The sequence below is a fragment of the Taudactylus pleione genome, unplaced genomic scaffold (assembly GCF_031769625.1).
Source record: "Taudactylus pleione unplaced genomic scaffold, aTauple2 ptg001302l, whole genome shotgun sequence".
NCBI classification, from domain to species: domain Eukaryota; kingdom Metazoa; phylum Chordata; class Amphibia; order Anura; family Myobatrachidae; genus Taudactylus; species Taudactylus pleione.
The window spans coordinates 231282-519639 of record NW_028285702.1 but is presented as its reverse complement, the minus strand read 5'-3'; the positions used below and the strand labels follow the sequence as shown (position 1 = coordinate 519639).

The 288358-nt window shown below is 43.2% G+C and overlaps 1 protein-coding gene, 1 long non-coding RNA gene and 1 pseudogene across 3 annotated transcripts; 1 reads left to right on the top strand and 2 right to left on the bottom strand.

The window, feature by feature from the left end:
- Positions 1-10519: 10519 nt before the first annotated feature.
- LOC148443321 (uncharacterized) lies at positions 10520-12925 on the bottom strand (annotated as a pseudogene).
- A 54747-nt stretch (positions 12926-67672) lies between these two features.
- Positions 67673-236475, bottom strand: LOC148443319 (uncharacterized). The gene is made up of 4 exons (XM_088462976.1): positions 236407-236475; positions 223049-223178; positions 102560-102594; positions 67673-67899 (listed from the first exon to the last, which is right to left on the bottom strand). Exons 1-4 carry the CDS (start codon positions 236444-236446, stop codon positions 67793-67795), a joined length of 312 nt encoding a protein of 103 aa, XP_088319102.1. The 5' UTR covers positions 236447-236475; the 3' UTR covers positions 67673-67792.
- Positions 128230-165413, top strand: LOC148443320 (uncharacterized). Of its 2 annotated transcripts, none has more exons than XR_015875690.1 (3): positions 128230-128411; positions 152086-152156; positions 164903-165413. It is a non-coding gene; the product is annotated as an uncharacterized LOC148443320 (long non-coding RNA). The 2 variants fall into 2 exon arrangements; XR_015875691.1 differs by lacking the exon at positions 128230-128411 and adding an exon at positions 142247-142318.
- Positions 236476-288358: the final 51883 nt, after the last annotated feature.

Genomic DNA, 288358 nt, shown 5'->3' with positions numbered 1-288358 from the left:
CAGACCTTTTACCTGCTTAATTGATAATGAAATAACGAGGGGATAGCCCATACCTGTCCATGAAATAGCTTTTGATTTGATAGTCCCATTACTTTTGGCCCCTTAAAAAGTGGGAGGCACATATAGAAACCATTGTAATTCCTACACAGTTCGCCAGATTTGGATGTAATTACCCTCAAATTAAATCTGAAAGTCTACAGTTAAAGCACATCTTGTTTGTTTCATTTCAAAGCCATTGTGGTGTTGAATAGAGGCCAAAATATGAAAATTCTGTCAATGTTCCAATATTTATGCACTTGACTGTATACATATATATATATATATATATATATATATATATATATATTCTGGTGGACATATGCCAGTGAATGTCTAATATTGAAACTTACTACATTGGAGGGTCCTACACATTTATTGGGACTTTATGACAACGGTCCCCTAGGAGAATTATCCCCCGTGTTTTGGCTTTGGTTCCAATTCATCGTCATGTTTTGGTTTTGGATAAGTATTGTTTTCAAAAACAGATAAAAACAGCTAAAATCAAGTAATTTGGTCCTGTTTTTGTTCCTACAGTATTATTACTCTCAAAACCAATTACCGTATATACTCGAGTATAAGTCGACCCGAATATAAGCCGAGGTACCTAATTTTACCACGAAAAACTGGGAAAACTTATTGACTTGAGTATAAGCCTAGGGTGGGAAATGCAGCAGCTACTGGTAGTAATCCCCCCTGGTACTGTCCCCAGTAGTAATCCCCCCCTGGTAGTGCCCCCAGTAGTAATCCCCCCCTGGTAGTGCCCCCAGTAGTAATATCCCCCCCTGGTAGTGCCCCCAGTAGTAATACCCCCCTGGTAGTGCCCCCAGTATTAATCCCCACCCTGGTAGTGCCCCCAGTAGCAATATCCACCCCTGGTAGTGCCCCCAGTATTAACCCCCCCTGGTAGTGCCCCCAGTAGCAACATCCCCCCCTGGTAGTGCCCCCAGTAGCAATATCCCCCCCTGGTAGTGCCCCCAGTATTAACCCCCCCTGGTAGTGCCCCCAGTAGCAACATCCCCCCTGGTAGTGCCCCCAGTATTCCCCCCCTCCCTGGTAGTGCCCCCAGTAGCAACATCCCCCCCTGGTAGTTCCCCCATTATTAATCCCCCCCCTCTGGTAGTGCCCCCAGTAGCGATATCCCCCCCCTGGTAGTACCCCCCGGTAGTAGCCCCCCCAGTAGAAAGAAATGTAAAAAAACAACACTTACCTGTAACCCCGCTCCTGGTCCCGACGCTGCTACAGGCTCCTCCGCCGCTTTGCATAATGGGAGAGACGTCGTCATGACGACGTCTCTCCCATTACCCACTGCCGGAGCCGGAAGATGGCTCCCGCAGTGGGAGCAGCAGTAGCCTCTGAGAGTCTGACAGACTCTCAGCGGCTGCTGATTATACCAAAAACATAGCTGCCGGCTCCGGCGGTAGTGTGTTTGGCAGTGTGTAGTGCTGACCGAACTCCGTCCGGTCAGCGCTACACACGCGGTGCAGGCTGTGTCACAGTGACACAGTCTGCACCGCGGCCCGCATGGTACGCTACTCAGCAGCGTACCATGCGGGCATGACTCGAGTATAAGCCGAGGGGGTGCTTTTTCAGCACAAAAAATGTGCTGAAAAACTCGGCTTATACTCGAGTATATACGGTAATTTCCAGTCACTTTTGACCACCTCATTGCTCGTAATATTGTTTACCAATATTGTCCAAAGGCTGGCTGGCTAAACTAAGCAAAAGAACCTTGTGCATTTGCAACAGCTCTATACCTGGTAGAAGAGAACCATTTGAATGCCCATTGTAGGGTGCCAATGATGTACTAGTGGCTTTTAGCTGTGATTTACTAACCAATTTCCAGTATTATTTTCATACCACATATGATGGATGGATATAGGAACATATGCTATGTAGCAGGACAGAATATCACAACTAAAGCATGTTCAGGGTCACAAAAAACATGAATCATCAGCTGCCTGACAAATATGGCAGGAATGCAGCCATGTGCTTCTACAGTGTCAAAAAATATATGAAAACAGTAAATATGTCTTTTAGGACAAACGATGATACAAGGTAATATTGCTCATGGGTCTAAATTCTAAGAAACACAAATCATCACCCTCAAGTGCATGACAAAGATGTAAGATTTATATTTAAAGTCTCAAATTTACTTTTGTTACTGTTTACAAAGAATTAACTCTGTTTAATTAACCCCTTAGAAGGTATCACCTTACACTTTTGTACTGTGTTGGTTTTGACAGCAGTAAATTTTGTATACCGAAATCAAAGTAAGAGATAGAGCTTTGTATGGAATCAAAGTAAGAGATAGAACTTTGTATGGTTATATATAGGATTAAATATATTTTTATTTTAGATTAGAAAGTAAAAATCATTAATCACAACACCAAAAGTTAAGACTTTAAGACAATACCAAAAGTTAAGAGGTTTTCATTTTTTCAGCGCTAATAGTTCCAGTGCAAAATTTAACTATTATTAATTATTACAATGATTACTATTAATTGACATTTCTTTCTATCTCTGTGACATGTAAAGAATTAATAGTACAAATATGGAAGTGAGTACTTTTACTTGAATGATGTGTTTAATTATCAGAAGTCATTGACTACATATTATGGTTCCTGGTCTCTGGTTCAGACTTCATAAATGTCTCGTGACAAGAGACTATGCACCATGCCCACTTTCTCTCTCACTCCCTCTTACTTTGTCTCTAAGATATATATATATATATATAAAAATATATATATATATTAGGGGTGAGCGGGTTCGGATTTCTGAAATCCGAACCCCCCCGATCCGAGGCCGTTCCGAGTCAGGCTCGACTTTTCCCGCCTGACACGGATCTGAAATCGAGGCAAAACGTCATCATCCCGCCTTCCGGATCTCGTGGGTTTTGGATCCTATATAAGGTACCCACGTCGGCGCCATTTTCTCACTCGGCTGTGGACAGTGAAGAGGGAGGGTGGGAGTTAGGGCTGGCTGGGCTGTGTAGTGTAGTGTAGTGCAGAGTAGTGTTGTGCTGCGCTGTGCTGCTGTTGTCCATAGGGGCTGTGTCCACTACTTCAAAGTCCATAGGGGCGGGCTGGACTGTGTTGTGCAGTCAGTTGCCCATAGGGGCTGTGTCCACTCCAAAGTCCTGTGCAGTGTCCCAGTCCTAAAGGGGTGCTGTAGTGTTGTCCAGGGGGTGCTCTGTCCATCAGGGGTGCTCCCCCCAAGTGCTAAAAAAAAATATTTTTTTCTGTGTTTGTGAATTGTGTGCGCAGTAGCCGCACGTGCATCAACAAAGTAGTGCCAAGCGTGCGCCTGTGTCATAAGTAAAGGGCCGGCTGGCTTGACCGTTAAAGGGTGCTGTAACCCCCAAAGTACACTCCAAACCAAATAAAAAAATATTTTCTGTGTTTGTGAATTGTGTGCGCAGTAGCTGCATGTGCATCAACAAAGTAGTGCCAAGCGTGCGCCTGTGTCATAAGTAAAGGGCCGGCTGGCTTGACAGTTAAAGGGTGCTGTAACCCCCAAAGTACACTCCAAACCAAATAAAAAAATATTTTCTGTTTGTGAATTGTGTGCACTGTGGCTGCACGTGCATCAACAAAGGAGCAGCGCCAAGCGTGTGCCTGTGTCCCATAAGTAAAGAGCCGGCTGGCTCATTTCTTAAAGGGTGGTGTAACCCACAAAGTGCACTACTCTCCAGCAAAAATAAAAAAATATTTTCTGTGTTTGTGTGCGCCTTAGCCGCACGTATATATCAATATAACATAAATGGAGGACCAAACTTTCTCCGATAAAAATAAAATAGAGAAAGATCAAGAACCACTTCCTCCTAGTGCTGTTGCTGCTGCTGGGAGTTGTTCATCATCCCAGAAAGGAAGTAGGAACACCACTACTTTTACTAAACAATTGACCCTCCAACAGTCCCTAGCGATGAGGATGAAGTACGACAGCAGTCATCCTGAAGCAAAACGTATAACTGAGGCCTTGACTGCTATGTTGGTGTTAGACGTGCATCCGGTATCTGCCATTAGTGCAGTGGGATTTAGACAATTGATGGAGGTAGTGTGTCCCCGGTTCCAAATCCCGTCTAGATTCCACCTGCATCCTCAAAGCAGCAGCAACAAGCGTGCGTCTGTCTGTTAAAGGGTGGTGTAACCCTCAAAGTGCGCTCCACAAACAATAAAAAAATTCTTATTTTTTTTTGTGTCTTTGTGAAATGTGTGGGCTGTAGCCGCACCTGCATCCTTAAAGCAGCAGCGACAAGCGTGCGCCTGTCTGTTAAAGGATTACATCGGTGACAGCATCCAAGTAGGCATGTCAGACAGTCCGTACCTGTACTGGCAGGAAAAAGAAGCAATTTGGAGGTCCCTGTACAAACTGGCTCTATTTTACCTGAGTTGCCCTCCCTCCAGTGTGTACTCCGAAAGATTGTTTAGTGCAGCCGGGAACCTTGTCAGCGAAAGGCGTAGGAGGTTGCTTCCACAAAATGTGGAGAAGATGATGTTCATAAAATGAATTATCAACTCTTCCAGGGAGACCGGCCTCCAGAACATACAGAGGGACCTGTGGTTGTGGATTCCAGCGGGGACGAATTAATACTCTGTGAGGATGAGGATGTACACAACACTGAAGAGGGTGAGGAATCGGGGGATGAGGACGACATCTGGCCTCCGTAGAGCCAGTTTGTGCAGGGACAGATTAATTGGCAGCTTGTTTTGTGGGGGCCAAAACGAACCAATCATTTCAGCCACAGTCGTGTGGCAGACCCTGGCGCTGAAATGTTTGGTTTGTTAAAGTGTGCATGTCCTATTTATACAACATAAGGGTGGGTGGGAGGGCCCAAGGACAATTCCATCTTGCACCTCTTTTTTTTCTTTGAATTATGTACTGTTTGGGGCCTAGTTTTTCAAACTGCCATCCTGTCTGCCAGTGCAGTGTCACTCCTAGATGGACCACGTGTTTGTGCCGCCCACTCGAATCTCTTAGCATAGTCATCCAGCTACCTCGGTGCAACCTTTTGGATATAAAAACACTATTGTGAGGTGTGAATAGACTGGAAATTAGTGGAAATTAAGGTTATTGAGGTTAATAATAGCATAGGAGCAGAAAAACACACAAATTCTGTGATTTTAGCTTTTTTTATGCTTTTTAAAAAAAAATACAGATCCAAAACACAAAACCCAGAACCCAAAACACGGAAGGGTGGTTTTGGCAAAACCAATCCAGATCCAAAACACGAAGAAAGATCCAGATCCAAAACCAAAACACAAAACACGAAAAGTGGCCGGTGCACACCCCTAATATGTATATATATATATATATATATATATATATATATATATATACATACAGATGTGTCCAAATTTATCTAGCCTCCTTGCATGTTAAACAGCCATTCTAGTCGCGCTGTGGCACAACTTGGTAGTGCTGAGCATCTTTTCATGCAACATTTTCCCTTGAAATGTGTCTTATTAACAAAGCGATGTGAAAAGGATGCACAAGCAGCTTCTGCTGATTCAAATTATATTCAGCATGCATAAACAGGTTGAATTTCCCATATCCAGATATTCCAAAATATGAAATATTCCGAAATACTGAATATTTTTAGCATTACTGAGATAGTGAAACTTTTGATTTTTGATGGTTAAATGTACACAAACTTTATTAAGGCACAAAAATAAAGTATAAAATGACATCTAGGCTGTGTGTATAAGGTGTATATGAAACATAAATTAATTTCATGTACTGTATATACACAAACTTTGTTTGAGTTACAAAATTATTGAAAATATTGTATAAAATTACCTTCAGGCTGTATGTATAAGGTGTTTATGATTTATAAATGCATTCTGTGTTTAGATTTGGGCCCTATTCCTAAGACATTTCAATATGGAATGCAATTATTCCAAACTACAAAATATTCCGATATCCAAAATACCCTTGGTACCAAGCATTTTGGATATGGGAGACTCAACCTGTATTCTGTGTGCGACTGTGGCTGTATCTGCCTGTCGGCATCCAAAATGCTACGTTAGAGTGTCACAGCCCCTGACACTGTAACATAGCATTTCGCATGCAGTTATAAGCGCATTCGCACACAATATATATATACATACCACATTTCATTTTAATCAGCATAACCTACTTGTGCATCCTATTCACTTTACTTTGCGAATAAGACACATTTCAAGGGAAAAAGTCACACGAAAAGAAATTCAGTGCTATTGAGTTGCACAGCACTTGTGTTACACAGTAACAACTTGTAGCGCATGTAGAATAGATGTATGTGGACATCTCACAACCATATATATACTGTGCCCATTATATAGTGACCCCAGTAGTAACCCTCCCTATGCAGTACCCCCAGTAGTGGTCCCCCCGATGCAGTGCTCCCAGTAGTAATCTCCCCCCAACAGAGGGCCTGATTCAGACCCGGTTGCAAGCGCTGAGAGCTCGCAACTGGGTCAATGGTGGCCCAGAGTGCATGCGCACGATGGAGCTGGCTCCGTCGTGCGCATGTGCGAGCCGTCGCAAGCCGTCACTCCGGGTCTCGCACCAAAGGGGGCATGCTGTCGATGTTGAGTGACAGCACGCACCCTTTGGTGGGCGGGCCGGGGGGGTGGCAGCCCAGACGGAGGCGTTCTCATGAGAATGCCTACCATCTGGGGGCGGCCCCACTGACATCACAAGTGATGTCAGTCGGAGAGCTTTTGGCTCTGTTTGAGCCGAAAGCTCTCTGGGACTTGCGGCAATGAGACCCTACCACAAGGCTCTCGTCGCAAGCCTGATGGTCGCAATGGTCTTAACCATAGCGACCATCTTCCTGGCCGTTCACTATAGCTGTGGGTGGTCACCCACAGCTATGCGAGCGGCCAGGAGGCCGTTCTAAAAAAAAAGACTGGCCCTGATTCAGAGTGAGCGCTCTGTCAGAGCGACCGTCTCTGAATCAGGGCCAGAGCCCCCAGTAGTAATCCCCTGTCACGACCAGCCGGCCGATTCTCCAGATACCTCAATCTGAGAATCGCCACCAGTGACTTATGGTTACCTCAGCACGTGCGGTTACTCTAACACGGTTCTGCCACCACCAACGAAGTTAACGGGAGTCGTTAGGTTCTCCCCTTAAATCTCAATATGCACACTCACTTACATATAGGTACGTAGCTTTGACCTCACAGGCTTGAGAATTCGACAAGAACACGGAGAATACACTGGATTGAGAATGTTTAATCCGAAAAATATTTCCAAGGTTATTGATTACAGAAAAAGGTAGTACAAATATGGACAATACAAATATATCACAAATAGGTTTCAGAAAGTAAAAGGAATTAAAAATGAAAAAGAACCCACAGTCTTTACATCTAGACTCAGTCGTGAAGGAGACACAGGAGCATTGGATTCTGGCCAGTCGTCAGGACTTTCCTTGGGCACAAGAACACTTATCACTGAGGGAGATGCATAGTTATACCCTCACAGCTGCACTAGCACCCACCTTTGGGTTTTTCACTCTTTCATTGCTGTACACTGGGCATTAAGAAATCGGCCACACCCTTCCATATTGTCTATAGGAAGCAGGGGGTCTTGAAACAGTGTGAAGGGGTCTTTAGAAACCAATAAGCAGGTAACATACCCTACATTCCTGTCATCTCCCTCCTAAAGGATTTTATATCCCATGACCTGGCTTGACCAGGTCTGACCATCTGCATTAAGGATGTATCTCTCCCCAAACTTTATGGCCTGTAGAGAGAAGAGATGGTTATCTAGATGCCTGGTTCCAGGAAGACAAATCTCCTCCAAGCTTTGTATTCCTACAGGTCAAATACAGGACACTGCCTAGAAACCATGTTGATACACACATTTATATATATATACATTTACATGACATCATTCCTGGCGATTATTCTTGAGATAAACGCCACACCTCCCCCTGAAGATGGGCACAGGAGTGACTGAGACACACGTCACAGCCTTACCTGTGTACCACTGTCTGCCTCTTCACTCTGCCGGGAGAGTCCATCAGCATTGCTGTGCTCTGCACCCTTTCTGTGCTGGATGGTGAAGGTGTATTGTTGCAGGGTAAGGCTCCATCGGAGAAGTTTACCATTATCCCCAGAGACTCTATTAAGCCATACGAGTGGGTTGTGGTCTGTTATTATGGTAAAGTCTCTCCCATACAGATATGGCTGCAGTTTTTGGAGAGACCATACAATCGCCAAACACTCTTTTTCAATGGTGGCATAGGCCACTTCACGGGGCAGCAGTTTTTTACTTAGGAAAATTACAGGATGCTCTTCCCCTTGCTCATTGACCTGACTGAGCACAGCACCTAAACCATAATTAGAGGCATCAGTCTGTACAATGAACTCTTTTTGAAATCTGGGGCCTGCAGCACAGGGGACTGAGCTAAAGCAGACTTTAGGGCTAGGAAGGCCCTCTCACAGTCCTCAGTCCAATTGACCACCTGTGGCAACTTCTTTTTTGTCAAGTCTGTTAAGGGCTCGGCTAGGGTGCTGTAGTGGGGTACAAATTTTCGGTAGTACCCTGCAGTTCCTAGAAAGGACATCACCTGTTTTTTAGTCTTAGGGGTAGGCCATGCAGCAATAGCCTCCACTTTGTCTGGTTCTGGGCGGAGAGTACCTCCCCCTACACGGTGCCCTAGATATTGTACCTCTCCCATGCCAAGCTGGCACTTCTCGGGTTTGATCGTCAAACCTGCCCCAGTGATTCAGCCTAACACACTATTCAGATGGATCAGGTGTTCCTCCTAGGTCTGGCTGAACACTGCGATGTCATCCAGGTAGGCAACTGCATATCCCTCCTGGCCTTCCAGCAGGTCATTAACCAGGCGCTGAAAGGACGCAGGGGCATTCTTCATCCCAAAGGGCATGACCAGAAATTCGAACAGCCCAAATGGGGTGATGAATGCGGACTGCTCACGGGCCTCGGGTGACAGCGGGATCTGCCAGTACCCTCTACTGAGATCCATGATAGTGATGTAACGTGCCGGGGTAAGTTTATCTAGTAGTTCATCTATCCTGGGCATGGGATAGGCATCAAATACAGTGGCATCATTTAACCTCCTGTAATCCACACAAAATCTTGTACCTCCACATTTTTTTGGGACCAGTACCACTGGGGCAGCCCATGAACTGTGAGACCTTTGTATCACCCCTAGCTGCAGCATCTCATCAATTTCCCTTTTCATTGCCTCCAGCACTTCTTGGGAAGTACGATATGCTGGCTGTCTGAGGGGGGTCTGATTACCTGTGTTTACGTGATGTGTAACCAAGTGTGTCTTTCCTGGCTTTCCTGTGAAATGGGACTGAAAGGGCTGTACGGTGTTAGCTAGCTGTTCTAGCTGCATCTCAGACAGCTCAGTGCTGTAGTGGGCATCTGCAAGTGACCCCCCCTCTTTTGCAGCAGCTGCCAGATCTAGTAAGGGGTCGGGTTCCTGATCACTCTCAGGCAAGCTACACACAGCTAACACACATGTCCCTCTGTCATGGTACTTTTTGAGCATATTGATGTGGTACATCTTCTGTCTCTTACGTCCATCCCCCTTTTCTACTAAATAATTAACATCCTGGATGCGCTGCACTACGGTGTAGGGGCCTTCCCAGGCAGCCTGTAGCTTGTTCTGCCTCATAGGGATCAGAACCAGGACCTTATCCCCCACCTTAAATATGCGTTCCCTAGCACTGCGGTCATACCAGAGTTTTTGTTTTGCTTGTGCAGCCTTCAGGTTGCTCTTTGCCATTCCCATTAAAGACTGCATCTACTCCCTGAACTGTACTACATAGTGTACCACAGACTGTTCAGGAGTGGCCAGCTTACCTTCCCACTCTTCCTTGATCAAATCTAGAGGGCCTCGCACGCGACGCCCATTTAGGAGTTCAAAGGGTGAGAATCCAGTGGACTCCTGCGGCACCTCGCGGTATGCAAAGAGGAGGTGCGGCAGGAACCTCTCCCAGTCTCTTCCCTGGGACTCCACAAAAGTCCTCAACATTTGTTTCAGGGTGCTATTAAAACGTTCAACCTACCCATTGGTAGCCGGATGATACGGGGATGTAATCAGATGATTCACCTGCATCCTCTGACAGAGACTCTGCATGAGGCGGGACATGAACTGGGTACCCTGATCAGTTAACATCTCCTTGGGAAACCCCACCCAAGAAAAAATGGTGATAAGCGCATCTGCTACCTTGTCTGTGCGAATGGATGAAAGCGCTACAGCTTCTGGGTACCTTGTAGCATAATCCACTACAGTCAGAATGTACTGTTTTCCTGAGCTGCTGGGGATGGCTAGGGGCCCCGCAATATCAACAGCAACCCTCACAAAGGGCTCAGATATGATGGGAAGGGAAATGAGAGGAGCCCTCCCCACATCACCAGACTTCCCAACTATCTGGCACGCATGGCATGAGCGACAGTATTCGGCTGCCTCCCTCCCCATGTTGGGCCAGTAGAACTTATGCTTCAACCGAGCTATGGTTCATTTCACCCCCAAATGTCTTGCTAAGGGGATCTCGTGTGTTATTTTCAGGAACTCAGTTCTGTAGATCTGAGGGATTACAAGCTGCCTTTCAGCACCCTCAGCTGTGACCCATTCTCTATATAAGAGTCCATTTTCCATAAAAATTCTCTCTGATTTACCCTCCAGACCTGCCTCGCTGATTCTCCCCCTCACAGCTTCAAAACTGGGGTCTGTCTGCTGTTCTGCTTTGAAAGCAGCACTTCTCATTAGTTGATCAGGGTGAGGAGACAAAATGTGATTTCTGTCCTCCCCTATCCCAGACTCTGTGCTGACAGCTTCAGCAGGAGAGGAGGAGGGGGGCTGAGGGGGAGGAATCTCTAGTGACACACTCTCCCCAGGTGCAGGGGTTAACTCACAGTTACTCTGGGCTGTGGCTCTCCTGATCATTACTGCTAATACAGGGATGGCATCGTTACCTACAGTATTCACTCCAAACCCTGATGATGGTACATTTGCAATATCATCTGCTAACAGTACATTACACAGTTTTTCATTAGGGTACACCGTTAGACCCATTTCTGACTGACCAGACTCTGGCCTGTGGAACTGCAAATGGTTATCTGCTAGAACAGCACTTTGTACATCACTGATACAATCACATTCATTTGTACTGTTGCTGGGTCGGTCAGCAGGGGTCACCTGGGGGAAAACTGGGTTAGATTGTTCCTTTGCATCATTTACAACATCACTCTCCAATACATATTTAGTATGCATTTTCCCCAAATCACACACCAACAGCACTGTAGCAGGTAAATTGTCCAGCACCCCAACATCCCGGATACCTCTCCCAACTCCCCAGTCAAGATACACATGAGCCATAGGCACCTCTGGGTGCACCCCACCCACTCCCAGCACTGTAATAGTCTTCCCTGGAATAATATCCTCGGGACCCACTAAGGCTGGGTGGATGAGAGTCAGGTCTGAGCCAGAGTCTAATAGCCCAAGTGCAACTTGGTGTCCTACCTGGACCACTTGTAGATTGTCCCGGGGGTGTCCTTGGGGCCCTTCCACACACAGGATGGCTGGCACAGGTTTCCCTGCTGGGCCACTCACAGGAGAGGGTGTTGATCTTTTCTTCTTGGGGCAATCGACACTGATGTGCCCCAGCTCACTGCATGTAAAACACCTGCAGCCAGTTGCCAAAACAGGTTTTCCCCCCGCCCCCCCAAAAGGTGCAGCAACAGCTGGCTTTGCAGGGTACCGCGGGGGTGATCCTCCAGGTCGTCTCTCTCTCCATGCCGCTTGTCCTGGCATCCCCCAGCTCTTCTTCACCACAGAAGCCTGAGTGCTGGTGTACTTGTCTGCCAGGCTGGCAGCATCCTGAGATGTTTTGGGATCCCGATCCAGGACCCACTCTTTGACCTCCGCTGGACACAGTGCAAGGAACTGTTCCTGGAGAATAAGGTCCTTTAGTTTGTCAAAGTCCGTCACCTGCAATCCATCAACCCACTGATGCAACAGGGTTGACAATTGCGCTAATAGTCCCGCATAGGTATCAGAGGGACTGCGCTTTCAGTCTCTGAACTTTTGTCGACAAGCCTCAGGGGTGATGTTGAAACGCAGTAACAATGCTTTTTTAATCGCAGCATAATCACCATCCAGTTCCTGGGGAAGATCTGCAAACGCCTCCAAAGCTTTTCCTCTCAGCCCAGGGGTTAAATAACTTGCCCATTCACTGTGGTCCAGTGCAAACTGTCGGCAAGTCTTTTCAAACCCCCTCAGGAACGTATCGAGGTCACCATCCTTCTCCAATACAGGAAATTGATCGTGCAGGGGCTTTTTCCTACCCGGTACACAGGTGACATTCTGTCCGCGGAGTCTGGCCATCTCCAGCTGGAACACGCGCTCAGCCAGGCGCTCCTCAGCTGCAGCCTGGCACTCTGCAGCTGCAGCCTCAGCCTCTCAGACTGCCTTCCGCTCGGCAGCTTCTGCTTCCTGGTCAACTCGGCGTGCAGCAGCTTCCTGGTCAGCTCGGTGTGCAGCAGCTTCCTGGTCAGCTCGGCGTCCAGCAGCTTCCCTGTCCGCAGACATTTGGAACTGCTGCATCAGCTGCAGAGTTGTGACAGCAGAGTCCCTGTCCTTCATATGCCTGGCAGCAGTTTGAAGGAAACTCTCAAGTGCAGACTCACTTGACCCAGCAGAGGTGTCCGACCCCCACTGGGCATCTGTTGTAAGGTCCAGTACAGATTGTGCCTCTGCAGCAGGGTTGTCCATTGTCTGGTCACCTTCAGCAGCAAGATTCTGATCAACCACTTGGAGTAATTGGGCCAGTTGATCCTTGTTCTGGCCCTTCCAGGCAATGTTTCTCTCCATACACATGGCCACAAGGTCATCTCTTTTCTGTTGCAGGTACTCTGTAGTCATTCTGGACCTCAAACTAATTGCCAAATAAAATAGAAAAGAAAAACAAGAGAGGAGGGGGGGAACAGAAACTATTTGATATGTATGTCCGTTTAAAATCTAAACCTTGAGCGTAATTCTCCGGTGAATTTATGATGTAGTTTCTCTCAAGAATTACACACCATTAATTCACTTAAGTTCTTGTGATAAAAACAAAAATTATCATCATCCCACCGCTTGCCACCAATATGTCACGACCAGCCGGCCGATTCTCCAGATACCTCAATCTGAGAATCGCCACCAGTGACTTATGGTTACCTCAGCACGTGCGGTTACTGTAACACGGTTCTGCCACCACCAACGAAGTTAACGGGAGTCGTTAGGTTCTCCCCTTAAATCTCAATATGCACACTCACTTACATATAGGTACGTAGCTTTGACCTCACAGGCTCGTGAATTCGACAAGAACACGGAGAATACACTGGATTAAGAATGTTTAATCCGAAAAATATTTCCAAGGTTATTGATTACAGAAAAAGGTAGTACAAATATGGACAATACAAATATATCACAAATAGGTTTCAGAAAGTAAAAGGAATTAAAAATGAAAAAGAACCCACAGTCTTTACATCTAGACTCAGTCGTGAAGGAGACACAGGAGCATTGGATTCTGGCCAGTCATCAGGACTCTCCTTGGGCACAAGAACACTTATCACTGAGGGAGATGCATAGTTATACCCTCACAGCTGCACTAGCCCCCACCTTTGGGTTTTTCACTCTTTCATTGCTGTACACTGGGCATTAAGAAATCGGCCACACCCTTCCATATTGTCTATAGGAAGTAGGGGGTCTTGAAACAGTGTGAAGGGGTCTTTAGAAACCAATAAGCTGATAACATACCCTACATTCCTGTCATCTCCCACCTAAAGGATTTTATATCCCATGACCTGGCTTGACCAGGTCTGACCATCTGCATTAAGGATGTATCTCTCCCCAAACTTTATGGCCTGTAGAGAGAAGAGATGGTTATCTAGATGCCTGGTTCCAGGAAGACAAATCTCCTCCAAGCTTTGTATTCCTACAGGTCAAATACAGGACACTGCCTAGAAACCATGTTGATACACACATTTATATATATATACATTTACATGACATGGCGATTATTCTTGAGATAAACGCCACATCCCCCCAGTAATAAATCCCCAAGTAGCAGCCCTCCCCCAGCAGTAATCCCTCCCGATGTAGTGCCCCCAGTAGTGGTCCCACCAGTGCAGTGCCTCCAGTAGCAGTGCCCCTGGTAGTAGCCCCCCCAGCAGTGCCCTCAGCAGTAATCCACCCCTATGTAGTGCACTCAGTAGTAGTCCCCCCAGCAGTGCCCCTAGTAGCAGTCTGCCCCAGCAGTGCCCCCAGCAGCAGTCCCCCCCAGCAGTACCCCTAGTAGTAATCCCCCTCTATGCAGTGCCCCCAGTGGTACCACAATCAGTGCCCCTACTAGTCCCCCCAGCAGTGCCCTTAGTAGTACCCCCATCAGTGCCCCTATAACCCCCATCAGTGCCCAAAGTAGTACACCCATCTGTGCCCCTAGTAGTGCTTCCAACAGTGCCCCTATTAGTACCTCCATCGGTGCCCCCAACAGTGCTCCTAGTGGTACCCCCATTAGTACCCCTAGTAGTATAGTAGTACCCCCATCAGTGCCCCTAGTAGTGCCCCAAACAGTGCCCCTAGTAGTACCCCGCAGTGCCCCTATTAGTACCCCCTTTAGTGCCCCCAACAGTGCTCCTAGTAGTGCCCCCATCAGTGCCCTTAGTATTATAGTAGTACCAGTGCCCCTAGTAATACCCCCATCAGTCCACCTAGTAGTACCCCATCAGTGCCCTCCGTAGTACCCCCAACAGTGCCCCTAGCAGTACTGCCGCAGTGCCCCTATTAATACCCCATCAGTGCCCCAACAGTGCTCCTAGTAGTACCCCCATAAGTGCCATCAGTAGTACCCCCATCAGTGACACTAGCAGTGCCCCTAGTAGTACCCCCACAGTGCCCCTATTAGTATCCCCATCAGCACTCCTAGTAGTACCCCAGCAGTAGTCCATCCGTCCCCCGGCAGACACACACACACGCATGAAAAAAAAAAAAACTCCACTTAATAAATCCCTGCTCCGGCATGCTCCTCCGTCCGGCATCCTCCCAGACCGGCCCGCTCTGCATGATGGGAGAGATGTCATGACGTCTCTCCCATCAGCCACTGCGGGAGCCGGAAGCCCATCTCCGACAGTGGGCGCAGAAGCCGCTGAGAGTCTGTCTGACTCTCATCGGCTGCTAAAACAAACACACAGCTGTCGGCGCCGGCAGCTGTGTGTTTGTTCTTAGTAGTGTAGTTCGGATGGCATTTATGTGCCATCCACACTACCACCCTGCAGTGGTCGGCGCTCCTAGGCAAATGCCTAAGTTTGCCTAGTGGTAGCGCCGGCCCTGCATATAGTGTATTATAGTAAATAGCAATCTCTTAAAAAATAAAACTTGAGAAATTGAATCTCTACTTTGAGTATGACATATATTTAATTATGTCAATTATGGTCATTTTTCCAAACTGCTTGCTAGATAAACTGCTTGCTAAACACTGTGGACCAATGCTTCCATAATGTAAACGTATAAACACAATTTATCTGCTAAAGCTCAAATCATGCTCACATTGAGTAAAATCAAACGTACTCATTTCAATCCAGTGTCCCGCAGGTTCCTGGCTGTGCCAATAGGGAACAGATGCGCGACAGTGCATGTCGAAGGTCAGGCCATTTGCTGAGCCACAACGGGTGCAAGAGACCGCAGTCTCTGCTGCTATATGGATCTAGGGCAGTGGAGAGTGCACCCCATTCATCAATACTGTCCTCCAAATATGTATTTTTTCTGACTCTAAAGTATAATCTTCCATCAATATTTTATGAATAGCCTGTACATCTCAATCAAATGGGAGTCTGCATATCAATGGTAATCCATATATAGCCAGGGTTCCATTCAAACTTTGATAATGAGTTCATAATATGTATGTGGAATCCTTGGCATAAGGATCAAGTTTATACCTGTAGTATATAGTGAGCCAAATTAGCAGTCATAGATTGGATGCCCAATATTATTGGGATTCTAGGTAGGTTTTATTTATCTTTATGCACATTTAGAATGTGGTTGTAAATTGGTATTATGGGGGATTTGTATATAGATAATTTAATTATTTCTACTAGTTACACTTTTCTCTAGCTTTAAAGAGTAATGAATGGAGTTCTTAACCGAATTCTTCAGTGGGATCATTATCAAACTTTACTTAATTATTTGCAACTTCTAGCTTCATATATGCTTCTTCCAAATATTTGCTTTGATCTTGCACTGCCACTCATACACCTTTATCTGCAGCCCACATTATATCATCATCCTTTTGTATTTCATTAATTGTTTTACATACATCTACTGTTAAATTACACTTAAACCTCAAATCCTTAGATTCCAATTTTCTAATATAATTTTTACAGCATTATAAATCATTTCTAAATGACTGCCACTGGATTCCACTGGGTGAAATTTAGATGCCGGTTTCAACATAGATTTATTTTCATCCTTCTTTTGCACTGCCTCCACACTATCATCCTCATTTTCTATTATTTCACCATCTAATACTAGCACAGCCGTCATGGCATCAGTGATCCACTGTGAAACTGGGTGATAGCTGTTACTTACTTCCTCCGTCAAAGGAGTAATAGTCAATAGTTTTTTTAAATTACTACTAGTAGTAGTCTTCTTGGTCCCTTTCTGGGATGAACCTCCACCCCCAGCTGCAGCATCAGGCGTAGAACTCAAGGATCCCTCTGAGGAATCACAGATAGGAGAGGAGTCAGTCATGCTTATGAAATTGGATGCAGGACTACTTCCAATCACGAATGAGGATGTTGATGATGATGCAGGTGTTGGTGGTGGAGATTGCAAGCGCTTGGATCCAGATAGAAGGGAGCAGCTAGGTGACACGGGACTGATTGTTGTTCGGTTTTATGTCCACAAAGTTTCACGTAACAGGGAGGAGGTTCCTAGATGGTTAAGGTCCTTACCTCTACTCACTGTAACATGGCAACGGTTAGAAACGGCTTGGCAAAGGTTGTCTGGATTTGGGTGGAAATAATTCCACACATGAGAAGTGGATTTTTTGGTCCTTTGCCCAGACATGGCAACAATGGGATTTTTTCCCACCATGGGCAACAACTGTTGCCTGATTTACAGTTTTTACACAAACATCCTCGGCATCAACATCCTCATCATCATCAACATCCTCATCATCCTTGTTGTTATCGCCAACTATGTAAATATCTTCCTCATCCTCCTGGTGCAATTCCACAGAAGCATCCTCGTTTTCTACGACAGCATGTTGACTTGTGCTGCTCATCCCCACATTTGCAGAGGGCACACAAATGGTGGAAGGAGGATACTCTTCAAGTACAGTATTAGAAAGGTCAGGCTCACATATGGTAACCACGGACACACTGGGACTCTCCTCGGGCATCTGTGACTTTTTGGAGTACACAGTTGGTTCCGGTGTCTTACTCATCTTAACAATTTAATTTTTTTTGTACCTCTCAAACAAACAGATTGGCTTAAAACATCACAACTAGAACCACCAGTCATAAATGAAGGCCAAGGCATTATCCTTTCCTTGCCACTTCGTGTAGTGAATGGCATATTGCCATTTTTTTGTTTCTCTAACGCTAACTTAGCTTTAGATATTTTTTCTTTAACAGGGTAAAAGTTGATTTTACATGGCCTGATTTAAGCCCTGGTGCATCGACCTTCATAGATGACGTTGACGGCCTTGCATAATCGTCATGACTGCTGCAGGCAGCTACAAGACTGGTATGTGGATCCTGCTCTCCTGTCATGTGACTGTCCTCCAGATTCACTGCGGTCTTACAGCAGTGTCATTAAGCAATTATAGCACAGCTAACTTGCAGCTAACGCACACAACCACACAAAAAAAATATTTTAAAACTGGGGAAGAGCACCCCTGAATGAGACAGCAGCCCCTTGATAAACGACACATGCAGCACCCCTGCGCAGCTACATTGCTGATAAGTGTGGCTAATGCACACACACAGAAAAAAACACTGTTTTTGGGTTTTTTTGCACTTGGGGGAAAACACCCCTGAATGAGGCAGCAGCCCCTTGATAAACGACACATGCTGCACCCCTGCGCAGCTACATTGCTGATATGTGTGGCTAACGCACACACACAGAAAAAAACACTGTTTTTGTTTTTTTTTGCACTTGGGGGAAAACACCCCTGAACGAGGCAGCAGCCCCTTGATAAATGACACAGGCAGCACCCCTGCACAGCGATGTTGCTGATAAGTTTGGCTAATGTGCACACACAGATATTTTTTTTGCACTTGATGGGAGAGCACCCCTGAATGAGGCACCAGCCCCTTGATAAACGACACAGGCAGCATTCGTGCGCAGCTACACTGCTGATAAGTGTGGCTACCATGCACACACAAATACATTTAATTTTTTTTGCACTTGGGGGGAGAGCACCCCTGAATGAAGCAGCAGCCCCTTGATAAATGACACATGCAGCATCCCTGCACAGCTACATTGCTGATAAGTGTAGGTAATTCTGTGAGAGAGCTAAAGTAACATGCTAAGAATTAGCATGGGAGCTAATACAAGTAACTCTGGAGAAAAGCAAGAAGGCTGAAGCAACACACTGAGGAATTAACAAAGAGAAATACTGGTGAGTATCACAGTCACTGAAACAGCGAAGATGAACAGCAGTTTCCTGTTCCTGGAGTCAAACTTAAATACCCCTAGGCATTTGGTCATTGGATCAGGAGATCAGCTGAGTGTCCACAGGACTACCATTGGGAGAGACTAGTCAGGTGATATGGACTAACATGGCTGCGTCTATGCCCAGCACCTGGGGAGCCTGGACGCACGCACGGAAGGCCTAGCAGACCCCGGGGAGAACACTCAGCCACCACTCACCTCCACTCCCAGCAACAGAACACCTAAGCCCAAGGACGCCGGTGCGGAGGTGAGTAGCGGCTTATCCTAGCCACATCCTGACAGTTATTCTCGTTGGAGAAACTTACAGCATTTCCTGGTAAAAGCAGATATTACTAGAAATCCTAATTATATGACTCCTGAACATTTTTGTCTACTAAGAGGAAGGGATGCTTCAAATGCTCATGCGTCACGTGTAGATACTTATTGACTGGCAATATTTTATTTTGGAAAAAAGTACCACATTAAAAACCCTTAATTGCAATAGTACATTTGTATTTTGTAGTGTACCAGATTGTATCCCATGTGGGTTTTCTTATATAGGGAAAATACACAGTAAATTCAAGGTGCGTATGGCGATGCATTGCTCTAGTATAAGAACTGTTGTAATAAATGGTACTAGTGAACATCCAGTCGCATGTGGAGAACAGGGACATAATTTAGCCAGCCTACATTATCGAATGATTGACCATGTCCCACAGCCTCTGAAGGGAGGTGATCGGGGACGTTTGCTTCTCCAATGTGGTAATTGCAAATGAAAAATTTTAATTTTCCCGTTTTTGATAGTAGTAGTAGTTTTTGATGTGAAGCACGTTGGATCCATGGCCTTGGGGTAATTGCACCCCGCAGTTCAAATGAAAATGTGTCATTTTCCTGTTTTTGATAGTAGACTTATATGAGTACTACTAGTGTAATGAATTACTACACCATAGGTTATTATATAATAATTTTGGGATAGATTTTTTCCTACAGGAATTATATTTGTGTTTAGCTATGATTTGTGATTAAACTCATTGGAAGGTATACATGCAGTGATTTGCATAAATATAGCTATGTGCTGGGAAAATGTATCTACCCCTATTAAATCAATCACTGTGTTATATTCTTTAAAACGCTGCTTTTAAACGCTGCTACATATTGTTCTAATGGTATTCCCTTTATCTTGCAGTGCATTGTTATTTTTGTTCTTATGGTGATGGACACACGTTGTGATGACGGCATCGATCAGGGACGACGGACGGGTGTGTTGACCCATCGTCGGCGCGTTCACACATAGGAGTGAAGTGTTTATAAGGTAAGATGTATTGTTTCTTCTTTTGCATCATGAAGATAGTACATTAAAGCACTGAAACGTTGATGGCTACTTGATCTGTCAGTGGAGTTGTTTTTTATTGATGAGTGTCGCACTTATTTTACATTTATTGGATTTACTGTATGTAAAGGCACCATCTGCAGTTTTAGGCTTGTTGTTTGGTGTATGGTAGTATTTGTAACTATTTCCTATAGTTGGAGTATCTATGATGTTTTATTTGTATATTTTATTCCATTTTGAGCTTGACAACATGTACAAGTAAAGACTTAAGAAAATTACAAACTGAGCACAATATAACACATTAAGATGAGCGCAGTATATACCTTTTTCTTGATTAACATTGATAAGAGTCAGCTATCCTATACAGCAGCTCGCTGATTACACTTTTAACCATCTAGCTTAGTGTGCAGGTGTATTTGATATTATTTCTAGACAAACAACCAAGCTCCAAGAGCCACCTTAAATACCCCAAGCAATCAAAAGCCACATAAGCTCCTCCTCACCGTGCCTTCCAGGACCGGAAGAGCCGTTGTCAGGAAAAAAACGGGTTCTAACATTACCTTAATGGCATTTAAGTGTATAATGTAGGCCACCACAGCTTCACCTTGAGTCAATACAACCGCCAGCTGACGCTCAGCTCCCCGCTATCTGCCGTACTCATCAAACTACAGCACCTACACTTTCGGTATGCGTTCTACCGCTTCCGGAAGTCAGGCACCCTGCGTTCCATCTCCTAACTTCTGGCTTGTATTCGTTCGCTGCCGGGGCAACAGTAAATAAAGCTAAAGCCTAATTAATATTAATGATGAAGCATTGAAATTAGCCTTTTTCGGCTTCCTTAAAGTGAACAGTAATAGTGGCCAATCAAGAGTGTTTGTAATGGGATAAATCAGAGTGCTCTAGGATTACCTCTTCAAAATGATACATATATTTAAAAAAACACATATTTGCCAGTGTAGACAATAAACAATTATACCAACTCAACAACAAAAAAGCATAAATAAATATATATATATATATATATATATATATATATATATATACACACAGTTTATATATTGATGAGATGCCTTTGGCATGTTTTTGATACATAGAATTTTGTATACACTATCCTTCATGTAGATATCATTTTTGTTTTTGTGTTTGTCTGATCTGCCCATTGTCACGGTGACGGGAGTGCCATCTGATGGTGCCTCCTTCCTCCGATGCCTGGTGATGCCCAAGTCTTTGCCGGGGCATGGATGTGTTGGATGACATAATCAGAATGTGACCCGAACGCCTGACAGCGCAGACTTCACATGGTGTGGTGCTAGTATAAGTAAGTGCTCTATGTGTGTATGTCTTTTCACCTTGATGATGGAGCAATAAAGGACTCCAAAACGTCGGTGATTTAAACCTGTACTTTGGCTTCTTTTATCCACCTGAGTGCCACCAATCTGGATATTTACATTGTGGACTATCAGTTACTAGTTCAAACGGAAGGCACCAGGGATATTGCTGGGTATTTACTTTGGATTATGGAGTGCCACCCATGTGGACTTGCTAAATATATATATATATATATATATATATATATATATATATATATATAACTTTTGTAAATGGGCATCTGAAAAATAAGGGAGTATTTGAGTAAAATCATCCAGGGTAAAAAATTAACATTACTTAAAGGATGCTGTAAATCTTCTTCTTATGTAATAATCAAACAAAAATGGCAACTGCTCAATCAATCTAGCAGTACTAATCAGGTGCATGAAAGGGAGGGGACATACCAAGTAGAAAAAGGAGGGGGATTTAACCCCCTTTTGTACCTCAGCACACTGAATAATACCTGCAACAATATATGAAGACTATATGGTCATAGAAATTCAGAGATATTAGTTGCATGCATTTGCAAATACATGGGAGGCTGCTGGGCCACGTCACGGCTTCTCTGTTACCAGCAGTCCCTAACACTAAGGGGTTCACGTCCGGGGCGCAGTGCACCCCAAAAAACGTCCAGCCCAGGACCCCCCCAGGGCATCACACGAAAATGGAAAAAGAGTGACAGTGCAGTGTAAAGTATAGCTGTGTGTGAGTAATCATTAAGTGTGGAATGAGAGGTTAAAATATATGTGAAAAAAAGACATGAATAATAAACAAACATAAAAGGTGATGTGAAAAGCAACTATGTGTATTAAGTGGTGATGCCCTGAGGAGGTCCATTTTCGTGTGGGGGGGGTCCTGGGCTGGACGTTTTTTGGGGTGCACTGCGCCCCGGACGTGAACCCCTTAGTGTTAGGGACTGCTGGTAACAGAGAAGCCGTGACATGGCCCAGCAGCCTCCCATGTATTTGCAAATGCATGCAACTAAAATCTCTGAATTTCTATGACCATATAGTCTTCATATATTGTTGCAGGTATTATTTAGTGTGCTGAGGTACAATAGGGGGTTAAATCCCCCTCCTTTTTCTACTTCTTATGTAATAATGGTAGATCCAGGCGTCCACTTACAGGAAGTGATTTAAATTATTATATTCATCCAGGCCCTTTTAGGTTATTAGGTGTTAGGTGTTTGGCAAAGTCCAGTGGTCCTATAGGGGTTGAGTGTTAAAACCTTTTTTGACTAACAGTCTTATTTTGGATAAATAGAAAACACTCTCCGTAATTGACTGAACGATACATTTTTAAATAGTAGTGACATATATTTTTGTCCTTGGATACAAATTAACAATTCAATGTTTGCACCTGTTGGAATTGTTATCAATTGACTATAAGATACATTTTATTATTATTCAATATGAAGCTGTGTTGTGAGGACATTTAGATCTGTTGGATGAACACATATTTGTTGATTCCAGATTATGGTCTAAATGTAATAGACTGCGAGCCAGCACCGCTGCCAGGGGCATCTTAAGAGAGGAGGGGGTCCGTGTTCATTCCCCATCCGGGGCCCTCTCCTCTCTCCCCGGCGGCCAGCAGCCGACTGACGCATTTGGCTGGCCACCACAGCATTAATAGACTCTGCGCACTAAAGTGTGCCAGGAGTCTACTGCGCATGCTCAGATCGCCAGGGAAATGGCATGGTCGCCATTTTCCTGGTGATTTTCTCACTGCGCATGTGCAAAACGCTGGAAAAATGGCCACAGCGACCATTTTCCAGTGTTTTGAGCGGCACTGAGACACATGACGTAGGACCTTGGTGAGGTAAGTTTTAGATAATATGGGTGCAGGGTGTGCAGTGCAAGTCCACCCTGGACCCGGGGGGCCCATGTACACTGCACACCCTGCACCCATTATAGATAAGCCCCTTCCACAGAAGTGATACATATGAGTATGCCCATATTTTTAAAGCAGCAAGCATGTTGCAGGCTAAAATATCTTGGTTTAGCCTTTAACATGCTTGCTGCTTAAACAGTATGCAGCGGCTCTGGCTCGCACTCTATTATATTTTACCCTTGATGTTATATGCTATTAGTAAAGCGGTCAAGTGATTTTTTTATGTATACCATTTTATTGTAATTAAGAAATTTTTGTATTTGTTTATTTTAATTATATGCATATCTGTTTATTATAAATGTGTCAAATTGACTGCCTTTATCTACTTACTTTGGAGTTGTTTGCAACTTTAAATATAGAGCATAAATAAAGACAGAGCAACATCATCAACTCAGACTTGTATCAGAGTCATGCAACTCTGAAAGAACTCACTCTACGCAGCTTTAAAGGTCTGGCTTTACTTGTGTCTCCACGCTCTTACTATACACATGAATACCACTGACGCACACCTCCAAACTAATAATTGTCCAAAGGTACAATTATAATCTCAGTCATCTCAAAACAAGTCTAAAGGGTGCATGCATGCTCGCTGCAACAAATATTACATAAGTCAAATTTTTTTCCATGGAGCGAATGGTGTCCTGTCTAAGTATTAAACAGTTTTGATGTCAGAAACTATTGATTATGATGTTATTCAGCATAAGGAAATTATTTTACTTATGTCATCAGCAGAATGTATTTTTGTATTTTTCCCCATGGATTGTAAGCTTGCGAGCAGGGCCCTCTTATCTCTATGTCTGTCTGTCATTACCCTGTCTTGTTTTATTACTCTTTGTCCCTAATTGTAAAGCACAATGGAATATGCCGGCACTGTAGAAGTTACTGTTAATAATAATAATAATAATAATAATAATAATAATGTGTTTAGTGTCACTTCTCATTCACACATGCTGTTTGCATGTATCAAGCTCTATTACAACACAGAGGCTATAAACCTACAAGATCTGCAAAAGGCGTCTCTTGACTTTGGTACAACACACTTCACAACAGTCAAAACATACATTAAACTATATTTATTACTCGTCTTCCTCTTCTTTCATCTGACATCTCTTCCTCTTACTATACTTTCACACAGCTATACATTCCAAGCAGCTTAAAAATACAATGTTACAGTAGTATTATGAAGGATAATGTATGCATGTAATGTATATGTTATAACAATACCCTAGTGCGTATGTGTGTGTGCATGTGATAGGGAATATAGATTGTAAGCTCTTCTGGGGCAGGGACTGATGTGAATGGCCAAATATTCTCTGTAAAGCGCTGTGGAATATGTGTGCGCTATATAAATAACTGATAATAATAATAATAAACACTATAATACACAATTATGGATATATTTTCCCTATAGAATTCAACATTATTTTCTGAAATTTGGACTTCTGCATGAAAATGAGTTAAACTTCTCCCGTATACAGCAAAGGAGGTTGCAGGGAACATTATAAAAAAAGAATTAAAATTTTAAGCTGTCTGTGGATGAAAACAATCAACCTATGTCACCCAGGGAATTGAGTTTCACCCCTTCCCCCCATAATGTAGGCACTGCCATGTGGGTCAGCCTCACATCTCTGCATCATTGCCACCATCACCCAGAGGCCAGGTTAATTTCTCCCTTCACGTTACTGGGCTCTTTGAACTTCTCCTTTCTTGTGTTTCATATTTGGCAGACTGTTGTTTCACCTGTGTGGATAAATGAACTATTCTTCCCTTGTGTTGTGCAGGAAGTAACCCACAGCTATTTGCCAATGTACCAGACTCATTGATTTGCACAGAATAGTGGGTATTGTGTGCGTATAGAGTGACCATCTCCAAAAGAGCTGTCAGCGCATTCACGGATATGGTTAATAAACAGTGAAGTTAACAAAAATGTTCATGTATTAAATGTACATTTACTAAGAAACCATCTACAGTGGGAATCACATTTTATGAGCATCAGCAGAGAAACCAGAAAGTACAGTACAGTAGCAATAGGTTATTTTTGGGGCAGCTAGAAGCTAGTTTGAAGTAGTGAAGGTTTGGAAACTATTAGGAATGCAGGGAATTTTTTAAAACACTAACTACATCCCTAGAATGGAATATCTAGTGGTCACATGCCACAACTTTAGAGACCCCAAACTCCTGGCTTAATAACAACATTATTAACATGAATATAACATTACAATGTAATGGTCCTTCACTCAAGTACTCTATATAGTGTTCACTCTAGGTCCAGTGTTGGGCAGGGCATCGGACCTAGAGAAAAGGGGCATGCCCACGTGTAAAGGGTGTGTGTCTTTAATGAAACCAATTTTGAGCAATAATTTTAACACACTTAGAAAAAAAGCTATGGGAAAGACAAAAAATGGAAGGACATTATTATCAAACCCTCAGAAAAAGTTGATCTCTGGCCAAAGGACAAAAGGACAAATACATCACAAAGGCATTTAGACATCTTGATACCAAACCTCTGTTTCAATCCAACTGACAGATATCTGTATTTCCACACAAGAATAATTGAAAAGGTTTTTAAAGATTGAATTATCATTAAACAGCAATCTGAATTCCTTATAGTTTAAAATCCCATGGTACCTACCTTTAAAATTCACAAGAGCATGGTAAAATTGCACAGTAAACCCATTGTTTTTGGTATTGGAGGTCTCTTGGGGCAAGTGAGCATATTCCAAGACAATTATGTAGTTATTCTCCTGTCATACTTACAGGATACCTCTGATGTACTATGCAAGATAAAATGATTCAAATTGCTAACAATCACCTTCTGGTCAAGTTGGCTTGCAAATCCTTTTACTCCAGCATTTTCCATGAGGAGGGCAAAACAACTGTGGGATACTTTCTCAATATGGTGGTATGGATGAATTTCATAATTTCCTACTTGAACTGCTTGATTTTTTGTTCTCAACAAAAATTACTTTATTGTACATATTCAGACCAATGGAGTTAATGTGTGCACCCACATACAGTATGCCAACATTTACTTAGGGTGGTGGGTGATATGGTTCAGCTATATAAATGGCATCTTATTGATCTGGAGTGAGAGTAAAGAAGACATTACTAACTAAACAATAATACTGTGAACCTCAAACAGACTTCTGATACCAGCATAGAATCCATAATTTTTCTGAACTTCAACATTTGCCAAGACCAGGATGGGAATGACAGTAACAATGGATCTCTTTAGGAACAACATGGCAGCAAATAGCCTGTTACACTGTACAAATTGTCATTTTCCATTAACAGAATTTCTCCAGCTACACAGAAAGTAAACAGACAAGGCAACCTTTTGAAAAATGAGTAAGGGACATACCTTAATGCTTTCAGACAAGGATTACAGCCACAGAACTATAAAAATGGCCATATACATTACTTTACTTCAAAAACAAATAATTGCTTTGTTTCCCTAGAAATGAGGAAAGTTTCTGTTCAAACAAAAAGCACATATTAAGGACAAGTGAATATATAAAGGCTTTTCTTCACAACTGACTACTCCACATTTCATCTTTCAGGTCAGCCATACTCTCCCCCTATTACTTTCTTTCAGAGCAGCGCCAGCCCGAAAATCCGAAAATCCTATGAAGTATGAACTAACCTAACTGTACCCCCTAACCCTAACCCTCCTTTTGGGTGCCTAACCCTAACCTCCCCCCGTGCCTAACCCTAATCTCCCCTCTAAGTGCCTAAACCTAACCCCCCCTTTCCCCGCTGCCTAAACCTAAGTCCCTGGGGGGGTGCCTAACCCAAACCTTCCCCTGGGGGTACCTAACTCTAACCCTCCCTCCCTCTAGCCTAACATAGAACATCTAAAGTTTGTGATGTCATTGTTGAAAGGTCCAATTAAAGTGGCAAAATGTCTGACATAATCTGTCTTTATTTCAAGGTTTGCAATCTGAAATTTACATAAGGGTGTGTAGGCATTTTTGGTCCACTTTGTAAACATGAAAACCTCAGGTGGTTCTTCGTTCTAACCTTCAGGTCAGTTACAGATACTCCATTGCACATTGAACAACTATAATCTGCTGCATTCTTTTTCATCATGAACTATGAAGACAAGGACTATACATCTTAGTCACTTGTACTCTCCACATATACCAGAATAGATTATTTGCTTCTACACAGAGCTGGATTATCCATTAGGCAACCCAAAAGCTCATGTCTAGGACACAGTGGCCATTGAAGAGCCCAAATTATTTTAATTGATTTCATGTGGGGTTTTTGACAAATGTAGAAGGGGTTAAAACCAGTATCTGAATCATGCTCTACTTCTAGACCAGCACCATATAAATAACATTCAGGAAACTTCAGATCTATATTATAGAATATATTTCATTAGATGATAAACCAAATATAACATGCCTATCTAAACTAGATGCACATATGTGTAACTCGGGAGGGTTTCTTATGGAAGTCCAAAATAAGATAGAAAAGGCAAAATAATTTTTAGAAGTTATCCATATATTCAAACAAACCCACAAAACCATTACAGATAAACAAACACTCCATTATCTAGTAGTGCACAAAACTCTCAAAACACTATTGATCACTAAAGATAAAAAACAGATCTTCACAACCAGGGGCTATAATTGGTGCAGGGTGTGCGGGGACCCGGATGGAGACTGCACACGGGCCCCCTCCTCTATTAATATGCCCCTGTCCACAACTAAAGCTCCAGCAATATGAATAGTGCAATAAGTGTATCCATCTAAGTTTACCAAATAACAACAGCAATCACATATTACACAAATAAAAGAGGTATCAAAAATACGAGTCTTTATAGCTCCCACCTCTGTAAAGAAAGCATGAATGAATGGCAGGCATAATAACCGAGGAAGAGGTAAAATACTCTAGGCTATTAAAATACTCCATAAGGTAAAAGCCCTGGACCAGATGGGTTCAGCATATACTTTTATTCAATCTTTTAGAAGGAACTTCTACCTCTGATGACCAGAGGCTTTAATGTAGTGCCTAAGGAAATACAAGTAACAAATATAAAGCGGAAGGCCATATATTATATAACAGTCCTGCCAAAACTTAACAAGAATTCAGAGAAATGTGTTATTTATCACCCTTTATCACTCCTAAACATAGACATTAAATATACAGCAAGCAGGTTGAAACCCTTTCTGTCTAACATGATAAATCCAGACCAAGTGGGTTTGATGGTGAAGAGAGAGGCCAAGGATAACACATCTTAGGACATTAATCTTATAGAAAGAGCCAAAACACATCACAATCTCACTACTCTGATCTCCATAGATGCAGAAAAGATATTTGACAGTATGACTTGTTATTTATGGAGCAGACTTGTAAAGCAATAAACGCACCTTCACAACTGATGAAGCATTTTATGCTACTCCCTCTGAATGAGGATAACCAAATGATACTCTCTTGGATCCATTCTCATTTACTGAGGGCACTAGTCAAGGGTACCCTCCATGACTTGATGTTTAATGTAATTATACGAGTTACTATTTATTGCATTAAGAAATAACAAATACAAACATAGCTTATAAATAGGTAAAAATAGTAACAGAAATGAGCCTTACTTGCAGATGTAACCCTAATACAAGTACTGTAAATAGTGAAAGAAGCCCTAGGGTGAAGATTGCAGATAAATGTATCACTTTGATAATGTAAACAAAGTGAGTGGCCTCATACCAAAGTTTGATTGTTTTAGGAAGCTTATCTGAGTTTTCAGAATTCTTCAAAAAAACAGTTCACTGTATTCTCAATGAACGTGAGTACTTCAGAAACCTCTCAAAATTGGAAGAAACTCAGTGAAGGGATTTTATAGTATTGATCCATTGAACAGATATGCATGTACCATAGTACAGTATATAACTATTTTTAAGAATCCTTATTATACAGAGTCTTCCTCATCTCTGTTGGTGTAAACAAAGGACCCAGAGGCATCTTAACAGAGGAGGGGGCCCGTGTGCACTCCCTGTGCAGGGTCCCCTCCTCCCTCCGCGGTGGCCGGCAGCCGATTGATGCAGCTGGCCAGCCACAGGAGCATTAGTAGACTCCGGGCACTAGATTGTGCTGGGAGTCTACTGCGCATGCGCAGAACACCGGAAAAATGGCCGTGGTGGCCATTTTAGGGTGTTCTAAGCAACGCTGAGACACGCCGAGGGGCCACGGACAGGTAAGTTTAAAATAATATGGGTGCAGTGTGTGCAGTGCGGGGCTCCCCTGGACCTGGACGCCCGTGTGCCCCGCACACACTGCACCCATTGTAGATATGCCATTGATAGGACCCCAGATGTGTGGGGACATCTAAATTCAAATACTTACCCCTTGTGTGCTCCATCACTGTCTCTTAGTTTGCTGTACAAGCCATGTAACAGCATCCTGATTTCTTACCACTTCACTGATTGGTGAATAGACAGCACCATCCACCAAAAATGTGCAACTGGCTATGACCCTATGTCCCTATAACTATGCAGTACTATGTACTGTGCAGCTGCAAGCAGCTGGCAGGCCATCACAATTTTTAAATGTACCCAATCTAGGATTCAGATGCCAGCTTAGACAGCCCTTGCAGGGGGTGGGGGGTGCATTTGTGCCCTCTAGAGATGTTCTGATCATGAATAAAAAATAAATTTAAGTTCAAATTACATTTATTTTTTTACATAGTCTTCATTTACTTCAATATATCAGTCAATATGGCTTGAATTAAGGTAGATGAGATGCCAGTAACCTCTTCTAGATGTCGAATGGTCGAATTGTGGATTTTGTTGACATTTTCCGAAATGTTCACTTCCACAGGCCTTCCACTTCTGGCACTATCTTCGCATGACTGCCTTCCACATCTGAATTAATTTTTTCACTGCACCATATTATGGAGCAAACCTCCATAATGTGATTTGCAAGTTCGTGTGAATTTCAGTAGGCGTTATCTTCTTCATTTGTAGATATTTAATGATGGCTCAAATTTCAGTATTCTCCATTTTTCACCTTTTAGCGATGTTGTTCGGTTTATTGTTCAATATCTGCAAAAATAAAAGAAGAATTGTGGTTTTATTTTCCATAGTGTTCTACTAAGACCTTTAGTACATACATACAGAAAATCAATACGGGATGACATCTACTACTATATCAGGACACTGACTTTTGGATCCACCCTCGTACAGTGGTATCACCTTTGGGACCCATATGTGTTTTTTTCAGGCAGACTTCTATGGATGTTGTCCTAAAGGCATAGAGTGCTCATTAAAATACCTCTTTGGAGACTTAAAGGCATTTAGCCAAGTCCAAGTGCCTATTAAACCTAATTTAGTCAGAAAGAATACTGGGTAATATATAAACAGAGCCCCCATTTACTCAGAATAAATACTTGGTACCATACTGTATACAGAGTCTCATACACAAGACATAGTGACTGTCACTACCTGACCCCATGTCCTTGCCTTCCTTGAACCATCTCCTCTTGCAAATTACCCTGGTTGTCACTATATATACAGTATATATATATATATATATATATATATAAATCCAGCATTAATGCCAAGATGGTAAAATATAGAGGGCACTCACCAGAGTTAAAGTATTACGCTATTTGATCTTTCAGGAACATAATAAAGCCAAGTGATCAGTTGTCGACATTTCAGTCCCGAAGGACCTTTCTCAAGACTCCAACATCACAACTAAGCCACCAATCTGTGTACATATGACACTCCACAATCCTAGGCTGTATACATAAAGGCAAACTGAAAGCCTCATTTATACCCTCTGTGTCTTAGAAAGTGCGCCAAAGCTCATCACCACTCCAGGTGGAAATGCTGAAGAAGATGCTGAGAGGACCGGAAAAATCATGTATAGAATTAACAAACACAAACAATAAATATAACATGGTGACCCATCCAATATGTATGGAAAATAATATCCATCAACACACTCTATTTCAGGAATACATTCATAGGATTAAACAGGATTGGTGTTGAATAATAATTTTTTTATGTACGTTAAAGATTATTATATGCAATGCTCCGGGACAGCGATGGGATCGAATCTCACACCAGCCTATGCAAGCATTTACGTGGCTGAGTACGAGACTAAAAATATATGTTTGTGTTGTTAATATATGATTGATTAAAGTTTTTAACATGTTTTGATATGCTCCATTCCATGATAAATCTGGATCTGGCACTGGTATATTTTGTGATCTATAGTAGGAGGATATCGCTATAGTATTCGTTAATAATGATTGGCACATGTCAATGTGTCCCTTGATAATTTGGATATATATGAGATGCATCGAGATGGACAAATTGAATGTGTTTATGATATGGATAATTATAATAGTAGGCTGGTGAAGAGAATATTCTTCGGATATTAACAGCCTATATACCTGCATCCCTCAACAGGCGGGGGTACAGGCAGTATGACAGCTCATTGCACACAACCCAAAATATGTAGGGCCTGATATTGATTTTTTTTTAGTAGATTGTTGGAATTAACACTCACCAAAAATAATTTTTATTGTAATGGTAAATTTTTTCTTCAGCTTTTCGGCACTAGCCAATAGTTATATGTTCAAAGTTGAATGCGACATGTTTTTCACTTACTCCAATATTGCAAAATATTTGTTTCTATATCTTAGGTATATAAATTAATTATTGATTATTTGAAAAAACAAGGGAAAGAGTGGGAGGAGGGGAAATTTGGGCAAAAAAACCAGAGCACTGGTAACACAAAAATAACAAGGTGGTAATTCTATTTAAATCATATGGTTATTGGTTACTCACTTATTGATACCCCTTAATCTCTATACCTAAATGTCGCTATTTAGCGCTGCAAGTCGCATAAGAAATAATTGCTGTCCAATCCAATTGTGGTTCCAAAGCACAAAAAGTTATATTATTCAATGAAAAGTATAACGTGCTGTGATCTAGACAATTAGCGCAAAAAGCAAGTAAATAAAAAGGTACAAGCCGATACATACGTGCGCACTGGTCCCAGTAACCAGTCATCAATCCAGTAGCCTGTGGTCATCCAAGGGGATTGGCTGCATACGATAATCGGTACTCAGGTTGTATACCTTACAGAGTTCAGCTCTAACAAAGAAACTAGTTGACAGATTTCCATTGGTTCTTGCTCCTGGACATTCTGGTATGATGCAGGTCATAGGTCAGTTCATACAGTGTCACGAGGGGTATGCCCCAGTTCCTCAGAAGTTTCTTTGTGTGGTTTTCCAGCTGAAGAACTGGTTTAAACTAGCCAAAGACACTACATACAGAGGTATACATTCTAATCACTTATTCCCTATAATTCATAACTTGCGGATGCATGATGCGATCTCCTTGCCGATAGAACTGGAGATCTGCGAATAAACAGGGATTTAGAATGGTACCAAACATGACTTGTCTACTAGTTTCTGCACCTTAAATATCATATTCATTACATTTCACAACATAAGCATTTGCTAATAAAACCTCTAATATCAAGCTTAATGTGAGGGAACCTTTTTATAAGTGCGTGCATGAGTGAGTGTGAGAATATTGTGTATTTTCGCTAGTATGCATTGTACGTCTTGTATATTTTATATGTATTATCTAATGTGCGTATAGGTTTTGTTTGGACTTTCAACAATATGCAGTAGTTAAACAGACGCACAATGCTAATAACCAAGTATAGCGTCGTACACAATGGTATCGTGCTGATGACGCAAAATGGCATCGTCAGAGGTGACGCAAAATGGCATCACCAGATATTAATTTAAAAGATTTGATCTCAGCCAATCATCCAGCTTCTACACACTGATCGGTTTGAATCAAATGGTGAATATCATGCACCCATATCACATGTGTGGGGGTGCACCCCTGAGAGTAAAAATGGAACAGGTCAGAATATGAGAAAAAGAAACTCTTTTTTGGGGGGCACTCATTGATAAATAGCGTATTTATATAAAACTTAACTTTTATTACTAATTATTCATAATATGTGTTCCACAAAACAAACATGTAAGAGTAAAAACAAGAAAATTGCTTAGTATGAAAAAAAGCAACAAGGTTATGTTACAATATAACTAAATTAAGGAGCACAAATGCTCTTTATATAGCAGTGTGATTCAAACGAGGAGCACAAATGCCTATGTAAGGAAAAGCAATGAGAATATTTTAAATATCAATATACAGTATATATATCAATCCAGAAGCATTGATGCTTCAATCTTAGCGCAGCAGACAGTCATCAGATGTATTATGTAGCGGTTTCTTAAATATCTATGCAGTTATATGTAGTACAGTTTTACTGAATAATACGTTGTCCAGCAATTGTATTATATAGATATTGTAGAGATAAAATTTCCTTTCAGATTAAAAAGTAAACAGTTATAACGTGAAAGCATATACCTCACAGCAATCCAGAGTTGACTCAAATGCATATGACATATCACACTGTTAAGAATGAACACAGTTGTGTGTGTCCTGTGTTTTTAAAAAATTTTTTTTACAGGTGAACTACAGGTACTAGTGGGCCCTTAATGCCCTGCATGCTGGTACTTGTGATTCTCCAAGTACTAGGACAGGCTTGCTGGGACTTGCAGTTCTACGTGTAAAGACAATGTTTCATATTCTTTATGTACACCACACCACACTATCAACCTGCCACCCACTGCCACCAGGGGTGGTGGGGATAGCCCCGGGCTATCAACCTGGGCCTGGGGTGCCCTGGAGAGGTGACCCCTTTATTGGGGGGGTCCCCAGCTCTCCAGGGATCCCCGGACTGGGCTGACTAGCGGTCAGGGCTGATGCTGCGGCTGGGGGGCCCGGTGAAAGGGCTCCCCTGGCTGTGGCATCAGCCTCCCGATAGAAAAAGTCCAGTGCTGGTTCTGGAACATACAGGGGAACCCTACTCCATTTTTTTCCCCTGTATTTCCAGAACCAGGACCGGATCAGAGCCCAGAGCTAGTTGCGCAGTATACAGGGAACCCCTAAATCGTTTGTCCCTCGTATTTTGGCAACCAGTGCTGGTTCTGACTAGCCCGGTGCTGGTTGTGCTTAAGTACAGGGGACCCCTACGTCGTTTGTCCCCTGTATTTAAGCACACCCAGCACAGGGTCACTAATGACCGGGGCTGGTTGCTCTTTTTTTGGGGGGGGGGCACGCAATTTTTTTCTTTTTTTTTTACACAGGTTATTTATTTATTTTTTTTACCACAGCAGCACAGACGGGTCTCACGGACCCGTCAGTGCTCTGTGTCAATGACACAGATGCAAGTAGCACGAATCTCCTGGTCCGTGCGTGCATCTGTGTCATTGAAATTCACAGTAGCAGAGACGGGTCTCACTGACCCATCTGTGCTCTGTGTCAATCACACAGGTGCATGTAGCATGGATCTCCCAGGTCCGCTACATGCAAATGAGCACCATAATGCTGATTGGCTGAGAGTCTTGACAGACGGCTCTGTCAGCCAATCAGCACTTTGCCCATTACAGGCAAATTCATTTTTTTTAAATGGTCGTTCGAGGCAAAACCTCGAGATCCGACAGCAGATCTCGAGGTTTTGCCTCGGGAGAGGGATCCGAGGCAGACAGGGAGATCCGAGCTTGGGCTCGGATCGCCCCGGATCCCCAAAGTTCGGGTGGGTTCGGTTCTCAGGGAACCGAACCCGCTCATCCCTAATATATATATAGCCAAAGTGATCAGGGTAATTACTTCCCACAGTACTCTGCTTTTCGGCATTCAATACAGGGAACTTCTAGCTCTAGAGGCATCTTCTTTGGAGGAAGAGGCAGAGATTAATTCAAAGTGAATGTCAGTGCAGAAAGGCATACTATTAATTGTGGAAAGATGCAGGTTTGAAGCATTTAAAGGTATATTTTTGGATATTTTAATATTTTTACAGTAAATTGTGTTTAATATAATATGTTTTACTGAAAGATTCAGCGACATATAGGGTGAAGCAGACATCTTGGACATACAAGCTAAATAAATTAGGCAAGACTGTCAAATTAATTACAAAAGAAATGTAAATAATTTTTATGAATCAGTATTTTTCAGCTGGTAAATTGGTACACAAAATCCATAAAAAAAAGTGACAAACATAAAAATATATTATTTTTAAAAAGTGTTTTCAAATGTTTAATTTCAGCAAAAAATTCTCAAATTAAAAATTATAAAAATAGTTTAAACAATTTATTATAACCTTAATCTTTTTTACAATCATAAAGAGCTTTGAATATTTTAAAGAAGATATAAATATTTATTGATTCCAGAAACTGAAGTACAGGAAATTAACTATTCTTTACATATACTGATTTATTATGCAGTGGTTTTGATAGAAAAACTCAAATTGTCAATGTTGGACTACAATGTGTAGTGGTTTTTGCAATCTAATCTAATCTAATCCCGGCAAGTGTCTAATGACAGGCGTCGAAATCCAGACGCCTGTCATTAGACCTAGGCTGGGAGCCCGACACCCGGCTTACCAATTGAAGGTAAGCCTGGCGCAGACAGCTGCAAGGGGGGGGAGGATTAGGTTAGGGGCTCCCGGGGGGACTTAGGGTTAGGCACCCCCCCGGGAGGTTATTGTTAGGCTAGGGGAAGGGGGGGTTAGGCAGCCTTGGGGGGAGGTTAGGGTTAGGCACCCCCCGGGAGATTTAGTGTTAGGCTGCGGAGAAGGGGAGGTCGGGTTTAGGCACTTAGAGGGGGGGTTAGGGTTAGGCACGTGGGAGGGAAGTTAGGGTTCGGCACCCCTAAGGGAGGGTTAGGGTTATGGGGGGGAGGTTAGGTTAGTCAATAGGAAAAATACTTATCTGTCGGGATCTACACTGCTGGGCTTCTGCTGTCTGGGTTTGATCATACCGATTCCGTTCCACTATGATGCTCTTACACAGTGACAAGAGGCCGCAGCGCATATGCAGAAGTCTAAACGATGGCCATCTTGATACAAGAAGAGGCTTCCCTTAAAAAGCATCATGGGGACATTGTAGTAGCATATTGCTTATTTCAACACCCTCCCCTCGCTGCAAGCTTACACAAACATTTCTTACTTTTAGCTTTACTGCAGCAACCTATAAAAAATGTAGGGCTAGATTAGCAAGAACATATCAACATGTCAAATAATTCTAGTCCACATTTTACTAGAAATATCAGCAGTGACTATGAAGTAATTATTTTGGTAAGCATGTCAGCAGGATTCTTTTCAGTAACAATGTGAACCACATCAACAGATCCTTTCTCCTCTAATTCATGGATGTTGTCACACTCGAAATTGATAGTGTCTTCCTTGTTTATGAGACTCAACTTACACAAAGGGGCATATTCATTTAGGCAACTGACTTTTCGGCATCATCGCCGCTTTTCTGAGGGAAAAAGTATCACGGTCGTCCCCGAAAACGGGAGCCGGCAAAACGGAAACAGGCGGAAAGTGCTGTAATTTTTGGGGAAATCAGCTTGACACCCCCCACATGCTCTGACATCAGAATTCACTATATACCCCGAATAGCCCTGCTGAAGGTATTTGGGGTGTTTAAAGGTTCTCAATAGGTGCAGTTTAGCGTCTTTGCATAAGGATTGAAGAATAGCATTTATCAAGTTATTTTTTCAAAATACAGTAAGTAGTCCCATCAAATTTGGGGTACCTGAAAATGTGTGCAAGCATTTTTTTAAGAAGCTAAAGTGAACTTTTAAAAAATCATGAAAAATCCACCCACAATCAAAAAAACACCTGGTACATACTTGGGGACCCCCCCTGAGTCTAGTTCACTAGTTTTAAAGTTTGTCCCCCAACTTTTTTTTTGCCCCCAAAACAGGGTGTCCAGTGTTTTTTTTTTATTTCTTTGAAACAGTTAAGCTTTGGGGGACTGTCCAAGGGGTTCTGGGGGGTCCCTGCAACGTTGCACCCCAAAACCCCCAAATCTGCACTAGTTCTCAACACCTATTCATAGGTGAAAACTTTTCGCTGAATTTTCCCATTGACTTTTCGCATCCGGCAAAAAGTCAACGGAATTGAATATGGGGATAATAGCAGAATGCGAAAGTAACATCATCGGTGTAAAAACCATGGCAAAAATGGCTTTCGACGCTAATTGAATATGGCCCAAAGTCTCTTTGGCTATTTTGTCTATTCAGATCAGTCATGTCTTGACTGCAGAATGTAACATTTGCAAACTCCTCATGATATCTTCTTTGTGGTTTTCCACTGTTTGACCTTGCAGAAGTTTTTTTCTGTATTTGGATGTCCACACTGGCAGACTCTGGTTCCTTTACAGTATATCTCCAGCTGCTGGCAAATCCAGTGACACATACTTGTTCTGCATTTCCAATTCCAGCTTTTTTTTAAGTGGTGCTGTCTCTTGGAAAATAACATCTCTTGACTTGACCAGCTTTCTAGTATTGGGATTCTAGAGTCTGTACCAATTGCTCCCTTGACAGTATCCAAGCATGATGCAATTAATGGACTTTTAATCTGGCTAATGTCTTTTCTCTATACAGATGTGTATGTACATAGACAGTATACCCAAAAAATCTGAAATATTTCACTCCTGGTTTTCTTCAGTATGATCTGTGCTGGGGTGTTAGGTGTAAAAGAATAGAATCAGTTAACAGTTTTTTTTTTTTTCAATGCATGAGGTACCCTCTAAAACCATAACCAGCCTCAGACCACTTAGTCTGTTCTGGTACTGAAAAATCAGTGGAAAATCTGGTGTGGGGTCCCCCCTATTTTTTAGTATATAGTATTACTCTCCTTGGTGCACTTCCAACCTTATAATTTTCATTAGGGATTGTCCCATCTAATTTATGTTGGTTGTTTCTTGACAATAATTATTATTTTCCTGTGCATATTCAGCGTAAGGGTTCCCCTGCCATAATATAAACCAGCCCAAAACTGGTAAATCTAGGCCCAAAAATCCTTAGGAAATTGGGAAATCCCCCAAAAAAGGAGTCTGCTGAGGAACCCCAAGGCCACTGCAGAAAGCACCCTGGTGGTGGTTGATGTGGGGTTAATGGTATAAAAAATAGAAAATAATATTGTTTTTCACAGTGGAACTACAGGTCCCAGTAAGCTTGCCTTGGAATGCCGGCACTTGTGGAACAACAAGTGCCAGAATGCCCGGACAATGACATTAATGGCCTGCTGGCACCTATTATCTATTGACAGTACACACACACACAAAAGGGGGAAGTTAGTATATATATTTTTACAAAAAAAAAATATACTAACCAAACCAATCGAACGGCTCTTCTTAAGTCCATGTAGTAGTCCACTGGTCTGCAGAAAACAAAAAAATTTAATCCAGCTGATTCACCAGATGTGCTAGAAAGCTTAGGACTTAACCAGTAGTTTGGTTTATTGTGTAGCAGGGATGCAGTCAGGAAGCCGACGGTCACAATGCTGACCGCCGGCTTCCCGACTGTCTAATCCTGACAGAGGACAAATGACATGACGCCTATCATTATCCCTACACCGGGAGCCCGAAGCCCAGCATACCAAACGAAGGCACAGATAGCCCGGGGGAGGGGGGTTAGGTTTCAGGGCTCCCGGGGGGACTTAGGGTTAGGCACCCCCCCCGGGAGGGTTTGGGTTAGGCTAGGGGAATGGGGTTTAGGGTTAGGACCCCCGAGAGACTTAGGTTTAGGCTGCGGGAAAGGGGTGGGGTAGGTTTAGGCATATACAGAGGGGATTAGGGTTCGGCACTAGGGGGGGAGGTTAGGTTTAGGCACCCTTAAGGGAGGGTTAGGGGAGGAGAGGGTTATGAATAGGTAAAATACTTACCTTGTTGGGATCTCCTCTGTTGGGCATCCACTGTAGGTATTTAAACCGCCGGGCATAGGTCCAGCGGTCATTTATACTGATTCCGTGCAGCAGTATGTTTGTGCAGCCATACTCACAGCTACATACAGTCAGTGTCCTGGATTGAGCAGAACTTCAGCGGAACAAACTGATCACCAGCCAGTGATGGTTTGTGGGTAGTATTGCATATACAAGCAAGCAGCCTTTATGTGGTCTCCAAACAGCATATATCACATGGTTTCTCTGTCTGTGTTGCACTGTTGCGCTCTTATTGTGCTGTGCATTCATAGAAGACTAAACAGTGGCCATCTTGGTACAGGAAGATGATTCCCTAAAGTAGAATCATGGAGGCAACAGAGTAGCGCAAGCAATATTTAAAAATTGTTTGCGGTTTAGAGAAAATTACACTTCCTCCCCCTTCAATTCTTTTCGTTTTTTTATTTTAACACATGCTAATAGGTAAGATACTGTAGCTACTGTAAAACTCTCTGCAGTCTGAGTAATCTTGTCTATTACAACACCTCTTTTTTCTGGTGTTTTTTCCAACTGGTACATCTGCAGTTTGTGAAACCATAGCTTAAATGGTTTGTGTTTATAATGTGTAAATAATTGGGGTGGAGATCTATAGCATGTCAGGTTTAAAAGGATGGTTTTGTAGTGATCCCTTAATAAATCTGACGGTTTGCAGTTCCGCCCCCCAAAAAGCAACGAAAACCTGCAAATTATCAAAGTTCATAAATATTCTCCAGTGATAGAGAATTGTCTGAAGGAGTTATGCAGACAGTCAAGAACTTAATATGAGAATTCCATGTTTGTACTTGCAGAACTGAAAATTTAACCCTGGAGCATGTATCGTTTGCTCTATATATAAAACACTATTTCAGTGTTAGAAACTATTCAGCAAGACTTTACTTTCTATTATTATTTACTAGAAGTATTTATTTTTAAAACAACTGTAAATGACACATAAGACAACTTTTTGGTGCATCAGAGATGAGAGCAAAAAAAAGTTCATAGCACCATTGCAGGGTTCTTAAAACAACAGAAATACCTATTATGTATCATTACCAATTTTTTTTTTAGAATATATACCGTATAAATATATATATATATATATATATATATATATATATATATATATATATATGGTAGAATATACAAGAGCCAGCACATCCATCATGGAGAAAACATCTTTATCCAGGAGCACATCTATAGAAATCCAGTTTCACATCAGGTGCATATTGGTTAAGCTGCATAGAGTGCATACATGGAGACAGGGCACATCAAATGGCAGCATAGTACAGCAGCAAAGAGTCCATAATATACCCATCATAAAAGTGTAGTGCCAGACGCCATATCCACACAGCCAGCTCAAAACACACACTGAACCATGGTGTAAGTGAATAATAAAAGGGGAAGCACAACTTGTACCCCCGTTGTTGGTGAGGAATTAAACATCTAGAAAAACTGAAAAATGAACACCAATGTGAAAAATGTGCAATAGTGAAACCAAATGGCCCCATACTAAAAAAAAAAAAAGTATGGTCTTATCTAAATCAGAATACTGTATTTTTCAGGGACAATATATTCTCCCAAACTTCTTTAAATGTAACCTCCCACAGCTTAAAAGCAACGATGACAAAAGCGCACCCCATGTAATAATACTTTTATTAAAAATTCTTAATAAAACAAAACATACAAACTTTTAAATGCAAAAGTTGTTTTTGAGAAAACACCTGATATTGGATGCCAACAGTCATCACCACAATTTTCCCAAATCATTTCATCCTGTTCACCACTTGTGAACAGTATGACTTCCTCAGAGGAAGGGTAAGTCATAGGGTTACATTTACTAAGAATCGTGTTGTTCAGAGATTGCAGTTTAGGCATTTTTTTAAACTCGCAAATTTACTAAAGACAAACTTGGCTGAGAATGTCTCTCTATTCACTGAAAAACTCGGGTGAGATTACAAACTCTAATAAACTCACTATTGGCCAAACTCGGAAGTACTTTTCATGAAAAAGATACAACTCAGAAATTTATTAATAAACGAGATTACAATCTCGGGTGTAATTGTAGCAAACTCACAGCTAATTAGAGGTTTTAATTAGACCACCTCCTGAGCTGCGAGTTTGGCAGAAACATACACAGATCAGTGTGATTTGTGTATGTTTCTGCATGTAAACACTATCTAAAGGGTTAATCTTAAAAAAAAATAATGTAGGGTCCCCCATAAAAGCATAACCAGCTCTGGGCTCCTGAGCCTGTCCCGGTTCCTAAAAATATGGGGGTGGGAAACGAGCAGGGTTCCCCCGTATTTTAGGAACCAGCACTGGGCTGCTGACTAGTCCTGGTTTTAAAAATAGGGGTGGGAATAATTGTGTAGGGGGTCCCCATATTTTTAAACCAGCACCAGACTCAAATTTGGCCGGGGTGTAATGCCACAGCCAGAAGACCCTATCACCGGGTCTACCCAGCCAAAGCATTATAACCCCAAGGCCAAGTGGGAAATGTCAGGAGCTGGAGCCAATCAGTGGCCGATAACTGTACAGCAGCCACTGATTGGCCCGGTCCTGACAGTTCCACATGGGCTGGTCAGTCAGTCAGTAGCTGGGTAGCAATGTACATATGTGGTCACACACATACATCACTAATGTCAGTTTATACTACGGGTGTCAGTTTGTTTTTTTTGCAAAGACCCGGGGATGCCATGAAGACCAACGCAAGGACTTAGCTGAGTATAGGGTTTTTTTTAACAGGTACAGTACTCCCATTGGATTTATACTGGTCAAAGGGACAGAACATCTGTCAGTAGGTAAGTATGTGAGTGTGGTGGGTGTATGTAGTAAATTTGTACTTACTACGGTGTGTGTGTTGTGGTTTTTTAACTAATTTTTTTACAGTGGGTGTATGGGTACCAGCCACCTGCTGGCACTTGTAGTTCCACAAGTGCTAAAGGGCAGGCACGCTGGCATCAGTAGTTCCAAGGTAATAAACAATAGTTTCTATTTTTTAATGCCACTATTAAGCCCACACCCATTGCTTAAGGGGTGTGAGAAAGAGTCCTGGGCTTCAGTCTAATCTTGGGCTGCACGGGAGAGGGGGGACCCTTTTATTGGGGGTGTCCCCACCTCCCCTGAGATTCCCAACTTGGGCTGACTGGCTTGGGGTGATAATGCTTTTGCCAGGGAGACCTTGTGATAGGGTCCCCTGGCTGCGGCATTGCAGTCAGGTGCTGGTTTTAAAAATAGGGGGACCCCTACACATTTTTCCCCCTAATTTTAAAACCAGCACAGACTCAAAAACTCAGTGCTTGGTTCCTAAAATACAGGGTTAACCTACTCATTCCCCCCCATATTTTTAGGAACCAGGACTGGCTAAGCTATACGGGGCTAGTTATGCTTTTTGGGGGGTCCCCTACTTAATTATTGTTTAATGTTGAGCACTGCAAACTCGGGTGAGAAATCTTTATATAAACTTGCTACTCGGGTGACAAATCTTGATCTGTATTGTAAAGATTGTGGTTCGAGACAAGGTTTGTGGAGCCTTTGGATTTTGCTTCTGCGGGGGAACACACAGAAAGGGGTATAGCTGCAATACTCCCAGAGGTTGTAGTTTGATATCGACCAATACAGTAGATGGATACGTTGAAACTGTTTGATCACTGTAGGGAACAGTACGTAGCATGCAATGAGATGCACAGATGTGTTGACTCTTTGGGAACAGTGCATAGTGCGCAATCAGACACACAAATTCATTAGGATTGTAGCTGGCAATGAGAGTCGTGGGTGTGTTGACACTGTGGGAACAGCACATAACATGCAATGAGAGGCAACCATATGTTAGCACTGTTAAAACAGTGAGTTGTGTTCAATGAGATACACAGAGTAGATGCAATATGATAGAAGCTCAAAACCAGACAGTGAGTGTATAAAAGTACACACATGCACATTGATCATAAATGAAAACAGGTAAAATTGGCACAACCAAACATACTGACATGGAGTCTAAGAACCCCACTGGACATTACTAGGCTTCCCCACAAAATGATAAGTACTTTACTCAGTGGGGACCCAAGTTGAAGCCCAGTGTAGTTGGTTCCCACCATAAAAGCAACAGAGTACTTAGCTGATATGAGGACTCTGCCTGGAAACACAGCTGGACATTCATGCATGGATGTGTTGTCAAGGAGACTGAACACCAAAGTTGAGACAACACTGGAAGCAAACTATACTGGAAAGTATAGTTCTGGAGCAGAAGCATCTATAAAAGCACTCAGGCACTGTAGAAAAGCACTGAGCAGGTTTATATAGTGGCTGGCTAATGGGAAATTCCCTGCATGAGTTATCAATGCTGGAGGTTTTTTATAACACCTCAAAGAGGTGTAATGTCAGCGCTAGACTGAGGCTGTACTCAGCTGGGTTCTGTTAAGGATTATATACAGTATGTGAAGTCCAGCAATTAGTAACTTGCTGAGTGGTGGAGGAGTGCCAGTGATGTCTAAGACTGAAGGTACTGAGAGTACCCCCCTCAAAAGGGTGATCACCAGACACCCATGGATTCTTTTATGGGGGACTCCCTTTTTAATAGCCTGTGGAGCATAGACATCTAATACCCCATCCATGTTTAGTCTTCTGGGCCATAGCCCTTTCCAGTCTATCTTATCTTTCCCAATAACTCTGTATCTGTGTACATGTAAAACCTGCTTGACTTCATGCTACCCCTATGATGACACTGCAACTGGTGGTGGTGACATGTCCTGGGAGGAGTATCTGTTGATGATGAGTGGTTTAAGCAGCAGGATGTGGAACACATTGGGGATCTACAGAGTCTGGTAGTTTCAGCCAAAATGCCACTGGATTGATGACCTGTGATTTGGAAGGGACCAATGCACCTAGGGGCAAATTTAACAGTGGGTACTCAAAGATGAATGTTCCTGGTAGACAATTAGACTTTGTGCTCACCATATAAATGTGGTCCCTTTCTTCTCCTTTAACAGCAGTGATGTTGATTGACAGCCAGGCTGCTCACAGTCAATCAGCAGTCTGGCTTACTCAGAGGGGCCTTTGACTGGCTGGTGGCCCAGCAAGTGACGTTATCCATAATGTTTCTGACATTTGTCAGGGAAGAGATGTATGTGGAAGCACATACATCTCTTAAATGTCCAAATGTTCTGGGTAAGTCTGTTGGTGTTTTCGTATGGCTGGACTCTACTAAAGAAGAGGACTGACCTGCACCATGAGGTGAGTATTTTATTTTAGGAATAATCGTGGATTTCTACTGGAGAAGGGGACTTGGGACAAGGCAAGTATAGTATTTGTGAGTTTGGGTGTAATAAACCTTTCATACTGTGTTCCCTGTCTTTTATTTAACTTTTTTTGATTACAGTATTGGTACCAGTGCTGGCCTCCTGCTGGCCCTTGTAGTTCCACAAGTGCCAAAGAACAGGCATGCTAGCACCTGTAGTCCCATTGTAAAAAACAATAGTAGCCATTAACTATTAACACTATTACTCCTGCACCCACCGGCCAGGGGTGCAGGGAAGTGCCCCGGGCTTTTAGCCCAGGCCTTGGGGGCTCAGGAAAGGGAAGACCTCTTTTTTGGGGATTCCTCACCTACCCTGAGATCCCTGGGCTGGGTTGACTAGTTTGGTTTGTTAATGCTTTGGCCAGGGTACCTGGAGAAAGGGTCCCCTGGCTTTGGCATTATACTCCAGCAAGTTTGAGCCCGATGCTGGTCTTAAAAATATGGGGAACCCTACGCCATTTCCCCCCCCATATTTTAAAAAACAGGACCAGCTAACAGAGCCCAGTGCTGGTTTATAAAATTTGGGGTACCCCTACACATTTTGTCCGACATATTTTTAGAACCAGAACTGGCTCACGGATTAAGCTTTTCAATATATTAACCCTTTATTCACAAAAATACTGTATATGCACCTGCAGTCTGCACGTATCTCACTGATATGTGCAGGCTGCTTGTTCAGGAGTGTTGGGCTAGGGGAACATGGGTAGGAAGCATGAGTAGGAACGATCACATACACCATCGGAAAACACAATCCAGTCAAACACGGGTGCTTAGTACTTTTCCGTATTTCTTTAACAAAAAAACCCTGTACAATTAAACCCATGTTTAATCTATGACAAACGTTGAGCAAACACAATTGTTAGTAAATTTACCCCTTAGGGTAATACACTGAGGCGAAGTTCAGTTGCATCTTCTGGTGAAACTGAGAGTGTTATTACCTGGAGAAATACGTCAAGGGAAAGGACTTTCATTTTACTTGGATACATAATTTTTTCCACTGGAATATATATTACCTGACAGCTGAAGGGTACCATGCGCAAAGAACATCAGCACAGCCCAAGACAGAAAGTTTCCTGCTCTATATAGACCAGATGACACCTCAGCTCCAAGGCGCACTGACACACGTAAGCAGCATCCCATTAGCTGCCAGGATTGTTAACAGCAGCAGACATTCAAGAGTTCAGGAGTGACAGAGAGGATTACAGGTAACTGTCTTTACTTTGGGTAAATCAGGCAGTTCTTTACCCTTCACTGCTGTCTTTAAAGAAATGTATTCCTTCGGACAAGACAATTTTTATATTAGGGTGTGGTCTTTAATAGAGCCCAGCATGGTGGACACACTGCAGGAGAGGGACTTCATTAGCAGTTACGCATTTCATCTCAATGTGGTCTTAGGTGCTCCTCAATACACATGTCCCTAACATATTGTACTCGTTTTAAGAGATTATTTGTATCCTGTGTGATATTTATGCATGTTTTCATTGACTCATTGGAGTTTTTAATAAATACATTATTATAAATTGTGGTCACCTTATTTAACTAGCACTCCATACACCTTTCTTGTTTATCAGTTCTTTTCCCACCTGTTTGTAGGACGCCCTCTAGAACTGGCATGTGAACTGGGTACCCCTATCTGACGTAATGTCTCTTGGGCAACTGTGGAGTTGAAATGTGACCTGAATGAAGATTTGTAATAGCTCCATGGTTGAGGGTATGCTCTTAAGGGGTACAAATTGGCCCACCTTGGTGAACCTATTCATTACAACCCAGATTGTGTTTATCCCTTAGATGTTGGCAGTTCAGTGATTAAGTCGATGGATATGCTGGACCAGGTATGATTTCAAATGGGGAGTGGACAAAGAGGCCCATGGGGCTTCATCCTTGGGGTCTTGTATTGGACACTTGTAACAGGCAGAGACATATTCCTGCACATCCTTTGAGAGTCAACCACCAGTAAAATCTGGAGAGATAGTGGGTCATTTTTCAAATATCAGGATGTCCTAAACATTAAGATGTGTTGCCCAGCGGAGTAATCTATGTCTAAACTCTTCTGGCATCAATGATCTGCCAGGGGAAACTCTGGCCAAGATGGTATCTATGATTGCTACTCTGTTAGCTGGGTCCAGAAGTGGTTTGAGATTCACCTAATCTCCGTGTTGTCAAATGAGTGAAATATAGAATCTGCTTTGGTGTTCCTAAAGCCTAGCTGAAAGGTGATAGTGAATTGGAAACTGAAAAAGAACAGTTATCAGCATGCTTGTCTTGGATTCAGTGGGATGGCCGACTACAGATATGCCAGGTTATTGTAATCTGTAAATAAAGTCACCAGGTATATGGTCCCTTCAAGGTCCCTTCACTGTGGGAAGCATTTTGTAGGAACTATATCCACAGGGGTGAAGCCCCTGTGCCAATGGAGAATGCATCCAGTTAGTTTGTTGCTCCATACACTATGTAGCGCTTCACGCAAGGCGCGCCACACACCATGCTATGAGTCGCGCCACACAGAAAGTTTTGTAATGTAGCGTAGAGTAGCACTGGGAAAAAAAGTCATGATGTGTAATACAACTTTTTGTCCACCATGTGTCACTTTTCCTAAACTACACAGCACATGCATCTGATTTCCAATGCATGTTCTGTATCACCGCCCGATGATTGGCTGACAGAAGCAGTGATTCAGTACACTATACAGTAGACAGTAGTACAGCATTTTCCACATGGAATCAGAAATGTATAATAAAGCTGTAGAAGAATGTCTAATAAAGTTTTAAATCATTTAGCTCTATATTACACACTGACTGTGTTGTTGAAATTGCACACTTGCGCCAATGTAAGTACTGTCGGCACTGTCCCAGGCTTAGATATTGTAGTGATTTCATTACTTTAGGAACTACATCTTCTTGTCCAGTGGGTTACCTTGAAAATATAGATTTTTTTTTTTTAATCTTCACTAGCATTTCTATGCTACTTTATGCCACTGTGTGCTCAAGAAATGGGTGTATGGTGCTCCAATACAGTACCCACATATCACAAAGCTAGTTGCGCTACAATATGGCATTTTGAGGCTATTTCTACTGTACATGCCCAGTGTGTCAGGAGTCAAACACAGCGAAAGTGGGATATCTGTATGACAGTACATACTGACTGTGTGTTTAAAGTGCAAAATTGCGTCAATGTCGGCACTGTCCCAGACTTGGACACTATAGTGATTTCAAATGACCAGTAACTGGTAGTGGGCTCTGTTTGAGAGAGAGGTCTCTGTATTACAAACTGACTGTGCGTTTAAAGCACAAACTTGCATCAATGTCTGCATGGTTGGCGCTGTGGTGGCTGTCAGCCAGCTCCGAGGGGTTACAAATTGGATCTCTGGCGAATGCCCACTGGAGGGGTTGCAATGGGATTTCTGGTACATGCCCAGTTGAGCCAAGCCATACAGTACGCCATGTAGCGCTACAGTATGATGGAAGATCACAGCACTGCACATGCCCAGTGGGTCTGGACTCAAACGCTGCGAAAGTGGGATGTCTGTATTACAGTACATACTTTAGAGAGCAAACTTGTGTCAATGTCGTCACTGTCCCAGATTTCGACACTATAGTGCTTTCTCATGACCAGTAACTGGTAGTGGGCTCTGTTTGAGAGAGAATTCTCTATATTACAAACACTGTGCATTTAAAGCGCAAACTTGCATCAATGTCTGCATGGTTGGAGTTGTGGTGGCTGTCAGGCAGCTCCGAGGGGTTACAAATTGGATCTCTGGTGCATGCCCAGAGGAGGGGTTGCAATGGGATTTCTGGCGCATGCCCAGTGGGTCGGGAGTCAAACACAATGGAGCCAGTCAAGCAAGCTACTGTACAAGGAGGCTCACAGTACACATAATTTGCGAACACAACATCACATACAGTACACAACAGGTGCAAGTCTTGCTACAGTATGACAGGCTTGTGGACAAGTGGTTAGGTGTTCTGTCTTTCTACCTGCCTGTACCGCCTGTTCTAGACCTTAATATTTTTTTTAATTCTTCACTTGTTCAGTACTGTTATCCAATCCTTACTAAACTCAGTACATTTATATACTAGATGTGCCCAGCTACTTGTAGTGTGCAAGTCCCAGCCAATGGAGTCAGCAGTGCAGCATTTGACCTGACCATTCCCTGCCCTTACTGTGAAGGGCATCTACAGTAGATGCTTCCATTAGGCATGTGTCCTCTCTATCAAAACACACATGGTGTGTGATGTCACACTTCACTAAGGGGTCACGCTGTCACCCAGCGCTACCATATCCTCACTCTGGGGCGTATTCAATTAGGCTGTGAAAAGTTGGAATCGGTGATAATTTATTGCCGATGACATAATTTTCACCTCACAATTTTGATTCGCACCCGCAAAACTTTTTTTGCCTCCCGGACTTTCCGCCTACGTATTTAATTTGAAAGTACGCGGAAACGGGAACCGGCAAAACTGACCAGATTTGGGGACATCAGCCTAACAACCCCAAAAGATGCTCTGACATGGGGGTTCCCTATGATACCCCTGAATTTGGCTTGCTGAAGGTATTTGGTGTTTTCAAACGGGATCAAGAGCTAAATAGTGTTTTTGCATAATGCTAAAGAATAGTATTCAGGAGTTTTATTTGCAGAAAATAACTTATCCCAGCAAATTTGGGGTACTGGAAAATGGGGGCCAGCTTATTTAAAAGTTGATAAAGTTAAGTTTAAAAAATTGTGTAAAATCCACCTGCCGCAAGCACCTGCAATGAAAAAAACACTTGGGCCATACTTGGGGACCCCCCTGGAGTCTAGTTCACTAGTTTTTAACTTTATCCCCCAACTTTTTCTTTTCACCCCCAAAATGAAAGTGATTTTTTGGGGTGTTCTTTTTTTACATTTATGCAGTTTACCTTTGAGGGACTGTCTTAAGGCTGCATGGGGGTTCCCGCAATGTTGCACTTCAAAACCACAATTCTTACACACTAATTCAAATTGGAGAGGGATCACGGTAGATGCCCTTAGGGAATCAGCTATTGACCATGATAAAAATCTAACCAAGAGAAAGGAAATGCAAAATGAGAAATTAATGACTGTGGGTACACAGGCCCTACAGGAACAGCATCCACAGCAGCAAAGGTACAGTGGACAGTATGGTAAGGTAAGACAGCCACAGTCAGGTACAGCACAGAAAGTGCTAGACATGTGAACAAATACAGTAGGACATACAGTACTGTATGGAATTGGTATGAAATACCATCGGCCGCATGGCCGGCGGTTCGATTCCCGTCAGCAGCAGCCCGACAGAAGCAGAGTGCGATGCAGCGGAATCCCGACAGCGCTGGAAATCCCGATCATGGATAGGTAAGTATCCACTAACCTAACCTAACCCCCCTAACCCTAACCCTCCTTAGGGGTGCCTAACCCTAACTTCCCCCCCAAGTGCATAACCCTAATCCCCCCTCTAAGTGCCTAACCCTAACCACCCCCTTCCCTGCTGCCTAAACCTAAGTCCCCCGGGGGGGTGCCAAACCCTAAGTCCCCCCCGGGGGTGCCTAACCCTAACCCTCCCTCCCCCTAGCCTAACCTAACCCTCCCGGGGGGGTGCCTAACCCTAAGTCCCCCCCGGGAGCCCTAAACCTAACCCTCTCCCCCGTGGCTGTCCGCTCGTGGCGCCCGGCATCACTACGATCATGATGCCGGGCGCCGGTCTCCCGGCATCGGGGAAATGCGGGCGTCTATATCTAGATGCCCGGCATTTCACCTATGCTGGGATAAGACAGTCGGGAAGCCGGTATTTAGGCAGTCGGCTTCCCGATTGCCTCCCATACTGTACAGTATGGCTAGGAAATGTAGATTGGGACAGTACAAGAAGGAAAATAGAGACTCAGGTTATTCTCAGCTGCCTGGCAAGGTCAATGGGCCGAGGCTGGGAGAGCTGATGCGCTTAAATTTTTTTTATCATTTTGCCTTGTAAACAATTGGACTACTGTATACTGTACCAAAAATTCTACTGTACGACATTCTCTACCGGAATAACAATACAAACCAATACAGTATACTGTAGTACAAAAATTACTGTTGTCTCTGAAGCTGGCATTGGGCCCAACATGGTACAGTATGGTATAAAAATATACAGTACAGTATATACAGTACTACATAACTACAGTAGGTACTGTACTGTATGACCAAGTGGTGCCACCTCACACAGAGACTCTCTGGGCACTGTCGCCACCCCACAAGCTGTACTTTTGCCTTGCAGGGTGCCAGGATCAGCACCCTGCTGCCTGAATTGCTGCCTTTTGCATACTTTGGATGCTATAGGCACACCCTGGCATTTAAAAGTTTTTAGGGTGTCTATTTACTAAGCAGTGTTAGGAGACAGAGTGAAAAGTTATAAGAAAGTGATAAGGTGCCAGCCAATCAGCTCCCAACTGTCATTTTTCAAACACAGCGCCGACATTGATGCAAGTTTGCACTTTAAATGCACAGTTTGTAATACAGAGAGCTCTCTCTCAAACAGAGCCCACTACCAGTTGCTGAAGTCATGAGATATCACTATAGTGTTCTAGTTTGGGACAGCGCCGACATTGATGCAAGTTTATGCTTTAAAAGCACAATCAGTTTGTAATACAGAGACCTCTCTCTCAAACAGAGCCAACTCACTACCAGTTTCTTAAATCCTGAAATCACTATATTGTTCAAGTCTGGGACAGCATAGAGAGTGGCGCAAATGTGCAAATTCAACTGCATAGTCAGTTTTTAATATACAGTACAGACACATTCAAAGCAGCACATTAGTTGTCCTAGCAGATGGGGGATGGCGTCCTTGGCAATGGTCACCATTCGTAGCCTTTTCAGGACACAAGGGCAGAGATGACTGCTTACAGTAAATGGCTAACAGAGTGTGGTAATGAAAGTCTCTTGTTTGCTTTGGGGGAAGGGACCTGATGCACTGTGTGTGACTCCCGACCCACTGGGTATGCGCTGTGCTGTGATCTTCTATACGCCATGGCATACTGTAGTGCTACATGGCTTATTGTATGGCTTGGCTCCACTGGGTATGTGCCAGAAATCCCATTGCAACCCCTTCACTGGGCATGCACCAGAGATCCCATTTGTAACCCCTTGGAGCTGGCTGACAGCCACCACAGCGCCAACATTGCAGACATTGATGCAAGTTTGCACTTTAAATGCACAGTCAGTTTGTAATGCAGAGAACTCTCTCTCAAACAGAGCCCACTACCAGTTACTGGTCATGAGAAATCACTATAGTGTCCAAGGCTGGGACAGCACTGACATTGATGTAATTTTGCGCTTTAAATGCACAGTCAGTATGTACTGTAATATAGACATCCCAAGTTTGCACTTTAAATGCACAATCAGTTTGCAATATAGAGACCCCACTTTTAAACAGCCTAATTTCTAAAGTCATGAAATAACTATACAGTAGTTTGGGAGACAGGTTGTGACTCCCAACACACTGGGCATGTGCAGTAGAAATAGACTCAAAATACCATACTGTAGCGCGACTAACTTTGTGCTGTACATGGGTACTGTATTGGAGCACCATACACCCCTTTCTTGAGCACACCGTGGCATAAAGTAGCATAGAAATGCCAGAATTTGTGTATAAAGTATTGAATAATGAATAAGTGAACATTTTTTATCAAAAAAAAAATATATATATATATATTTTCAAGGTCTCTAACCCACTGGACAAGAAGATGATAGAAGCAGTGAGGCTAGCATTATCCCCCTAGCCCACATGCCTCAACCTTATACTACAGTAGTTCATAAAGTCATGGAATCACTAAAATGTCTAAGTCCGGGACAGTGCTGACTGTACTGTACTTACATTACCGCAAGTGTGCAACTTCAACTGCACAGTCAGTACAGTATGTACAGTAATACAGACAACTGGCCATACACTGTGCTGTGAGACTCAATATGCCACAGCATAGCACACGACTAGCAATGTGCTACATGGCATATGGAGCAACAAACTACAGTAGCTGGGCACATCTACATATATCTATAAATATATTGCAAGGGCAAAAAAAGAAAATTCCTTTTTTGGGGCACTCTTTTATGGTAATGTAATGATTGAATTTAATTAAAACTTAACTTTAATTACCTACTATTTATAATATTACATTCTAGTGAATAATTTGTGGCGAAAAATATATTAATATATCAATAATCCTGAATAATGCACTAATCTACATATATTCAGGAATCAATTGAAGAAAAATTCCCTAAGGGTTGCTATTTTGTAATCACCGTGACTGTGTTGCACATGATCTCTAATTGATGACAATAATTGTACCTGTTATGAATATAGCAAAATGCACTAAAATGTAAACTTGCTACCTAAAAATTGCTCAATTCCTAATAGAGTAGGTTATACAGGTGTTATAATCATAACACTATTGCACATAATCCATAGGTTGATAGCAAAATAAGGGAAATTATTGCACATGTCCTAAATATTGCCGTGTGTCCCAATTGATGTCAAATAATATCATATCATATCACATATTCTAAATTAAAGCATAATTCCCTAAGGGTAACTGTGATATTATCACCGTTACTATACTACACACAATCTGGGAATTAAATGACAATAATTGCACATATTATGGGTATTGCAAATTGCCCTAAAATGGAAACCGCTTCCAAAAAATTGCACAATTCCTTATACAGTAGGTTATAGAGATGTTATAAACAAAATACTATTGCACATAACCCATAAGTTGGTAGCAGAAAAAATTAATTAATTAATGAACATGCCCCAAATATTGCCATATTACTTTGAACAGATTCAATGAGTGGTTAATATACATTCAATAAATTGCACATGCCTTGTCCCGGTCGGCAACAGTAAACATCTGTCAATCTATATGATGACATCTATCTGAATTAATACAGCGTGACCTAATAGTTTAATTTAGAACATATCAATTTAATTATATAGCCCAACAAATATTGGTAGCAGCATCTAATGATCACTTATAATTAAGGGTAATTATAGAAAAGACAGTCCGCATAGACTGATCTATCCTGGTAAAGTTAACAAATGATATTAACAATCCGTTATCGATATTGAAAGTGAGGATTAGTCTAAACACAAGTCACAGCATACAAATATAACATAAAAGATAATAGTAAGTAGGGGTGAGCGGGTTCGGTTTTACTCGGTTTTACTCGGTTCTTATCGCCACTTTACCGCAAATTCGGCTCGATTTTATTCGCTATCCAAAACACGTGTTCGGCGATAGCCAATAAAAAGATCCGAGTAAAACCGAACCCGCTCACCCCTAATAGTAAGACACTTTAAGTGTTCCTTACTTCTGCTTTTACCGGTTATTGGATTCCTACATATTGAACCAGTAATGAGAGAGTGAGGAATCTAGTGTCTATAGAAAGTATAGTACAGTGGTATTTGTTAAGGGTCTATTAAGTGGGAGTTAGATAGTCCCTGGTGCCAAAATGGTATTGCAGGGGTTAAATTCACCAACACCAGTCAAAATTACCACCGGAAAGTAAAAGAGTAGTAGTTCATGTAACCCGTAAATAGTATCATTAAGATATAAGATGTTTAAATCTCATATTAGCTGCTCTTATTGGAACATTCATATCCCCTTAATGCAAAATAAAACAAATTAAATTGAAGTGCTGCTCCTGTTTACCACGACAGTATGGGGTTAAGTAGCCACATATGTCTGATCACCAGCAGTAGGATAGGAGTCAGCCTGCACTAGGGGATCCATCAGTTCATCAGCTGATCAGCCCGTCTGTGTAGGGCTAGAGCTGCCGCGTGTAGTTGAACAACAGCGCGGGGACGAGAAACAGCATGCTGGAGAAAATTTGTCAGCGTATCTGCTTGGTCAGCTGATCGGGTCGACGTCAGAAGAGAAGAATAGATAGAGTTGACGTGCGTTTCGTCATTCAGGCTTGTTCACAACAAGTCACCTGACCCCCTATTACCATTGTCCAGTATAAAGACTATTGACAGCCAATCGGGTTAATCCTCAGATTGATTGACATGATCATAAGCCAATAAGTTTCCCTTGAATCTAAACTGATTACAAGTTTCATTTATTGATGTAATATTGAACAGGCTGTGAGGAAATAAATATATGCAAAAACTAAATGGAATAGATATTATCCAGTATGTGCATGTGAATAATAAAATTCACTCCAATGTTGTCTCTAAATAACTTACAAATGTGAACAGTATTTTCTATCATTCAAAGGGGATAATTAACCATCAACATATCATTGAATCAAAATTCTATTGAGTTATAAAATGATAAAAAAATAAATTAGAAACCCCAAAAGAGCCACAATAACCTTGTATATCTGAAAATTATAAATAGAGTCATAAATGTGATATTAATAAATATACAACATAGTCGTGATATTGACCATGTTGCATATATAATGTATTGAGTTTAGTAAGGTTTGGATAACAATAATGAACTACTGTAGTGAAGCTTTAATTATCAAGGTCTCGAACAGGTGGACAGAAAGTGTAAGCAAGGCGGTTCACCTAACCCATTGCCCACAAGCCTGTCCTAGCAAGAACTGCATCTGTCGGGTATGTGATGTGATGGCTGTGAATTACATTTGGTGTACTGTGAGCCTCCTTGTAGCTCGACTGGCGCATGGAGTGGCTCCATTGTGTGTGACTCCCGACACACTGGGCATGTGCATTACTACTATATGAGCCTCCTTACGCCACAGCTACGAAGCGGCTCCGCTCGGCATGTGCCAGAAATCCCATTGCAATGCCTCTGAGCTGGTTGACAGCCACCACAGCGTAAAACCGTGCAGACGTTGATGCAAGTTTGTGCTTTAAATGCACAGTCAGTTTGTAATACAGAGAGCTCTCTCTCAAACACAGCCCACTACCAGTTGCTGAAGTCATGAGAAATCACTATAGTGTTCTAGTCTGGGGCAGTGCAGAGAGTGGTGCAAGTGTGCAAATTCAACCGCACAGTCAGTATGTAATACAGACAACTGGGCAAGTGCAGTGCAAGGATCCTCCAAACGCAATGGCATAGCGCTACATGAGATCCCATTGCAGCCACCACAGTGCAGACATTGATGCAAGTTTGCACTTTTAAATGCACAATCAGCTTGTAATACAGAGACCTCTCTCTCAAACAGAGGCCACTACCAGTTACTGAAGTCATGAAATCACTATAGTGTACAAGTCTGGGACATTGACGCAAGTTTGCACTGTGACTCTGTGGGCAGCACTATCACCACCCCACGAGCTGTACATTTGCCTTTCAGGGTGCCAGGATTGGCACCCTGCTGCCAGAATTGCTGCCCTTTGCATACTGTACTTTGGATGCTATAGGCACACCCTGGTGTTTAAAATTTTTTAAGGGGTCTATTTACTAAGCAGTGTTAGGAGACAGAGTGAAAAGTTATAAGAAAGTGATAAGGTGCCAGCCAATTAGCTCCCAACTGTCATTTTTCAAACACAGCGCTGAAATTGACGCAAGTTTGCGCTTTAAATGCAAAGTCAGTTTGTAATACAGAGAGCTCTCTCTCAAACAAAGCCCACTACCAGTTGCTGAAGTAATGAGAAATCACTATAGTGTTCTAGTCTGTGACAGCACCAACATTGACGCAAGTTTGTGCTTTAAACGCACAGTCAGTTTGTAATACAGAGACCTCTCTCTCAAACAGAGCCCACTAGCAGTTTCTGAAGTCATGAAATTACTATAGTGTCCAAGTCTGGGACAGTGCAGAGAGTGGTGTAAGTGTGAAAATTCAACCGCACAGTAATACAGACAACTGGGCATGCGCTGTGCAATGATCTTCCATACGCTATGGCTTGGCTCCACTGGGCATGTGCCAGAGATCCAATTGTAACCCCTCCACTGGGCATGGAGATCCCATTGTAACCCCTTGGAGCTGACAGCCACCACAACGCAGACATTGACACAAGTTTGCACTTTTTAAACACACAATCAGTTTGTAATGCCTACTTTTAAACAGCCCACTACTACAGTAGTTTCACTATAGTGTCCAAAGCCGACAGTGCCAAAAAACATTATTCTTTTGAAGGGCTTGAACCCGGGACAATCATTGTTGCAAAATGATCACCTAACCACTAGCCCACAAGCCAGCTACAGTATATGAAGAACAGCATATACTGTAGCGGGCTCATTCTTGTGCACTCCACTCACTCGCTGCTGTTTTTAATAATAAAAATGTTTGTCTTCCTTTCCAGATATTATACAGTACTAGAACATACTGTATATACACAGTACCCCACCATTAGAGAATAATTCACCCCATCTCATTGAAAGCTGTGCATGCATATAAGTAATCTACAGTCAGTTATAACCGTGATAACAACTCAGGCAACTACACTACTATACAGTTATGTACAATATGTGTACTGATTTGCGTCCCGTTCTAAGAGCTTACTGTATGTACTGTATATGATATTAAAAATATTGGTTGTGCGAACATGCAAATACTGTACAGTGCATGAGTGTGATATCCAAATGACAACAGTGGAGCACTCACCACCCTGCGGTTAAGTGCTGTATTACATGCCATAGCGTATCCTTCATTGAAGAATACCATGGTATGCCACAAGACCAGCCATCATGTAATGTTCCATGGTGCGACACAAAGCCCTTAATGGCGCGCCATGAACAACACACTAGCTGGGCAAATCTGTAGTTCAAAAAGCCCAGGAATCGTTGCGTGACCTGAAGGCCAGTAGCAGAGGCAATCCTTGATAGCCTGGAGTTTTCCCAGATCCATCTCCAGACCTGAGTCCAAAACAGGTAGCGGGGTCTGTTCAAACTGACTCTTGTCCAATTTGCTATATAAGTGGGTTTGTCGTAGTCCTTTGAGTACTCTATTACTTGTTGATGATGCATTGTGCAGCTAATATTAAAATGTTGTCTATGTAGATTATCACACATGAGTAAAGGATATTTTGGAATATCTTGTTCTTTAATCCCTGGAAGATGGTTGGGGCATTGCAGAACCCGAATGGCATTACCAAGTATTCGAAGTGCCAATGCCTTGAGTCTTCCACTCATCTCTTTGTCAAATCCGAGTTTGGTTGTGAAGACAGTGGCTCCTTTCAGGGAGTGAAATAATTCATAAATGAGTGTGATGTGGTATACATTTTTTTTTATTTAAACAATAGCATTATACAAAGTAAAATGAACTGAAGTGTACAGAAAAGATAATACATGATGAGACAAACTGGATGGCTCATTGGAACATAGTCTTCGTATAAAAATTAGAGAGTTAATGATATAAAATACCACATAATATAATATGCTGTATCATAAGTACATAGTGTTGATACATACTGTGTAAAAATAATAGAAACAAATGTTGAAAACAATATTTAGCTGTAGTGCCAGGGTGCAGAGCTAGTAAATAAAACTGGGCACAACTCTTTAAAAAGAAAGAAGTCTTGATGCTCATCCTTCAGCCAAAACAATTGAAGGATCACAGAAAAGAGCACAAATCGCATACCACTGAGTCAGTCGTATGCTATGAAGTATCGGAGACTAATTTAAAGTCAGTAGAGTGGTGATACAGTATAACTCTCCCATGTATCAAAAAATTAAGAAACTTTCTCTTTGTCAAACATTATCTCCAACCAGTCCATATGAAAGATAAAATGAAGTTTGGGCTTGATTCAGCAGTGCACACAAGTACACTGCTGAATGCAGATTACTAAATATCGGGAATCTGTGCATGCGCAGGACCCATTCTGCGAGGGTGCAGAATGGGTCCTGCTCATTCGCACACCAGCCCTTGAATGCCTCTGTCTGATTGACAGTTAAAGGCATTTAAGGGGCGGTGCAGGGGCGGGTTCGGCCGTCGTTTCCAGAAATGGGGCGTGTCAGCTCCGTTTTCCGGCTGTGACCAGCCGAGAGACTGGGTGGATGTACGCAGTCTTCTGGGCTCGCAAAGCCAGCTTACACAGCTGTCCGGCAACCCGGCACCGCCCACCATCAGGACCATCAACCACTGATGTTCGTGATGGTGATCCCAGCCTGCAACCTCCTTCACAGTGCTGGGATCGCAAATGTAGCAGGGGGTGTCATACACCTCCTGCTGCATTTGCATACAGTAATTGCAAGAATCTCAATTGCAAAGCTGCCTGTGTGCAGCTTTGCAATTGCGATCCTCGCTGAATCATGCCCTTTATCCATATGTAATTGGAAATTTACAGGGGTGGGGTGTATCCATTCTTGCAGTATGGTTTTCTTTGCTGCAGCACTCACTGTCAATAATAATTTCCTGCTTCCATGGGTAATCCTTCGCCCACTCGGGAGGATACCCAAAATGGCTCATTCTGGAGTGAACGGAACATAATTGACTAAAAAGCCCAAAAACTCTGAACCACTGGACACTCCCATAAGCAATGATAAAGATCCACTTCATATTGACCTCATCTAGCAAGTGTGGGATCCTGTGAGTCCATCCTAATTTGCCTATGAGGGGAAAAATAGGTCGGGCACACATTTCTAATCTTATGGCATTGAGATGCCTGTAGTCAATGCAAGGATGGAGAGCTCCATTATTCTTGGCTACCAAGAAGAACCTAGCTCTGGTGGGTGATTTGGACTTTCGAATAAAACTCATGGCCATGTTCTCCTGGATGTAGTCTGACATCACCTGGGTCTCTGGCAAGGAAAGTGGGAATACCTGTCTCAGGTTTCCTGCAACCAGATCAATCCCACAATTGCCCTCCTGGTGAGGTGGCATCAGAACTGCTCTTTGCTTATCAAAGACATCCAAGAATTCAAAGTAGAGATGAGCGGTTTAGATTACCTTTAATCCGAACTGCTCCTAACTTGGGGATCTGAGTCTAATCAGAGCCCTGGCTCGAGTGTCCTTGCCAAGCTTGGATTTCACATCAAGGCTGAATGTCATTTTCCCAGCATTGGATTAGTGTATTTTGGATTCTATAAAAGACGCCGTGATTGGGTGCCATTTCACTCTAGTCACGCTGCCGGCTGCTCCAATATCATTAAATGCAAGTACCTTGGATTTGCCCTTGGGAGTACTGAGGGTGATGGATACACAGAAAAATTTGGGTTCAGGCAATAATTAACAAGTCCAGTCTCCTTGGTCCTGACTAGTCATGGCCTTTTACTGACTGCTTGGGGCATTTCTCCAGCAGGTGATCTGGGGTGATACAGAACAAACATAGGGCTTGATTCATCATAGGATATGCACGCAAGCAGCTTTGCAACTCTGTCCTTGTAATTATGGTAATGCAGCAGGAGTCATCATGCCTCCTGCATGCATTACTTATCTGAACTGCATTGTACAACGCAGCATTGGATAATCTGCAGGAACATCGACCAGCTAAGTGACACATGGGGTCATGCAAGCTTGCCACCGAAGATGAAAGAGGCCAGGAAATCTCTGTCAGCTGACGGAAATCCTGGTCTCTTTACTCCCCCTCAATGGTGGCGATACACCTGTTTCGGAAAACAGAAGCCGTCACCACCCCTTCCCCACCCACAAACTGTCAATCAATGACAGTCTGCTGCTAGTCTGCGTGAGGGTTTGCAGACCCATTCTGCACATGCGCAGAACGGGTAAGGTGCCAGCGCAGATATCCGACTACTGCTGAATCAGGCCCATAGTTTGTCCATAAGATGGCGCTCTCGCTCCTGTTGGGCAAGGTGAGCTCTACCCAGCTGCATGTGTTCCTTGTATTGGTCACAAAGTGTTTTATACCTGGGGAGCCTGTTGGGTGACAGTTCCTGGAACCATTATCTCTCAGCTGCGCTTTCAGTCAGCCAGATGTCACACTTGATGCAAGCAACAATAATGCTATCTAGTGACTGCAGAAGGTCTCTGTATTTCTACAGAACCCTTGATATGGTCTGCTAATCCCTTCTAGTAGATTGCTAAGAGGACAGAGGGCCTGATTCAGAGCCGGACGCTCTGACCAGAGCACTCGCTCTGAATCAGGGCCCTCCTGCCTCAACTTGGAGCGGCCTCTTGGATGCTCGCATAGCTGTGGGTTACCACCCACAGCTTAAGCGAGCATCCACGGTGATGGTCGCGATGGTCAAGACCATCGTGACCATCAGGCTTGCTACGAGACCCTGTGGTAGGGTCTCGCTGCCGCAAGCCATGGAGTGATTTTGGCTCTATCAGAGCCAAAATCACTCCCACCGACATCACTACTGATGCCAGTGGGGCCGGACCCAGATGGTAGGTGTTCCCATGGGAACACCTCCATCTGGAAGGCACGCCCACCAAAGGGGGCGTGCTGTCAGTCACCATCGACAGCATGCCCCCTTTGGTGCGAGACCCCGAGCGGCGGCTACCCCGTCGCTCGCCGGGTCTCACGCATGCGCACGATGGAGCTCCCTCCGTCGTGCGCATGTGCATTAGGGCACCATCGACCCGCTTGTGACCGTCCTGCGCTCACGAGCGGGTCTGAATTAGGCCCAGAGTCCGGAGTAGGGTGATGTACTGTACTCTCTCACTGTGGAGGAACCTTGGTGGAAAAGACCGATGGAGGATGCTGCTGATGCAACTCTTTCTGGTTCTTAAAAAATTGTCTGGAAGGCATTAATAAATGCTGCAGAGTCATGGCGAAGAGGACTATCTTGGTACCAGATGGAAGAAGCCCATGCCAGGGCATGGCCAGATTGAAGCAAATGCTATCCTGATATGCTCAGAAAAAAATGACTGGGGAATACTTCATTGAGTTATCCCAGAGAGTGTGAGGAGCTGGTGGTATTCATTCAGGTGATGTGACATTCTGTAGACATAACATTATCTATGATTGGTTGTCCACCCATTGCAGATGGAGGTCCAGCCTTAGGGCCTGATTCACTGTAGAACACAACTGCGATTGCAAAAGCGATTACGCAGGCAGTTCAACTGCAACAGTATGCTAATCCATTGCGATCCCAATGCCGCCACAGCACTACATAAGGATGCCCACTTTACCTTACACACATCCGTAATGTTTAGCAATACTGCAAAACCATCGGTACAATCGAGTACAATCGCAGCTTCATGCACACTTGCACAAGCTATGACCTTACTCAGAAATTGCTAACTTAATCACAAGCTATCAGCCCTCAGGCTGCGTAGGGTATCGCAGTGGATAATTTAAGCATGCCCATGCTACGGTGTTCAAATGCACTGGCACACCTGCGTTTGGCCGACTACCCCCCTGTTACCACCCACAAATGGCACTTCCTATCAGTCACTCTGCGATGGGTCTACTTAGTCACTGTGATCGCAGTCACGAACACAATGGCTAGTTAGTGCACGTGCACTGTGATGCATACAGTATGCATGCGCAGTATGCAACAATCGGCCGATTGCGTACATTTTAGCGACTGCATTCCTTGCTGAATCAGGCCCTTAGTCACGGCTTGAGTATTGGGGTTTTGTTTCTGTGTTGGAACTCTTCAAAGATGCTCTGGCTACAATACTCTGTAAGGTGTTAGCCAGGGAATACCCTGATGTGGTTAACGCAGGAAGCACAAAAGCAATAGGCACAGCTGAGTACCCAAAGTGCTGGCATTTGGTAGTCTGCAACAAGGTGCACGGGTGCTTTGGCACTCTGTGTGCAGTGCATAGAGTGTGGGTGAGAGGCACAGATGTGTTGGCACTGTTTGTACAGCATGTAGCATGTAATAAGGTACAATGAGGTGTTGGCACTGTGGAAATAGCATGTAGCTTGTAGTGGGTTATACAACTGCATTGGCACTGTGGTAGCAGCGCAAATCATGCAATGAGAGCCACGGATGTGTTGGCACTGTGTAAACAGTACGTTAAGTGCAATGAAAGGCACAGATGTGTTGGTACTGTGCAAACAGTGTGCAGTGTGCAAAGAAATGCACAGAGTGTTGGCACTGTGGAAACAGCATATAACATGCAATGAGATACACTGAGTTGATGCAATAATCCTGGAGCTCAAAACCAGACATTGAGTGTATCAGAGACATGAACACATGCACATATATCATAAATGCAAACAGGTGAGTTTGGCATAACCAAGTACATTGGCACAGAGACTAAGATCCACACCGGACTTCACCATGAATCCCTGCAACATGATATGGAGTTTTATCAGTGAAGACCCAGGTCGCAGCTCAGTGTAGATGATTCCCACCATGAAAGCAACAGATTACTTAGCTGGTATGAGGACTCTTTCTAGAAACACAGGTATAGATGTGCTGCTGTCAAGAAGACTAGACAGCGGCGTAGGAACAACACTGGAAACAAACTACAATATGCTGGAAAGAATAGTTCTGAAGCAGGAGCATCTATGAAAACTTAACTGTTACTCAGGCACTGTAGAAATGCATTGAGCAGCTTTATATAGTGGCTGGCTGATGGGAAGTTCCCATGAGTCATCAGTGCTGGAGGTTATTAATAACATCTGACAGAGGTGTTATGTCATCTCTAGACTGAGGCTGAATCCAGCTGTGTTCTGTTATGGTTTATAATTGAAAAGTCCAGCAATTAGTAACCTGCAGAGTGCTGGAGACAGACAAGTGATGTCTGAGACTGCTATTTGCTCCATCACACCTCACAGCCACCCTCAACACCTCCATGTCCCTCCTCACACCTCACTGTTCCCCCTTACAGCTCATTGCTGTCCCCTCAGCTCACACTGCCCTAGAACACATCACTACTGCCCACCAAACCTTACTGCGCCCTCACAGCTAACTGATTCCCCACAGCTCACTGATTCCCCACCCCACAGCTCAATGCCCATTCAGACATCACTGCTCTCCCCACTGCTCATAAAGCCCCTCTTACACCTTACTGCTCCGACACAGCTCACTGCTGCCATCACAATTCAATTCTCTACCCACAGCTCATAATGCCCCCCTACTTGTCCCCCCTCAACTCAAACTGCTCCATCACACCTCACTGCTATCCTCTGCAGCTCAATGTCCCTCCTAACACCTCATTGCTCCCCCTTGCAGCTTACTACTCTCCCCTGCAGCTCACTGTCCCATCACACCACACTGCTTTTACCACAGCTCATACTGCCCCCTTATACTTCACTGCTCCACATGTAGCTCACTGCCCCATCACGCCTCACTGCTTTCACAACTCATATTGCCCCCACACAGCACTCCCCGACTCACTCCTCCCCCCACAGCTCACTGCCCAGATTACACCTCATTGCTGTCCCCTGCAGCTCACTGCCTCCCACTGCTCACACAGTGCCCCAACAGCTCACAATGCCCCATCACACATCATTAATCCCCCTTCAGCTCACTGCCCTCCTACTGCTCCCACTTCCCCACCACAGCTCACAGCCCCTTCACAGCTCAGTGCCCCCACACACTTCACACTGCCCCTTTACATTTCATACTGCTCCTCATGCTGTTCATGCCATTCACTTCTCAAATCCCTCCAATTCAGTTTTCTAGCTACCTCAATTTCTCCCAGCACCTCACCCACCCCGAGACACAGTTAATCTGATTCGACCCTAGCATTCAAACACAGATGTTCACCTGCAACTCACATATGTTTCCCTACATTCCCTCTTACCTTACAAGCAACAGAGGGCCTGATTCAGAGCCGGATGCTCTGACCAGAGCGCTCGCTCTGAATCAGGGCCGGCCTACCTAAAATTGGAGCGGCCTCCTGACCGCTCGCATAGCTGTGGGTGACCACCCACAGCTTATGCGAGGGGCCAAAAAGATGATAGCGATGGTCAAGACCATCGCGACCATCGGGCTTGCGACGAGACCCTTGTGGTAGGTTTTCATCTGCCGCAAGCCCGGAGTGCTTTTGGCTCTATCAGAGCCAAAAGTACTCCCACTGACATCACTAGTGATGTCAGTGGGGCCGGACCCAGACGGTAGGCGTTCCCATGGGAACGCCTCCGTCTGGGCAGCCACGACCCCGGCACACCCACCAAAGGGAGCATGCTGTCAATCACCATCGACAGCACGCCCCCTTTGGAGCGAGACCCCGAGCAACGGCTTCCCCGTCGCTCACCGGGTCTCGCACATGTGCACGACAGAGCAGCCTCCGTCGTGCGCATGCGCATTTGGGTAACATCGACCCGCTTGCGAGCATACAGACCCAGAGTACTTATGTCTCTCTCTGGCTAGTCAAGGATCTGTAGCAGCTCCTCTGCTCCCTTTGAAAGCAGCACTGCTCAGTCCCATGTAGCCCCAACACCCTGCTCAGACTTCACCCTCGCTCTCCTCTCTGGATCATGGACTGGGAACAGTCCATCAGCAGCACACAAAGCTTGTTACAAGAGAGGTCCAGAGACAGTTACTATTTTGCCCCCCTGGTCAGCCCTCTCCTGGATCATGTGGGCCTATTTTCATGGGGGAACCTGGAGCTGCAGCTCCACCCACCCATTGTTAATCCAGCCCTGACTATTACCCATGCACCCAAAGCTATAGCATTACCTACCCCAGCTAGTCCAGCCCGGGGCTGGTTATTGGGAAATAAGGGGAATTCGTGGTTTCAGATTTGGGGGGGATTGACCCCACACTTTTTCAATTAACTATTTCTTCTATATTTAAGATAAGTAGTAATTTATTAACTTTTTTACTAGGCTTTTAATTTTAGGCTATTAGTTCATGATTAATGAAAACATTCTATAGGGTCATATACAGTAATTAAACTGGTATCCTGTCAACCACTGGTATGTCACTATGTTTCATAGTTGTGCTATATTCTTTTAAGCTATCATGTGTTTGTACCATTGCTCTGATGATTATTTTAGCCAGCCAGCTCGCTGCAGCCTTTGGTCAATATTGGTGAAAACAAAATTGTGAGGTGGTCAAAATTGACTGGAAATGACAGGAAATAAATGTTATTGATGTCATCAACAATGTAGGAACAAAAAAGGGTCAAAAATACATGATTTTAGCATTTTTTTATGCATTTTTAAAGAATCCACATCCAAAACCAAAACTCATGAGGGTTGTTTGCCAAATCCAAGAAATGAGGTTGATTTAGAATCAAAACACTGGAGTCTGCACGCACACACATGCAGTGCAGTCAGCCACAGATGGTGGGTGATCCTATGTGCCAAGACTGCGGGAACACTTTTCACCCACCCGTTGCTGCAGCCACGGGTGAGTGATCCTTTTAGAATCACCCCCATTTTATAGCCTAGCCAGCAGGAGGAGGTTACTGCAACAACCAATATGCCTGCCGGGTGGGCTGAGCCCAGCAGCTGCAAGCAGGTGCCTCTGACACGGTCACAAGAGAGGCAAGTGCTTAATGTTGGTTAATAATAAAACTAATAAAAAAATAAGAATTAAAAGCAAAATTATAAATACACAGATGTTTATTAGAACTTTGTAAATTCAAAAAGTAAAATGTGAAGGCCCTTTTAAGGCACCTCTGCTACCTATTACCCTACACTTGCTTGTCACCTAGAGCACAGATTGGACCCCCAGATGTGGATTTTTAGACAAGCACAAGCTGCTCCGACAGAGATGCCTGCTGATTGGCTGGTGGCTCCTTCAATGATGGGCACATGTGTGCCCCGGTCATTCGCACGGAGTAAGGGTATGTGGAAACACATAGCTTTACTCAGTATGGCTTCGATTCGGGAGCACCCATTTTTTTGTTTTAACCCCATGGATGCCTACTTGGAGAAGAGGACGTGACCTATGCATAGGTAAGGTGAGTATGGAATTTTTTTATAGGTATCCCTATGATTTACTTTGGATACTAGGTGAGTATGTGTGATTGTGAGTGTGAGTGTGAATGTATGTTATAATAAAATTTTACTTTCAGTGTATGTCATATTTTTTTAGCATTGCTTTGGTTGTGGAACTCCAAGTACCAGTGTGCCTGTAAAGCCCCGCATGCTGGTATTTGTGGTTCTCCAAATACCAGCATGCGAGGGAGGCTTGCTGGTACATATAGTTCCACAACTAAAGACAATATTTAACCATTTATTTTACACTACACACTGACACTATCAAGCTGGCACCCACCGCCCCAGGGTGCCGTGAATAGCCCCATGCTATCAGCCTAGGACAGGGGTGGCCTGGAGAGGGTACCCCTTTATTGGAGGGGTCCCCAACTCCCCAGGGAACCCTGGCCTGGGCTGCCTAGTGGTAATGGCTAATGCTGTGGCTGAGGGGCCCGGTGAAAGGGCACCCCTGACTGTGGCATCAGTCCCCCACTAGAAAGGGTCTGGAGCTGGTTTTAGATATAGGGGTAACCTCACGTCAATTTTTTTCTCCCTATATTTAAAACCAGCTCTGTCCCTGCTGCCTGGTGCTGGTTCTTACAGCGGAACCCTACACATTTTGTTCCCTGTAATTTTAAGAACCAGTACTGGCTGGCAAGTCCGGGGCTGGTTAGTCTTTTTGGGGGGTACCTCGCATGACTTTTTTAATAACATTGAACACTTTTTTACAAGTCTTAACACACAAGCAGCAAGCACATATCTTACTGATATGTGCAGGCTGCTAGCTCGGGAGAGAAAACACTGCAATCTTTGGTGAGTAATCTCCTGCAAAATTAGATACTCGGGAGAGATATCTCATTCTGTTTCACCATTGGCCAACTCGTTTAGCCTCAAATTGCCTGTTAATAAATTTGAAATAAAAAAAAGTGATTAAATCACCCCAGTTTTGGTGAGTTCCAGCGAGATGAATCACTTTGCAAATCGGGACCATCTCAAATCTTAGTAAATTTACCTCTCAGTGTCATTGTACTGGTGGTGCATGAACAAATCCGCATCCAGTGGCCCCTGAAAATATGGTGGCCCATGACATAATACAGGTTATAGTAATTGTTTCCACTCTTAACTAACAGAATCACCACTCAAAAAGTTATTGATCATTAAGGTATTTTACACTAAAAATGTAGTTAAGTATAATAATTGTAGAAGGTCTTCTCTGTCTACTACACATTTAGATAAATGCAGCAGCTTTCCAAGAATTAAACACCTCGGATTTAAGATGGATTCCTTGTCTCTTGGGGCTGCCAAACCCACAAGTCAAGTAAATAGCCTGACTGGTAAAACAATCGGCATTGTAGAGGAGCAGATAAAAGAAACACATGGCTTTCTCACTAAGACAAGTGCAATGGCAAAGATTGTGCAGAGTATAGAATGTAGAAGGCTGGCCTGTCATGGTCTGGTTCTCATTAGCTTGCTTATTCTTATAACCCCTGACTGGGCTTCTTTTTATGGCTACAGAAAAAAAAATAAAACTGTGAAATAATTGCCAGACCAGGGTGCAAATTGCAGCTGTTCAGTATGCAACAGAAAGAATGCAGAAAAGAAACACATTCGGTGAGTGAGAGGTGTTTTAATACAGCTGCTGCCGGGCATAAGCCATGGTTCCAGACATGGAGCATTCCAAGAGAATGAGGATTCATACAGTGGAGCTTTTGTTGAGATGTGGAGAGATACGGTTGGCACAGTCATAAAGCACACAGAGCTTCTGGACCCCATTCCAACAGTCTATCACTGTCAGATTCTTCCACCTTCTCCCTCAGGCCATTTGTTTTTGATGAATCCTTGAGTTTTTCTAAGAAAACAAAGTAGATTTGTGACACACAATATACTGGCAATCACAAGCAATTCAGTCATTACACCGTGCAACAAGATCCTGAGCCAAAGCGACAGAATACAAAGAATATTTTCTGTTGTGGGAAAGGGTCGTTAAATTTTCTTTTATTTTTTTCTTTTTAATCTTTAAAATTCTCAGAAATACTCCCTAAAGGATAATAAAAAGCACCTCATGAGGAAATGACAGCGCAGAAGAACCAGCAGGAACTAAATTTGTTTTTATTCTGTTTTGTCACATTATCTGCTCTCACAGGGGCTCATATAGGACTATATTTATTATTTTTACTAAATTAAAGTGAAAAAGGGTGTTTTCACTAGGGGTGTGCACCGGACACTTTTCGTGTTTTGTGTTTTGGTTTTGGATCTGGATCTTTCTTCGTGTTTTGGATCTGGATTGGTTTTGCCAAAACCACCCTTCCGTGTTTTGGGTTCTGGGTTTTGTGTTTTGGATCTGGATTTTTTCTTAAAAAATAAAAAAAACCCGCTAAAATCACATAAATGGGCCTTTTTTTGTTCCTACGCTATTAATAACCCCAATAACATTAATTTCCACTCATTTCCACTCTATTCTGAACACCTCACACCTCACAATATTGTTTTTAGGCCAAAAGGTTGTACCGAGGAAGCTGGATGACTATGCTAAGCGACACAAGGGGGCGGCACAAACACGTGGCCCATCTAGGAGTGGCACTGCAGTGGCAGACAGGAAGCCAATCAGCGTTATGGTGCCCATTTGCATGTAGCACGAACCCGGGAGATCCGTGCTACATGCATCTGTGTGATTGGCACAGAGCAATGACAGGTCCGTGAGACCCGTCTGTGCTGCTGTGGTAAAAAAAAAAAAAAAAACCTGTGTAAAAAAAGAAAAAAATGGCGTGCACCCCCCCAAAAAAGAGCAACCAGCCCCGGGCATTAGTAACCCAGTGCTGGGTGTGCTTAAATACAGGGGACAAACGACGTAGGGGTCCCCTGTACTTAAGCACAACCAGCACCGGGCTAGTCAGAACCAGCGCTGGTTGCCAAAATACGGGGGACAAACGACGTAGGGGTCCCCTGTATTCTGCGCAACCAGCTCTGGGCTCTGATCCGGTCCTGGTTCTGGAAATATAGGGGACAAAAAATGAGTAGGGTTCCCCTGTATGTTCCAGAACCAGCACTGGACTTTTTCTAGCGGGGGGCTGATGCCACAGCCAGGGGAGCCCTTTCACCGGGCCCCCCAGCCGCAGCATCAACCCTGACCGCTAGTCAGCCCAGGCCGGGGATCCCTGGAGAGCTGGGGACCCCCCCAATAAAGGGGTCACCCTCTCCAGGGCACCCCAGGCCCAGGCTGATAGCCCGGGGCTATCCCCGCCACCCCTGGTGGCGGTGGGTGGCGGGTTGATTGTGTGGTGTGGTGTAAATAAAGAATATCAAACATTGTCTTTACAAGTAGAACTGCAAGTCCCAGCTAGCCTGCCCCGCATGCTGGTACTTGGAGAACCACAAGTACCAGCATGCAGGGCATTAAGGGCCCACTAGTACCTGTAGTTCACCTGTAAAAAAAATGTTTAAAAAAACACAGGACACACACACCGTGACAGTATAAGTTTATTAAACATACATACACACACACACATGTACACATACTCACCTATGTAACCTGTAGCATCGGTCCACTTGTCCGGTAAAGTATCCCTAGGGGACCTGTGAAAAAAAACATACTCACCATCTCCTATGCGAGGTTCTGTCCTCTTCGTTCCAAAGTAGGCATCCCCGGACTTGGCAAAAAAAAAAAACGAAAACGCGATCCACGAACTTAGTACCGTTCTATAGAACGGTACTTCCCGAATGAGAGCTTAGCGGCGGGGTATCACCATGGAAACCCCGCTGCTAAGCGTTCATTGGCTGAGAGAGGTCATCTCCCGTCTCTCAGCCAATGAACGGCTCCCTCCATTGTAGTCAATGGTGGGAACCGCAGGGTAAACTTTAATAACCTTGCGGCTCCCAGCATTGACTACAATGGAGGGAGCCGTTCATTGGCTGAGAGAGACGGGAGATGGCCTCTCTCAGCCAATGAACGCTTAGCAGCGGGGTTTCCATGGTGATACCCCGCCGCTAAGCTCTCATTCGGGAAGTACCGTTCTATAGAACGGTACTAAGTTCGTGGATCGCGTTTTCGTTTTTTTTTTTTTGCCAAGTCCGGGGATGCCTACTTTGGAACGAAGAGGACAGAACCTCGCATAGGAGATGGTGAGTATGTTTTTTTTCACAGGTCCCCTATGGATACTTTACCGGACAAGTGGACCGATGCTACAGGGTTACATAGGTGAGTATGTGTACATGTGTGTGTGTGTGTGTGTGTGTATGTATGTTTAATAAACTTATACTGTCACGGTGTGTGTGTCCTGTGTTTTTTTTAAACATTTTTTTACAGGTGAACTACAGGTACTAGTGGGCCCTTAATGCCCTGCATGCTGGTACTTGTGGTTCTCCAAGTACCAGCATGCGGGGCAGGCTTGCTGGGACTTGCAGTTCTACTTGTAAAGACAATGTTTGATATTCTTTATTTACACCACACCACACAATCAACCCGCCACCCACCGCCACCAGGGGTGGCGGGGATAGCCCCGGGCTATCAGCCTGGGCCTGGGGTGCCCTGGAGAGGGTGACCCCTTTATTGGGGGGGTCCCCAGCTCTCCAGGGATCCCCGGCCTGGGCTGACTAGCGGTCAGGGCTGATGCTGCGGCTGGGGGGCCCGGTGAAAGGGCTCCCCTGGCTGTGGCATCAGCCCCCCGCTAGAAAAAGTCCAGTGCTGGTTCTGGAACATACAGGGGAACCCTACTCATTTTTTTCCCCTGTATTTCCAGAACCAGGACCGGATCAGAGCCCAGAGCTGGTTGCGCAGAATACGGGGGACCCCTACGTCGTTTGTCCCCCGTATTTTGGCAACCAGCTCTGGTTCTGACTAGCCCGGTGCTGGTTGTGTTTAAGTACAGGGGACCCCTATGTCGTTTGTCCCCTGTATTTAAGCACACCCAGCACTGGGTCACTAATGCCCGGGGCTGGTTGCTCTTTTTTTGGGGGGGAGGACGCCATTTTTTTCTCTTTTTACACAGGTTTTTTTTTTTTTATTTACCACAGCAGCACAGACGGGTCTCACGGACCCGTTAGTGCTCTGTGTCAATGACACAGATGCAAGTAGCACGGATCTCCTGGTCCGTGCGTGCATCTGTGTCATTGAAATACACAGCAGCACAGACGGGTCCCACTGACCCATCTGTGCTCTGTGTCACTGTCAATCACACAGATGCATGTAGCACGGATCTCACGAGTCCGTGCTACATGCAAATGAGCACCATAATGCTGATTGGCTGAGAGCCGTGACAGACGGCTCTGTCAGCCAATCAGCACTTTGCCCATTAAAGGCAAAGGCATTTTTTTTTAAATGGCCGCTCGAGGCAAAACCTCGAGATCCGACAGCAGATCTCGAGGTTTTGCCTCGGGAGAGGGATCCGGGGCAGACAGGGAGATCCGAGCTTGGGCTCGGATCGCCCCGGATCCCCGAAGTTCGGGTGGGTTCGGTTCTCAGGGAACCGAACCCGCTCATCCCTAGTTTTCACACCCTTTTCACATTATTTTAGTATCACCTAAAGTTACTAAAGAGCAATTGGAGTAGAATTTGCAGGGGGTGGGACTTAGCGGCGGGGCGGGGCTTAGCAGCGGCCAGTCGGCGCATGCGTCGGCACTTGTCACGGTATTTTTGCAAAAAGGCTGCGGAGGGGATTCGCAGGGACAGAGCTTTATTGCAAGCTCTATCCCTGCAAGGGAATTTTAGTAAATCCCTGTGATGCAATGCGAATTCAGTCGGTAATATCGCACTACAATCTACATTCAAAATGCAGATTGTAGTAAATAGAGCCCATAGAGTTGAATGCACTGCAGTTTTGCAAGCGTATCTTGCGTGTTTTCGCATTGAGTGCACTCTGAAGCCGAGTGTATGCAATGCATCAAGTGATGCAGAGTCGTAGACAACTCAGTTGCATCTCCACTTAACAGCTGAAGGAGCATTTCTGTATGGTAACAGGGTGTTCACATGTAGACAAAGGGCCTGATCCAGAGATGGACGGAATTGCAGAGCCGCACACAAGCAGCTGTGCAATTCAGTCCCTCTAAAATGCAAATGCAGCAGGAGGTGTCAGACACCTCCTTGCTGCATTTGCGATCCCATCGCTGCGAACGAAGTCGCAGCTTGGGTTCACAACCACAACTCCTTTAGTCAGGCTGCAGGAGCTGAAGTTTCTCTCAGTCTGGCCAGGCCCTGGTCAGCTGAGAGGCCAGGAATCTGCGTCCACCAACGCAGACCCCTCCCTTAATCCTCCGGAAAACAGGACCGCCACGCCCCCGTTTCCGGGAAGGAACGGTGACAAGACACCCCCCCGCTCCACCCCTTGGGGAAGGCTGTGAGCATAATTGCATGAAACCTTATGTCCATGCGCAGACCCGGAAACATCGGAGATGTACGCTAACCATCAGATTAGCATATATCTCTGAATCAGGCCCAAAGTTCAGTGAGAGGGTGTTGACTGAATTGCAGGCTGCAGTATGCAGAGATGAACGTACTCGTAACTACACCTGTTTAGGACTGATGACGAGGAAGAAGACTATGAAATATAGTATATGCAGGTGGCAGTCACACTGCAGAGATTAATGCAATTCATATGGGCGAATATTAGAGATGTGCATTGACCCCTGTCTGAATCTGTCCGTATTCACAAAATTCGGGTGGATTCAAATTTCTGGAGAACCGCACCGCACATCTCTAGCAAATATAAGCATTTTTTTTGTGCATGAAATGCATTATTAATTATGGCCAACTTATGTTTAACTATGTACCAGCCTTACAGTGGGCCTGATTCATAGATGGACGAATTTGTATAGCCGCACACTAGCGGCTGTGCAATTCCGTCCTTGAAAAGTGCATATGTAGAAGACAGACAGACATCGCTGCGTGATCCCATTGTTGCGACTGAGGTTACAGCCTGGGTTCACTATTTGATCAATCTCAACCATCGGTCACGATTGTTGTCCCTTTGGCCAGGCTGTGGTAGCTGAAGCCTGAAGGGTCCTGGCAGCTTGTGAAGCCAGGAAGTCTGCCAGAAAGACTCTGGTCTTGTCCCTCCCAGAAAATGGGAACGACACGCCCCCAGTTTCCGGGAATGCTGCCCAGGACAGCCCCCGCTCCGCCTCTCAAACACAATAGCCTGTCAATCAGGCTGTGGCTGTGAGGCTCTGTGAGGAAACTCGTATATGGAGGGCTGCACATGTGCAGTCCTCCCACCATCAGAGATGTGCACTAACCATCTGGTTAACGCAGAGCCGTTACTAGACTTTTTGGTGCCCTGTGCCAGAGAAAGCATTGACAACCCCCCCCTTTTTAAATAGAGACATAAGATAGTGAACCTGAAAAAGAGTCATTGTCTCATGGGGAAGGGCCATGGTAGATATGGGAGCCCAGGAGATGCTGGGGATAAAAGAAGAGGAAGCTACAAGTGGGAATGATAATAAACAGGAAAATTGACAGGCCCAAACAGCGCCCCCTGCCCTGTGGTGCCCTGTGCCATGGCACAGGTTGCACCATCCTAGTTATGGCCCTGGGTTAATGTACATCTCTGAATCAGCCCTAGTGTTTGTGCAGGTTTTGTGTTGCTGTGTATCTCAAAATTATATATTTTGTGAAGGGCATATATCTGCTCCAGATGATCAGTGTTTTTTAACAATTTACTTGGAATTGAGGGCCTGATTCCGAGATTTACGCAATGCCGATATTTATGGAAATTTGGTGATTGTTACCTATTGCGCATGTGCGATAGCTGCACTGCATATATGCAGTGATTACATTGCGATTACACTTACATAGAGGATTCACTCGCAAGTTAAGTGACAGGTAGTCAGCTTTTCAGGAAAGTAAAAGGGAGATGGTTACAAAACTTAAGTGTGTCTGAATATTTAACTGCCATTACATGAGCGTGCATAAATTAGCTACTGCAATCTCCTTCAGAGTATGAGAGCTCTCAGCATGTCAGTAGAGACAGTGGACCTCATTCAGAGCCGCTCGCAAAATGCGTGCGCTCGCTCTGAATGAGGGCGGCCGCTTCCTTGTTTAGAGCCGGCTTCCTGGCCGCTCGCCTGGCTGAGTGACCACCCACAGCTTTAGCGAGCGGCCTGGTTGATGGTCGCGATGGTCAAGACCATCGCGACCATCGCGACTTGCGACAATACCCTTGTGGTTGGGTCTCATCTACCGCAAGCCCCAGTGAGCTTTCGGCTCTATTAGTGCCGGAAGCTCACCACTGACATCACGAGTGATGTTAGTGGGGCCGCCCACAAACGGAAGGCGTTCCGTCAGGAACGCCTCCATTTGTGTAGCCACCCCCCGCTCCGCCTACAAAACTGGACGAGCTGTCGATCACCATAGACAGTCGGCCCTTTTGTATTGAGTCCCGGAGCGAGAGAATTTCTCTCTCGCTTCGGGGCTTGGGCACGTGCAGTGTGGCCACTGCACGTGTGCAGGACCTGAACATCAATGCGCTTGCGAGCGCATAGGCACTTGCGAACGTGTCTGAATGAGACCCACAGTGTTTGAAACAGGTCAGACTTGACTTAGTGGCTATGGTGAATTTTCTACAGTGCATTGATGTTATTTATTTGGTACATTATCATGCATGCACTAGCAGTATTTACTAAATATACATAATAAGGGGCCCAGTTCCTGCTCACTCCATTATGGTTTTCAAATCCTCTGTGGAGGCTGACCACAACCCTGCTGGAGGCTGGCCACACCCCTGAGTATGGGCCCTTATCACTGCATTCCCCAGGTGGGCCCTTCATGCCCCAGTCCGACACTGCGTGGCAGCCTGATGTGCATCAGTGTTACCAATGTTTACACTGTTGTACGTCATCCAGAGCTGGATTTAAACCTCATGGGGCTCTAGGCAAGATACCAGTTTGGGGCCCCCTCCCTCAAATAATCCATAGCACTATACCTTGGCGTGTGCGCAGTGTGATCACTGTGCGTGCGCAGTTTGCAGATAATCGCTCAGCCCATAATTATTAACTATTCAATTTTTAATCAGATTGCACACAAAAAATCGACATAAATCAATCTATATTACAGAGTAATAGAGAATAAGGCCGACTACGCACTTGCACGATATGGGCCCAATTTGGCCAAATTGGAAAACAAATCAGACATATCGTACAGTGTGTTTGCACGAATAGCGCGCTCCCACAGTCGCATGCAGTATCGGCCCTCATTCAGAGCCGTTCGTTAGCATCAGTACGCTCGTTGCGTTCCGATGTTGTGACACCACGCATGCACCGGTGTTACACTGCACATGTGCGTACGGCAGATTGCGAGCTTTTTTTGTCTCATTCGTCAAATTGCGAACAGGAAGTGACATCTCAAATGTGGTTGACAGAACAGGCCGTTTTTGGGCGTTGACGTGGGTGGAGATGGAAAAACGCAGGCGTGGCGAGGTGTTTTTGGGGCGTACATAAATTTTCAGATGCGAACGTCAAATGTGTTCGTACCAAGTCATACGTCACTGGCTGATCCTCTTTCCGTTCAACTTGCTCGCACAGCTTGGGGTGTGGATTACTCGACCACAATGGCGATGGCCTTGTCCTCCGGTCCGGGCCTCCACGATGTTTCATCGATTTATCACGGCTTGTCAGAAAAACAATCAACTTTGAATTGCAAACCAGCTTGTAATGTGTTTTGAGAAGAGTTTTTTTGGTTAGCACAAAACCGTACGCAGGTGAAAATCTCAGCTGCTAATTTCTGGATTACACAATCAATTAGCGTACATTTGTAGGAATTTTCTTTTTTTTATTTTGGTTTTGTGCTATTGTAACAATAATGTCATCATGTTTGTGTGTATTTTACCATTTTGCTTTGGCCAGGAGAATTTGCATCCTTTTTTTAATTTTAAAGTGTTCCTTAAAGAACCCTTTTTTTTAAAACCCATTTTTTTTTTTTTTTGGAGGTCATTTTTGGCTTGTGGGCCAGGATTAACTCTAAACCATTTTTAAAATAATGTCACAATACAATGGAGAACATTTGTCAAATTTTTAATTTCATACACAAATTTTTAAAGTTTTCTGGTGCATTTTGCAAATACAGTTTTTGGGCAGTGTTAGGCAATAATAACTTAAATAATTCTGACAAACATATTACCAGTGTTGGCCAACTTAAACAAACACATTAAAAACAATTCACAAGAAAGGAGAGGGAAGTTTTGGCCCTAAAGGAATATGGGGCAAGCACAGAAGGTGTGTGGGAAAAGTATCCAGTGCTGTCATCGTTTTTTTCCCTGTTTGGCTGGGGTAGGGTGGGCGCCAGACCGGGTCCGGGATGTCCTCTGGCTGGCCTGTCCTGAGGCAGATGTTGTGTCCTCTGGACTAGGCACAGGGCTAGGCACATTTGGAGGAATGGCAGTTGTTGGGCCAGAGGTGGAGGATCCTGATGTTCCGGCAGGAAGAGAGGTCGGCTCCACCATGTGCTGGCGAACGAGCTGCTCCAGGGCATTGGCTATTCTGATGTTAGCCCTGGTATTTTCAGCCAGGGCCTGACCAATGGTCACGTTGGCTGCAGCATTTTGCTCCAGGGTCTCAGCCACCCGTAGCAGCCTGGCGTCCATCATCTGCAGAATCTCCGTATGGTAATCCGATTTAAAATTGAGTTCTGTGAGGAGTGCCACTGCCTGCGAGGGGGATTGCCCTGGACTGGCTTCTGCAGGGTCCTCAGCCGGATGTACTGGTTCCTCCCCTGCAGAGCCAGTAGAAATTCTGCGGCCAAGGCTCCCCTCTGGAGCAGACTCATCCGCCTGTGTCTCTTTGAGAAAAAAGAGTCACATTAGAATCTACATATTGTCACAATAACATTTCAGAGTTGGTTACATCACAACATTTACCTGGGACAACATGAGGAGCCGCAAAGTCTGGCATGTCTGTATCCATGTTGGACACGCCAAACACCTCCACATCCTGCACACACCCCTGTGCCAGCTCTTCCAAATCAGTCAGCTCCAATGACACAGGGGTGGGACCCCCACCTGTCCCCCTTGCATGCCTAGCCCTGTAAGCCAGTTTTTGCTTCAGGCGATCTTTGAAGTCTTGCCATCTGTGGGTGAAAAAGTTGGCATTATTCCTGCATTATTTGGCCCTGTATCCATTTTTTTATTTTTATTTTTAACTTACCGGCGTTTTATATCCCGGGCTAGACGGACATAATCACCCACCCTATTGACAGCACTGGCTATCTCCTCCCACATTCTCCACTTCTGGCTTACACCCATATTCCTGTCTGCCTGTGTCAGGATGTCCACACACTTCTGAACCAAAACCTCCATCTCCTTTGTTGTGACTTGTGGCTGCCTTTTCTTTTTGCCAGCTTTGGCCAGAATACTGGGCCCAGCAGCCTCTTCCATGTCATCCTCAACACCTATTTACATTAAATTAATTTAAATTTGGATGTCAATCTTTCACTATATTCTGGTTCAAAATAATCCTTGAATAGAAATGAGAGAAATACTTACCGGCCGCCTCTTGGACATTGTTTGGCTGGTCTGTAGCCATTTTTCATGAAAAAACTTGAACTACACCAGACCGTTTTTTTTTTCGTGACGTATTTATACATGCGTCATTATTCGACCGCATCATTGATTGTGCGTTCCTATGATCCGTCCTTAATTTGAACAGGAAACGAAACACTATTTATGGCTTTTGGCGACTCGAGTCGAGGTGGCGGGTGTTGTTTGTTGGAGGTTGCGTGGTTCAGAGTGTATTGTTGGAGGGAGTAGTGTTTGGAGGAGGTTTTTTGGAGTGTGTTTGAGGCTTTTTTTTAACCAACTTTCCGTTCGCATTTTTTGGTGTGGTTATTTTATTTGTGGTGTATTTTTTGTGTGAGTTTTTTCCCGTCATCCTTGTGTAAAATATGGATCTACATTTTTTTTTTTTGGGTCCAAAAATAATATTTGTTTTTTTTGTTTGTAGGTTTTTTTTGGCTGTGCCCCAACGATGTTTTTGTTCTGTGACTTATTTATCGTGTATTGGTAAGTTTTGTTTTTAACTTGATTGTAAAATGTTCATGTATTGTTCTTCGCATATTTTGGACTCATTTTTATGGTTTTTGGGGATGTTAAAAATGCGAACGATTTACCGTACTTTTGTAGGCTTTATTCCCCTTGTAAAAATGCGAACCATTTAGCGCACATTTTTGAGGCTTTATTCCCCTTGTAAAAATGCAAACCATTTAGCGCACTTTTGTAGGCTTTATTCCCCTTGTAAAAATGCGAACCATTTAGCGCACATTTTTGAGGCTTTATTCCCCTTGTAAAAATGCGAACCATTTAGCGCACTTTTGTAGGCTTTATTCCCCTTGTAAAAATGCGAACCATTTAGCACACTTTTGTAGGCTTTATTCCCCATTTAAAAATGCGAACCATTTAGCGCACTTTTGTAGGCTTTATTCCCCTTGTAAAAATGCGAACCATTTAGCACACTTTTGTAGGCTTTATTCCCCTTGTAAAAATGCGAACCATTTAGCGCACTTTTGTAGGCTTTATTCCCCTTGTAAAAATGCAAACCATTTAGCGTTCAAATTCTTGGTAGTTTTTTTGGGGGCAAATTGTGGAAGTCCTCTCAATGTAGGTTTACTATTGTTCAAAATGTGTGTTCACCCCCTTTATTTTGGACCATTTTCAAAAAACACAAGATTACAAAATGGCCACCCCAAATTCTAAACTTTTTTTGGTATTTTGAAATGTAGATTTTTGAAATCATGACAATACCCCGGCATGTAAGCATCTTTGGATTTTATCGTAAAGATAAGTATTTTTTTGTCTATTTTTGGGGCAACATACCTTAACTACAATTCTTACCATTTCAGGTTGATGTTGGTCGTATTATTGTGGCCATGCTGCCGGAAGCCGACCAACCTCAATCTCGTCCCAGGCATAGGCATCGTAGGCGTGCAAGGCCCCAGATATATATAGAACACGTGTCACCCTTTTTGGAATGCCCGATGATGAGGTGTTAAGGCGCTACCGTCTTCCGCCCCAAATCATCATAGACACTCTCTCATTAATAGAGAGTGATCTTGAGCGGCAAATTGACAGTCCTACAGCAATACCACCACTTACGCAATTTATGGCGGTGTTACATTTCTGTGCCTCAGGATCTTTTCAAACCACGGTGGGAATAGTTGCGGGAATCTCCCAATCCTCCTTTTCAAGGATCCTAAGGGCAGTGATGGAGGCCCTTTTCAAGCACCTCCATCATTTTATTAAAATGCATTTGGATATGGGTTCCCTTAGTGTGGCAAAGGCCAATTTTTACCAAATAGCTGGCTTCCCACACATCATAGGGGTTGTGGATGGTACTCACATACCACTTCAGCCTCCAGCATGGCTGGAGGCCATTTTTCAGAACCGAAAATACTATCACTCACTGAATGTAATGGTGGTATGTGATGCCTCCCTCCAGATCCTGTCCCTGAATGCAAAATTACCCAGGAGTGCACATGACTCATTCGTCATCCGGCAATCAGGGATTTGGCATAAATTAAACAACCTACAAGCTGGTGATGCGTGGCTTCTGGGTAAGTGGAGACCTTTTTTAGATACCAATGCAAAGCTTGATACACAGTGATCCTGATTTTGTAACTTCTTTTTCACAGGAGACAGTGCCTACCCTTGCACACCCTGGCTGCTCACTCCTTATTTGGCTCCCTCACCAGGGCCACAAAGTGAGTATAATTCCGCACTTACAGCCACCAGGCAAGTGGTGGAGTGCTGTATCGGCCTTTTAAAAGGTCGATTCAGATGCCTCCACCGCTCTGGTGGCGAGCTCATGTATTTGCCGGATATGGTTTAGAAAATTGTGGTCCTGTGTGGGATATTTCACAACATCGCCATAAGGAGTGGTGTCCCAATGCAGCCAGAGGATGCCTTGCCAGAGGATGGCCCCCCCGAGGTTGGTCGGAGGTCAGTATGTGGGGGGGCCATACGCGATGATGTTGTGGCCTGTTTTTTTAGGTAATTATTGTCCCAAATGAAGTTAGATGACACAATGTAGACATGTAATAATGTAATTAACAATTTAAAATTTTTTTTTTTTTTGTGTTTTATTCCATAATATTTTTCGTGAAAACCATGACTTCTACCTGATCGTAAAAATTGACTTCATGTGGACACATTGGATTTAACTTCTGGACCAAATTTGTCATCAACTCATTTGTGGAATCATGTTGGCATGCTACTTCGTCAAACAGTTCTTGATTGTTTTGTTTTTGTATATTTTGGGTGTAGGCTGATTTTTGAAGAGTGTTTTCACTGTGTGTATTGATTGTCCTTAATCACTTTGTGTTTCTTAATTTTGATTAAATAAATTTTGGTTACGTTAAAAAAAAACATTTCCTTTCTAAATTACATGCAAGTGTAACCTGGTTCAAAAAATGCAAACTTGCTTAAGGGCTAATCCTGTAATGATTTAAATTTTGCAGTATTTTAGCATGCTTAGTGGCTCAAATCAAACACCCCAAGGTATTATGGTGAATCTGTATGTTTTCGAATCTCGGCCTAAACAGGTTTCATTTAATATTTACCTTACCCCCCCCAAAAAAAAAAAAGAATATTCTACAAACCTATTGGTATTGTTAGGTGTTGAATGTGCCAGCTTACATAATTCAGCTTTCTACAATCTAAGTTACATTACTTTAAAATACTTACTGCAATAGTCGACTTATGTAAGGTTAAACAATATAATATTTACAGAGAAGGAATGAGACTTTAAACGAAACTTGTTTTTTAATTTTTTTAAAAAATGTCCAAATTTGGCAAAAACAAAAAAATTAATGGCGCAGGATCCCTGCCATGTGATCGAGGACCACTAGCATGCCTATAACATGGCCCCTCAGCCTCTGCACACACGCTGCTGCCTCCGTCAGCCGCCTCTGGTCCTCTGTGGGTTAAAAAATTGAGGTGCTTAATAAAAAAAAGCATAATTTTGTTTGACAAACAGCTGCCAAAGGAAATGCAACTTTACAAAAAGTGACAATTTGGACAAACATTACAATTCAAAGCCAACATTCTTGGCCCAAGTAAATTCCCAAAAATGACTCCGAAAACTAAAAATTGTAAAAAATGAGAAGTACGCAGAAAAACTACTTGGTGGGTACCGTAAACAAGAGATACAAGTATGAGTGTTTGGACTTGTGTGATATGTGTAAGGGGCAAACATCATAGACATTTTTAAACCAAGATATATATAACAAACATTATAAATAAGTAAAATTTGAAAAATGCACAGGCAAAGGATAACATCCCCCCCCCAAAAAAAAAAAAGGTAAAAGGGAAACATACCATTGACAATGCTGCCTGGACCTGTAGCCCCACCATCGTCCTCCTCGGAGGTAGGCCAATGCAGGTCTGTTGGAGGAGGGGTGATTTCTGAAGGGGGGGAGGGGGTGTCAAAGATATGGGTGGTTGGAGGGGAGGGTGATGAAAAGAGAGAGGGGGGTTGAGGGGAGGGGGAATTTTGAGGGATGGGAAGTATCCTAGAGGGAGGGGCATCCGGGTCTGCCAGGCTGGGTTGGAGGGTGAATTAGGGGTAGGGTGGGGAGAGGAGGATTGGCTTGGGGATAGGGGACGTGGCCGACGGCGTCGCTGCCGATGACGGCGTAGTCTGCGCTCTGCCCCTAAATGATGGATAACAATTTAAGTTTTGATTAATTTTTAACCTTGAAAACATCCTCAAAAATTATTTACAAAAAAAAAGGAAAACATGCAAACGCATATATGTAGTAAATAAACAAACAGGGCAAGAATGAAAACATGCACACGCAGATATGTAGTAAATAAACAAACAGGGCAAGAATGAAAACATGCACACGCAGATTTGTAGTAAATAAACAAACAGGGCAAGAATGAAAACATGCACACGCAGATATGTAGTAAATAAACAAACAGGGCAAGAATGAAAACATGCACACGCAGATATGTAGTAAATAAACAAACAGGGCAAGAATGAAAACATGCACACGAAAATATGTAGTAAATAAACAAACAGGGCAAGAATGAAAACATGCACACACAGATAGGGCCGCAAAATAAAAAAGGAGAGCGAAAAAAAAAATCTTACTTTCAGCTATATGCTGTCTAAAACATGCCAGCAAGCGTGGCGTGCGGCGTTGAAGATCCGACCACCTGCGCTCCAGCTGGCCAATCTGTTGGCGTTAGCCGAAGGAGCGCAGGCGGCGGTGAACCTCTGCATAGGCGGATCGCTTCTCTCTGTTGCTGATGGGGGGAGACTGGCTGGTTATCCGCCGGTCCATTACCTCCGTCAGTACAAGAAGCTCTCGCCTGGTGAACGCAGAGGCTCTCATGATGGCAATGGTGGATTTTGGAAAAAACAGTTTTAATAAAGACAAGATAATAATTTTGATTGGCTAATGTATTTGGAAAATTAACAGGAACCATTCTATTGGTTAGTGTTTGAGTCATGTGTTCGACAGGCTAAAAAATCTAATGTGAGTTATGATTGTCTTAATGCAGTGACATGCGTTAGCTAATTTAAATAAAAAAATTAAACAAGTAAAATATGCGTCAGACAAAACACGGAAAACAATAGGAAAAATTACAAAAACATGTATTTTGGATAAAGGAAACCATTGTTTAAACCGTACGTATTCTGCGTGAAAAAACAAACACGGACAAGAGTAAAGTTTATTGAAAATGAAGAAAAAACGAATTTCAAACATGTGAAGAGCAATTAAGCTAATTGATCTCTTGAATGGCATGATACGATTAAAGGATGTATGCAGAATGAACGAGCAGGTAATCGAAATCTGACGGTCCACTTCCGGTTTGGACTTGTGCGAGCGTTCCCTGCATGCAAAATTGGAGATGTACGGTCGCAATTTGGCTCGCTCGTTAGCTATAGGAGGGGTTGGGAGACTATGGGGCGGAAGATTAGCTGTGTACGAAATTACGAGCGAGCGCTTGAATTTAAATTTTTCGGCACGGACGCCGAACGTGCGAACGGCCACTTGCGTCCGACTCTGAATCAGGGCCATCATGTCATTGGCTGCGCTGCACAGCCAATCACACGATATTGCATGCGGCGCCATACATATTAATGAAGGACAAAACAAGTGATCATTCCATCGTTCATATAAATCGTGTAGTGTGCACCGGCAATCATGCGATGCCCAGGGTGAAGCAAATCGCCCTGAACATCGGCACGATTGCCGGTCGCTCAGGTGTGTACCCACCGAAACACAGTACCATGCCTGGCTGGCTGCTGTGCTTCCCGGAGATCAGGGTCCTCTGAAGCTCTGCCTGTCCCTCTGGCCTCTGTGTGCTGCTGGTGGGTGGTAGCAAACCTGGCAATGGGACTGAGCCGGGGCCCAGGGGCAAACACAGGATTGTAAATAAGTAAATTTCTCGGCCAAACTAAGAATAGATGTTTCAGATGCCCTAATTGTATTACAAGTCGGTATTTACAAACAAGCAGTGTATTCTACCACCAGGGGTGTATCTAGTGGTCTGTGCACCCCTGGCAAAGTAATGGACTGGTGCCCCCCTCCCTCCATATTTTCTGAATAATTACATTATGTCTCCCCAGCCATCCTCCTTCTGCCTCCCCAGTCATTAGTCTTTCCCTTTCTGTGTCCCCAGGCAGGGGCAAATGCAGGATTTTTAGGGGGGGTTCCAAACATCTCTCTCCTTATCTATATCTCTCTCCTTATCTTTATATATAGGCAAACAACAGTGGCAGCGGCACTCCTCAATAAGATACAATAGCAGGTTGCAGAGAACCTTCTTTACTTCAACGTTTCAATCACAAAATGATTTTCATGTATGTATATATATGAGATACATCCCCATTTTTAATTATGTGTATCTGTATTGTGACCCTTAAGCAGTGCCCCCTATATTTGTGCCCCATATAGTGTCCCTAAAGTAGTGCCCCTTCTGAAGTGCCCCATACGCATGACCCCTTAAAGTAGTGCCCATTATGCAGTGCCCCCCCGGACCCAGTACTTACCTCATCACCACGCTGGCTCCCGCTGCACCGCTCTATCTTCCCGCTGTCGTGAGGCTGCGGCAGGCTCCCCAGTAAGAGCAGAAATGCCGCGCACATGACGTGTAAAAAAAACTTTATGAATCATTTGCTCGTACCACTGGCAGCTGCTGGAGATTTCCGGCGGCTGCTAGTGGTATGAGCAAATGATTTATAAAGGTTTTTTACACAAGGCGCGCGTGACGTCATGACGTCACGTGCGCCGCATTCCTGCTCTTACTGAGGAGCCTGCTGCAGCCTCACTGTAAGTATCTATCTATGTGGACTGCGGGGGCTGGGTGGAGGGGGGAGCAGAAGGGGCCCTAAACATCTACCCCTTGTCCACGGGTGGCGCCCCTGGCAAGTGCCATCCTGGCCAATGGGTAGATACGCCCCTGTCTACCACCCTTATACAGGGAAGAAATTTAGTATCCGATATTACCTGACATGCACTAGCAAATTTGTCATCTATGCTATCACATGTCCTTGTGCAAAATTGTATATAGGAGAAACTGAATGCCAGTTCAAAGAAAGAATGACTATACGTGCTGCACTGGCGAATGGCATGAGTGAACAGCCAGTAGCAAGGCATTTCACCCAAGCTAATCATAATCTATGTGCACTCAGGTATCATATCATTGACTGTGTCCCCCCATAGCTTCGGGGAGGGGACAGATCAAAAAAACTAATAGTTAGCAGGCCACAACTGGAGGGGGGGGCTGAAGGTGCATGTGCACCGGGTGCGCTGCTGTACCCACCGCCAGTGTCCTCCAGCCCGGTGCCGCAGGGAGGCTCCAAGCTGAGCGCCCACTGAGATTTTATTACCAGCGGGCGCCCAACTCCTTCTCTGCAGCGCCGCGGTTCTCTCCTGAACTCCAGCTTCTGGCTCTCCCCACAGGCACTATGGGAGAAACGTCATGATGTCTTTCCCATAGTTCCGAGGAGCAGCTGGGTGGACCGGATGGCGGCGTACTCAGGAGAGGGGTTTAAGGTAAGTATTGTTGTTTTTTTTGTGTAAGTGGCACTAAAGGGGCATTACCATGGGGGCATTACCATATGTGCACTACTACAGGGGCATTACTATGGGGGCCAGGGCGGATTGGGCCGCCAGGAGACCGGGACAGTTCCTGCTGGGCTGGCACATGGCTCCCCTCAGTGGATTACACAGTCGTCACCCCCCCCTTCTGGGTTGGTCCACGCCGCGCACTACACAGGCAGCCCGCCCCTCTATCTCTTCCACGCCGTGCACTACACAGCCTCCCCCCGACCGTGCTGTGCATTCCCCTCATGGACTTACACAGTCAGCCAGCAAGCTGGCCGGCCCCTACTCCTTCCGGGCTGGTAACTGCCACGCACTACACAGACAACCTTCCCCCGACCGAGCTGTGCACTCAGCTCAGTGTGGCTACAGACAGCCTCAATCAGAGCTCAGCTAAGCTCCGATCAGGCAGCAATGTCTTGTCTGCGCATGTGCAGAAGCTTTGTGTACTCTGTAGGGGCACAAAGAGTACTGGGATAGAAACAAGGAGCCTGTGTGAGAAGAGAACGGCGTGGGCTGCACGGACAGAAGTTCCAAGTGTAGTTACAGTAATGTGCAGAGGTAAGGAGCTGGGGGACTGGCTGCAGTGTTACGCGGTTTGTGCATTAAAATCACAGAGCAATACTGTATACAGCTCAGTATCAAACCTTTGTCAGCTATTCCTGAGCAAAAAGTATTATCCCCTAAACACTTAAAATGTTCCTGTATTACCCAAATTGGCACTGTCCCTCCCTGCATAACCCTGAGACAGAACTAACTTGTCAGCTTTAGCAGTGTGTGTCAGTCATGGTTCGGTCCCAGGACTCCACAGTTGCTCTGCGGGGAAGTAGCCTTCTAGGGATGATGGGGAAAAAAGTGGTGAGGGGTCTACCTGCACAGAAGGAGGGCAGTAGCTCTGGACAAAAAAGGGAAATACAATCCGCCTAGATACAATCCGCCTAGTGAGAAGCTACTCAAACTGTGTGTCACAATTTGTATAATGGTTAGATTTAATGCCTAACAGCACTGAAGTCATGGGTGCAATTCCTGCCACAGCCATATCTGTGTGGAGTTTGTATATTCTTCCTCTATGTGCTTGGTTGTCCTTCAGATACTCTAGTATAATCCCACTATCCAAACATATACTGGTAGGTGAACTGGCTCCTGACAAAATGAACCCTAGTGTGTATGTGGTAGGGAACATAGGGTCTCATACAGACCCGCTCGATGTTAAGGTACTGCGCATGCACCGAGCACAAGAGAACTTCACTCGCTCCGGGGCTAGCTACAAACGGCGCGGCTGTCGATGTTGATCGACAACTCGCCCCATTTTGAAGGAGGGGGGGGGTGGCTGGGCAAACGGAGGCATTCTTGAAGGAACGCCTGCCGTTTGAGGGCGGCCCTACTGACATCACAAGTGATGTCAATAGTGAGCTTCCTGCTCTATTAGAGCTGGAAGCTCACTGGGGCTCACGGCAGACGAGACCCTACCACAAGGGTCTTGTCACAAGCCCGATGGTCGCGACCATTGCGACCATCACCTGGCCACTCGCTAAATCTGTGGGTGGTAACCCACAGCTTAGCGAGCGGCCAGTAGGCCGGCTTTTAAAAAAAAGTTTTCATGTAGTTGTGATGTGATAATATCATCCCCAAAATTGCAAAGCAAAAATTTAGATTTGTCAATATTTAGGTGCCAGGACAGAGTTTGCGAGAACTCTTATCCCGGAAAAGAGTTAAAAGTAAATTATTAAGGTTATAAAGTACGAATATTAATGTAATGTGTAAGTGAAGGGGGATCATATATAATACAGGGCTAGTTGGAGTAAGGTGGCCAATTTTTAAATCAAGTTGCAACTGAATAATGTTGGGGCTAGTCAGGAGAGAAAGTCGTAAAGTGTTAATCTTTGTAGATTTTAGACCTCCCCCTCCATAGATTCCTCCCCCCTCCTTGGCTTCCCCACCACCACCCATTTAGGGCTGCTTCCGAAAATTTCCCGGGCTGGTTTTCCATCCCAATCTGCCCCTGATGGGGGCATTACCATATGGGCACTACTACAATGGCATTACTATGGGGGCATTACTACAGGGGCATTACTTTATGGGCACTACTACAAGTGCATTACTATGGGAGCATTACTATATGGGCATTACCTCAGGGGGCATTACTATATGGGCACTGCTGAAGGGGGCACTACTTTAAGGGCACTGCTGCAGGGGGCTTTACTACAGGGGAATTCCCAGGGGGTGCGCCAAATTGTCTTGCCCTGGGTGACAAAAATCCTAGTTTCGGCTCTATAGTTAGAGACCAAATGGATAGATAAGCTAGATTCCTTAGTCCCGAGGGGACTGAATGAAACCTTAGGTCCCCAATGCTTTCTATAATTTATTGAATGTCCAGCTCTTCAACTTTATAACTTGATCCAACAGTGACGGTATATATGATATTTTGTGTGATTTTGATCTATGTTTCTGTAGATCTGTTGTTTATTAGTGTATGATCTATATGTATTTCCCATTGATGTATGATCTATACTTCTAACTGTCATTCTATATGGATTATTGTTAATATTTATACCTATGATACTCTATATAATGCCTCTATGGGTATTGTCTGGTTTTTAGAAATTGTACGTACTGGTGTCACCTAAGGGTGACTAGTTTGCGATACCCCTATAACCATGTAGTTCCTATTGCTGCAAACAGTGAAGGTTTTTATTATTATTGTGTAGGTTTTAATGTTATCATGTATCATATATTCACAATGTTGCACAATGTATTTATATGCTTGTTGCTTAGTTACTAGATAACGGACTTGCTGACATCACTCTCGAGGCGACAGGCTGATCCAGCGGCCTGCGTGTTAGCGAAGTCCAGCATTAGGTACACCAGGGGGTATTTATGGGGTTAAGTATTTGTTTCACTTTTCTGTATTGCTTGACAAATGCACAATAAAGTGCTGAAACATTGCAAAACTATTGCATTAGTGTGTATACTTTTATTCAAATACAGACTGCCGCCATTTTACTTTGGTATATATACACACATACATACACATAATATATAACATACACACTAACACATACACATAAACAGTCTACGTACACACACACACACATATATACAAGTTAACACATACATACACATAAACACTTATATACAAATTAACACATACATATACACTAAAATATACACAGTATACACACACTAACACATATACACAATAACATACATAGACACTAACACATACATACACACAAAAACTGTACACAGTACTAGTTGCTAATAGGGAGGATACCTCAATTCATTAGGCCTCACCCCCTTGCGACGTAATGCCATGATTCACGGGGATATGGGGCCGGGATTTGTTGTATTGGCTCCGCCCACATTGTGGCCAATGCAGGGGGAATCAGTGTGTGGTCCAGAGCTAGCTGGAGCAACTGGGGTTGGGCAGCGGACCCGGTGACCCTCCTCCTCCCCCTGCTATGCACAGTCACTCTGAGTCTCTGACAGTACAGGCAGTGAGACTGTTTGGAAAAGTAGGTGGGACCACAAGACATCATGATGTCACGCGGTACTCACACTGTGCTCCTCTGGGAGCATTTTGACTGGCCAGATGTCTTGGGCCAAATCTTTGAAAGCTCACTCAAACGTCTTGTTTTCAAGTATGAGCGTGAGGATATGTTCAAAGTGAGCTATAAAAATTGTTTGATGTTACTGTGAAAGATGCTATGATGATAATGAGAAACAATGAAGACTGGGTATTCCTCCAGCAGCAAAGAGTCTTTTCATGTAGTGTAAATTAGGAAGAGACATTGAGAGGAAAAAGATAGAAAGGCAAGAGAAGTATAAAGAAAGAGAGAGCAAATGTACTTGGTTGCCTTAGTTTTTTTTATTACAATAGAGTGTCTACGGAAAAGAGAGAAAACAAGGTCAAGAATCTGCAACGTCCACAGCTGCCCAATTTTTTGCGATGTATAGAAATATCTGAGGGAAAGATCACATTCTAATTTTTTTTTACAACTGATAGGACAAGCTGCTTCTTCGATGTTCTTATCAATGGAAGCAAATGTAAATTGGAATCTTTTCTGAAAATGTAACCGCAACAGTGGAGAGATGATCCAGAACTTCATGAACATTGCTTTAAGGTGAGGGTTGTGAACGACACTGCCGAACGGGGCGTCAGTTTGATTCATAAATATACTGAGTCTCTTATTAAGGAGGAAGACCAAAATCAGTTTGTTTGTTGCCTGGTGGCAAATCTCAGAAAACAGTTACCTACACCATCAAAGGCATCTCCTATTTCATATTAGTTCAATTTTAAATTTTTGTTTTCGTTTTTAGTTACATTGTTTGTTTGGAAAACTCTTTGGTGTACTACTCATTTATCTACTAAATAAAAATATTTGAGGAGAAATAATATTTGATTCTTTTATTTGGGACTACCCTATTGGGAGGTGTTATGTAGTAAAATACTTCCCCATGAAGTGTGTGTGTAATGTCTTTTGTCTAATATTTTTTACAGGTGAACTATAGGTGCCAGTGGGCCTTTAATGTTCAGGCATGCTGATACTTGTGGTGCAACAAGTGCCATCATGCAGGGTAGGCTTGCTGGGACCTGTAGGCCACATGTAGAAAACAATATTAATTAACATTCTAATTACCTATTACCTCCATACCCAAAGCATTGGAAGTGCGGATAAAAGCCTTGGGAAATCAGACAGAACAGAATCTGGGGGTTCCAAGTAGAACCGAGATCCAGCTCAGATCCTCTCACCAAATTTGACTCTCAAAACAAGGCAAAATGTCATTTTCCCAGTTATCTTGGATATTGCGTGTTTTGGATTGCATATAAGTCCCTCCCTTGTGATTTGAGGTGTCATTTAGATAGAACATTGCATGGAGAGGGTTGTTTGCTGAAGCTGTGCTATAGTAGTCACCATTAGAGAGAGTTGTAAGTGGTTGGAGTGAGTGAAAAAAGGGTGTAAACGAAGGCACCTTTAATCTCTGTGAGGCTATGAGAGCAATCAAGCAATCAGCAATACAGCCTCCTCTATCCTATGTATGTTTGTTGAAGTGAGCTGCAGTTTCAATTGTGTTTCAGAAGGGTAGCTCTAGCTACACTGCAGTATATAGTGTGAATGAGGGAAGAGAGTGAAACACTACTGTGATAAGATTTCAAACTTAGCAGCCCAAATATCTAGTTTGATGCTCAGTGTTGTGTCTCAGAAAAACAGTATTTTAAATTTCTGGACATTTTTGGCTTTCAGCAACTGCATGTAGAACATTGCAGAAGCTTTAAGAACAATTTAATTAGCAGTAATCAGTTGGAATTTTTCATTTTATATGCTTCAGCATCTGGACAGCAACAAGCCATCCAAACATACACAGTTTTATGCAAGCTACTGAGACCATTTGAAATTGTAACCTATGAAGTGAGTTCAGACAATACCAGCCTGGTTGTACCATTAATTAAGCTACTGGAAAAGCAGCTAGAGAAACTGAAGGAGAAGAACTAAGTAATTCTGCTATGATCAAAGGGTTTTCAAAATCTTGGAATTGGATCACTGCATTTTGTCAACCTTGCTTGATCCTAGGTTTAAGTTGTATGCAAAGTCTTACTTTCCAACTGACATAAATCTTAAGAGATGCAAAGAGCTCCTTGAGAGCAGGTTGTCACCTCAAGTGGCACATGATACTGCCAGGAAACAAATTAACATTTCCAATAGAACCTTTGATAATTATGAGTCATCTCAGTGCATCACATAGAAGAATTATAACATCTGGTCAGGCTTAAAAGAAATCACCACATTGACACCTCTACTGTGATTAAATCTGGTACAGTAAGCATCAATAGAATGGTGAAGATTTAGTTTAATGATAATGTACAAATTAACAAATTAACATTTCACACTGTTTGCTGCAAATCTGCTCTTCTATTGTCACTATATTAACAACCTATTTTTCATTTGGGAAGGGGATGCATTTTCTGTCATGGTTTTCATTGATTATCTTAATTCTAACACCTTCACTTGCATTTACGATCCTGCACATATTAATTTTTTTAGATATTTCTTTGGAAGTGGTCAAGGATGTTATTTGCACATTGACTTTCAAAATTCATGTTGATATTTGCAGTTTTATTCCATATTCCAGCAACCATCATAAAAAATGGCTGGAAAATGTTCTTAAAAGCCAACTGCATCATTTCCACAGGAACTGCACTCAATACCACATTCAAGAAACAAGCCTCTTAGCTTATTGACACTTTTAGGGTGGACAATTACCCTCAAGAGTTTCTAGATCAGGCCCTGTATTACTCTTTACCCCTGAATAGACCTACATTACTGAGGGGAAATAATACCAATACTAACAATACTAAGCCAAGGAAAGACTTCAGTTTGTATTTTATCTCCAAATACAATTGCAGCTGCCACCATTATAAAGAGAAACTATCAATTATTATTTACCAATCCTATCTAAAAAAAAAAATGAAACAATTAAACAAAAAACTTCAATTATATTTAGAAAGCAAATAATCAAAAAATCTCTTAGCTCCATTGCATTGTCTCACTCAAAGCATATTACTGGTCCACATATTTTTGGCTTCTTTAAATGCAATCATGCCAAATGTACTATGTGTTTTGATGTTGTCAACAAGACCAGATTCATTTACTCGTCAAAATCTAAGAAAGAAATTAAGATGGAGTCATTAATCAACTATAACTTATTTGTTACTCTGTCCCTGTAATTTATACTACATTCGCCGAACTATACGTTCTTTAAAGCTGAGATTTTTGGATAGTAGATGAAACATTGCGAACAAACATCTAAACCACAGTGTACTAGACACTTTTTGGAATGTCATGCTGGAGACCCCCCAGGATATTGCATAATAAGGAGTAAATCCCTCCTATATTTCCTTTCCACTATAACTCTTTTTTCCCTTAGTTATCTACTTAGTAAATTTGGTTTATACTTAGATCCAGTGGATATATATAAAATGTGAGGTTTAGTTTGCACATAGGGTTCATCCAAGTACATATTGATTGTAAGCACTTTTAGCCTCAATGTCTGTTCATGTCTCCTTGTATAATGATCAGTCAACATCCTGTATATCTGTGCGACACATCAGTTTTTCTGTATATTTGAGATCTTATAAAATATGTATTTATTTTGTATGTTATTTATTTATGCATGTCTTTTATTGTGCACATATAACTGAAAAATAGCTACACTTATATTGATTAGTTCGACTGCCTAGCACTGTCAGACAATATCACATGTAGCCAATTGACCACCATGCTAAAGTATATATTCCAGTCAGCCTGGCACACAACATAATTCTACTTCTTGAGAAAGTTATCAGTGTGCGGAGAAACACATTGAAGATACAGAGTATAGTACCTGGCAGAGTGATTGTTCTTTCCAGTGGCATTAATGAACTACCTAATACCATAATTTAGAGCTCTTTCTTCTGTGGTCATTATCTTCAGACTTCCATCGCATGTTACATATGACAGTGTTGTGGTCATTTGTAAGCTGATTTGACCCTCAGTGATAATATCCCACATGCTTGGTTCGGAGCACATGTGTTGAATCCAACAGCTACGCTACAATGACATCCAACAGCTACGCTACAATGACATCATTTTCGCCTGTTTGGCTTTTACCCCGTATTCAATTTGGAAGACTTTCCGCCTAGGCGGAAAGTCAATGCAATGAAATAGGCAAAAAAGTATCACCTATGAATAGCAGGTGGAAAAAAGTGTAGAATTGGGGTTTAGGGGTGCAACATTGCGGGAACCCCCATGCAGCCTTCAGACAGTCCCCCAAAGGTAAACTTTGTCAAAAAATAAAAAAAAACACTGAAGGACACCCCAAACAATCACTTTGAAGTTGGTGGCAAAAAAAAAAAAAATGGGGGGACAAAGTTAAAAACTAGGGAACTTGACTCTACGTGGGTCCCCAAGTATTCCCCAGGTGTTTTTTTCATTGCAGCTGCTTGCGGCAGGTGGGTTTTCCATGATTTTTCAACTCACTTTAGCAACTTTAAAATATGCTGAACCCCATTTTCAAGTACCACAAATTTGCTGGGCATAGTAATTTTTCGCTAAAAAAACCTTCTAAATGCTCTTCTGGATCACCTTATTGAAAGCCGCATTTATGCGCCAGCCGCCACTATTAGAAACCCAACTTCCTTCAGGAGATAAAAATGGGGGTACCCTATGTCATCCCCTATGTCTACACATCTTTAGGGGGGTCCCTGGATTATTTCCTGAAAATGCCCATTGTGTTTAACCTGTAAAAAAACGGGTTAACAGTTTTAAAAAACTTACATAGGGCCCCTCCCCCAAAAGCCAAACCAGCCCCAGGCTTGCCAGGCAGTCCTGGTTTCTAAAAATACGGGGAACAAAATGTGTAGGGTTCCACTGTATTTTAGAAACCAACACCAGGCTGCAGGGACCAGTACCAGACCCAACCGACTGGGGTGTAATGCCACAGCCTGGAGACCCAATCACCGGGGCTCCAGGTCCAAAGCATTAGCACCTCAAGTCGGTCAGCACAAGCCAGTGATCTCGGGGGAGTCAGGGATCACCCAAATAATCGTCCCCCCCTCCCAAGCACCATAGGCTTACGCTGAAGCCCGGGGCTCTTCCCCATACCCCTGGAGCAGTGGGTATGGGGGTAATGGGGGGGGCAAATAATATAAAACTATTGTATTTTACAGTAGAACTACATGTGCCAGCATGCCTGCCATTTTGCACTTGTGGAACTACAAGTGCCAGCAGACATGAGGCACCTGCAACTTCACTGTAAAATAATTAGTTAAATAAAGACAAAACACACACACCGTGAGTAGTATAACTTTATTACACACACCTACCCATTCACACATACTTACCTATATCAGATGTTTCTGTCCCCTTGTCCAGTAGAAAATCCTTAATGAATAGCTCTGCAAACAAAAAGAACATACTTACCTATATCCTGGCGCTGGTCTCTACAGTAATCCATGAACTTGGCAAAACTAAAAAATTAGTTCACGATCCACATACCCAGGATCTGTATGTGTGTTGCCACACATACAGATACCTCCCAAATGCCAGCTGATGGGACTGCACGGATCTTGCACATCCTATCAGCCAATCAGCGGCCAAGCTGACTGTAGAGCGGCCGCTGATTGGCTCTGGCTACTGACAGTTCCCATGTGGGAACTGTCTGGTGGGAACTGTCACGTGGGAATTGTCAGTAGCTGGAGCCAATCAGTGGCCGCTCTACAGTCAGCATGGCTGCTGATTGGCTGATGGGACGTACAAGCTCCATGCAGTCCTGTCAGCTGGCATTCGGGAGGGATCTGTATGTGCAGCAATACACATACAGATCTTAGGTACGTGGATCCTGAACTCGTTTTTTTGTTTTGCCAAGTTCATGGATTACTGCGTAGACCAGCACCAGCATATAGGTGAGTTTGTTTTTTTGTTTGCAGAGCCATTCAATAAGGATTTTCTACTGGACAAGGAGACAGAAACATCTGGTATAGGTAAGGCTTCCCGACTGTCTTGTCCCGGGATGGGTGAAATGTCGGGCGTCTAGATGTAGACGCCCGTATTTCCCCGATGCCGGGAGACCGGCGCCCAGCATCACAATCGTAGTGATGTCGGGCGCCGCGAGCGGCCAGCCACGGGGGGGGAGGGTTAGGTTTAGGGCTCCCGGGGGGGACTTAGGGTTAGGCACCCCCCCGGGAGGGTTAGGGTTAGGCTAGGGGGAGGGAGGGTTAGGGTTAGGCACCCCCGGGGGGGACTTAGGGTTAGGCACACCCCCGGGGGACTTAGGTTTAGGTAGTGGGGAAGGGGGTGGTTAGGGTTAGGCACTTAGAGGGGGGATTTGGGTTAGGCACTTGGGGGGAAGTTAGGGTTAGGCACCCCTAAGGAGGGTTAGGGTTAGGGGGGTTAGGTTAGTGGATACTTACCTATCCACGATCGGGATTTCCAGCGCTGTCAGGCTTCCGCTGCGTCACACTCTGCTCCTTGCGGCCGGCGGTATTTCATACCCATTCTGTATGTGTGAATGGGTAGGTGTGTGTAATAAAGTCATACTACTACCCCCGTACCCACCACTCCAGGGGTATGGGGAAGAGCCCTGGGCTTCAGCATAAGCCTGTGGTGCTCAGGAGGGGGGGACCCTTCTTTGAGGGGTCCCCAAATCCTCCAAGATCACCATCTTGCGCTGACCGACTTGGGGAGCTAATGCTTTGGACCTGGAGCCCCGGTGATTGGGTCTCCGGGCTGTGGCATTACACCCCAGTCGGTTGGGTCTGGTGCCTGTCTTAAATATAGGGGGATCCCCACATCTTTTTTTCCCCCTATATTTAAAACCAGCACTGTTCCCTGCAGCCTGGTGTTGGTTTCTAAAATACAGTGGAACCCTACACATTTTCTTCCCTGTATTTGTAGAAACCAGGACTGGCTGGCAAGCCTGGGCCTGATTTGGCTTTAGGGGGGGGGCCTACATAATTTTTTTAAAAACATTTTAACCCATTTTTTTACAGGTACAACACAACGGGAATTTTTGGGAAATATTCCAGGGAATATTTTATCTCCTGAAGGAAGTCTGGGTTTCTAATAGCCGAGGGCAGGTGCATTTTTGCCAATTTTTTTAAAAATACGTTTATGGACTTAAATTATGCTGGTACCCATTTTCATGTACCCCAAATTTGATGGGGCCACCTTTTAAAACAAAAAAAAAGAAGCTAAGTGCTCTTCTGCATCACTTCTTCAAAGTCAGGAACAAAAAAACGTGCCGTGGCTATTTAAAAACCTGACTTTCTTTTGCAGGCAAAAACGGGGGTAACCATAGTGATACCTCTGGTCTGGACATCTTTAGGAGGGTCCTACAATTATTTCCAGAAAATCACGTTTTTTTTCGGTGATCACAAGTATAGTCTGTTCCCGATTTCGCCTACTTTCAAATTAAATATGGGGATACAGCAGGCACACGCACAAAATGTTTTTGCCTCAAAACTGGCGATGTTGGCGAAAACGGGATTTCGCTGGCAGAGGCGAAAACGCCACTTCAAATTGAATATGGGCCTTAAATGCAATCCAAAATATGCAAGATAAATTTTTTAAATCCGAGTTCCAAACTTGGAGAGAAGACCCGAGTCGGGACTCGTGAAAACTAAAAACCCCAAAGTGATCCAAGCCAGGATTTGACTCGGAAAACCCTAAGTTTGGGTGTGTTAGGTTTTCAGCAAAACTGATCCATTCATCTCTAGTGGGAACCAAATATAGTGACATATTGCAAACAGAAAATATTTGGATTGCATTTTATTTAGTGTGACATGGACGACATGACAATGTTCGAGGGTGGAATATGCACATGAGGGGTCAGTTAAGTTTGTCAAGAAGATAGTCTACTTTACAGTATTTTTGGAGAAGAAGTGAAACCTGACAAACCAGGTGCAGTTCCAAAAATAAAAAAATAAACATGTTAATTGTACATCTAGTGTTGTAGTGCTTACTGGTGACAAAAAGGGCATTGTACAGTATACAGGGTTGGACTGGCCCACAGGGGTACAGATGAAATCCTCAGTGGGCCCCACTGCCTGGGGGCCCTACCACTTGCTCTAATGTCAGGTGCAGACTGTGCACTTGAACTATACATTGTTATTCTATTAGAGGACACTTAAATAGTCCAAGCTTCAGTGGGGGCTGGCCTCATCCCCTGACCATGCCCCAAAGCATGGGCCCCTACCACTGGATTCCCCCAGTGGGCCCTTCATGCTCTAGTCCAACACTGACAGTATATATTGATTATTATGGGTCTGAAGCTGCACATGATGACAGTTGTGAAGTGAAAACTGTAAATTCTCAGTTAATTTCAGTTATTGTTTGTAATAATTCCACAGGAAAATTCTAAGCCAGCTACTATTGTTGCTGTAAACCATCACTGCTGGATTTATCAGATAGAAAGAAAAAGTAAAGCAAAACACATCCTAGAGCAGTCTCATGAAACACACACTTAGCAAAAATGATATCTTTATGAAGGATTACTTTCACATTTGTTCATCCTGCATCAGTTCAGGAACTAATGGCTTGTGCAGGACCAAGAATAGCAAACGTCTAGTTGACATTAATTTTGAAACAAAGCACTTCACACTTTATTTGGTATAACTGAAGAACCCCAAAAAGATTGCTGATGACTTATATGAACTAAGCTGGGGTCCTGTGAACTGAAGTGAATAACTATTTTATAACAGAAGTTTAAAAATCCCAAAATTGGTATGTTATGCTAATTATGATCTAATATCTGGATGACTGACAGCAAAGAGAAATTCTCTCTAAAATGCTGGTTGTTGCAGGTAACTCCATTCCATCCCAGATGGTCTTTTTCCCATTGATAGTCCAGTCACATGACAGAAGGCTTGAGTTGAGTCTTTTTATCACATATGCAGTAGAGCTTTTGTCCAATTGCACCAGGAAAAATCAGAATCGTGCATCACCTGCTGTATGGCAGAACCTTTGTATTTACATGTGGAAACTACTCAGTGCAAGTTAGCACTAATCTCATGTCATTTCCTGGGACACGGCAAGATGAGATCAACAAAATAATTTTGTATTGTGGATATTTTTTGTTATCAACTAATCAGTTTCTGATGGTTGTGATACAAAATGTTCCAAAATATGAGACAAATTGTCTTTTAAAATGTCATGTGTGGACCATAACTGTGTTCTAAAATGTGTAAGACAAATTGTGTGATACCAATTCTATAAAAACATAAAAATAAATTGAATAAATTTACTTTGTAAACTTATTTTTATAAATACCTTATTTTTTTAAACAATGTTGCTCTTTAAACAATTAAAACTAGAAATATTGGTCAAATACTGCAAATACAGTATTTTACATACTGCAAATGAACACAAGTTGTGCTAGTCAGTGAATGATTTAAAAAGGCTTGAAGTCAACATTACAATATGTTAGTATGAAGGTAAAACAAAGCTCTTTAGTAGTCATACATATTTTTCATCTGAATAAAAGATTTGAACAGTGATCAATCAGATCATTAATCATCCTAAACACACACAGGATGGGCAGATTTTAAATATCTATTGTGTAAAAGTACTAATATGAAAAAATAAGGTAAAGATTATAATGGTAACAACCACATTACCATGAAATTATATGGAAATTTGGATGATAGCTAATCATTTCATTATGGGATCATTCAGTCCATCAACAAACAAATGCAATCAATTTCATTTAAAAATACACCAATACCATGAAAATTGTCCAGCTTGAAGGACTGATACAGTAAGTAAACAATTTAATTGGTAATCAAACTATACAAAATCTGTTCAAATTCCTAGGATGCCCAAATTGCTGAGATTGTGGCCACCTTTAAGGTATAAATTAAGACCTGTCCCTTTTCAATTGTTAAGTTGAGCAGCCAGGCTTTGTTTGGTCTGTTGTCTTGCAATAAAATAATGCTTACATCTATTAAGATGGCAGTTCTATTAAGAAGTGATGTTGCCCATAGCAACCAATCAGATTCCAGGTATTATCTTCTAGAAGGTGCTAGATAAATGAGAAGTAGAATCTAATATGTAATTTACCCCCAGTTGTCTATCCCAGTTGGAAATAAATAGATCTTCCATAACTATATACATATATATTCTATGAAACAAAGCTGATATCAGAGGGGGTTGAGGGACCCTTCAATAAACCGTAATATTTGCTTTTGCTGCATTGACAAAATCTTTATACCATCTTCTCACCTATACCATCTGGTGAGAAGTTTAAAATGCATCTCAATCATGGATATACTTTGAGAAGATACTGGAGTATAAAGAAAAAAAATGTCCCATTGCCTAACAGAAATAGTGAGACCTGTTTCCCTCTGCCAAACTGTGGTCAAATTGGGCATAGAACAATAATGAATTTCAGCTAGCAAATTGTATACATCAGAAACAATGTGACGAGGCGCTACAGAAGAGGTGCATAAAGCTTCAAAGGGAGTGAGAGCCCTAGAGAATGAAAACTTCCTCAGATATGTTTGCATAAAATGTTTCACTTGTAGATATCGACATATCTCGCAACTTGCCAGGGTCCATCTTTCCTCAAGGATGGGGAAATGGACAACAGTGTCATTCTCCACCAGTTGATCAAGGCAAAGCGAGTGAGATAAATGCCAATTTGGGAATGAATGGGAATGGAGACCTGGTGTGAAGTTGGAATTGTAAAAGAGGGAAGTGAGAGGTGAAGGTGAGGAGGAAATGTGTTGGAGAGTCCTGTGTTTTAGCCAACATGATAGTGTAGGAGAGATCGTAGGATGTATCAGGGATGGTGGCGTATGTATCCAAGGGGATATATTAATAAGGATAGATAAAAAACAATTTTCAATACAGACCCATTGTTTAAAGTCTGTACCTCTCGTCCACTCAACTATACGACAGAGAATAACAGCGTGATATAATGCAAAAAATTGGGGAGTTGCAAACCACCTTGGTGTTTTCTTCTGAAGAGGGTACTGTGTTTAACTCTAGGACGCTTGTTACCCCATATAAAATCTTGGATTGAGATCTTTAAAAAAAGAGATGGGAATATGTATGGGTAGGGTTTGTAGATGATAGAGGATCCTCAGTAGGATATTCATCTTAATGATATTAATGTGCCGTAACCAGGATACTCGTATGGGAAGCCAACATTGAAGATCCAGTCTAATAGTCCTTACAATCGGTGTAAAAATGTAATTTAATTAAATCTGAGTTATCTCGTGTGAGAAGTACACCTAGATATTTAATATGGGAGGGGTGCCATACCAAAGGAAATGCTTGCTGGAGTCCTATGACTGTGGAATGAGGGTTGTTTATATGTAATGCAATTGATTTGGCATAATTGATTTTAAAATTGGTAAATACAGAGAATCTGTGAAATTCAGCATAAAGACTAGGGAGAGACACAGAAGGGTAGGTAACAAAAGCTAGAAGGCTGTCTGCATAAAGCACCAGTTTATGGACATGGGAACCTATCTGTACATTGCCAATATCTGGGTTCAACCGAATCACCCTAGCTAAAGTCTCCATACACAGAACAAACATAGGAGGAGATAAGGGACAGCCCTGTATGGTACTGTTAGAAATATCAAAGAAGGACAATAGTGTCCCATTCATCCTGACTCTGGTGTTTGGATGATGGTAAAAGGACAGAATTTTAGTCAGACAGTTAGGACCTAAACCCATTCGGTGCAGTACCCTGGACATAAACTGCCAGTCCACCCAGTCAAATGTTTTTCTCAGCATCTATGGACAAAAAGATCATGGGGGTAGAGGAGTTGTTAGCATGATGAATGAGATTGATAATCTAGGTGGTATTGCCCTAAGAGTGGTTAAATGTTAAAAAATGCAGAAAATAACATACCAATAACAGTTTCCTGCTTTAGACTTCTTGTCATCTTGCAGGTGGTACTGTATATGATTTTTTGCAATCTATGTGGTGAATTTCTGTTACCTAGAAAACTGTAGGTTTGTTCCTTGTGTTCAAGCTTCTTTACATCTAAGATGCAAGATAAAAAAGTACCCACTCCTAGCTTTTTGAGGATGTCAGCTGTTATTACAAATATATAACATGTGTGATAGTTAAGTATACCAAGTATCTTACAAAATAAAAAGGTTATTGGTTGTATTAATGTTCATTACCAAAATTATTTGATCTTTATACTGCACCTAAATTTACATTTTTGGAGGAAAACCATTAAGTCTGTATGAAGTCAGTAATTAAATTGCCTTGCATTTAAATTATCTGCTAATAAGAACAATCCTGTACTGTAGACCTTAGACATTGCAGAGATGTTTATGACTATATGCCTTTATATGAGAGATGATCGGTTCGGTTTTGTAAAAAAATAAAAACATCCACCCAAACTTGGGGTTTCTGAGTAGAACCAATTCCAGGCTCGATTCTTCTCACCAAGTTCAGATCTCAAAATGAGGCAGAACATAATGTTTCCCAGAAATCTCGAATCTTGTGTGTTTTGGATTGCGCATAAGAGTGCCTCCTTCATGATCAGTATATACACACACGGTGATGCTAATACCTCACAATTATCCTATAAAAACTTGACATGACAGAAATGAATGTCAAGACGCCAATAAAATATATATATGCAAATAACCTTTATGTAACATACAGTATATCAGAAAATTCATGCACTTTGAGTATTATCTCAATAAAATAGATAATAATAATAATAATAATAATAATAATAATAATAATAATAAAAATTTGTATAAAATAAATGATTACTAATCAATATATAAAAAGTCCTCAAAAGAAAATAAACATCAAATTAGTTGAAGCAGTCTATCAAGATCATAGTTCTCACCAGGATTATATATCGAGGAACATAGAATCTTTGATCCTCGTTAATCACACCTCCATGTCTGTAACAGTGAAGGTCCCAGTGTAGTAGCAGTGCTCTGTATGAATAGAGTACAGAGTCCCAAACTTTATTATTATTATTATTATTATTATTATTATTATTATTATTATTATTATTATCTATTTTATTAAGATAATACTAAAAGTGCATGAATTTTCTGATATATGTTGCACTTCTATTTTATTGGAGTCTTGATATTCATTTCTGTCATGTCAAGTTTTTATAGGATAATTGTGAGATATTAGCATCATCATGTGTGTGTATATATAGTATTGCAGTGACTGCCTTAGGACAGTCTTGTTTCAGTGGGCTCACACAAGCCTACGGGTGTATGCTGCTATTTTTTGATCAATTGTAATAGAAGCATTATTAGTGCCCAGCTGGAGGAGTGTTGGTTTCTTCATGGTCAAACCACATTTCACACAGGAGAGTGTATGGAGAAGGTGTTGGCTGTAGTTGTGCTTCAAATAATGCCTTTAGGGTGCCATTAGGGATAGGATTAGATTAGAGTATTGTAGTAGGCGGGGGCATAGGGAGGGCGGTTCCAGTGGAGCGCAAGCTCCAGGTGTCGAAGGTTACTGGAGGCGCCGCGCACTGTGTACCCGACAGCTGTCTAAGCTGTATATATAGCACTGGCTTACCTCTACTGACTTATATGTAATTCTTCTAAATTTGTCCAGTGTATATGGGATATACATTTGCAGCAATATTACTAAGGAAGACTGTGTTGAACTTTCATGGACTTTGAACTTCCTTTTGCGCTCCCAAGTGATACTAGGATTTATGCTCAGGAGGTTCTGGACATATTAAGGACCTTTATCTGCTACATTAATGAACTTCATAGGCAGAGACTAAAATACTGAGCAACATTTTATGTGTAAAGGTATTAAACTTTATAATAGTTTATATTAGTGAAAAAGGTATTCCATTTGCATATGGAAGTAAAATTGGTGTTATATATGTAATTAATCCTGTATCAATATGTTTTTCCTCTGAATTTATCACATATGTAAATACAAAGTATTAGTTAACCTACTATAAGCAGTGTGCAATACTTACCTCTAGGAATTGATAGGAGCGTCATCGAGGGAAGCCTGTGGAGAAAAGTAAAAGGTGGTCAATTCATTATAGTAAAGTGTTAATGCACCAGTATTGTATGAATTACATGTCACATTAAATTCATCATATTACATCATAAAACTCAAACAGGGCATTCCTAGGCTAGCCCTATAACCCCAGCCTAGGTGAAGGCACATATATTGTTAAGTATAGTATCTGATAACCTAGGGTCTCTTTATAAGGTATGGGAGAGAGGGTTACATTGTGAATGCTACTTTGGAAGTGCAACAGGATGAGGGGGATAAGTTTTTATCTGATACTAATGAGGATGTTGATGATGAATGTGTTAGACAAGAACAAGTTGATCAAATCTGTCAGGGTTATGTAATTTGTATCAAAGTAAGTCATCCACCACTGGCAGCAGTTCTAGTGATAAGAAGAAGGACATTGTCATGCCTGGGCATAAGACTAGTGAAGACACCACTTCCATGTGGAATCATTTTTCTCAAATCCTGACCTTTATCAACGCATCTATGGCATTTGTGAAGCCAAAGTAAGTAGAGGTAGGGACATTAACCATCTAGGCACCTCCTCCCTGCTACATCATTTGCAGTGAGTTCATGAAAATTATTTATCAAAATCTGGAAAATCATAAAAAATAACAAGCCATCTAGCATCAGCTACCAGCAGCATGGATAGATCCTAGCAAATGCATTCTCTACTGCCAACTCCATCATCAACCACCTCATTAATGATCGAAGGTAGTCCTGCACCAAATTGCAAAGGCAAACTGACTCCTCTACTATCCAGGAGTCCCAAGAAGATCAATGCGCACTAGGGCTGCTGATGCGGGGGTTAAATCACAGAAGGGGACCAGAAAGACTAGTAGTTTTAAACAGCAATTGCCCTGTGAAACAATCATTTGCAAGAAGAACCAAGTATGATAACAGCCATTCTCTTACACAGCAGATCACTGAAGCCATGATGGGTATGTTAGCATTAGATCTGTAATCAATTCATCAGGTTTTAGACGATTAGTTGAGGTCATGTGTCCATGCTACTAAATTCCATATCCATTCTGTTTTACCAGAAAAGCAATTCCTCACCTGTAATGGGACATTAAAAGTTAATCGTTGCATAGAAAATGCCATTGTACAAACTATCCACTTAACTATACACGGAATCAGTATGATTTATCACTTTCTGCAGATCGTCAAAAAGTAAGTATTCACTGACCCTATTCTACCCCCTAACCCTCCATTAGGGGTGCATAACCCTAACCTCCCCCCAAGTGCCTAACCCTAATCCCCTCCCTAAGTGCTTGAACCTAACCCCCCCTTCCCCGCAGCCTAAACCTAAATCCCCCAGGGGGTGCCTAACCCTAACTTCCCCCCCAGGGGTACCTAACCCTTACCCCCCTTCTCCTAGCCTAAATGTAACATTCCAGGGTGGTATCTAACCCTAAGCCCCCTCCCCCAGGAGCCCCTAACTTAACCTTCTCCCCCTGTGCCCAACTTACCTTCGATCGGTAAGCAGGGTGTTGGGCTCCTGGTGTAGGTCTTCTGACAGGCATCGAGATTTTGATGCCTGTCATTAGTGCCTTGTCGGGATTAGACACTCGGGAAGCCGGTGGTCAGGATTACGTCCATCGGCTTCCTGACTGCTTTCCCAACAGATATGTAGACAAGCAGTACTGGTCAAACTAAAGATTACATGAGTGTGACAGCCCACTGGGTGGGTGTATGGCCTTCAACAGCAGTATTTAATACAGAATGTCAGCTCATTCAATAGCAGGCTACTATCTATATAACTGACTTTACTAGATGGTATATCAGTGTCACTATATATAGAAAAAACTCAGGGATGTGATACCAACACGGCTTACCCTGCTATGACTCTCAATTGTGATAACATAAGTTAGATTATATGAACATTACAACAGGGTCAATTTCAAGTCACGTACCATATTTGGCACACAATACACAATAAACATGGTGGTTCTGAATTTCTTAAAAATTGGCAGGTGCATGCAGGACTTATTTCCACCGTATTCCTGATTTTATCTGCAGACTTATTTAACTTTATCTGCCGACTTATCTAACTGTTTTATAGCTATTTTATCTTATCTTTTGTTTTTTATTAAATGTTATCATGTATATCTTTTACTTAGTAGTTTATAAATGTTTAAAGGCCTTGATGCCACTGGTGCACTGTTTATCTTTGTTTTTTTACTGTAACCACATGTAGAAGATTACAGCAGCTGTAAAAACAGTTACATTTGTCATGCCACCATCTGAATCAAGAGGTAGTAACCAGGTTGAATTCCACCCTTTATATGCTTCAATGACTGGAGGAACAGCAAGAAGCCATCCAAGCATACACATCAAACTATGACCATGAGAGGGAGGATAAATTACTACCTTACTATGGCACACTGTAAAACTTGGTTTTATGCAAGCTATTGAAACCATTTGAAATTGTAACCAATGAAGTGAGTTCAGTCTTTAGAAACTGTCAGCCTGAGTCCACTCATACCCTTAATTAAACTACTGCTAAAAATAATAGCTACAGTAGCTGAAGGAGGAGTAGAAACTAAGTATGTTCAACAGATAAGTTATTTTTTTGCTTTGCCCGGACTAAAGTGTTTGCAACATCTTTATTTGGATAACTCCATTTTGGCAACCATGCTTGACCATAGGTTTAAGTATAATGTATTTCTTTCCAACTGACACAGATCTTTAGAGATACAATGACCTCCTTGCAAGCAAGTTGTCAGCTCAAGTGGCACATGACACAACAACATCTACTGCTTCAGTTTGTCATTTAAATGCTACTGCCAGGAAAAAAATTAACTTTTTCCAAGAGAGCTACTGGTGATGATGAGCCAACTCAACACATCAGAGTAAAACATTATGACATCTGGTCAGACTTAAAAGAATTGCAAGCATTTATTGACACCTTTACTATGACTCTTTTTGATACAGTAAGAATCAATAGAATGGTAGAGGATTATTTTAATGATAATTTACAAATTAGCATCTTGTACAGTCTCTTTGAATACTGGGAGTAAAAGAAAGACAATGTGGAGCCCTTTGTACAAATTAGCTATGGCGATCTTAAGCTTCCCACCCTCCAGTGTTTACATGGAAAGAGTGTTTAGGACAGCAGGAAACCTAGTGAGTGATCACTGTAGGCGGCTACTTCCAGAAAATGTGGAAAAACTGATGTTCATCAAAATGAACTGCAAATTGTATGTGGAAAGTCTTCAGAGTCAATTATAGCAAACAGAGACTGTAACAGTGAATTCTAGTTAGATGAGCTAATATTGTGTGATGATGATATTAACAACATTGATGAGGATGATGATGATATCTTCCAACTGTGAGGATGATTAACACTGTAAGCCTTAATTCTAGTGGTACTGTAGTTTGGTTTAACCAAACCACCAAAATATTTTCTTTTGTGGTGGCCAAACAAACCAAGCACTTCAGCCACAAAAGTGTCAGTCATTATTGCTGAAGTGCTTGGTTTAGTAAACTGTGAATGTTCTTTTTAATATATAACATATGGGTGGATGGGAGGGGCCAAGGTCAATTCCATCATGCAACATATTTTATTATGGACTTTGCCCACCTTGCTGTATTGGTATAAAGACTACTAGCCTGTTACTTCATCTCCAGTTTCCTGTACTGGGTTGAGGCCTGTGATTTGCTGTTTGGCGAACTATGATTTTAATATTATATACTTTCTACTTGGTTTTTACTTTAATGCAGTTAGTTCTTGATTAACAAAAACATTCTATAGGGTCATATAGTTTATTAAATTGCCATCCTGTCGGCCATGGTTGTGCCACTGCTTTGTAGATGTGCTATATTCTCTTAAACTGCCATGTATTTGTGTCTGTGTCACTTAGTTAAGCCAGCCAGCTTGCTGCAGCCTTTGACCAATATTGGTGAAAGCAATATTGTCAGATGTGAGGTGGTAAAAATATATTGAAAATTAATGGTATTGATGTTAATATACTGTGTGTACACTAGCAGGTTCAAATTACATGATTTTTTTTAATCAATTTTAAAAAAATCCAGATCCAAAACGAAAACCAACCAAAGCATTTGATGGTGGTTTTGCCAAAATGAAAACATGATGAAGATTTTGAATCAAAACCAAAATATGGAGGTGTGTGCACATCTCTAATTTTAACTACTGTAAGTGTGACTGAAAAGTTAAAGAAAGATTGTGAGTTAAAGGAGGAAGATGGATTGAGAGATAAGTACTTTATGTCCATTTAGTCACTTAAGATGTGATTTTCCTAGAAGCATGAATGAACTTGGGCTAGATTTGCAAAGTGGAATTGATATTAAGGGGTAAATTTACAAAGAATCGAGATAGGTCGAGATGACCTTCTCGGGTGATTTATTAATTTATTTCCTGCTTACAAATTTACTAAAGGCAAAAGCCGGATGAGTTAGGGAGAGATTTTTCTCATCTCACTTGTAAAACTCGGGTGAGATAGCAATGAATGAAATCAGCATTGGGCCAAATCGGAAGTACTTTTCACCTAAAACATACATCTCTCAAATTTACCAAGAATTGGGATGAAAAGCTCTGGTGAGCTAGGAGCAAACTCTCTGTCAAAATCACTTTTCAATCTCTCAACTCCCTGAGCTGTGAGATGGTCAGAAACATACACAAATCATTGTGATTTGTGCATGTTTATTTCTGTAAATGGTTAAAATAGGGTTCATTTTCCAAAAAAAAATTACGTGAGGTCCCCCCCAAAAGACTAACCATCCACTGTAATTTAAGAATAAGCACCAGGCAGCAGGGACAGAGCTGGTTTTAAATATAGGGATAAAAAATTTGGCGTGGGGTTACCCCTATATTTAAAACCAGCTCCAGACCCTTTCTAGTGGGGGATTGATGCCACAGCCAGGGGAACCCTTTCACCTGGCCCCCCAGCCACAGCATCAGCCCTGACTGCTAGTCAGCACAGGCCAGGGATCCTTGGGGAGTTGGGGACCCCTCCAATAAAAGGGTCCCCCTCTCCAGGGCACCCTTGGTCTAGGCTAATAGCCCAGGGCTATCCCCAGCACCCTAGGGTGGTGGGTGCTGGGTTGATAGTGTTAGTGTGTAGTGTTAAATAAATGGTTAAATATTGTCTTGAGTTGTGGAACTATATGTACCAGCAAGCCCCCCCCGCATGCTGGTATTTGGAAAACCACAAATACCAGCATGCGGGGCATTACAGGCCCGCTGGCACTTGTAGTTCCACAACCAAAGCAATACAAAAAAAACCCACAACATACACCATGTAAGTAAAATTTTATTATAAAATACATGCACACTCACACTCACTAGCACACACTGACTATCACACATACTCATCTAGTATCCAAAGTAATCCATAGGGGTACCTATAAAAAAATATCCATACTCACCTCTCCTATGCGTAGTTCACATCCTCTTCTCTAAGCAGGTATCCATGGGGTTAAAACAAAAAAAGAGTGCTACCGAATCCAAGCCAAACTGAGCAAAGTTATGTGTTTCCACATAGCTTTACTCCACGCGAATGACTGGGGCACATGTGTACCCGTCATTGAAGGAGCCACCAGCCAATCAGCGGGCATCTCCGTCAGATCAGCTCGCTGATTGGCTGTGTGCGGTCAGCGTGTCTCCCCATAGACTTCAATGGGGAGACACCATAGGCTTCCATTGACGTCTATGGTGAGAACCGCAACATTGTATCTACTGCTGTAACCACAAGGTTGAGGTGTCACTTGATACATTCAGTCTGTAATCTGAATTTTTGTGTCTCAATATATGACATTTGAAACTTCCCATCTTAAACTTTTTGTACTTTGAACTATTATACAAAAGAACAGAATTAGAAACAGGTAAGAAAAAAGGAGTCAGTCTCTATGATGCACTCATACTGTATCTCCAGACTGTATAAATATTAGAGAAGAGCGGGCTCGGTTCTCAGGGAACCAAGCCCATCCAAAATTTGGGGATCCGAGACACAGCTTGGATATCCTCACCCTCCTCGGAGCCCTATTCGAGGCAAAACCTTGAGATACTGGCCATTTTACAAAGTACCTTTGAATTCAATGGGTTTAATGCTTATTGGCTGAGAAAGCCGTCTATCACGGCTCTTAGCCAATAAGTGCTTGCCCATAGACTTCAATGGGCAAATTGGAAGACAGATACTGCCCATCCCCCACTCTGACACCGCTGCCCCCCAATTCCGACACCACCGGAACCGCCATGTAGTTGCCACCACCACCACAACCATGCTGTCGACACCACTGGCACCCCGCACTGAAAACACTGCCAGCACCCCCACACTGAGGACACCGCTGGCACCCCTGTACTGCCGACACCGCCAGCACCCCTGCACTGAGAACACTGGCGCACCTCGTACTGAGGACACCATGAGCACCCCCACACTGCCAACACTGCCAGCACCCCCGCACTGAGGACACAGCTGGCACCTCTTCACTGCTGACACCGCCTGCACTTCCGCACTGAGAACACCACTGGCACCCCCATTCTGCTGCAACTGCCGGCACCCTGCTCTGAGGACACTGCCAGCACCTCCGCACTGCCGCTCCCCATACTGAGGATACCGTCAGTCCCCCCTGCACTGCTGGCGCTCCCACACTGAGGACACCACCGACACCCCTACACTGCCAACACCCCCATCACATACGCACATACGCACTGAGGATGCTACTGGCATTCTCGCACTGAGGACACTGCCGACATCTCCATACTGCTGACACCACTCACAGTACGTGCATTATTGGTATAACCAACCCACACTGTATCCGACCTGCACTGTAACCTGCACTGTATCCAACCAACACTGTATCCGACCTGCACTGTATCCAATCCACACTGTATACCACACTGTATCCAACCTGCATTGCATCCAACTGACACTGTATACCTCACAGTATCTGTCCTGCCCTGTTTTCAACCCACACTGTATCCTGCACTATTTCAGACCCGCACTGTATCCGACCTGTACTGTATCCAACCCGCATTGTATCCGACCTGCACTGTATCTGACCTGCACTGTATCCAACCAACACTGGTCCTGATTCAGAGCTGGACGCTCTTTAAGAGCGCTCGCTCTGAATCAAGGTGTTTTTTTTTGCATAAGCCTCCTGGCCGCTCGCTAAGCTATGGGTGACCACCCACAGATTTTGTGAGTTGCCAGGTGATGGTTGTGATGAGACCCTTGTGGTAGGGTCTCGTCCATCGCAAGCCCAAGTGGACTTCCTGCTCTAATAGAGCAGGAAGTCCACCTACTGACATCACTAGTGATGTCAGTAGGGCCACCCACAAACGGAAGGCGTTCCCTCGGGAACTCCTCCATTTGTCCAGCCACCCCCCCTGCCCACCTCCAAAACGGGGCGAGCTGTCAATCACAATCGACAGCCGCCCCGTTTTGGTGTGAGAGCCGTAGCAACGGAGCACCCACCGCTGGCTGGGTCTCGCACATGCGTATGCCAGAGGCGGTGCATGGGCAGGGGCTAAACATCAACCTGCTTGCGAGCGCATTGCGCTTCCAAACGGGTCTGAATCAGCCCCACTGTATCCGACCTGCACTGTATCCAACCCACACTGTAAACCACACTGAATCCGACCTGCACTGCATCCAACCCACACTGTATACCTCACAGTATCTGGCCTGCTCTGTTTTTAACCCACATTGTATCCCGCACTATTTCAGACCTGCACTGTATCCGACCTGTACTTTATCCAACCCACAGTGTATCTGACCTGCACTTTATCTGACCTGCACTGTCTCCAACCCACACTGTTTCTGCACTGTACCCGGCCTGCACTGCATCCAACCCACACTGTATACCGCGCTGTATCTGGCCTGCACTGTATCCGACCCAAACTATATCCTACACAAACTGTATCCTGCACTATATCAGACCTGCACTGTATCCGACCCACACTGTATCTGACCTGTACTGTAGTCAACCAGCACTATGTCAGACCTGCACTGTATCCCACATTGTATCCGAGCTGCACTGCATCCAACCCACACTGTATACCTGCACTGTGGGCCTGATTCAGACCCGTTCGCTAGATGCGTTCGCACGCTGTCAAAGTATGCAAATCCCGCGATCACACAGCAAAGCATTAGCACGTCCACTTTGTCTTGGTGTGCGATCGCGGTGTTTATTTAGACACCCACTTTCCCTTAGCAACACACGTCATCTCCTGGAAGTGTTTGCAACAATTGGTAACATCGAGCATCGAGAACCATCGGATGCATAAGCAGCACTTGTGGGAGACCATAACCTACCGCAAGCACTGCGAGTGCTTCAGTGTAAACATCAGCCATGTGACGTGCACTATGATGCTGCGTCTTAATTATGCACGCCTATGAAATGGCGTTAAGATGCTCAGACATGCCTGCGTTCGCACGACCACTCCCCCATTTCCATTGACTAACCCCTGTTACCACCCACAAATGCCTCATCCTGTCACTCAATCTAGCGAGGCGTCTGTGTACAAGGGGCAATCGCATGGACTGGTTCGCGCATGCGCATAATGCAAACATCAGCAGGCTACGTGTGAACGCAGCCTAGCGAGCAGATCTGAATCGGGCCCTGTATTCTTCCAACCCACACTGTCTGCCGCACTATATGAGACCCACACTGTTTCTGACCTGTACTGTATCCAACCCGCATTGTATCTGACCTGCACTGTATCCACCCCCAGGGCCATAGCTAGGGTAGTGCAGCCGGTGCCATCGGACAGGGCACCACAGGTCAGGGGGCGCTCTTTGGGCCTGTCAAATTTCTGTTTATTATCATTCTTGCTTGTAGCTTCCTCTTATTTCATCCCCAGCATCTCCTGGCCTCTCCTATCTCTTCCCTGGCCCTTCCCCATGAGGCCATTGCCCTTTATTTGGGTGCATTATGTCTCTTTGAAAAATTAGGGGGCGCCAATGCTCTTTCTGGCACAAGGCACCAAAAAGTCTACTTACGGCTCTGTCTACCCTACACTGTATACTGCACTGTACCCCTGCCTGCACTGCATCCAACTCATGCTGTATACCATCTGACCTGCACTGTATCCGACCAGTACTGTACCTGACCCACATGTATGGAATGCTGTTTTCATGGTCTGGGAGATTTTGGGGAACTGCTCAACAAGAAGGCTGATTGAACAGGGATTTACATGGGCACAGAGTGCCAGTCATCAGTGGCCCAGCACCCCCAGGAGGGAGGTACAGATTGGGCACTGAGAATAGGCATGTGCTGGGGGCATGTGCACTTGTGTAGCAGGCATTCATGTCTGCTGTTGCTATTTACACATGGTTTAGGGGTTGCGGCTTGTTAACTATGACTACTTGGTTTGAGCAAGGATATTCCACACATGATTTTTAGTAAATTACTGTGTTGCATTGTTTTCTATTTAACGTACTTGTGAGTTAGTTTGATTGGTTATTGCTAACACATTACTAATTTGCAAAACATTTGTAAACAGAAATAACTGTCATGTGTTTGTGCCGCTGCTCTGTTGGTTGCTTAGTTTAGCCAGCCAGTCTTCGGCCTATGTTGGTGAACAATATTGTGAACTGTGAAGTGGTCAAAATTGACTGGAAATGACTGGAAATTATTGTTATTGAGGTTAATAATACTGTAGGAACAAAAAAGACCCACATTCTGTGATTTTAGCTGTTTTTATCAATGTTTGAAGAAAATACAGTTCCAAAATCAAAACACGCAAGGGCGGTTTTGCAAAACCAAATCCAGATCCAAAACCTCAAAGGAGACACAGATCTAAAACCAAAACCAAAACACAGGGGTCGGAGCACATCCCTAATAAATATGAAAACAATTTATTAACTATGCTTTAAAATGAAAAAGTGGTATCTATAAGTTCAAGTACTCAATAATGGAAATCCTTATATAAATGTAATCTTCAGCCTTGGAGCCTGCACAATACAGTGTCACGAACTACACATACAAAGCTATTCTGCTGTTACTAGTGGACCAGCACCTGATAATATTCAGGACTTAGCAAAGCTGACTTTCCATTTGCAATATACAAGTACTGTAGAAGAACACCTATGGGGAGATTCAATAAAATCAGCTATTTACTTAATGAAGAGATTGAAAATCTCTCTTTATATGTTTTTATATTGAAGCCGATTTGCTGTATTTAAGACAATTTCACTCCATACATTCATCTCGTTCCCCCTTTAATATATTATATCAGCCTCATGCTGCACTCTGGAGACTGCAGAAAAGTAAGTATACAGATGTGTCCTCATTAATCTAGCCTCCTTGCACATTAAACAGCCCTTCTAGTTGCACCATGCTGTGGTGCCTCTCGGTAGTGCCGAGCATCTTTTCATGCAACTTTTTACCTTCAAATACAGCTTATTCGCACAGTGATGCAAATAGGACGTACAAGCAGCTTTTGCTGATTAAAATTATATGCAGCATGTCTATATTCTGTGAGCGACTGCGGTTATATCTGCATGCAAAATGCTGTTATAGTTTTAGCAGCTGGAACACTGTAACATAGCTTTTCACATGCCGATACACCCTCAGTCGCACACATATGTATGCTGCATATCATTTTATTCAGCAGAAGCTGCTTGTCCTACATAGTTGCATCACTGTGCGAATAAGATGCATTTGAATGTAGAAAGTCTTACAAAAAGATGAGTCATATGGAGCTCCTGTGTAATGTCACGACTTGCAGGGCCTGGAAGATAGATGTATGTGGACACATCTGTAACTATACAGTATATGGGTGCAGGGTGTGTGAGGTGGGCCTCCTTGGCCCAGGGGCCAGTGTGCACCGCACACCCTGCACCCATTATAGATACCAGTGCATTTCAGTTACTCACCTAAACTCACCTCTGGCTTACTGAAGGTCCTGTGACCAGGAACTATAAGTTGTCTATTAAGTACCTGGAAAGGAGGAATCCACAAAAGAATGTTAAGCATATCAGTGATGATGGTAGAACGCCCTCTTTCTGTAAAATAAAAAAAGGGGCCATACTGGGTAATGCATATAAAATTTTGTGACTTTGTTTCTGTATGTGTACAGTTTTTACTATATTATCTATGCCCATTTCCTGACTACTTGGTGTACTCTCATCCAGCATTCACTGCCTAATGACATACACTGTTCAGCAGATACAGACCAGTATTAACAGGTAATATTTGTTTAAACTCAATTCTTTTTGTTTAATTCATCATCTAATTTAAGCAAATACCAATTTTGTATTCTTCACTTAACACTAATTGTCTACTGACTACAGCATTTAAATTAATGCTTTCTTTAGAAGGCAAATTATAGCCTCTTTGAGTTTTATATTTATGATTTTCGAAATTAGTAGTGGAACTGTGGTTGTGTGATTATCAGTGTGATTATCACTTCTTTAACACTTATTCTGCATATACTGTAGTTTTGCCAGCTTTGGGCGAACACTATTCCTCATATGCAAAGTGCACACTTGTACAATCACACTTTCAATGCAATTTTATTTTCATTTACACTTACAGTACATTCAGAAGTTCCATTCAAAGTGCAGATCCATGTGTACACAACTTTACAATCTAACTTGTGATTCAAGAAATATTTTTTTCTAAAATAAATGCTGAAAAGACATAAAGGTAGTACTGCTCCTGGAGGAGTATGGGAAGAAGTATCGGACAGAATGGTTGAAAGTGCATTTATACTTCACTTTTTGCCGATAACATCAAATCAAATCAGATGACACGTTGCGCCGGACCCAACCTCGAGTCAGCACCTCCCCTCTGGGCTTCTCCAGGAGAAGAGAGTGCAAAAGTAGGTATGTATTTGTTAGGGTAGTCAATGGATCAGCTAAAGAACTTCTGCAAAGTATTATCTTTGAAAATAAGTTTTGCTGGTGGCAGTTGTGGTCAAGGATTTTGAGTGTCAGACAGCATTTGGGAATATTAATAATTTTTAGGCAAGTCAGGTAGGTTTGTTGTGATTCCCCCTTGTCACATACATTTTCCGCTGATGAACAGTGTATGAGACAGGTAGCAATAAAACATACTCGGAAGGAGAAGTATTTTGCAAGCTGTGCAGTGCAAAAGTATATTTACAGTATATTTGGTGACTTCTGAGATCGCAACCAAACGGTATTGTAATCTGTCTAGATGCTCACAGGCTCATATGCTGCTTTGTGCTGTGGAAATCTTAGATGCTCCTCTCACTTTTGTCAAATGAGGGGCAGTTCTTACTGGCAGTCAATACCCAAGGTTTAAACTAAGCACACAATATCTATTTTTGGAAAGCCCTTATTTGTATAGTTCTATTTTGGTAGTTTAAATGAAAGTAGTTCAGTGTTTTTGAAGTACAGCTCATTGAAAAGAAAAACATTTTCTTTATAATTTTGAGTCTTGTATTCTTGTAAAGTGACTTAGGTAATGCTGCTATTACCTGTCTAAATATAAGGGCTATTCCCAGAGAACCAGGATGTGAGAGATAAATGGGGCTTCCAAAGGAAATATAATGTTTTGCTGAGCTGAGTATTAATTCACAACATAGAGGAGAATGTTCATTTGAAATAAGCAGCCATTTGGAAACTTGTATACTTTACAGTAAAGCAATTACAAATGAACTACTCCATTATATAATGCTGTGGAACATGTTGGTGAATTGAAAATGCACAGTAAATTCAATTTAGACTGTAAAAATAAGCTTGAAATTATAATAAATTAAGTTATCACAAATTTTAGAAATGTATTGTTTCAAGAACTAATTAGAAACAATTTTGATCTCTTTATTAGAGCTACTTAACTGAGATGCATTTTATAGAATATGGTATCAAAAAACATTCAACCACCCAGCAATGGTCTCCTGCATAACTCCTACTCTGGTTTGATCCAAATACATCATGGTGATTGTTATGCTTCAGCATTGGTTTCTCATATGCATTTATTTCTGTGTATGCTTCATCTTGAGGTCAGCCTAGTATCAGCTTAAGTGGGCAACTCAGGCCTCAGTAGTTAGTTTCCCAATGCCCCCAAAGTAGGAGAGCTCCATTTTAGATCTCACATGGAATAAGTAAATAGGTGCATATATCCCTCCCCTCAACACAGCATCAATGGTAAGAACTCTGACCTACTGTAAATCTGCCAACATTATGTCAGTTAAGTTTTATGCTTGCATTACATCAGTGCATGTTTTAATTATACTGTATTTCATGTTTCCATGTTTATGTTAGTTTTTTTTTTCTATTACTAGAATAAACAACATTCTTCAGATTTTCACATCTAGATTGAATTTGTTGAAAATTAGAAGTGGTTACGCTGTTTGTCACACATGCTTAGGCCAAAGGGAAATGTGTAGAGAGATCAGAACAGTGATGTTATTTCCCCTATGAACTTTCTATTTGCACGTACAAGGAATATAGCTCCCAGTTAAGTAAAATTCTATATTTTAAATATCTTAGTAAATTCTAGCTAATTCTAAATGTAAAGCTTAGATTGTAGGGTTGTTTTTAATACTTGAGTAGATCATAGGAAGGAACCACCTCCTTCTTCCTTAAATCACACAGAGGAATAACCCATGTTTTACTCATTATCTGAACAGAAGAGGAATTTCACCCCCTGATACAACATCGTTTTGGAACTCCATCAATAGATTCTAATGGCACATGAGCTCATGGTAATCCTACATTTCTGCATAGCTGTGTTCATTTGGGCGCAAGCCTAGTGCATGAGAAGCACTAGGCCACCCCATAAAAGTTGTAATACATTATAGATAGAGTATAAAGGTGACATAGTGTCGAAGCTGGATAATTGGCTGAGACAGAATCAGTTTGAAATTAGATTGTAACGACGCCATCTTGCGAATGGCCACAAGACACCATCTTAGAAAATGAGATCCGCACGACGCCATTTTGCGAATAGCCGCCCAGCGCCATTTTAGGGAAACTCACACTTAAGTACATACGGCGATGCTATTATTAGCATCATGCGATCGCATATTTCACCATACCCCATACACACATTAAATACACACAGTTGCGCTGTTAACATGATGCACATTAGCGAATGCATAATATCCTGCATGCGAGCACTGTTAATTAGCCTCATGCATACACATCTGCCCCAAGTTAACTAGCATCCTTTCCCAAACCCCTCATACTTACACACTGCACACTCATATAAAAGGTTCCATAGCTTCAAAGTGTAATATCAAAGGTTTATTCATTTCTTACTAATGTTGTGAAATAAAGACTATTTTGATATCTAAGGTTTAGTACATGATAAACAAACAGTGTTTGGTGTTGTACTGATCTACTCTGTCTCAACAGCTTTCTGGTGTCATCGATGAGTTGATCGCAACATGCATTCTCAACTTATGGACTGTAGAGAGTTAAAACACTAAAATGTACTTTGTAATGCTAGCAGCTCAGATTTGCATTCAGCGGGAAAAAGGAGAGAATAGGCTGTCGGAGGCTGACTTGTGTCCATTTGAATCAACCTGTTAAATGTCCTGTAACAGAAGCACCGTGACGGAGGACCAATGGAATCATGCCAAACTTGCTTATTGTATTGCTTATCCCTGTAAGGGTATACATGTGCATACAGACTCCAATCTGGAGTCTTCTTGCTGATGCTGTTGATGGAGGTTTCTTGTTGATGCCGGTAACTGGTCCCAGTGCACGTGCGTATGTATAACTGTACCTTGGGTCTGTATGATTTCTTTGCGCTAAATTGTCTTTAGATCACAGTGTGTAACCTACTGTTTTTATGTTGAATAATAACCTTTGTGCGTTGGAAACACATTTCTCAAAGTCTGAAGGCATTTATTTACTGACTGCGTACGCAAAAAGCGTAAATTCTAGAAGGTATAGGCAAGATTTAGAAGGTATAGGCAGGATCATATAGAGGTTTAAGTACAGTATCCTTAGTTGGGGGCTCGCAGGTTAATCTCACAACCGGTCTGTTACACTCAGTATCGAACTCTCAGCAAAAGGCTGGAGGCGCCTGGCAGGAGAACGTGTTGTGCGTTAGTAATCTGTTACCACCATTGTTGCTGAGAGTGCGCTACCGGTTACTGTGACTTTAGGAGCGCTGATTAAGAATCCAGGGACTGGGGAGGAAAAAGTTTGTTTTCCTTTGTCGATAGGTTGTTTGTCTGTTTTATTTTGTGTGTTAAAAAGGGGGAAGTCGCATTCTTGCATACGCAGCTAAGTTGTAATATAACTTGAGTTAACGGTTGTGTAGTAGTCGCATTATTGTGTATGCATCTAGTCACACAATAGCGTATACATATTTCCGGTCTTGCTGCCACATGTTTTAAACAAAGTCGTTGAGATTACATTATCAATTGTTGTCAATAACTGGGTTAACGTGTATTTTTATGTGAAGGAAAAAAGTGTGTAACTGTGAGTATTTGTTTAAGGTGTAACACGGGGCCTAAATGATAAGGGTATTGTAGGACCCTTAAGTGCTAGGCGTAATGAACGGCCTAGTGACTCAGTAGCAGCTTACTGTTTACTTTACACAAGGCAGGTGTATAGGTTGTTGTTTTTGTTAGGGCTCGGCTCCCAGTGTGATTATAGTATTCAGTAATTGGTAAGGCTTCTTTGAACACTATAATTGAACCGCATAGTTTTGGGCTAAACTATGATTGTGAACTGGTGAGATGGTGAAATCAACTGGAAAACAAAGGGTATATATTGCCCCCTAGCGGTTGAAACATAGTCAAAAAAGGATTTCTGAGTGGAAGCGTCCTTTCACCATAGGTGAGTGGAGGCGTCTAGATGTCCTCCATAGGGTTCGTGGATATACCCTCTTTCCAAGATGTCCGCAGGTAAGTGAAAGTATCTTGACTGTCTTTCACCAGTTTAAATCTTTATTGAAAAATGTAGGGTTCTCCCAGGATGGGAGCCATGCAAACTGTAGAGATGTTAGACAATGATGTGCTGCTATGTGAGGCGCCGCTTGGATCGGCACGCCGGACTATGCATACTAAGTATGGTGTTTATGGTAGCAGGTACTGTGATGTATGGTGTAAAATGACGACAAAGAGTGTTAGACCATTTCCCAGAATGGTAGTTTTGATAAGGATGTATTGAACAATGTCCAAGATCACATCAGCCTGATGCGTTCTCGAGTGACAAAGGTAAAATATAATGAATGTTTAAAATTGTGGCAGCATGAAGGGGATGCTTGGCTTAAAGGTGTGCAAGCAACGCCAACTAGCGCTGCAAACACATTACCAGAGGGTACACCCGCAGTGCTAAATTGCAATGCGTGCGAGCCGTGAAATGGCAGGCACACGCAGCAAGGTAGCGTTGTGGAAGGTATTGCCAGTGGTTCATGCGCACCACCACTGCCCTATGCGGATGGGAGTGCAGGTACAGTTATTGAAAAAACCCATAAAAATGTAACAAGTAATTTGTACCCTCTCTTAAGTAACCATAAGGAAAATGTTTATGATGTGGATGATGAGCCTATTGTCATGTCTGCCATTTCAAACCTCCAGCCAGGTAATAAGGTCAACAGTAGCAGTGCGGCCGGGCTGCATCCCATCCGGACAATAACTGTTCCGAATGGGAATGAAGATGCAAACGGAGTAGTGCCCATGCATTGTCCTTGGACAAGAGAAGAGCTAAATTCCATAATGAATGTTTTCCCCAATCCCAAAAAGGAATTAGCCAAATGTCAAAGATTTTTGAGAAATTTGGGTAGTTCTCACGAGCCAACCAACAAAGATTGCCGAGTGGTGTTAAGGGCCTGTCTACCACGCAATATCGACGTGACAAAATTGATCACGGATTGTGTATTGGATGGAGATGTTCCCTTAACAGACGAAGTCAATCAAGGTAACATTTCCTGCATAGTAACTCAATTGGGTGTATATTTTCGAGTAGTAGTTAACTGGAACAAAATCTTCTCCATAAAACAAAAAGTGAGTGAATCTGCAGAAGATTTATTGTGACCGGGCTCTGCAGTAGTCTGGGTTAGAATATATTATAGATAGCACTCAACACAAGGGAATGATTGTCACTGTACTCATGGATGGTCTTAAAGAAGACCTAAATACCCGGGTCCAGAACTCACAGCCTAGCTGGAGGGGAGTCACTGTAGACACCCTCATAGAATCCGCAATTGAACATGACAAGAACATCTCTAAAAAGAGAGAGACCCAGAGCGAGAAACTAATGGCTGTCAATATTCAAGCTCTAGAAGGAATTACGGTAACATCACAGCCAGCAGACACACCTGCAGCCACACCTGCACCTGAATGGTTACACGTCCTCACTAATCCTACACCACCGCAAACACAGCCCTACCCCACTTATCACACACAGCCTCAAGTCCCATACTATCCACAAACCCCATATATCCCACAATATACCCTCCCTCAATATCCTTACCCATACCCACCACATTCCCTCCTGCTCAATTCACACAACAATCCTTTCATCCACTTCACCCACGAAAGTGTTTTAATTGCAACCAGCCAGGACATGTAAGTAAGAACTGTACAGCAAAGAGGGTAGGACTCCCTAACCAGGGAAGTACCTGGATATCCCCATAAAGGATCTAGGGGTCGGGTCATACCTGTGGTCTACAGATAGACAGGTTGACGGGAAGTACTAGGGAAAAAACGGTAATGGTAATTGATGTAACTGATACCCAATCTCTGTTCTGCTTTCTTCCCTGTGTCCTAACACCCTGACTGTCAGTATCTCCTTGCTTTTACATAGGGGGAGGTGTACACCACACATGGATACGAGTGTCCCATGGGTTTATAGACAACCCCAGTATCTTCTCCCAGGCCTTATACAAAACTGTTTACAATCTTTTTAAACCTTCCAATGGATCTGTTCTGATACAATATGAGGACGATTTATTGTTGTGCCCTGTTTCATTCATGTCATGTTTAAATTATACTAAACTGTTGTGCTTCATCTCTCACACACAGGACACAAGGTTGCTAGGGACAAATTGCAGCCATGCCAGGCTAAGATCAAGTACTTGGGAAACTGTCCTAACCCAGGGGCTAAGACACAATCTAGAGCAGTAGCTATTAATAACAGGGTTTAATTGTACAGAAGGTTGTATGAAGATACAGTATCCATAGAGTATAGGGATACTCATTTCACAGGTGATGTCTTTAAAAACAAACATGTGTAAGTTGGTGGGTATTAATAATATCAAGATCACCCCAGACTGTCTCTTTTTCTTTTTTATCTGTCCCCCTTTAAGATACTGATTGACAGGCAGCCTTATGTGAAAAATATGATAATGAGGTTACTGTGCAGTATCTTACGAAGATGAATAAGAACAACTGAAATTGAAAATGTTATTTTCTAACATGTCTGATGCAAACTGTCATGAAAGGGTGGAACTGTCAAACCTGGAGAATTTGTTATGATATGAATTTCTTTACGCTCAGGTTGTTTGACTGATTGTTGGGAAGGCCCGTATCAGGTGTTACTGACGAATACCACCTCTTTGAAGGTGGCCGAGAGAGATACCTGGGTCCATTCCACTCAATGCAAAAAGGTCAACCAACTGGCGGAGAAAAAAGGCGGAGACAAGGCTGATAACGTGGACCTGTCGATCGCGAGCTTGTTTTGAGAGGAATAAAAATTTGGAGTGAGATACCTGAGCTAAAGAAATTTGCAGGTCCTTGCTATGGTGATGGACTGGTCTGCTGTGTTCATTTTGATATTCTCTTCCAGAGTTTCCATCATCCTGGTTTGTTTGGGGATATCTGGTTTCTATGATGGGGAACCGATAGAGGAGAAGGGAGCTGATGGTAGTACTGATGGAGTGGAGTCAGGAGGAGGAGTGCTATGCCAATCAGGGGAGTGTCGGACCAATCTTAGTACTGTAATTGTTAAGAGGTTATGACCCTCACACATGTCGAAATGCTTGGCATTCAGAAAAACACACCATCACCATATCTTCACATGCAGTATGAACACAGGGACAAAAGGAATATGATACCTGGTGATGTGCATAAAGCCACACAGTTAACTAGTGAGACAACTGGCTTTCAAGTTTTAGTAGCATTGGATCCCACCAGGATCGCTCGGGGTACACTAAATTTTAGATATATCCAAGATCTTGCTAAATTGATAATATCACCGAGATGTATGATGTCACCTTCAGGTATACAGGTAGGGAATTGCAAGCATACAATAAAGAACTGGTGCAACACAGACTAGTGTTAAATTACTTAACAGCTGTCACTGGGGGGTACTGCATAACTTTGGCCATCCAATTTGGAGTGAAGTGTTGCACTTATGTCACAAATGATACCAGCGACCGCAAGGAGGTGATAGACCGGAAGATGGATGAAATTCTGCAGCTAAAATGGGAATTTTGAAAGAACCATAATGCTTCAGTGGCTGAAGTAGAGGAGAAGGTAGAGGAATGGGTTTCATGGTTGAACCCAGCAAAATGGTTCTCAGGTCTAGGAGAGTGGGTCCAGGAAATGATCGCAAGCATAGGTAAACTCCTGATCCTCATACTGGTTGTCATCATAGTAATTGGCATATGTGTCAGGTGTGTTCCTACTGTGTTGAAGTGTGGAAAATGTAAAGACAGGTAAACCGGAAGAACAAAATTATGATGGTGGTTAGTAAAGACAATATGAATACTGAGGTAAATGTAGAACTGCATTACAACCCAGAACTAGGAAATACCATCGTATAATGTATTATATTTAGACATGCATAAAATGTATTCTTAAAATGTTATTTTAAAACACCTCAAATAATGTAAGTCCCTAATCCCCCTCAAGACTTCCTTTATAGGGTAGGCGCATCCCCACACCTTTCCCATGATCTTCCAAGATCCGCGGTGTGCATATAATGGTAGTTTTATGTCCCCTCTTAGACACCCATTATTGATGGATTAGGAACCACCTTGTGCCATCCCATAATAACATTAAGTAATATGTCAAAATGTAAGATTAAAAATTAATGTAAGACCAGTGTATGATAGCATGTTGGTTGCTATCAAAGGGTGGACTGGTGAAGCTGGATAATTGGCTGAGACAGAATCAGTTTCAAATTAGATTGTAACGACGCCATTTGCGAATGGCCACAAGACACCATCTTAGAAAATGAGATCTGCACAATGCCATTTTGCGAATGGCCGCCCAGCGCCATTTTAGGGAAACTCACACTTAAGTACATACGGCGATGCTATTATTAGCATCATGCGATCACATATTTCACCATACCCCACACACACATTAAATACACACAGTTGCGCTGTTAACATGATGCACATCAGTGAATGCATAATATCCTGCATGTGAACGCTGTTTATTATCCTCATGCATACGCATCTGCCCCAAGTTAACTAGCATCCTTTCAAAAACCCCTCATACTTACACACTGCACACTCATATAAAAGGTTCCATAGCTTCAAAGTGTAATATCCAAGGTTTATTCATTTCTTACTAATGTTGTGAAATAAAGACTACTTTGATATCTAAGGTTTAGTAGATGATAAACAAACAGTGTTTGGTGTTGTACTGATCTACTCTGTCTCAGCAACTTTCCGGTGTCATCGGTGAGAAGATCGCAACATACATTCTCAACTTATGGACTGTAGAGGGTTAAAACACTAAAATGTACTTTGTAATGTTAGCAGCTCAGATTTGCATGCGGCGGGAAAAAGGAGAGAATAGGCTGTCGGAGGCTGACCTGTGTACATTTGAATCAACCTGTTAAATGTCCTGTAACAGAAGCACCGTGATGGAGGACCAATGGAATCAAGTCAAACTTGCTTATTGTGTTGCTTATCCCTGTAAGGGTATAAATGTGCATACAGACTCCAATCTGGAGTCTTCTTGCTGATGCTGTTGCTGGAGGTTTCTTGTTGATGCCGGTAACTGGTTCCAGTGCGCGTGCGTATGTATAACTGTACCTTGGGTCTGTATGATTTCTTTGCGCTAAATTGTCTTTAGATCACAGTGTATAACCTACTGTTTTTATGTTGAATAATAACCTTTGTGCTTTGGAAACACATTTCTCAAAGTCTGAAGGCATTTATTTACTGCATGACTGCATACGCAAATAGCGTCAATTCTAGAAGGTATAGGCAGGATTTAGAAGGTATAAGCACGAGTGTATAGAGGTTTTTGTACAGTATCCTTAATAGTCTGATAGACTAATCTATCTATCTATATTAGGTTTAGCATGGTTAGAGTGTGCACTTACATTTTTTCTCTTTTCCTGCTTGTAGCACTACTAGTCTCAGCAGGTAGCACCTCACATTGTGCTTAGGGTGTGCAATCTAGGGCCCCTCCCTATGCATTCTGTACTATGTATATGTATGTACATTGGAAGGACGAGACTCCTTCTACCTTGATTAGCACCCCTCCCACCTGTTTCTAGGTTCTTTTAAGTAGCAAGGAGTTCTTGCACTCCAAGACTGCACATTTAATAAGGCACAGTGAGGGTAAGGCCTACTATATATATATATGTATATATATATATATATATACATACACATACATATATATATATATATATATATATATATATGTCTGTGTGTTAGTTTTGGGACTGGTATTGGGGCACAGGGCTCTCTGGGCTGGTGTAGCTGGACTGTTTCATAGCATCATAGTATATACTTTTTCACTTCTTTCATTTGTTTTTTATATATGTAGCACTTCATACACTTTTAATAATAACCTCTTACTTATGTAAGACTTAACACATTGGAGTTTCTTTATAATTATTTAACTATCACTTGTAATCTCGCACTAGTGTGATGCCATGGAGCGGTTCTGCTGGGTTGGCCAGGGGGGTCCCATGCCCTGTATTATTATTATGTTTAGCATGGTTAGAGTGTGTACTTGCATTTTTTCTCTTTTACTGCTTGCAGCACTACTAGTCTCAGCAGGTAGAACCTCACATTGTGCTTAGAGTGTGCAATCTAAAACCCCTCCCCCTATGCATATCTATCGATCAATATATATATATATATATATATATAAAACATGCATGCACAAAGGCCACACTATAGAAAATCCTGTAATGTACATTCTGACTGATGAACATGGGATGGCTGTACTGCACTGACACAAAGCCAAATCAAAACAAGTCACAGTTCTGTTTAGCCCTACCTCAGTCCTTGCTGTCTATCTCCAACTGACATTCAGTTCAGCAAAGTGACATCACAAGACATTGATAAGAGTGACTTTTATCAGAAAAACATATCGGTCAATGGGTCAAAAGTCTTTTGATATCTACTGTATGTTTTGTAAGTTACGTCTCTACTGAACAATGTTTACTTTGATCACAGACTGTGTAATGCCATTCTGCAATAAGAATGGTGAGGACCGGCAGAAAAAAATACTTGCCAAAAATAAGGGAGGCTGTCATACATGCTCTAAAGTAGAAATCCTGCATCAAATGATAAATGTTTGAAATCTCCTCCAAAGAGTCCAGGTCCATGTAAACAACAATCTGCAGCAAGGTTACCTCAGGAAAACAACAACCAAGGTGGACAGAATGATTAGAAATTAATCGGTAGTTGATCCCCACAACCAATCATGGATCAGTCAATAGAGGACAAGGAACAACCCAGTACAAGTGCTGCAAGTCATAATACTTCTTCAAGGGCAAAATAGGTGTAAAGGGCACCTCAGATTTAAACAGTATTTTACAATCATAAAGAAAACATCACCTCTAACAAAAGTGGAAGTTTACTGCTGAAAGACATAAAATAGCCAACATGCCATACTGTCAGGACTGTGACTATTTCAGTACATAAAGATAGACTACTTTTGCCAAAGTTCCATTGTGGTCATTGAAGGAGCTATCCTGCTTCCTGGCATACTTCTCATTCAGTGTTAAAGTGATCATCTGTTTCCCAGGTGTCGTCAGGTTGTGGGATTCCTAGATTGCTCATTATTTCAAACCTGATTCCATTTGGGTCACATGTTCTGAAAATTCCAATAGATCACATACCTCTAGTATAAAGCCTGTTACTAACTGTGTCTCAGTGTCTGTGCAACACTGCTTTCAGGTCTTTTCTTGGACTCCTGCCAGATCCCCGCTGTGCCTGTGGATGTGAGGTAGTTCTGCATCCAATTTGCAAAGGCAAACTTACTCACCTAATGCAATCCACAATTCCCAAGAAATCCTTGCATACTAGGGCTGCTGCTGCTGGGGCTGAATCTTCATATCAGAAGGGGACCAAGAAGACTATTAGTTTCAAACAGCAATCGACTGTGAAACAATAATTTGCAAGAGGAACCATGTATGACAGCTGCCATCCTTTTGCACAGTGGTGGCTAAGTTAGCATTAGATCTTCGTCCAATATCTGCCATCAATGCATCTGGTTTTAGAAGTGGAGATGTTGCCCATAGCAAACAGATCAGTTTAACTATTATTTTCAAAAAGGTGCTAGACAAATGTTAAGTATAATCTGATCTAGCACCTTTAAGAAGATAATAGCTAGAATCTGATTGGTTGCTATGGGCAACATCTTCACTTCTAAAATCCTGCACTTTAGTAAATATACCACTAAGACTCTTGTCAGGATTTGTCACTTCCAAAACCAACACAAGTGACAGTGTACAAGCATTGCAACTAGATGATTTTAAACATGTACAATGTTTTGTGCAAACAGTAAACTTGGTGGTTCAGAATTTCTTAAAAAATAACAGGACCAAGCAGCAGATACTTGCTGTGACCCGTAACATTTCTGTGCATTTTCTGCATTCAGCAAACACACGTAGAACATTGCAGCAGTTGTAAGAACAGTTCAATGTACCATGCCACTAACTGAAACAAAAGGTAGTAACCAGGTAGAATTCCACCATTTATATGCTTCAGCAACTGGAAGAACAGCAACATGCCACCCAAACGTACATATAAAGACAGGAGATGGGGGGCATGTTACCATAGTCCAACACTCTGGAGAATACTAAAGCTACTGAAACCATTTGAAATTGTAACCAATGATGTGAGCTCAGACACTGCCAACCTGAGTAAGGTTATACCCTTAATTAAACTGCTGGAAAAGCAGCTAGAGAAGCTGAAGGATGAGATAAAACAAAGCCATTCTGCTAAATACAGTATGTTGGTATTGTAGATCAAGTTTTTATATTTGCTTCGTAAGGACCAAACAAGCCAAACACTTCAGCTACAAAAGTGTCAGTACCTGTCACTGAAAAGCTTGGTTTGTTAAACTGTGCACGTCATTTTTAATATACAACATAAGGATGAGTTACAGGCACAGCTCAAGGAGTGAGCTGATGGGGCAGTCGCCAGAAGCACCATAGCCCGGAAGGGCATAGCAGCAACCATGCGACTCTAGCCATGGGATGAAAACACAGGCAGATGTGCTCTACCTGCTCTGGTTGCATCCCATGAGAATATAGGCCCTGCTCCTCTTCTGGCATATTTTTGAGCCTATCTGCCTTAGTGACCAGCTGGGCTGTGATATCAGCAGTCTCGGTAAATGCCAACATCACATGTGGTTTGTGCGCCAAAGAATGTCTTGCAACCAACATTTTGGAGGCGGGGTTCTGAGAGCAGCAAAAGTGCTTGGGGGAGTTGTATAGTATATTGAACTGTCATTCTATAAGCCACTGGTATGCCACTATGTTTCATAGGAAATGGGATTGTATTACCGGCTGCTGTTTAGCCGCCAGTTCAAATCCCGACAAGGAGAGACCGACAGGCTGAGGTAAGTATGCTAACCCTCCCCTCTCCCCTCAATATTGGTGAAAACAACATTGTTCGATGTGAGGTGCTCAAAATTGACTGGACATGACTGGAAATTGATGTCAATGATGGTAATAAGAAGGAGCAAAAACAGGTCCAAATTATGTTTTTTTTATAAATTTTAAAGAAATCCAGATCTAAAACCAAAGACTCTTGAGGGTGATTTTGATCCAAAACTAAAACACGGGGTCTGTGCATATCTCTAATGTATATGTAGGGACATTTTATAAAAAATAAGTTATTATTTGTATTTTACATAGTGCCTTTATTTCCAAAGAAACTAATGTACTGGTACTCACCTAAAGTTAGAAGTAAATACAAGATTTATAGCACAGTAGCTCCCATACTCTGAATAAGGGCCTGATTCAGAGATGGACACTAATGCGATTCAGCGATTGTTTGCCATCGTGAATGTGTATAATCCACACTGTGCGTGCGCAGCGATCGCATTGCGATTACGGATGCACAGAGAATCCCATCACAAAGTGAGTGACAGGTTGTCAGCGTTTGGGGGTGGTAAAAGGGAGTGATCAGAAGAAAGCAGCCCCTGAATCAGGCCCCAAGTGCGGAGGTGCTTATTTCTTTTTTTTGGTTTTTCATTTTTTAAATGATTTCACTAATTTCCTGCTTAACTAATCACACTGTCAGAAATGATTGTCGTCATAGCACACAGTGACAGCAATAATAGGATAATTGTGTATTATTTGTAACTCTGTTATTTCCTTAACCTCATCAGAGGCACAGAGTGTACAAACTAACAAATTACCATATTTATGTAATGCTGGAAACCTTTCTACATCGTCCAGCAGTAAAATTTTTTTTCCCACAGCAAACAGGACGCTGAACCTTCGTCATGTGACAGACATTTTTTCTTTCCGTTTCAATTTAATATCCTTTCGTTTTGTCTGTGAAATAGAAGAGACAAATGGATTTCTATTTTGGATGTGACTGTGGAACAGATGTACGTGTGCAGCACTGCCAACACTGTCAAATGTCTCAGACGGAAAAAAGCTTAAAAGGTCTTGTGTTGGCAGAAGACGGCCCATAGAAACCAAGTAGAAGTGATTTAAGATTACTCTACATGAACTGAAATGTATGATAATGTAAGTGTAGAACTTTATGTTGCATAACTGATGTGTTATTCAACTGTCGAACCAATGCAACAACCCTGTAATGACTTTCCTTTAGTACTGTCAGTTGTACATATAATGCGTTTTTGTAAGACACAGGATCTTAGGGCACAGTTTTAACTGAAGCTTATTACCAAGATTTTTCGAGAAGCTTGAATACATTGTTAGAATTGTATTTTAAAAGTAAACATACAGTATTACACAGCAGTAGGTTTATTTTCTGAACTCTCTTTTTAATTTTTGCATGAAGTTAGACTTCTAGGAGGATATGAATATTAATTTGTAATTTTGTAGAGATAATCAAAACTGCAGCAAAATTCTACAGTTTGACTGCAAAACAGGCTATTCTGCAGATGTGCGAAGTTCCAGCTAAACCAATTTTACATTTCAATATTGCTTCACTATTCTGCTGCATAGAGTGCTTGGACTGGGGCTGGGAATACTTAAAGCCAAATTCTGTTGGGAAAACTTTGGGACAAATGCTTTACTAACAGGGCTGGTAGAAAGTTTCTTGACACCTGAGGCAAACTTCAACCTATTCCTACCCCCATTGCCCAGCACTTCACGCACATTATAGTTGCACAATCAGTGCTTTTCTGTGTTAGTACTCAGGTACACAATAATGGCACCTTTTTTGTGGTCTATTTTTAAATACTTATAACTACTGCAGATTCAGAAACATTAAGGCAACTTTTTAAATAACTTGCTTCCATGACTCTTAATTTTCACAAATTAATCCCAGTTTAGACCATTTGACTTTCGTGTCTTAATTTCGCATTGTTTCAACAATTCAGAATCACTGAATGGATGATTCGGTGCACCAAATTCTGTTTTCCTTCTTTCAAATACTTGCCTCCTTCACACATCCTTTTTAATGCTGGAAATACATACCAAACAACATACAAGGAAAATTATAAAAAAGGAATATATCAGGTATTTAAGTTGTTCCTTTATCATAATCAATTTCATCTGCTGGAAAATGCTCTTCATCCGAAATTCCCACTTATTATTCTATTGCCATAATCTGGGCCAAATTAATGAAAAATGTTCACAAAACTGAAAGACTAATAATAAATTAATTAAACAAATTACAACAGTTTTAATTTTTGCCCATCATATAATACTAAAAAGGAAAAATAAAATATATGAATCAGACTTTGTTATAAAGTTAATTTCTCAGCAGACCTTATAACTGTGTACTAGCAGTTGCTGGTGCCTGGTTGTATAAAAAAAATAGACATGCATTGACTATAATTGAGCATAAAATATTTTTATATATGCAATGAAATAATGTTAACACAAAAAAGGGAATTACTTTGCTGTAATAAATCAAGTAATAATGTTTACATTTTGTGACAGGTTCCCTTTATTTGGTGTAAAATGTATTTTGTAATTAATTAATTCAGCATATTAAAAAAGTAGTCCTTAGAATATTTAACACTGGGTTACAGGGATCATGTTAGAAGGACAGGCTTAAATTATTATAACCTGTTCTTGTAGCATAAAGAGAAACTCAGCTCAAATATTTTGCTTAATAAAAAAAAAAATGCAATTACCCCTAATACTTGAAATAGGACTTCTGCTAAAAAAAATTTAAACTGAGAAATACATAGTCACTTGCATTTAAAAGATAGGTCATTAGACATACTGTAACCTCTCTGCCAACTTCCATAATCATTGAAAAAAACTGTTATGGATTTGGTATAACCCCAACCTATCTGTCAAATTGCAACAACAATACTAGGGAGATGTCAGGTATCAGGAGTTATTCCTGTAACTTGTAGTATCAGAATAATTACTTTATTTGGGAAACATTTTTTCATTATTTTTAAATAGAGTTTTAACTAGTTGAAAATTAACATTTTGTAATGTATTAATTATTTAACTAGAGCATGTATGTTGTTAATCACCAGCATGTAACTTTAATATAATGTATTAAAGTACATTTATTAACGGTTAATTACTTTTTAAGAATAATTTTTATCAGTAGTTAGAAATTTTTCAAATTGATTCAATTGGGTTAACTCTTGCTCAGGCCATAAAAACCACTCCATGCTTCCCAAATACAGGGAGTATATTTACTAAGGTGCAGGTTTTTAGAAGTAGAAATGTTGCCCATAGCAACTAATCAGATTCTGCTTAACATTTATCTAGCACTATAAGGAGATAATAGCTAGAATCTGATTAGTTGCTATGGGCAACATCTCTACTTCTAAAAATCCACACTTTAGTAAATATACCCCCAAGAATCTATTCTAAGCAGTGGAAGAACAAAAGATCAGATGTTGCAGATTTTTAGTGAGTAAAACAGGACAGTCCCTATGAAAAATCAAAACCTTAGAAATGGTAGACCAAGTTTCCAGGTGGTAATACACTTGAATTTTGGTGAAACACTATACACAGTTGTAACTCCTAATACTACGGAGCTAATTTATTAACACCTGCAAAAAGCAATGACTTGTTGTAAATAGAGATGAGCAAAATTATTACAAGTACCCAGTCTCACAGCACCTAATTTTGAATGTGCTGATGGACATTTCTGAACTTTGAACTTTTCTTGTTCAATCAATCATTCCAGGTAGCACTGCTTCAGTTGAAGAGCATCTGTTGCCTACAAGCATTAGAGGCAGCTTTTTTTTCTCCAATAGCCAACCAATAATATCAATAGGAAACAATAATATCACTAAGATATTCCATGATCTAGTGCTCGCAAGCGGGTCGATGTTGGCCCAGTGCGCATGCACAAGACCCGGATACCGATGGGCAAGCCGTCACTATGGGTCTCGCTAAAAAGGGAGCATGCTGTCGATGGTGAGTGACAGCACAACCCCATTGGTGGGCGTGCCGGGGGCGTCGCTGCCCAGACGGAGGCATTCCCATGGGAACACCTACCGTCTGGGGCCGGCCCCACTGACATCACAAGTGATGTTAGTGGGAGTGCTTTCAGCTCTGATAGAGCCAAAAGCACTCCAGGGCTTGCGGCAACGAGACCCTATCACAAGGGTCTCATCGCAAGCCCGATGGTCGCGATGGTCTTGACCATCGCGACCATCTTCCTGGCCACTCGCTATAGCTGTGGGTGGTCACCCACAGCTATACGAGCGGCCAGGAGGCCGCTCTCAAAATTCAGAAGGACGGCCCTGATTCAGAGCGAGTGCTCTGTCAGAGCGTCCGGCTCTGAATCAGGGCCTCTGTTCAGGAGGCATTGGTTTCTATTGAATTGATATACTTAATTCTTATGAGGCAGGTAATTGGTGATATGTAAATAGTAAAAGAGAAGTGAAGCCTCAGCTCAACTGGTGGGGATTGTAGATGCAGGCCTACTGAGGACCTACCTTTAAAGTGCACTTGGGTTTTCCACCTGTTGTCTAACTAATTTCATTATCTTAAGTCCCTGTGACCTACATAAGCAGGTTGAGTAACAGTAAGTTTGTGCAATGCAGATCCAAAAAGTGTGTCAAATATAAAGTGAATCTCTTTTATGTAAAGAAATTATCTCTCTATTTACATTTCCAACAATTTACACTACAGAACCATCCCTTAAGGCCTGATTTAGAGACATTCACTAATGCAACTGCATCTGCGATTTCGCACAGAATGCAGCTACAAAAATATGCTAATGTTCCAAAGCTTACCCAAGCATAGAGACGCCCACTGCTGCCTTCTCATATCCGTCCGACAATGCACAGTGGTGCAAACATTGATGCAGACGTCTGGCAGCATATGCAGCAAGTCAGACCAGCTACAAACACTGCAGCTCTCATGACACGCAGAGGGCTCTCACCCTCCATTACCTTCCCCAAACGCTGACTGCCTGTCTCTTACTTTGTGAATGGATCCTCTGTGTGGGCGTAATCGCAAAACAATTGCTGCACATGCACAGGGCAGCTGACATGCATGCACAATAGCAAACAATCGCTAGTGATCTGTGTAACAATCGCCATTGTGTACATCTTTGAATCAGGCCCTTAGATACTTAAGTTGGTAATACTAAATTTGTTACACTGGGTCTGCCATGTTGTCTTTTACCTCATACATGTTTTCGCTATACCAGTTTCCCACACTTGACACCTGAAACATTATCCTTTATCCCTGAATTTGCTTGATAAGTAACAAGTACACAATTGCTATTCAAAAGTGTCTCTCAGAACGAAAACCCATGATTGCACTGTTTGACTCCCCAACAGGTGAGGCCAGCATCAGTCTGTCCTGAAAGTCTCTCTCGAGGTCACACCCAGGCCTTCTACAATTCTTCCTCTCGCAATGGATTCCAAAGCCCTCTCGGAACTTGATCACTTAACAGCTGGGTTAACTTAAATACAGTGACAAAGGGGGTAATAAATCAAACTCAGCCTCAGTCAGGCATACATTCCTGACAATAGACATATCTGTTCCCAGAATCCTCCAACTGATGAACCCTCATGTCTGGGACTCCCAAGTTCCATATCTAAAATTTTGGTGTTAGGATCTGTGGGTCTCATTCAGACCCGCTCGCGAGTGCAGGACGCTTGCAAGCGGGTCGATGTTACCCCAATGCGCATGCGCACGATGGAGGGAGCTCCGTCGTGCGCATGCGCGAGACCCGGACAGCGATAGCCAAGCTGTCGCTCCGGGTCTCGCACCAAAGGGGGCGTACTGTCGATGGTGACTGACAGCACACCCCCTTTGGTGGGCGTGCCGTGGGCATGGCTGCCAGACGGAGGCGTTCCCATGGGAACGCCTACCGTCTGGGTCCGGCCCCACTGACATCACTAGTGATGTCAGTGGGAGTGATTATGGCTCTGATAGAGCCAAAATCACTCCAGGGCTTGCGGCCACGAGACCCTACCGCAGAGTCTCGTCGCAAGCCCGATAGTCGCGATGGTCTTGACCATCACGACCATCATCATGGACGCTCGCATAAGCTGTGGGTGGTAACCCACAGCTATGTGAGTGTCCAAAAGGCCGCTCCACATTTAAATAGGACGGCCCTGATTCAGAGCGAGCGCTCTGGTCAGAGCATCCGGCTCTGAATCAGGGCCTGTGTTTGTTGAGGACCCGGGGTGGAAACAGGACCAGACACTGGGACAGATTTAAACTGAAAGGTCGATGTTACAGTCTCTAGATATACCTTTTAAGGTAATCGTGAAAAGTCCATATTGACTGGGAATTTGAGCAGATCAGACATTGGAGCAGAAGTGTCAAGAGGGCCGATAGGTCAACCTGCAGGCTGGTGCAGCTAATGAGCCGATGGTGATTCCTGGCGTGTTGATGAGATGGCCAACAGGATGATGTGGTGGCTAGGGAGCCGATGATAGTGGCCTACAGACCAATGGTACGGCCAATGGGCCGATGAAGCGGCTACTGAGCCAATGGTGATGGCTGATGACCCAATGGAGTGGCCAACAGGCCGATGATTTGGTCAAGGGACCAATGGTGCGGTTTACTGAGCCAATGGTGATGGCTAGTGAGCCAATGGAGTGGCTAACAGGCCGATGATTCGGTCAAGGGACTGATGGTGCAACCTACTGAGCTGATGGTGATGGCTAGTGAGCCGATGGAGTGGCCAACAGGCCAATGATTTGGTGAAAGGACCAATGGTGCGGCCACAGAGCCAATGGTGATGGCTAGTGAGCTGATGGAGTGGCCAACAGGAAGATGATTCAGTCAAGGGACAGATGGTGCAGCTGGTGCGGCCACTGAGCCGATGGTGATGGCTCGTGAGCCGATGGAGTGGCCAATAGGCCAATGATTTGGTCAAGGGACCGATGGTGCGGCCACAGAGCTGATGGTCATGGCTAGTGAGCCGATGGCAGCACAGGGATCCAGAGAAGCTGTACTGGAACGAGTAGGCGCCCAGCACCAGGAGTCAGCAGGAATTAGCTGGTGCTGCGAGCAAGAAGAGCCCATGGCAGCACAGGGATCCAGAGAAGCTGTACCGGAATGAGGAGGCGCCCAGAGTCAGCAGGATTCAGCCGGTCTGGAGTCAAAAGATACACGATGGTGGCAGGACGACAGCGTGTCCAGCAATAGGTAAGTTAAATGCCGACCATGCAGCAGCCGATGGAACAACAAATTCAGTATAGTCAGCAAGGCAGCATGGATCCAAATGAGTTTAAATATCCAGGAGCACAAATCAACCAGCTGGTGCAATCATGACCTTACTTCCTGTCCGGGCACTCTTTAAGAGGCCAAAACACAGTTGGTAACAGTGGGTTGTTTAATGTAAATACTAGTAGACAAGCACAAGACTAATACGGATTAAATCTGTGCCCGAAGGAACAACAGTGATGCAATGAATGAATGTCCAGATCAGTGACAGAACTAAAATAAAGGGCCTGATTCAGAGCCGCTCGTAAGCGGCCGCTCATTCGCTCCGAGCAATGTTTGCCCAACTGCGCATGCGTACGGATCGTTATACGCATGCGCGAACCAGTCAGTGCGGTCGAAATTCATGTGCTCGCAAAATAGCGAATGCCAGATAATTTGAGTGACAGGAGGAGGCGTATGTAGGTGGTAACAGGGGAAGGTGCTTGAAAACGGGGAGTGGAGATCCGATCGCAGGCGTGCTTAAAGGTCAAAATGGGCGTTTTATGGGTGTGCATAATTAAAACAGCAGCGTCATTGAGCACGTCACTGGGTTATTTTACAGACCGGAAATGCTCGCAAAATTGTGGTAGCAAAAACCAACCACAAGAATAGCGAGCAGTTCATACCCTGGTCGATGTATTCGATTAATCTAATAAATAGCAGACATGACGTAGGATGCGAGCGGCCAGGGGGCGTAGTTTCCCAAAAAACGACCGCAAGTTTTGTTCGCTCGTTCAGACCTAGAGGCATGAACAGACCGCAAAGAGCGAACGGTTCATTTGAATAGCCACCCCTTTTTTTTGAACGAACGACCACAAATAGCGACCGGCTCTGAATCAGGCCAAAAGTCTTGATACTGAGGTAACTGTGGAGCTGAAGGAAAAGTCCAGAAAGTCAGTGGTAATACCAGGGTAGGGAATCCGGGAATACTGTGATAATAGCTGAAAGGGAAATCAGGTAATGCTGAGACGATGGCTAAACAAGGTTATCCAGAAATGTTGTAATAGTTGCTGAAAGGGAAAGCAGGTAATGCTGAAATGATGGCTAAACAGGGTAATCCGGAAATGCTGTAATAGTTGCTGACAACTCAGGTGCAGGCTGGAGTAGGTAATTGGAAACAACAGTTATAGGAAGGAATGGGTAGGTTTGGGAACTTCAGGTTCAGGGAGGAGTGGGTAGGTAGAAGGAGCAGGACTTGATCCACAGCAGGAAGCAAGGTAGGGTAGCATGGTGCAAGTTTGCAGGGAGCAAGGGACCAACCAGGAGTAAGGCAAGCACTGGAGCACAAGACTAAGGTCAGAAGCATAAGAACTCTCTCATAGCTGATGCTGAAACACACGGATGCACTGGCAACTACAGGGAGCTCCAAACCCCCTTAAGTACCCAGCAGCAGAGCATGAGTGGCTGGAGAGATCACCTGACGCATCAGGATAGGCCCACTATGTCACATGACCTGAGGCAAGATGGCCGCTCCCATGTACCTGTGATGCTGAGACACTGCTAGACTTACCCTTGCCAGGATGGCCCAACGCTGACAGACCCCTGCACATACACAATGCCAGTCTCATGCACCAGCTACCTCACTGGAAGGACCGCGCCACAGCGCCCCCACCAGCAAGGACCACAACCTCCATGCTGCGAAACTCTGGTCATGACATTTGGGCTCCAAAAACTACTCCTGTCATGTCCCCATGGGGACCTATTTACTCTCATCACACAAAAGCAGCACTGACTCTTCCATGTGCTCAGTGGTCCATTGAAACAGGACCTGAAAATGTATGCAAATAACGGCAAAATATTTTGGATTCAAAACATTTGGACTATTAAAAGTAGTGATTATACCCATTTCTTAGCAAATACAAAAATAACTATATTAATAATGTACAATATGTTGAAGAAAATAGGTAATACAGTTATTTATGTTCTGTAAGCTTGGAGTCCTATTTACTTTTAGCAGTATAGCAAACTGAATTAATTATGACTATGGGCCTGATTCAGACCCGGACGTAAGCATCCGTTCGCTCGTACGCTGTCGATATTTTGCTACCGCGCATGCGCCTGGTCCGTTATGCGCCATGTGCGGCCGTATCTTTGCGATCACTTTTTGATCGCTCGAACGGTCTGCGAGCAGGAAGTGACTTCTGTAATTTGATTGACAGAATGTGCCGTTTGTGGGTGGTAACAGGGGAAGGTGCTTGCAAACGGGGGGAGCGGTGGTGTGGACGCAGGCATGTCTGACCGTCAAAACGGCATTTAATGGGCGTCCATAATTACAAAGACGTGTCATTGTACACGTCACCTAGCTTGATTTTTAACTGAAGTACTCGCAGAACTTACGGGCGCCTAAGGCTACCTTAAGCCTTGCGAGGACTTCCGATGGCTCTCGATGTTACCGATGGTCTTATACACTTCCTGTAGATGACGTGTTCTGCGAGAGTAGAGGGGGCGGTATTAAGCTAGTTTGCAATCGCTTCGTCGCCGCTCACAAAGACAAAAATGGCGACCTTGAGCCTTGCATTGCGATCAGGGATTTTACATGGCCGGCCCCTTTTTGCATGCGAGCAAGCATTTCTAGCGAGCGGGTCAGAATCAGGCCCTATGTTCCTGGTATAATCTTGAATATATACTGATTTATCGGTAAAACATTGCAGGTCAAGTTCCCAGTTCATTGTTTACATGTAAAGTTTATACTTGACATTCACATTTGAAGCTCGAGTTTGCTGTCAACTCATGTGTGAAACTGTTTGACCATGTTTGAACTTGTTTGCTCGTGGTCAAACATGCTCAAACATTGTTGCACTTGTTCACCTTGCTCGAATTTAGCTTGATTTCTTTAAAATCAATATAAATCTCCACAGAATTTTCAATTTTGTTTTCTGATCCCACATACCTGCTGAGGGACATAGGGCCTGATTCAGAGGCGCTCGCTATTTGCGAGAGCTCGCTCTGAATCAGAGCAGATTTAAAAAAAAAAAAAATCCGCCTCCAGGCCACTTGCATAGCTGTGGGCTTGCAACGAGACCCTTGTGGAAGGGTCTCGGCTCCCGCAAGCCCGAGTTAACTTCCTGCTCTGATAGAACAGGAAGTGCACTACTGACATCACAAATTTTGTCACTAGGACCGCCCACAAATGGCAGGCGTTCCTTCGGGAATGCCTCCGTTTGTCCAGCGATCCCCCCTCCCCGCCTACAAAACGGGGCGAGCTGTCGATCAACATCGACATCAACATCCGCCCCATTTTGTAGTGAGCCCCAGAGCGAGTGAAGTTCTCACTCGCTTCGGGGCTCGTGCACATGCATTGCGCACCGGCCAACCATCGACCCGCTTGCGAGCGCTATGCGTTCGCAAGCGGGTCTGAATCAGGCCCATAGTTTTCAGCCAGTGTGAGTATGTCTAATTACTGTATGCTGAAGAAGGAAATTGCCTACTGTTATGTTTCAGTGCTGCCATTTTGTTTTAGAAAGATATTGGAAAAGCAGGAAATTGGTTATTAAATGTATTTCTTTTCTGGCAAATGATCCAGAGTCTAGTAAGAGAAACCAAGAGACAAATGAAATGGAGAGGCCTAATGTTAAACGATCCTGGGAGCTAACAAGTAAGACAATGACACAGTTGGGTGACTGTCCCTGGTGTAAGTGGGCGGGGACTATCTAATATTTAAAAGAACCACATGGATGGTGTTGATACTTTCATTTACCATCACATAAAAAGCACTGATTTAACCCTAATATAACACAATCAATTTTCCAAATTTAAATGTGCTAGGGTCCTTATATCTGCATTATCATTCACAGAGACTGGGGATACAAGAATGGCTGAGCTAGCCTGCAGGACCCTAAATGCTGGGCCATCGCTACCACAAGCTGTACTTAGGTAGCGGCCTAGGACACCATGGTTTTGGGGGCACTAATGACACTGAATAAATAACAGAATGCATTTTCCTTTTGGTCTTCCATACTAAGGGGTAAATTTACTAAGATTCGAGATGGTCCCGATTTTCAATTATATTAATCTCGCTGGAACTCATCAAAACTCAGGTGATTTAATCACTTTTTATCTCTCAAATTACCAACAGGCAATTTGAGACAAATCGAGTTGGCTGATGGTGAAGCAGAACGAGATATCTCTCCCGAGTATCTAGTTTTGCAGGAGATTACTCACCCGAGAGTGCAGAGTTCTCTATCTGCCTAACTCTCCTGAGCAAGCAGCCAGCACATATCAGTGAGAGAGGGGGTACACCTTTTTTAGGGGGTTCCCACCTCCCCTGAGATCTCCAGCTTGGCCTGAATGGCTAGGGGTGATAATGCTTTGGCCCTGGAGACCCGGTAATAGGGTCTCCTGGCTGTGAGGTTACACCCCGGTTGTTTTGGGTCCGGGGCTGGTTTTAAATATAGGGGGACCCCTACGCAATATTCTCCCCCCTATATTTAAAACCAGGACTGGCCCTGCAGCCTGGTGCGGGTACCTAAATTACAGTGGAACCCTACTCATTTTGTTCCCCGTAAGTTTAAGACAGGCTGACAAGTTCAGGGCTGGTTATGCTTTTGGGGGGGGACCTCATGTCATTTAAAAAAAATTATTTAACCGATTTTTAACTAATTAAAGGCAGAAACATACATGTTTCAGGCTAACTCACATCTCAGGAGGTGGCGTGTTAGAAAAGTGATTTGGGCAGAGAGTTTGATGTCATCTCACCCGAGCTTGTCATCCCAATTCTTGGTAAATTTGAGAGATGTATATTTTAGGTGAAAAGTACTTCCGATTTGCCCAATTAGTTGATTCAAGTAAGCTATCTCCTCCGAGTTTTACGAGTGAGAATAGAGAAATCTCTCTCTATCTCACCCGACTTTACCTTTAGTAAATCAAGCCTTAAATCACCCGATATTGGCATTTCGACCAATCTCGATTCTTAGTAAATGTACCCCTTTAAGTGATAACTGTTGATATGGAAGAGAAGTAGCCAGCAGCCTTTTACCCGTGAAACTGCTGGCTACTGCTCCACTACTGTATGTCAATGATGATCTGGGAGTGTGACTCACAGCTATGATGTAACAGCCTAGTGCCACCAATGGCATAACTAGGGGGGGCAGCTGTGGTCCAGGTCCATTCCAATTAGTGTAGTGTGGACCGCAGTGACTGCGGTCCGCACTACACAGCAAATACAATGCCGCCGATGCCGGGTAGTATGGGTGTGTTTTTTTATCAGCCAATGAGAGTTAGGCAGACTCTCATTGGCTGCTGCAGCCACGGCTGAAGCTGGGCTGGAGCTCACTCATGAGCTCCACCTTCCGGCTCCCACAGTGGGTGAAAGGAGAGACGTCATGACATCTCTCCCATAGTACCAAATGGGCCAGGAGGACAAAGGTGGTAGGCGCAGAAAGGGTATTCAAGTAAGTAATGTCTTTTGTTGTTGTCTGTGTCTGTATATATGTAAGGGTTACCACATAATGGGGACCACTACTGGGGGAACTGTATAGGGGTACTACTGGGGGCACTGCAAAATTGGGACCACTACTGGGGGCACTGCATAGGGGGTCCACTACTGGAGGCACTGTATAAGGGGCACTACTGGGGGCACTGTATAAGGGGCACTACTGGGGGCACTGCAAAGAAGGGTCCACTACTGGGGGCACTGTATAAGGGGCACTGTATAAAAGGCACTACTGGGGGCACTGCATAGGGAGACTACTACTGGGGGGACTGCATAGGGGGGCATTGTATAAGATGAACTACTGAGGGCATGTATAAGGGGCACTACTGGGGGCACTGCATAGTGGGACCACTACTGGGGGCACTGCAAAGGGGGCCATTGTATGTGGGGAGCTACTGGGGGCACTGTATAAGGGGCACTGCTGGGGTCACTGTATAAGGGGGACTACTACTGGGGGTACTGTATAAGGGGCACTGCTGGGGGCACTGCATAGGGGGTCCACAACTCTGGGTACTGTATAAGGGGCACTACTGAGGGCACTGTATAAGGGGGGCCACTACTGGGTGGTACTGTTTAAGGGGTACTACTTGGGGCACTGCATAGGGGGGACCACTACTGGGGGCACTGTATTTGGGGTGCTACTGGGGGCACTGTATAAGGGCCACTGCATAGAGGGGACCACTACTGGGGGCACTGTATAAGTGGAACTACTGGGGGCACTGTATAAGTGGTACTACTGGGGGCACTGCATAGGGGGGGGCCACTATTGGGGAAACTGTATAAGAGGCACTAATGGGGGCACTGTATAAGGGGCACTACTGGGGGCACTGCAAAGAATGGTCCACTACTGGGGGCACTGTATAGGGGCACTGTATAAAAGGCACTACTGGGGGCACTGCATAGGGAGATTACTACTGGGGGGACTGCATAGGGGGGCATTGTATAAGGAGAACTACTGAGGGCATGTATAAGGGGCACTACTGGGGGCACTGCATAGTGGGACCACTACTGGGGTCACTGCAAATGGGGCCATTGTATGTGGGGAACTACTGGGGGCACTGTATAGGGGGCACTGCTGGGGTCACTGTATAAGGGGGACTACTACTGGGGGTACTGTATAAGGGGCACTGCTGGGGGCACTGCATAGGGGGTCCACAACTGGGGGTACTGTATAAGGGGCACTACTGAGGGCACTGTATAAGGGGGGCCACTACTGGGGGGTACTGTATAAGGGGCACTACTTGGGGCACTACATAGGGGGGACCACTACTGGGGGCACTGAATTTGGGGTGCTACTGGGGGCACTGTATAAGGGCCACTGCATAGAGGGGACCACTACTGGGGGCACTGTATAAGTGGTACTACTGGGGGCACTGTATAAGTGGTACTACTGGGGGCACTACATAGGGGGGGCCACTACTGGGGAAACTGTATATGAGGCACTACTGCAGGCACTGTATAAGGGGCACTACTGGAGGCACTGTATAAGGGGCACTACTTGACACTACGACATGTACTGTATTACTGCATAAGGGGCACTATTACAGTGGGCATTGCAAGTGGGGCACTACTACTGGGGGCATTAAGGTGCATGTGGAATGAAAAGGAATTTTTCCAGAGTGCCGAAAAATGGTGTCATGTTGAGACGCCCCCATTTTCAGTGACCACGCCCCTTGTGCCATGTGGCCACACCCACTTTTTGTGCTCAAAATACCCTAGTTACGCCACTGAGTGCCACACTCCCTGTCTGACAGAGTAGCAGACCAGTAGCCTTGCAAAAAAAAATACATGTATGTATCACAGGACCTACACCAATGATCAGTGTACAAGGTACTACATAAATATTAAATGTAATTAAATTATCCAGTTTTATGTTTGCAATTAAAAAAAAACCAAATGCAATGGAATTGGAACATGAAAATTGCCATTAATGTAAGCGTAAATTAATCTGCTGTAGAATGTTTTGCAATCTGTTGCTAGTTATCGAATCAGCAGAATAGATTATCTTCTACTAGGAAGAGACTTTGAGATATATAAAATGTGAGTAGCCCTTGGCTTTGTCTTTATTCTGAGTCATGTCATTTGAAAATATGTTCCATGTTCTGCTATTAATGGTCTGTAAAACCCTCTGCTGCCTTGCTAACCCAGTTAAGAGACAGGTTCCCGCCCAGTACATGTGTTCTTATGCCTGGAGAAATTTTCTGAGTAACATTTATGTTTAGCTCATTGTTGGATAGATTTGCATCAAGCAATGCATACACAGGTCCGCTGGGAGAACATTTCATCTGGTTTAACACGTCAGATAAGCGGAGGAACTATAAATAGGAATTTTTCTTTAAATTGAAAATACAACAGAAGCAGCTACAATGTTCCTAAAAGGGTAACTAAAATGAGGAATGAGGTTAGATACAGTATGTCATTGTACAAGACAAGATTGCTAAAAACATTGAGGGATTCTATTCTGTTACTCACTGTATATTGCTGCATCTCAGAAGATGCCTGTCTTACTTTATTATTATTATTATTATTATTATTATTATTATTATTATTATTATTATTACAAGTAGCATAATAATATATGTATATTACACAAGGGTTGCTAATGCATGTATAAACTCCTGTAAATAATATCTGTATAATAATAACTATTAGGTAATCCAAAAGCAAACATTGCTGCAGAGCGTCTCATTCTGATGCATATTCATTGTGTATTGTTTATTAGGTAATCCAAAAACAAACATTGCTGCAGAGCGTCTCATTCTGATGCATATTCATTGTGTATTGTTTATTAGGTAATCCAAAAACAAACATTGCTGCAGAGCATCTCATTCTGATATATTTTCATTGTGTTTTGTTTATTAGGTAATCCATAAGCAAACATTGCTGCAGAGTATCTCATTCTGATGTATTTGCATTAGTGTCGGAATTGTATTTCTAGCCATTTTAGCATGAGTGTATTGGGGGTTCATTGTATTCATTGCATACACATATGGGTATATGAGCGCTGGTATGGATTAGAATTGGTGGAATAAAAATATATGAATGTAATGAATAATCAGTAATCAATAATAAAACATAAAAAAAAATACTAAAATAAAAATAAATATGAAAATAGAAAGAAAAAACAGCAAAGGAGAGAAAAGGCATAAACAGTATTATGGAGCGGGTACAGTTTACCCGGGCCCGGGCTTGCTAGAGGGGCCCGGCTGAGCCCTGGTCCGGCGTTGCCCTCCCCCCCCTCACAGCAGCTCAGCACACACTTGTGCTGTTCTGCAGTGCGAGACTGCTCGGGGCTGCTACAGCAGCCGGAGGAGACTCCTATGGCTGTGGGGGGAGCGATCACACTGATCACGTCCCCCCTCCATTTAGCACCGGGCTGGGGGGCTTACAGCGCCCCCTCCCAGGCGCGCAGCGCCGCTATGCGGCAATGTAAAACAATTTTTTTTCATTTTTTAAGGGGGCGTGGGCACGCCTCCAGCGATTAGGCCATGCCTCCTCCTTTACCTGGGCCCGTCCGGGCTCTCTACGGCCCTGTACATGCCAGCTATGACTACTTAAGAGTCATTGGGCCTGATTCAGTACGGAAAATATACTAATGCCTGCCACAGCAAAGCCAGCATAAAGATGCCCACTGCTGCTTTCTCATATCCATCCAACCTCGCACTCCTGCATACACATCGGTACCATCTACCTACATCGGCCCATCATGCACATTTACAACAGGTCTGACCAGCCGCAGTAAACTGCAAGTCTTGTCACACGCAGTGAGTACTCAAGCTGCATATGCAATCGCAGTGGCTAATTTATGCATGCCCATGCAATGGCATTCAATCGGACAGGCACACCTGCTTTTCTCCGACAACTCCCCCCATCACAACTCCCAAACGATCACGGCCTGTCACTCACTCTGCGATGGATTCCTCTGTGCGTGCATGGTCACACATGCAATGCAACTAATATGCATGCGCAATGGATAACAACCGCTTGATCTGCGTACTTAGGCCCTGATTCAGAGCTGGACGCTCTGACAGAGCGCTCGCTCAGAATCAGGGCCGTCCCTCTGAATTTAAGAGCGGGTGACCACCCACAGCTATAGCTAGCGGCCAAAATGATGGTCGCGATTGTCAAGACCATCGCGACCATCGGGCTTGCGACGAGACCCTTGCGGTAGGGTCTCATTGCCGCAAGCCCTGGAGTGCTTTTGGCTCTATCAGAGCCAAAAGCACTCCCACTGACATCACTTGTGATGGGGCCGGCCCATCACAAGTGATTTGGCTGGCCCATGGGAAAGCCACTCGTGATGGGGCCGGCCCATGGGAACGCCTCCGTCTGGGCAGCGACATCCCCGACACGCCCACCAAAGGGCAGCACTCACCATCGACAGCATGCCCCCTTTGGTGCGAGACCCATAACGACGGATTGGCCGTCGTTATTTGGGTCTCGCGCATGCGCACGATGGAGCCTCCTCCGTCGTGCGCATGCGCACTTGGCCAACATCGACCCGCTTGTGAGCACTCAGTGCTCGCGAGTGGGTCTGAATTAGGCCCTTAGTTGCATTTGTGATCACTGCTGAACCAGGCCCATTGTTAGGCTGCAAGCCTTTGGTTGCTGGTGCACAATTTAAAAGTGCAATTTACATTTTAAACATAAATTCGGTATAACATCGATGTTAAACTGAAGAAAACTAAAAGACAGCAATCAGACATGAAAACGTACTACAGGAGAACTGCTTTGAGGCAACAACTGTGAGTTCCCTAAATCTCCACCACAAAAACCAGTAGTTTGCATAACCTGAACTTTATATTGGAATACAGCATGAACTTACCACTTAAACTGCAAGTTTGGACCTGATTCAAAGAACAACGCTAATGCAATTTTCACGCAGAACGAGTGATTGTTTGCCATTGCACATGCGTATGCATAACAGTGCGCGTGCACGAAGGCAACTCTGCGATTGCACTGCGATTACGCAGGCCACGGAGACCCATCGCAGAGTGATTGACAGGAAGTGAGCATTTGGGGGTGTTGTCAAGGGGGTAGTCGGCGAAACGTAGGTGTGCCTTGCCGCTTGAACGTCATTACATGGGCTTGCATAAATTAGCCACTGCGATTGCATACGCAGCTTTAGAGCCCCCATGTGTGTCAGCAGTTCTGCCGAGTCTGTGGCTGGTCAGACCAGCCGCAAGGGCAAGATGGCCGCTCGATGTCCGTCGATGTTACCGATGTTTACGCTGGTAAACGACGTTGTACACAGATAAGAATGCAGCACTAGACAGCCCAATGCACGGGTGATCTTTTGAACCATTAGCATATTTTCACAGCTGCATTCCATATGAAATCACAGCTGCGAATGCATTGGTGTCCATCTCTGAATCAGGCCCTATGTGCACATGCCTTCTAGGTTTCACAAACATCCGACTGTATATCTGTACCAATGTCACTACTTTGCCCCTGAAATTCCTGTCTGAATCCCCCCTTCTTACCCTCACATCCTCTATCTTCTAACACACTCTAATTTAAAGCTGGGTACACACTGGTAGATATATTGGCTGATCAACTGATTGTCCAATATATCGGGTGCCCATTGGCCAGTGTGTACCAGCAATATGTCTGTGAATGACGTAGTTCACAGACATATCATGTCGGCTGTGCTGCACAGCTGATGCCCAAAATATCTACAGATATATTGGGGCATCGTGCTGTGTGTATGCGTGGTTAGCTGACCGCCCCAACATTTGTAGCGGCAGCTGCGGGGAAGGGGGCACAACACACCCCCGGCCAGCGGGACCCGCCCCCTCCTATACACTGATCACAGATGATGGTTGTTCAGTGTGTACGAACAACGATCATCGGCAGATATATCTGTTTAGTGTGTACTCAGCTTACGATTCAGTTTCTGCAACTATAAAATTTCTACATTTATTCCACTAATAATAAAACATTGCCGTTGTGCATATTCATTTACCAAAACAGTATTTTACCTGCATTTCTGCAAATCTACTGCTCTGTCTCTCTCATACAGTCTTCATTCCATTTTTCCTCCCCTAATTTACCTCATCCAGACCATGACCATGTGTTCTTCAACACCCTCATCACTCAGTGTCTTATCTAATCCTTTATTCTGCCCCTGTTCCCACCTCTATCCTTCATCCCTAGTCTCATCCACCTCCTCCTCCCCCTTTCTCCCCTCCTCTGTATGCCATCATCTGCCTCCCCCATATCTCCATCTACTCAACTTTCATTCACTTCTCCCCAACCATGGTCCTACTACATAACCACTAAGCCCAGCTCCCTCCCTCCTCTCCCTGTCACCTCACTTTAACTCCTTCCACATCACACTAAACTCCCTCCCTGCCTACCTCCTCCAGACTCCCTTCCTAACTGAGGATCCTGCACGATCAATACACTCTCTTCATCTTGATCCCCCAAATGTATCTCAGCTCTGCGCTACAGCAACCCTGATAATCTCATTTGTATCTGTCATACTCACTCTGTCTCTCTCTCCTGTGCCCTCTGAAATGCCAGATCTGTTTGTTATAAACTGATCCCCACCTATGACCTTTCCACAGTGGCGGACAGGAGCATGAAGGGCCCATAGGGGAATGCAATAATAGAGGCCCGCAAAGGGGTGTGGCCAGTCACTGGAGGGGTGTGGCCAACTATAATGTGCAAAAGTATTGGTATAATTTATCACCCTTGTATATACTACAAATCTCTCTCTCTCTTTCTCTCTCTCTCTCTCTATATATATATATATATATATGTATATATATATATATATATATATATATATATATATATATATGTATATCTATTAGTAGGAGAGGCCAGTAATCTACTCATGTAGATTATGTGGGCAGGGCAGTTGTGGTGGGCATCGGGGGTCATGTAGGCAGTGTAGTATTTGGTATGGAGGGGCCAGGGGGACTGTACAAACAGTAGAGAGATAGTGTTTGGTATGGAAGGGTGAAGGGAATAGTCCAGATAGGTAGAGTATGGAGGGGTCAGGGAGATACTGCAGAGAGGTAGTGTTTGGTAAGGAGGGGTCAGGAGGGTAGTGCAGGGAGATAGTGAGTATGGTGAGTATGGAGGGGTCAGGGAGGTAGTGCAGGGAGATAGTTTTGGTAAGGAGGGGTCAGTGAGGTAGTGCAGATAGGTAGAGGGGAGTATGGAGGGGTTAGTGAGGTAGTGCAGATAGGTAGAGGGGAGTATGGAGGGGTCAGGGAGTTAGTGGTGAGCACGGTGGAGTCAGAGAGGTAGTGGTGAGTCACCCAGTAACCCTAGCAATGATGGTCAGTTGTGGGTAAATTATACCACTACACATGTATTAACATTATGCCACACTGTAGTGCCCCCATATTATGCCATAGTGTAGTGCTTTTACATTATACCACACAGCAGTGCTCCCCACATTATTCCACTGTAGTGCCCACACATTATGCCACACTGTAGTGCTCACACATTATGCCACACTGTAGTGCCCACATAGTGTACTCACTAGAAACAACAACAGCCTCAGGCAGCTGGCAAAGCAGCAGCCAGAGCCTCACAAAGAGTCACACCTTTGAGGCTGTGTTTAAGATGATCTTTATGGGTCAGAGGAGCATTTGATGGGCTCATTCAATCAAAGCTCAGCACATGCTCCTCTGACCCCTCTGCGGAGACTACTCGGATTTATTGCCCAGTAGTGCACTGCAGTGCTGACTTTGAGTATCATTGCACTCAGTGCACTGTGCTCCAGTCCCCTGCGTGTAGCTGCCATTCATGTTAGTCACAGCCTTGATGACTGCCCAGCAAGCAGCTGCACTGCAGCCTGCTGCTAATCCATGGCGCTGTAGGCCATGCACTCCCACATTAGAGGGCATCACTATAATTCACCTGAGATTTCACTGAATCCCCGGCTGTCCAGTCCAAGTCTGCCCCCTCCCCCCATCTATCCCTATCCTTTGTTTCTCCTCTCCTTTTCCCCTGCTATCTCACACATATATAAAACTTTAAGAAAGCGCTTTAGTCTGTATGTACCATACCATTTAATGTAGATGATAGGAGTAAGCACATAGACCCCTATGTACTAAGCCATGGAGAGAGATAAATTGGATGGATATAAAGTACCAACCAGTCAGCCTGTATAGTGACAGAAACTTTTCAAACAGCCTGTATAGTGACAGAAACTGATTGGTTGGTGCTTCATCTCTATTGACTTATCTCTCTCCAAGGCTTAGTACATAGACCCCTTAGTCCCTACCCACTCTCATATAATCGCATATTATTGGTCCCATATAGGGGCTCTATTTCTAAAAAAAAATCTGGATTTTTCCCTCTATCATCACTTCTCCAGCTGCTCCCTCCTCTTGGGGGATCACATTCTCTCACACCACCCGGCCCAGGGGTCAACAAGGTGGTGGTGTTGGGGTCCTTCTATCCTCCAGTTACTCCTACCAACTCATTCCCTTTGAACCATCCCTTACATTCTCTACATTTGAGGTTCATGCTATATGCCTCTTCCAACCTGTTCACCTTCAAGTAGTAGTCATTTACTGTCCCCTGACTCTCCTTCTAAATTCCTTGACAATGATGCTTCCTGGCTCCCTCATGTCCTTTCGTCAGATCTTCCCTACATTATTGTAGGTGACTTTAATATCCCTATTGATATCCCCACATAATTCACTGCCTCTAAAGTCCTTATCCTCATCATCATCTCTACTAATGGACCAACTCAACCTCCCATGTGATTGGGCACTCATTTGAGCTGGTTTTCACTCACCGTTGTGATATTTCTGATTTCACCAATTCCCCATTCCCTTCTCTGACCATCATCTTCTCTCTTTCAACTTATCTTTCTCACCTTCTCTGCCTCTGCCTCCTAAAGCCACTATCACCAAGCGTAACTTTAAGGCTATCAACACAGTTTCATTATCCTCCATGTTTGACTCACTTTTCTCCCCTATTCTCTCTCTCTCCTCCCTTGAACAAGTTGCTTCCCTAGACAATGCCTCCTTAACTTCTGCTCTTGACTCTGTTGCTCTGGCAATCACAACTCAACCTCATAGATCCACACCTCAACCCGGGAATTCTAAATGCACCAGAAAACTAGAAAAATTTTCATGTACCACCGAGCAACCGTGGAGGAAATCTTGCTCTAAGGCAGAACTCCTCCATTTCAAATTTATCATCTTATCCTACGGTGCTGCCCTTTTGCTCTCTAGACAATCATATTTCAAGAACCTCATCCCTTCTCAATCCTCAAACTCTCATTTTATCTTTGCCACTTTCAACTTCCTCCTCTGCCCACCCTCATCTCATCTCCCCTCCTTACTCTCTGCCCTTGACTTTTGCCACCTACTTCTCATCTGGAATTGACTCCATGAGGTATATTCACTAAAATGACATATTTTTCCCCTGTATCTGGAGAGGAATTCATGGCCCTGATTTGGTCCTCCTTTTCCACCTCCCCTTTGACCCTATCCCTTCCTGCCTCCTCAACCACTCTTCTTCTGCCTGTTGCGATCTTGCCCACCTACTCAATCTCTCCCTCTCATCAGGTACTGTCCCTTCTGCATTCAAGCAAGCCCTTGCCTCCTCTATTCTTAAAAATCCTACCATTAATCCTAACACTCTCTCCAACTACCAACCCATCTCTCTTCTCCTTTTTGCCTCCAAACTCTTTGAGCATATTGTTTGCAACTGCCTTACCAACTTTTTTTCCTCCCTCTTCCTGCTTGACCCATTTCAGTCTGGGCTTCTGTTCTTTCCACTCCACTGAAACTGCCCTCACAAAATTAAGCAACAACCTCATTGCTCTTAAATCCAAAGGACACTACTATCTGCTCATTCTCCTTGACCTCTCTGCAGCTTTTAACACTGTGGACCACCATCTCCTCCTGAAAATCCTTCACTTCCTTGATATACATGATACTGCCTTCTCCTGGCTGTCCTCCTACCTCTCTGACCATTCCTTATCTGTCTCCTCTCACCACTTCCACTAAAGGTAGTTGTTCCCCAAGGTTCTGCTCTTGGGCCTCTCATATTCTGTCTCTATACATCTTCTTCTCTATGATGATTATACTTGGATCTACCTCTCCTACCCTGACCTCTCCCTCTCTCTCCTCACTTGTATCTCTAACTGTCTCTCTGCTATTCCTTCCTGGATGTCCCAGTACTTTCTTAAATGTAACATGTTTAAGCTGACCATCTCCCCCCATATTAACCTCACTTCCCACAATTTTAATATCTATTGATGGCACAACCATCTCCTCTAGTGCTGTCTTGGAGTTATCCCTGACTCCACCATCTACTTTAAACCACACATTCAGTACCACTTACAGTCCTGCCATTTCCATCTCAAAAATATTTCTAGACCCTTTCTCATCTTGGATGCTACCACGACTCTCGCCCACTCACAGGACATCTCTAGATTGGACTATAGTAATCTCCTCCTCTCTGGCTTCAGTGAGAACCATCTCTCAACACTCCAATCTGTCCTCAATGCTTCTGCTTGGCTCATCTTCCTCTCCAAACTTTCTACATCTGCTTCTGCCCTCACCTACAAGCCCTACACTGGCTCCCATTCTCCTTCAGAACCCAATTCAAGGTACTTACACTTACTTACAAAGCCCTCACCCAATTATCTTCCATTTACAGCTCAGACCTCATCTCCCTTCACACTCCTGACCGTCCACTTTCCTTAAAATTTACGCCATCTCTTCTGCCATTTGAATACTTCCTCCCACTCCTGCCTCCAAGATTTTGCCTGTGCAGCTCCTTACCTCTAGAGTTCTCTCCCTCTTCCTATGAGACTCTCCACCTCTCTACAAATCTTCAATCCGCTCTCAAGACCCACTACTTCATTACAGCCTTCCAGCTCTCATCTTAACGCGCTGCTCCATGCTCCTTTCTCACTGTCTACCCCATTGGTGTCACCCCTGTCTGTCTGCCCCTCTCCTTTAGAATGTAAGCTCTCATGAGCAGGGCTCTCATCCTCATACACTTCTCCTTCCCTTACTCCTACTATCATCTCCTCCTTGCTCCCCACAAGGGCACCTAACACTTGGTTGCTTACACCCTGCTTGCTGAGTGTTATTATTGCTAATGCAGCAATGTTCATAAACCATGTCCTTATCTTGCATTGTTTTGTACTGTAATCACTGTTTTCTCATTCTCTCAATTGTTCAAGGGGCTGCAGAACCCTTGGGGCGTCATACTAATAATAATGATAATAATAATAATATTCTTGCTAATGATTGTTGAGTTCAGATGTCATTACTTCATTGGCCATTAGGAAATCTTCTGTATAGAAAAGAATAACATACTGTACCACTACGGTGTATTATAAGTGACCCCATAGATTTGTGACCTCAAAACTACAGCCTCATTTTTTTAATTTGAGCTCCTCTATAACTTTCTATTTCCCTATACTTTACAGTATTTAGTGCACTATGGGCCTGATTCAGAGCCGTTCGCTATTTGTGGTCGTTCGTTCAAAAACAAGGGGTGGCTATTCAAATGATCCGTTCGCAAATTGCAGTCTGTTCCCACCTCTAAGTCTGAACGAGCGAGCAAAACATACGCTCGTTTTGTTGATAAAAACGCCCCCTGGCCGCACGCACCATACGTCATGTCCGCTATTTATTAGATTAATCGAGTACATCGTACAGCGTATGAACTGCTCGCTATTCTTGTGGTTGGTGTTTTCAACCGCTATTTTGCGAGCAGTTCTGAGTTAAAAAAAACCAAGTGACGTGGTCAATGACGCTGCTGTATTAATTATGCACTCCCTTAAAATGCCCGTTTTGACCTTTAAGCACGCCTGCGTTCGGATCTCCACTCCCCGTTTTCAAGCACCTTCCCCTGTTACCACCCACATACGCCTCATTCTGTCACTCAAAATAGCAGGCATTCGCTATATTGCGTATCAACGATTTTCGGCCGCACTGACTGGTTCGCGCATGCGTACTAAAAACCGTACGCATGCGCAGATGTGCGAACATCGGTCGGAACGAGCGTACTGCCGCTAGCGAGTGGCTCTGAATGAGGGCCAATATCATAGATTATCAAGGAGTATTTATAAAGTGCAAACAATTAAATACTGTGACTGTTCAATATGTGAGTGTGGCATTCAGTACCAAATTATTTGCTTTCACTGTGCAGGGCCATCTTCCTGAAGATGTCACTAGGTAGATGGCACAATGGAGAAGGAGGGACATGCTTGCTGGAGCAAAGTAAGTATACTTTGGGTGCAGGATATGTGGTACGGGCCTCCTCTGGATCCAAGGACCTGTGTCCACCGCACAACCTGTACCCATTATAAATACTCCTATGGGTTGGAACATGTTTGAGCCTAATAGGCTACAATGTATAGTAAGTCTAATGTATTTTCATGATTTGAAATCAATTTTTGAACTCAAGCTATGACTTTGAGGACTTGGGCCAGTCTGATTGATTTTGGTACTGGCTCAATTATATTTAGTACCTCTACTAACCTCCTTCTGTAGTTTGAAACCGTGACTTGGGAACTGATCAAAAAATAATTTTCTTTTTTAACAGCCTAGTATAATCATGGACACCAACAGCACAAGGGAGGTTCAACTGATGGGGTACTTACAATTCTTATAACTGGGGAAAAATTGGTGGTGGAATTATCTGTTATCTCAACCCATAAAATAAACCCAAACCATATTTTGCATCTTCAAAAATTAATAGGGATACTTAGGGCCAAATGTAATAGCGTGAGAGTTTAGAAAAGTGAGAGTTTCTGACACTTTTTAAACTTTGCCAATGTAATAAAGTCCAAAAACAAAGTAACAGAGTGAACTTGCATGTTTTTTTAGACTTAAAAAACTCTCACGATTTAAAATCTCGTTCAGATGTTTTCCCATTTTGAAGATAAAACTCTCACATTTTCTAAACCCTCACCCTATTACATTTGGCCCTAAATGTTTATTATTTATATTGATCTATATATGAGGGTCATTCAAAAATGTATAATTTAATATGTGTAAAATTTTTTTATTGTGCAGCTTTAGATGTAATTGTAAAAACATTGTGCAAGCTCCAAAACCTCTCCTGCAATAAACCCTGGTAAATCAGATATTCTGCTGAATAGGTGGATTATTCCAATGAAGAGTCCACAGTAATACTATAAAGATCCCCCTGACCATGCCATCAGGAAATACACCACAGTGCTTTGTGTACCTGAGCCAGATTGCTCATTCCTCCAGTGTAACTCCAGGAGTCATATTTGCATAAATAATTAAAATGAAGGCAAATGCAACTTAATCTGCCATTGGTAACTACAAAATGTAACGCACTCACAATCTAATGCAGCAGTGGTATTTAAAGTATTACCCCCAGGTGACTAGATGTCCTTGATCATATAGGGCCTGATTCAGATTTGGGAATAGAGTAAGATAGAGCAAGTAACTGTGTACCTGAGTCTGTGTAAAAGAGCTCAGATACAAACGGCCACGGCTTTTCCTTGCGCTAAGTGCCATTGTGCTTAATCAGCAAATTTGTACGTGTGTAAAACCAATTCCTGTTAGGTTAATGTCGCAGACTAGTGTATCTAATCTAGTACACTATGAGTAGCTTTTCACTGATTCGAAATTGACAGACAAATACTGTACACTTCTCCTCTCAGAGTGTCTCAGTCGTGCTGGGTTTTTCGTGTAGTATGGTGTATTGATGCTAGGTGTATGGGAAGAGGACACATCTGTATGTACAATACCCTCATTGATTAAGTAGTTTCTATTTCCAGTAGAAGCAGGAGAATGTAGAAGGTGAGGCAGGCATCTTGTAATAGCCATTTTCCATGGTTCCACCATAACAATGGCTATTACAAGATGCCTGCCTCACCATCTACATTCTCCCGTTCTTTCTATAAAACAGCTAAAATTCAGCACAATTTACTACAAAATCTCCCCAAATATTCAAGGCTTTACCCTCAAACACTCCATGCTGGTATAGTATCTCTGCAAAACTGATGGATTGCCTTCATGCACTAGACGTCTCATTGGATAAAACTCTACCTCTACTTCCACTGAAGATTCCTCCAGATCTGCATGTCCCTGCACTAAACACTACAAATCAAGGAAAACAAACTAGTCCATGTGTTTCCACCCTACACATCCCTAAGCTCCATTCTGCTCTCTTCTTCATGCAGTAAATATCTCTCCTTTCTTGTATTAATAAACTAATAAACAGTATTGTGTGTTCCTGTGAGGATACTGTAAATATAAAACAGGACTCCAGCAGACTCCCTCTGGACATGCTGACTTTACATATTGGCTCTTGAGGAATTTTCTCTTGAAAGGATTCTCACACTTCTTCCATAAGAAGGAGCATTAACACTTCCCCACAAGACTGCTTTGTTGTGGATTCATTTCTATGACTTTCAGGCAGTAACCACATAGAAAACTCACTTTAGTTTCTTAATATCCTTTGGAACAAAATGTATTTTTAGGGGGAAATAAAGAAAAGCATTGGACACAGCCAACACTATCAATTTAGATGCTGCACATCACACACAGACTTGGTGAAATATTTATACCCCCCATCCATATGATCAGTAACCTACCAAAGTCTGATATTGAGCAGACTTTTTCAATGATGGCCCAATGTATTCCTATACCTCCAGCCTCATGCATTCAGTCTGCCCACCAGGTGCTGCAATGACTATTAACCTGTCACAGGCTTCCAGTCTTCAATCCTTTGGCATATATAAAAAAAACTCACCAGGGCTACCATGGATGATAGGCAGGCAAACACCTCCTATACTGTCTACCCTTCTATGTCTGTTCCCTGAACTTCACCCATGATATAGAACAGGTATTGTACAATAAGAGGCACCTCTTCCCAGGCTCTTATAGCAAATCTGAATCTATCTGCTGTAATTAGGGATGTGCGCCGACCCCTGTGTTTTGGTTTTGGATCTGTATCTCCTTCAAGGTTTTGGATCTGGATTTCTCTCAAGTGTTTTGGTTTTGGATTTTGGATCTGGATTTTTTTTAAATAAAAAATAGATAAAAAGTTTTAAAAACAGCTAAAATCATGTAATTTATGCAATCCAAAACCCGAAATTCGGATTTAAAATCCGAATTCCGAACCGCAAAAAGATCCTAACTGCGACCTGGATTTACCAGGATCTCCTCATAAGATTAGAATCGCGACTTGGATTTACCTGGATTCACAAAATTCGGGTGGATTCGGATTTCTGGAGAACCGAACCGCACATCTCTAGTTGTAATGTGTGCCTGTGAGCAACTTTGTTCTCTTGTACATTACTATAATAGAGATTTGCCTGTACAGGCTGTAACAGTATTGCAGAGCTGAATAATTAAGAACATCAGTCCACAATAAGACGTTATAGTTCCTGTAAAGTGACATTATGTCAGCAAGCAAAAGAGTAGCTCATCTTTTCCATACAGAGCAGTGGCTTTGCTGACTGGCAAGTCTGAAACCTGATGCAACCCTCTCTTAGTCAAGGTGCAGTGAGTTTGCAAACTTCTTTGCTTATTAGTTATCCTCCATCTCGGCTGGAATCACAACATTGCCATCAAATAAATGTCAAGTTCCCAGGTTTGCGAATGTGGATATTCTGGCCTCTTGGACAAGCTTAGATCCCCAAAACATAGAACACACTGTTAAACAATACATTTTACCACTTGTATATTGCCCCAACAAACCTTTCAAATAGAGTGTATTGATGTAAATTGTTCAGAATTTGACAAAATAGAATAATGCTCTTTGCAGATAGGCCTTTATCTTGAACTATTGCTGGAAGTAGTTATCAGACCTCTTCTTTTTTAATTATTTTTTTTGATTTTAAAAATATGAACAGATTTATATACAAAGAATAAGACAGTAGGACGCAGAGAGAAGGCAAGGGAAGAAATAAGCAGGGCTCCCAAGTGGAGGCACAACATACATATAATCAATGAAATATATAGTGAGTAATACACCAAAAACACATGGAGGGTGATAACAAGATATAGACAAGCCAAACATCATGAGAGACATCAAACAAAAATGTCTAGTGAGTAAGCTTAATAAATCAAGGAGGTTTCAGAATCACCCTGCCTGTATTTATGCAAACTATACCACTTTATGATAGAAGATGAAGGAGATGTGGAATTAGGACAACCTAATGTTTCCTTTCGGAAAGCTAGAGTATACTGTATTTCATAAAAGTCATGGACTTTTCGTAGAAGGGACCAATTTACTTTTCCACAACTGAGCAATAGCTGCTTTAGCTGCATTGATGATGTTACCAAGAACAAATCTGTGATATGAAGGTATGGTAGCAGGGTACCGCTGAAGAAGTGCTATTGTAAAACTAGAAATAAAGAGTTTCTATCAGTAATCCTCCTCCAGAATAATACTGAAATCTGTCACCCAATGAACAGGAATTTTCTTGGTGGAAGTGGGTGACCAAGAGTATGAGGCAGAAGAGCACAAAGGTAATGAACTAATAGGGGGTGGGATTGAATCCAGTGTTTATCCTGGAGGGATTTATAAAAGTCTTGAGGAGGCAGATGTTAATCAATTGGATAATTGACATGAGAACATTATTACAATACAATGTTTTCAATGTATAAATACCTCTACAGTATGATACCAATTGGAAATATTCAGATTTGGAATAAAAAGGGTCACACTGGTAATAGGAAGATAAGCTGAGGGCAAAGAAAAAGGTCCCAGGGTATCCCAGAGTTTGTCTGTATAGTTTGGGGATCCATAACAAATCAACCATAGGAAAGGTTCCATGCATGTCAGTACCTAGACCCACCAATGACTTGAGAGGAAAAACCAATTCTGCATTTGGCTAACCGTACAAACCAGTTAGTACTTTTCAATGTTTGGGAATGCAAAACCTTCCACTGATTTAGGCAGCATGAGTACTACCGAGCCAGCCATGCTCTCCCATTCTTCCACACATATGTTTTAAAAACAGATTAAAACTTCTTGAACCACACATGTAATAGTTTAGGTATAGATCAAAAGAGATAAAGGGTCCTATGTACTAAACCTTGCAGAGAGATAAAGTGGACAGAGATAAAGTATCAAGCAATCAGCTCTAAACTGTCATTTTTCAAACACAGCCTGTAAAGTGACAGTTAGGCGCTGATTGGCTGGTACATTATCTCCACCCACTTTATCTCTCTCCAAGGCTTAGTACAAGAGACCACAAGTAACTTAGGGAACGTCATTTTAACTGCTGTTATCCTACCCATTAACAAAACTTCATTGCTCATCCTGTCTCTTGTGAAGGCCTCCAAATTGTGTAATAAGTGATGATAAATACAATAAATTATGTCCTCTTTCAGTACAGTGAGGAAACTGCTTAAGTAGCTGAGGGATGTTTTATCGTCAAGCATAGTTGCACGTGATTTGGAGACTATGGAGAGAATCAGAGGGGACATTAATTGGGAGGAGATCTGTTTCTATTATGCTGATTTTATACAAGGAAGATGCAGAATAAGCATCCAAAACAGAGTAAATGGCCGGGAGAGATGTCTCAGGTTGGGCAGCAATGATCAAAACATCAAAGCTTATGAGGTTAGCTACTCACTGCCAAAAGTGGAATCAGAATGATGATCTTTTCAGCCAAAGGTTCTATTGCAAGGACGAATATAAGAAGGTAATGGGAGCAGCCCTGTCTAATACCATTGCTGAAGGAAAAGATGGCAAAGAGAAACCCACTGGCAAATATTTGAGTAGAGGGTGACAAGTACAGGGCTAATGTGGTATCTAAAATGTAGCACCATAAACCAAACCAACCCAACACAGAATGTATATAGCCCATATAGAGATGAACAAATGCTGTTTTTACATTCTGTGAGAGCATGAGAAATGGATCCCCAGAATATTCATTAGACTTTTTTATGCTGAGAGCACAGTGAGTGTCGTCATAACAAAACCCATTTGATCAGGGACAACAAGTCGAGGAAGTAGGGGATTCAGCCTATTCACAACAATCTTTGTGTAAAGTTTGATGTCAGAATTGAACAATGCAACAGGACACTCATTTTGCACATCGGTATGACAAAAGTTCAGGCCTCCAGCATCTCCATGAGGAAAGAGCTGGACAATGTACCCACATCAAACATTCCCATTCAAATTGGAATCAGCCATTCCTGAAACCTGCTTCTGGGAAGCAATAGCAAACCTTACCTCCTCCACAGTCTACTGAGTATTTAGGGCTGTCCTCATTTGAAGTTCTAATTCAGGTAGGGGTAAAATGTCATCAATAGTGGCCTGTGGAGACTGGGGAGTATTTAGATAGCCCTTAATGTTAGAGAGGTGAGTGTAGTAGGCTGCTATGGTATTGGCTATGTCCAAAGAGTTTGACAACTAGTCTCAAATCAATTTCCTAGTTCTCAACTTCTTAACTAGAAGACTAGTTGCCCTATTTTCCTTACAATGCAACCTTTTATTAAGATGACCAATATTGTTCTGGATGGCTTTAAGTGAATATGATTGTAGATCTTCTCTGGACTTAGTGTTTGTAACAGGGACACATCATGCAGGTGTTTTTATACATGGTCTCAATCGCCAATAATGAAATAGCAACAAATCATATATTTATGTAATTTCTCTATTACATTCCTGCCCTCCTCAGGAGACAATTATTTAATCTCCAGGGCCTAGGGAACACCAAAATTAGACTGCAGTCCTACTATATGAGAGAGGGAGCATAGTCAGACCATGAAATGGAAAGAATGTTGGCTTTCCTAAACTGTTGGATAGATTTGTCTTAAGGTTCGCGCTACAAGGTTGTACGTAGTACCTCTAGCTTCTACACACCAGGAAGGTATCCCAACCTTCCTAAGTATTATAGGGAATGGGGTATAGTGTCAGCGCTCAAGGTCCTATTCTACCACTTCAAGGTTGTAATCTGTGTACTATGTGGGTGGTATGTGTGGTGTAATTGATTCTCTTGTGTTAAAGAGATGTATACATTTGTATAGATTATGTCACCAAAGTTCTGGTGTGATCCACCTGGAACATACTGTAGAGTGGGTGTTCTTATAAAATCAGTCTTAGTAATCAGTCACTGGTTTGAAAAACTGTAGGCAGTTGTGTTCATCTGTGTCTCAATGAATGGGTTGAAGTAAGTAATATTCAGTAAATTACTGGTAGATATTAGCATAGTGTAGAAAGCTCTTCCCCTCTCCAACTGGTATCTGCATCGGTATGCTGCCACTTCACCTCAAATTTCACACAAACAAACCAGAGTATCAGGTAATGGTGGGCACTAATGTGCAGAAAGGAGGGTAAGCTGTAGTGACTTACCCAGGTCTCGACGCTGTCCTGCTGGTTCACCAAACATGCTCTCTCTGCGTGGTTGTTGTGTGTGGGTATGGGGGGCTATTTCCTAAACTGTTGTATGGTCCACTTATAATTAAGACTAGATCTATCCTAGAGTAAAACCTGTGGATGTGTGAGAAGTACATAATATTCAAAACAGTGGAGTGGAGAGAATGCCAGACATCAAACAGGTAATACTTGGATACAATCTGTTTAAACTGATGAGAAGGGTTATTAGAAGGGGAAGCCTTTTAGGCTGCAAGCTGGATAGATTTTTATCAAAGTCACCTTTTTATTGTCTAGTCATGCCAACTAATATTTACCAGCCAAAGTCATCTGATCTTAGGGCAATCAAGGCAAACTGACAGCTGCATTGGATGAGAATAGTCACACCTCCTTATCAGTGCTGTTGGACCTATGACAATGAAGATAATGCAAATCAAAAAAGGAGGGAGGGGAGTATGATGCAAAATGTGTTTCCTGAACTTCTACTATAAATGCCTTCTACTTAACCAAAAAAATGGTGGCCAATTTTATTTTATTAGTTGAGTTCAATCTTTGGTGTTGATTGACAAAATATTATCCATTGAGTATACATGAGGAGATATGGGAAGTAGCCATCTCAGCTGGAGTGGTAAAATATATTAAACAACATAAAAACCTGGAATACTCTAATAATTTGCGGTGGTGGTGTTGGTGAGGGAGTTGTGGCCTAGCTACCACCAATTGACTTAGCAAAAAAATATTTGCAATCAATAGTAAAGAATACATCTCTGTGATATTACAGAGTTAACATCTGGCAGGATAAAGAAAACTCTAGGAACAGACAATCAAACAAAGGCATGAGGAAATTACTACTGAAAAATCAACATAAAAAGGTAACTCTGAACAAAAGAATCACAGTAGAATAATGTGACCTGCAGAGTCAGGCAGTCCTGATCCAGACAAGATCCAGGTGACTCTTCTGGGAGGTAAGTAACTAAATGAGGTGGACACAAGGACTGCATCTGAGACATAATAAAAAAAGGAATAGAGTCACAGAACAATAACTGGTACAGTTAACTGTGGCCAACTTGAATCCAGATCTGTCAAAGGACATTGTTCAGATAGAGGGACATCATGGGTAATTGGCCATGTACTTAGGGTCTTTGCACCTTCTTCTGTGGAGATGAACATAGCTGTTAAACCCTTCTGCGTAACAATCAGCTACATAGGAATAACAAACTCCACCTGTAAGGGATCTGGGCTTTGTTTAAGACAGAGACAAAAAATAATGTATCTTGGACAAAGCAGCTTGTGAGACATCAGTGTAGATTTAGAGGTTACCTAGTATAGAGCAGACTCCAAATAGCGTTCAACTCGTAGTACTATATCAGCTCTTTCACATGATACTAGATGAGTTTCATGATAGTATCTCTTGGGGTCCTTCAGGAACAGTTCAAAAAAAAAAATTTGTGGAGCAGATGAAAGCAGTCCAGAAGAAACTGCATATAAAGAACTTTCAGCATTGCTTTGTGGAACACTTCAGTCACAAAGACCCTGAGACCATAGGTGGGTCTTGTCTTCCATGTCATCAATATTATCCCTGAGAGTTCAGCTTGAGAAGATTCCTGGAAAGTTATTAAGACATTGTGTTCCTCCATTTTGTTTTCCACATGGTCTGGAAAAGTCCTGCATGCTGCACACTACGTTTCAGGCTGGTCAGGCCAGTCATTATTTCTGTGACAATAACCTTTTTTAAGTCACCGAAGATTTACAATAATCTGCTAATTATAACTAGGTTATCCAGCGTAATGTACATTTGGGACTCATTGAGGGGAATTATAATCCTGTGAATTAGGTGGTTGTATGATGTTAGCAGGTGATGTGGGGCAGGACCGGAAGGGGAAGCTTTAGGCTGTAAAGAAGAATTTGGTGAGGACTTTAGAAGATGACTGGATGGATGTTTTTGGTGGTCTTCAGCTTTTTCAGGCCCATCATGGCAACCAAGTGGTCAGTTACACCAGAAGGAGGATGGTTTGAACACACTTTTGTGTAGGATAGTAACTAATATGAGGTGTGTTAAGGGAAGTGGTGGGATGAACTTGTTAAGACTGTAATATTGAAAGGAAAGTTGGTTACTTAGACACAATCAATCACTCTCCAGGGTAATGAAGAAAGGATCTGAGGTTACTCAGTTGGGAGACAAATGGGCAGCAGGCAAATCTCTCAGAAATTTGTGTCCCAGCAAGGTGTAAGGAAGCCTGGAGAGACAGGTCACATAGAGTCTTCAAGCGTACACACATCTGCAACAGTGTCCTTGCTATGTGGCGTTCTTCAGGGTTCTATCCAACCTCTGTTGCAATTTGCAGAATACAATACATGCTACCACTAAGCATGGCATTATCACTACTATTCTCAGTTGGTACTAAGAAACATAATATCAATCCTAAATTGCTGTCTAGCCAGGAGTGCATGAGTTCCAGTTGGCTGAATTTTATAAAGAGGATCTTATGATGGGAGTTCACTATCATACAATGAGATTGCAGCAGAAGAATATTGCTAGAATTAAGCATTTGATCCCCAAATGCATTTGTGTCCTCATACTTGGACTACTGCAATTCCCTCTACTTGGGTCTACTAGAAAAACAATTGCACCACTTGTAGCAGGTAAAAAATGCAGCAGCTTTTCTCTTAATTTACCAGTCTGTTACTGACACAAAACACCCACTGTCCATAATTTTCACTGACTGCCCGTAAAATGCAGAATCTTCAAAGTTGGCTTATTGACATTCAAATCCCTACATAATCATTGTCATGGATACTTGAAACAGTTTCCCATTCCATATAATACAGACTACTACCAGTACCTAGAATACAGTATATTATATTTAATATGGGGCACAAGCTTTCAGCTTTTAGAATACTACATTTTGGATTTGTGCAATCCATAAGGTCTTCTCTCTAGAAATATTAAAATCAGACTAAAGACTTTTATTCTGCAATTGTAAATCAGTCCTAGGGCCGTATTCAATTTGGAGCGAAAATATTCGCCTATGAATAGCAGGCGGAAAAAAGTGTAGAATTGGAGTTTTGGGGTGCATCCCCCGTGCAGCCTTCAGACAGTACCCCAACGGTAAACTGTGTCAAAAATTTTTTAAAAAAGACTTAAGAACACCCTAAAAAATCACTTTGAATTTTGGGGTGAAAAAAAATAATGTTGGGAGACAAAGTTAAAATCTAGCGAACTTGACTCCGGGGGGTCCCCAAGTATGCCCCAGGTGTTTTTTTCATTGCAGGGGCTTGCGGCAGGTGGATTTTTCATGATTTTTTAAACTTCACTTTATATATATTTACTAAAGTGCAGGATTTTAGAAGTGGAGATGTTGCCCATAGCAACCAATCAGATTCTAGCTATTATCTTCTAGAAAGTGCTAGATAAATGTTAAGTAGAATCTGATTGGTTGCTATAAGCAATATCTCCACTTCTAAAAACCTGCACTTTAATAAATATACCTCTTACTGACTAACCTAGGAGATGTCATGCTTCTTATTTTCTCAACATGCAGACCATACTAAGGTGCGGGGAGCGCATTGGCCATTGGCCTTATCAGGAATTTTCCAGTTCCTTAATGAGGTTTACGTTGAGGCCAGTTTATATAGATTTTTCAGTCATTATGCCATTTTTTTATTAAATGGTGGTGGGGGCTAGTGACACAGGCTGGTGTGCGGGGTGGTGAAGGGGGCTCGGTTATCTCGGCTGTTTATGCTTATGATGACCAGTGCAAGCTAAGTCTGACTTCTGAAATTATATTTTATATTTCGAGTCTAACCTCTGAATCTTCTGGTCTTCACATAGCATGTACAGCACAGTCACTGGTATGCTCTGGTATGCTCTCTGTATTGTATGGCAGTGACTAGAATGCTCTCTATATTGCATGGTAGTCACTGGGATGCTCTCTTTTTCTATATTGGTCACTGGAATGCTTTATGATAGTCATTGGGATCTCTGTTTTGTATACAGTAGTACTGTGGTCACTATGATGCAATGTGTAGTGTATGGCGGTCATTAGTACTTGTTACTTGAGTCGCTATGTTCATGTTCTGAATTCAGGTAAGCAGCAGTTGGTTTGGCCACACCTACATGAGGCCACTTTCATAATGTTTTATAGTGAAACCTACTATGGTACTTACCACAAGCAATAACTATTTTTGCCATCTGGGCAAATCAGGGCTTTTGCTCAGTTACCAACAGCACAAAGGTGACTACAAAAAGCCCATACACTTTTCAGTCCTGAGGGGGGATGCATGACGCATCGCATTCGGGATGCGATGCATCTCCCACCCTTCGCACCCATGTCGGCATTAGCAACGCTGGTATGCATGAAGTACACCACAAAGGAACGTTCTCTCAGTAAGAGCAGCCCTTTTCGATGGAGGTACTTCAGGGTCTATGACCCAGAAGCCCCTCTGACGTCCTTCTGCATATGCGCAAAAGGATGCACGCGCTGCAGGGGGGTGCTGGGAGGGATCCGATTGGATCCCTCTTACAGAGTTCTCCTGATAGAAGCCCAAAGGCTTCTATAAGGTAAAGCCATCAGGAGATGGCGTTACCCACTGCAACCAAGCCCTGGAGTGCATCGCGTACTCATAGGCAAACGCAGGGGGGATTTCCATCTGCCTAGAAACCACCCTCCCCAGCCCAGACCATGTCCACAATAGAAATAGTAATATAATGGAATTCTACTAGCGCTGTATGTTCTTCTCAGTATCATAAATTAAATAATTAGCACCACCTGTGGATCTTTTAACATTTATCAGCTAGTAATAAATAGCCTGTGCACCAACTAGGGGATTTGGAAAACATGCACTGTTAGGGATGCACTGCTATAGAGCCCAATATATACATATATGTCCAGGGCAGTTCTGGGTTATTCTGCTGCTCCTCCAGACTTGCTCCTATGCCCTGGAATGGTGCCCACATCTAAAATAAAAACATTCAGCTCAGGCAGGATGGCCCTACTGCTGCATCTAATGGCTTACTGTGATCTCTGGTCCTGTATATGCTGGAATTATGACACACAATACACATTGTATGATGCATATTCAAGCTGGATAAATGGTAATTATGCCCTCTTCATGGACTGGCCACACTCACTCTAAAATCAAGTATTTGGAAACCCCCCTCTAGAAATCCAGCGTTTGCCACTGCATACTGGGGCTTGGTGCATATGAGAAATGTGGTAAAATCCGCACTTTCGGGGTTTGACCGCATTTCTATCTTTGTTGCATCCCCGTCCTGACATCCTAATAAGGTGTTATCATAAGATGTTCCAAGCTGCATATTTTGCCAAGGTAATGATCGCTATCAGGGCTTGTAATGAAAATTGAAAGGGGGTCATACTCTCTTTTTTATAAATGGTGAAAGCTATTAATGGCATTGCTCTTGGTACTGATACAACACTCATGTTCCTGTAAATTTATATAAAGGATAGATGTGTTTTACATGTTTCTAAACAAAGTTGATATTTATAAATACATCCAAGTCAAGGAAAGTTATGTACACAGTGTTAGAGATTAATGAACTCAACCCATGAAAATATGACTGTGAGACGCTATTTTTGTGTGTGCCCCCACCAAATGAATGAAGGATTACTAATTTTAAATATCTCTCACACAGAACAACGCAGGGATGAAAATTTAAGTCAGATGACCGTGTCACAGACTCCACAACAGGACGGCCAAAGTAAAAATAAACTAAAAGATAAGAAGATCTATGCAGACAGACACATAGAACAGGAGTTCAAATGAACTATTCATATCCTGTCATTCCAAAGCAATGCAAGTTACTGGGGATGTCTTCTGTCCCATCAAACTTCTGACCTTATATTTCAAGTCTGACCTCTGAAATCTTCAGGTCTCTACATAACATGTACGGGACTGTTAATGTGTTACTCTTAGATCCCATTAAGCAGTATGTGTATATCTTATTGAACATTGCAAAGCTTCCCTTTGCTATAATGTAAGCCCAGAAAAAGTTCATATCAATTTATTAATTTCAGAAAAAAAAATGAGTACAGATAATTATGAGTATTATAAATAATTCCTGCATTATACAAATGCATGTTTAGGTGGCAATCAGTGCTGCCTTTTGTCTAGAGTTTTCTGGACCTCTTGTGTGAAAATAGGCTGCTCAGACTTCCCTCCCTGCTTTCAATAAAATATTTTAAAACATTGGTACAGTGGTTAACATTTCTGTCTCACAGTGCTGTGATAATAAGGTTCATTCTGAGATGGTACCGTTCTGTATGGAGTTTGTATGTACTTCCGGTGCTTATCTGAGTTTCCTTCAGGTGTTGTGATTTCCTCCTACAGTCAAAAATATACTGGTAGGTTAATTGACTTCTTACAATGGTATGTTAATTGACTCCTGACCTTATGGCATGTGCGGCAAGGAATTTAGATTGTAAGCTCCACTGGACCAGAAGCTGATGTGAATGATTACATAATCTCTGTACAGCACTATACAATATTATTGTTGCTATATAAATAACAATAAAAAATAAAAATGTCACATACAGCCCTCAATGATGCACTGCCAACATTGGGTCCTATTTTTCAACAAATTTTAGCAGGATATCCTCCCAAACCACCCATTTTCAGGGGGTACCGGCTAATATTAACTACCACCCAGTTGTATTTGGGGGTACCATAGCAGATATCTCCGACAAAAGCAAAGGTTTCTATGGTGCCTGCTTAATTGTTCTGGAGGTTGGCCCTTGTAGCTAATGCCATCTTCACTTCTAACAAATAATAGGGAGGGACTACTATAAGAGCCCCTGTCCCTGCATGTGCTCTTTAATACATTTGAGTGATACTTAAACTCTCATTGACACAATAAGCGTTGATAACAAATTGTAATTATCGGGTGTAGAACCGGATAATTCATAAATATGCCTTATAGTGTTGTGCAGATATATTGAAAGTGTTGCAGACATACTGATCATTAGACTAAGCAAAAATTTTACTTTTTTCTTCAATGTGGCCTAGTATGCATAGAAAACAACAACTACTTTTTGTACCCCTTTTCCACCAAAAACTTGGGTCCGACCCGTGTTTTTGAACTTGGAGCCTGATTCAGACCCCCTCACTAAATGATTTTGCTTGCAGCCAAAGTATGCAAATCCGGCGATCGCACGGAAAGGCATTAGCACGCCCACTATGTTTGGCATGCGATCGTGGTGTTTATTTAGGTGCCCTCCAGCCTGTCTTAAGATGCCCACTTTCCTTTAGCAAAACACATCATCTCCAGGAAGTGTATGCAACAATCGGTAACATCGAGTAACATCAGAACCATACGCAGCACTTGTGGCTGACCATACCCTACTGCAAGCATTGTGAGTGCTTCAGTGTGTAATTCAGCCATGTGGCATGTATTATGACACTGCGTCTTAATTATGAATGCCTCTGAAGCGACATTAAGACGCACAGACATTCCTGTGTTCGCACCACCACACCCCTGTTTCCATCGACCAACCCATGTCACCACCCACAAATGGCTTGTCCTGTCACTCATTCTAGCAAGGAGTCTATGTGCAGGGTGCGAACGCTTCCCAATCGCTTGGAGCAGTTTGCGCATGCGCACTGCGTCTTATACGCATGTGCAGATTGCAAACATCAGCAGGCTACGTGCGGACACAGCCTATCGAGTGGGTCCGAATCAGGCCCATGGTTTCCACCTGTGTCAGAGCCGGGTCAAACCATGTTTACACTGCACCTTGGACCCAAGTTATTCCCGTCCGGGCCTGTTTACACTGAACCCGGGTCTGCCCTGCAAAACCTTTGTATGTTATTAGAAATGGCCTTTTTCAGGCTCACAAAGATGAGGTCATAAAAAGTGGATGGTGACTGCTCACTGAAGCTCAAATCAACAGTTTATTTGCGTGACCTGGGTTGGAAAACTCAGGTTGCGCTGTTTACACCGCACTGTTACTAGGGTTCAAACCTGGTAGCTGTCAGGGTCGGATTCCCTGGTTCCTCGACCTGGGTTATTTTTACTCTTTTACACCAAGCCATGACCAGGGTAGACCCGGCAATAACCCGGGTTATTTTGGCAGTAGAAAAGTTTTATAATACCCCTTTCACATTGCCAAAATAACCCGGGTTATTCCCGGGTCGACGTGATTTTAAAAAGCACCAAAATGAATAACCCTGGTCGACAGACCTGGTATTTCAACCCGGGTTAAAAGGAGGGTTAAACACGTGTTGGACCCGGGTTATTTGGCTCTTAAATGGTACAGACCCGGGATATTCGACCAGGGTCTGAGAAAATAGTGCTGATTGGCTTTTTCCAGTCAGCTGACCAGCCTGCACACAGAGCACATGTCTCTGTATTTACATTACTGTCCTGCATTGCACACTTTGCACACTTTGGGGAAAAGGCAGCTATTAATAAGCTATATACAGACAGCACAGTGTACTATACTGCACTTTACTTTCACTTTGGAGGAATCATGACAAACTGCAGTGATGAAGAAGTAATAGAGTTGCTGCGGATCAGGGGTGAGGAAGAAATATGTAAACAGATAACTGGCACTGTCAAGGATGTGATAATTTATCGCAACATCAGCAAAATGTTGGCTGCATCTGGATTCATCAGGAGCCAGCAGCAGGTTCGTCAATAAGCTGAAGGCACTGAAGAAGCAATTTCATAAGGTGAACGACCACAATAGAAAATCGCAGTGGTGCTGCCCGCATGGACTGGAAGTTCTTTGAGCTGTGTGCCAATGCATTTGGCCATACTGCATTAAGCAGACCTGTGACATAGTCATCTGCACTGCAAGTATTCCCCAGCCTCCTTTTCTTTACTGAAATAAATCCTTTAAAAATGACATCACACTGTTTTAACATGGGCAACACGGGTTGAGTAAAAAGGCACCAAATCTGCAATAACCTGGGAATAACCCGAGTTATTAAGGCGATGTGAAAGGCCCTGACACGGGTCTGACCTGGGTCGGACCCGGGTTCAAAACCCGGGTCCGACCCGTGTTTGCAATGCGAAAGGGGTATTAGTGTCTTAACAGCCTTGAATGAATGGAACTGTGTAGTGTTTTAGGATTCAAAGTAACTATTAATATTAATTATGAATTGTTTAGCCATTATGAACCTAGAAATGATCTCAGTACTATATTTACATGGGACTGATTTCTATCTATACCATATTTATGCATCCTTAATGTGCATTCATTGTGAGCATTTGCAATAGTGATATTTTATTTCCTCTCAAGCTTTTTCTTTAAAGAAGCAATTTGTTTACAAATTACAATTAAAAATGTATTTCATTGGCTAAGAGTTCCACTGACCCCATAACTTATACTTTCTGACAGTTCACCAGATACATGTTAATTGCAAGACCTTCAGACACAGGGGCCTATTCATTAAACCTAAAAATTCTCTGGAGATAATTAGCTTTAGAACTCTCATGGAGTTCTAGCTAATTATAGGTGGAATTCATCATTCCACCTCTCCATAAGTATCTATTCCGAAAAGCTGTCATTTTTGCGATGACAGCTTTTCGGGAAATAGATACTTTTCCCTGCCTACACTACCTTATCGCTTGCGCTGTTACATCTGTAAGACCAGCGCATGCGCAGCACTGAATACAGATGCGTTAAGTTTGTGTATGCATGGGAACTTAGCAAGGAGATATCTGTGATATCTCCTGTGCTAAGTGGCTACATGAATACCAAAATAACGTTATTTAAGGAAAATGTCCTTAAAAACGTTATTTTAGTGTTGATGAATAGGCCCCACAGAGTATTACACTGTTCTCCTTGGCTAGTAATTGATTTACAAAGAATTTACTTTAATAACGTTTTCCCATATTGTCTGCTTCTCCTGTTGCACTGAAAAGTCAACGAGCTTATCCCTGAAACAGATCCATTTTCTGAGTTTAATAATGTAATCTATGCCATCCATCTCAGCAGCTATTAATTATCTTGCAGTAAATACATTGCGTGTGATATCACTTGTTAAAAAGGGGAGCAAGTTTCTGGGAGAATGGTCTAATGGTGCTTCATCTGCAAGGTAATCACTTCATTCTTACTTATGTTATTTCTGGAGTGGTTGACAAATGCTGTACAATGACTACATTCCAGATGGTCCCAGTACATTGGACTATGAACCCCATGTTCAGGCTGAATGATGTGGCACATACTTTGTTTTGAGCCAAGGTAAATTCATACTGGATGCCTGGTTCATTTCCTGCTTGTTAAGGATGTGACAGCTGAATGCTGGAATTGAGAATTCCAGAGATTGTTTTCAATGTCAGGTTAAGAAAGAGAGACAGGGTCTTGTTAAGAGCTGAAATGAATTGGGCACTATTAACATTAAAGCAATTAAAATGAAGCTGAGAGATTTCCTGCTATCTTACTCTAACAGTAGTGTCAGGAAGAGGGACAGGCTTACAGCCAAGGAAGCAGTCAAAATGATCTAACCAGCTGTTTGCCTTTATTTCAGTTGCTGTATTTATAGAAATGGTCTGAAGGTTACACAAAAAAAGGCAGATTTGCAGAGCAGAGGTCTCTACTGAGCATGAACGAATTTACACCAGACTGTACATGCTCAGAAAAGGCTCAAGCTCTGTTGTTTTGAGAGCAGAGCAGGGAACCCAAGAGGCTAAAGCAGCATTGTAGGGTCTTTGGCCAACATTTGCTAGGTGGCTCATCGATATACTGTTCCACCCGTGCTTTGAAGTATCAATAGGTGATTTGTATCTTTCATTTTACATTAGCCTTTGACCATTATACTGTATACAGTACAATAGAAATTTTCGTCACCCTTGCACCTTTTCTAGGTAGAATCCATGATATTGCACCAGGGTTATGGGTGGAGGCTTAATGAGAGTAATGGAATCTGGTATATTTGGCTTGTTAATCAAAAAATCTTGTTTCAGCATTATGTATTTAGTGATTTTATATCTTCAAATATGCTGGTTTACGTGCACTTGTAAGAGTTCAGGTGGCAACAATTAAGCGGCATGCAGGCCAGTATCTATAGCTTTCACAGGAACCCTGTGAATGTAGAAGGAATAGACACATGCTGTGCAATGCACAGGATAAATGCTGTGTGTGGATATAGGCCCTCATTCAGAGCCGTACGCTCTGAGCAGAGCGCACGCTCTGAATGAGGGCCGCCCTCCATAAAAATGGAGCGTCCTCCTGGACGCTCGTATAGCTGTGGGTCACCACCCACAGCCTATACGAGCGTGCATTTTGATGGCCGCGATGGTCGTGACCATCGCGACCATCGAAACTGCGAGCCGGAGCCTGCGGTTGAGGTTTTCAACCGCAAGCTCCAGAGTGATTTTGGCTCTATCAGAGCCAAAATCACTCCCACTGACATCACTAGTGATGTCAGTGGGCTGGCTTCTGACGGGAGGCGTTCCCGTGGGAACGCCCCCGTCAGGGAGGCACGCCCCCGGCACGCCCACCAAAGGGGGCGTGCTGTCAATCAACATCGACAGCACGCCCCCTTTGATCAGACACAACGAGCGAAGGACTTTCCTTCGCTCGTCGCGTCTGGCGCATGCGCACGACGGAGCTCCCTCCGTCGTGCGCATGCTCAGTGCAGAACATCGACCCACTTGCGAGCGGACAGCCGCTCGCGAGTGGGTCTGAATCAGGCCCATAGTCCATTTTTGTCGACTTTCTGGCTGCGGCTGCTGACAAAGCCAGGTTGTCACAGCTGAGGGCATGGTGCAGCATTGGGGTGGGGGCAGTGCAAGGGGTGTGGTGCAGCACAGGGGATGGTATGGGGGGTGTGACTGCATGCAGGGCCAGCTCTGGGGGTGTTCGACCTGGGCGGTTGCACAGGGGCGCCACCCATAGAGGGCGCACCCCTCCCCAACATCCCGATTTCAGCGGGACATTACTGTCCCGCTGTTCCACCCGTGGGCCGAAATGGCCCGCGGGTGGTTAAATCGGGAGGTTGGGGACCCCCCACTGCCGCATCTGTATGGTGGTGCCGGACCCCGGAGATTCTGAATGGATGCTGCACGCATGCGCGCGGCATCCATTCAGTGATGGGAGAGGGCTGGGGGAAGCCCAGCTAGTGAGGCTCCCCCCAGCCTGACGTTATTTGGAGGCAGACACGCCTCCTAATAACGTCACATAGGGGGTGTGGCCTATGGTAATTAGGCCGCGTCCCCATTTACGGTCGCGCGCATATATATATCGCGTCATCGGCCGCTCCAGACCACCAACTTTACTTAGGATTTGGGCGGTGCCGGGCGGAAGCGTGTCAGTCTCTGGAAGACTTGTATGCTCTTCCAGCGGCGTGAAACAGCACCCGAGATTCGGGAGCCTCCTTGCCTTTCTGGGACAGTAAGCAAGTATGATATAGAAAACAACAAAAGCAAAAGGGAGCGCAATAAAATATATCATCATTTTAATAAAATTACTTGTTCGCAAACAAACAATTTAATATAAACATAATAGTAAAAAATCACCTATTATGGCTAATTTAAAAAATATACAGTCCTGAGAACAAAAGAATGTCCGATTAAAATTAGGAGCCTTAGTAGGGATCCACATTTTATTAAAAAGATGACATGTTCCAATCAGCGATTTGCATTTACACAGCATTAAGAGCAAGCAGCATGCGTTGTACTCAACCTCCCCACCATATAGTCACTCACCACTTTTGCAGAAGTTGCCCACAGATTGCAGTCCCAGTGTAGCAATAGTGGCAGAAAATGTCCTAGGCAAGCTCGCCACCAACCAATAGGATCGTCTACCTGATGCAGATTTTGTGCGGCGACCATGAAGGGTGCAGATGCATTTGCCATTGCGGGGAGGGAGTCTGCGGCTCTTGCTGAAAGCAGTGGAAGTTAAATGCGGTCACCAATGTCTCAGTCAAACAGTCAAAGCTTCGGGCAGTAGTGGAGATGATTAATAGATGTCCTTAACGTGTTTCTCCATTGCAGCAGTATAACAGTTTCATCAGAAGTTTACCAGATTTTACCTTCCACTGCTTTCAGCAAGAGCCTGCGGAGACTGCAAGGTGAACAAGCCCGATGTGGTGAAATGCGTGTCATGGCAGACACGACTCCCTGCTGCAGGAGGGAGTTGCTTATGGCAGGTTTATCTGGCACAAACCCTCTGTTAAGGTATTTCTTTTTCAGGCGGGCAGCGGCCTATCTCAGTGGTGCATCCGGTCCATGAAATGCTATTAGCAACAGGGACCGCCTAATACCACATACACCTCCCTGTTGTTTCTATCTGTACCATTTTGTGTCCCTCTCTCATCTCCGCTCTCAGATGACCTTAAACAGCAGAATGGACCATGAACTAGGCACCGTATTTCGCTTACTTTATCCTTATGACATCTGGGTTCTTTGAAGAAATAATGGAGATGTTAATATATGTTTCTATACTTAATTGTGCATATTCTCACCCTCACACATCACTCTTGCATCAGTGGACCTATATTGATAAGATTCTATATTAGTGTATGCCAATCCTGCCAATATACTCATTAGGAGGGATATTGAATTGATTAAGCATAGTCACCACATGATATATGCTATAGTCTTAATCATCTATTGTTAATACATGTTTCTGTTCATGTTAAATTATTTTATTATGGTTGTTTAGGGGTGACTGATTTTTTAGCAACCAGTGTCTGTATATACCATTTTTTAATAGGAAAGAATTAATTAAAAGTTATATTTTAACTTGAACTAATATATTCATATTTCCAATAAAAAGAGTGCCCCACAAATGAATCTCTTGCTGCTACTTGGCGGTGCTAATTATTGTTATATTGAGTAATTGGTATTCGATTCCGGGGAGCACCTCCAAGTTATTTTATCCTTCATATAAATGATGGCATAAGATTGGAATATATTGCTGGTTATATATCTTTTGACTTGAATTCTCATGATCCTGTGTGGGTAAGTACATTTACTGTGGTAAAACTGTCAGTTGCCATGACAGTTTCCTACTACTGGCAGGGATACAGAAAGGCAACCCTAAAAGGATAGCCTATCTGCAGCTGCAGAAAGACAGTCTGCCTGCAGCCCGGGCTCAAGGAATCAGATAAGTTTTTACTTCCCTCCTCTCCAAGGCGACGGGCACTGCCAGGGGGGGTGGGCTGTGAGAGGGGAACCAAATTGGATCGCCTACCAGCCTGTACCTCCCCCTGCTCTCACCTCCTGCCAGCAAGTATATATATATATATATATATATATATATATACATACAGGGAGTTTGGATATCCCTCCACAGTGATTGTGTGTGACAATCCAGAATTCAAATAGGGGGGGTTACGCCAACTGCCAGTGAGTCCCAACCAGTGATGTTTGGCAGCGTATGGGGTGGCAGTTGCTGAGGCTCCCCTATTTGTGTCGGCACCTCTTAGCACACAGTCACTGTGGAGGGACTTTCCAAACTCCCTGTATATACATTTAACACTAAACTTTTTTCACTGTAAAAATGTTTTTCAAAAAAATTCCCAAAATTGCAAGTTTTAAAATTACCAAATTATGTAAATAACACATATTTAGCCCCAGTTCATTATAATTCTATTAACAAATCTGCTTATTTGTAATAAACTTTTAAATAGGTATTATTTACATAATTTAATAATAAAAGAATATTAGCCAGTTAAGTGGTTAATGATGATTCTGTTACTCTCTGCTACTATTATATCATATATTATTTATTTTATTAACAGTTTCTTATATAGCGCAGCATATTCCGTTGCGCTTTACAATTGGAAACATTGATAGAACAAAACAGGGTAATAACAGACAGACATAGAGGTAAGAGGGCCCTGCTTGCAAGCTTACAATCTATAGGGAAACAGGCATTGATACACAAGGATAGGTGCTATATATATTGCAATTTGGTCTGGCCAGAATGCAGAGTTTCTTGGTGGGCTGCTTGATCCAGTCACATAGGAATGTCGGCAAAATGTCAGGAGTATGTGAAAGAAAGACAATATGTGAGGTTATGTATGGACTGTGAGAGGGGATGTGATAAGACATGGAAGCTATGAAGGTTATGTGGTCGGTTCTGGAATCTGATAAGCTTGTCTGAAGAGGTGAGTTTTCAGGGAACGCTTGAAGGATTGAAGAGTAGAGGTAAGTCTTATTGTGTGTGGTAAGGCATTCCATAGAGTAGGTGCAGCCCGAAGAAAGTCCTGTAACCGTAAATGGGAGCAAGTAATGCGTGGGGATGAGAGACGCAGTTCTTGTGCTGAGCGGAGAGGTCGGGTTGGGAGATATTTTGAGATGAGTGAAGAGATGTATGTTGGTGTAATTCGGTTAATGGCCTTATGTGTAAGTAACAGTATTTTGTATTGAATACGGTAGAAAACCGGCAACCAATGGAGGGACTGACAGAGCGGGGCAGCAGATGATGAACGTTTGGCAAGGAAGATAAGCCTCGCAGCTGCATTCATAATGGATTGTAATGGCGATAGCCTGTTTTTGGGAAGACCAGTAAGGAGACTATTGCAATAGTCAATGCGGGAAATAATGAGTGCATGGATTAGAGTTTTTGCAGTGTCTTGTGTGAGATATGGTCGAATTTTGTATATGTTTTTTAGATGTATGTAACATGATTTTGAGACAGATTGAATGTGGGGAACAAAGGACAATTCAGAATCAAGGATGACACCAAGGCAGCGAGCTTGTGGGGTGGGGTGGATTGTTGAGTTATCAACAGTGATAAAGAGATCAGATTGGTAACTGTTATTGGCCGGTGGAAATATAATTAATTCTGTTTTAGAAATATTAAGTTTCAGGTAGCGAGATGACATCCAAGATGAAATGGCAGAAATACATTCAGTGACACGGACCAATACAGATGGTGATAAATCTGGAGAGGATAGGTAGATTTGAGTATCATCCGCATACAGATGGTACTGAAATCCAAAAGAGCGGATTAGTTTGCCAAGAGAGGTGGTATAGATTGAGAATAGCAAAGGACCTAAGACAGAGCCTTGCGGTACTCCAACTGATAGAGGTAGCGAAGAGGAGGCAGAATCAGAAAAACGAACAGAAAAAGAGCGATCAGATAGGTAGGAAGAGAACCAAGAAAGGGCTGTGTCCTTAAGACCTAGGGATTGTAATGTTTGTACGAGAAGAGAGTGGTCAACAGTGTCAAAAGCAGCAGAGAGATCTAGAAGAATTAGAAGTGAGTAATGGCCTTTAGCCTTGGCAGTGACCAAATCATTTACTACCTTAGTCAGTGCTGTCTCTGTGGAGTGCTGGGAACGGAAGCCAGACTGAAGTGGGTCCAATAAGTTGTGGGTGTTAAGAAAGTGTGTGAGGCGGGTGTAGACAAGTCTCTCCAGTAGCTTGGAGGGGCATGGGAGCTGGGAGATAGGACGGTAATTAGAGAGAGTGTTAGGGTCAGAATTTTGTTTTTTCAGAATGGGAGTAATCACTGCATGCTTGAACAGTGATGGAAAGATGCCAGTAGAAAGAGAGAGATTACAGATTTTAGTTAGGGTTGGGATGAGCACAGGAGACAGAGCTTTACTAATTTGTGAGGGTATAGGATCTAGAGGAGAGGTAATAGAGTAGGAGGATGAGAAGAGTGTAGATACTTCATCTTCATTTGTGGGGTCAAATGAAGAGAATGTGCCAGAGGGTTCAGGTAGGGAATTGAGTAGGTCACTAGCTGAGGAAGAGAATAACATTTCATTTCGGATATTATCAATCTTGTCCTTGAAATAGGAAGCAAGATCTTGTGCACAGATAGTAGCAGGTGGCTTGGGTGAGGGAGGGGTAAGAAGCAGTTTAAATGTATTAAAAAGTCGCTTGGGGTTAGAGGCTTGAGCAGAGATTAGAGATTGGAAATATATTTGCTTGGCAGTGTCCAGAGCAGTACGATAAGAGTTGTAGATAGACTTATATGTGAGGAAGTCACTTGGAGTGCGAGACTTTCGCCACTGACGTTCTACTTTACGTGAGAGTTTTTGTAGATGCCTTGTTAAGTTAGAATGCCACGGTTGACGTCTGAGTCTACGCGGAGTGTGATGGGTAGCTGGAGCTACTTCATCGAGGGTTTTTACTAAGATCTGGTTTAGCTGTGATGCAGCATTCTCAGGAGAAGTGAGTGCAGAAATTGGTTAGAGTTGTTGTTGTAGAGAGGTAGATAGTTGTTGAAAGTTAATCACATTAATATTTCTGCGGGTTTTAGTAGGTTTGGTTGATTTCACTGACATTGAGGTTGATGTAATGGAGGAAAGTGTGCAGGTGATAAGATTGTGATCTGAGAGAGGGAAAGGAGCATTAGTGAAATCAGAAACTGAGCATAGTCTGGTAAATACAAGATCAAGGCAGTGGCCCTCCTTATGAGTAGAGGAGTCAGTCCATTGGGAGAGGCCAAGAGAGGAGGTTAGAGAGAATAGTTTGGTGGCATGAGGAGATTGTGGACTGTCAATGGGGATATTGAAATCACCCATAATGATGGTGGAGATGTCTGAGGATAGGAAGTGAGGGAGCCAGGCTGAAAAATGTTCCAGAAATTGGTGCGGTGGCCCAGGCGGGCGATAGATAACAGCAACTCGCAGAGAGAAAGGGGTGAAAGTCCTGATAGAATGTACTTCGAATGATGTAAATGTGAGTGAAGGTACCTGTGGGAGAACTGTGAATGTGAAAGATTGGGAGAGTAATATTCCTACCCCACCTCCTTTACAATTGCCAGGCCTGGAGGTGTGTGAGAAGTGTAGGTTACCATGTGAAAGTGCAGCAGGGGAGACAGTGTCTGATTGTGTTAGCCATGTTTCTGTTATTGCCAGAAGGTTGAGGTTGGTTGAAATAAAGAGGTCATGGATGGATGTTAGTTTGTTGCAGACAGAGCGTGCATTCCATAATGCACATTTTAGTGACTTGGATGGTGAAGGGAGGCATGCAATATTTATGAGGTTAGCTGGATTTATAGTTTGTTGTGGGTGTGGCATGTGAGTTGGGTCTGGATTTGGAGATATGTCACCAGCTAATAGAAGCAACAGGAGCGAGATATAAATATATTTGTGGGATTTGACAGAATGTTTGTTATGGCGAGAGGTTGTGGATGTTATTGTCAATGTGTTTAGATAAGTTAAAAGCTCATATGTGTTTGTAAGAGAAGAGGAAAGTACTGAGGCAGCAATATGTACAAAAGGAGGAGCTGCAGGGAGAGTAAAGGATGTAGTAGTCTTAGAGATGATTCCATGGAGTGAGATCATTAATAGAAGTGTTTGATACATTTTTGCCATACATTCAATAATGCACAACACACAAACTACTGGTAAGGAATGATATTGTAATTACCTTGTTGTAGATGTTGTTCATTGTTTGTTCAACTGTTTTTTTTTAACTGTTATATAATTACACTTTGTGTTATAACACACTTAGTGCTTATAATCCACGGCTGCCTCTATACTGATTCTAAACTTAAAGAAAGTCTGATTGAGACATGCTACAGCTGACCACAAATGCTAACTAATCAATGAAGAAATTTGGCACTGGGTTTGTGTAAACACAAGCAGTATCCTACCATAAACTAGGCATCACTGAACAACATCCCCCACCCAGGTAATCCAAAATACAATCAAGTCATTACATCTAAATCTTTGCTAACAGAAATAAAATCCATTATGCAGAAATGTAAGAGCAATATGTTGCTTGCTAGATGGGAATGGGTAACATACTTTTTTAAAATCCAAACAGCTGATCTGAGTGATTGCAAAGCACTAGTTAGACTATGCAGCTTGTAGAATGGGTAACATACTTTTTAAAATCCAAACAGCTGATCTGAGTGATTGCAAAGCACTAGTTAGACTATGCAGCTTGTAGAATGGGTAACATACTTTTTAAAATGCTCTATGCCTCTCTATAATACTGTTGCATGGTAGCAAAAGCTGCACCATTGGAGCCAACTTTTAAAATGATTGGTGAGGGCCCATATATTAGTGTGCACATACGCCCACAGAACTGGCTCCTTTGAGTTGCATTACGATATCTTATACAGAGCTGGACTAAGGGCCTGATTAATTATGGATTGAACTGCAACAGCACAACACAGTTGGCCGATTGTTGCATACTGCGCATACATATGCATCGCAGAGCGTGTGCGCGAAGGCTACACTGTTATTACGCAGAGCACAGCAATCCATCGCAGAGTGAGTAACAGGACGTGAGCGTTTGGGGGTGGTGACAGGGTGTGGTTGGAGAAACCCAGGCATGTCTGTCCGTTGGATCTCCACTACATAGGCGTGCCTAAATTAGCCATTGTGATGGCATACACAGCTTTAGTACTTACTGCGTGCAACCAGGTTAGCAATTTCTAAGTAAGGTCAGGGATGCTGTAATTCTACATGAGGGTCCGATGTTAGTCGATGTTACTGATGTATACGCATGAAAGTATTACGAGATAGTGGGAGGCAATGGTCATCTCTCTGCAGGCAGTGTGATGGCATTGCGATAGCATTCATTTGCATATTTTCCCAGCATACCTGCATGCGATTACAGAGCGATCCAAAATGAATCAGGCCATAAGCTCTCATGGAGCCTTGGCAAAATGTTGGTTTGGACTACATTCCCAAATCCATAAAACAGTAATAAATGCTTCTAAGTGCACAATGGGACAAAAGCAGGGTCTAGATTGCATATTTAATTATCTGCCTAAGGATTCATAAATCAAGGATGTCTCACAGAAATTGCAACTGTTAGGAGGTATGCACTTAAGGTGCCCACACACATAGCGACATTTTAAACGATTTGGCCGATTTCGCCGAATCGTGACGACGAATCGGGTAAAAAAAGTACAAATCGTGAGTTTATACTCACGAGCATGATGCCGATGCGCGTCCCCGCTCGTCGTACATCGCATCTTCTGATCTGCCGTGCTGTAGAGCAGATTAGCCAATCTGGGATACAATGCATTGGCTGCAAGATAGATCTTTAGTCAGATTGGACATTTTTAACTCCAAATCATGATCACGATGGCAAGGGAGCTCCCGTGAAAGTTCATGAGGAAATTGGCCATAAAATCGTATCGTGAGGATATCGGTATGTGTGTGGGCACCATTACCCCATATAGTGTACAGGAAAATGCAAATACAATAAGCCTAGCAAGATACAGGGGGTCATTCAGACCCACTCGCGAGCGGCAGTACGCTCGCAAGTGGGTCGATGGTCCCCACTGCGCATGCGCACGACCGCGAGACCCGGCGAGCGTAGGACTTTCCATCGCTCCGGGTCTCGCACCAAAGGGGGCGTGCTGTCGATGTTGCCTGCCAGACGGAGGCACTCCCATGGGAACGCCTACCGTCTGAAGCCGGCCCCACTGACATCACTAGTGATGTCAGTGGGAGTGATTTTGGCTCTGATAGAGCCAAAATCACTCCTGGCCTTGCGGCTGGGAAACCCGACCGCAGGGTTTCCCTCGCAAGTCCGTTGGTCGCGATGGTCAAAACCATAGCGACCATCTTCTTGGACGCTCGTATATGCTGTGGGTGGTGACCCACAGCTATACGAGCGTCCAGGAGGACTCTCCATTTTAATGGAGGAGGGCCCTGATTCAGAGCGAGCGCTCTGGTCAGAGCGTCCGGCTCTGAATCAGGCCCACAATTCCAACATACAATACTGTGGAGTCTATTCATGAAAAATAATTCATGAGTGATATTTTAGTTTTGAACTTATTGTTAAATTTAATCCTATTCATAATTCTTCTATGACAAAAGTATTTCTGCGAAGACATCTTTTCGGAAATGTGATACTTTTCCCTGTCCCCTCTCTATCTGCATCCTCTCCACAGACAATGCCTCCCCTTGTTCCTCTCTACGGTGTCCCCCCACTGCCGGATCCTCTGTATTGTGTCCCCGCTGCCTTTGCTCACCCCATCGCTATCATTAACCCCCTCCCCCATGGCTGCTCTATGTCAGTGCCGGCTACCCGCGACTGCCAATATCAGCCCTCCCCCTTCCCCCACGGCCACCGGTGTCAGTGCCAGCTCCCCTCCCCCACGACCACCCGTGTCTGTAGCTGACCCCTCTCCCCCCGTAACCTGCAGCCAGAGTCTGGCCCCACCCTTTAGCCCCACGTGACCACTGCTACCACTAACCTCCCCCCCGGTGCCCCTCCAGCACAAGCTCCCTCCGGCTGAAGAACACAGAAGGGAGTCAGTGACAGCCAGAGATAAGTAGAGACAGCAGGAGGGATCTGAAAAGATCCCTCTTCTGCACAATCTGCCATGTAAACGGCAACTTGTGCATGCTATTGGATACTGTATGCCATCTCAGGGTGGCGTACAGTATCACTCACAAGTTCAGATTTTTCAGAACTTGATGAATTTCATAATTTCCACATTTTCATACTTTTCATACTAAAGTATGGGAACTGTGGAAAGTTTCAGGGCACAATTGTAACCAGGAGATATCTGTGATATCTCCTGCATTACATGATTGATGAATGGGGCTGATACTTAAATTATAGAAAATTAGGTAAAAATTTTATTTTTCACCTGCTTTTGAATAAATTAAGTGATGATAGATAGGCTCCTAGGAAACAAAACTTTTTTTCTGCACTGTTGCACATCTGTAAATTAACGTTTTTGTTTCCCATCTTCAGTATACTAGATGGAATAGGTTTCTCTATATAAGTTTAGCTTTGATGTTGTCCTAGAGTCATCTATGTGACATTCAGGGCCGTAGAGAGCAAGGTCGAGTCCGGGTGAAGGCATGGCCATGCCCTTCAGCCAGGCACAGATCCAGGGGGGAATCAGTGTGATTGCCTCCACCTTCCTCCCCAATACACACAAGGCAGGTGGAAACTGCTGCTGCTCAGCGGAAGCAGCTTCCCTGGTCCCTCCACAGTGCAACACACATCTGCTGGGCTAAGGAAAGAGTCTGCTACCGCTGACAGGAGTTAAGTAGTTTTATGAGGAAGGGGGGTGAGCAGGTCCGGGCCTTGCCAGGCCTCTCCAACAAGCCTGTCTCTGGTAATCAGTACCCCATTCCCTCTCAGCACTCCTGATAACTTTCTGGAACCTGCAAACATCTTCTACTTTATGAAGATCCCATGCACAAATCTGTTATATAAAACTAGTTATGTTTTGAGCCTTTCAAAACAGACCTCTGACAAACGGATGTTATTTAGGGTGGGGTCTTGGTCATATTCCATACCTTTGTTTTACTTGGAATTATATTGAGAAAATACAAAACTGAAGTTCTGAAGTGTCTCCTCAACCTCGGTGATTAAATGCCTGAGTTTTGTTATTTGTTTGCATTGCCCAGCCAAGACTTTAGACACTCCATTTAACACAGCCTTTGCCTTCTGAGGTTGGACATAAATTCTCCATCCTAAAAACAGGTTTCAGGCTAATGTTTTTACTGTGAAAAAAAGAACCTGTTTTATAACGGAACAGTTCTGCTTAAAATATTTCAACAGCGTGAACAGAAGTACTGTAGTCATCCTGATATATTTTCTCAAATTCCATACATTGCAGGGGAAGTCAACTTAACCCAACATGTAGAACAGTGGAGAGCTATTCTCTATGAAGGAGAAAAGGGAATGTATTGAGACATCAGCAGGGAAAAGATTATGAGTTGTGTTTGACATGTTCAGTTTGAACTAGTAGCGTTGGCGCATCGAGGTGGAGATGGCAGAGAAGCAGGTGAACACATAGGATAATAAAGCAGGAGAGAGGCCAGAGAAGGAAAGGTGGATTTTCATTTCACCTGCATAAAAGTGGGTGGTAGTAAAAGCCAAAGAAGTGTATGAGCTCCTACACAGAGGGCCTAATCCTGAGTGGGATGCAACAGCAATGTCGGACGCAATGAACCAGTGTTTTAGGTTATGTGTCTGGGTCACAGCACACCCAGAGTAGCAGCACAAATTGTACAGAGAAGCAGCACAAATTGTACAGAGTAGGGGTGTGCAGCGGCCACTTTTCGTGTTTTGTGTTTTGGTTTTGGATCTGGATCTTTCTTCGTGTTTTGGATCTGGATTGGTTTTGCCAAAACCACTCTTCTGTGTTTTGGGTTCTGGGTTTTGTGTTTTGGATCTGTATTTTCTTTAAAAAAAGCATAAAAACAGCTAAAGTGACAGAATGTGTTGATTTTTCTGCTCCTATGCTATTATTAACCTCAAAAACCTTAATTTCCACTAATTTCCAGTTTATTCTGAACACCTCACACCTCACAATAGTGTTTTTATGTCCAAAAGGTAGATGGATGACTATGCTAAGCGACACGAGTGGGCGGCACAAACACGTGGCCCATCTAGGAGTGACACTGCAGTGGCAGACAGGATGGCAGTTTGAAAAACTAGGCCCCAAACAGTACATAATGCAAAGAAAAAAAAGAGGTGCAAGATGGAATTGTCCTTGGGCCCTCCCACCCACCCTTATGTTGTATAAACAGGACATGCACACTTTAACAAACCAATCATTTCAGCGCCAGGGTCTGCCACACGACTGTGGCTGAATTGATTGGTTCGTTTGGGCCCCCACAAAACAAGCTGGCAATTAATCTGGCCCTGCACAAACTGGCTCTACGGAGGCAAGATGTCGTCCTCATCCTCCTCATTCACCGATTCCTCACCCTCTTCAGTGTTGTGTACATCCTCATCCTCACAGAGTATTAATTTGTCCCCAATGGAATCCACCACCACAGGTCTCTCTGTACGTTCTGGAGTCTGGTCTCCCTGGAAAAGTTGATAATTCATTTTTATGAACATCATCTTCTCCACATTTTGTGGAAGCAATCTCCTACGCCTTTTGCTGACAAGGTTCCCGGCTGCACTAAACAATCTTTTGGAGTGCACACTGGAGGGGGGGCAACTCAGGTAAAATAGAGCCAGTTTGTACAGGGGCCTCCAAATTGCCTCTTTTTCCTGCCAGTACATGTACGGACTGTCTGACATGCCTACTTGGATGCTGTCACCGATGTAATCCTTTAACAGACAGACGCACGCTTGTCGCTGCTGCTTTGAGGATGCAGGTGCGGCTACAGCTCACACAATTCACAAAGACAGGAAAAAAAAAAATAATTTTTTTATTGTTTGTGGAGCGCACTTTGAGGGTTACACCACCCTTTAACAGACAGACGCACGCTTGTCGCTGCTGCTTTAAGGATGCAGGTGCGGCTACAGCCCACACATTTCACAAAGAGAAAACAAAATTATTTTTTTATTGTTTGTGGAGCGCACTTTGAGGGTCACATCACCCTTTAACAGACAGACGCACGCTTGTCGCTGCTGCTTTGAGGATGCAGGTGGAATCTAGACGGGATTTGGAACCGGGGTCACACTACCTCCATCAATTGTCTAAATCCCACTGCACTAATGGCGGATACCGGATGCACGTCTAACACCAACATAGCAGTAAAGGCCTCAGTTATACGTTTTGCTTCAGGATGACTGCTGTCGTACTTCATCCTCCTCGCTAAGGACTGTTGGAGGGTCAATTGTTTAGTAAAAGTAGTGGTGTTCCTACTTCCTCTCTGGGATGATGAACAACTCCCAGCAGCAGCAACAGCACTAGGAGGAAGTGGTTCTTGATCTTTCCCTATTTTATTTTTATCGGAGAAAGTTTGGTCCTCCATTTATGTTATATTGATATATACGTGCGGCTAAGGCGCACACAAACACAGAAAATATTTTTTTATTTTTGGAGAGTAGTGCACTTTGTGGGTTACACCACCCTTTAAGAAATGAGCCAGCCGGCTCTTTACTTATGGGACACAGGCGCACGCTTGGCACTACTTTGTTGATGCACGTGCGGCTACTGCGCACACAATTCACAAACACAGAAAATATTTTTTTATTTGGTTTGGAGTGTACTTTGGGGGTTACAGCACCCTTTAACAGTCAAACCAGCCGGCCCTTTACTTATGACACAGGCGCACGCTTGGCACTACTTTGTTGATGCACGTGCGGCTACTGCGCACACAATTCACAAACACAAAAAAATATATTTTTTTACTTTGTTTGGAGTGCCCTTTGGGGGTTACAGCACCCTTTAACGGACAAGCCAGCCGGCCTTTTACTTATGGGACACAGGCGCACGCTTGGCGCTGCTCCTTCGTTGATGCACGTGCAGCCACAGTGCACACAATTCACAAACACAGAAATTTTTTTTTAATTTTGTTTCGAGTGCCCTTTGGGGGTCACAGCACCCTTTAGCGGTCAATCCAGCCGGCCTTTTACTTATGGGACACAGGCGCACGCTTGGCGATGCTCCTTTGTTGATGCACGTGCAACCACAGTGCACACAATTCTCAAACACAGAAAAAATATACAGAGCACCCCCTGGACAACACTACAGCACCCCTTTAGGACTGGGACACTGCACAGTACTTTGGAGTGGACACAGCCCCTATGGACAACTGACTGCACAACACAGTCCAGCCAGCCCCTATGGACTTTGAAGTAGTGGACACAGCCCCTATGGACAACAGCAGCACAGCACAGCACAACACTACACTGCACTACACTACAACACTACACTACACTACACAGCCCAGCCAGCCCTAACTCCCACCCTCCCTCTTCACTGTCCACAGCCGAGTGAGAAAATTGCGCCGACGCGGGTGCCTTATATAGGATCCAAAACCCGCGAGACCCGGAAGGCGGGATGATGACATTTTGCCTCGATTTCAGATCCGAGTCAAGCGGGAAAAGTCGAGCCTGACTCGGATCGGCCTCGGATCGGGGGGGCTCGAATTTCAGAAATCCGAACCCGCTCACCCCTAATACAGAGTAGCACAAATTTAGATGCACTGTAGCAAAAATGTAAGGGGCTTCCTGGACGGTGACTGGAAGGTAACAAGGGGTGGCTAAAAACACGTTAATTGTCCAAATGTGGAGATATTTTCCATAAAAGTCAAGTTTTAACATATATTACAATATTTTTGTCATTGACAGACAAACATTCCTTTCCTCCTTCCTCCTGTATATGTTCTGAACATTAATGTTGTTGCAGGCTGCATCCCCGAAACATATACAATTTTGAATTTAGTATGAAATATAGGGTTTTATTAATTCATAAATATGTAATTTTTTAAAGTGTGCAGGTGTCCTAGCTCCTTTGTTTCTTATGGACATTCAGATGTACATCTAGGAAGGACTTTGTAGTTGCATTAGCATAAAAACACAGATGTAACTGCAGCAAAAAACACAAGGACCTCCACGACTGCATCCGGCTGAGAATCAGGCACATAAAGAACACAGAGGGCTCTATTTATTAACATTATTTTTACTGAAATAAAGTGAAAAAGGGTGTTTTCACACCCTTTTCACATTATTTTAGTAACACCTATAGTTATTACAGGGCAATTGGAGTAGAATTCGTAAAATTGTACTCCAACCCCTAAGTATCACTTATTTTTAGTAAGCAGATCGCATTTCCCATAATTGTAATGGGAAACGTGATCTGGCCAAAGTTACTAAAAATAAGTTGTGAAAAAAATACCCAGGGAGGCCCTGTGATAATGCCACCTGGTGGTGGCGTTATCCAGGGTCTCCCCCAGTTACCGGACTCCTACTCTGATCTAACGGAGAGAGCAGAGCCGGGAGTCGGTCCCAGTAATCAGCTGTGTGGTCTAAACTGATTACTGTAAAAAAAAGAAAAAAAAGTTGTCAAATTTTTTTTTTATTTACCTGACTCCAGGGACCGGTGATCGGGCCTCCGGTGATGTCTCCCCTCTGGTCAGCTGGTCTCCCATAGTGCACTGTGGCCCGGTCATCAGGTGATTGGGTCCCAGTGCAGTATTGGATATCACCTGACCGGAGACATGGAGGACATGTCCGGATCATGCAGGTAAGTGTAGTTAAGGAAGAGGAGGTGTTGCGGGGTGGTCCGCAATCGTGGGGGGCGGGGCTTAGCATCAGGGGGCAGGGCTTAGTGCTGGGGGGATAGCAGCGGCGGCCGGTCGGCGCATGCGCTGGCACTTTGTCATGGTATTTTTTGCGAAAATACCGTGACTAGTGTGCGGATGGAATTCGCAGGGACAGAGCTTTATCCCAAACTCTGTCCCTGCAAGGGATTTGTAGTAAATCCCTGTGATATTGCCTGAATTTGCAATGCGAATTCAGTCAATAATATCACATTACAATCTGCATTCAATATGCGGATTGTAGTAAATAGAGCCCAGAGAGAGAAGAGCTGAACCTGGTCTGGTATAAAAAAAATAAGGGGGAAAATAACCAGCAACAGGCTGAACCAGCAAGGGGCATACGTTATAGCAGGAAGACATGCAGCATGGGGACCCCCTGCAATAACATTAACCTGCCCCAAAGTGGTCCCCAGTACCAGAATCTCTTAGAAAGTGCAGACCCCAACAAAATAGGTTTCCCTCTCCCGAGGGACAACCAGCAGCTCTTCCATACACCCCCTAGACTTTGGGTACATGGGTAATAGTAAGTTATAATATTGCCCGTTACAGGCAGACTACAGGTCCCAGCAAGCCTGTCCCGGCATGGTGGCATTTGAAGAACAAGTGCCAGAAGTGGGATGTCATTTATGTATGTAGCAGAAAATCTATGATTCCTGCATTTGTGCTTACTGAGTGAACAAATCATACATTGCCTTTACTCCATCCAGCTTCACCATGCTGTCCGTGCCAACATCTGTGTGCCTGAAATTGCAGGCACACGGAGCCAATTTAGGGACACAGTGGGTCCAAACTTGCTTTTGCGCTGTGCAGTAGACAATTTTTCACTTTGTAAATAAAACTTGCTATACCTACATTTCTGTACCACTGTATTTATTCCATATGTAACGTTAAAGAGAGATCCACATTAATGATGTGAAAGAGCTTGGCTGACATGCGGTAGTCAGCTGTGACACAGCACTATCTATTAAACACTAGTCATAAACTCACTAAAGTACACAGCTCAGATGCGCCTGTATATAGAGATCAGCAGTTTCATCACCATCAGCAGACAGCGTTTCTATTTTCTGCTGTCTAATACGTGCCCATTAGCAAGATACTTGGCACGGACTGAGAGCTGAACTGGCATATCTGTTCAAGTGGAAATAATAAGACCCTTGCTAAAGAAATTACATTTCAGAGTTTCTCAAAGCCATACTGTAGTCTGTACTTTATATCTCTTTGTGATTTAAATTGCAAACATTTTCTTTCTAACAGGGGCTTTGGTACATGTTATCATAGGCGGGCACACGGTATGTGTGCTGCACACCCCTTAATGCAGCCATTGATCCCGGCTGGCTGTAACAGTGTATCTGGGGCCGGGGCTGTACAGCTATGACATTGTGTTTGCTGTAATCTAGCACCGCCACATTACCAGTTGATTCCCATGATGTGCAGCCATAGAAGTGAGGCACAGAGACAGTGCAGTCAGGGCTTAACCACTTGCCTGGCATGGTCGTATCATTTGCTACCACACCAATCTGTCCATTATCTCACCTGGTTGCCAGGGCCACCATTAGGAGGGGACTGCCGGGAATGGAGTCCCAAGCCCGGACACTCAGGGGCCCGCCCATTCCTACCCCAGTAGCGCAAACGCAGCCCACTATAAGTCCTATCCTAGTAGCGCACACAGTACTTGGAACCCCCCGGTGGATAACACAAGCAGCCACGGACAGACTGGGCTGGGGGCATGCAGGCAGAGGATGCTCCCTGGCCGCTCCAATTGTGTTTGTAAATACAATGAGAGCAGTCAGGCAGCATACTTCTGCCTGTCACAGGTACTGACACTCACCACTGCACTGTAACTGCACACAGCATCTGATGGCCGGCAGCTGTATTTGTCTGCAGTCAGTGGGGTGCCGTTGTGCGATGCTGATTGGTTAATGGCTCCTGCCATCCACCAATCAGAGTGGTGAGATATATTCATGCACTGATTTATGGATGGCTGGAACAATCCACCAATCAGAGCGCAGTAAGATGTGGGATTCAGGACTGAGATGGCGGGATCAACCAAAGAAAGCCAGGTGAGGATTAGATATACTGATATTTAACAAGAGGTGGGGAGAAAGTGCAGTGCTTTTAATCAGTGAGTGGGGGCATTGCAGATTTGGGACATGTTTTTTAATGATGGATGATAGATTGAAGATTTAGGGTATGATGTTTATGAGTGAGTTGGGAGGCAGATCTAGAAGATCATTTTTAATAAGGGAGAGGGACTCTGATTACTGATTCTGTACCCCCTGTTACTACCCCCCACCACACAATAGCAGTGAGTGACTGACAGGCCCAGCCCAGGGATTCCCTCCCGTTCCGCCTCCTACCAACGCCGCCGCAGAACACTCGGTGGACCTGCCCGCATCTAGTACCACCTGCTACTACTATCCCCTTGAAAGTGAGTGACAGGCCTAGCCTGGGGCCTGCTCCTACCAGCATGCCGCCCACTACTACCCCCCGCCACTGAACAATAGAAGAGACTAGTGAGTCACTTCCCACCCAAGCCGCCCAAGGCTGCCCTCCCCTCATAACTACGTTGCGGTCGGCCTGTGCACAAATATTTTTCTTGTTAGCCAGTGCGTCATGATGTCATGAAATCACGGCGCACTGCTGAATGAAAGAGGAGCCGCTGCACGTGAAGAGGACTAAGGAGCAGCCGGAACAGAAGAAGAACCGAGGTAACTAAGGTAAATGGGGTTGTGGGGGGGCCCTGCCTTTTTTTGTCAATCCCAAGCCCCATAATTTGTGATGGCAGCCCTGCTGGTTGCAAACGATGCGACCAGTCTGATACACATTGTGGAAGGCTGCAGGAAGAAATTCTTCCGCAGCTGTTGCTCTTCCTTCCTCTGCTTCCCTGCACCCTCCTTCAGTGTCTGCCGTGCTGCCGATCACTACTGATTGGTCAGCACAGCAGGACCCCCCACACAGCGGCTGTAGAGATACGCAGCCACTGGGGAAAAGTAAATGAACCCCTCATCAGCCTCCTATTGTGAACCTGCAGCCACTGGGAAAAGGAAACTTGCTATGTTTCCGATGTTCTGATGGTGGCAATTCGATGTTTGAAATATTATTTCTGGGGAGTAATAATATTGAGACTGAATAACAAACTCTCCAAAACACAATGAAAATAAGTGTGTTCCCTCTGGGAAATTAGTTCTTTATTACACACAGGATTAATACTGTGTCCTTTTGGGCATCATATGTATTCAGAGGAGACATTAAAAAGTTTTGTAATCTCTCCCTGGTAGACATTTGATTTTTTCAAATAAAAACACTATTAAAGAATAAAATATGTATTTTCTGTATGTGACATAGACCCAGATAGAGCGAACTTTATTTTACTTCATTATTACGCTGGTATTTAACTCTGTTAATAGAATAGATATTTGTGAAATTATTTAGCAAAAAAAAAAACAGTTAGAAAACCAATTGAAAAAACCAAACAAAGTAATTTGTCTTGTACTTACTGTATATTGTCTGAGGATGTTCCAAATCACATAAATCTTGCGTAATGTCTAATAAAAACATCAGCTGGTGGTGATGTGACTGGCAGTGGAAATATAATTGATGGTGAATGTAGCGATTTGGCCAAGAAGAAGGAAAATAGCTAACATTTCATAGATCACCAGTAGTGGCAAAAGGGTAGCGTATGATGTCCAGGCAGTCGGGATGTTTGCTGTCAAAATGCTGACCGTGGCTAACCATCCCCCTTCTCTTCTTAACCCTCCATTCTTGCAACCTAACCATCCCCACCACGTACCCTAAACCTAACCCTACTCTTTAGTGCCTAACCCTAACCCTCCCCCCTTGGTTCCTAAACCTAACCGTACTCCCTTAGTGCCTACTCCTAACCCCCTCCTCCAGTGGTGCCTAACCCTAACCCCCTCCGATGGTGGCTAACCCTAACCTCCCCCCCAAAGCCTAACCCTATCCCCCTATGATGCCTAAAGCTAACCTTCCCCCCCCAGCGGCTAACAGCTAAGGGCGCCCCGCTTACCTTCGATTGGGATGCTGTCTGTCAGGATTGCGGCATCGGTGTGTAGACTGGCTTCAGCCTATGTTTAGTCCCGGGTCAGGATTCCGACATTGGGATATCAACAGACGGCATCCCTGCCATCGGTATTTTGGCTACATCCCGTGGCAAAGAAAGGCTCAGGCTTGACATGGTACTAGTAGAAACAAGCTCAGGCCAAAATTTAGTGGCCAACACAGTCATGCATTTCCTGCAACTTATCAAGCACTAGCCTTTCGCTTTAAGTGTAGTACTAGTAGTTAGACTAGTGTCATCACCAACACATACATATCCTAAAATAATAACAATGAGGCCGTAGAACAAAATGAGTGTTCTCAGAAGAATCCAGAGAAGAGTCCATGAGCCACCTGTGTGTATTAGATCACATTGTGAAACTGTGATAAGTTCTGAGCAGTATCCTCTCACAATTTCTAAATCATCTGAAAATGTGAAGATGAGCAGTATTAAGGAAGATTTAGAAATAGAGGCTGGAAATTTAATTTTTAATCTGCAATAGGATGATAGCGATAATTGTGTAAAGTATCGCACAATGAGACAAAAAAAAACCCACAAATTTAAAATAAAGTTTTTTTATAGTTTTTTTTTAGACTAGTGACCATCACAAACAATATAAATGGATTATTTTTCTATAAATTTTTTTATAGGTGACCAATAGTGGCCACCACAAACAGTAATAGTAAATGTTTTTTTTCTAATTTTTAACAGGCGACCAACAGTGTCACACAAAGTGTCCATTGCCCCTGATTGAGACTGCAAAACAGCTCCCTCCCTGAGTCCACTCCACACAGACACAGTGCCCTTGCCTTATATACAGACAAGGGACACTTTGTGACTGTGCACTGCTGCTAAGTACTGCTGCCAATCTAGCTAAAATAGCCTTTTTTTCTTTCTAGCTCTCCTAACTACCTCCCCTGTAGCATCTCCAGCATGAAATGGTGGCTGAACACATGGGAGAGACTTTTATATGCGAGATCCGACAACGAGAATATGACATTTTGCTTCATTTTGGGATCCGAGCCCAACGGAGATATCTTTGAACTCGGATCCCATTGGATATGCAAAGTTCGGGTGGGATCGGTTTTCGGGAAACTAAACCCTCCGATCTCTAGTTAGGATAAGGTTAACAGAGTTTTTGTTGGGTACTTGTGATCAGTCCACTTTTGGCTGGCCAACTGTAGTTTAGGAGTTTGCCAGGAAATGTTATTTAAGTTGGGAGTGAGTAAGCATAAGGCCACAAATCTCAAGCATCAAGGTGATTGTACTCCTTTGGATCCAACAGATGATTTGTGGACATTTTTCCCTCACTTCAAAGTCTAAACAAGCTTTGCATCAGGTAAAGTCCAAAAAAGGGATGGGTGAGGATGCCATTAGGTCCTGTGCCAACTGGTTACCAGGGTATATATTTGCAGCCTGTTGCTAAGATAACTTCTTGAATGGTATCCTAATTGGGGGGATTCTCAATTTTTACTAACCCGTTTTAAATTGGCAGTGGTAGTGTAGTTCAAGCTAAAGTGTGCAAAGAGGTGTCGAGGTAGAATGAGTGGGCCTTTTTTTTGCCCTCTAAATGCTAATTTGATTTTTTCAACAGTGGGGGTGGTTCCTCAAAAAGAGGTGGGTCATTTTAGACTAATACGACACTTATATTATCAGTTGGTTGATGCAGCTTTGCAAATGGTTAGGTTCGTGGAGAAGGGGTATATTTTACGAAAGATTAATATTGAATCAGTGTTTCATTTAATGCCTCTCCATCCTGATTCCTTTCATTTCATGAGTTTTAAATAGAATGGGTACTACGTAGATAGTTGTCTTCCTTTTGGGTGTTCAATGTCATGTTCATTCTTTGAACGCTTTAGTACTTTCACATCTCTGAGAATTCCCCTGTGTATGTGCTTGCCAAGAATAATACTAGCACTATTGTGGTATAGGCGAACAATGATGTTTATTACACACCGTGTATTGGGACTGATTCAGATGTGGATGCAAATGCCATTGCAACTGCAATCTCTCATGGATCGCATTGATAAAATATGGTAATGACTCGCTCACCACTCAATGCTTAGATACACCCACTGAAAGCATCCCACATGCGCCATTCATGGACGAAATGGGAACATTGAACACAGCTCAGGCAACAATCAGCCTTCTATGCTGTTACAGACATAACGGGTCTCCAGACACGCAGAGGGCTCTCCTGCTGTGAGGAAGGATACAATGGCAATTTATGGATGCTCAGAAAACAGTGTCTAAACAGTCCAACACGCCTGTGTTTTTTAACCACTCCCCTCATTACCTCAAACACTGACGACGACTTCCAATCACGATTGAGGATGTTGATGATGCAGATATTGGTGATGGAGATTGCAGGGCCTGGATCTAACAGACAGAAGGGAGCAGCTAGGTGATGCTGGACTGATTGTTACATTTTTAGCCAAAGTTTCTAGATTTGAGAAACATTTTAAAATTTGATAAATGTGCTGCAAATGACATAACAGGGAGGAGGTTCCTAGATGGTTAAGGTCTTTACCTCTACTCACTCTTGCTTGGCAAATGTTACAGATGGCTTGACATGAGAATTGGATTGTTTTGTCTTTTGCCTCAGCATAACAACAATGGGCTTCTTCATACCATGTACAACAACTGTTGCCTGATTCACACAAACAACATCCTCGGCATCAACATCCTCATCATCAACATCCTCATGATCCTTGTTAGCACCAACTACAGATATATTCTCCTCATCCTCCTGGTGCAATTCCACAGAAACATCCTCAATTTCTATGTCAGCATGTTGACTTTTGCTGCTCATCCCCGCATTTGCAGAGGGCACGCAAATGGTGGAAGGAGGATCCTCGTCAAGTACAGTTTTAGAAAGGTGAGGCTCACACATGGCAACCGCAGACACACTTGGACTCTCCTCTGGGATTTTGGATTTTTTTTTAGCAAACAGTTGGTTAATGTGCCTTATCAATTTTAATTTTTTTGACACTTCTACAGGTAGAAGGGCTTACATCATCACAAGATGCAGAACCACCAATCATAAATAAAGGCCAAGGCCTCATCCTTTCTTTGCCACTTTGTGTAGTAAATGGCATATTGCTGATTTTTTGTTTCTCTGCAGCTAACTTAGCTTTTATTTATTTTTTCTTTAACACTGTAAAACATTGCTTGCTTGATTTTACATGCCTTGACTCAAGCCCTGTATGCCCTTGGGCATTGGCTTTAGAAGATGATGTAGATAGACTAGTATTGTCATGACTGGTGGCACTGGCAGCAGCTCCACCACTAGTATGTGGTTCCTGCTCTCCTCTCAACTGATCGTTCTCCATATTAACAAACACGAATGAAGTGGGGTACAGCATACACGTCAATTTGTACCAATTTTAAATATTACACCGCGGTATCAATGACCTACAGTGTCACTAGATTTTTTTATTAATAAGAAAAGAATAAAGGGGGGTATCCACTAGGCAATTTTGACAGGTGATTGCACAATAACAACATAATTTTTGTGCAATCGCCCGCAAATCACCCACAAATCGGGCATGTAAATGACAAAAACGACCACCGATGCGCGTGCCCACTGGTCGTTTTTGCCATCTATCATCGCCCGTACATGCTGGTCCCGTCAGGTTCAGCATGTACGGGGAGTAATAGAGAGCGCCTACTGTTCTCTTGCTGCCGCTGGACCTCTCTGCAATACACGGGAAAGGAAACAGTCACAGCCTGATGACGCTGGACACTCACAACATGTGAGTGTCCAGTGTCATCAGGCTGTGACTGTTTGTTTCCCTTCCCGTGTATTGCAGAGAGGTCCGGCGGCAGCAAGAGCAGTAAAGAGGTCTGTGTCTTGATCTGCCTAGACTGAATGTGTGAACGTTCAGTCTAGGCACATCACTAGATATACAAACGAGAGCATGATTGCAATGTCATAATCCTGCTCTCGTTTATATATCTAGTAGTGGATACCCGCCTTAACACACTGCACTACCACTTACAGTGTGACAATATATGTTACAAATACACTGTGTTTTCCAATTACAGTGTCACAATATTTTTTATGAATACACTGCGTTTTCCACTTACAGTGTGACAATATTTTTTACAAATACACTGTGTTTTCCACTAACAGTGTCACAATATTTTTTATGAATTCACTGCATTTCCACTTACAGTGTCACAATATTTAGTATACACTGCGCTACCACTTAAAGTGTCACAAACAATACATGTATGAATAATACACTGCGGTCTGACATGCAGTGTCACAGTAAAAAAAAAATATAGTACACTGGGGTACAGCACAAAAAATATATATTATTTTTTTATTCATTATTATTATTAGCTTTTAATTTTTTATACACTGGGCACCCTTGGATGAACAGCCCCTGCCCCTGGATAGACACAGAAACCCCTGGATGGACACAGCAGCCCCTGGATGGACACAGCAGCCCCTGCCCTAGATGGACATAACAACCCCTGGATTGACACAGCAGCCCCTGGATGGACACAGCAGCCCTTGCCCTAGATGGACACAACAACCCCTGGATGGACACAGCAGCCCCTAGATGGACACAGCAGCCCCTGGATGGACACAGCAGACCCTGGATGGACAAAGCAGCCACTGCTCCTGGATGGACACAGCAACCCCAGGATGAAGACAGCAGACCCTGGATGGACACAGAGGCCCCTACCCTTGATGGACACAGCAGCCCCTCTTGGATGAAGCAACCACAGCCCTGACAGCCCGGGACTCAGCAAGCAAATGACACCGATCACCGTTGGCAGGCCTTGACTGGCCTGATGGGGAACATGGGTATCCCTGGTGGGTCCCACTGACTCCAAGCCCCTCCCTCTGCCATGCAAGTGTGGGGCCTATGGAGCTGCCACAACAGTACACAAGGGCCAAGGGAGTATTTTAACATAACAAGGAGGCATTGTGGGGGGCCATTGACAATGGGTAATTCTATTTTTTTTTTTTAGAAACCCCATGGAGTAAGTTGATCTGAGTACCAGCAGTCAGTGGGAGGGGGCGGAGCATTCTGTGTATGGGAGAGGAGCCTTCCATGTCGAGGGAGTTGGGGGCAGACTGCTGTGCACAGCCTCTATCCCTGTTGTCAGCTAAGACTGGAAAGATGTCTCACAGGCAGGTCAGGCAGGCTCTGTGAGTGACAGAGCTGAGCACGGGAGGTTTGAGAGCAGCATCAGAATTGCATGGATGCAGTAGCAGCAGCATTATGGCACAGTACATACCATCAGCCGGGGGAGATGAGATCTGTGTGTCAGCCCCCCTGCCAGGTGAGTGCCAGTATTACAGTATGTTACACCCTTACCCTGAAAGCATCCAGAGGCTAACTACTAGTCATCTGAATGCTGATTTACTGCTCCCAGACTAGTCATTTCACTTAAGCAGCAGCCAGGGTACCATGCTGCAGCCTTTTTTAGTAGCCATCATCAGTCAGAAAGTAGCACCTAGGGCCCTCTGCATACACAGTCACATGAGAGGAACACCTGTCTGCACTGTCTAGGGAGGACTGATGAATGGCTGAGGGTATCCTGCTGAGTGACTAGAGAAGCACTGCAGTAACTAACCACAGTCTTTGTCCCAATTCAGCACCATTGATGAACAATACGAAAGCAGATTAAAAACACATCATTGAGACACCTGATTGTGAGTACTCTGAACTACAACTGTTTCCTCTACCTTTCTTTACTGTGCTATATTCATACTTGCCTACTCTCCTGGAATGGCCGGGAGGCTCCATAAAATCAGGTGGCGCTCCTGGCCGCCAGCAAAAGAGGGCAAGTATTCCAGTCACCACCTGCACATTTTATGATTGAATTTATGTTACTGTAATTATTATTTCCCCACCTCTCACTCTGTTCTGTTAACCCCACCATGTTACCAGATGTATCTGCCCTTATCTCCTCATTCATCATTCCCCTCCATTTCTTTCCTACAATAGTCCAAGCCATGCTCCCTCACATTGCAGTTCTCCACCCAGCTCATAATACTGATATTCTACACTTACCTGCCTCCTTCTCTTTCTTGTTCTCACTTTGCCATGCATCACTGAACCTCTGTCTCCCCCCTGCCCTCACTGTTGTCCCTACTCCTCTCCTGCTCACTTGTTGACCAGCCCCTGATGTACACTTACCTGTCTGGTGTCTTCTTGCGGTATGCGGCCCCTCCGCTGTTCCTGGATTGAAATGAGAAGACAGACATAAAGGGAACCCGATATGTCTGCTCCCCATTGCTAATGCACCGGATTCTGATAGCAGCAGGTCACGTCAGACCTGCTGCAATGGACGCTGGGCTAAAGGGGCGGGGTGCTGGGCAGGCAACGTTCTCTGTTAGGTTCGCAGTACAGAATACGCCATCCTGAGATGGTGTATCTATACACAACAGAGGATTGGAAAGCCGAGTATGGTGATACGATTCATACACAAAGCGGGGTCGCTGGAGAAGGAATTACCTTCTCCACGGTAACCCCCTGTATGAATTACCGAAGGCAGTGTAAAGCCCTGTTTAACAGATAAACAGGGCTTTTCACTGCTCTGTGAATAGGCCCCATGGAGTTTTATACTATTCAACCTTTTTTAGTCTATGTATACCAAAGCCTTTTTGGCTAGTTAAAATCTAGATACATATAAATAAAGAAAGAGGAGAAGCTGTCTAATTCTCTCTGGTAGAGAGATGACTAATCACACTCCTTCGAGGGCCCCAATTATTGTTTTCCCCTGTGGGCCCCTCATGCCCCAGTCAGCCACTGACCGGAGAGGGACATTTATACAATCCAAAACCCGCGAGAATCCGACAGTGAGATGATGATGTTTTGCCTCGCTTTGAGATCCGAGTCAGCAGGAAAACCCGAGCCGGACTCGGTTCTCCCCTCGGAACTGGAAGTTCGGGTGGGTCCGGTTCTCAGGGAACCGGACCAGCTCATCTCTAATTAATTCATTTTGTATTATTATTAGCCACATACAATGCTATGGTAGACATGTGAGTAACTGAAAATCCTGACTCATAGTCATTTGGGGCTCTGGCAAACAAGGGGATTTCATATACAGTAGTATTTTACAACATACTTAGGTATATGTATGGATAATATACGATTACTGTACTTTACATTAAATAAATAATATCATGCTACTGACCTTTATATTCCCAATTTGTTTTATTTGTTGCACACCAAGATTGCTTTTATATTACACTTTAACTATAAGAGGTATATTTATTAAAGTGCAGGTTTTTAGAATTGGAGATGTTGCCCATATCAACCAATCACATTCTACTTTTATCTAGCACCTTCTAGAAGATAATATCTAGAACCTGATGATTGGTTGCTATGGGCAATACTCTACTTCTTAAAAAACTGCACTTTAGTAATACTCTACAGAGTCACAATTACCGTACTAAACTTGCATTTAGTTAATACATGTGATAAAGAAAGTTTTACAACTGCAACTATATATATTATAAGGGCACAGTCGTGCCCTTATATTAAGGCTGCATCTAAAAAAAGGGATTTCTCCATAGAGCATTCTGAAGGAGGGGGGGCAGGGTGTTTAATGGGCTACACCTCAAAAGCTATAGGAGGTACCGAGTTGAAATTTGGTAGAGGCGGGTAGAACTGTCGCACGGTGCTGCATGTCAAATTTCAGGGCAAAAACATACAAAATGAGGACATGGGAGTAATCTAAAGCTCCAACTGTCGCTTTTTTCTGACATTTTCAATTAGGAACCCTTTCCTGCTATAGTGTATGAGGGATTTTTGGGAAGACATAACTCAGGGTAGGGGTGAAATGTAGACTTGGGGTTTGTTTTATTAGGTAGCTATTGTGCCAGGATACATGGTTTTGTGGTTCAGGTAAATTAGAAACTTACAGTTTTTAAACTATTACCTCAAGAATGCGCCATTGTAGAGATAGGACTTTTCAACTTGTTGCGCAGCCTCAGTAGGAGCCTCCAGCAGGTGTAGTCATAGTGGCTTCACTTGGGTGCAGCAAGATGGCCGTTATTTGGGGTGATAGCGGCGCTGGAAAAAAACAATGATAGCAGCGGCGGGGACACGGAGGCGGCGGGGAAATCAGCGGTGGCGGTGGCACAGGTGTCGGCGGTGTCAGCGGCGAGTAGCGGGTGTCAGTGGTGTCGGCGGTGGTGCGGGTGTTGGTGGGACACAGCAGCGGCAGGGGGTCCATCGGCGGTGCGGGCATTGGCGGCAGGCCTGGATCAGAGAGGATTCAGGACCTCATTCAGAGTCGGTCATTGTGGCGCACGGTCGTACACCACCGATGTTCGCTAAACTGCGCATGAGTAAAATTCGCAATGCGCGCGCGCGCAAACTGGCTGTTAAGATCAGAAATTGCTCTCTCCTTCAACTTGGCCAGGTCGTTAGTTTGAGTGACAGGATGAGGCGTTTGTGGGTGGTAACAGGGGAAGGTGCTTGTGAACGGGGGAGTGGAGATCAGAACGCAGGCGTGCCTGACTATGCAAATGGCGTTTTATGGGAGTGCATAATTAACTAAGTAGTGTCATGGCACATGTGACATGCGAAGTTTCTACACTGACTTGATCGTAGTGCTTAAGAGCGGGTATGGTCAACCTTAAGGTCTACGACCAGCTCCGATGGTTCCCGATGGTCTCGATTAATCCTTATATGCCCGGAGATGATGTGTAACGGGAACGAGAAGGGGGCGTATTTTTAGTCTTACGGCCGCATCCTCCCCTCGCTCATCCAGCTAACGATCCCATCTTAACGACACAACTTGCGAGCGCTTCATTTGCATATCCGGCCCCAATTACCTTACGACCGTGCGGCCGCAACGACCGACTCTGAATGAGGTTCTCAGTCCCCACCAGCCATTCTGTCAAATAGGACAGTGTCGCCCATCTTTGAATTTTCAAAAATGGTTCTGAAGCGCCATTTTTGAAATGGGCGCCACTGCCGTAATTGGCAGAATAGCTGGCGCGGTCTGGATCCTCTCGGATCCAGGCTTGCCGCCGACACCTGAACAGGCGCCGATCCTGCAGCTGCCGGGTGCCGCCGCCAATGACGTCGTGAGCCGTGATTGGCTCGCGGTGGCCATCTTTGATTTTCACCTGAAGAGAACCACAAAAGGCCTGGGGTGGGTGGCAGCCACCCCCCAGGTAAAGTCGCCAGAAGCCCTGGCAGGTGGGCACCCGCCAGGCAAAGATGCCATAATTCTTAGTGGGTGGCAGGCATGAAAAAGAGCTTACACAGGCTGTAGCCCACTAGGTGAAGACATCGAAGCCCTGGCGGGTTGGCACCTGACAGGTGAAGACGCCGTAGCCATTGCGGGTTGGCGCCCACCAGGCGAAGACACCAGAAGTCCTAGTGGGAGGCAGCTATGAAATAGAGCTAACACAGGCTGCCACCCACTAGGTGAAGACACCGAAGCCCTGGCGGTTTGGCGCCCACCAGGCAAAGACGCTGGAAGTCCCAGTGGGAGGCAGCCTCGAAAAAGAGCTGACACAGCCAGCCGCCCACTAGGTGAAGATATCGAAGCCCTGGTGGGTTGGCGCCCATCAGGTGAAGATGCTGAAACCCTAGCAGGTTGGTGATTGCTAGGCAAACAACACCGAAGCCCTGGCGGGTTGGTGCCCAACAGGCGCAGACGCAGAACTCCTAGTGGGCAATAGTCAAGTAAAAGAGCTGACACAGAGTGCTGTCCACTAGGTGAAGAAGCCAAAGCCCTGGTGGGTTGGTGCCTGCCAGGTGAATACGCCGAAGCCCTGGCGGGTTGGCATCTGCCAAGTGAAAATGCCAGAAGTCCTAGTGGGAGGCAGCCACGAAAAAGAGCTGACACAGGCTTGCGCCCACTAGGTGAAGATGGCGAAGCCCTGGTGGGTTGGCGCCCCGCCAGGCGAAGACACCAGAAGTCCTAGTGGGAGTGTAAGGACTTTGACTATTTCAGTACATAAAGATAAACTACACTTGCCAAAGTTCCATTGTGGTCATTGGAGGATCTATCCTGGTTTCTGGCATTCATCGCATGCAGTGTGCAAAGAGTTAAAGTGATCATCTGTTTCTTAGGTGTCGTCAGGTTGTTGGATTCCTTGATTGCTTATTATTCTAAACCTGATTCTATTTGGGTCACATATTCTGAACATCCTATGGATCACAGACCTCTAGTATAAAGCCTACTAACTATGCCTCATTGTCTGTGCAACGTTACTTTCAGGTCTTCCTTGGACTCCTGCCAGATCCCCGCTGTGCCTGGTGTTTGCTGTGGACCTCGCTCCATTCCTGCTCGTGTTCTGGTTCAAGTTCTGATACAGGTTATCAGCTGCACTACAGAGCTCAGCATTGCCATTGTCTTTCTGTTGTTATCCTGCTCTATTACTACTATTCCATTCTACGCTACACTATTTGGTTTACTTGTTATTATTGACTCATACAGACACTGGGGTTACTTCTACAGTTGTCAACTGAAGTGTTACAGTCTATCCTTACCGAAATCCCATTATGCCGCAGGGCTCAACCCTGCTCCGGAACTTCATTACGCTGCAGGGCTCAACCCTGCTCCGGACTTTCATCACATCGCAGGGCTCAACTCTGCTCCGGACCCTCATCACGTCTCAGGGCTCACCTAAGTTCCGGACCCTCATCACGTCTCAGGGCTCAACCAAGTTCCGGACCCTCATCGCGTCTCATGGCTCAACCCTGCTCCGGACCCTCATCCCGTCTCAGGGCTCAACCCAGTTATGGACCCTCATCACGTCTCAGGGCTCAACCCTGTTCTGGATCTTCATTACGTCTCAGGGCCTAACCTCGTTCCAGATCTTGTTACATCTCTGGACTCAACCCTGTTCCGGACCTTCATCACGCTACAGGGCTCAACCCTGTTATTGACCTCAATTCTATCCTGAGGCCCTAGCCTTGTGTTGGACTCTGGGTTTCACCCCACACCAGTTCAGTGTGTAATTCGAACTTTGTTTCTCACAGGGGCATATCCCTGCACCTGTTAGTGCATGTCATGAACTTTGTGATATTGAGATTTTATGTGTAACTTTGCCATACAGTTTTTTTTCTTAAATAAATTCTATTTACTTTTTTTTTGTGCTAGTGATATTTCATTAAAAAGTAATTCCTAAAACCACCTCATTTTATATTTCCTAGTAAGCCTGACTCTTCCCAGGACTCTCAAGTGTCTGTAGCCATGACAGGGAGGCAGCTACGAAAAAGAGCTAACAGGCTGCCGCCCACTAGGTGAAGACACCGAAGCCTTGGCGGGTTTCGCGCTCACCAGGCGAAGATGCCGGAAGTCCTAGTGGGAGGCAGCCATGAAAATGAGCTGACACAGGCTGCCGCCCACTAGGTGAAGATGCCGAAGCCCTGGTGGGTTAGTGCCCTCCAGGCATAGACACCAAAACCCTAGCAGGTTGGTGCCCGCCAGGCGAAGACGCCGAAGCCCTGGCAGCTTGGCGCCCACCAGGCGAAGACGCCATAACTCCTAGTGGGTGGCAGCCATGAAAAAGAGCTGACACAGGCTGTCACCCACTAGGTGCTGATGTCGAAGCCATGGCAGGTTGGCACCCACTGGGTGAGGATGCCAAAGCCCTGGCGGGTTGGCTTCCAACAGGGAGCGACGCCAGAAGTCCTAGTGGGAGGGAGCCATGAAACAGCTGAGACAGGCTGCCGCCCACTAGGTGAAGACGTTGAAGCCCTGGCAGGCTGGCACCCGCAAGGCGAAGAAGCCAAAGTCCTTGCAGGTTGGTGCCCACCAGGCAAATGCACTGAAGCCCTGGGGGGTTGGCATCCACCAGGTGAAAACGCCAAAGCCTTGGTGGGTTGGCATCTGCCAGGGGAATTTGCCTAAGCCCTTACAGGCCGCCGTCCCCCAAGTGAAGACCTGTAAAATAAAATATTACAATATTAAAGTGTGTTATGTTATTTCAATATTTTTTTTTTCAGGTGAAATACATGTGGCATTGGGCCCTAATGCCCAGCATGCTGGTACTTGTGGTTTTCCAAGTACCAGCAAGCAGGGAGGTGTGCTGGGACCTATAGTTCACCTGCAAAATAAAATATTCTTTAAAATGCACCACATCACACAATCAACCTGGCACCCACCGCATCTATGATTTATTGATTTGATTTTCTCAGGTGATAACGCACTACCAGTGAGCCCTCTGTTGCCCACTGATGCCCCCTTTGCACTGCACCACTGCCACTGCTCTGCACCACCGCTGCTGCCACTACCCCACATGCCTACAGCCATCTCGCATTCTGCACCTCCCAAACCAACCTCCTGTGTGCTGTCCCCTCTTCGACCTGCGTTAGTGTACCATTTTGTTGCCCTTCTCACCTACAGGTGGCCCGGTTTACTCAACCAAACCCTGATAGTTAATAAATTTTAAAAAAGCTATGAAATTCCATAGACAAAAAACATTACGGTTTCACATGTCCCATTAAGGCTGCTTAGACATGATCTGAAAATTCACAAAACCTATTGATTTTCTGCCTCTCAAACTACAAAAAGCAATGAAATTACGATCATTAAGGCTAATGCCTTAATGGACGTGTTCCTTGCGCAATACAGATATGGTATACCATCACACCCTGTGGTTAAATGCAGATTCAGCACTCTGCAAGTAAAAAATATGGTAGTTGCTCAATCAGCTTAATATACTGCAGGTGCTTGTAAAGGGCGGGGATTACACTGAACACAGAAAAAAGAAAATTGCCCTCAAGCACACTGCAGATAAATCAAAAATACTTGAATCCTACATGATAATAGAAATTCAGAGGTATTGGTTTACATATATTTGCAAATATATGAATAAGAGCTGGGCCGTCGTCAAGGCTCCTCTATACCAGCGTCCCTAAAATTAAGGGGTTCATGTCCGAGAAGCAAGGCACCCCAAAAAATTCCAGCCAAGGACAACTCCCAGGGCATCACACGAAAAGGTGAAAAAAGGTGATAGTGAAGTGTTAAAGGATAGGTGTGTAAAGATAAATCAATAAGTGTTAATGAGATGTAAAAGAATTAAAATGACATAAATAATACACAAACACATAGAAAAGTGAAAAAATATTCTATGTGAATTAAGTGGTGATGCCATGAGCAAGGTCCAGCCAGAACAATCCCGGGGGCCCCACTCCCAAACGCTCACCCCAAAATAATTATTGCTACATAATAGTAGCACCCACTCTGGGTCATATAATAACAAATTGATGTACTGCATGATAACAGTACATGTATGAGCTGAGAGCTAACTTACCTTGGAGGTACCCCAAAAAACCTCCACATGGCACTATAAGGATCAGCACCTCCTCCTAATGCTGACTCCTTTCATGCCTCCAAACTGCAAGTAAAAAATATGGTAGTTGCTCAATCAGCTTAATATACAGCAGGTGCTTGTAAAGGGCGGGGTTTACACTGAACACAGAAAAAAGAAAATTGCCCTCCAGCACACTGCAGATAAATCAAAAATACTTGAATCCTACATGATAATAGAAATTCAGAGGTATTGGTTTACATACATTTGCAAATATATGAATAAGCGCTGGGCTGTCGTCAAGGCTCCTCTATACCAGCGTCCCTAAAATTAAGGGGTTCATGTCCGAGAAGCAAGGCACCCCAAAAAATTCCAGCCAAGGACCACTCCCAGGGCATCTCACGAAAAGGGGAAAAAAGGTGATAGTGAAGTGTTAAAGGATAGGTGTGTAAAGATAAATCAATAAGTGTTAATGAGATGTAAAAGAATTAAAATGACATAAATAATACACAAACACATAGAAAAGTGAAAAAATATTCTATGTGAATTAAGTGGTGATGCCATGAGCAAGGTCCAGCCTGAACAATCCCGGGGGCCCCACTCCCAAACGCTCACCCCAAAATAATTATTGCTACATAATAGTAGCACCCACTCTGGGTCATATATTAACAAATTGATGTACTGCATGATAACAGTACATGTATGAGCTGAGAGCTAACTTACCTTGGAGGTACCCCAAAAAACCTCCACATGGCACTATAAGGATCAGCACCTCCTCCTAATGCTGACTCCTTTCATGCCTCCAAACTGCAAGTAAAAAATATGGTAGTTGCTCAATCAGCTTAATATACAGCAGGTGCTTGTAAAGGGCGGGGTTTACACTGAACACAGAAAAAAGAAAATTGCCCTCCAGCACACTGCAGATAAATCAAAAATACTTGAATCCTACATGATAATAGAAATTCAGAGGTATTGGTTTACATACATTTGCAAATATATGAATAAGCGCTGGGCCGTCGTCAAGGCTCCTCTATACCAGCGTCCCTAAAATTAAGGGGTTCATGTCCGAGAAGCAAGGCACCCCAAAAAATTCCAGCCAAGGACCACTCCCAGGGCATCACACGAAAAGGGGAAAAAAGGTGATAGTGAAGAGTTAAAGGATAGGTGTGTAAAGATAAATCAATAAGTGTTAATGAGATGTAAAAGAATTAAAATGACATAAATAATACACAAACACATAGAAAAGTGAAAAAATATTCTATGTGAATTAAGTGGTGATGCCATGAGCAAGGTCCAGCCTGAACAATCCCGGGGGCCCCACTCCCAAATGCTCACCCCAAAATAATTATTGCTACATAATAGTAGCACCCACTCTGGGTCATATAATAACAAATTGATGTACTGCATGATAACAGTACATGTATGAGCTGAGAGCTAACTTACCTTGGAGGTACCCCAAAAAACCTCCACATGGCACTATAAGGATCAGCACCTCCTCCTAATGCTGACTCCTTTCATGCCTCCAAACTGCAAGGTAAAAAATTTTTGGGTGCCTTGCTTCTCGGACATGAACCCCTTAATTTTAGGGACGCTGGTATAGAGGAGCCTTGACGACAGCCCAGCGCTTATTCATATATTTGCAAATGTATGTAAACCAATACCTCTGAATTTCTATTATCATGTAGGATTCAAGTATTTTTGATTTATCTGCAGTGTGCTGGAGGGCAATTTTCTTTTTTCTGTGTTCAGTGTAAACCCCGCCCTTTACAAGCACCTGCAGTATATTAAGCTGATTGAGCAACTACCATATTTTTTACTTGCAGTTTGGAGGCATGAAAGGAGTCAGCATTAGGAGGAGGTGCTGATCCTTATAGTGCCATGTGGAGGTTTTTTGGGGTACCTCCAAGGTAAGTTAGCTCTCAGCTCATACATGTACTGTTATCATGCAGTACATCAATTTGTTATTATATGACCCAGAGTGGGTGCTACTATTATGTAGCAATAATTATTTTGGGGTGAGCGTTTGGGAGTGGGGCCCTTGGGATTGTTCTGGCTGGACCTTGCTCATGGCATCACCACTTAATTCACATAGAATATTTTTTCACTTTTCTATGTGTTTGTGTATTATTTATGTCATTTTAATTCTTTTACATCTCATTAACACTTATTGATTTATCTTTACACACCTATCCTTTAACACTTCACTATCACCTTTTTTCCCCTCGGAGTGGTCCTTGGCTGGAATTTTTTGGGGTGCCTTGCTTCTCGGACATGAACCCCTTAATTTTAGGGACGCTGGTATAGAGGAGCCTTGACGATGGCCCAGCGCTTATTCATATATTTGCAAATGTATGTAAACCAATACCTCTGAATTTCTATTATCATGTAGGATTCAAGTATTTTTGATTTATCTGCAGTGTGCTGGAGGGCAATTTTCTTTTTTCTAGATTCAGCACTCTCACAGAATGAGATTGCTGTCACTCACAAAATGGTGGAGCTGCTAATTCACACGTCTATTAAGGCGTCAACCTTAATGATCATAATTTCATTGCTCTTTGAAGTTTGAGTGGTAGAAAATCAATAGGTTTTGTGAATTTTCAGATCATATCTAAGCAGCCTTAATGGGACATGTGAAAACGTAAGGTTTTTTGTCTATGGAATATATATATATATATATATATATATATATATATATATATATATATATATATTAGGGGTGTGCACCGACCACTTTTCGTGTTTTGGTTTTGGATCTGGATAGGTTTTGCCAAAACCACCCTTCCGTGTTTTGGGTTCTGGGTTTTGTGTTTTGGATCTGTATTTTTTTTTAAAAAAGCATAAAAACAGCTAAAATCACAGAATGTGTTGGTTTTTCTGCTCCTATGCTATTATTAACCTCAATAACCTTAATTTCCACTCATTTCCAGTCTATTCTGAACACATCACACCTCACAATAGTGTTTTTATGTCCAAAAGGTTGCACCGAGGTAGCTGGATGACTATGCTAAGCGACACGAGTGGGCGGCACAAACACGTGGCCCATCTAGGAGTGACACTGCAGTGGCAGACAGGATGGCAGTTTGAAAAACTAGGCCCCAAACAGTACATAATGCAAAGAAAAAAAAGAGGTGCAGAAAAAACAAAGAAGAATTTTTTATTTTTTTTGGAGTGCACTTTTGGGTTACAGCACCCTTTTATGGACAAGCCAGCCGGCCCTTTACTTATGACACTGACGCACGCATGGGGCTGCTCCTTTGTTGATGTACGTGCAGCCACAGTGCACACAATTCACAAACACAGAAAATAATTCCTCCACCATTCTGTCAGTGGTGACAGTATCATATGCAGTGACAGTAGACATGTTAGAAATGGTTGGCACGTCCTTCAGTCCGGACCAGATGTCCAAACCGGCCCTTGACTTATGACACGCTTGGCGCTGCTGCTGTGTTGATGCACGTGCGGCTACTGCGCATACATTTCGCACACAAACACAGAAAAAGAAGAATTGTTTATTTTTTGTGGACTGCACTTTGGGGGTTACACCACCCTTTAACAGACTTATGGGACACAGGCGCACGCTTGGCGCTGCTCCTTTGTTGATGCACTTGCAGCCACAGTGCATACAATTCACAAACACAGAAAAAAAAATTTCATTTTGTTTGGAGTGCACTTTGGGGACTACAGCACCCTTTAACGGTCAAGCCACTTATGACACAGGTGCACGCTTGGCGCTACTTTGTTGATGCACGTGCGGCTACTGCGCACACATTTCACAAACACAGAAAAAAAAATATTATTTGGAGTGCACTTTGGGGGTTACAGCACCCTTTAACGGACGAGCCAGCCGGCCCTTTACTTATGACACAGGCGTACGCTTGGCGTTACTTTGTTGATGCACGTGCGGCTACTGCACACACAATTCACAAACACAGAAAAAAAAATATTTTTTTTTTTGCACTTGGGGGGAGCACCCCTGATGGACAGAGCACCCCTGGACAACACTACAGCACCCCTTTAGGACTGGGACACTGCACAGGACTTTGGAGTGGACACAGCCCTTATGGACAACTGACTGCACAACACAGTCCAGCCAGCCCCTATGGACTTTGGAGGAGTGGACACTGGGTCTCATTTAGACCCGCTCGCGTGCGCAGGACGCTCGCAAGCGGGTCGATGGTACCCAAATGCGCATGCGCATGACGGAGGGAAATCCGTCGTGCACATGCGCGAGACCCGAATAACGACGGCCAAGCCGCCAGGCCTTTAGTGGGCATGCCGGTGGCGTGTTTGCCAGATTTCGGCGTTCCCATGGGAACGCCTACCATCTGGGTCCGGCCCCACTGACATCACTAGTGATGTCAGTGGAAGTGATTTTGGCTCTGATAGAACCAAAATCACTCCTGGGCTTGCGGCAGCGAGACCCTACCGCAGGGTCTCGTCGCAAGCCCGATGGTCGCGATGGTCTTGACCATCGCGACCATCATCATGGACGCTCGCATAAGCTGTTGGTGGTCACCCACAGCTATGCGAGCGTCCAAGAGGCCGCTCCATTGTCAGGTAGGAGGGCCCTGATTCAGAGCGAGCGCTCTGGTCAGAGCGTCTGGCTCTGAATCAGGCCCATAGCCCCTATGGACAACAGCAGCACAGCACAACACAGCCAGCCCCTATGGACTTTGGAGGAGTGGACACTGCTCCTATGGACAACAGCAGCACAGCACAACACAGCCAGCCCCTATGGACTTTGGAGGAGTGGCCACAGCCCCTATGGACAACAGCAGCACAGCACAACACAGCCAGCCCCTATGGACTTTGGAGGAGTGGACACAGCCCCTATGGACAATAGCAGCACAGCGCAGCACAGCACAACACTACACTGCACTACACTACACAGCTCAGCCAGCCCTAACTCCCACCCTCCCTCTTCACTGTCCACAGCCGAGTGAGAAAATGGCGCCGACACGGGTACCTTATATAGAATCCAAAACCCGCGAGACCCGGAAGGTGGGATGATGACGCGGGAAAAGTCGAGCCTGACTCGGATTGGCCTCGGATCGGGGGGGCTCGGGGGGTTCGGATTTCAGAAATCCGAACCCGCTCACCCCTAATATATATATATATATATATATATATATATATATATATATATAGTGGTCGAAGTGGGAATTTTTAAGTGGGGGTATGGAAAATTTAAGGCTGTACCTATGTACGTGCCGAAGGTGCTTGCACATCGTAAAAGGGGATTTGGCCACTCAAAAGAGGTGAGCTCTTAAGGCACGCCCTCATGCGATGAATGTAGTGTACCACACTGAAGTACCCCTTACACACATTATGCCACAACAATATATAGTGCCCTTATAACACATTATGCCATGCAGTAATAGTGCCTCTTATACATTATGCCACACAGTATTGCCCCTTACACATTATTCCACGCATAGTAATGCCTCTTACACATTATGTCTCACAGTAATACCCTTTACAATTTATGCCATGCAGTATTAGTGCCCGTTACACATCATGCCACAGTTAAGCTCTTGCGCAGCCTTTTACTGCCCCATGTCCCTAAAATATCCTATAACCTACCTCTGATGAGCAACCAGCAGTAGCCTCTTACCTCCCAGTCAGCAGCAGCAGGTGTACAGCACCACTGCTGCCTTGAAACATCAGCTATGTATGTATGGTTTGGGTATGGGATGCCGGCGCTCAGTATCCCGACAAGGTTAGGACACTGATACCTGCCGATAAGTATCCTAACTCTTCCCCTAAAGCTAACCCTCCCTTCCTGCAGCCTAAACCTAACCACCCCCCTAGCAGCCTAACCCCTCTCAGCACAGCCCGCCCCCTTCCCTCACAGTACAGACCCCTCTCAGCACAGACCCCCCTCACAGCACAGACCCCCTCTTTCTCACATCACTGACCCCAATCACCTCTCAACACAGACCCCTCTTTATCACATCACTGACCCCGATCACCTCTCAGCACAGACCCCCCCCTCACTGCACAGAATCCCTCTTTCTCACATCACTGACCCCTCTCACCAGACTCCCCCCCTCACAGCACAGACCCCCTCTTTCTTACATTTATGGACCCCTCTCACCTCCCAGCACAGACCCCCCTCACAGCACAGACTCCCCTCACAGCACAGACCCCCTCTTTCTCACATCACTGACCCCGCTCAGCACAGACACCCCTCACAGCATAGAATCCCTCTTTCTCACATCACTTACCCCTCTCACCACAGACTCCCCCCCTCACAGCACAGACCCCCTCTCACATCACTGACCCCTCCCCCTCACCACAGACCCCCCTCACCACAGACCCCCTCTCACAGCACTGACCCCTCCCCCTCACAGCACAGACTCCCCCCTCACAGCACAGACCCCCCTCACCACAGGCTCCCCCTCTCACAGCACTGACCCCTCCCCCTCACAGCACAGACCCCCCTCACAGCACAAATACCTTTCCTGACATCACTTAACCCACCCCCTGCTCAGACTGCTGTCCCCTTAGCACTGGGTCAGGAGCACCTTACTCCGCTCTCAGCTCTGCCCAGAGCCTGATGTTGGAAAGGTCCCTCCAGGCCTGGGGATAAGTGTCTTCTCGCCGGCCGTGCATGTTTGTTCTCTGCCCGGGTCTCCAAAAAGATGGTGGTGGGCGTGCAGCGTGAGGGCAGTGCGGCGGTGGGTGGGCCAGCGGCGGGTCGGTGAACAGTTTTGCCTATGCGGCGGTGGGTGGGCCAGCGGCGGTCACGGGGGCACAGCCACTTATTGACGGCCGGGTCCAGAATGAGGAGGAACGTGGTTTCCATGGAAAGAGCGCAGCACACAGTGCCGCCATCATTTCTAATCTGGGATTGTCCGTTAGCTAATTAGCTCGTGGACCGGCAGCCAATCAAGAGCCGCCGCTGATTAATAATGATGGCTGCGCTGTGTGCTACGCTCTTTCCATGGAAACCAGTTTGTTCTTGCAATCTTTTCTTTTTGCAAGAACAAACATCTTCACGGTTGGCAATTGGAGGCACAGCAGGGCTCAGTGCTCAAAGGAAGTGCCGGTATATCATACCGCTGTATACCGGCACACTTTGAGCACTGTATATATATTTATATATATAATCCATATTTGCTTCTCTAAATAGATAAACAAAATGTGTCATTGTTTATTGACATATAAAAAGACCAACTTAGTGATACCCTGTACTTGCGCTCCCAGCAACATGGCAAAAAGAGAAAATATTTCCCAAACCAGAGCACTGTTGTGATCTCTCATCAGAACATAGCGTATTGTGATGACAATCCCAAGACACATCCACTATTTTCTTTGTATGATTCCCAGGACAAAATGCGTAGGTAAACCCAAAATAAAAAAGTGTCTGTCTGCTTATAGAAGGAGTATTAAATAAGGATGTAGTGTAATATGTAAAATGTCCTTGAACAACTATTAGGGAGTATTCACTAGTACCTCTGTACTTAACATCTCTGTCAAGCAAAAGGAAATTAATAACATATTCCTTGGTATTATATTCTCAGACTGCACTGAGAATTCTATCTTCTAATCTTTGTGTATTTTATTTATTGTGTAACGGGCACTGTCCCTTCCCCTCCTCTGTCATCATCTCACACAAATGTTTACTGTCTCTAAGGGTCATTATGAACTCCCCCCATTCCCCGAAAAAAGGGATTTTTCAGCAAGCACCAATTAAGATGCAAATGTGCAGAAAATATGCATGCACCAGTTTTACATTACAGTTGTCCAGTTGTCAATCTCAGAAGATGATTTGTGCAAGAAATGCACACATCTGCAAAAGTACAAAATAAAAGTTTTTATAACATACTGTCTAAATTTTTCCATCCCATCATATTAAATATAATTTTTCTGTTTATGTGAATGTCCAGCGCATTTTTAATGATATGCCTTGTTCCATATAGAGCACTCTCATCCCAAGAGGTTCGACAACACGTCAAGTACAGTTAAAGAACTAGTACAAACACAGACAAACTATTACCTGTCTTTAAAGATAAGGACTGGCTTTACTCAATTTTTTATTTCACACATGATAATTGTATACTGAATTATTCAGTTCCTATGCAGAAATACACTATCAATTTAATATACTTGCTAAAATCAAGTTCTGCTATCTATTGTAGGGAAATTATTCTCAGTTACATGCAGTACCAAGATGAATATTGCCACATATTGCTTGGTGTCTGATACAGTATCTACTACTTTCCCAAATTTTGTCACATTATGAAGTGTTGGACAGGCCTAGCACAATTTCCCATAGTGCCCCAATGACTGAACGTCCCCTTCCCTACACATACAAAATGTAATAAATAGAAGTATTCATTTACATATAACGCTGTTTGCATAGATGTGATGGTAGCATGCCTGCAGGGTTCATATCTGGGGATGCCCTTAAAGATAAAACACACGGTTATATGGTCTCCCTCATCCGATATGGGTCATTGTGGGCATATAGAAGTGTACCGAGGTAGATGAAGTAGTGAACAGATGATGAAGAGGATGTGTGTTTGATAATTCTCCTAGTTAGATGCTGTCCCCAGGGTATTTTTTGCCTATGTTTTTTTGGTGTCGACATTTTCTGTGTCGACCACTAAGACAATGTCAACTGGTTGACAATGTCGACCATTTGCACGTCGACCTCAGTCGACTGTCTATCTAAACACTGATCTTTCAACCCATACCTGTTTATGGAGGGGATGTTGGCAGGTTTGTGGGGTGTGCTCAGAGTTTGTGCTTTCTTTTCATTATAAACAGTGATAGGTCGGATATGCACGTGTGCACACCAACATAATAACTTTAGTTTTTTGTCAGCACTTGATTTTATCATTTAGATTATCCTTAGCATTATCTTTTTACGGGATCGGTATGATTTACACATTTACAGAAAAAGAAGAGTTACTGCAGAGGGGATGCTGGATTTGCTCACCTGCCTGGAAGAAGTGCAGCCAGATCGCGAAGTAAGCCACTGACCGGAGGTCCCGCTGTTATCTGCCCACGCCCGACCCATGAGAGAGCTGCTGTTCCTGTCTGCTGGACCCTACCAGCTGAGAAGAGCCTGAGATCCCGCTCTGTGAAGATGGAAAGGTATATTTCCCCTTCAGTTTCTGTACCTGGAAGTGACGTGGAGTGAGGGGGGAAGTGAATTTTCCTGCCCATACAGTCCATTAAAATAAGAAACTTCTACCCTTGTGGGATCATTTCGCTCACCATTCTTCGGGTGCAGTGGCTCGCTATGCTCTCCACAATATTATGTTCCCCCTCTATGCCCACGTGGATGGTAGGGAATGACCTTGGACAGTAACTGATGATGTGAGGGTACAAAAACTGAAGTGTATCTATCAACTTCCCTGTGAGGACGGGGGAGACCACCGCCGAGAACTGCTGGGAGGGAAGAAGGACCAAGAGGAGACCCCATCGGCTGCCCAGAGGAGTGCCTGCGGACCATAAGACCTGCATTTAGGAGCCTGCTGCCAGGACTGGAGGGAAGAAGGACTTCAAGCTGCTGCCGACTGGAGGGACACCTGTGAAGAGGAGGCCAGAGGGACGCCCTGACAGCCGCAGACAGCAGTGGGGACAGCTTCTGAAGAGAGGCTTCGAGGACCCCTGGAGAAAAGAAGGGCACCAGAGGAGTCAGTGCCCAGAGTTTAGGGTTATAAGGTTGTGCTGCTTGTGCCTGTCAGTGACTGCCCCGGAGAAGAGAGCGCAATGGAGAATCCAGAACCTAATTCCACCTAGTGTAACCTGGTTCGGTGCAGAGCATCCCAGACAGCGCCAGAGATCGGAGGAGGCAGAAGAGTTGCAGCTAGTGGTGAGAAGCCTGATTTAAGAGCCCCTTAGAACCTTCCCTATTTCTTCCACCTCCCTCAGAGACTCCATTCAGATGCAGTTTTTATAGACAGGGGTTAAAGCCACTTGTGTGATGTTCAATCTAAGAACTATTTAATTCTACATAGACTTTCCTCTGCTAATATAGCCGGTGCACTACAAGTACATTACAACCTGCAGGTGTATTTCCTCATTGAAGCTGTTTCATTCTGCAAAGACTGTCCTTTGCTAATATAGCTCAGTGGCAAACACAGGATTTCTAGAGGGGGAGTTTCCAAATGCTTGATTTTAGAGCAAGTGTGGGCAGTCCATGAAGCACTTATCCAGCTTTTAATATGTTACATACAAAGTATATTGTGTTGCATAATTCCAGCATATACGGGACCAGCGATCACAATAAGCCATTAGATGCGGCAGAAGGTCCATCCTGTCTAAGCAGAATGTTTTTTTTTCTAGATGTGGGTATCATTCCAGAGCATTGGAGCATGTCCGGGAGTCTGAGGGAGCAGCAGAATAACCTACACTGCCCTGGACATATATGTACATATTTAGTCTCCTTATGTACTGGATAGTGTATTATTATACAATATTAACAATTAACCCTATTGATGGTCTATAGCAGTGCACCCCTAACAGTGCATGTTTTCACATCTCCTAGTTGGTGCAGAGGTATATTTATTACTGGCTGACACATTTTAAAAGATCCACAGGTGGTGCTAATTATTTCATTTGTGATACTGAGAAGAACATGCAGCACTAGTAACATTGTATTATATTACTATTTATATTGTGGTCATGGTGTGTGCTGGGGAGGGGGGTTTCCAGGCAGACGGAACCCCCCCTGTGTTCGTTTGCCTATGTAGCTGGTGCACTACAAGTTCCTCCACAGCCTGCATGGGTATTGCCTCATTGGAGCTATTTCATTCTGCATAGACTGTCCTCTGTCAATATAGCCGGTGCACTACAAGTACATTACAGCCTGCATGTGTATTTCCTCATTGAAGCTGTTTCATTCTGCATAGACTGTCTTCTGCTAATATAGCCAGTGCACGACAAGTTCCTTTACAGCCTGCATGTGTATTTCCCTCATTGCTATTTCATTCTGCATAGACTGTCCTCTACATATATAGCCAGTGCACTACAAGTACATTACAGCCTGTATGTGTATTTATTCATTGAAGCGGTTTCATTCTGCACAAACTGCCCTCTGTTAATATAACTGGTGCACTGCAAGTACCTTCACAGCCTGAATGTGTATTCACTCATTGAAGATATTTCATTCTGGATAGACTGTCTTCTGTTAATATAGCCAGTGCACTACAAGTATATTAAAGACTGCATGTGTATTTCCTCATTGGAGCTATTTCATTCTGCATACACTGGCCCTCATTCAGAGCCACTCGCTAGCGGCAGTACGCTCGTTCCGGGCGATGTTCGCACATCTGCGCATGCGTACGGTTTTTAGTACGCATGCGCGAACCAGTCAGTGCGGCCGAAAATCGTTTGTACGCAATATAGCGAGTGCTTGCTATTTTGAGTGACAGAATGAGGCGTATGTGGGTGGTAACAAGGGAAGGTGTCTGAAAACGGGGGAGTGGAGATCAGAACGCAGGCGTGCTTAAAGGTCAAAACGGGCGTTTTATGGGTGTGCATAATTAATATAGCAGCGTCAATGACCACGTCACTTGTTTTTTTTTAACTCAGAACTGCTCGCAAAATAGTGGTTGAAAAAACCAACCACAAGAATAGCGAGCAGTTCTTATCCTGTTCGATGTACTCGATTAATCTAATAAATAGCGGACATGACGTATGGTGCGAGCGGCCAGGGGGCGTTTTTAAGAAATAAAAGAGCGTATATTTTGCTCGCTCGTTCAGACTTAGAGGTGTGAACAGACTGCAATGTGCGAACGGATCATTTGAATAGCCACCCCTTGTTTTTGAACGAACGAACGCAAATAGCGAATGGCTCTGAATGAGGGCCACTGTCTTCTGCTAATAGTAAGCCCAAAGGCTGACAATTAAGCATGAGGGATATTAAACCATGAGTGTTTTGAGTGTTGCCAGTTTAATACAGTGTTGGTTATTGTCCTTTTAAGTTTAGCTGGTCTTAGGCAGGGGGAGGTGGGCCGCTTCTGCCTCCCTATCCTGTGTTCGACTTGGCCAGCGTGCCCCAGCCCGAGAGAGGCCTGGGGCTGTGGCCGGAGCTGTACCAATGGGTGGAGCAGCAGCTGAGCCTGTTGCCGCTGACTCCACCTCTAGTGTAGTTTATCAGCAGCAGGCAGTGGTAGTTGCTCACCGGAGGCCTAACCACTTGCCGTCCTACTGCTGGGGTCTATGAGGAATCTTATTATTATTTCTTCCAACTCTCTCAGAGACTCCATTCAGATGCAGATTTTATAGACAGGGGTTAAAGCCACTTGTGTGAAGTTCAATCTAAGAACTATTTCATTCTGCATAGACTGCCCTCTGCTAATGTAGCCAGTGCACTACAAGTAGCTCCACAGCCTGTATGGGTATTTCCTCATTGGAGCTAATTCATTCCGCATACACTGTCTTCGGCTAATATAGCCAGTGCACGACAAGTACATTGCAGCCTGCATGTGTATTTCCTCATTTAAGCTATTTAATTCTGAATAGACTGTCTTCTGCTAATATAGCGGCGCACTACAAGTATTGCAATTATTTACCATAGTATTAATGTGTTTCGCATGGGTTGCTTTTTACTATATGTAGTTTGTTTTTCTTTCATGCAAAAGTTAACTCTAGTTTAACTCATTGAAATTAACCGGGTGAATATTATTACTGGCCAATGTTCTAAACAGTTATTTGTACTACCTGTATGCATTTAGTGTTATATTGATGCATATTTAGTTTGGAGTAAGTGTATGGTAACAGTGTAATTTGTACCTCTCCACTGTGTTAAGTGTGATAACATTTCTGTGACTCTTTGATGCTACAGTACTGTGAATATTTTAATTCCTACTTTAAATAAAGCAAATTATTTTTTTTTAAGAACCACTGTCCCAGCCTCTGTGTCTGCAAAAAGGGTTCTAACATCCAACTTGCCTCTCTGTCATGGTGTGTCTCTGCTGTCGGTGAGAAGAAATATTAATCACTTAGCAACCACACCTGAGGACCTGATACTTTACACATGGGCACACATTGAAGTGTGTAGTGTGATAAAAAATTTTGCATCTAAAGGGCACATCAGCATCTGAAATGCATTGCCAACCTGTCGATGTATATGGTGATAACGTAATTTTACTGAAATGGGTTTGGTACACTGTCTTTGATTATGGAAGGACAAGCGTACAAGATGAGCAGCGATCTGGCCAGCCAAGCACGTCCACCACAGATGACAATTTGTGCCGCAATGAAGGTCTGATTCAGGAAGACAGATGCATTTGGGTTAGGGATATTGCTGATGAACTGAACATCTCAGTGGGTAGAGTGCACAACATCATTCATGAGCAACTGGAGTACAGAAAAAAGAGTTCACACTGAGGGCCTGAATCAGGGCCGGCTCTCTTGTTTTTTTGAGCGGCCTCCTGGCCGCTCGCATAACTGTGGGTGACTACCCGCAGCTATAGCGAGCGGCCAGGAAGATGGTCGCGATGGTCAAGACCATCGCGACCATCGGGCTTGCGACGAGACCCTTGTGGTAGGGTCTCGTTGCCGCAAGCCCCAGAGAGATTTCATCTCTCACAGAGCCGAAATCTCTCCCACTGACATCACTCGTGATGTCAGTGGGGCCGCCCCCAAACGGAGGTGTTCACATGGGAATGCCTCCGTTTGGGCAGCCACTCCCCCGGCCCGCCCACTAAAGGGGGCGTGCTGTCACTCAACATCGACAGCAAGCCCCCTTTGGTACGAGACCCGGAGCGGCGTTTTGCCCGTCACTATCCGGGTCTCGCGCATGCGCATGACAGAGCCGCGTAGCGCTCGCGAGCGGGTCTGAATCAGGCCCTGGGTACCAAAACTACGCACAGAAGTTCACAAAACCAATATGATGGGATTGTATCTCATGCACTTGACATGGTACCATGAGGTAGTGCACTTCCAGCTGCGTATTTTTATCATGTGACACCTGAAGTGAAGCAAGCATCCTTGACATAGAAACACGCATCATCCCCGCCTTCAAAGACATTCAAAACAACTCTATCAGCAAAGAAGGTCATGGCAACTGAGTTTTGGGACCACAAGGATGCGCTTCTTGTTGATTTCCTCACAAAGGGAGATACTGTGAATACTGTCCGTTATTGTGGCACATTGAGTCAGTTGTGGAGAGTAATTTGTCGAACACGACCTGGGTTGCTGCAAACAGGCAAATTACTGGTGCACGATAACACCAGGCCACACTTAGCCAACCTCATGCTTGAGTTGTTAGGGTGCTACGATTGGGAAGTACTGGACATCCTCCCTACAGCCCTGACCTGGCACTGAGTGAATTCTATTCCTTTTGGAACATTGATGAAGCACCTCGGTGGAAGGCAATTCGCAACCGGTGATGAAGTTTGCAAGTCATCATATCCTGGTTTCAGGCGCTTGACACTAATTTCTTCTATGCCGGGATAAATGCCTTGGTGTACCGTTGGAGCAAATGCTTAGTCAAGTATGGGGATTATGTGGAAAAATAATCTGCATAACAAAGCCATACTGTTAATTATACATATATGTACAAATTGAATTAATTTATGCAATGAGAAGTCCTGTTACCTTATTTATTGAACCAACCTTGTATGTATATATATATATATATATATATATATTTCACTTGACAATGAATAAATGTTAAGTATAGTTGGTCATATTGTTACTGATATGTGCACCTACAACTATTTTTCTCATGTTTTTACTGAATAAACACATTGACAACAAACTTAGTAATTAAAATAAACATTGTGTTACTACGTTGAGCACAAAATTGGCTTTAATGTACGGTACTGAGCTCACTCTGTGAAACATGGCTGTTATGTTTTTATGTTCTGCAATTATGGTAACCAGAATTCTGGTTTTCATGCAGGCAATTGATTTAATTCTACTGCCTTTTCCATTCTGTGCCGAATTTGTATTCTCGTGCTTCCTGCTATGGTCCGATGTGAGAAGAGACCATGGCCTCCTAGTAAGATTTTAAATCGATTTATAGAATATGAAACTCTAAATCAGTATCATGGAGTCCTCAGCTCAGCAAGAACTATTCCAAGCCAATCAGTTCAGGTAACCTGGGTTGTAACCACATGGTTGCTCTTTTGCATAATCCAATGAAAATAATAATAATAGCACACTATTATATTTGTTAGGAGCTGGAACTCATCATTGTGTTTGTGTATTAAACATTATACATTGTCACCCCAAGGCTGAATCTTGAATTATGTAAACCCATGAGAGGCAGTGGAGGATCCATAAAGCGAATATAACGATCGACACAGATGCTCAAGTCAGTTCAGGTTTGGGGAATTAGGTGGCCAGGGAAGTACTTGAAAGCCTTGGTCATGCTCTTCCAACCACTGTCGGTCATTTCGAGCTGTTTGACATGTCGCATTGTCTTGCTGGAAGATCCCATCAACCTATTCGGAAGACAATCAGCATGTATGGGTGTACGTGCTCTGCAAGGATGGATTCATAACCAAATTGGTTGAGGGTGCCTTTCACATGGATGAGTGAGCCCAGAGAATGCCATGAAAACATTCCCCAGACCATAACACTGCCACCACCAGCCTGCGTTCTTCCAGCAATAGTTTCAGGGTGTTTGTTCACCGTTGTTTGTCTGACACACCAATGTCCATCCGTTCGATGAAGCAGGAAACGGGACTCATCAGAGAAGGCAACCCTTTACCTATCAGTGGAGGCCCAATTCTGATAAAGGCGTGAAAATGTAAGCTTTATCCTCCGATGCCCCTTTATTAACATAGGTTCAGTGACCATCCGTTTGCTTCAGAGCCCCATACACAGCAGGGTTAGCTGAACTGTCATTTTAGACACAAGTCTGGTGGCCCCCAGGTTCATTTTGATGGTAAGCTGCTCCACAGTAGCGTGTCGGTTGGCCCTCACCCACCTTCATAACCTACGTTCACCTCTCACATAAATGGCACATTCCACATCAGTTATTCGCAATGGTGTCATTTGTCCAGTCACTATACACTGTCACCACATCAGCACGTGAACAGTTCACAAACTGCGCTGTGTCAGAAATACTGCCATCCTTGGCCCGGAAGCCAATAATCATCCCTTTTTGCAACTCGGATAAACCGTCTACCCATGACAGCAACGAGTGATGTGTGTGGCCTATCGCACACCTTATATACCCACCAAGCCAGGGCACGGCACGTGATGTACTTCATAGGCAAAGCAATGCTGACATCAAATGTAGGAGGTGTTCATAATCATGCGACTTAACTGTGTGTATATATATATATACATATATATAAATATATATATATATATATATATATACTGTTTATATATATATATATATATATATATATATATAAAACTTGCAGTATGGGCAGCACTTCAACAGATAGATAAATTATAGTAACATGCTTAAAGATGCATTGTTAATTCATCTTTTGTCAAGTCATACATGCAAAATCACATACACTCCTACTTTCAATACAATCCCAGTGTAGAAAAAATGCCAGAACAGACAGTGCAGCACCAACGAACGGCGGGCAGCATGACGTCACATGCAGCGACGTTGCATGCATGCGCGTCATTCGGGAATGCACAGTCAACCAACAAGCACTGTGCATTATCTGTAACCTGGACACCATATTAATTAACAAAGTACAGATACATGTCCGCATAATATAGTTGCCAGACCTTTGTACAATGACATGTCCGCGTAGTATAACAGCTAACAGCGTACATGATATTAGCAGAAAAAAATATATAAAGGAGAAGGAACCAAGGGGGTCATTCAGACCCACTCGCGAGTGGCAGTACGTTCGCAAGTGGGTCGATGTTACCCACTGCGCATGCGCACGACGGAGGGAGCTCCATCGTGTGCATGTGCGAGACCCGGCGAGCGAAGGACTTTCCTTCGCTCGGAGTGTCTCACCAAAGGGGGCGTGCTGTCGATTGTGACTGACAGCACGCCCCCTTTGGTGGCAGTGCCGGGGGCGTGCCTGCCAGACGGAGGCGTTCCTATGTTGGATGCTCGTATATGCTGTGGGTGGTGACCCACAGCTATACGAGCATCCAGGAGGACGCTCCATTTTAATGGAGGTGGGCCCTGATTCAGAGCGAGCGCTCTGGTCAGAGCATCCGGCTCTGAATCAGGGCCCAAGTGCGCAAAAAGAAGAAGCAGCTGGTGCAGTTAATATTCAGAAGAGATGCCCTTCACCCTCAAATTTTTATCCACATGTAAACAAACGAATACCACAATTCCAGTGCTATGGTTTACAACAATACTGATATCCAGCTGTTTGATGGGAACTGCATCTTGCAGAAATCATCAGTTGGAGAAATGATTCAAAGGGTTATCCTTTTCTTGGTGAAAATATGGAGGATGATAATCCCATATACAAAAAAAGAAAAGTGCATATAGTGCAATATCGTTTAATCATATAAACATGACATAAGGAAAAAACAGGTGAACACAAATAGTAACAATGATTTTCAATCAAAAGCAGATGCTGATAAAAGCACAAAGGTTTAGTGTGAATATCACAAGGAATCCCCAAACGGCTGGAAGACAACAATTACCAGATCATGGAGTGTACAGTTAGATTGGACGGGGTACTTAAAAGACTGAGGACCTCATTCAGAGTCGGTCGAAGCGGCCGCACGGTCGTATGGGAAAAGGGGCCGGATATGCAAATGATTCCCTCGGAAGTTGCGTCCCTAAGTTTGGATCGGTAGCTGGCCGACCAAGGGGAGGAAGCGGCCGGAATTCAAAAAAATACGCCCCCTTCTCGTACACATTGCACGTCATCTCCGGGCATATAAGGATTAATCGAGACCATCGGGAACCATCAGAACTGGTCGTAGAGCTTAAGGTTGACCATACCCTCTCTTAAGCTCTACGATCATGTCAGTGTAAAAACCTCCCATGTCACATGTGCCATGACGCTACTTTGTTAATTATGCACTCCCATAAACTGTATGCACTCCCATAAAACGCCGTTCGCATAATTAGGCACGCCTGCGTTCGGATCTCCACTCCCCCGTTTTCAAGCACCATCCCCTGTTACCACCCACAAACGCCTCAATCTGTCACTCAAACTACCGACCTGGCTGTGTTCAAGGAGAGAGAAATTTCTGATCGTAGCGGCAAGTTTGCGCACGCGCATTGCAAACTTTACGCATGCGCAGTATAGCGAACATCGGTGGCGTACGACCGTGCGGCCGCTTTGACCGACTGAATGAGGTCCTGAGTCCCATACAGGATCAATCTGACTTTGACCTTGAAAAAGACCCAAGCTACAGGTCGAAACGCGTTGGATACTTGTTTCTTCACGGACCACATGGGACGACGAGGTGCGGATCTTCTAAGGACGCTGGTGCTATTTCATTCCAGCCCTGCACGCTGAACTGTGGCATTGCTACATGCAAAGGAAAGACCATACTTTTGCCAGCTACACTCCATGATCCGGTAATTGTTGTCCTCCAGCCGTTTGGGGATTCCTTGTGATATTCACACTAAACCTTTGTGCTTTATCAGCATCTGCTTTTGATTGAAAATCATTGTTACTATTTGTGTTCACCTGTTTTTTCCTTATTTCTCCAACTGATGATATGAGCAGCCTAGTTCTCCGCCAATCATAGCCATAAAATAGCTACTGCGCATCAGCAAACACAGAACACTGGGGTGCACATCATCAAAAAAGTCAGTTGCAACATTTACATACATAGGTAAACAAAAAGTAACCCTCTAAACAATAACAATTATAATAAAAAAAATAATAAAACAATAATGGAAAAAATACATAATAAATAAAGAAAGAAAGCTCATGGAAGTATAACGTATAACAAAAAAATGCTGCATAAATCAGCCTAATAGACAATGTATAGAAAACAAAATCATGCATGAAATACTATATAAAACAAAAAATCTCCAAATAAACTAAAAACATGACAAACTCAAATACTCATTAAGGCTATTTTTTGTTTATTTTTTGTTTACTTTAATGTATGTACATGTTGCAACTGACTTTTTCGATGATGTGCACCCCAGTGTTCTGTGTTTGCTGATGCCAAGTAGCTATTTTATGGATATGATTGGTGGAGAACTAGGCTGCTCCGATCATGTACGCTGTTAGCTGTTATACTACGCGGACATGTCATTGTACAAAGGTCTGACAACTATATTATGCGGACATCTCAACATACTTTATTTATTTACTATGGTGTCCAGGTTACAGAGAATGCACAGTGCTGTTGACTGTGCATTCCCGAATTACGCGCGTGCATGCGACGTCGCTGTGTGTGACATCATGATGCCCGCCGTTCGTTGGTGCTGCACTGTCTGTTCTGGCGGTTTTTCTACACTGGGATTGTATTTAAAGTAGGATTGTATGTGATTCTGTATGTATGTCTTGACGAAAGATGAATTAAACATGCATCTTTAAGCATGTTACTATAATTTATTTATCTGTGGAAATGCTGCCCATATTGCAAGTTTATATATACTGTATATATATATAGAGCAATCCAAGTGTGGCACCTAGCGGCCTAATAAAGACACTAAACGTGGGTTTCTATTTCAGCAACGTTTCGGGCTATAATCGCCCGTCTTCAGGCTACAGATATCAAACTTTAGGGCATACAACATTTACCTTAAATACTCGCTGTTCTCTGCTCCAGGCGCCGGGCTCCGACGTTCACCTCCCTCATCACACGTGGTACTTCCAGTAAAACCGGAAACACCATCCATGCTGACAGGCTGTAACCATGGCAACCGGGCACCTGTGAGAAGAGATCATAACAAAACAACATAAACAAATGCAAAGCATTACAAATGTGAAACTAATCACTATCTACAGTGTATATAGTTAAAATCCAGTATTCATAACCGTACTTTGGAAAATCTGAGTCTAAACATAATTAGGATGCAAGCACCCATGAACTATGTCAAATCTATAGGCTCACTAATATTAAGGTACATAGCATAGAACATGGTCACTGTCCCACATATATTAAACAGTCTTATAATACATAGATCCATATTTCTAAAATAGCAATCTATTATCAATGTGATCCTCAAAAAAAGACACCACAATTAAGTACATCTTTCAAACCTCTAGGTCTGATAGTGTCTAAATGGTGTATCCATTTTGCTTCCAATATTAAAAGTCTTTTGTTCCTATCTCCACCTCTGCCATTATCCGGTACCTGATCAATTATCATGTGTCTAAAACTGGACAAATTATGTTTGAGTTCGGCAAAGTGACGGGCAATAGGTTGTTCAGACCCTTTTCCACTCAAAGCTGATCTAATGGCCGAACTGTGTAGAGCCATGCGCACCTTAAAGGAACACATGGTCTTCCCTACATAGCACAGTCCATAAGGACACTTCACTAATTAGACAACGTGGGTGCTAGTACAGGATAGTCTGTGTCGGTTCTCATATTTCCGACCAGAGTGGGGATGATGAAAGTATTACCCACAATCATGTGGCTACATGTCAAACATCCCATACATTTATGACATCCATTAACCGGCCTACAAGTTAAACCAATTACTTTGAGTGTCCAGTTACATCTGAGTGTACCACCCAGTCTCTCAGGTTTTTTCCTCTTCTGTAGCAAGATCTGATTTCAGTGTTTCTAAAACTTTGAAGTTCACGATCATTGGGTATCACGAGCCATAGATTTTTACTGGTCTGCTGTATAGCGCTGTGTGCCATATTATAGGTATGTACCCAATTAAGGGTCTTCGTTTGAATTGATTTTTCTTTCTCTATCATATTTTCCCTGTAAGCCTCTTGACCCTCAATAGTTGTGAATTGGGTAAACTGTCAATCATTGGTTGTGGATGAAAACTATTTGCTCATAGGAGGGTCTTCCTGTCCGTAGGTTTTGTATATACTTTAGTGGACACTTTGTTCCCTGTTACACTAATATTAATGCCCAGGTAAGAAATCTCCTCCAAGCTGGTCTGATAGGTGAACTTAATAAGATGTTCCATTCCATTAATGCCCTCTATTAGCTCTTCCAATGCATCATGTCTACCACTCCAGAAGAGAATCACATCATCTATATATCGTCGATAGAACAAAACTTTGTCTCTGGATTCCCTTTTGAAGATAAAACTCTTCTCCACCTTTACCATATAGGCATTCGCATATGTCGGGGCAACACGCAAGGTCATGGCACATCCACTTTTTTGGACATAATATTGGCCATCAAAATAAAAGTAGTTCCTCTTGAGGGTCAACTCTAATAGCCAAATAAAGAATTATATTGGGGGACCTCTATACAGAACATTGTTGGTGATTAACTCTCAAACAGCTTCTATACCTCCCTCGTGGGGAATGTTAGTATATAGGCCGGATATAGCTAACATACATATCCTGGTGTTAGAGGGGATATTGCCCAATTCCATCAGACATCTCAGCAAGTTGATAGTATCCTTCAGATAGGTATCTCCCGCCTGTACACAGGGTTGGAGAAATAAGTCCAAATAGCAACATATCTAGGTATGTGGACTTTTTTCTCCAACCCTGTGTACAGGCAGGAGATACATATCTGAAGGATACTACCAACTTGCTGAGATGTCTGATGGAATTGGGTAATATCCCCTCTAACACCAGGATATGTACATTAGATATATGATCTTTACTGTGCCATCAAGCCAGCACCTTTGTCAAGAGACAATCTCTTGACAAAGGTGCTGGTGCACCAAAACAGCTGTCAAGACCATGGACTATGTCTGTCATAAGGCTCTATGATTAACCAGCAGATTGAAGAAACACTGATGAGTATTGTTATATACTTTTATACAAGTTCACAGCTGTTGGCTTAACGGCACAGTAAAGATTAATGTTTTGTACTTTCCATGGAGTTCTGGTACTTTATCCTCTGTCTGGGGTAACCTTGCTTTCTGGTTGCACCAAGTGGATTGCTCTTTTATAGATATATATATACACACAATATATATGTATATATATATATATATATATATATATACACACGCAATGGGTAAAATAAGTAATGAACACATCAACATTTTTCTAAGTAAATATATTCCCTGTGTCATTTCACATTATTACACATAACTTAATTTATGGACATCTAAAGTTTGATTTCTTCGCATGTGTAGATTGCATATGTGTATATTAGGGATGTGCAGGCTCTTATAGGTTCGAGTTTGCACGCCGAGTTCGGATTTTTCCCTCCAAAAAAACGGAACTCAGTAAGAGGCAGAACGTCATCTTGCATGGACAAACATTATCATTCTTGGACTTTGTCCAGGAATGATGATGTTTGTCCATGCAAGATGATGTTTTGCCTCTTTCTGAGTTCCGTTTTTTTTGAGTGAAAAATCCGAACTCGGCGTGCAAACTTGAACCTATCCGAGCCTGCACATCCCTAGTGTGTATATATATATATATATATATATATATATATATATACATACACACACAGACACACATACTATATATGCACAACACAAGGTGCGGCACTCCTGACAATGCTAAATGACAGACACAATGTCATTTATCATTGTCAGGAGTGCCACACCTTGTGTTGTATGTATCTTTTTGTGAGGGCAAAGTTATCATATATATTAGTGGGGTGCCGGATCCCTTGGATTAATATATATATATATATATATATTCAAATGAATCCTTTGGGCCAGCTTGAATTTCAGCAGCAGTTGGATCAAGTGGTACTTTAGGTATCGTGGCCCTTTAAACTGTCCTGTTAGAAATGGGAGATACGTAAACAGTACCTCTGCAGGCTGGGACAGGGCACACAGGGAGCAGAAAGGTTAATCTTTCATGGGAACAGGCAGTTTAAGGATTCCATCATGAAACACAGCCCAACAGAGAGTCACAGCCTCTCGGTTACATACCCAGGCAGCTGAGAGGGTCACTCAGTGCCAGAATAATGATCTATATTCATGACAGAAGGCTGTCCAAGAAAATGTGGAACTTCCAAGAAATTTTTTAAATCCATCATCTGCTTCTGATCTCCATTATCTGACGATGAATATTTAATGTTTCCACAAACTGTTTTTTTTATCCATATTTAAACTTGCAGAGTCAACTAAGATTGTTTTGTCTTGAAAATGCATAAAATGCCATGTAGCAAAGTCCCATACTTCAGGATACGTAATACCTGAGACGGTTAATACCAGCAGCATCACAGCGTAAAAAAATATTCTGTATTTATTATATAAGACTTTCAGGTAAGGAATGCAGGAGAAAGCCTGCAAGTTCCAACATCTCCTGTAATCTGCCATTCCATCATTGTCTGAGAGCTCAGTTAAGTGACTGTAAAACAGTAATAATAATTCAAAAACTTGATTTTTTTTATTTAGGAAAACAATACATGGGGGTGAAATCAGGTGTTTGCAAAAACTTCTTTCTATTTTTACATTTGTTTAGATTAAAATGAACTCTGCCCACTTCTCTTAATGTGGGTGATTTAAATCTATCCCCTTTTTTTAAAGTAGACAGGTGAGCTGTGTTTTATCATCTATCTGCCAAAAGAAAAGGGAAAAAACCAACAGTATAATAAGCTTAAACGTATGTGGTAACAGTGTGGTTTGGATAGAATGCAGAATGTGCACAGATAATTGAGTAATTCTAGTACACACTTCTTAAAGATTAAATGATTGTTATCAGTGAGTAAAACAGATACAATGTATTGTGGTAGAATTGTGTCCTTTCAACATGTATTTATCTCTAACTGTTTTCTGCTGAATAGGTTGTGCTATAATATGTAAAGGCAAAACACCCCAGCCAAGAGCTGTTATTTTATAACTTAGCAACGCATCAAAATAACACACAAGTCGTTTTCTTTTTTTTTATTCACTATGCATGAAACGAACAACTGCAATGAGCCGTTTATACTGGTACCTACAGAGGCTTGGCCAGAATTAACAAAGCGCAAATCCTATATGTAAGCTGGGAGAAGAGAGCTGTTTTAGCAAGTTGAGTTCCCATCCGCCTGCAGGCAGCATGATGAGAGAGGCTGAGTGTGTTTGATAGGGTATCATGATCTATCATACATTTTATTTTGCTTGTGTATGTGGTAATTACTTAGCAACTAAAATCAAGTCCAAAAATATTATGAGAGACTATTAACGCATTCCATTCTTACTGCACCAGAGCTTTCATGGTCTGTTACAAGCTTGCAAGCTTTATTATTCTTTCAGAGCACATCCGTCACAATGCATTGAAAAGGAGGGCACTTTTTGGTTCATTTGTCGGCATACAGCACATTCCCATAGGAATAGAGTGATTTCATTATTTCAGACTTAACTGGTTGGGCATCATTTGGAGATTCTTAGGGGTAAATTTACTAAGAATCGAGTCTGATCGAGTTTTTTTTATCTCAATTAGCATCACCGAAACTCAGGTGATTTTCCCGTTTTTCTTCTTGCAAATTTATTAAGAAGTGAGTTTAGGTGAAAGTGAGTTTTCCAATTGTGAATCAGGTCGAGATTTAGATGAGATTACTCACCTGAGATTGCAGCGTTTTCTTTCTGCAAAACTCCCGAGCAAGCAGCCTGCACATATCAATGAGATATGTAAAGGCTGCTTGTGTGTTGTACCTGTAAAAAACTGGTTAAATGTTAAAAAAATAATTACATAGGGTCCCCCCCAAAAGCATAACCAGCCCCGGACTGCTCAGCCAGTCCTGGTTCCAAAAATGACGGGGAACAGAAATGGGTAGGGTTCCACCGTAATATAGGAACCAGCATCTGGCTGCAGAGCAAGTGCTGGTTTTAAATATAGGGGAAACAAATTGCAAGGGGTCCCACTATACCCATGGAATCTACATGGAGAAGTTGACAGACCAGCTGGGCACAGGTAAGTATGTGTAAGTGGGTAAGGTGTATGTTAAAAAGTTTTACTGTATATGGTGTGTGTATTGTGGTTTTTTAACTATTTATTTTACAGTGGAAGTATGGGTGCCAGCCGCCTGCTGGCACTTGTAGTTCTACAAGTGCAAAGGGGCAGGCATGCTGGTACCTGTAGTTCCACTGTAAAATTCAATATTTTTATAATATTTAACACATTATTACCCCTCTACCCACAGCCCAGGGGTGCAGGGAAGAGACCCAGACTTCAGACCAAGCCTGGGGTTTCAGAAGAGAGGGACTCCTTCTTGTGGGGGTTCACACCTCCCCTGAGATCCCTGGCTTGAACGGACCGGTTTGGGGTGTGAATGCTTTGGCCATGGAGACTCGGTAAGAGGGTCTCCTGGCTGTGGCATTACACCCCAGTCAGTTTGGGTCTGGTGCTGGTTTTAAATATAGGAGGACCCCTTAGCAATTTTCTCCCATATATTTAAAACCAACACTGGCCCTGCAGCCAGGTGCTGGTTTTCTAAATTATGGAGGAACCCTACTCGTTTTTTTCCCTGTAATTTTTGGAACCATGACTGGCTGACCAGTGCAGGGCTGGTTATGGATTTTTGGGGGGGACCCTTTGTCATTTTTAAAAAAACAAAACACTATAAGTACATATGCAGAAACATACAGAAATCACAATGATCTGTGTATTTTTCTGGCAAATTCCCAGCTCAGGAGGGTAAGTGTTTGAAACTTAAATTTCTCTGCGAGCTTGCTCTAACCTCACCCGAGATTCAGATCTCGAATTTTAGTAAATTTGCAAGCTGCATCTTTTCATTCCGAGTTTGCCCAATGGTGAGAATATTCGAGTTTGCGATCTCACCCGAGTTTTACGAGTGAGATTAAAGAAATCTGTCCCAAAATCACCCGAGTTTGTCTTTAGTAAATTTGCGAGATGAAAAACATGCCTAAACTCACCTGACATTGTCATCTCGACCAAACTTGAATCTTAGTAAATTTACTCCTTAGGGTGTATTATTAAATGTCAAATTAATAATCTGTCTTCAGGACCTTACAGGTGCTGCCTTATACTTTGTAAATGGGTGTTTTGGCCCTATTGCAGAAATACAAGTTGAGCAGCCTTCACAGGGTATGAGAACTCCTGGATGTTTAGCACTTTTTATCTCGACTGGCATGTTTCTGTTGATTACACCCACCAGGGCCTCGTCAGGCAGGACGGGATGATCTAATGGAGGCCACGTCTAGTATGGGCATGTTCGCACTATTGTGAACACATGCACAACCGGACACAGATTCCTATGTGCTTAAGGGGCCTATTCATAATCACTAATGGGCCCGTTGCACATGCGGAAATACAGTGGTTTAAGCAACAGGCCCATTTATTACTATGGGCCCAATCGGACGCCTATTATTCAACAAACTCCATAAAGTGTAAGTTTTTGGGTTTTGCTTGTGGGAACTAAAGGCATCTTTAGATGGAGTTGATTCCTGGCGCCCCGCTCTTTTCTAAGGGAAGATTGTTCGGAGTTCTGAAAAGGGATCCAAGTGGATCCCTCCACCGCCTCACCAGTGACTGGTCTGTGGCCATGTGACATCAGGGGATGCAGTAAATGAAAAATGCATTAAAAGCCCAGTTTACCGCATTTTCCATATGCATCATTCTCCTGGCCTCTGGGCTCCGATGCGGAGGGTAACACCAGCTTTTACCGCATCGTGCTGCTATGAGGGATCCCTCCCAGCATGCCCCACGGCTGCCGCGTCACTCTGCACATGTGCAGATAGACTCCTGTGCAGCAGAGATCGCAAAGAGCAGCTCTTATCGGAAGAACTGTCCTTTGCTGTACTGATCGCATATGTTAGTGCATATGCGATCAGTACAAATGCGATGTCCAGCGGTAAGTATTACTGCATCCCGCCCCTGGTCACACATACGCACAAGTCCGGCACAGAGGTGGTAAGTATCAATTCTATTTCAGTAACAGTCTTACTGTTCGTGGGGATAGCTGCTTTTTGGAGCAGCTGTCCCCACACTGGAGCAATGCTGGATTGCTCCAGTAAGTAAGCATCAGCCATCGCAACTCGCCATCCAACCCCTGATGATGCATAGGCCCCTAAGAAAGTTGCATTATTTGCATGTTGTCAAGATAAGGTGCAGATACCAGATAATGATGGTCCTCAGCTTCATCGAACCACTTGTGATTGGCTATTGCGCAGTGTCAGACTGGGGCATGATGGGCCCACCGGGGGAATTCAGTTATAGGGGCCCATACTTCAGAGGGCGCGTGTGGCCAGCCTTCAGAGGGCGCGTGGCTAACCATTAGAGAGAGTATGATCTGGGCCCCTTCAAAATATATATATAAAATACTGTTAGATCATGCATGATAATGTACCAGATTAATAACAGCAATGCATTGTAGAAAATACACCATAGTCCTGTGCAGTATAATGTAATATATGCATAATGTATCATTCAAAAGCACAGTCTGTAATCTGTTTCCTAGAGGAGGGGTGGCCCCTTAGGAAGTGGGGCCCACCGGGGGTTTGCCCTGTACCCCTGTTGGCCAGTCGGTCCCTGCTGTTGCGAATGCTTTGCTAACACTGATTGGTGCTCTCTTCATCCCTCAAGCACAGATTAAGGGCTCTATTTACTACAATCTGCATATTGAATGCAGATTGTAGTGTGATATTATCGACTGAATTCGCATTGCAAATTCAGGCAATATCACAGGGATTTACTACAAATCTCTTGCAGGGACAGAGCTTGCGATAAAGCTCTGTCCCTGTGAATCCCCTCCGCACACTTATCATGGTATTTGTGCAAAAAATACAGTGACAAAGTGCCCGCGCATGTGCTGACCGGCCGCCGCTGCTACCCCCCAGTGCTAAGCCCTGCCCCCTGGTGCTAAGCCTCGCCCTCCACGATCATGGACACCCCCGCCACCCCCCTCCCTTAATAGCACTTACCTGCATGATCCGGGCCTCTGGTGATGTCCTCCATGTATCCGGTCAGGTGATATTTCATACTGCACTGGGACACGATCACCTGATGACCGGGCAGCAGTGCATTATGGGAGACCAACTGACCAGAGGGGAGACATCACCGGAGGCCCGATCACCAGTCCCTGGAGTCAGGTAAGTAAAAAAACATTTTGTCAACTTTTTATTTTTTTTTAACAGTATTCAGCTTGCGGTCTGTTTAGACCACACAGCTGATTACTGGGACCGACTCCCGGCTCTGCTCTCCCCGTTAAAGCGGAGCAGGAGTCCGGTAACCTGGGGAGACCCTGGATAACGCCACCTCCAGGTGGCGTTATTATCACAGGGCCTCCCTAGGTATTTTTTTCACAACTTATTTTTAGTAAGTTTGGCCAGATCACGTTTCCCTTTACAATTATAGGAATGTGATCTGATTACTAAAAATAAGTGATACTTAGGAGTTGGAGTGGTATTTTACGAATAACTATAGGTGATACTAAAATAATGTGAAAAGGGTGTGAAAACACCCTTTTTCACTTTATTTTAGTAAAAATAATGTTAATAATAGAGCCCTATGCCTTTGTGTACATGCTTAAGCAAAACTTTTGTTTTACATACAGGAAAAGTTGTTTCTGCTGCATAAAAGAAGTATAGTTTTTATTGATGCCCAACAGCAAATGTGTTTATTGCAGGAAAAATAAATAGTTAAATGATTAACAACATGGGTGCAAGTGAGACATGAAGTGTGCCTGGCATGAAGTAGACGCATATGCTACTGTTGCCGGCCAGAGCGTTTCTTAAGATATTTATCACTCTGCATTTTGTTGCAATTGTGGCTTTTTGTAATTAACACAAACTGTGCCTGCCATTTGGGAGCGATGGCAGCAAAATCTGCATCAGAGCCAATATATCTGCCAGCAAGAGTGTACCTTAATATTCTAAGACTATCTCAAACGGTAAAGAAAGTAAGTTGCCTTCTATTTCCTATGAAGCTGGGACTTGTAGGTCAATGGAACTGGATATGTACAGTTTGCCCAGTATTACACTATGGTAAAGACTTTTTAAACTTTTTCTTTCCATGAACCAAATAAATTATAGAAACTTTGCAATATTTTAACCCTTTTTAAAGTGTGCGAAAGTTAAAGCAGCATTAAGCTGACATTCACATATAGAAACACATTATTATTAGTAATTAGCTTCTTTTCATTTCCACTTTCAGTCCCTGTTAAGTGCTGTATATCAAGAAATAGTTTTCTTCCTTGACTGAGTTATGACCTGATGTCTGTGATAACAGAGGCGAGAACAATGTGGACAGGATAATTATCTGCAGCAAGTCAGGCAAGTCAATATAAAATTATAGGGAATTCTTCTCACCAGCATTGTCAGATAGTGTTCCTAAGCATATTATTTACACTCTATCTGACAATACAGATATGCATTCTAAAAAGCTTTCAAAGCTGACAGGCTTCATACACCAGCCAGCAGGACGTCATTCCCAATATAGAGGCGGAACGCAGGTTGCAGCGGGCCAGTAAATATTTGCTCACTTGTGGATTAGTTGATCAAACAGATGAAGTCATTGATTTGAAATAATTTGCAGACAAACATTGGATATGTTCTTTTTTTCGATTGTACACCCATCTCTTTGTTTCAAGCAAAACAAAGCCAGCTTCCCCTTTCACCTGTTTGTCATTATAAAATGTATTTAGCTAGGCTAACAATGCGCCAGACTGAGGGTGGGGCTAGTTTACCAGTTTACATTTAATCCTTAAAGGTCCTCTTTTATTACTAGTGCATTTCCTTCTAGTACTGTAAAAAATCAGATTTAGTTCCAACAAAAGACCCCTACCCACATACACTCAGGTCTATTTCAGTTTCTAGGAAACTGCTTATTTTTAAAGGGGAATTATTTAGAAACCTTTATTGTTAAAACTTTCTGGGTAACATTTTAGAAAAATAGTGCACAATAAAAAATATGCTGATATCTGTAGCAACCAATCAGATTCTAGCTCTCGTTTTTCTAAAGCAGTTTAGGAAATAAAAACTACAGGAGCACCTGATTGGTTGCTATTGTTAACTCATTGTGACATAAGGGGAGTAGACAAGTGGCCTAATTCAGAGATGTATGCTATTCCGATGTTTACGCAGTTGAGTGAATATCATCAATCTGCTCATGCATCTAAGTTGCACAGTGCATCCAACAAGGTACATTGGGGTCTATTAATGAAGCAGAGAAGAGCCCAGTTTAATTAAAATCAGGGCTCTTCTATGTTTTGTGCAATTCATGGAGCAAGTTACCCCTGAGAAGTGTATTACTTCTCCAGGGGCACCCCCGCTCCATGCCTACATCGCATCACCATACTTTTGTATGGTGAATGCGATTCATAGTTGAACGGAAAGCTCAACTTTCCGTTCCTCTCCTGCTGAGGATGGCTTAATCTGTACCTCAAGCCAAACAGAGCTGGGAAGCTGCATACTTCCCTGCTGTCTGCCCGGTATCCAGTACTGGCTCTGCCCCCTTTTACCGGCATCCTTTGCAGCAAGTCTGACCTGACATGCTGCTCTCGGATGCCGGCGCATGCGCAGTGAGAATACAGACATGTCAGGCACCCGATATGTCTGTATTCTTACTGCGTCCAGGGATCGCAGATGGGCCGCACACCGTATCAAGATGTCGGAGAGGTAAGTATACAGCAGGGATGGGGAACCTCAGGCCTAGGGGCCACATAAGGCCCGCAGAATCATTTGGTCTTGCCCTCTGAGCTTTTTTCTGCTAGTCTCATCTGGTTAGTAGGGTGCCGAGAATGGAGCGCCCTTGGGATGCTTCAGACGGTCATACTGCTGCCCTTACAGCTCCCTGGAGCATCATCAGGATGCTGCAGGCATTGCTGTAATAACTGGCGATGGTGGCCTCGCCCTTGTGTGACGTCACACAAAGGGGGCGTGGCCTGCATCAGATCCGTGATTAATGTTATATATATAAAAATGGCCCTCGGCAGCAAAAAGTTTCCTCACCCCTGGTATACACGAATAGCTACTAAACATCACATCAATGTGATGCGATATATGGTGATGTTTATCATGAGCCACTTCATGTTCTAGATGAATAGACCCCATTTTTAGTTGCTCGCAGTGACTATTTACTTGCAGTGTGATTGACGTTCAGGTATCATTTGGGGGAGGTAATGGGGAGTGGCGGCAAAGAACGCAGGCGTGTCATGACCATTTCTAGGGGATGTCACAGCCTGCATCAGTGATCCCGTAAGCAGTGAAAGTGGCTCCTGCGTCTCAGTACACTTGGTCACTCTGCGCTACCATGGGGCTACTCAGAAGTGCGGTTATCAAAGGATGTGCAACCGATGCTGCATCTTTGTATGCAGATGCCTGGATTGTAAAGCTGCATGTGGACATCTCAATACATTCCTCAACATTTGTAACATTTGGAAATCTTTGCACAGCAGCTACGTACAGGATTGCAGCTATGATGGCATTAGCATACATCTCTGAGTCAGACCCTAGGTCAGCAGTACCTATGCTACCCATCAGCCCATTAATGAGACAGGAACCTCCTCCTGTTTAAACAGAATAAATGTAATGTAGTGTTCCCTCTAGCTCCGGCGGCAGGCAGGGCGCCGGAGCTAGAGAGGGCATCTGAAAAGGGGGCGTGGTTATGGAAAAGGGGGCGTGTCTATAAGACGCGTCCCCTTTTCGTCATACTTGGGGGCGTGCCCGGCGCTTACGGACATGCCGGGCAGCCCCCAAGCGCTGCAGAAAGGGAGAATAGATGCCGGGCGCATGCGCCCGGCGTCTATTCTCCGGCGGTGACCGGGTCACCGCATGTTTGTCCACCCGCGGGACACTGCGTCCCGCGGGTGAGAACGGCTCCCTCAGGCTGTTAGGGTAGGGCGCTTTTTGCCCTCCTCCTGGAGGGCAGGGTGCTTTTTGCCCTCCAGAAGGAGGGCAGGGCGCCGCGCCCCGCTAAAACAGCCTAGCGGGAATGCTAGTAATGTAATATACTGCGCATGTGTGCAGTGGTGTTACATCCAATGTTGCTTGGGGGAGTAAATTTGAGGTCAATATATGAGCAAAGACTCACAGTCACAATCTGTGCCATAGAGCTAGTTCTGCTTGCACCCAAAATTGTGTCAGCACAAGTGGAATGAAGCCAAAAGCACAGTGGGTACCACACGGGGCACACTACATAGTATTGCCCCCTCTCAAAAAGGATGCTTTTGTAAAAGCCTTGGAGTGCAGTTTAACACTTTCCTGCCTTTCAGTAATAATCTAAAAATACATTTTGTTATACATAATATGATATACAGACAGTAGTAAAGCTAAATAAACAACAAATTCACAATGCAATTATAAAAGTAAACATTGTCCTTATTAAACCTTTGACGTTTACTTAGCATGCGTACTGCAGAGGCTGCATTCACTACCTGCACACACAGAGTTCGCTGGTAACACGGAAGGTCTCCGGGACACATAGCTGGCAGTAGCTCTTTTCTATTGTAACCTGTTTAGCAAGAAACAACACCTTCTAGGTAAACACCACTAGGCAAACAAGGAACGTCTGAAGCTGAGGCCAAGGCTGCTGTATCTGGGATCTTTCCAAATGCTTGAGTCCAAGTGAAAGTTAAATTACAAAAATGTTAAAATAAACGTAAAAAAAAAAAAAGAGTACTGTGTATGACTTCTTTGCATAGACGGGCTGCAGTTACATTACCGACGGCGGGATGCCAGCCGTCGGAATTCCGACAAAAGAAGCCCGACCCGGGACTAAAGATAGGTGTCGAAATCCCGACTCCTATCTTTAGCCCCACTCTGAAATCCCTACAGCCGGCATCCCATACGAGGGTAAGTCGGGACAGGTTAGCGTTAGCCATGCGGTGTGCAGGGGGTTAGGTTTAGGCACCCCCGGGGGGACTTAGGCTTAGGCACCACCCCGGGAATGTTAGGGTTAGGCAGCGGGGAGGGGGGGTTAGGCATCACCGGGGGGAGGTTAGGGCTAGGCAAGGAGGGTTAGGTTTAAGGTGTGGGGAGGGGGAGTTAGGTTTAGGTACCCTTGGAGGGACTTAGGGTTGGACACCACCCCGGGAGTTTTAGGGTTGGGCACCACCAAGGGCAGGTTAGGGTTATGGGGAAGACAGGGGAGTGTCAAGTTACTTACCAGACCCAGTCGGGATTGTAGCTGATTGGGCTTTCGACATCGGTATGAGAACCCTCGGCTATTCAGCCATCAGCATTTCATACTGATTCCTCATGGGGGTACCTGGGTGCACAGGCACACCCTAATGTCGGGCTCCTCCCACTAGCAGGGCTAGCAGCTGATTCATATCTCTGCTGGGCAGGTCTGTGCCCTGGAACTCTGTATGGTGGCAGGGCAGTCAGATGCGCTGCAATTCATAGGCTATGAATCATGAATAAGGTCCTCCCCCAACGCTCTGTTTGGTGGGCAGTGTGAGCCATCACAATGTCACATTGAGGCCGCAATACAGGAAAAGGAGCAGATCCACCGTCCTCTATTGTCTGAGGCGAGCCTGTAGAGGGAGACGCCATCGCCATGAGGACACCAACTTGGGATGCAGACAGTGACAGACAGCTGCATAATATGGGGGTGAGACGTATGGGCATATAATTAGCTATTTTTAATTATAACTAATAGCAAGCTACAAATATATTTATGAAAATTAAAGTGATTATTTTTTATAGAACCTTTTTCCTTGTGTTTCTTGCATAAGAATATATTAATTAATCCTGCTATTTTGTGCTTACTTGAATAATTAGAAAACACTTTTAGCTTTCATAAAATGTATTATTAATTTTATATCTATTAGTGAGAAATTGTATCTATTGCTTAGCTGATTTTTTTTCTTTTTCAACTAAATTATCCCCTCTAATTATTAAGATTAACTTGCAGGGACAGTGGTAGAGAGAACAGATGTCCTTCCGAGTTACATCCTGGCCACACCGGAGGAGTCTTTCACCTTTTCGATAAACTCCACCTTAGCTTCTGACACTGTGCATGCACACAGTGTCACTTACCAGAGGCAGTCAGAGGCTGCGGAAGAGGGGTCAGAAGATATCTTCTATGAAAATGCCTCCATAGGCATAAAGTGGCTAATGTCATCTGAGGATGCTGTTAAAATACATACAATTGTGATAAATACACCCAAAAGGCGGTGCTAGACAAACCCAATAGGCGGTTCAAGACACGCCCCTCCGATGGTGCACATCCTAACAAAACATGCTCCACACACCTATGATTCTATGGGAGCCTGCTGCTCTATTTACAATTTGAATACACATGTGGGTCACCAGATTAAGCAGACCAACTTTACTGTACTGACAAAAAGTGATCTAAGGTGGGTCATTCTGGGGCCCTGCCCATGCACTAAACATCAGCTGCTTTGACAATGCCAATGGTTGTGTGGGAGCTTCAGATGGCATAACCTACTCTCCAAAGAGCATAATAGTGGCCCTACTGGTGATGCACATGTTCTGTGCCTGTAAAGTCTTGACTGGGACTTCAGAGTGCATGTCTTGAACCTGTAGATGCTTTTGAGAGCAGAGTACAGTAGGTGCCTTGAGAGAGAGAGTGAGGGCCTGGGAGGGGATGAATTGGCATTACCAGGCTCCCTTACCCTCTGGACCCCATGGCACATGCATTACAAGGTAACAGTGAACTTATAAAATTGACTATCCATGACACGGTACACTATGTAACATTTCCTCTATCTTAATCTTTCCAAATCTTCATTTATTACTTAATATTTATAGTTACTGTAGATTAACATCCTCAGTTTCCTATAATGCATTAGCCACACATATAGTTCTCCAAATGTAATAGAATGTGGCTTGCTTTGCAATGTGTTATAGTGTCAAAGTGTATTCAGTAACTTTTAGGGTCCCAGCAATGGTGTTGGTTTAACTACCACTAGGTGGCAGCAAACAGCACAGTCATACATCTTGAAAGTTTCAAGCCAAGTAATGACTTTGAATATATCAATATTGCTAGTACTCTAGAGATGTTAGGGTGGAGAAAAAAAATTATGTCTGCTATTCTTTGTGGTATTTTGCAATGAAGAAAGACCATGAAAGTGCATTCCGAAATGCATTTACTGTTATAGAGGGGAATTTTTTTTTTTAAAAAGTTCTTACTCTTTGCATGTGTCATTATCACTGAATTTGGGCTCTGATTTGATTTGTATGTTTCCCCTGTACATGCCAGATTTCTCTGCCATAAAACAATGAACATGCCAGCTTAGGGTGGTGTCTGCAACAAGCCAGTGGCCAGAATCTGTTACTTCCAGCCTCAGATTTTCTCTCTATAAAGATTAATTTTGGATGACATAACCCCCGTGCGTGGAATAAGTTATTGCTGGGATACAAAACTAGGTAAACTCTCTATAAGCATTTACATCCAGAAATTTTTTTTTTCAATAAGAATGGGATTGTTAAACAAAATTTTAAACTGGAACAATTTGGGATTTATTATTAGGGCGGGATTCAACTAGCATGTGCAACAATGCAGTACTAGGTAACTTCTGCACTTTGGGCTGGCCCCCACCTGCCCCAGTGCACATAGCATCAAGAGGAGGCCAGGATGAGGAAGAAGTATGACCTTCTGGGCACCCCCACAAGCTTGAAAGAGGTGCTGTCAGGGCAACAACAAGTGGTATAACTAGGGGGGTTGAGCTGGGCATGTGCCCTAGGCACTGTGTCGGACCTGGTGGGGGGAGGGGGTGCCCTGGCCGCCGTCAGTTGCGCACAGGGACATGTGGTGAGGTCAATGGCTGGGGAGGCACACATGGAGATGGGTCTGAGTGCTGAGAAACTGTCTCACCCCCTACTCACTGTTGCCTCTCCCCTCACTACACTAAGCTTCAGTGTCCACTGATTCTCCTACCTGCATCACTGTGTCTTCTCTTGCTGCTGAGTTCCGATCTCTAAAGACTGCAGTGGACTTCCTGGTCACATGACACATCAAAGGTGTCCATCAGCGCTCAAGGCTCTCTTTCTGTGTAGCTTACTGCCTGTGGTGTGGCCCCACCCCCAGCTCTGCAAGCAGTGTCTGACAATACAGAAGCAAGGCTGAGCTTTTGCTGTCTCATCTTTAGTCTCCCTGCAGTCCCAGGGGGCTCCACAAAGCTGGTGAGTGTTAACTATACAAAGGATTACAATAAAAAAAGAAGATATTAATAAGATATAAATATTTTCTTTGTATTATTCTAATAATTTTTATATCAATCGGATATAAAAATCGGAGCTCGCCGATTGGCAGCCAATCAGCAGCGGCTACCGGTCCGCATGCTCCTATTGGCTCGCGACTGGTGTTACATTAGAATGCAGGCGACGTTGTGTCTCACAAGGGCTGTGGACGGCTGCCTGCCAGTGCAGCTCCAAATTAACACCTGCTGATGCAGGCACACAGGCGAGGTAAAAGGCTGCTGGAGAGGGGGAGGGCGAGAGGCTGCTAGAAGAGGAAGATAAGAGGCTGCTGGAGGGGGAGAGTAAGAGGCTGCTGGAAGGGAAGGTGGTTAATGTGTAAGGGGCATCACTGTGGCATAATGTGTAAGCTGCGTTAATGTGTGGCACAATATATTATGAGGCATTACTGTGTGGCACAATGTTTTATAAGGGGCATTACACATTGTGACACAATGGCTCTCATTCAGAGGCTCTCAAAAGAAGTGAGCACTCGTTCTGAATGAGGGCGGCCGCTTCTATTTTTAAGTGCGGCCTCCTGGTCGCTAGCTAAGATGTGCGCTACCACCCACAGCTTTAGCGACCGACCAGGTTGATGGTCACGATGGTCAAGACCATCGCTACCATCGGGGCTTGTGACGAGACCCTAAGGTTGGGTCTCGGCAGCCGAAGCCCCAGGGAGCTTCCTTCTCTGATTGAGCAGGAAGCTCCCCACTGACATCACTGCTGATGTCAGTGCGGCCGCCCACAAAACGGCAGGCATTCCTTAAGAAAAACACCCCCAGCCCCGCCTTCAAAATGGGCCGAGCTGTCGATCAACATCGACAGCCAGCCCTTTTCTAGTGAGCTCCGGAGCGAGAGAGTTTCTCTCTCGATCCGGGGCATGCGCACGCGCAGTGTGGCTGCTGCGCATGCGCAGGGCCTAAACATCAACCTGGTTGCGAACGCTCAATGCTTGTGACCGGGTCTGAATGAGGGCCAATGTGTTATAATCGCCATTACTTAGTGTGTGGCACAATGTGTTATAAGGGGAATTACTTAGTGTGGAATAATGTGTAAGGGGGATTAGTGTGTCACAAAACTTTTTCGGGAGTGCGCACGTCGGAGGTGCAGAAGAATGTCCTCTTTGTTTTTTGTCTTTATTTTGGTGGGTGGGTACCAAATTACTATCTTGCCCCGAGTGACAAAAATTCTAGTTTTGGCCATGATCTGTTTGATCAGCAGTCTGAGTGTGTAATCAGTTTAAGTGACTGTATGTATAATCTGCAGTGTGAGTCTCTGTATGTGTTTATCTGCAGTGCGAGTGTATGTGTGTGTAATATGCTCTAAGTATCCATGTGTGTAATCTTCAATGGAAGTGTATGTGTGTGTAATATGCTCTGAGTGTCCGTGTGTGTAATCTGAAGTGTGAGTGTATGTGTGTGTAATATGCTCTGAGTGTCTGTATGTATAATCTGCAGTGCAAGTGTGTGTGTAATCTGCAGTGTGAGTGTGTGTGTGTGTGTGTGTAATATGCTCTGAGTGTCTGTGTGTATAATCTGGAGTTCGAGTGTCTGTGTGTGTAATAATGCAGTGTCAGTGTCTGTATGTATAATCTGCAATGTCAGTGTATGTGTGTGTTATTTGCAGTGTGAGTGTATGTGTGTGTAATATGCTCTAAGTGTCTGCATGTATAATCTGCAGTGCAAGTGTATGTGTGTGTAATCTGCTCTGAGTGTCTGTGTCATACTTGCCGACTTTATATATCTCCTTCCCGGTAGAATCCCGGGAAGGAGACTCTGTTGCCTACTTTGGTGGAGGGGCCTGGACTGTATATGTCATTAGGCCCCGTCCCACCACAGGGAAATACCACGAGTAGGGGGTGGGGCTAAATTATGTGATTCACATTATTTTAGCTCTGCCCCCTACTCGTGGAACCGAAAACACCTGGTAAAATCTCCCCATCTTGCCCACTCTTCAGGGTGTGCGGGGGGTTATCTGATAAAATTGCCTCCCACAATTTTCGGGAGAATAGGCATGTATGGTCTGTGTGTGTAATCTGCTCTGAGTGTCTGTATGTATAATCTGCAGTGTGTGTAGTCTGCAGGGCGAGTGTCTGTGTGTGGGAGGGGAGAGGGGTAGTCCAAATTGGGAATACAACTATACTTACATAATACATTGTAAAACAGTAACTGTCCATGTGTGATAGGCATGTGGGTGGTAATTTATATTAGAGATGAGCGGGTCCGGTTCTCCAAAAACCGGACCCACCCAAACATATGGAATCTGAGCAGGATCTGAGTCAGGCTCGCATTTTTCAGCCTAACCTTGAATCCAAAACAAGACAATACGTCAACCTCCTGCTGTCAGATTCTCGCAGATTTTGGATTATATACAAGTCCCTCCCCGCAGTGATCGGTGCCATTTCCTTGCTGAGTCCAGGGCTGTGCTGTTGTGCTGTGTTCTGCCTCCACTCCAGGGCAGGGGGAGTGGTGGCTGTGTGACACAGTGCTGTTGTCCAATCCAGACTGTGCTCTGTGTGCTGTGCTCCGTCCACTCCTGTGTGTACAGTCCAGGGGCTGTTCCATTTGTGTGTTGTCACTGTGCTCTGGCTTTTGTCCAAAACATGGGTGTGCTATGCTCTGTTCAGGAGGGGCTGTGTGTCTAATCCAGGGGTGTGCTGTCACTGTTCTCTGTCCAGGGGGTTGTTGTCCAATAAAGGGGTGTGCTGTGCTCTGCCCAGGGGGGAAGAGCTGTGTGTCCAATCCAGGGGTCTACTCTCCCTGTGCTTTGACGCTGTATGCCGTACCCCCCCCCCAGTGTATCCATGTATATGAACTGTTATGCTCCTGGCCGTTCCACAGTGTAATATTCATAAAAGTATTGTGACACTGTAGGTCATTCATACCGCAGTGTAATTAATATTCATAAAAGTATTGCTAAGCTGTAATCTCCACCACCAACACCTTCAATATCCTAACTAATCATTGGAAATAGTTCTGGATCCAGGGTAAGGCTAGATTACTCCTCGCTTATCCAGGATTCCTCAAAAGAATCATTGAGCACTAAGCCTGCTGCTTATGGTGGAGGGGGGTTGTGCCGTTGCTCTGTCACTTACTGTACTTTAGCCAGCCAGCTCACTGCAGCCTTTGGCCTATATTGGTGAAAAGTAGTGAAAACAATATTGCGAGCTGTGAGGTGGTTAAAATTGATTGGACATGCCTGAAAATTATTGTTATTAAGGTTAATAATACTGTAGGACCAAAAACATTCCCAAAATTAAGTGATTTTAGTTGTTTTTATAATTTAAAAAAAAATACAAATACAAAACCAAAACACTCATATTCAAAAGTCGAGTCCGCACTAGATAAGTTTACAATTAAGTATCAGATAAATGCCAACATAATGGCTGTAAGGAACATACATAGTACAGCCCTTGGTTGGTGGTGCTCCCAATATTTATGTATCAAAACTTATTTTCCTTCTTCTTTACAAGAAAGCAAAGCAAAAAAAAATAAATTTATTTTTGGGGCACACATTAAACGGAATAATTTCATCAAAATTAATGATTGTAATTTTAAAATATAATTATAATTGGATGCTAACCTCTATAAATTGTCCCAAGCTTTAAAGTATAAATATATAAAACTAGTATTAAATGTTGATGGGTTCTGCAAAGTATTTAAATAATTTCCCTAGTTATTTATTCAAAGGGCTGTTACTTATACTTCACCCCCTAGAGAAATCATCAAAACCCACTCAGGGTACCTCCTAATTAGATTCAAATTGTATATTCATCAAACACATCTAACGTGTGAGCATATCTAGTTACAATGTAAAGAAGAAAAAAAAATCAATCAATATACAAACAGAGGACATATACAGTAGGTGCCAGTAGTTCAAGTGCAGCATATCAATATATATTTACAGAGATATCTTCACTCTTAGGGCTCTATTTATTATCATTATTTTCACTAAAATAAAGTGAAAAAGGGTGTTTTCACACCCTTTTCACATTATTTTAGTTTCACCTAAAGTTACTAAAGAGCAATTGGAGTAGAATTTGTAAAATTCTACTCCAACCCCTAATTATCACTTATTTTTAGTAAGCGGATCGCATTTCCCATCATTGTAATGGGAAATGCAATCTGCATGGTAGTTACTAAAAATAATTTGTGAAAAAAATACCGGGGGAAGCCCTGTGATAATAACGCACCTGGAGGTGGCGTTGTCCAGGGTCTTCCCTGGTTACCAGACTCCTGCTCAGCTCTAACAGGCAAAGCAGAGCCCGGAGCAGGCCCCAGTGATCAGCTGTGTGGTCTAAACAGACCACACGTTGATCTCTGCTAAAAATAAATAAATACTAAAAAAAAAAACCTTACCTGAGTCCAGAGACTGGAGATCAGTGTCTCAGTGATATCCTCCCTCCGGTCAGATGGACTACCATCTTGCATTGGGGCCCGGTCATCAGGTGACCAGGTCCCAGTGCAGGATGGGATGTTAGCTGACCGGAGCCATGGAGGACATCACCGGAGCCCTGATCACTGCAGGTAAGTGCAATTAAGTGAGGGGGGGTCGCGGGGGGAGTCACAGGGGGTCGCAATCACAGGGGGCAGGGCTTAGCAATGGGGGGTGGGGCTTAACGATGGCCAGACGGTTCATGCGTTGGCACTTGTCACTGTCATTCAGGCAATATCACAGGGATTTACTACAAATCCCTTGCAGCGACAGAGCTTGCATTAAAGCTCTGTCCCTGCGAATCCCATCCGCACCCTAGTCATGGTATCTTCTCAAAAAATATTGTGACAAAGTGCCCGCGCATGTGCCGACTAACCGCCGTTGCACACCCCCCGGTGCTAAGCCCTGCCCCTGTCATTAAGCCCCTCCCCCATGACCGCGGACCCCCCCTGCGACCCCCCCTCCCTTAATAGCACTTACCTGCAGTCAACAGTGCTCCGGTGATGTCTTCCATGCCACTGGTCAACTGATATCCCATACTGCACTGGGACCTGATCACCTGATTACCGGGCAGCAGTGCACCATGGGAGACCAGCTGACCAGAGGGAGAATATCACCGGAGCCCTGACCACCGGTCCCTGGAGTCAGGAAGTAAATTTTTTTTTACTATTTATTATTTTTTTTTTAGCAGAGATCAGCTTGCGGTCTGTTTACACCACACAGATGATCACTGGGACCGGCTCCGGGCTCTGCTCTGCCTTTTAGAGCAGAGTAGGAGCCCAGTAACGGGGGGAGACCCTGGATAACGCCACCTCCAGGTGGCGTTATTATCACAGGGCTTTCCCCAGTATTTTTTTACAATTTATTTTTAGTAACTTTGGTCAGATCACATTTCCCATTACAAGTATGGGAAATGCGATCTGCTTACAAAAAATTAGTGATACTTAGGGGTTGGAGTAGAATTTTATGAATTCTACTCCAATTGCCCTGTAATAACTACAGGTGATACTAAAATAATATGAAAAGGGTGTGAAAACACCCTTTTTCACTTTTATTTTAGTAAAAATAATGTTAATAAATAGAGCCCCTTGTGTTTAAAAAGAGCTATTTTTCTTTCTCATGAAGTATATACACATATGATTAAATAAATGCTTATTAGGTTTCAATGTCTCTATTTGATTTGTGCATCGCCGTTAATACAGGTGACTATTAGAAATATAACACATTGATTGTAGTTAAATTCTATCTCCCACCACTGTTACATGCGGCTTATTATGGGCAGTGTGCTGTTTCTTGCTGCCTCTTTGTTAGGGACTGCACTTATGATAGGAGCTGATACGTGAGCTGATACATTGTATTGGGAAACGTCTGATACATGTAATTATCGTTTAAACACATGAAAAGACACAGGGCCTGATTCAGACCCGCTCGCAAGTGCATAGTGCTCGCAAGCAGGTTGATGGCCGGCCAGTGCGCATGCGCGGCGTACGCAATGCGCGTGTGTGAGCCTCGGAGCGAGTGAGAACTTCACTCTCTCCGGGGCTCGCTACAAAACGGGGCGGCTGTCGATGCTGATCAACAGCTCACCCCGTATTGTAGGCGGGGAGAGGGGGTGGCTGGACAAACGGAGGCATTCCCGAAGGAAAGCCTGCTGTTTGTGGGCGGCCCTACTGAGATCATTCACAATGTCAGTAGTGAATTTCCTGCTCTATTAGAGCAGGAAGTTCACTTGGGCTTGCGGGAACCGAGATCCTACCACAAGGGTCTCATCGACACAAATAAATAGAGAGACACAGAGGTTCTTCAATATTTTTATTCTTACTTATTTATTTTAAACCAGTGCTCGAAGTGGGGCAGTATGCGGCTGTATGACATACCGCCACTTCCCGCCACCACTTAATTTTTTTTGTATCAGCGCTGGGATCGAGTATGGGATCCCAGCGCAGGAACAGCAGCAGCATTGTGTAAGATGTGTCCCGCTGGGAACACATCTCAACAATAGGCAGTCAGTGCTGGGATGGGCCGGGAGCATCGGGTCCCGCACTGCAGTTTAAAGTTGGCACTGGCCGCCAGCCAATCCTGGCTCGTGGACCAGCTGCCAATAAAGAAAAGGGAAGCTTCTGTTACCTCTGGCTCAGCTACGAACTAATCACGGCTTGTCAGCCAATGAGAAGCTGCCAAGTGGCAGCTTCTCATTGGCTTCCGCCCGGCGCTGGATTTGAAAAGCCGTCCTTTCTTTTGAGTGGCAGCCGATAGCTACCAGTCATCCAAAGTTACCAGCGGCATGGATCCCTGACAAGTCAGTTCAACCGATGAGCAGGTCCAGGGGCGGGACATCTACTCTGCTGTCGGTGCTCCTGGACGCAGAAAAAAGTAAGACGCCGCTCAGCTGCTGTGACTCTCTCCTGTTCAGGAGCCTCAGCCACCCATAATTCAGCCTAGACAGGCTCATTGAGGAGACCCTGGAGGACAGTCCACAGATCAGGGGGGAAGAAGGGGTGTGTATTGTGCTGCTGGGAGGGTATTCAAATTTCCATACCCCCACCTCTAAATTCTCACTTCGAGCAGTGTTTTAAACCACATTTTTTCTAATCTTTATCACTGTTCTATACAAAATTATTTTTGGTATAATTTAAAGAAAAGAATAAAGGTAAAGTTTAACTAGAACAATCAATGCCTTACATTAACAGTCCCTAGAGTGCACCTATACTTCTCATTCTTTATTTCTCATTTTTCTTTTTGACGGAGGTATACGTATGTATACAGTGAGATATATAGCACCGAAGTGTCTCATATGAAATACATAACAAAAATTAAATAAAGAAATAAAAATATCCTATTAAAGGAGTAAAAATCGGAGACATGGGAATATGTTTTGCGATATTCTTATAATCATAAGATGTAGAGTATATCACAAACTAATAAAATTATAATTTTTGACAAACATTAGTGTACTACATGAAATCCTTTTACCTCAATTCATAAAATACTCTAGATCAGTTGTCCTCAACCTTATCCCCCAAGTTTTATCAAAAGGACATGTTTTGAGGATGTTGTCTTTGGAAGCCGGATATATAATTACTGATGCAGCAAAAATTCAACTGTATAGATAAAGAAATCCACAAAACATGCCTTGTTGGTGATACTTGAGGACTGGAGTTGAGATCTTCAGCTATAGATCTCTTCAACAGAAGTTCCTTACAATTCACACAATTCTCTCTCCCATACAAATTATAATTTTGCAAGTATTTATGGCTCTTGCAGTGAAGCAATTTACTAAGTGGCAGCTTACCCTACATTTTGAAACATGTGGACATCACCGGTAGTTTGGAAAACCAAACCACTGAATTTACTTTTCAGTTCAGTTCAGTTTTGATGCTGTTTTGAAAACTGAAAACTGCAGTCAATATCTGCAGTCAATATCTGCAGTCAATATCTATCAGTTTTAATATGGCCATTAGCTGGAGTTTAACAATTAGTTTTCTCTATTAATACAATTGATAAATATCATTACTCTTCTAACAAAAATTTTGCCCCCAAATATATTAATAAAATAATATGTATGGGCTTTTTATTTGTATTTTGATTACTCGCCTTCTGATTTGACCAGGTAAATCGAAACATCATGTTTTTCGAGCTAACTCACCTGTCACAAAAATCTAATTTTTGGGGGTCGGTTTTGGTGGCAGTTTTATGGCAGCTTCCCAAACCAAGGCTTAATAAATTTGATGATTTCTATTATTTCCATTTAAAATTCAGAATGGTGATTTGTAGCAGGTGGGTTCTAAAATATGGTGGTTTCACAGCAGTTTTGCTTTTATCAAGTTAGCTGTTCACTAAACTTCTGAGAAAACCACCAAAACCTTGCAGTTTAGCATAAATGACCATAAGTATATTTATCATTTTGTGTATTTTCTTTCAGTTGAAAGTAATATGTTTGTTGTATTGTAAGGATTGTGTTTAATTCAAGGCAAGTGGGTTATCTGCATTTTATTGAATTTGGAATGTTGGGTTTATTGAATGTTATAATGAATATGGCAAAGGGGGTATCTAAAATAAACTTCTAACCATTCAGGGATGGACAATAGCATTATATAAAAACTACAAAACCAAGGAGATGATTAGTACAGTAGATGGAGAGGCAGTGTTAGATGCTCTAAGACAATACAAGTATTCCACTGACCATAAGTCAAATCACTATACAGTAGCAATATTAAATGCACATTGTTATAGAGTGGAAATATTTTTAAATTATCCAGGAACATGTGTGACTAGACCATATATGACTGGACAAAGTATATATATATATATATATATATATATATATATATATAGTAAACAAGGAATAGGCACTCACCATTCAGTAGACTTAAAATGTTTTACTCACAAGATATCCATAACCAAGTCACGTTTCGGACCAAAAAGGTCCTTTGTCAAGACAATGCAACCATAACAAGGCTACCACCGAATTGCACCCATAACACACAGCGTCTGAAGCTGACTGAAATAGCACAGCTAATTAAGAAACCACACCCACCAATAATATGGTGAGTGGCCAGAAAATAATCACACACAAATAGCACAACCCCTGATCATATCCAGATGTCAAACAGACTGTAATTATTGAAAACGCATTACTAACCAGTGTGGACCTGCCCAGTCACCCCATTATTTCCGCAAGAGGGTCAGTACAGCAGCCGCTGGCCGCCATTGTGGATGAGTTTTTACAACCGCATGTTAAAGCTATGCAGAGATACCTACGTGACACCACTGATTTTCTTGACAAGGTCTTGGTGGTTCATGATCTGACAGATGATATGTGGCTCGCCACTATGGATGTGGCATCACTGTACACTGTAATACCCCATGAAGCAGGGATCGAGGCAGTAAGGTGTGTGTTGAGCAGTGGAGTTCACATTGGTCCTCCCATTGAGTTTCTATGTGAACTCATTTCAGTGATACTTGGGTCTAATCACTTCATGTACAGTGGCAAGTACTATGTCCAATGGTCTGGCACAGCGATGGGGTCCAATTTGGCCCCATCCTATGCCAACCTGTATATGTATCTATACGAGCAGAGACATATTTTGGTCCCTTTGATGCGAATATTGTTTTTTTCAAGAGATATATTGATGACCTGTTCCTCATTTGGAACGGTACTGATGTTGAGTTTTTTGCAATGGTCACAGCCCTGAACACTTTGGATAGCCCTATACGTTTTACCGCATGTATCAACAAACAATCTGTGAATTTTCTTGATGTCACCATTGCTCGCAAAGGCGATGGTTTAAGCTCCACCCTATTTCGCAAGGAGACTGATCGCAATACGCTTTTACATGCTACCAGTCATCATGCTAGTAGTTTAAAGGAATCATTGCCGATATCCCAATTTATTAGAGTGCTACGCAATAATACTTCTATTGAACTGGCCGAGATACAGATCACTGAGATGTATGAGAGATTTATTGCAAGAGGGTACTCACCATCAGTTATCAACAGATGCCTCGCTAAGGCACGACAGCGAATCTCACATTTTACTCGTAAGAACCAAGTTGACCCTACACGTATGATTTACCCTACCACATAGGATTTGGCAGCTAAGACAACTAGCAAGGCTATTAAAAAGCATTGGCCGATTATCACATCTGATCCTGCGTTTGAGGGGATCAATAAACGACCACCTATGATGGCATATCGTCGTGGTCCGAATTTGAGTCAACTGCTGATGCGCCCGTTACAACATCCTTCAGAAGTGAAGAAAAATTGGCTTCACAGTCATCGATTAGGGTGCTATAAATGTGCGGATTGCACAACGTGTCGTGGTATGTTGACAGGAACTCACTTTTCCCACCCACATACGGGTAGAAGGATTGCGATTAGACATTGATTATATTGCACCCTGGACTATGTCATTTATATATTGATCTGTCCGTGCGGTCTTTATTATGTCGGCATGACCACATGGGCATTTCCAGACCGTATGGCTAATCATCGGTCCACAATCCGTGCGGCACTAGCATCTAAATGCTCGGACAAACCGGTGGCTAAACATTTTGCAACAATGGGACATCCGGCAGCTACGCTAAGGTGCATGCTGATTGATCATATTCCACAACCGATACGTGGTGGTGACAGAGAACTCCTGTTGAAAAAGCGGGAGGCAAAGTGGATACATCAACTGGACACTGTGGCCCCAAGAGGCCTCAATGAGTATCACCCTTACAGTATTTTTCTACAATAAAGTTTGCAATTACTATACTTTTAATTTTTTTTTCTTCTTTTTTTAGTATGACGCTTGATATTGTCATACATATATAACAGTAATCTCTAGATTACATACTTCTTTTGCGGTATAATCAGTAATGCTGGCACCCTACTTCTATCTATATACTTTATATACTTTATAATTTTTAGTGTTTGTGGTTTATGCATTTGTTTTTGTATGTATAATGTGTTGTATGTATAATTGGTTATTTCTTTCAATGTCTTGTATTTAATTTATGTATATTTTTTCCTGTGGGGTTGGTCCTCTGAAGCTGACTGTGATTGCACATTATTTGTTTTTGTTTTTAACCCGATGGCAGCCAGGCTGGTTGCCATGGTGATATTACAAGCCCCGATCTTAGTGTTATATATGCCTTCTGGCACGGCGCTTATTGGTTGCCGCTGCCGAGTTCTTTATTATGCCCTCCTTGGTTGCTTTCCGGTGGTGATGCGTTCCATGGGTTGGAGCGCATGACACTTCCTGTTGGTGTGTTTTTACACGTCTATCCGGGGTGTTTGCACTCCACCAGCAGCAGTGTCCGTCACATCCGGTTTTGCGAGCATGGTCCGTATTGATTTTATTCCTGGTTTATCTCTGTGCCACACTGGTTAGCAATGCGTTTTCAATAATTACAGTCTGTTTGACATCTGGATATGATCAGGGGTTGTGCTATTTGTGTGTGATTATTTTCTGGCCACTCACCATATTATTGGTGGGTGTGGTTTCTTAATTAGCTGTGCTATTTCAGTCAGCTTCAGACGCTGTGTGTTATGGGTGCAATTCGGTGGTAGCCTTGTTATGGTTGCATTGTCTTGACAAAGGACCTTTTTGGTCCGAAACGTCGACTTGGTTATGGATATCTTGTGAGTAAAACATTTTAAGTCTACTGAATGGTGAGTGCCTATTCCTTGTTTACTATATACAGGACTTCAGTGTCTCTAATGGAGCACCCCAACTATTTGCCTGGATTTAACAGTGAGAGCAGTCTCTTTGGATATTTATATATATATATATATATATATATGGGGTGTGCACCGGCCACTTTTCGTGTTTTGTGTTTTAGTTTTGGATCTGGATCTTTCTTCGTGTTTTGGATCTGGATTGGTTTTGCCAAAACCACCCTTCCGTGTTTTGGGTTCTGGGTTTTGTGTTTTGGATCTGTGTTTTTTTGAAAAAAAGCATAAAACCAGCTAAAATCACAGAATTTGTTGGTTTTTCTGCTCCTATGCTATTATTAACCTCTATAACCTTAATTTCCACTCATTTCCAGTCTACTCTGAACACCTCACAATAGTGTTTTTTTTGTCCAAAAGGTTGCACCGAGGTAGCTGGATGACTATGCTAAGCAACACAAGTGGGCGGCACAAACACGTGGCCCATCTAGGAGTGACACTGCAGTGACAGACAGGATAGCAGTTTGAAAAACTAGGCCCCAAACAGTACATAATGCAAAGAAAAAAAAGTGGTGCAAGATGGAATTGTCCTTGGGCCCTTCCACCCACCCTTATGTTGTATAAACAGGACATGCACACTTTAACAAACCAATCATTTCAGCGCCAGGGTCTGCCAAACGACTGTGGCTGAAATGATTGGTTCGTTTGGGCCCCCACAAAACAAGCTGGAAATTAATCTGTCCCTGCACAAACTGGCTCTACGGAGGCAAGATGTCGTCCTCATCCTCACACACCCTGCTCGACCCCCCCTAGTTACGCCACTGTGTCGTCCTCATCCTCCTCATCCACCGATTCCCCACTCTCTTCAGTGTTGTGTACATCCTCATCCTCACATAGTATCAATTCGTCCCCGCTGGAATCCACCACCAGAGGTCCCTCTGTACGTTCTGGAGGCTGGTCTCCCTGGAAGAGTTGGTCATTAATTTTTATGAACATCATCTTCTCCACTTTTGTGGAAGCAACATCCTACGTCTTTCGCTGACAAGGTTTACAGCTGCACTAAACACTCTTTCGGTGTACACACAAAATAGAGCCAGTTTGTACAGGGGCCTCCAAATTGCCTCTTTTTCCTGCCAGTGCAGGTACGGACTGTCTGACATGCCTACTTGGATGCTGTCACTGATGTAATCCTCCACCATTCTGTCAATGGTGACAGTATCATATGCAGTGACAGTAGACATGTCAGAAATGGTTGGCAGGTCCTTCAGTCCAGACCAGATGTCCAAACTGGCCCTTGACTTATGACACAGGCGCACGCTTGGCGCTGCTGCTGTGTTGATGCACGTGCGGCTACTGCGCATACATTTCGCACACAAACACAGAAAAAAAAGAATTGCTAATTTTTTGTGGAGTGCACTTTGGGGGTTACACCACCCTTTAACAGACTTATGGGACACAGGCGCATGCTTGGCGCTGCTCCTTTGTTGATGCACGTACAGTGCACACAATTCACAAACACAGAAGAAAATGATTTATTTTTGTTGGAGTGCACTTTGGGGGTTACACCACCCTTTAACAGACAGACGCACGCTTGTCGCTGCTGCTTTGAGGATGAAGGTGTGGCTACAGTCCACACAATTCACAAAGACAGAAAAAAAAGATTTTTTTATTTTTTGTGGAGCGCACTTTGGGGGTTACACCACCCTTTAACAGACAGATGCACGCTTGTCGCTGCTGCTTTGAGGATGCAAGTGCGGCTACTGCGCATACATTTCACAAAGACAGAAAAAAAGAAGAATTTTTTATTTTTTGTGGAGTGCACTTTTGGGGGTTACAGCACCCTTTAACGGACAAGCCAGCCGGCCCTTTACTTATGACACAGGTGCATGCTTGGTGCTGCTACTTTGTTGATGCACATGCAGCCACAGTGCACACAATTCACAAACACAGAAAAAAATTTCTCCACCATTCTGTCAGTGGTGACAGTATCATATGCAGTGACAGTAGACATGTCAGAAATTGTTGGCATGTCCTTCAGTCCGGACCAGATGTCCAAACCGGCCCTTGACTTAAGACACAGGTGCACGATTGGCGCTGCTGCTGTGTTGATGCACGTGCGACTACTGCGCATAAAATTCGCACACAACAGAAAAAAAAGAATTGTTTATTTTTTGTGGAGTGCACTTTGGGGGTTACACCACCCTTTAACAGACTTATTGGACACAGGCGCACGCTTGGCGCTGCTCCTTTGTTGATGCATGTGTAGCCACAGTGCACACAGTTCACAAACAAAAAATATTATTTTATTTTGTTTGGAGTGCACTATGGGGGTTACACCACCCTTTAAGAGATGAGCCAACTGGCCCTTTACTTATGACACAGGCGCACGCTTGGAGCTACTTTGTTGTTGCATGTGGAGCCAAAGTGCACACAATTCACAAACACAGAAAATAATTTTTTATTTTGTTTGGAGTGCACTTTGGTGGTTACACCACCCTTTAACATATGAGCCAGTCGGCTCTTTACTTATGGGACACAGGCGCACGCTTGGCGCTGCTCCTTTGTTGATGCACCTGCAGCCACAGTGCACACAATTCACAAACATAAAATTATTTTTTATTTTGTTTGGAGTGCACTTTGGGGGTTACAGCACCCTTTAATGGTCAAGCCAGCTGGCCCTTTACTTATGACATAGGCGCATGCTTGGCGTTACTTTGTTGATGCACGTGCGGCTGCTGCACACACAATTCACAAACACAAAAATATTTATTTTTTATTTTGTTTGGAGTGCACTTTGGGGGTGACAGCACCCTTTAATGGTCAAGCCAGCCGGCCCTTGATTTATGACACAGGCGCACGCTTGGCGCTACTTTGTTGATGCACGTGCGGCTACTGTGCACACAATTCACAAACACAGAATAAAAATATTTTTTTTTGGAGTGCACTTTGGGGGAGCACCCCTTATGCACAGATCACCCCCTGGACAACACTACAGCACCCCTCTAGGACTACAGCCTTTATGGGACACTGCACAACACAGTCCAGCCAGCCCCTATAGACTTTGGAGTGGACACAGCCCCTATGGACAACTGACTGCACAAAACAGCCCACCCAGACCCTATGACAGCAGCAGAACACAGCCCAGCCAGCCCCTATGGACAATAGCAGCACAACACAGCCCAGCCTGCCCTAGCTCCCACCCTCCCTCTTCACTGTAGACAGCAGGAGTGAGAAATGGCGCCGACGCAGGGACCTTTTATAGAATCCAAAACCCACGATATCCGGAAGGCAGCATGATGATGTTTTCCCTCGATTTCTGATCCGAGTCAGGCGGGAAAAGTCATGCCTGACTCGGATACGACTCGGATTGGAGGGGGGCTAGGGGGGGGGTTCGGATTTCAGAAATCCGAACCATCTCATCCCTAATATATATATATATATATATATATAGAGTCCAGAAAGCTGCACTCACTGTAGTAGAGACTCAAATTCAGAAATCCGAACCCTCTCATCCCTAAAATATATATATATATATATATATATTTATAGTCCAGAAAGCTGCACTCACTGTAGTAGAGACTCAAATTGTGTGGTGCTCCATTAAAGACACTAAAATCCCAAATATATATGAGGTCCAAATAAATGGAATGGGCACTCACCAGTCAGTTGAAAAGGAATTTTAATAACTCACATAATATCAAAAGGTAGTTTCGGTCCGATAGACCTTTGTCAAGACAAAAATTGCAGCAGCATGGCAAACACCACAGGTAACCACAAGTATCAATGCTCATTGAGCCACCTTAAATAGCCTGGATGGTCACAATAGGTACCACGCCCAATCAATTCCCGGAAATGTCTAAAATGTACTATATATGCGTACCTCAAGGGCATCTATATTAGTCTGCCAGGCATGTATACCTGTATTCACTACCATCCATCCACTTGCACACCAACCGGTGTCCACATAGGGGAAAAAAACACTTGCCGCTCCGACCGGAAGCCGCTTGCGCTCCACACACTGGAACGCAGGACATCCGGGTAGAGCACAAGAGGCATTTAAGCCATGTCATCAAGCGGCGCCATGCGACCAACATGTGCTCCACCAATTGGAACGCATCATTGTCAAGGCTGAGCACATGTGAGGAAGCTAATTAGGCATATTCAAATCTGGGCGTTACCATGGTAACGGACAGCACCAAAAGGTGCTGTACATTTCCACTACATAATAGTGCATAAATGGTGAAGTACCACAATTGATAAATATAAATAATAACTAGGTACCAACTAATGCAATAGTAGTACATAACCACACAAACATATCCACCCAACCATATGTTGATATCCATATATTATGACCAATAAGTCAGGCTAGAGGGGAGGCTCACAGAGCATGACCATACCCCCAAAAAAACAATATTATAAAATTAAATAAGACAATATAAAACACATATGAAATACAAAGAATCAGACATACAATCTAAAATTCCCCCCAAAAATGGGGAAAAATTATTCAAGCATGTGCCAACAAAAATTCATATATAAAGCCATTATAGGCTAAAGTCACCGCAGGAAAATATTATATGGATGATACTCATTCAAGCCACGTGGGGCTACAGTATCGAGCAAAAATATCCATTTAGCCTCCCGTTTTTTAAGAAGCAATTCTCTATTGCCACCACGAATAGATTTAGGAACATGATCTATTAACATGCATTTTAGTGATGCTACAGAATGTCGACAACTAGCGAAATGCTTCGCCACTGGTTTATCAGATGTCTTTAATTGTAATGCTGCATGTATGGTCAAACGATGGTTGGCCATACGTTCATGGAACGGTCTTGTAGTCATACCAACATAGTAGAGAGTACTTGGACATGTCAGTATATAGATAACATATTCCATGGTGCAGTGTAGTCTAAACTTAATCTCAATCTTCTTCCCACTATGAGGATGAGAAAATTGGGTCCCTACCAGCATAAAGCGACAGGTAGTACAGTTCACAAACCGATAACATCCACGTTTGCCGCTTGAAAGCCAACGCGTTGATGGTTTAATCGGCTGTTTAGTCGGTCGCATCAAAAGCTGACGGTCGATTTGGGCCATGGCGATATGCCATCATGGGTGGTTGCTTGCTGCTTCCTTTAAGCAGCGGATTGCAAGAAATTATAGACCAATGCTTCTTGATGGCCTTGCTAGTAGCATTAGCTGCCAAATCATGTCATAGCATAAGTCATCCTGTTGGTATCAATCAGTTTTTTGCTGGCAATATTAAAGTATCTGTGTCGTGCCTTAGCCAAACATCGATCAACAACTACTGATGAGTACCCACGAGTCTGGAATCTATCATGCATATTAAGCAGCTGTATTTACGCCAAGTCTTGAGATGTATTGTTGCATAAAACTCGGATGAATTGCGATATGGGAAGTCCTTTAGACTACTCGCATGGTGGCTTGTCGAGTGAAGTAGTGTATTCCTATCTGTGACTTTTCGTTAGAGTGTTGAACTCAACATCATACCCTCATGTGTATTTGTGACATCGAGAAAATTAATGGAATCTTTCTCAATACAAGCTGTAAATCTTATAGGGCTATCAAGTGCATTGAGGAATTTGATCATTTCAAATAATTCAGTTTTAGTGCCTGTCCAAATCATAAATAAGTCATCGATAAATCTCTTATAGCATAAAATTTTATTACCAAACATCCCTAAGATGTTATGCTGCTCATACTGATGCATGTCAAGGATGGCATATGATGGGGCCAAATTAGACCCCATCGCCGTGCCAGACACCTGTACAAAAAACTCATTACCATAACTGAAATGATTGCATTTAAGCACAAGTTCAATCAATTCACATATAAAATCAATTGGTGGCCCCACATGCTTGCCATTAAGCAGAGCAATTCTTACTGTCTCAATACCCTCATCATGGGGTATCACAGTATAGAGTGACGCCACATCCATCATGGCAAGCCATACATCTTCTGTGAGGTTATTAAGTGACAAAATCTTATCCAAAAAATCAGTGGTGTCTTGTACAAAACTGCTCATCAATGCCACATGAGGTTGAAGAAATGTATCAACAAACGAAGCCAGGGGTTGTAAAACCGAACTCCTAGCTGATATAATGGGTCGACCAGGTGGATGAACCAGGGTTTTATGGATTTTTGGCAGAAGATATATGATAGGACATATCGGATGCACCACTTTAAGAAATGATGCCACTCCATCATCAATCTACCTATGTTGTACCTCCCGGTCAATAACCATATCAACCATACACTTGATGTCAAACATGGGATTGTGTGGCACACTAGCATATGTCTGTGGGTCACTCAGTTGATGTCGTACCTCTTTGTCATACGCATGCCATTCCTGTAGTACAACAGCTACACCTTTATCAGCTGGTCGTATAACAATAGTATCGTCTTTATTTAAGTCCTGTAAGGCATGCTTCTGTTCAAAGGTTACGTTATCATATTTTTTGGTAATCTGAGTCAAAGCCATTTCATGTTCCACTAATCGTGAAAATGTTTTAATACTAGCACTATTTGATTGAGGATCAAACAGGCTAGTATTATTAAATTTATCAATGACCGGTATATCCCTGGAATTGGCAAAATGTTCCCAAAGGCGTAGTTTGCGACCAAACTTGTAATGGTCCACGGACCAGTCAAATTTATTATGTTTCACCGTGGGAACAAATGACAAGCCAAGGGAAAGAACTTCGCATTCAGAGTCAGTAAGGGATCTACTTGAAAGATTATAAACTGGTTCCAATTCCTTGTGCACCCTCTTCCCCAGTTTTTTGTTTTTACATCCACACCTACTTGGGTATCTGGGACGAGGCTTCGGCCTGAACTTGGGCCAGATCTCTGGCCTCTCACTAAAAAAGAGGAAGAAGAGCCACTAGGAGGTCTTTGACTATTTATCTCACTCTCAGAGTTTGATTGCAAGGAAGATGTATCAAACCGAGGTAGGGGCCTAAATCTCAAAAGACCACCTCCACGTCGTGCAGAGTTATCACCTTTTAACCAATGGTAAACACTATGATTGGCATACTCGGAGATAACAGTTGATAGTTTCTTACGTTTAAAGGATATAAGTTCCTTCTGATAATTATTAGTTTGCTCTGCTAGCTTTCCAAGCCAATCATCAGAAGTATCCTTGGTTAAAGTGCTAAGGTGGCCTGTATTGAATGTTCTAATCTCATCTCGCAACTTAGTCAATTCTATCCCCACTTCCTCCACCACCAATAAAATGAGGTCGAGTGAGCACTTATTCAACACCCCACACCATTTAGCGCAAAACGTCAAATTATTGCGCCCAATGGTGGGGGTGTTGCTCACTCTAAACCCTCTAGGTATTTTTTTATTTCAATAGTAGTCGGACAGAAATTGAACATGCAAAGTCAGATCTATCTCACGTTTTTAGAGTCTCAATAGTTTATAGTATAGATCATTACAAGACTCATCTGGTAATTTCGAAAACTCCGCATGGTCAAATAGCACCTTATCTGCATTGTCATCTGTGAGTGACACAAAATGATTCTGTGCTAGGTTGAGTAATGTGTCATCCAACATCTGAAAACCTTCATTGGCCATAATTATTGGAACAATCAGACACACAACCTAAGACAGACTATACAAAATACAGAAATATCACAGTATAGTTAACAGAAAAAAATTATCGTGATCTTAAATGTCAGGTACTCACTGCTAAATTGGTGTATGCTGGGAACAGTAAACCCAATAGGCACCCTAATGAATCCTCAATGTACTAGATTTTGAGCCCAAGAAAAAACATGTTGGCACATGCTGTAAACAATATATATATACATATATATATATATATATATATATATATATATATATATTCATATATCATCTTTCTCAGAAAAAAATTATATTAATAGAATTTTTTTTTTTTTTTTAAAAAGAGAAAAAGAAGAAACACTTATACAATCCACATGGAAATACTGAGAAATAAAAATATCCAAAGGAAGGTATTGTATAGCTCACGGTGTCCTGATGATGAAAAACAAGAAAAACCATTTATTATATTCTGTCCAGGTGCCAGCTTAAATGTATAATAATAACCCAAAATCCAAATAGTCCAGACAGCTGCACTCACTGTAGTAGAGACTCAAATTGTGGGGTGCTCCATTAAAGACACTAAAGTCCTAAATATATATGAGGTCCAAATAAATGGAATGGGCACTCACCAGTCAGTTGAAAAGGAATTTTAATAACTCACAAAGTATCAAAAGGTAGTTGATGTTTTGGTCCGGTAGACCTTTGTCAAGACAAAAATTACAGCAGCATGACAAATACCACAGGTAACCACAAGTATCCCTGCTCAATGAGGCACCTTAAATATCCTGGATGGTCACAATAGGTACCACCCCAATCAACTCCAGGAAATGCCTAAAATGTACTATATATGCGTACTTCAAAGGCATCTATATTAGTCTGCCAGGCATGTATACCTGTATTCACTACTATCCCTCCACCTGCACACCAACCGGTGTCCACATAGGGGAAAAAAAACAGTCGCCGCTCTGACCGGAAGCCGCTTGCACTCCACACAGTGGAATGCAGGACATCCGGGTAGAGCACAACAGGCATTTAAGCCACGTCATCACGCGGCGCCACATGACAAACATGCACTCCACCATTTGGAACACATCATTGTCAAACCTGACCACATGTCCATGGTAATGGATAGCGCCAAAAGGCGCTGTACATTCCCACTACATAATAGTGCATAAATGGAGAAGTACCACAATTGATAAATATAAATAACAACTAGGTAACAACTAATACAATAGTAGTGCATAACCACACAAACATATCCACCCAACCATATGTTGATATCCATATATTATGACCAATAAGTCAAGCTAGAGGGGTGGCTCACAGAGCAGGATCATAGCCCCCCAAAAAACAATATTATAAAATTAAGTAAGACAATACAAAACACATATGAAATACAAAGAATCAGACATACAATCTAAAATTCCCCCAAAAAATGGGGAAAAAATATTCAAGCATGTGCCAACAAAAATTCATATATAAAGCCATTATTGGCTAAAGTCACTGCAGGAAAATATTATACGGATGATACTCATTCAAGCCACGTGGGGCTACTGTATCGAGCAAAAAGATCCATTTAGCCTCCCGTTTTTTAAGGAGCAATTCTCTATTGCCACCATGAATAGATTTAGGAACACGATCTATTAACGTGCAATTTAGTGATGCTACAGAATGTCCACAACTAGCGAAATGCTTCGCCACTGATTTATCAGAAGTCTTTAGTCAGTTGTAATGTGCTTTAATCACTGTTGCAGCAATGTATGTAAATCGTGTCCTTGTCCTGCACAGTAATGTACTGTAAGTTATTTGTTTCTTGTTTACCTATTAGTTCTATATATTATGTAAGGTGCTGCGGAACACTTGTGGCGGCATATAAATAAAGGATAATAATAATAATAATAATGCTGCACGTATGGTCGAACGATGGTTGGCCATACGTTCACGGAACGGTCTTTTAGTCATTCCAACATAGTAGAGACTACATGGACATGTCAGTATATAGATAACATATTCCATGGTGCAGTGTAGTCTAAACTTGATCACAATCTTCTTCCCACTATGAGGATGAGAAATATGGGTTCCTACCAGCATAGAGCGACAGGTCCGCACACCGATAACAACGTTTGCCGCTTGAAAGCCAACGCGTCGATGGTTTAATTGGCTGTTAAGTCGGTCGCTTCAAAAGCTGACATGGGTGGTCGCTTGCTGATTCCTTTAAGCAGCGGATTGGAAGAATTTATAGACCAATGCTTCTTGATGGCCTTGCTAGTAGCATTAGCTGCCAAATCATATGTCATAGGATAAATCATACTGTTGGTATCAATCGGTTTTTTGCTGGTTATATTAAAGAATCTGTGTTGTGCCTTGGCCAAACATCGATCAACAACTACTGATGAGTACCCACGAGTAAGGAATCTATCACGCATATTGAGCAGCTGTATTTCCGCCAGGTCTTGAGACGTATTGTTGCGTAAAACTCGGATGAATTGCGATATGGGAAGAGATTCCTTTAGACTACTCACATGGTGGCTTGTCGTGTGAAGTGGTGTATTCCTATCTGTGACTTTTCGGTAGAGTGTTGAACTCAACATCATACCCTCACTTGTAATTGTGACATCTAAAAATTAATGGAATCTTTCCCTATACAAGCGGTAAATCTTTTAGGGCTAACAAGTGTATTGAGGAACATGATAATTTCAAAGAATTCAGTTTTAGTGCCTGTCATCGATAAGTCATCGATAAATCTCTTATAGCATAAAATTTTATTACCAAACATCCCTAAGATGTTATGCTGCTGATACTGATGCATGTAAAGGTTGGCATACGATGGGGCCAAATTAGACCCCATCGCCGTGCCAGACACCAGTACAAAAATCTCATTACCATAACTGAAATGATTGCATTTAAGCACAAGTTCAAACAATTCACATATAAAATCAATTGGTGGCCCCACATGCTTGCCATTAAGCAGAGGAATTCTTACTGTCTCAATACCCTCATCATGGGGTATCACAGTACAGAGCGATTCCACATCCATCGTGACAAGCCATACATCTTCTGTGAGGTTATTAAGTGACAAAATCTTATCCAAAAAATCAGTGGTGTCTTGTACAAAACTGCTCATCAATGCCACATGAGGTTGAAGAAATGTATCAACAAACGAAGCCAGGGGTTGTAAAACCGAACCCCTAGCCGATTTAATGGGATGACCAGGCGGATCAACCAGGGTTGGACACCGGTTGGTGTGCAGGTGGATGGATGGTAGTGAATACAGGTATACATGCCTGGCAGACTAATATAGATGCCCTTGAGGCATGCATATATAGTACATTTTAGGCATTTCCGGGAGTTAATTGGGAGTTTATTGTGACCATCCAGGCTTTTTAAGGTGGCTCATTGAGAAGGGATACTTGTGGTTACCTGTGGTATTTGTCATGCTGCTGCAACTTTTGTCTTGACAAAGGTCTATCGGACCGAAATGTTGACTACCTTTTGATACTATGTGAGTTATTAAAATTCCTTTTCAACTGACTGGTGAGTGCCCATTCCATTTATTTGGACCTCATATTTGGGACTATAGTGTCTTTAAAGGAGCACCCCACAATTTGAATCTCTACTACAGTGAGTGCAGCTTTCTGGACTATTTGGATTTTGGGTTATTAATATACCCTTAAGCTGGCACCTGGACAGAATATAATAGATGGTTTTTCCTGTTTGTTTCATCATCAGGATACCATGAGCTATACAATACCTTCCTTTGGATATTTTTATGTCTCAATATTTCCGTGTGGATTTTATGTGTTTCTTCTTTTTCTCTTTTTTTAATTTTTTTTTCTTTTAATATCATTTCTTTCTGAGAAAGATGAGATATATATATTGTTTACAGCATGTGCCAACATGTTTTTTCTTGGGCTCAAATTCTAGTGCATTGAGGATTGGTTAGAGTGCCTATTGGGTTTACTGATCCCAGTATACACCAATTTAGCAGTGAGTACCTGACATTTAAGATCATGATAATTTTTTTCTGTTAACTATACTGTGATATTTCTGTATTTTGTATAGTCTGTCTTAGGTTGTGTGTCTGATTATTCCAATAATTATGGCCAATTAAGGTTTTCACATGTTGGATGACACATTACTCAACCTAGCACAGAATAATTTTGTGTCGCTCACAGATGACGATGCAGATAAGGTGCTATTTGACCAAGCAGAGTTTTTGAAATTACCAGAAGAGTCTTGTAATAATCTATACTATAAACTATTGAGACTCAAAGAACATGAGATAGATCTGACTTTGTATGGTCAATTTCTGTCCGACTACTATCGAAATAAAAAAATACCTAGAGGGTTTAGAGTGAGCAACACCCCCACCATTGGGTGCAATAATTTGACGTTTTGCACTAAATGGTGTGGAGTGTTGAATAAGTGCTCACTCGACCTCATTTTATTGGTGGTGGAAAAGTGGGGACAGAATTGACTAAGTTGCGGGATGAGATTAGAACATTCAATACAGGCAACCTTAGTACTTTAACCAAGGATACTTCTGATGATTGGCTTGGAAAGCTAGCAGAGCAAATTAATAATTATCAGAAGGAACTTATATCCTTTAAACGTAAGAAACTATCAACTGTTAACTCCGAGTATGCCAATCATAGTGTTTACCATTGGTTAAAAGGTGATAACTCTGCACGATGTGGAGGTGGTCTATTGAGATTTAGGCCACCTCCTCGGTTTGATACATCTTCCTTGCAATCAAACTCTGAGAGTAAGATAAATAGTCAACACCTCCTAGTGGCACTTCTTCCTCTTTTTTAGTGAGAGGCCAGAGATCTGGCCCAAGTCCAGGCCGAAACCTCATCCCAGATACCCAAGTAGGTGTGGAGGTAAAAACAAAAAAACGGGGAAGAGGGCGCACTAGGAATTAGAACCAGTTTATAATATTTCAAGTAGATGCCTTACTGACTCTGAATGTGAAGTTCTTTCCCTTGGCTTGTCATTTGTTCCCACAGTGAAACATAATAAATTTGACTGGTCCGTGGACCATTACAAGTTTGGTCGCAAACTACGCCTATGGGAACATTTTGCCAATTCCAGGGATATACCGGTCATTGATAAATTTAAGAATCCTAGCCTGTTTGATCCTCAATCAAATAGTGCTAGTTTTAAAACATTTTCACGATTAGTGGAACATGAAAAGGCTTCAATGCAGATTACCAGAAAATATGAGAACTTAACTTTTGGTCAGAAGCATGCCTTACAGGACTTAAATAAAGATGATACTATTATTATTACGACCAGCTGATAAAAGCGGAGCTGTCATACTACAGGATTGGCATGCCTATGACAAAGAGGTATGACGTCAACTGAGTGACCCACAGACATATGCTAGTGTGCAACACAATCCGATGTTTGACATCAAGCATATGGTTGATATGGTTATCGACCGGGAGGTACAACATAGGTGGATTGATGCTGGAGTGACATAATTTCTTAAAGTGGTGCATCCGATATGTCCTATCATATATCTTCTGCCGAAAATCCATAAAACCCTGGTTGATCCACCTGGTCGACCCATTATATCAGCTAGGAGTTCGGTTTTACAACCCCTGGCTTCGTTTGTTGATACATTTCTTCAACCTCATGTGGCATTGATGAGCAGTTTTGTACAAGACACCACTGATTTTTTGGATAAGATTTTGTCACTTAATATCCTCACAGAAGATGTATGGCTTGCCACAATGGATGTGGCGTCACTCTATACTGTGATACCCCTTGATGAGGGTATTGAGAAAGTAAGAATTCCTCTGCTTAATTGCAAGCATGTGGGGCCACCAATTGATTTTATATGTGAATTGATTGAACTTGTGCTTAAATGCAATCATTTCAGTTATGGTAATGAGTTTTTTGGTACAGGTGTATGGCACGGCGATGGAGTCTAATTTGGCCCCATCATATGCTAACCTTTACATGCATCAGTATCAGCAGCATAACGTCTTAGGGATGTTTGGTAATAAAGTTTTATGCTATAAGAGATTTATCGATGACTTATTTATGATAAGCACATGCACTAAAACTGAATATTTTGAAATGATCATGTTCCTCAATGCACTTGATAGCCCTATAAGATTTACCGCTTGTATTGGAAAGATTCCATTAATATTTAGATGTCACAATTACATGTGAGGGTATGATGTTGAGTTCAACACTGTACTGAAAAGTGACAGATAGGAATACACTACTTCACTCGACAAGCCACCATGCGAGTAGTCTAAAGGAATCACTTCCCATATCGCAATTCATCCGAGTTTTACGCAACAATACGTCTCAAGACTTGGTGGAAATACAGCTGCTCGATATGTGTGATAGATTTCTTACTCGTGGGTACTCACCAGTAGTTGTTGATCAATGTTTGGCCAAGGCACGACACAGATTCTTTAATATTACCAGCAAAAAACCGATTGATACCAACAGGTTGATTTATCCTATGACATATGATTTGGCAGCTAATGCTACTAGCAAGGCCATCAAGAAGCATTGGTCTATAATTTCTTCCAATCTGCTGCTTAAAGGAATCAGCAAGCAACCACCCATGATGGCATATCGCTGTGGCCCAAATCTACGTCAGCTTTTGATGCGACTGACTAAACAGCCGATTAAACCATCGATGCGTTGGCTTTCAAGCGACAAACGTGGATGTTATCTGTTTGCGGACCTGTCGCTCTATGCTGGTAGGGACCCGTTTTTCTCATCCTCATAGTGGGAAGAAGATTGTGATCAAGTTTAGACTACACTGCACCATGGAATATGTTATCTATATAATGACATGTCCATGTAGTCTCTACTATGTTAGTATGACTACAAGACCATTCCGTGAACATATGGCCAACCATCATTCATCCATACATGCAGCATTACAACTAAAGACTTCTGATAAACCAGTGGAGAAGCATTTAGCTAGTTGTCGACATTCTGTAGCATCACGAAAATGCATGTTAATAGATCATGTTCCTAAATCTATTTGTGGTGGCAATAGAGAATTGTTCCTTAAAAAACGGGAGGCTAAATGGATCTTTTTGCTCAATACAGTAGCCCCACGTGGCTTGAATGAGTATCATCCATATAATATTTTCCTGCGGTGACTTTAGCCTATAATGGCTTTATATATGAATTTTTGTTGGCACATGCTTGAATAATTTTTCCCCATTTTTTTGGTGGAATTTTAGATAGTATGTCTGGTTCTTTGTATTTCATATGTGTTTTATATTGTCTTACTTAATTTTATAATATTGTTTTTTTGGGGGGTATGATCTTGCTCTGTGAGCCTCCCCTCTAGCCTGACTTATTGGTCATAATATATGGATATCAACATATGTTTGGATGGATATGTTTGTGTGGTTATGTACTACTATTGCATTAGTTGTTACCTAGTTGTTATTTGTATTTATCAATTGTGGTACTTCTCCATTTCTGCACTATTATGTAGTGGGAATGTACAGTGCCTTTTGGCGCTATCCATTACCATGGTAATGCTCGGATTTGAATATGCCTAATTAGCTTCCTCACATGTGGTCAGGCTTGACAATGATGCATTCCAAATGGTGAAGTGCATGTTGGTCGCGTGGTGCCGCGTGATGATGTGGCTTAAATGCCTGTTGTGCTCTACCCGAATGTCCTGCATTCAACTGTGTGGAGCGCAAGCGGCTTCCGGTTGGAGCAGCGAGTAGTATTTTTTCCCCTATGTGGACACCGGTTGGTGTGCAGGTGGAGGGATGGTAGTGAATACAGGTATACATGCCTGGCAGACTAATATAGATGCCCTTGAGGTACGCATATATAGTACATTTTAGGCATTTCCTTTTGATACTATGTGAGATTCCTTTTCAACTGACTGGTGAGTGCCCATTCAATTTATTTGGACCTCATATGTATATATATATATATATATATATATATATATCATATATATATATATATATATATATATATGAGCGCCTAATAGTGTAGATTATCCAAGTGCAGTGAAAGCAGACTCATATGTTGCCGCCCCTATTCTGAATGAATGAGTGCTCTACAGTTCAACTGGGAAGCCCAGAGCTATAAGGCATTTATTGAAAACGCTTGTGAAATGGAACCTAGATAGTGGAGAAAGATGCGCTGGCCATTGTACCCCTCCCCTAGGCCTGCGTTGGCTGTAAATGCCTGCCAAAGCCACAGGGCATATGCTCAGCTCCGGATGCAATGGGACAGAGATCCAACGCCCCCTCCCCAACTGATCTGTCTTTGATCTCTGTATTTTTAAAAGAATCAAATCCGATTTGACTATAACGTTATATAAAAGAATATATTAATGGACTTCTTATTAACTGCTGTTAACTCCCCCACCCTTAAAGCCCCCAAAAATGCTAAGGCAAAAGCCAAACTAAACAAACTGGCCTCAAAATCATCTTTCGCTATACCGGATACTGCTACTACCAAGTCATTAAGCATCCCTGTGTCAATAGGCCGACGAGAATCACTCGACCTCATTTGTTCCTTTGCCCATCCCTTCAGCGCTTTAGAGATAATGAAAGACTTGGTTGGATCCACCAAACCATTTAAACAAGCAAAATAAGAAATTCCCGCTAAAGCGTTTGACATAGGCGCCTTTGAACGGCACTCTCATGCCAACACCAGACAAACTCCAACATAACATCCTGAATGCTCTTACTCTCTTCTTTGCCTGCAATGAAGGCCTGCCATTCAATCCATGCTGTTGAATAGGATCTCAAAGTACCAGGAGCAAGTGCTCTCAAAGTGAGTCCTACAATACCCGCCTTATAATCTGCCAAACATAATCAGGACAAGACAAACCATGAACAGCCGCTGTAGGCGCAAGTGCTCTAAATCTCTCCCATTGAAAATGAGATAACGCGTCCGCAATCTCATTCTCCACTCCAGGAACATGTTTAGCTGTAAAATCGATATTCCTAGACAGACAAACAAAAAACAAATGCCTAAGTAGCCTTATCACCTGCTGGCAAATCAACCTTTGATTATTGATGACCTGTACTACCCCCAGGTTATCACACCAAAATATGATTCTATGATATCTAAGTTTTAAAGCCCAAATTTCCATTGCTACCACAATGGGAAACAGTTCCAAAATAAGTAAATTGCCCGTCAAACCCTCAACTCGCCACGACTCCGGCCAAGCTTCTGCGCACCACTCCCCTTCAAAGAATGCACTGAAGCCCAATAACCCTGATGCATCCATATACAACTGCAGATCGGCATTGGCAACTGGCGGGGGCAGCCAAATACGAACCTGTTAAATTTGCGGAAAAACCTCAACCATACGCTAAAATCGTCTTTCATTTCCATGGACAGGCGAATCATGTAATGGGGCTTTTTTACATCTGCTGATGATCGCTCCAACCTTCGACAGAATACCTTGCCCATTTGAAAAACTCTACACGGGAAATTAAGTAAACCCAGCAAAGACTGCAGCTGCTTCAAAGAGACCCTTTTAGCTGAAACCAAACTTAACAATAAATAACTTCGTTTCTGCACCTTATCACAGGGTAATCTGCACAGGCCCAAATCAGTGTAGACCTCAATACCCAGATAAGACAATCTAGTAATCGGCCCTTCTGTCTTTTTCTGAGCGATGGGGACTCCCAACACTGAGAAAAAGGCCTGAACCGAAAAAAGCAACTTACTGCAAACATCACTATTACTTGGCCCTATTAATTAAAACTCATCTAAGTAATGTGCAACACCTGACTGATTAGCACCCGCCTGAATACACCACTGTAAGTAGTGTACATCCTTCTTTGGTACCACACCAAGAGGTGAAAAACAAAAGTTAGACAATGGAGGTGAGGCAAAAGGACCACACATTCTACCCAATCTGACCTTCAAAATAATTTTTTCTGCTGCCACCTCTGGTAAATCCCTAGCTGACTTCATGTTTCTTTTGGCTACCACTAACACCGGTCAAACTGATGGCAGTCTAAAACCTTCTTTAAAACTGTGAAATAAAAATTCTGCCTCCTCCTTAAGAGGATAACGGTTTAACCATCGCTCTATAACATCAACATTAATCTGGCCGAGATTCGATGTAACAGGCTGCAAACACGTAAATCCCAGAAAGCCAATTTTAGTAACGCCTCCTAGCCTCCTCTGCTGCCAGACCCCCAGATTTTGCCAAGTCCAATGCTTTCTTGGCATCATGAGTGATTGCGAACATGTCGACATACCAACCTTTTCTTATTTGCTCCTTAACCTTGGACCTAACCCCCCCTTAAAATTGCGGTATTGGAGCAATGAACTGCATCCCCTACTGCATCCGGAGCAGAACTGGCTGCTACGCTACCCGCTCTTTTAGGGATCTTGCCCTTACCCTTTAATTGCTGCACAAAGTATTTAATCAGCTTGCGTGGTTTACCGCGGAGCTAGAAGATTCAGAAGATTCTTCTGAATGCGACAACTGAGCACTAACATTAGGCAAAATGTTCTTCTCTCCTGGTCCTGATGTCAAAGGGACCACTGACTCGACCACAGATAAAAAGGCTTGTCCCTCGTTTGCACGGTGCGCCCACCGCATCTTCAGCGACCATGGATGTGGAGGCAGCCACTGCCGAATGAAAAGAAGGTACCTGCAAACTCAATACATCTGCATTAGGGACAACAACATCTAGCAGACTAGCAGCAACTGATGGCACCGACACAATCTGTGGCGATGGGGTAGCAGGAGGCTGCGCTGGTGCTACCTGCCTTGGAACAGGGGGAAAAGCTGTCGGAGGAGCAAGTGGAAGGGGGGGTTGCAACATTTGCTGTGAGTTTGCCTGCTGCCCAGGCACATATTGCGCATGCTGTGCATAAGGATTAAACACTGCAGGGGCACCGACACAATGTTGCGGAAATTGTCCCGCTCCTTGAACAAAGGGAGGGGAGCAAAACTGCTGAATAGGCACTGGAAATTATGGTTGCAATGACTGATGCCCCAACCTCTGGTTAAAATAAGGGGACCAATAAAACCCTGCATGGGCATACCACCCTAGACAAAATTTAATGCCCGCATCCCACCCTGAGTACTTGCTGCAGCTAATGGAGGGGGGATCATGAGAGGGACAAATCTAGAAAAATGGGTCCCGCTGGGTGGGGCAACCTGCCTGTGCAAGGAGCCCCCACCCGGTGAAGAATGACAACTGCCTAACTGCCTGACTAAATGGCCCCTAGGACACGCTGCTCTTTGGAGATAAGATTAAACCCCCGGATCTTTGAACCATGGGGGGGATATGAGGAGGTTAAATCCTCCTCAATAACTAAAATGGTGTCAGCAACTTGGTGAGCGGGTCTTGCCACCGGGGCTGCCTGGTAGTCACCTCCGGTGGTGACCCGTGAGGCCTGCAAGTGGGGGGTGCCTGTACCACCCGCCGATCCCCTTGCCAGCCAGGCTTGCATGCTGTAAGGAGAAGGGGATGCCTGGGACTCTGTACAGTGACACAGCTGCGATGGCCGACAGGCACACAGGCACACACCACGGGTAACAGATGAAGCTGCAGCGACCATTAGAGGTATTGCTGCTTCAACCAAGTGGCGGGGAGGGGGAGCATTGCAGCGAGGATGGGGCATGGCTAGCTATGAAATTGAAATAAAGGCCAAGGTAAGCTGACAGCAGAAAACGGGAGGTGGGGAGGAGAAAGGATTGAAAATACAAAGAATGAAAGGAAAAAAGGTGAGAAATGTGAAGTAAAAAAGGAAGGGCAAGGCATAAGTTAGAAAAGAAATTGGAAAAGTATATAGGGACAGAAAAATCACCACACAGTCACAATCTGGAAAGAGGAAGCTAAACCCCTCCTCCAGCCTTTAAATAGTACTGCTAAACCCCGCCTAAACGGAGCAGCTAATAGGATAGCCATTTTGATTGACAACCATAGACCACCAATCATAAATTATCAACTCCAAACCAGCTCCAACTAGTCATGCTCCAATAAAAAACAGTGTGCTTAGGCCCTGATTCAGAGCCGGACGCCCTGATCAGAGCGCTCGCTCTGAATCAGGGCCCACCTACATAATTAAGGAGCGTCCTCCTGGACACTCGTATAGCTGTGGGTCACCACCCACAGCATATACGAGCATGCAGGATGATTTTCGCGATGGTCTTGACCATCGCGACCATCGCCACTGCGAGCCGGAGCCTGCAGTTCAGTTTCTCAACCGCAAGGCCCGGAGTGATTTTGGCTCTATCAGAGCCAAAATCACTCCCACTGACATCACTAGTGATTTCAGTGGGGCCGGCTTCTGACGGTAGCCGTTCCCTAGGGAACGCCCCCGTCTGGGAGGCAAACCCCCGGCACGCCCACCAAAGGGGGCGTGCTGTCAATCAACATCGATAGCACGCCCCCTTTGATCAGACACAATGAGCGAAGGAAAGTACTTCACTCGTCGCGTCTCGCGCATGCGCACGACGGAGGTCCCTCTGTCGTGCGCATGCGCAGGGCAGACCATCTACCCACTTGCGAGCAGACAGCCGCTCGCGAGTGGGTTTGAATCAGGCACTTATATCCTGTCAAGCTTATACAAGCATTCGAGTATTATGACTAAAGCTCAAGTTGGTTTGGTACATATACATATATATATATATATATATATATATATATATAGTGTACACAGGGGTTGAAAGGTGAGTGACAAAATTGCTTAGTACACACTATTTAAATATTACAATGAGTACATGAAAAAATTTATTAATTCATATATGTTTCAATTGAATCAATATATAACTGAAAGAACTAAAAAAAAAAACTAAATACAAGCTCATAAATTAGTGCAAGTATAGTATATGTGCATAAAGTGCTGAATTAATAAATACATAAATAAATATATATGCTGGCCTTCAACCAATAATAAATAGTTAAAACAAGTGAATGAATAAGTGCTTAAAAATTGCTTAATAATTGGATAGTGAACCCAAGGACAATGCCTTAACTAAAATAAGGGGTAATGCATAATTGATAAAAAAATATAGAAATTTAATTCACAAACATGACACCTAAAGTAATAAAGACATAAACAAAGTACATAAAAAAGCCTATCATAAAGATATATAACAAAAGTAATGATGGTTCTAGAAATAATAAATAATGGAGAAGAGTTCATGGAGATAAAATATAGTCAGCCACCCAATGCGTTTCGTCAACCTGTGACTTCATCAAGGGGACACATAGCTGTTAATACCCTCAGGCTTATAAACCCCACTAATAGGGACAATTGACACTTGTTATGACCTCACTTCCTGTGAGTGATTCAATCATTATTGTTGCACACATATTAAAATGGTTACCTATGATATACAATTACAATGTGTCCATTACAATGTGCAACATTCAATAATGCACATAAAAATTTTATCTGTGATCTTATGAAGTTTATTTTAAACCATAACTATTTTAAAATTTTAGAGCAGTTTTATCGACAGATACAGTCAGGTGCATAAATATTGGGACATTGACAGAATTTTCATATTTTAGCCTCTATTCACCACCACAGTGGCTTTGAAATGAAACAAAAAAAATGTGCTTTAACTGCAGACTTTCAGATTTAATTTGAGGGTAATTACATCCAAATCAGGTGAACGGTGTAGGAATTACAACAGTTTCTATATGTGCCTCCTACTTTTTAAGGGGCCAAAAGTAATTGGACAAACTAAACAATCCTAAATCTAACTTTCCCTTTTTAATACTTTGTTGCAAATCTTTTGCAGGCAAATACAGCCTGAAGTCTGGAACGCATAGACATCACTAAGGTTTCATCCCTGGTGATGCTCTGCCAGGCCTCTACTGCAAATGTCTTCAGTTCCTGCATGTTCTTGGGGCATTTTCCCTTCAGTTTTGTCTTCATCAAGTGAAATGCATGCTCAATCAGATTCAGGTCAAGCAATTGACTTGGCCATTGCATAACATTCCACTTTTTACCCTTAAAAAACTCTTTGGTTTCTTTTACAGTATGCTTCGGGTCATTGTCCATTTGCACTGTGAAGCGCCATCCAATGAGTTCTGAAGCATTTGACTGAATATGAGCACATAATATTGCCTGAAACACTTCAGAATTCATTCTGCTGCTTTTGTCAGCAGTCACATCATCAATAAATACAAGGGAACCAGTTCCATTGGCAGCCATATATGCCCACGCCATGACACTACCACCACCATGCTTCACTGATGAGGTGGTATGTTTTGGATCATGAGCAGTTCCTTTCCTTCTCCATACTCTTCTCTTCCCATCACTCTGGTACAAGTTGATCTTTGTCTCATCTGTCCATAGGAAGTTGTTCCAGAACTGTAATGGCTTTTATAGATGTTGTTTGGCAAACTCTAATCTGGTCTTCCTGTTTTTGTGGCTCACTAATGGTTTATATCTTGTGGTGAATCCTCTATATTCACTCTTGTGAAGTCTTCTCTTGATTGTTGACTTTGACACATATACACCTACCTCCTGGAAAGTGTTCTTGATTTGGCCAACTGTTGTGAAGGGGTTTTTCTTCACCAGGGAAATAATTCTTCTGTCATCCACCACAGTTGTCTTCCGGGTCTGTTGGTGTTGCTGAGCTCTCCGATGGTAAGAATGTTCCAAACAGTTTATTTGGCCACACCTAATGTTTTTGCTATCTCTCTGATGGTTTTTTTTATTTTTTAGCCTAATGATGGCTGATAGTGACAGCTCTTTGGATCTCATATTGAGAATCGACAGCAACTGATTCCAAATGCAAATGTCGCACCTAGAATCAACTCCAGACCTTTTACCTGCTTAATTGATAATGAAATAATGAGGGAATAGCCCACACCTGTCCATGAAATAGCTTTTGAGTTGATAGTCCCATTACTTTTGGCCCCTCAAAAAGTGGGAGGCACATATAGAAACCTTTGTAATTCTGACACCGTTCACCTGATTTGGATGTAATTACCCTCAAATTAAATCTGAAAGTCTGCAGTTAAAGCACATCTTGTCTGGTTCATTTCAAAGCCATTGTTGTGGTGAATAGAGGCCAAAATATGAAAATTATGTCAATGTCTGTCATAATTTATATTATGGCCCAATATTTATGCACCTGACTGTATGTGGTACGGCGATGGGGACAACATTTGCACCCAGCTTTGCCAATTTATTTATGGGCTACTGGGAAAGAGATCATATTTATAAGAATAACCCTTTTAAAGAACAATCGTTTTATTCAAAATATACATCAATGATATTTTAATTGTATGGAATGGAACAAGGGAATCATTTGAGATGTTCTTCACTCATATTATGAAGAACAATATGAATTTGAGGTCCACATTCAACATCAGTGAACAATCAATTGAATTTCTAATACTTATGCATAAAGAAAACAAAATTGTGACTAGGAATTGTATAAAGAAAGTCGATACAAACAGTTATCTTCATTATAACAGTGGACATTTAAAGAAATGGAAAGATAATATACCCCATTCTCAGTTCTCTAGGATCAATCGAAAATGTAGTGACCCAGTCACAGCGGAAGAACAAATAAGGTTGTATTCAGACAGGTTCATTGAGAAGGACTACCCAAAAGAACTCTTGATGGAAGCAGCAAGGAAAACCAACCAAAAGGAAAGATCAGAGTTATTGACTTATAAGGAGAGAAACACTCAAGATAACAAATTCATCCCCTTTGTTACCACTTATAATGATCAGGAGAAGATAATCAAGAATACTTTAAATAAACACTGGCACATTTTATTGATGGACCCAATCCTTAAAAAATTTCTTCCACCAAAACACCCAGTGGTCTTCAGGAAGGCCAGGACATTAAAGACTCATTAGCTCCAAGTATGATACGCAGTATCACTACTAATAACAATAATATGCTACCAAATTATACAGGAAGTTACAAATGTGGGAGATGTAATATATGTAAATACCTTCATCCACAAAGAAGATCCTTTATGAATCCAGATATTTCCAAAGAATACATAATAAAACAATATATGAATTGTAATTCTACATCTATTATCTACCTCCTGGAGTGTACCTGTGGCATAAAATACATTGGAAAGACGAAAAGAACTCTTAAACTATGTATACAAGAACACATAAGGAATATCCGGAATAAACTGGAGGGTCATGCTGTGTCAAAACATTTCCTACTTCACCATAATTCCAACCCAGAGGACCTTACATTTAAACCTATCGAACAGGTGCTCTTGGAAGAAAGAGGAGGAGATTTGGCAAAAAAGTTATCCAAAAAGGAGATGTATTGGATTTTTGAAATGAGTACATTGGCCCCACTCGGATTCAATGATAACTATGATATTGCACCTTTTATATAAAAAGATTGTTGACTCCAACCCAGTGTCTATGGCATATGGGACATGCTACTGTGAAAGACACTTTTCTACAGTCAAACCATTTTCTAAACACCCAATCTTGTCTGCTCTTGGAAGGTAAGTCCTAATGGGCCCGGTCAGTTCTTGGATGGGAGACCTCCTGGGAATACTGGGTACTGCAGTTGTAAGCAAATGCACAGTTAAGCATAATCCCTTGAATCCCATGGTAAAATTCAGAATGAAGATATGAAGGAAGAGCACAATTCTAAGAATAAAGAAACCACATACAGAACCGAGACTTTTAATAAATTGAAGGACCTAGAATGGCTACATTTTATACATGCTTGGATACTTTTTGGCGTGGAAGAATGATAATCTCCTGATTTTTAGATTGTTTTTAAAATATATTTTATATATATTTTTTATACAGCATTTTATATTATTATTGCTTTTTTTTGTGTTTTAAATATTATGATTCAGGACATCTGCTTTGGTCACTATGCCTTTATATATATATATATATATATATATATATATTTACTGTATATATCGAAACTGCTTGGAACTTTTGATTAGTTAGTCTCTGTTTATGGTGGCATCATTTTATGCATTAATGGAATATGTTTGAAATAACTTTTGGGATAGCTTGATAGCAGAACTATACGTGCAAAGAATACTGCTTATCCCATCCATTCATGGCCGAGTCACGTGATCGGCAAATTACACGTGACCAGGAAGTAACAGAAGCGGAGAAGGAAGGACGGACCAGGACGACACAGACGGGCACCCGCCTCCGCCATCGCCGAACGGAAGACAGGACACCCGAGCAGAAGGAGGAGGGATCCGGCCACACGGGAGGACAGTTAGACAGGTAAGTCTCTGACACAGGAGGGGGAAGCCGGATCAGGTAAGGAGTGATCGCGTCCGACGATTCCCCTCCCCAGACAGGCGAGTGACAGGTACTCAGTTGAAGTGCAGGATACATTCTTTAATTAGACGTATCACTCACTTCACTGTACCCTGCATGAACCAGGTCCGGAGATCCTGCACTGCCACCCAGGTGGTTCTCCTCTCTTCTGCAAAGAAGTAAGCCCGGGCCACCATCTATTGGAGCACATCATTTGGACAATCACATCTGAACTTATATGGGTGACAAAGCGGGATGCCGCTAGCCCTATACGCTTCCATCCCAAGGACTTTATCATTCCCCAAATTCCTATCAAGTGTTCACAGACAGTGTACACAATCGCCACCCAATAAGCATTCAAACCACACAGCAGTTTCTTTGCATTAAAGACGATTGTGATTATTGTATACATGTATTATTTCACACAATATTTTAGCCAATAAATAACAAGATTTATTTTGAATATGCCGCATTGTCAATTCCACTTTGTATAGCCCATTACAGTATTAAGACACGGTAAATAGGCATTAGCCTTAACCCAGTAGAATATAGAAGAGTTCAAAAGGGGTAGCGCTGTTACTCATTTCTTTGTATATTGTATCCTAGTGAAAGGTGAGAACACCCTTTTGTATACAGCAGCTCCCGCAACAAAGAATAGGTAGGCTGCCCAGTGCTCAGTACTACTTTTTTGTATTGATGTATATGTATATATACATGTATATATACATATATATAGTGTATTAATATTGATTCATAGATCTTTTAAGTACTTTTTGAGTAGCTATATGAGTTTCTAAGCTGCTCATGTGTCTACATAGATGAAATATAATATGGGTATTTCCCTTATTAGGACAGTAATTTATTAATATCCCAATCCTCCTTTTTCTTTTAGAGATGGATTTTATTGAACATACACTCTTTAATTACAATGCCCAGAGTTGCATAGCATGTTACATGAGACCCGGAGATTCAAATATGGCGACCCATTGCTAGAATAACTGTCTCAATAGGATCAATAAAGATGGCCGCCACTAGAAGACAGAATAACTGTTTCAATAGGATGGCCGCCACCAGAAGACACAACGCATGCACGGGAGTAGAAGGACGGAAGCCAGGATGGGTGGAAGCACTAGAGACAAGGAGCGGAAATGCCAATATTGAGCATGGGCGCACGGACTTCTACAATACAATTAGTGTGCCTGGACATGTCGCGCTATGATGAGGAGGCGGAAATCAGAGTATCCGGGCAAAATGGTCGGACTTTCAGCCTCAGATCCAGGGTAGAAATGACAACCGCCCGATGACATCGCTACTTTATTTAGTTAATTTATTGTATTTGGCAATTTTAAACTATTAATTGACATTCTCTTAGGACTGATGGACACTTTGTAATTGTATATCATAGGAACCATTTTAATATGTGAGCAACAATAATGATTGAATCACTCACAGGAAGTGAGGTCATAACAAGTGTCAATTGTCCCTATTAGTGGGGTTTATAAGCCGGAGGGCATTAACAGCTAGGTGTCATCTTGATGAAGTCACGGGTTGATGAAACGCATTGGGTGGCTGACTATATTTTATCTCTATGAACTCTTCAATCTTTCTTAATTAAGATAAGCATATTGCAGTTCTCTTCTCCATTATTTATTATTTCTAGAACCATTATTACTTTTGTTATATATCTTTATGATAGGCTTTTTTATGTACTTTGTTTATGTTTTTATTACTTTAGGTGTCATGTTTGTGAATTCAATTTCTATATTTTTTTATCAATTATGCATTACCCCTTATTTTAGTTAAGGCATTGTCCTTGGGTACACTATCCAATTATTAAGCAATTTTTAAGCACTTATTCATTCACTTGTTTTAACTATTTATTATTGGTTGAAGGCCAGCATATATATTTATTTATGTATTTATTCAGCACTTTATGCACATATACTGTACTTGCACTTATATATGAGCTTGTATTTAGGTTTTTTTTTTAGCTCTTTTAGTTATTTATTGATTCAATTGAAACATAACATAAGAATTAATACGTTTTTTTCATGTACTCATTGTAATATTTAAATAGTGTGTACTAAGCACTTTTGTCGCTCACCTTTCAACCCCTGTGTCCTGTGTACACTATTTTAATTTCACTTATGGTGGTTAGCCACCACCATCCTTTTTGTTGAATAGAGCTGACACTTAGTATAACTGAGGAGTGCAATACACTGATATCTACTACAAATAATACTAAAAACACCTGGAAGGGTTACAAGGCTGTTAGTTTTTCTCTTGTTGGTGCTGGGGACATCTACAATATCATACATTATATATATATATATATATATATATATATATATATAATAAAGTTCTCGGTTTGGTTGTCTGTCTGTTTGTTCAGGCTTATCTCTTGAACCACTGGAAGGATTTTGATCGGTTTGCACTATTCCATACAGCATTAATTGAGGAAGGTTTAAGTGCATGAAGCACTCATCTGTGACAAAAGGGAGCCAAGTAGTCACGGTTTTAGTGAAGCTAGTGACAGAAAAAACTCTTGCACCAAGCTGCTGTATTAGAGCTGGCCAGGGTGCTGAAACAGCAATAGAGCATCTGAAACTGAGGATTGCAATAAAGCAAGTCACAGAAAAAACGGTTGCGCTGTGTGAGTGAGTGACTGACTGCTGCTGTAGGGCCAAGGGCTGTGCTCTCATTGGCTCTCTGAGACAGTGAGAGCCAATCAGAGATAGCAGGTGCCCTGTTGCTTAGCAGCAGCCTAGAGAGGGGAGGGAGTCAGGGACTGAGCAGGGTCATATCTGAAGCAGACAGAGAGTGAAAGACAGCCTCCAACAAACCCATGAAGATGCCCTGATGTAGATGCAGTAGCCAGAAAGGAGACAGGGGAGGCATAGCATTTAGGAATTTAAAAAAACAAACAGCCATCAGAACACCATCAAATGGTTTCCATCCGATGGTGGCAAACATCGGACCACCATTATCAAATGGTAAAGACACTACCATCAGAACAAAAACATTAATGGTAAGTGACCACAGGATTCCGATGGGCATCCCTATGCTGAACCTGCAGGAAGATTATGGCCACCACTCTTCCAACGTGAGGTGCTTAATCTCCAGTGTGATGTTCCTGCTGAGCCACTTGCACCTCCCATGGAAGTCAGCGCTGTTCTCGGACAGGGGCACCACAGCAAGGAAGCTCAACAGGAAGCCTAGGAAATACAGGGTACACTATGCAAAGAGGACATTGTTTTGTGTTGGGGGGGTGCATGGAGCCTGTGGAAATAGGCACAGGTGCCCCTGCCCCAGGGTCATGTTGCAGATAATGCTTACGGTAGCCGCAGTACAATTTGAGCCTGACCCTGCAAACTGTTACTTTACAGGTGACTCTGACAACAGCCATCTCATAAGAGAGGAGATTCTACTAAAATAAGGCCATTTTGGAAAAGGGAGTATCGGCCAGTTATAAAGGGTGGACAGCTGAAGAACAGAAATTGACAAAGGCTAAGGAGAGCAGCACCCTGATGTTGAATTTGTAGTTGGAGTAGAAGCTGAAAGCCACCACCGTTACATGAAAGGTGTGCTGAGAGTGTGGCTCCTGCAGAGGTAATAAGCTGCAGCAATAGAGTGGGGCTGGGACTTGCAGTGCCACAGTCTGTTTCACTGTTTTTAGCAGTAAGCAAACATGTTTCAGTAAGCTGTGCCTACCTTCCAGAGGGGAAGCTGCATCCTAAGATCCAAGATTTGGTGATATAAAGCCATTTATTACACATAAAGGCAATCGTTTTGTGGCATAGACATAGCTCCTAATAACAGCGCAGCAACAATACTATTTAAGTAAACACTATTTTATGCATGCATTCAACTAAGGGCCCTGTGTACACACAAAAACGCAAATGTGACCTGGGCTACCACCAATCAAACCATTTAAAGAGTTCCCCTATTACAGTAGTGGCCTGAACCAGTTAAGATGTGGCATTGTGTCTGCATTTTTTTAAGAAGGAACATTTATTGAGCTCTTATGTAACCTATTGCATGTTAAGAAGGACTGCATGTATTCTAGCTAATGTTATGAATATTCAGAACCAGACACTTCATAATTACAGTGATATTGTGTATATTAAAACTAGGGATGAGCGGGTTCGGATTTCTGAAATCCGAATCCCCCTGAGCCCCCCCGAACTGAGCCGGGAACCGAGTTAGGCTCGGATTTTCCCGCCTGACTCAGACCTGAAATCGAGGCAAAATGTCATCATCCCGCTGTCGGATCTCGCAGGTTTTGGACACTATAAAAGGTTCCCACGTCAGCGCCATTTTTCACACTGGCTGTGGACAGTGAAGAGGGAGGGTGGGAGTTGTGCTGCTGTTGTCCATAGAGGCTGTGTCCACTCCAAAGTCCATAAGGGCCTGTCTGGGCTGTGTTGTGCTGCTGTCATAGGGGCTGGCTGGGCTGTGTTGTGCTGCTGTTGTCCATAGGGGCTGTGGGCCTGATTCAGACCCGCTCGCGAGCGCACAGCGTGCGCATGTGTGAGACCCGGCCAGCGACGGGGCTTCTGTCGCTAAGGGTCTCATACCAAAGCGGGGCAGCTGCCTATTGTGATTGACAGCTTGCCCCGTTTTGGAGGTGGGCAGGGGGTGGCTGGCCAAGCCACCCCCCTTGCTTGCGGGAATGAGACTCTACCACAAGGGTCTCTACGCAAGCCCCGATGGTCGCGATGGTCGTGACCATCATGACCATCACCAGGCCGCTCGCTAAAACTGTGGGTGGTCACCCACAGCTATGCGAGCGGCCAGGAGGTCGTCTTTAAAACAAACATGGATGCCCTGATTCAGAGCGAGCGCTATTAAAGAACGTCCGGCTCTGAATCAGGCCTGTGTCCACTCCAAAGTCCATAGGGGCTGGCTGGGCTTTGTTGTGCAGTATCCCATAAATGCTGCAGTCCTAAAGGGGTGCTGTAGTGTTGTCCGGGGGTGCTCTGTCCATCAGGCGTTCATTTTTTTATGTTTGTGTGCGCTGTAGCCGCACGTACATCAACAAAGTGGCAGTGCCAAGCGTGCGCCTGTGTCTTAAGTCAAGGGCCGGCTGGCTCATCTGTTGAAGGGTGGTGTAACTCCAAAATCTAATAATTTTTTTTTTCCTGTGTTTGTGACTTGTGTGCGCATTAGCCGCACATGCATTAACAAAGTAGCAGCACCAAGCGTGCGCCTGTGTCATAAGTCAAGGGCCGGCTGGCTCAACTGTTAAAGGGTGGTGTAACCCCAAAGTGCTCCAAAAAATAAAAAATATTTTTTTCCCTGTGTTTATGACTTGTGTGCACATTAGCTGCATTTGCATCAACAAAGTAGCAGTGCCAAGTGTGCACCTGTGTCATAACTCAAGGTCCAGCTGGCTCGTCTGTTGAAGGGTGGTATAACCGCCAAAGTGCCGGGAAAAAAAAAAATTCTGTGTTTGTGACTTGTGTGCAGTATCCCATAAAGGCTGTAGTCCTAAAGAGGTGCTTTAGTGTTGTCCAGGGGGTGCTCTGTCCATCAGGGGTGCTCCCCCCAAAGTGCAAAAAAATATATATTTTTTCTGTTTGTGTGTGCTGTAGCCGCACGTGCATCAACAAAGTAGCAGCGGCAATCGTGCGCCTGTGTCATAAATCTAGGGCCGGCTGGCTTGTCTGTTGAAGAGTGGTGTAAGCCCCAAAGTACCGGAAATAACATAAAAAATATTTTTTTCTGTGTTTGTGACTTGTGTGCGCAGTAGCCGCATGTGCATCAACAAAGTAGCAGCGCCAAACGTGTGCCTGTGTCATAAGTAAAGGGCTGGCTGGCTCGTCTGTTGAAGGGTGGTGTAACCCCCAAAGTGTGCTCCAAAAATTAATAAAAAAATATTTTTCTGTGTTTGTGACTTGTGTGCACTGTAGCCGCATGTGTATCAACAAAGTAGCAGCGCCAAGTGTGCACCTGTGACATAAGTAAAGGGACGACTGGCTCGTCTGTTGAAGGCTGGTGTAACCCCAAAGTGCCTGAAAAAAATAAATATTTTTTTTTCTGTGTTTGTGACTTGTGTGCGCTATAGCCGCACGTGTATCAACAAAGTTGCGCCATATGCATATGATACTGTCACCATTGACAGAATGGTGGAGGATTACATCGGTGATAGCATCCAAGTAGGAATGTCAGACAGTCTGTACCTGTACTGGCAGGAAAGAGAGGCAATTTGGAGGCCCCTGTACAAACTGGCCCACCTCCAGGGTGTACTCCGAAAGAGTGTTTAGTGCAGCTGGGAACCTTGTCAGCAAAAGGCGTAGGAGGTTACTTCCACAAAATGTGGAAAAGATGATGTTCATCAAAATGAATTATCAATTCTTCCAGGAAGACCAGCCTCCAGAAAGTACAGAGGGACCTGTGGTGGTGCATTCCAGTGGGGACGAATTAATTCTCTGTGAGGATGAGGATGTACACAACACTGAAGAGGGTGAGGAATTGGTGGATGAGGAGGATGAGGAGTACATCTTGCCTCCATAGTTTGTGCAGGGACAGATTAGTTGCCAGCTTGTTTTTGGGGGGCCCAAACGAACCAATAATTTCGGCCACAGTTGTGTGGCAGATCCTGGCGCTGAAAGTGTGTTAAAGTGTGCATGTCCTGTTTATATAACATAAGGGTGGGGTGGGAGGGCCAAAGGACAATTCCATCTTGACCTCTTTTTTTTCTTTGCATTACGTACTGTTTGGGGCCTAGTTTTTCAAACTGCCATTCTGTCTGCAACTGCAGCGCCACTCCTAGATGGGCCACGTGTTTGAGCCGCCCACTTGTGTCGCTTAGCATAGTCATCCAGCTACCTCAGTGCAACCTTTTGGCCTAAAAACAATATTGTGAGGTGTGAGGTGTTCAGATTAGACTGGAATGAGTGGAAATTAATGTTATTGAGGTTAATAATAGCATAGGAGCAGAAAAAAACACAAATTCTGTGATTTTAGCTGTTTTTATACTTTTTTCCAAAAAAATACAAATCCAAAACACAAAACCCAGAACCCAAAACACGGAAGGGTGGTTTTGGCAAAACCCATCCAGATCCAAAACACGAAGAAAGATACAGATCCAAAACCAAAACACAAAACACGAAAATTGGCCGGTGCACACCCGTAATTAAAACTGGTATTAAAAATATTATGGGGGAGATGTATCAAAACTTGGGAGAGAAATAAAGTGGGGAAGATAAAGTACCAACCAATGAGTTTATAACTGTCATTTTCCAAACACAGCCTGTAAAATGGCAGTTAGAATCTGATTGGTTGGTACTTTATCTCTGTCCACTTTATCTCTTTCCAAGATTTTATACATTTCCCTCTGTGTGTGAACTACTTACCATTGATTTGTTTAAGTCAAACTGACCCAATCCAGTCATCATTTGGTGTTATTATTAATAAATATAAAAATAATTTGCACACATTTTGCCTGTGTCTGTGGGAAGAACCCTTACCTATCTGTTTGGTTGTGATCAGAGTTAAGAGTTGCATCAAGGAAGAAGTAAGAAGATTGATCTACCACAGAGGTAACTCCAACTTACTCCTGCACCACAACATTTGTATTCTCACCATTAAGGGGTATTACACTTGTTCTGTTATAGAAAAAAAATCTGTGAATGCTTTATAATTTAAATATATAATTTTTTAATTTTTACATATTTGTAAATATTTTCTTACATATTTTAGATATTTTATACTTCTAACTTTTTAAAAATTATTTTAATTCAGTTCTGAATCCAACATGTGCACATGCATCAACTGAAGTTAACCTTTATCATTCTGGACCAGTATCAACTGATATAATTTTGTCAACAAGATATTTTTTTTTCACAATGCTAAATAAAACTTCCTTATCGATCCTTTTACATTAATAGGCCCCTTAGTCCCATTAGGATAGAATATAATTACCTGGCTATTGTACAGCATCCAGAAAACTGAAAGATTTAAATTACCTTTGCCCTGCGGAATATATAAATATATATATATATTTTTAGAATAAAGTATATGCTATAAATCTTTCATGGTTCTTTCATGACACTCATAAACTCGTAATGTAACTTCTGATGCACCAAGACATGACATGTATCTTTTGAAAGGCTGATAAAAGTTTATCAGACTTTGTGCAGGGTGACAGCTAAGACCTTCTCTCTTTCCATCTATCACTATCCAAATCCCTCTGCTCTAATTCCTGAGGAGAGAGCACAGCAGTCAGAAGGTTGATTGAGGGAATGACATTAAGTGTTGAAAGGGAGAAGCTATGGGTTATTGGCATCAAAAAGGCCAACAGGGCTTCCTTGAGTCTGTAGCAAATCCACTGACCCAAAAAACTTGGACTCAGTTACAAATCCTTTAATTGCTTAATGCTGACAAACTTTATTATGGGCTGTTCCACTGATACATTGTCATACATAACAAGTCACCAAAGAAATTAATGTGCGAACAGTCAGTAGAGAGGTTATTAGTTCTCGCTTTGTTCCAGCGTGAAGTGTGCACTAAGTGTGCCCTTGTGTAGGTTTCCACCTTTCATCAAAGAAAAGCACATTTAATAAATTGTGTAACTGAGCTCGCTGCAGGAAAGTGTCATCACAGCAACTAGATGTGAAAAGCTTTCCACAAGTTCTGTAAAAAGTTCATGGAAGTTATACTGAAATGTGTTTTTTATATTCTGGCTACAAAGTTCAAGATCTTTTCATTTAAGTGAACCTGTCACCCACTGTTTGTTATTTCTAAGGAATGGCCTTGGAATATTTTGTCCCTAGAAATGTCTTGTTTAACCAATAATGTCTATCTGCCAAGTACAATGTCTGTTATTCTGTATACTGATAGCAATTCATTAATTCTTATGCTCTGGGATCTTAAAAGTTAGGGGCATATTTATTAATATTTGTAATATTTGTCAAACCCCTCCCACCCCATAAAATATTGTATAATGTCACTAGACATTGTGTTTTTTTACCAGTAAAATAGTGGCCAATGTGTATTGTTGTTCAAGAGCCGTATCTAGCTGTCCCTATGAATAGTGCCTTTCTATTCCAAATTCCATTGCACGTATGTATTGCAGATGTGACGGATTTCTCCATTTTCTCACATTTCCCTCCCAATCTGTACATGCAAATACTAAGCTACATACATACATGCTCCATGTAGTGGGAAGGATGGGATGGTCATCCAAAACAATGATGGATATCTCATAGCAAAAGGTAATTATTAAATGCACCCAATTAGAATAAAATAAAAATGTATCTGTGCAATGTTAATAAAGTGTAATAATGAATTTCATTGTAAAGTGTTTAAAACTAAGGTATTGTTGCAGAAATTAATTCAGCAGTATCAAAATAAATTTTTTTTTTTTACAAAAGCACTATAAAAGCAAATACATGGGTGGTTTCCAGTTGCCTGGAAATCCCCCTTATCCGGCCAATGGCTGAAATCATGACCACAATACTGTAGCAGTAGTATATAATGTGATTTTACAAGAGCTATGACCAAAACATGCAATCAGGGTCAGGGGCACTGAGCGGGAAGGGCAGATGCTGTGTATTTGGGCCTGTTGGAGGAGCCCAGACCAGTTTGTGAGGGGACAGGTGTACCCATTTACAGCTTTGTGGCACAGTGCATAGGATTTTTATTTTTTTCCTGGAAAGGGTGTGGCCATGGCTCATGCCCCTCAATGGCTCTGCATGCAATATAAGGGATGGGACGGAACTGCTGCGGCTGCACAATGGCAGTAGCTTCTCCTACAAAGTCTGCTATGTGTGTAGATCTGAGCACTCAATCAGTGCACCAGACCAGAGAGACCAGAGAGCAGCTGTCAACAAGAAGATACTGGCATCCAACATAAGGTGGGAGAATTTAAGCTCGGTTCTTTCTTATACTGGTTATACTATGTATGTATAACTATTATGAAATGTTTAATCTTTTTGATACTACACATTCGTTAGGCGAAAGCACCCTGCACTGTCTCTCTGTCCAAGCACAAGGACCCCTGACTGCTAGTGCAATATTAGACCTTATGCAGTACTGCGCATGTGCGGCATGTCCCTACATCTTCTGCTCCTTTATCTATGATGGAAGGACGTGCCCCTGGGAGTCTCTAGACTATACCACACAGTAGAAATGGCTTTACAAAGATCACAGACCTTTGATAGTTCCACTGCACCACCACCATTGTACCGCTGCACTGACAGAAATAGTGGGCAAACTCCACTGCCACCATTCTTTGTACAGACACAGATGTGTGCTCCCACCTGTTGCACACCGTCTGCACTTTCTTATATATTACTGGCTGGATCTGGTGCACACATCATATACTGCGCTGTGTGCAGTACCTGTTATATATACCTGCAGCATTAACCCTGTGTTATCCTGTAACACTGGTTATAAATCTAAGACCTGGTTAAGTAATCTAGCATGTTTACTAACCTCCATCAAACACCACTCCCACCTATACTATCTATAGGATCTGCCAATATTATTTATGAGATACAGATAGTTCGTTTTTAGACTCTTCCCTACAGCCTATACTTTAGACCAGAGGTTCCCAAACTTGGTCTTCAAAGCACCCTAATGGTCCAGGTTTTAAGCATATCCATGACTGAGCACAGCTGGTTAAATCAAAAGACTGAGGTGCTAATTAAGACACCTGTGCCCAAACATGGTTAGCCTTTAAACCTGGACCATTAGGGTGACTTCTCTACAGTGTTAGGAGACCAACGTGTACATAAATGTCCAGATCCGGTGCTAGGTTCTTCTGTCACTTTTCCAAGGCTCGTGGACTAGCTCCAATGTTTTGCAGAGCAGGGAAAAACACATTCAGCTCATATGGGCTGGCCCTACTGCCATATCTAATGGCTTACTGTGATTGCTGGCCTTGTATATGCCTGATTTATTAAATACACTGCACTTTGTGCAGTATAGCTTGTTAAGTGATAATTATGCAATCTTCATAGGCTGGCCACACTTGCTGTAAAATCAAACATTTGGAAAGCTCCCCCTCTAGAAATCCTGTGTTTGCCCCTAATACTGCCCCCTCCCACACAGACACAGAGCAAAAAGGGCAGGAGGGGGCATGTGAGGAAATGAGGGTGAAAATGTAGGGAAGAATAGTGAGGTTGAGAGCTTTGAAGGTGAGAGAGAGGAGCAATTATGTGTGGTATAGGGAACCAGTGAAGTGACTGGCAGAGAGGGACAGTAAAGGTAAATGTGGCCCCCATGATTGCACAATGATTATTCCACACCATAATCTATATAACTACCCATGCCTCTTCCATATGTCATCACCATGATATAACTTATTTCCATTAAAAATCTGTTCTAATGTATATTGGGCCTGATTCATTATGGATCACCATTGCGATCGCAGCTCTGTAATCGCACGCAGGTCTGCTGCTGTGAATATATGCTAATGATTTCTATTGCAATGCCGTCGCACTGCCAGCATAGAGACGTTCCACTGCCTTCCACTACCGCTACCTCACATCCGTAATACCTTGCAAACCTCCATAAACATCAGTAACATCAAGTACCATCAGCCCCTCACGCAGAATTACAGCAGCCCTGACCTTACTTAGAAATTGCTAATTTACTTATGCATAAAAAAAGGCATTTATAGACAAAGGAGTAAATGTAATAGCCTGCGGACTGCAGGAATCATCAAGTTCCGTGTGAGACTGCGTGATGTTTTAAAGTATAAGTCATTTAAAAGGCAAAATCAACCAGTTTTGTCTTATAAATGGCGGCTACTTTAAAACAACGGGATGTGTCGCACAGTACTTGCCGATGCCTGCAGTCCGCAGGCTATTACATTTACTCCATAGTCCTGCATTACTACAGTGAAATCTGCTATTTGGAAGACTCATTGACTATAGCTACATTATGGCACAGAAAGAAAAGAGGCTGTGTGGAGACAAATAGCAGAGGATATATTGGCTGTTGCTCGTATTCTGCTCAATGCCTACAGTATACGTGTAAAAAGGGATTTTATTTGGATTGTAAGTTTAATGTTAAAAAGATTTCACTCATTCAACAACACACTAAGGAAACTGATGGGGAACCCACATGGTCAAAGAAATTACAGGATGTGAACTGAAATTGTCTGTCATCTGTGGTGGTCATGGGCAGTGTGGGTGGTATTAATAAAGATTCCACATCTTGACATATTACCCAAATTGATATGTTCTCTATATGACATTATAAATTACACTATTACTACTTCACTGATTACAAATAAATTGTTAATATTTTTTGTTAAGTTGTTACAACTAAGAAACATCAAAGTGATTATGCATCTTCTTCTAGTACTTATCTACAATTTTAGTAATTCATTTGTTTTATTTTTAATAAGTCAAAACATTATAGTATTAGTTAGAAAGATCTAAAACATTTCATTGTGTCTTTTTTAATCACATGTGATCAAAAATGTACACACAGCAGAGAGCAATCTCATCCAACAAATCCATTGTCTTCAG

What these genes read in the sequence shown, in the direction of transcription:
- LOC148443319 (XM_088462976.1), bottom strand. Translation starts at nt 236,446, where the DNA reads ATGTCGAAAGCCCAATCAGCTACAATCCCGACTGGGTCTG. An exon ending in TACAATCCCGACTGGGTCTG is followed by an intron (nt 223,179 to 236,406) that starts GTAAGTAACTTG and finishes CTCTTCTCACAG; the next exon opens with GTGCCCGGTTGCCATGGTTA. An exon ending in GAGAACAGCGAGTATTTAAG is followed by an intron (nt 102,595 to 223,048) that starts GTAAATGTTGTA and finishes TTTTCTCCACAG; the next exon opens with GCTTCCCTCGATGACGCTCC.